Raw genomic sequence first — 243,793 nt, 5'->3', positions numbered from 1 at the left:
AAACTATGATGAGCTGCAGTATCAGTCACATGATTTACAGAAGCTTGGGCTGATTGGGAAGCTCATAATATTGCCCACCCATTGTTATTGAAGATGACTTTCCCCACCTCAGAGACTCAAGAACATCATCGGGGAGTGTCACCATCTCAGTGTGTTGATGGATCAAAATATTAGGTACAAGTATGCCTATTGTGAAGCAAACCAAGCTACTGATTGGTTAATTCACCCCCCTGGTAATAATCGTGTGTTCTGTGTTAATGAATTACCTAGGGATCTAGAGTTTATTTGTTTTTGTGATACTTGGGGATGTACTACTCTGTCTTGTGTGGCCCCTTCAGATTTATCTAAAAAAAAAAGAACCAACCGAGTCTGTATAAACCTTTTTCTTTTAGGTTGTGTTTGGAATTGGTGTATAACATCACCGGTGCAAAAGTACACTGATGATGTTTTATACTAAACCATGAAGAAGTGACCATTGCACTTTTAAAAAGCATAATATGGCTTTACATTGATTTTATCAATATAGTATTTACATTGATAATCGATGTAAAACTTTAAGTTTAATGAGGTTTTACATCGGTTCATGACATAAAACTCCACTCCATCCAAATGCACATAAAACTAAACCAGAGTAGAGTTTTATATTGACCATAATTACACACTCATTCCAAATGCCAACAAAATCAAACCAATGTAAATTTTTTATATTGTTCTTGATTATTATATTGTTCTTGATTTACACCGATTCCAAACGCAACCTTAGAGCTTTGGGTATGGGAAATTAAAAGAGTCAAAAAATGTTTAACATTAATAATTTAATATTACAAATCTTAAGGCTCAGTTTAAAAAAGAATACAAATATGTACAATACAATACATACAAAATAATACAAAATACAAGGTTTGTCACTCATAACTCCTTCCAAACAGGGCCTACGTTTATCCCAACACAACCATATATTTCATTTGATCGCCTTGTGTCCGTGTTTCGTTGGGGTAGCAAGAAAGGTCTGAAACAACATATGAAATTATGAATACTTCTTAGACAACATTCCATTCATCCGTTAGTGTAACATACGTGAAAGTCACCGTGGTGGGTATGTGTATATGGAGTGGGTTCCAATCTGACGTTATTTCTTCTGTAGAGTACGGTACCCAATTAAATTAACCAACTAAAACTAAATAGGAACAACGGTATCCGGATTCAATCCTCAGAAAGTTTGTCCTTCCACCGTCTTCACGACGCTTGCATATGCTCCAAATGCACGGCTGTATAAATTTGTGAGTACTGAATCAAATCTCAGAGTCAGAACAACGGGGCCACTTCAAAGGCTAACGCCGTTAAAGATCAAGGAATAAATTAACGATTTGACGATTAACACGAGTCACGACGAAACCTGAAACCACGGGGGGTTAACGGTTCGTCACGGAGATTTCAAATCAAAAAGGCCTGCCGCCCCCCAACGGAACTTTGAAGCTTGAAATCTGAAACCACTTCTCACTCTCCTTTATCCCCTCTGGTATCGAACGGTTCGATAACAAACCGAAAGAAGAGAAGCCCTTGGAATCCTCCATTAATGACGGATCTCTGCTTTCAGTAAAGGTGACTATTTCATAGTTTTCTTTACCTTCCATTAAATTTTAGGTATCTCTTTTCTCTCTGTTTTCATTTCACAGCAAGTGAAGCTAACTGATCGTTGTCTCTGTCTTTCATGATTCAAAAGTTTGTTTTTTGAGCTATACTGGTTTCATTTTGTTGCATTTATCCTTTTCGACTGTTATCTTTCACTGAACATTGTCGTCTCCATAGGCTCGGGTTTCATGTTCCAGGGGGTTACTGCGTTTTTATCTGAGAATTTAGGGATTCTTGTAGGGAAATTAGCTTCTGTTTTAACTTGCTTCTGTGATTTAAGGACAGTTCAAAGACTTGACGTTCAATATGTTCTTAAAGGAAGAAAAGTCCCTTACTTGTCCCAAAAAAAGGAAAGAAAAATCTCTTAGCCTTAGTTTTGTATTTGTAGATCAGAATACTCATTGATTTTCTGGTTTTTATGAGTTTTCATAATAAGTCCAGCGACTTTATTTTTAGTTTAGATTTACTGTTCAGGACATGTCTCTGATTTTCTATAATATTCCATAAATTTTGCATCAAGAATTATTATCAAAAAAGAAAGAAAAAATAAATTTTCATCAAGAAAGTTATTTTTTATTTAACAATTTTTTAGATCTGATAGTGAACATACAAGAGACCTTATGCAGAGACTATCCTCACAAAATTCATCCTGACACTGTCTTCACGGCCTTTGCAGCCGTGCAGTGGGAATATCTCCCCACAAATAAAAACATGCAATTACAGAGACGTCCCAATGCAGGATTGCAAGGACTGTGAGGACTAAATCTGAGTTCATTTTATGTTCCTTTAGTGAACATTCTTTTAGAACTTTTTTATGTTTTATTTCTCAAAATGTGTTCAGTTTGCATTTCCTTCTCCAAATCATGTCACTTGATATTGTGAGGGAAGTATCTCTGTAGTTAGTGTTTTAAAATCGAGGACATGAAAAGTTTGGACTTTGGAGTATTTTGAGTTTTCAATTTTGTTCAGAATTTTGAGAAACGTTCTAACTGTTTTCAATAAATAATCTCAAATCGAGGACATGAAAAGTTTGGACTTTGGAGTATTTTGAGTTTTCAATTTTGTTCAGAATTTTGAGAAACGTTCTAACTGTTTTCAATAAATAATCTCAAGTAAATCGCTTCTTGTGACTTTTCACATATTTTTTTCTTAAGGTTTACCTTACACGACTACCACATAGTTTCACTAATCCGGTTCTCCATTTTGTGTGCCCCAGTTTTTTCTCTGCTCACATAGGCTTTTGGGAAATCCATACTGAAAAGCATAGAAAATGGATGGTTTCCATAAAGATGAAGAGCTGGATGAAATTAAAATTGCAATGGAGAAGCTCAAGGAAGACTATCGGATCAAGACAGAACTGTATGAGAGCTTGAGAAATTCACACAATGAGCAACTCATTAAAATTCAAGAAGCAAAGACTCAGATTGAGAAGCAAGCCCAAGAACTAAATGCAAAGGTAGAAGAAAATTCTCTTCTATGGCAAAAATGTGAAGATCTTAAATCTACCGTGCAAGAAAAAGAATCAGTTCTTAGGCATCTGAGTTCTGCTAATGATAAACTCCGAGCTGACTGTGGTGAGAAGTTGCATAAATTGGAAGGAGAAAACAGAGAGCTGTTAACTGCTCTAGATGAGGCTAATATGCAAAGAAGAGAACAAGAAGAGAAGATTCGCATATACAAGGATGAGATTGAAGGTTTAAAGGGACTTCTGTCTGTTTCACAGAAGAAGTGCTTTGATGCGCAGCAAAGGGCACAGGCACCTAAAGAATTGAGGCAAAGAGATGATCTGTTATTGAAACTAGAAGAGGAAAAAAGCAAAGTCGATGATCAGCTCAAGTGGAAGAAGGAGCAATTTAAACATCTTGAAGAAGCTCACCAGAAGATTCAAGATCAATTCCGAGCAAGTAAGAGGGAGTGGGAGCTGGAGAGATCCTCATTAGTCGATGAAATCTGCTCACTGCAGACAAGTTTGGATTCACAAACTAGAATCTCAGAAGATCTTCAATCACGTTTAAAGATGTGCAACCAAGCCCTGGCTCATGAAGAAAGTCGCAGAAAAATTTTGGAACTTCAACTGTTAGAATCAAAAGCAAGTTATGAGAATGTTTTCACAGAGTATGAAGAAGCAAAATCAAAGATTGAAAACCTGACGATTCAGAGGAATGAAGAAATTGCAGCCCTGAGAAATTCATTGGGTGGAAAAGCGGCAATGCTCAAAGAAATGGAATTCATAAGGGGGCAACTTGAGCAAGAAAATCAGGACTTGAGCCAATCTCTCAGAGAACTTCAGGAAGCTAATATCAACAAAACAGGAAGTGCTTCTTCCCTAGCAAAACTGCGTAACAAGCTTAAAGGTTTGGAGCAAATTCACAAGGATTGTTTCATAAATCTCAAAGCTAGAGAAGCTGAATGGAATTCCCAAATAGAGAAATTGGCAGAAGAGCTGAATGAATGCAGATCTGAATTAGATTGTAAAGACAAAAATGTGCAGAAGCTACAGAGGGAGTTGGAAAGTTGCTATTCTTCAATATCTCAGTCAATGTTGAAGAATGAAGAACTGTCGGTGATGCTTACAGTGTTGCACTCAAGTCTTTCAGAGGCTCATTCAAAGCTCTCAAATGTGATGGCTGAAACAGAACTGTCAAACAAAGACACTGAAGAGCAGATCAAACTTCTCAAAGAGCAGTTGGAAGAAAAGAAAAGTGATCTGGTAAAATCTCATGCTGAGATCAAACAAGAACGAGAGAAGGCAGAATCATTAGCAATAAGAATTGAATCTTTGGATCTTATTGAAAAGCAGCATTTTCTCACACAGCAAGAACTTGAGAGGTTCAAGGCAATGCTCAAGGAGTCATCTGAGTTGAACGAACAATCTTTGAAAATGCAAAATGCCCTAAAAGAAGAACTAAGAAAAGTTTCTGATGCTCTAGATAAAACAAATTTTGAATTGGCAGAGAAAAGCCGTGAAGAGAAAGAGACTGAATTTGAATTGGACAGGTGGAAGTCTGTTGCCGAGCGTCTAAAAGTATGCCTTGATGAAAATCAGGAAATTCGTAAAGAAATAGAAGCTTCCCTTCTTGCACAAGCTGAGACTGAGCAAACCCTCAAACAAGAGAGGGAGAAATTAATCCGTGCCTTGGAAGACAAAGAAAAAAGAGTTGACCATCTCCAGCAGCAGATTGTTTTACTCAAGCAAGAACTGAAAGTAAAAGAAACCTCAACTCTAGCAAAAACAGAGACAGAGAAAGCTTTTGAAGAAGAAAAAGAGAAGCTTCTTCTTCTTGTCACAGAGAAAGACAAGAGCATAGATGAATTCCAACAAGAGGTTTCTTGGCTGGAGCAAGAGTTTGCAAGAAGAGAACTTGAAGGTGCCATTCTAGCTCGAACAGAAGCAGAGAAAGACTTTGAGAAAGAGAAAGAGAGGCTTATCCTGATTGCAGAAGAGAAAGGTCAAAGCATAGAATGTCTCCAGCAACTGGTTACATCATTAAAACAAGATTTCACAAAGTCAGTTAAGGTTGCAGTTCTCTCAGAACTTGAAGAGAAACAGTCTGAGATTAGTATGCTTCACAAAGCATGGGAGAAGATCATCAGAACCATGCTTCTGGCTGAGGTAGAGATTCAAGAGAAAAACTTGGTGATTGGTGAACTTGAAGATGAAATCAACAATTTTCATCAAAAATTAGAATTGCAGGATAACTCTTTGTCCCATTCAACAATACGCATAAAACAGCTTGAAGCTGTACTGGAAGGAAAACAGTTGGAAATAGAGAAGATAATGGATAGTCTTGGAAGCGAGCTTAGAATCTCAAAAGGCTTAGTAGAAGAGATTGAGTCTGAGAAAATACTTCTATTAAGAGATATTAAAAAACTGTCATCAGAGAGGGAAACCTTGCTGGCTCACATTGAGTTCCTCTATGATCAGATCAATGAGTTTTCCAATGAAGAGGCAGAACTTATGGGAAGCTTGGGCAGGATAGTGCAGAAATTTGACCCGGAGGATAGACAGGAGATGGATTTGAAAGGGAAGGATGAGCTCTATGATTCCAACAGAGAGAATGTAAATAAACCTCTTTCTACCATGATGACCAAAGTTGAAGCAAGTCATGATGTAAGATCACCATTCAGAGAGGTCAACAACTAGCTGTTGGAACTGGAGAAAATTCTTCTCTTATGCAGCAAGTATAACAAGGTATTTTATTGTGAACATATTAATGGCCAATGGTCATTGCCATGTGAGAAAAATGCATGATGTAATGAGTTTTCTTGTTTTTCCTACAATAGATCTATGCATGCATGATGCCCCAAGATTATATTAATGTTGAACCCAGTCTAGCTCTTTTTGGATACAGTAGAAGTACCCTATTCCCCCAGTCTGACTGTGGAGTCCCCTGGAGTGCTACATACATTGCTTTCAGTCTCTATGCCTTTTTATAAACTCATTCTAATGGAGAAAATAACTATAATGCTACTAACCACACACATGCACAGGCATGTATGCACATGTGACCAAACTAACCCTACTGCACTTGCTAGCATATTTGGGAAGTGAATAGTTCTACCAACAAGGGGGAGTAAGGAGGCCATGTCTGCTCATAAATTAAAAAAAAAAACAAAAACATAAAAAAAAAAAAATAGATGATTTATGAGAGGTGGTTACGTCTCCTTTTGTGATTTAGGGCCTCTAACTTGCTAACATTAGTCATAATTCTGGAGAAGAAAATTTAAAAAATAAACAAAACAGTATTTGACAGAAATTAAATCTTGTTCTACATCCATGCTGGATTGTCCTTGTGGCTGTGTTGTAACATCACCTGATATTGTTGTTGTGATGCAGCTGAGTATTAAATATCCCATAACGTAACTTTTATGGTGGCTTGGATCTTGAGGAACCAAACAAATCCTTCAATTGCAGCCCTTCATTGTATCTTTATGAGCTCAAATAGTTTAGCCTACTATATCCGTGCATTTGACATCAATGGCCATGTAAGCATATATAAAGGCCTTGTCAGCAAACAATTGAGATTACATCATGCATCCTTAAAATTAAAAGACAAGAATATGGCTGTGACCTTTTTGAAGAATCACCATGAACTCACTGGTGGTAGTAGGCTAGAAATTAATTTATGTCATACAGTTATATTACATTGACTTCACCAATTGAATGACAGCTATAGATCCGTGCTCTCATATACCACTGGCACCATTCAATGACCTTTTCAAAAGCGAAAGAAAAAACTGGTCATTTTCTCTTGTTCCTTTCAGATGAAACTGAATTTTGAGCAAAGGCAATGAGCCCCTTACTCAAAAGTTCCTAGGCTTATCCTATTGCCAACAAAAATGCTTGTTACTCCCATTTGTGAAACCTGCATTCACCAATGCCCATCCAATAAGTGGCCCTACTCCACATGGAAAAACGTGATTTTCCTTTAAGGTAAGCTCAAAAGAGAGGAGAACGATAAGCATTTTTTACCGCATCAATGCTTCTATCCTCATAATCAAAAATAGCATTGAACTAAATGGAACCCCAGTCCTTCGATGGATTCTTTGGAAATGCTCTGTCTTGTGGGTCCAACTGGAGAAGGTCTCCTGCACCATCAAGGCATCAATAGAATCACTAAAGATTTTATGGGAGAAAGAAAACCATAGTCCATGTGAGAAACTAGATAAAACATATATCTATCAAAAACCAAACTAGATAAAACATATAAGAGAAAATGAAGAAAAAGAACAAATAACACTTATTCATTCAAGATCAAATTAATTTCAAATGTGAATACCTCGCTTCTGCATTACATGCAGAAAAAAAAATGTGACTTCCTATCTTTTTCTCTCCACTATTAGGTCACATGCAAAGTGCATGCCTCTACACATACACTGTAGACCAAAAAAATATAGAAGGAGTACAGATGAAGAAAAATAAGGAACAGTACAGAAGAGAAAATTGGTAGAACCCCCAAAGATGCCTCAGAAGATATTGACAAAAGGACCTCTATACAACGTCTAGAATTGCCTTGTGAAATCAGCAGCTACAAAAACTAGCCAAATGCAAAATCCAACTCTTTGACTTGAGAAACAACTAAAAAGGGCGACATCTAAAAAACTAATAACCAATCAACTGGTATTCATTCAAATTCACATGGCACTAAACAGAATAGATTGGAGAAACAGGATTCATGTGGCTGATCCACATAGTTGAGATAAGGCTTAATATAATACCTTTTTCCAGTATTATAGAAATTGCCTTAAGAAAACTTGAAAGACCAGGGTGGGCCTTGGCGCAATGGTTGGGTTGCTCCACTGCAACCTGGGTGACCAGGGTTCAAATCTTGGAAACAGCCTCTCTGTATGTGCATGGTGGGGAGCCTTGTATGGGTTGCCCCTAACTGAAACCAACAGGTAATAACTTCCACCCCAAGTTGCAGATTCATCAAGTCCTACACAATCTGCAAATGGAAGGAAGCATGAGACTGAAATTTCTGGATTGCTCATATTATTTAGGAGAGTAGTAAATACATGTCTGTCTCTTGTCACTCCCCCATTGTCATCTGTTTAAGAAATGAGAATAATACTAGTTTTTGCTTTCCTAGACTAGCTGAATTAGTAGCCACATCTTGCAAATGGCTACATTGATGAAAGGTACCAAAGCACTTTACCAAGCCCAAACAAAGGAATGAATAAAAGTTTCATAAATAATAACGTCAAGCTTTTAGCAAATTAAGCAGTCTATAATAAGGAACCATGATCTTGATCTGAGATTCTCAACCTCTAGATGTAATAACTAGAGACACCAATACTTTCCTTACTAACACGAATATAGGATGACTAGAAAAAAAAGTTCACGGAAAATTCTCAAAAGAAAACATAGGATCCACCTTCAATATAGTACCAAATAAAAATATAGAAATGAAGAAGACTGCCAACAAAACAGAGGAAACATAAGAAGTTCTGAATTGGCTCACCCGGGCCACAAACATGGGCTGGATCTCTAATCTGTCAAGAAATATCTTTGCTATATCAGGGGTTGGTGATCTAGAAGCCACTGCCATGTCAATTCCTTTGTCCTTGAGTGCATACGATATGCCTTTAGCATGTGGATATAAAGAAGGCATCTCCCATATGGAGCAGCATTCACTACAACAAAAAATAAGGAAAAATCAGCATCAGAGATTGAGTTCTTTGACTAAAAACCATATATGGAAAACGTAATAAGTTAGGTGGTGAAAGAATATCTTGATGTTTATGCTTCGATAAAGGATAACCCTACATAATGTAATAGCAGAAAAGAGTGTGTCCAATTCAACTCCCGAGCATTTGACATACGATTTTGATGAGGACAGATAAACCTCCTTTAACTTGGAATTTTTTACATAATAAACACTACCATCACCGTAGCGCTGATGATCCCATCCTGCTCCTAACTAGTAACCACTCAGAGTGGTTGTGAGGCTCAGTTGATGTCTTTGCTATATCAATGCTTTCAATAGATAGAAGGGGGAGTGAGTCTCACAAATGTAGCAGTGTTTGCACAAACAATTTAGGAAGTTATAGAGCCTTCTTCACATATTGTCATGAGCCATGTCTTCAAGCAAATAATAGAATCACAAACTTGTAAAGGAAACTAGGAACATCTCATATGATAACAGTGAACGATATTATCAGTCTTTAGAGGTCTTTTTATATCTTATAATATCATTTATACTAACAAATTAAGACCAAACAATAATGAGAAATCCTGAAAAGCTAGTGATCAATGACATAACAATAGAAAACCCACTTTCAAGAATCTCAAGCTTGTAAAGTTATGAGATGAAGGAAATTAAAAGAAAAAATCTCTAATGCTATGTTTGGTTTGAAAGAAAAAACCCTGTATAGATTTCCCTACTCTTCCTTTCCTTTCCCTACTTTCACCTTCAAACCAAACACAGCTTAAGAAACTTTCATAACAGCGATTTTTCTGCCCACTCTCTTTGGAGATAGATTAGTAAGCAATGCCGTTTCAACGTTAAAAAAAAAAAAAGAAGTCCAATGAAAGCTAAACAACAGAAAGTATTAATGGAGAAGGTACCAGTAGAAAGGGACAAAGAGTGTAATCGAGGAAGGACTTGGAACGAACCGATTATGTTCAGAGCCTCGTCCTTCACCTTCTCGTCTCCCATCTCGTGATCGACTGATCGGCTTCGTCTTTCTCCCTCCTGATGGACGGCGGTCTTTACTCTTTACCACGAGAAAATGTTTTGAAGGCTGATAAAAGAAAAGCCACGACGCCTATGTTTGAAAGTGAACTCATTAATTATGTTTGCATGACACGTGGAGCAATACAGCCGTAAGTTTAACCTCATGAGAGAGTCTAAGACCTGTCACCAACTACTAGAAAATTTTCCATCAAAGCTAATCTCCATCCATTATCCCTCTGATGTATTTCATTTTATCAAAAACCAGTGGAGTTGCAGGAGCTGCAACACATTAACACATTAGTAATTTTATTCATATAGATAGATTTAATGTTAACTATTTGAATAAATGAAGTAGGGAAAATTCCATATTAGTATATCTTTTACTTTGGGTTTACCGTCACTTTGGTCTCAAACTTTAAAATGTGATAATTTAGTATCTAAACTTTTTAAAAGGTACTAATTTAGTACCTGCCATTAATCAGTTCATTAATCAGCCATTAAGTATCATTTGAAAATACACAAATACTCTTTAAGTGTCATCTAATTCTCTTTATCAATCATTCAAGTGTCGACAAAAAATGAATAGTATAAAGTTGAGGTCACCAGAATGTCCATAGAGATGTAAATTAGCGGCTGGTTAATGACAAATACTGGATTAACACATTTTAAAAGTTCGGATAATGAATTAGATCCTATTATTAATTAGAATATCTCTATTTTTTTATTTTGCCCTTCTTTAATTGTGAATGCACAGAATATAAGTGTGATAAAAGAATAATTGTTTTTATTGATGATAAAAATAAAATATAAATTTAATACCAATTAAAAAATTGAATTGTTTTTCTATTTGGTAACAAGTCAACAGTTCAACAATTTGGGTCATATATGTTAATCTTGTATGTTATAACTAGATAATACTAAAAATAAAGAAAATAAAAATATACAAAAGTATGAAAAATACAAAAAAAAAAAATCTATGAAAGAGATGCACACATCTCCAATATTGTATATTCATCACAATAAACAAAATTGGGTGTAACAAATATGAATAAATTCTATAAACATTATTTACTACCATCATCATAAAAAAATTCAATGTGCTACTACTCTCTCTCTCTCTCTCTCTCTATTATATATATTGGGGCCCATCTAATGCATGGGAAATAATACTATTTAATATTTTTCTTTTTTTTTAATTTCATTATTAAAAGATTATTTAGCATTTTTTTAATTATTTTGTTTAATATTTTATGTGTTGTGAATTTGTTGTAACAAACAAAATAATTATTTTTTATTAATGTAAATAATTATTTTTATGAAAATTTTAATATTATCTAACTTACAAATATTTAAGTGAACATGAAGTAGAAGAACCTTTACTCATTGATTGGTTAATAGTGTTCTACATGCATCATGGGGAGCAGTAGATCCTGGCTCAATTAGGGCAAACTGGTCAAAAACATCTGCCAAACAATGGTATAAACGTCCTAGTATAACCCAAAAGATACGTTTTTCACCACAAATTTCAGTTTACTTTACTTAATAAAATGAGATTCCATTAATACCTTAATTTTTTTTTATAGTTTTTATTTGTTTTTGGTAGAACGCTGTGATTTCAGTCCGCAAAGGCGCAAAGCAACTGATAAAGATTTAGATGACTAAAGGAGAAATCCATCCAAATAAAAGGAATTTGCATGGAAGCGTTTTAAATTGCATAGTGGAGACTAACCTAAAGCAGATGCAAATCAAACGGCTGAGGTGATGATGTTCGAGAGTAGAGCCTCATGGTGCAATGCACCGGGTCCTTCACTCCTTCCTCGAACCACCTGGGGTGCAAACATGGTGTCCAATCTCAATGCTTTAACATAAGATTCCGGATATCCTGCCCACGAGAGTTCTGCCCATGCATTTTCCCTGTCATGGTTTAGTGGATCTACCCGAACGGGTCCATTTAGCCCAATAGTTTAAAATTCAACGCAAAATATAATATGAAAATCAACTCAACTAGGCCCAAAAAATTCCTTTAAAATGTTTTAAATTTAGCTTAAAACCAATTCCAAAAGGCCCTTAAATTTAACTACAAATGTAGAAAAGTACCTTAAAATGGTCCATAAAATTGCTTGAAATCCAGCCCAAAAATAGCAAAAATATGCCCCAAAGTTGGGCTAAATGGACCTTAAAATTGTCCAAAAAGGACCTCTACTGGCTTGAAGTTGGTCAAATTTAATCGTTTTGGGGTTGGATTTGAAGCAGTTCATCCAATTTGGGCTGGCTCGGTTTAAATCATGGGTCCGCAAAAGTGGGTTGCACGTAGGGATGTCAAAGGGTCGGTTAAATGGCAAACCTGCCTTGAACCGACGTTGTTGGGTGGGGTTAGGGTCAGGTATATTCGACTTTAGGGCCAGTTAGGGTTTTGATTCAATTCGAGTTCGCTTTGAGTTTTGGTACACTGCATATATACCAAGTATTATTGTAAAATTTTGACTTCTAATTTTATAAATTTAAAATTTATGATATATTTATATGTTGGTTTTAGCTTTAGATGTAGGGAGGAAATAAAAATGGAGGATAATATTTTTGGGAGAATGATAGGCTGAAAGTAATGTTGGGATAGGTGTCAGCTCGGAATTGATGCTAATTCATAGGCGTGCATTGATGCATAGAATGTGGGTAGTTGCCATCTTAAATGTTTCTAGCTTTGCAGTGGAAATCAGAAATATGCAGAGTTGAGCATGTCCGTATATTCTTTTAAGTATCTTAAATAGTATAGCAAGGATTGTTTTTTAGTTAGAATACACTAGTTGGCTTGACATTTCTCTTGCCACGTGGCCTATTGAGAGGCCTAGGTAGGAAAAAGGAAAAAAAAAAGGTGAGAGAATTGGGATTAGGGGTGTCAGTTGGACTGGATTTGGTCCAATTTGATATAGTCCAATGTGAGTTCATTATAAATGAACCAAGTTCAATCCAATCCAATGAATGTTTTGGACCAATTTGGACCCGTCCAATTCAATGCCTGGACTGTCCAAGCTGTTCAAATTCATTTTGATATAGATTGGTTTCAAACCAAACCCGGTCCATTGACACATATGTTCTTATCTTATATCAATGGACCATATATCGGCTTAATCCAACACAGTCTAATATAAATTTGTTATGAACAAATTAGGTCCAATCTAATAAATATCTTGGACCAGATTGGTCCGATCCAATATATCTTGTTGGTTTGTCAAATCCGTCCAATTTAATTTTGGACTAGACTTCCATTGACACCCTTAGTTGGGAAAGGATAAGGGAGAAAGGAAAAAGTATAAGGAAAAACGAGAAAAGGGAAAATAAGAGAATGAGAGGGCTCCTCACATAACCTATCACTATATAATATTGTATATGTATATTTATTGTGTATTAATTTTACATACATTTCAATATATAATATATTATATACATAATATATAAATTCCAAATTGGATTCGAATTTTAATTGCATCAATAGGGATAGATTATAGTTCAACCCACCAAACTATCAAATCAGTAAATAAGTACAACTTTTAAGAGCTAAATCATTTTTTCCTTTTTTACTAATTCTGCATAATAGGAGTTCAAATCATGGTGCATTTCAAATCGGAAGCCAATAGATAACTCAATGTGACCTTCTTTATATCACTTGAATGATTGTTAGGCAATTAATAAACATGTCAAGAAAAAAGAGTGAGACAAAATGGTCATGATTTGGATGAATAAAAAATTATAATGGATAGGTTTAATAGGTGTTAAAATGATATGGACTATGATGAGTCCGCCACCTGAAGAAAGACATTTGATAACATTCATAAGAAAAGAAGGAGAATGGCTGTGATACTAAAAAAAAGGAAAGGCGAAAAGAAATTCATATTAATCGAAACCATCCATATAATTGGGGATAAATGATGACTCATTTGTATAATCGACGGCCAGGAAGCATCCCTTGTATTTTGGAGCCGTGTGGATAAATAAATTATCCACACTGTGTGCTAATAGCCCCCATGATACATCGATTAGATCTGGATGTGTGCTAAAGTCGCATCACCTATCCCCCATACCGAAATGATATGATATCGAGAAAAATAAACGTGTTAACCAATCGGGTGGGTTTTATTGAATTTTGATTGATCAAAATTTTATAGATACCACATCTTTCCGGTATCATAGATTTTTCCAACCAAAAATAATTGAATTGGAGCCTTCAAAACTACCAAAGACAAAGAACGCCAACGCTAGGCAAATTCATCCCCCCTTGTATGAATGTATCGAGCTCAAATTAATGAGGACAGGTAGCATCGTGGAGGATAATCTTCATTTCTTTGCGCTGCACACTGGACACGTGCCTTGCCAAAACCTATAGTTGATTCCAACGAAGGAGGACGTGCCTGTCCTTTTTTTTTTTTTTGTGGCTACGCACAGCATTCCGAGAGTGACGTGGCGTCTTTCGTTCTCTTGAATCTTCTTAACCGATCCAACTTCAAATTACCCATGTACCCCTAGGCTTACATGAGCCAACATGACCATGCAGACGGGTGGCAGCTGGCAAGTACAGAGAATGCTCATCAAGTCATCCTCATCGACGCTTCTCAAATGGTCCACACATCGAACGGTTAAAACACAACAACGTCGACCACTGCGCCGTATACGAGACGGGTTACCTTTATGATTAGTCGATTACGAAAGCGTGAAAGGGAGCGCAAGGCGGGATTATATGCATATCACTCACGAGTCACGAGTCACTATCAGTTCGAGCCTCGAGAGATGGCGCCGGATGGAGGAGGAGGACTGTAGACGTAGAGCGCATGTTAGAAGGGCGACGCTCTGTGAAAAGGACGCGGGACCACGAAAACGCAACCAAACACGAAACAACGCCCATTGACCACCAGCCCAAGGAATGTCTAACCCTCCTATTTCTCTTTTCTGGCTCAAACTCTACTACTATTTGGGTTTGATTTTATTTTTATTTTTTACAGTATTTCTCTCCGATTCGCCTCATTTTTTTTTGTTTCTATTATTCCGTCATTCTCTCTCTCTTTCTCCCTCTCTATGTGTGTCGCTCATCGCTTCCACCAGAGACCAATATTAGTTAATTAAAGAAAGTGGAGATTCAAAAAGAACGAGGAATTCCCATTATTTCTTCGCTAAAGGGGAGGTCACAAAGTTTTTTTAGGAGGTAAGTGTAATTGTTGACTTCTATTTTCAAATTTCCTTCTAATTCGTTGCGGGAAGCTAAAGGAGATTAGTTTCGCTTGCAGGATTAGGATATACACCTCTCACCCTTTTATTGCATTATTTTCAGTGAGAGATGGATCAATTAATGGGTTTTATCATTTTTATATTTGACTGTTTTCCATTCGGGGGTGCAAATTAACGAAAAACTGCCCACTTTTGGTTTAATTCCGCCAAATTCTAATGTAACAGGGTCTGATTTGTCAGATAATTATGAAAATTTAGGGTTTCTGTTCAGATAGCTGGACTTCATTTCAATTATATCTGGCTTTTCCTCGTTATGGCTTCTGCTGATCCTTCTTTCTCTCTTTGTTAAATTTTATGGAACTTATGACCTTAACGTACGACGGGACCTTGTTGTTTTGACTTGTTTCGTTCTCTTAGTGACGCACGAAGGACATACTTATCTGAGTGGTAGATCAGGTTTCGTTGTTATTGGGAAGACTATTAGGAAACCCAGCTGAAGGAAACCTACAATGCCGAGCTTGAGCACTATTCTCAGAACAATTTTATGTGCACGACCGGGCTTTATAAAACTGCAGAGAGTGACATGAAGCAGTTGGTCTTGTGGTGATTTATTTTGCATGGTTTCTGGAGACAAATGTCTTAAAGGATCATAATTTTGTTCACTAGATGCTTACATAGATGCAATATGGGCTTAAAATACCGCACATTCATGTTGCCTTGGAGACGCATCTTTGAACCTTAATTTTTCTTTGTTTTCCCGCTGGTTTGTGCGCCATTGGATATACATTCGATTCCTTTCTTTCTTTGCTTTTTCATCGTCATCATCATTACACAACCTTATTTACAGCAAAAGACGATGTTCATAGGCCAATATTTTATTTGCAAAATCCTAATTCTGGAAGTTCAATAAATGGTGTTTTTCTTGGTTAACATCCACTATATTTTGCTGCAGGTTGACAATACCTTGGCAGGTTTTGGTATTTGGAAGTTCCTTGGCGTGGCAACCCTAAGTCTGTCTAGTCTTTCTGCTTCTTGTTGAAATATTTATTTAGAGACCAGGGATTTAATGAAATTGGTATAGTGCAATGATTTTGTGCTACTAGTGAGATCCTCCAAACTCTGCCTAGTGATGGCGGTTGCTGGTTCTTTGCAATTGTCCCATGAATTGGGACTTTGCAAAAACCATGTACATGGTAACCGACTCAAGGTACACACCTTTGAATTTCTTGAATACTATTATGTTGTTTGGCATTTTGTTTTTATGTTTCTGCATACATTGATTATGTCCTGATTCCTCTCTCTTTTGGTTCTTTTTTTTTCTTGTATTTTTCCAGATGATGATGGGTAGAGGCCGATTACATTTGTTGAGTGTTGCTCTTTCATCACATGCTTTGGTATGATTCTCTTTCTACCCCAACTATGCACTTTTTTAGTGTTGATGGTACTTATACCTCATCTCATGCGACTGCTAGAATGTTTGTAAACATCAAATTGAAGGCCTGGTGGAGGCTCTACTTTAACCTTTTCCCAGGCCTTACAGTGCAAAGTTGATGATTACCACAATGGATTTACTCAACACAACTCAACTCAGCCTTGATTCCAACTGTTTGGGATTGGCTGCATGGACTATGTCTCATGATTGTGCTCTATCAAGAGCCACAGTTATCATATTGAATTTTTTGTGTCAATTTATTTTGTCTTAGAAATTCCATATATAGTTTTTGTTGCCTTATTTTTCATCGCTTGTTTAAGTGCTTTTAATAAGTCATTACCCAATGTTGGTCCCTAAAGTCAAGGACTCAAGGTATTGGGAGGAGTGGACTGGATATAGATCTAATCTCCAGCTTTAACATTAAGTGACTACTCTAGACTCAATCCCATATTTTCATTATTGCTAGCCCAAGATTTTACCATTGAACCAAGCAAGAGTTTTTATTTTATTTCTTATTTTTAATATATATGTATTTATTATAACTTTTTTAGCTGGGAGCTTTTTTTTTTTTATTTGTAAGAATATCAGGATCTGAGAAATCCTATTTTCTTTTCAGCAGCAGGATGCTTGGACTCAGCGTGTCTCAAGCAGTATAAACAGGCCGATACATTCTTTGAATTCCAGATATAATGTTTTCATGTGCCAGTCTGTTCTATTGCCAGGTCAGGGAAATGGGATTCCCATCCTGAAAACTGCTACCATGGCATTGATGAGGTATTTATTTCTTTTCCCCATTTCTTATTTACACACGAACATGTTTTTATGAGTGCATGCAAACATGCTAAGTGCATAAATAGATCCACATACAGAAGGTCATTGATGCATAATCAACTTATAAAGTTATATGTTCCTATTTGTAAGCCTGTGGATGAAGTGATTTATTGCATGACTGATCCTGTTTGATAACTAAGTGGCATCTCTGACATTTTGACTTTTTTCATATTATTTTTAAAGTATGCTTGAAATAATAGACATTTATGTAGATATATTTTTGAGTGACGCATTGGAACACAAAGTGTGTGCACATACCTATGGTTAAATGGGGTTTTCGATTCCTAAGTGGAGTTTGAGTTGTATTTAGTATTCAGTTGCCGTTGACTTGTTTGCCATGTTTATGCCATTTTTTGTTTTGCTTTGTTTTCCTTCCCTTAACTCTTCTAAGTATTGTGCAGGTCACTTAGTGCTCTAAATGGGAGTCCTATTGTGGTTAAGTTGGCTCCAGCAGTTGGTATCATCATCTTCACAATCTGGGGGCTTGGGCCTCTCATGCGTATGACTAGGAACCTTTTGCTGCATGTAAGATACCCCAGTGCCTGTCTTTCTCTTAGTTTATAAAAAGTTTTGTCATAAAAAGCAGGAAACAGCTTAGAGGGGGGAACACTGAAATTTACATGGACAGTCACCTTTCTTTATTTCTTTTATTTTTAATTTCTACTGCAGTTCCTTTTCAAGTTGCCTCCTTGCTTAAAAGTGTGCTAATGCACTTCTTTTTTTGTTTTGGCAAATTCATGCAGAGGAGTGATAGTAGCTGGAGAAAGAGTAACACGCATTATGTTATGACCTCTTATCTTCAACCTATGTTGCTGTGGGTTGGAGCAACACTTATCTGCAGGTGCCTTTGACATTACATTTCTGGATTATGAGAAAGGAGAGCTGTAAAGTATTTTTTACCCAACAACTTCTTCAATACTAAATATGCTGGAGCCTTGCAGGGCATTGGATCCAGTTGTTCTACCATCAGAAGCTAGCCAGGCTGTTAAACAACGCCTTTTACATTTTGTGAGATCATTATCAACTGTCCTGGCCTTTGCCTATTGTCTATCAAGGCGAGTACTTTTGCTGTCACAATCAGACTTAAAAATTGTTGAATGAAGTAGCTTCTCCGTTTTGGTTTGAGTAACAACCAACTAGTTGAGTAAGTGGTGAAATAAGCAACCTGCAGAAATGATCCTCAGCACCATATTTGGGGTACTAGAGGAATGTGCTGCTAATAATTGCTTTGCTTATCATTATTATTGCTTCTAGGATCTAATATTCAGATGAAACACTGCTCATCGTTTGGATGCGTTTTTACATTTTTTTTTTCTTCAAAGACATGCTTTCTTCTCTCTTTGCTCAGAGGTTCTCTATTTTATGTAATGGTCTTTTTTAAAAAAAAAAAAATCAGTGAAAGAAAATTCCATTAAGATGAGAAAAGAATACAGATTATGAGTAGCCTTGGCTACCCCACTAAAACTTAAGATGCCACCATCACTTTTGGTTTTTCATCCTTACAACTGAGCCCAAAAACAATGATCCCTGTTTTCCCCTTGTTTTGCTAGCTGGTCTGCAAATCCATTTGCTGCTCTTGTAGTCCACTGAAATAATAGCTGCATGTCCTTGGAGAGGCTTTAACCTTCTTGATGTCATTTATAAACAGCCAGGGTGTCTTTTCAGTTTGCTTTAACCTGCTTATCACTACTTTGGAGTTGCCTTCCACAACAAGCTTTCTCACCCCCAACTCCTTAGCTTTTTGAATCCCAAAGACCTCTGCCTCTAGTTCAGCTGTGGTGGAATCACCCATTCCAATAGGGCCAGAGAACAATCCCACTACAATCCCCTTGTCATTTCTATATACTCCTTGGCTTCCATATCTTCCCGGGTTTCCAAAGCTGCTTCCATCAACGTTTAGTTTGAGGAAACCTGATTCGGTTCGGGGGGGGGGGTTCCGGCTCCTTTAAGGCCTTCTTCTTAACAGCTGAAGAGGAAGCAACTTCTCTCCAATTCCTGATTATATCTTCCACAGAAAAGTCTGAAAATAACTTGAGAGATTTTACCCATGATGTTACCTTTATCATAATCCTTTCTATTAATTCTTCCTTGCATCTTTTCTTCTCTTCAAAAATTCTCAAGTTTCTTTCCTCCCACAGTACCCAAATTACTGCTGCCGTTGTGCATCTCCATAGTGCTCTCCCTCTTCTTTTTGGCCATCTGAATGTAGAAGAATCAAACAGCCTTTCCAAGTTCATTGGAGTATCCTGTCTGCAACCAAAAAAATAGAGGAACCAATCCCAAATACTGCTATCAATAGGACAGGAGATAAGGATATGATAAGAACTCTCACCATTCGACTCACACAAACAGCACCAATTAGGTGAAAAGCACCAGCTAGGCCTCTTCCTCTGCATCAGATCACAGGTGTTGATTGCACTGATAGAACTCCCAACAAAAAGCACCCACTTTGTGGGGGATAGGGTGACACCACACTTCTTTTACAGGGAAAGGTACCTCAGTTTGGGCAACAAGGATTTGAAGAAGGATGCACAACTAGACTCCAGAGGGATGGGGGGTCCAAATCCTAGTGTCTTGTTTAGAATTGTCTAGAAACACCCCTTCAAGCAGCTGAAGTAAAGAAGACAGAGAACCCAGCTCAGAATCCCTCACATTTCTGCGTAGACCCAGATTCCAAGCAAAACCAGACAGGGTGGGGGAAGGGGTGATGAAATCAGCAATTGGCTTGCCTTTGAGGGAGGAGAGGGCAAAGATTGAGGGGAACAAAGTTTTTAAGGAATGCTCACCTACCCACACATCTTCCCAAAAATTGATTTTATTCCCTGATGGAATTTGAGAACACTAATAGTTTGTCTTTCAGGAGGTACTAACATCCAAATTGAGGGATGACTGAAGAACTTGTGTGCCTTTGCTTTTTCTTTTTTTTTTTTTTTGGTTAGGGGAATACCTTCCCTGTGAATATTTTAGTTTTTTTTCTTTTTTTTTTTTTGTATTATTAGTACAACTGTTCTTTGTCATCAATATGAAAAACTATTGCCTGCAATCTATAGTCTCATGATGAAAAAGACAGAGTGGCACGTTTCAGTAGTCATTTCCACCAAAAAAGCTATAAATTTTCAGTTATCAAATATCATTATCTATATCCATGGAATGACTTCTTGGTGCAAATCCCACAAATTTTCAGCCATGTTCATCGCAGATGCTATATTCCAGATATAATCACACATTTTGTGTTCTTATAATTGCTTCCTATAATCTAGTTTTATTAATCCACAATGTCCTTTTGAGTTTTATTGATGAACTTTGGCTTATTAATGTGTTGAATTTTGCATCTCCACTTTTCACTCTGCATGTTGAGTTGGATGGCATGCATCCATAATAACTAAATGAGTTATTTCTTTTTTATGCAGTGTGATTCAACAAACCCAGAAATTCTTTATGGAGAAGGTCGACCCTAGTGATACAAGAAATGTATGCTTTTGTTGCTTTAGCAATTTCGCACGTGCATCTTCTTTTATCATATTAGATTCACATGACTAGTTGATTATTGCTACAGAACTGGGCTAAGTCTGCAGCTAGTGATAAAACTAAGTGTCAAAAGTTAGTATATTCTGTCTAGAACATTGGAAGACCCACTGCTGATATCTGACCTATAAATTTCATAATAGAAATTCATGTTGTAGAATATGTAGGTCTATTTTCCTCTTTCTTCCTATTTATTTTGCATTCTTTTTCTGAATGGTACATGCATGACATGTTCAAGTATGTTGTGATAATATCAACCATACATAATAATTCTTAGTAGCCTCATGCTATATTCCTGATTGTATAGGATTTGGAGAGATGATTACCCTATATTCGTCCTATGTTTTTAATCTTTTGACAAGTTTGTAAAAAGTAAAAATGCTCTTACAATTTACGATATGATTCATGATTTGATTTGGTTCAATTTTCTCTATGATTTACAACATGATTACAATTTTTAGAGACATTGGCCTATTTTATCTTAAACACATGCCAGGTCAAATTTTCATTCAGTAACTAAGATTTCTTCGTTTCTGGCAGATGGGTTTCAGCTTTGCTGGAAAAGCTGTATATAGTGCAGTATGGGTTGCTGCTGTTTCTTTGTTCATGGAATTGCTAGGTTTCTCCACGCAGAAGTGGCTTACTGCTGGAGGTCTTGGAACAGTATTGCTGACCCTTGCTGGTCGTGAGGTTCTCTCGGTTTCCTCTGGTCCAATTGCACTTTTGATGAATATAATTCTGAAACTTAAAGGCTATATGTATAATTATAAGGATACTAAGATACTATACATTTTCAGACTTTCTGTTAATTAGATGGATACTGAGATGCTGCAAAAGCTTGATGAAAATTGGTTATTGTGTTCAGATATTCACGAATTTCCTCTCTAGTGTGATGATTCATGCAACACGACCATTTGTTGTGAATGAATGGATTCAGACAAAGATTGAAGGCTATGAAGTTTCTGGGACTGTAGAGGTTTGTATTAAGTATCAATCCTCTATTGTTAGTCTCTCTCTCTCTCTCTTTCATGGGGATGGGGCAGTGGTCAGTTTAGTAGGGGGTTGCATACATGGTAAGATCTAAGATTTACAACTCATTTGTGTTTCATTTTACATGTTTATATTTTTATGCTTTCAGCATGTTGGTTGGTGGTCACCAACAATTATTCGAGGTGAAGATCGTGAAGCTGTTCACATTCCAAATCACAAGTTTACAGTTAATGTTGTTAGGAATCTGAGTCAGAAAAGTCATTGGCGCATCAAAACCCACCTTGCCATCAGTCACTTGGATGTCAATAAAATTAATGTAAGGACCAATTGGATTTATCTCCTTGTTGACTGACAAGATTATGTTCTCTGCAAATGTATGTGGACATTCTGGACATCTAGCGGTTCCTTTCTCGTTGATATATGCATTTTTGGGTATTCTTTTTGTGTTCAGAATATTGTAGCAGACATGCGCAAGGTGTTGGCCAAAAATCCTCAAGTGGAGCAGCAGAGATTGCATAGGAGAGTGTTTCTAGACAATGTTGATCCAGAAAATCAGGCTCTTCTGGTAAGCCATTCTGTTTAATCTTTACAAATTGCTTATTATTTTTATTTACTTTTCATGAGATACTACTAGTTGAATGAGAGGGGTTGCAGAAAGAATGTTCTCAATCCCCTCTAGTTTAGCTTGAAACTTGTAAGTTATCATGGAAAAATAGAAGTAATTTGCTAATTTTGGAATTATGATGCCACATTTGGATTGTTCTTTTGTAGTCTGCATAGTTTGCTAATTTTGGTGCTAATTGCCAATTCATTTAACACAGAGGTATAAATAGAACAGAGCCAACTTTATTACCAATTTTTCAGGAGCCATTGGATAGCAGATGAAGTGGCTGAACTGAATGACTTGTTTCTTTGTTTTTTGGTGGACTAAATAACATAATATTTGATTCTGTAGTAATCAAACCTAATTTCAATTTGCCATTAAGGAGCTCACAACCTCCTTAGTAACTTGGTAAAAAACAAATCAATAGGCCATTTAGTTCAGCCATTTCAGCTGTTATCTAATGACCCCTTAACCTTGCTTCTGATTTCTGAAAGTTAAAATATAGTAAAATTGTTCCTGGTGTCCCTCAATGCATATAATTTTTTTTGGTAGAACTTGTGACCTTGAAATATCATTTGGTCTTGGTTTTTATTATTGATATGAAAAAAGAAAAGGTGCCAATATTAGTTATGATATTTCTTTTATATAAACGTTATTCTTTTTTATGAATTATTATGAACATCACTTTATGATCAATTCTTAATTTGTCCTTTGGCTTGGAATTTGTTGCAGATTTTGATTTCCTGCTTTGTGAAGACTTCCCATTTTGAAGAATACCTCTGTGTCAAGGTGAGAGGATTATAATTTACCTTTCAAATGCCAGTTTTAATTATATTGGGAAAATGGTGTACTTGTCTATCAGCGTACAATCATCGTACACTGCAGTTTGTAGTGCAAACTAGTATTGTACCATTCTACCTATTATGAACCTATTATAGATATGCTGCAAACCTGCAACCCATTACGTTTAGTCCATTGACCAAGAACTACAAAAATAATTATAATACAATAATTCTGATAATGGGGTCCTAGTATGGGGAAAGGCAATTTGAGCCTCTTGCTGTGATGCCCAGAAACGATGACACAGACATGGATATGGGAAATGGGGATATGACTCTCCATGTCCTAAAAATCTGGACATATACAGGCTTCTAATGTAATATGCTCATATCATGCACTTTTATCTAACATGTGCAGATGTTTGGATATGATATCGGTAAACCAGGCATTTGTGGGTATCCGGGTATCATAGATCCCTTGTTTTTATTGATAATTGGCTTGACAACCGAAAAGGGCAATATTCTTTTTTATTTCTATGAAATTTCCAGCTAATGGCTAACTAAACACAAAGGGCTCACATGGCTGTTTCCAACCATGTGATCCCTTCAAGTACCAAAAACAAAAAGCTGAGAGACACTTCTCTTGATGAAAATTAAGAGAAGATTTGTCCCTGATCATTTCAATCTTTTATCTGATGTTGGATGATGGATTTCAATTGCCTTTTCCTGGGTTTTTGATGGCTGTTGTAGCTGAACTCAAAGCTTGGAAGAGAAGTTAAGAGAAAAGAGGACGAATGAAGAGACACCTAGTAATCACTCTAGGGCCTTTGGGAATCACTCACCAAAAAGTCACAGAAGTAGAAAATACTCTCTAGGGTTTATTAGCCATGGCATGGCAACTTTACTAACAAATAGGTTTTTTAGGTTCACAAAATGCTTCTTAAATGTCTTAACAAATGACTAAAAACAAAAGAAAAACGCTCTGGTGCAATTTATGGTTTTTTAACCTCAAACATCCTTGGTGGTGGGGTGGCCACCGGAAAATTTTCTGTAATTTAGGGGTTTTCAACATTATAAATTGCTAAAGGTGATTCTCATTTTTTGAGATGGAATGAGTAATCTTCAGCCGGTACCAGGGCCTGCAGGCATGTGCTTTATTTGTTTCCTAATTCCTATGCTGCAGAAGTGAATACTCTTTGGTTGTTATTTCAACACCCTTTCCTCGTACTTCTTCTTTTTCTTTTTTTATATGTATATAATTTTACAGCTTTTTACATTATAAAAGAAAAAGATGGATTTCTATGGGGATAACTTCCTCTTATAACAAGAATGTAGAGGAAGTAGTTAGGTCTAATGGATTGGATTTAATCCCTTATATTTCATGAGGGGAAAATGTGTTGGCTAATAATTTTAAAATTGTGCTGCCATTCTTCTTGAGGAATCAATAGGACTTGAAAATTTATGCTGCTATTCTGTCACTAACTGTATAAAATTTTGAGTTCCAGCAACTCTTCTCCCCTCCCAGGAAAGGGTTGGCTTTTTTGCTTGTCTGTTAATTGTTTAAGTCTAGCAAATGTAAATTCAGCTAACATAGTTGATTTCTGAGGTAACAGGAAGCCATTTTGTTGGATCTCCTCAGAGTCATCAGCCATCACCGTGCCCGGCTTGCCACTCCCATCCGAACAGTTCAGAAAATATACAATGATAAAGACATGGAAAATGTACCTTTTGCGGATACCATCTTTACCCGTACTGGTTCAGCTGCTAACCGTCCATTCATACTGATTGAGCCTCCATATAGAATTAACAATGATGATAAAATGAAAGCTCAAGGTCGTCCAGTGCGTACAAATGAAGAACAGGATGCAAAGGTGGCAGGGACACAAACATCAGACTCCAGAGTAGATGCCAAGGTTGGGACAGGGCCATCATCTGACTCCAAGACAGATGTAAAGGTTGGAGCAACGCCAATGTCCGACTCCAAGGTGGAAACAATGGTTGCAGCAACATCAATTCCTGATTCCAAAGTAGATGGTAAGGTCGCAATAGTGTCATCGTCTGACTCCAAAACAGATCCTAAAGTTGCAGCTATGTCAGTATCATCTGAGTCCAAGATGCAGAGTTCTGCGTCCGATGGCTCACCCCAAACCAATCCTGACAAGCAGGCCAAAAAGGCAAGTCCAGGTGGTGCACGACAAAAGAGCAGCAAGGTTGCTAATATCCCAATGGCAACGACTTCACATTCACAGCAAGATGGTGAGAGGCCGCCAGTTACACCACCTCAAATTTCCAGGCCTGCTTTGGAGGACAATATTGTCCTTGGTGTTGCTCTAGAGGGCTCAAAGCGAACACTTCCTATTGAGGAAGGAATGGATTCATCTCCAACCAGTGCAGAAGCCAAAGAATTGGCAGCCTGTCGAAATGGGAATGGGTCTTCCTCTACCGGGAGTGACAAGGAAGAGGGCCAGATACGAGCAGCACCTGGAGCAACAGCAGGAGATCAGCGGGATCAGGGGAGGTGATTGATGCTTTTGTTGTTTACTCATAGCAGTTTTTAACTTTTCCCGGTTTCCTTGGATTGAAAGATGCTGAGGCTGTGTTTTTGAAGGCTGGCATGATGAATATGATACATTGTATATGTCCCATTAAAAAAATGTAAATTCATTTAATCTCGATCAAAGCAGTCAATTCTCCATAGGGGGCGATCTATGCTGGTTGGTTGTATCATGCTCGGGTATGCTAGAAACAAGGTGTCATTTGCATCCGTCTAATTGGGATAAAGCTTACTGGCTTAGTTGATGATGATGAACGAGTCTCATCCAATTGCCATGAGAAATAATGAAATTGATCCAAGAGTTGGATGTTTACAAACGTTTCTAACGTTTCTCCTTTTGTAGAGTGTTGTTATAAATCCTAGCTAATTGCATGCAGATTACAGGCGTACAACTTATTTGTTGATTATAGAAATCAATCACATGTTGATTATTTGTTGTAGATGTATTTGTTACAAGTCAACGTAAGGGGCAAAATGACGATTAATCGTCTTGAAATCTCTCATTTTAAAACATACTTCCGTATTTTCTAAGCTTCATACCCCTTTGCATACACGCGCTTACTATGAATCATGTGCCACAGTGCTAGGTACAAGGTAATGTACTAATAGTTGACATCACCCCAAGTTTCTAACCCCACATCCTTTTGAGTCCAACCAATCAAATGTTATTTTGAATTTTGATATCTATGTCAAGTGAATCGAGATAAAGCAATGATGATTCAGACAGATACCAGGCTAGAAGAGTTGAGATTTATTTATTTTTTTATTGGAGAATCACCAGCATCATCTGAATTGAAGCATTACTTCGGGAACAATTGGAAATCCTTCTATATTAGTGTTGTTATTACTGCAAAATAGGGTTTGAAGTTCGAAACTGGTGTAAAAGAATCAACATAAACATGTCAAACCTCCCTCCTCTCTCTCTCTCTCACACACACACAGGCACATATAGATACATGACTGATAATGGTTCTTAAGGCGTATAGGATGTACTACACATACTGAAGAAACTGCATATTCCTACCTTTATTACCAGCTCTACAAGCCACAATCATAGTTGCAACTCATATAATGAGTTGTTGTCGTGATGTACTAGCCCTACACATGCAATCAGGGGCAGGATATGTATAGATGGATTGCTTCTCCTTCTTCAGTCTGATCTGTCCTTGTCTATCTTTGTGCCCCTCCAGAACTGCTCTCTGAAAATCTGACCATCTCATACTCTTGTTCAGGAAGAGCTGACCTAATAATGCCATGTTTGGCCGTATGGTCTTCAAATTTTGATATGCTCGATGACCCACCTGATGAAAACCACCAAAATTCAAATCAATTATGGTTTATGATATGAACAGAGTGCCACTTATCTTTCTTCATATAAAGGCAGGCATCTATTGTACAGCAGTCGTGGTAGTATCCATGGAAAATGCATATGGTATGATGCAGCAGGAACACCCACTATTTCAATGGATGTCAAAAGGATCTCAGATCCTTTATTCCTGATTCGGCTGTTATAACCATTCAGCATGAATAAATCAATTTAAGAAAACCTGAAACCACCAGATGAAAACAAGGCAACTGGCCCTTAATATTTTCAACCAATTGGAACCCCCAAACATGCATCAAAACTGAATTAAGCATTGAACTGGTATAACTGTATTAAGCATTGAACTGGTATAACTGGCAAAACCAACTGGTTGAAGCCCTGCCAAGCTGGTATTGGATCCTTTATTTGCTTCTGCTTCTGAGAACAGATGATCACATCAACTAGACTAGGGTCAGACAGTGGGTCCACCCAGGCTGGAATTTCTTGTCATGTTGAGTCATTGACTAGTTGACCTCCTGATCATAAGCATTGGTTTGGGTTTATTCTTTAATCAAGGATATATTACCAACTAGGGCCCATAGAAAGATGGGCTTTGCTGTTCTGTCACATGTATAAGTTTAATTAGAAATAGTTTCATTCTTTTGGACTTGGCCATAGATTGAAGGCAAATATACTTACCAATGCATTGTGCATATTTCCAGGAGATGCTGATATAAAGATATCACTATGCATACTGACATAATAATCAACTGCAGCTAATAAAGAAGCTTTTCCTTCAATCTTCACACGTTCCTCTTCAGAAGCAAGGCTCTTTTTATCTTCCATCAGGGGGAACAGCTTACGCAAAGATGAGATCCTTGCTTCACCACCATAGACCTATAAAATATGGGATATCCAGGATTTCAAATTCCAGATAAATAGCAGGTTTGTCAATTTCAAGTTCTCCTCCATAGATAAGGCATGTGACACACCTTGTGGGAGGCTAGATAGAGATGAGTACTATTGTCGAAGCCCAAAGCTGCTAGCAGCAATCCAATCTCTTCTGGGGTCAATGGGCAGCGTCCCTGACTCCTCAGCTCCTCATCGGTGAACTGAGAGTTTAAAACCCTCCCCTGCCATATCACTTGTCTGTATTTTGCCAGAGCCAGTTTTTCAGCTTTACCCCCACCAAAATCACAGGCTGAATGGGCAGCCATATCCTGCAAAATACGTAGATGGAGAAGGTAGTGTATAATAAGAAATTACCTGTGAATAGCAATATTTCCAACACAGAAAATTAAATGGTTCAGAAAATGATTGGCGACAAGAGTACACCATACCTTATCAAACCTAAGATGTAGAACAGCAAACTTTCCAGCTTCCAATTTGTTTCTTTCAGTTGTTTTCTGCAGGTATTCATTACCTACTAGTGCACTTCTGCCAGGAGGATGCCTAAGGCGACTGACAAGGGTCTCTCCCAGTTCTCTGATGTGACGAACAAAGACCAAAGCTTGAAAGTTGACTTTACAACGTAGGCGTTGAATGTCCATAGGCAAGTTGTCGAAGGCCAAACGATGAGAGAACGGTGCAATGGCAGCAATACCATAACTGGACCAATCTCCAAGAATGTAAGATTATTATAATTATGAAAATGAAATTATTAATCAACCACAACTATCACTTAATGTTATATATGGCATGGAACAGCTATCTACACATGCAGGATATTATTAGTGATTCATCAATCTGAAAATGATCTCTTGGCATTACCAAGATAAAAATGCCATTCGAATTAAGTGGTATCAAATTTCAAATTCAGGATGCAAAATAACATTTTTTTTCAAAGGTAAATGAATTTGTATTAAAGAGGGAGAGCTTACCTTGAAATAAAATGTAATTACAGCCTGTATTCGTTGTATATATCTAGACAAAAATTACCATTTTTCACTTTTTAAATATCCTAAAAATTGGAAGCACTGTAAAACCAGGGAAGATCTAAGTAATATTTCAGTAGATGATTGAGATAATGAGGGGAGAAAGAAATGTTATTTGATAAAGGATTGCTAGGTTAGAATTATCCATGTGGGAAGAACATAAAATGGAGAAATGGTAGGGCATAGTTCATCTTGGTATTCATCAACAGATTCAATCTTCTAAGATTCTCATACCTCTTATCAGTCAAAATAAAACCAAAGTGATCACAACGTGCACTTAGTTCAGTTCACAAACAACTCAGCCGAATTATCCAAAAAAAAAAAAAACTCAGCTGAAAGAAAAAAAACCCAACTTTATCAGTAATGTAATGGATATCTTGGACTCAACAGGATTTAAATTTAAATCACAAACACAAATCTAACTATCAACTTACCTTTGTAGTACAGGCAAAACATTCTCCAGATACCAATTAGCTGAAGCATGAACAGGTGTTGTTTTTATTCTCGTAGCTCGAATAGCTGTTGCATAATACTCCCTAGTGCTCCATGAGTATTCTTTAGGCAGTTCTTTAACTATAGAAATTTCATCCTTCAGGACATTAATAAAGTGATCCACATCAAATATTTCTGAGAATGAGCTGCAGGACAAATGCATAGTCGGAGTTATGCCTCCTTGAACACGTTAACCAACTGGACCACATGCACAGTAAAGATATTTTCCAATCAAGTACCTTGAATCCTGCCAAACAGGATTTACTTCAAAGTGTGGGATCACAAGTGTTGCATTCAAGATTTTAGCAACAGCAACTACATCACAAATCTATAAAATAAAAACAGGTTAGCCTAAAGAAAGTATATTATTTTTTGAGGCCAACAAATAACCATTAAACAAACATAATGCATAGAATTTTACCATCATTGTTTATCCCCTTGATCTCTATGTTAAATTTATTTTAGGGATAAACTTAGATTACCTACCCCCATTCTCTGCTGGTTCAGTCCTCCATCCAGAAATACCTGTATGTATCCCTGGGACTTCTCTGGAATCACTGCAAGAGAAGGAAAAGGAGTCTGTTGGAAAACAGGATCAATGCATGTATAAACATTTTCCTCAAGAATCCCTATTCCATTACTTTGTCATATATGAATTGTTTGCAAAATCTCTTTCATCATTTGAGGCACAAACAGACAGAGCACTCACCAGAGGGATTTGCAGAATTGATGCAAGGTTTCCATCCTTGATCGGCTAAAGGGGACCACAGATCAGATTGTTGCCTGTCTGACTGAAGGTAAGGGAACAACAGGAAAGAAAAATAAAACATCAGCTCATAAGATCATCTTAGCCTCCTTTTGTTTCAATGTGAAAGGATGAAAAAACAAGTACTATGAAAACAAAGCCGAAACATCTTGGGTGCAATTGTTCTCCACCCTTTTATGTTGAAACAGATGGAGCATCAGGAATGAACATTTCATGGGAAAACATAGTTTCTTAATACTCACTGATTGCCGTTGTAAAGCACCCTTCAGCAGAGGTAAATGTCTGGGTTTAGGAGCGTTCCATTCCTGCAAGATATGCCAACTCTTTGTTAGACGGAGTAACAATAAGCCATTGCATGAAAAAAATGTGCATCAGTCATGAATCTATTTGTGCTAGAAGAGAGCCCCATATTCCATAGAGGAGTGACTAGATTTAGTTTCCTAATAAAAAGGAAACTGGACCAGTTATGAGTGAGTTTAAATTGCTCCATGTTAAATGCTTTCTTTTTCTTTCTTTTTTTTTTAAACTTCAAATAAAAAAAATGTTTAGAGGGGCCAGGGGGAGCGGAGAGGAATTGTGACATGGACAACTCCATTTTAAATGTATAATAGATATGCATGGAGTAGTCCTGTTGATTTGCATTTTATAGAGGCATTAGAGATTACAAAATCAGCCTGCCAATACATGGTATACGTTGTGGTGTTCAATAATGGTACACCACCAATGCACAGTGTACATCTTTAGACAATTTAGGATTTCTGTATATGATGATGTTTAATTTGGTTGATAAGTAATGCACAGAGATTCAGAAATAAATACTTACTTTGGAAGAATCCATGCCTGAGGGTCCTATTAACTTGGGTCTGAACACATTCATGCACCAAATATTCCAAATTCAAAAACCCAGAAAAATACATAGTCCAAATAGGATTCTACTACCAATTTCCATTTGAATAACTTAACTAATTAACAAGAAAAGAGAGGAAAAAATAAATAAAAGAATGAAATAATTAGATAAGTTCCCAGTATGATATCCAGTAACCAAAAAAAAAAAAAATCATTGATAATAGTTGGGAAATCGTTCTTGTAAACACTACAAAAGGCCCAGAGAAGTTTCTACGCTTTAAACCACGTGAATCAATTCCGTTCATTGGGCAAGTGGCAGAGCGACTCGTTCAACTCACTGAGTCCACCCGGCAAACCCATCCTGAAGCATATTCTCCATTCCCCCAACCCCCCAAGAAAAGAAAAAAAGAAAAAAAGATCCTCTTTCCAATTATTCTATCTTTGTAACGTCAATTATAATGTAGTTTAATTTAAAATTTGTAAAAAAAGAAAAATTAAAAAATAAGCGTGTTTGGTAAGATCACTGGCTTGGCTTCCGAGTCAACACACCGAAGTATCAAACTGATAGCAATAAATCCCCGAATCATCAAATAATCCTGCAATTGCTCGGCTGCTAAGCTGAATCTCCTCATTTCTCTCCATAAAGAACATAGTCACAAACCCATCCACCCCCATTCACAAACACGATCACATACAGAAACACACAGTAATAGAGTAAACTTGATAGAGAAGAAAGACGTACCGAGAAAACCGAAGGCGAGGCGTGGCTCAAGGGGCTGAAGAGATGAGGGAAGAAAACGGGGAGAAGCAGCACCAACAGACCTGCAAAGGTTCCTCTTTGAGAACTGACATTGTGGCGATAAAGCCTCATCGTCGCCGCAGCAGGGCAGCACTGCAAAGGTTCGTTTTGAGATCTGAACAATACCCGCTTTCTGCAACTGGCTTATGGTGGTGGAAGCCCTAAACCTCCTCCTGGTCCTGGAAGAAGAGGAGGAGCAAAAGATTACCCGGAGAGACGGCAAAGCAAGAAGAGTCAAGATGAAGATATCTTCACTTAGGCTGAGCTTGGCCATTATTGAATATTGATCGCTCCTCAGATGGGGATGGGAGGTGTCTCTTCGAGAGGGCCCCGGGAAAAAAAAAGACAGAACGACAACACGGGCATCACAACACAGCTCGTGATTTTTAGATCAATAATATAATATAATCAATAATTTAGAAGAGCTTTGAGCAATAATAACACGCCACGTGATCTCACGAATTAACTAATCCGACAAGAAAGGCGATCGAATAGTTTGTTGTTGATGAGATACTAATTGAGAAAATAATGTTGAGCTATATCAGATCTGAGCTCGTTGCTAGCCATGTGTCGGGCAAGGCAGTTGTTTCAGAGAACCTCGACTCGAGTGATCCAATGAATGAATGAATGAATGCTCTCCATCTAATTCTAGGCTCTAGGGTAATACTAAAATGCACAGAAATATAAAAACAGGGTTTTGCACCGTTGATTCTATTATTATTATTAATATTATTAATTTATCAAAATTTATGGGTGAAATTGATAAATATAAATTCGGGATATATATATATGTATTCTCTATTCTCAAATTTAACTTCTTATGACGAAAGTAAATCCCATTCAAACAAATGCTCGTAATAAGTAACAAAAAGTAAATACAACATGACTAGTAAATAACAAGAACACATCGCATTCGCATCGTGATGGTAAAAATATTACACAAATGAATGGCCAAGATCATCAAAGTTCTACGTTGAAAAACTAGCTTTTACCCTTCGGAAAAATAAAAATGAAGAAACCTTTTCAAGATATATACCTGGGCCAGCTGATTAATGTAGTCGGAGTTGACCCATTTTTTAATAATTAAGAAAAAAGGAATGTTAAAAATACAAACTTTAGGCTATGTTTGATTTAAAGGAAAAAGTAAGAAAAGAAAAGGAAAGGAAAAGTAAGAAAACCTTTACAAATCTTGGATAGGTTTTGATATCTTTTCCTTCTTTTCCCTACCTTTTCTTTCAAACCAAAGATAGCCTAAGGTAAGAAACTTGATCAAAAGGAAGAAAATGGTTCAGGATCAATTGTCTCCTCCGAGAATATGTGCTATAAAGATAGATTTTGATGCTTCACTAAGAATTGGGATTTGCTCCTCGCACAGCACACCTCGAAGCCCCATCCCACCTTGTATTGGGAACATCTCCCCACAAATAACAAGATAAAGTATGCGAGATGTTCCCGATGTGACCAGAAGCCCCAGAAAAACAAATTGCTTCTCTGTTATGTGATCTTGGTTGTAATACCTACCATAACCATAAGCTCAAGCTGATTCAGGAGGTCCTTCACATAAACAGAGTGATTATTGATCAACGACTTGGGAAAGGGGGGGGGGGGGATTCATTGTATGATGCATGGTTCTTTACAAGAAATATTTTTTTGATGAATATCTTTACAAGAAATATTACCACAAAGGGCTACCTTCTTACAAGAAAAATATTAGCAAATCTCAAATCCTATGATTGGACACCCAACCCTTCTCAATGTAGAGCCGTGAAAAAAAATATTCACAACACGGCAAAATCAGCAACCCCAGTAAGAAGACAAATACCCCTCTGATTACCCAAGTCGTGAATACTTCCTTCTGGCACTGACAGACCTCTTGCTTGTCAATTGTCACAGTTCTTCAAGGGGAGGCCCGAGCCTTGGCCGTTTTACAACTCTTTCATCTGAATCTGACAGTGGATCATTACTCCCTATTTCCACATGATTGGCCATAAAATCCAAGTTTTCAGTTGACTCAACCTCATAATGATGGGTCGGGGCAAGGGGATCTTGGCAAGTAATGGATCCATTATTCTCACACATTGTATCCATTTCTTGAGAATCCTCAACAATACAATTCTCCAATCTTTCATTGGAGGCTGAAGTTGGGCTTCCCGTGAGACACCGAATTTTTTCTGGTGAGTCTGCTGCTGGCTTCTTTTCCTCCGGCTGATTTGCACCAACAACATCCCTATTTTTAAAATGCTCACCCACCTCTATTTCTGATGAAATTTGTGCTTCACAACCAGAGGAATTAGGAGAGGAGCTTTCATCCTCATCTTTATCCAGTTGCATGCAGATTCTTGGATTCCAAAGTGTGCCTGTTGCTCCAAAATCTTTACATAAATATGAGGAAGCCATGCAAGCTTCATTTGGCTGAAAGGCTTCACCTGATGGTGAGTACACAAATTGTTTACCAGTTTCAGCATCCTGTAGTGCATCCTGTTTTCAAACACAACAAAGAAAATGGCAAAATAAATAAGTTGAACCATAAAGTTGGCTAGAGATGCTTCATCAATCTTATGGACCCTCTTAAAATGGTAAATGAATAATTCCAATGCTCCCAGTACAAAGTGCATAATGATTCTGATCCACTTTATCCAAGCCAAGACTATGGAGAACTTTGTGGACATATCCATTCTGAGTTTTATTAGGTATTTTACATAAATTCCCTAATGGGCCTTGAGCGTGGTCTAATGAACTTAAAAGCTCAATGTTTTCTTGTAGAATATGTAGGTATTGTAGTAAACTCAAGAAATATCCTTTTTTTTATTGGAAACGGTTCAAGAAAGATCCTTATCCTAACATGTTCTCGACTGTCATGCTAGATGACTGGCTTTGCTAATAAGCTTGTGGCACAGGGATGCACTTGGTGGAACCTTCATGTCAAGGAATATAAGTAGGAGTTATGTAGAAAAGTAATCTGGTTAAAATGTAACCGTTGCTGCTTCTGAGACCTAAATAGTCCAAGTGTCCAACAAGGACCCTAACCACAGCTAGGCTTGACATGGAGACAGGCATTTTGCAGGGACTTCCTGCTGTCCACAGCAAAATGTTTCTGCACCATTGACTAAATAAGCAAGAACCAAGCTGTGTTACACTGCATATCTAAGTCAGGATCTTTAATGGTATCAGACTACACTCAACAATCTTTGTCCTTCAACTTTTCCTTTGCCAAACATCCTCTCAACAAAGTTTCCCTTCCAAAGAAGTCTGGTGTGGGCTGGTTCCCTCCAAGGTTATGGTTTTGTGTTGGAAAGTGTGGCATGGTAAAGTAAACACGATGGCTAACTTACAAAAGAGAAGACCCTTCCTTTGTATTTCACCAAACTGGTGAAATCTTTGCAGATCTCATGGTGAGGATTGTAATCACTTATTTTTATCTTGTAGTGTAACTGCAAAGCTCTAGGTTTGACTTCTATCTTTGTTTGGGTGTAGTTGGGGTATGCCAGCAGCAGTAAGCACAATCTTTAACCCTTCTATGTTCTCTTGGCCCCATAAAAGAGGAAGGAAAATGTGGTGTGTGCGAGCAGCCTTGTTATGGACAGTTTGGGAAGAAAGGAATGCCAGGATCTTCCAGGAAAAAGGAAGGAGCAGTCAAGCCTTGAAGAACTGCAATATGTACAGGTCAATACATAGGTTAAAGACTTTGGAATTGTTTAACCATTTCTCCTTTACTGATTGTTGGAGGGATTGGTTATCAGTAGCAAGCTGTTCCTCCTCCAAGGTAAGGGTATTGACTAGCTGGGTCCCCCCTCCTCTCAGTTCATTAAAGCTGAATTTTGATGGGAGCAGCCAGGGTAACCCGGGTCCCTCTAGGTTGGGAGGTGTACTGAGGAATGAGGCTGGAGAGGTTGTTTTACTCTACTATGGCCCATTAGGTGTTAAGAACTCTATTTGGGCAGAGCTGTTAGCTGCAATACAAGGAATACTTCTTGCAAAAGAAATGGGTGTGGAGCAGCTTCTGATTGAAGGGGATTGTAAGAGAGTGGTGGACTGCTTAAATAATCCAAAGGATGTCACTTGGGTCTACAAAAATGAGTTAAAGAAATTCAAATGGCTGACAAGGAATATGTCTGTAATAGTATAGTGGGTTGGGAGTTCAGCTAATGCATTTGCTGATATCTTGGCAAAACAAGGGACAAATAGGGAAACATTGTTCTGGGCACAACTGTAACTTTTGTTTTAACATTCATGTACTCTTTGAAGTAGTTTATGTGTTTTCTGTTTAGAGAGGCGGCACCTCGTGCCTCTCTAACGGGATTTTCATGTAACCAATCTTTGAATTAATGGAATATGATTTTTATTTATCAAAAAAAAAAAAACTCTGTCCTTCAACTTTTATGAAGAATACAAACTTTTCTCTTTTACACAAGGAGGTAGCTTGCACATTCTTAGAGTTAGGACCACTTTACTATCAAGTGAATCAGGCCCATAGATTTGTTACCTCCAAAATGATACAGGAGGTGTGTCAATTAAATAGAAAGTTTGGGTGGCATCAAGAAATAGTAAATACCTCAACTGGTGATATAGCAGAGTTTAGTCTTTGCAAAGGTTCTGCCTGATCAAAAAGCTGATATTGCCCATCAGGGAATGATCCAGCAGAAGCTCCTGGTTCAAGTAACTCCCTGGTGCATTGAGAACCACCAAGAGATGATGCAGACAACAGTTTGATTTCAATACCTCGTTCAGCAGTGGAACAAGATGAACTAATATAAGATGGCCTTACTGGGCTAAGTTTCTCAGAGAGAAACTCCACTGTATTTTCAGTATCATTATTTTTTTTTAGAAATTCAGAGTGATTCTCATCACCACATGCAGTTGAAGGTACTTTCTGTAACTGATCTTCAAGGATTTCATGGATTATTTTCTTAATATATGCACGTTTCAGAGATGCCTCAGAAGGTAGAAACCAGTCCATGTTAAGCTGTAAAAAACACAAATGTAACCAAGGCAACTTAGAACATAAAAAAGTAGGAGAAAATCAAAACAAGGAAAAAAAGAAAAAAAAAAAAAAAACACAGCCACCCTCTTTTTGTTCATTGGTGTGTGTGTTAATGATATTGAGGGAATTCTTTGTTTACACAAATCAAACACAACATTCCAACAGAAATCATCATAAGGTGTTTGGTTAGGTTGAGTTAACTAAAAGGTCTCATTCTGCAACTATCCAATTCTAATCCTCACTCCCACAAGCAGTTCAATCTATAGCTACAACATAAAATAATTAAACCCAACTTCAAGTTAAACATGCATCTCATCAATTAAGCCTTAACCCAGCTATTTGATAGAGGTTATAGTTCTGCACGATAGTCTGAAGCCCAAAAGGGGAACAATATTGTTAGGTCGTCTTGGTGTAAATTGTGCCCAAGCATATTAACAGACAAATTAAGTTCAAGCATCTGCTTAACATGCAGAAAATACTTACAAAGTTGCAGAGCTTTGTTATTCTGAAAGGGTTGAAGTTGACTGGAGCTTCCTCCAAAAACAATTCTACATAATGGAGCAGGAACAAGCCGCAATCAAATGAATTTTCCTGCTGTGGAAGCTGAAATAAATTGGAAAGTTAAAGGTAGCATAACACCATCTTCATGAAATTAAAAAGGAAAAAAAAAAAAGAAATAATAGACGCCTTGAAGATTTTAGTGTATTTGACATTTTGACTCATTAAATATGTAAAAATCTTGTATCTTTTGTTACTCTTTTGCATGCATGCACAACAATCAGCTAGAGCATCACATTATAAAATTAAAGTTAGATATTCCAAATCTGATGATCCCAAAAAAACAGAAAGAAGAATAACAAAGGGGAAAAAATTAGAAAAAGGAGAGAAATGTAAATATATTCTGAAGTTTTTTTTTTTTTTTTGTTTTTTTGTTTTTGGTAGTAGTAGGATCTGAAATAGTTGTTTTGGGTAGCTTTGTAGTCAATTTGGGCCCAAAGGTAATTACATCTTTTTATTTTATTTTTTGAAAAAGGTAAAGTAATTTTATTGAAGAATGAAGAAAAGATACAGCAGAAGTCAGACCACTATGGGAATGACTAGACATAACAGAAGTTACAGCCGCCAAAAGGACTGAGTCCTGAGCTCCTGGACTACATTTACATGATTATATGCTGGATTGACAGAAACCCAATACACCAACTTGCTGACTGCACACTGCACAATCTCAACAGGATTTTTCTTTCTACTCCTGAAAATTCTCCTATTTCTCTCAGTCCAAATAGCCCAAAGCACAGCTGTGGGGATGGCCTTCCACACCAGCTTTCCTTTTTTGTTCAAACCCCCGATCTTCCAGAAACATAAGAGATCTTTGATAGAATTAGGCATAACACAATAGACCCCCACAGCACTAACAAAGTGAAGCCACACCTGAGTAGTTACTGGGTAGTGTAAACATAGATGCTCTGTAGTTTCAGGCTGCTGACCACACAGACCACAAGAGATGTCTGTCAATTGAACTCCTCTTCTTATAAGATTGACTTTAGAAAGACATTTGTTGAGGGCCATAACCCAAACTAGGAAGTTGACTTTTGAAGGGCTAATTGGATTCCAAACCTGTTTATTTGGAAAGTTCACAGCACCTGAACTATTAAGCTTAAGAGCCATAGACTTAACCGAAAAGCACCCATGGTCATTACAGGGTTGGTTGAGAATGGTATGCAAATTTTGAAATTCAAACTCAAAACTTGCCTTAAAGATGGAGAGAGAGAGAGAGAGAGAGAGGAAGTAATTAATGAGAAGGATTAGCAATAAAAGAAACACTAATGAGAGAGGAAGTAATTAAAGTAATTAATGAGAGAGGGAGAGTAATTAATTAGAATAGTTGAAAAACAGTCCTAGAAGTAGGGACTGTGCTAGAAAACAAAGAAAAACTAACAAGAGAAGATTAGGGAAGAAGAGAGAGAGAGAGAACTGCGGCAAGAAGAGTTAGAGGATGAGGAGTTCGAACTTAACTTCCCTCTAACACTCTAATACTCTTTTATTAAGTTAATCTTTTAGTAATTACAAGAGAGGTCCTTAGTTGGACAAGAAATTACAAAAAAAGAACATAGAAGAGTATGGGCCCAGAATAAGGCCCATTACAGAGAAGAACATAAAGATAATATACAGTAACAGCCTATGGGCCATTCGGCCCATCTTCTCTACACTCCCCCTCAAGCTGAGCATAGATGTCGATCATGCCCAGCTTGCCAGTGTCATGATGAAGCCTTTCCTTGGAAATGCCCTTGGTGAGAAAGTCTGCCAATTGTCCTTCAAAAGTAACGAATGGAAGACACACTTCTCCGGAGGAGACTCTTTCTCGAATAAAGTGTCTATCAACTTCAATATGTTTGGTTCGATCATGTTGTATCGGGTTGTGAGCAATGTTGATGGCAGCCTGATTATCACAGTACAACACCATGGGTTTGTCATGATCAATCCCAAGTTCTTCCATTAAGGACCTTAGCCACAACAAATCCGAGACTCCATGTGCCATGGCTCTATACTCTGCTTCTGCGGAGGATCTGGCCACAACAGATTGTTTCTTACTCCTCCAAGAGACAACATTACCAGCCACCAGACTGCAATATCCCGAAGTAGATCTTCTGTCATCAATATTTCCAGCCCAATCAGCATCAATATAGGCTTCAAGTTTCAGATGACCATGCTTGGTAAATAGGATTCCTTTCCCTGGAGAGCCTTTCAGATAGCACAAAATCCGTTATGCTGCTGCCATATGAGTATCTCTAGGAGCCTGCATGAACTGGCTAATGCAATTGACAGCATACGCAATATCTGGTCTAGTCATGCACAGGTATAGAAGCTTCCCAAGAAGTCTCTGAAAAACTCATTTGTCTTCCAACAAAGTTCCATCTGTAACTGAAAGTTTGTGACTCATACCAATGGGAGTTGCAGCTGGTCTTGCACCTAGTTTTCCAGTTTCAGACAACAAATCAAGAACATATTTCCTTTGGGAAATAAGAATCCCATCCTTGGATCTGGCAACTTCTATGCCAAGGAAGTATCTCAACTCCCCCAGATCCTCAATCTCAAATTCTGTACGGAGGAAAGACTTAAGAGCTAGAATGCCTGAGGCATCATCACCAGTCACTATAATGTCATCAACATACACAATGAGATACACTGCTAGAGATCTACTTTTCTTCACAAACAGAGTATGATCTGACTATGTCTGAACATAGCCGAATTTAACAAGTGCAGCTCTAAATCTCTCAAACCAGGCTCTAGGAGATTGTTTAAGACCATAAAGAGATTTCTTCAATTTACATACCTTTCCTTGCATATCTTTCCCATACATCCCTGGAGGAAGACACATGTAGACCTCCTCATGTAAGTCACCATTCAGAAATGCATTCTTTACATCTAACTGATAGAGAGGCCAATCAAAGTGAACTACCAGAGATAAAAGAACCCTCACAGATGTCATCTTGGCAACAGGGGCAAAAGTCTCCAGGTAGTCAATCCCATATGTCTGTGTGTAGCCTTTTGCAACAAGTCTAGCCTTGTACCTCTCAATAGTTCCATCAGCCCTGTATTTAATTGGTAAAAACCCACTTGCCAACTGGATCCTTCCCTTCAGGCAAATCCACCACCTCCCAAGTACCATTTGCATGTAGAGCATCCATTTCGGTCACCATGGCATCTCTCCATTCTGGAATCCCAAGAGCTTCTGAGACAGACCTAGGAATGGGGTTAGAAGCAACAGAAGAGAGATAGGCAAAGTATGAAGGAGAAAGCATGTCATAAGAAAGGTGTTTGGAAATGCAGTGTGCAGTACACTTCCGCTTCCCTTTCCTAACAGCAATGGGGACATCAAGGTCTGGGAAGGATGATTCCAAAGGAGCTGAAGCAGTACCTGTTATCTCATCTGTGATTGGGAATGTATGAGCTTCATCTGTTGTAAAGGAAACTACCTGCTCATTCCTGGATCTCTGCCTTTGATACACTTTGGGATTATGGATAGGACGAGGGGGTAAAGAAATAGGGGCACTAGGACAAGAGGTATGAAGTGATTGATCCTCCTTTGACTCATTTGGTGAGGATACAGGTTTGTCAAGAGACACAACTGGGACAGGAAGAGGAAGAGCAAAAACTTGTGACAGACTCTCCCCCTGTGGACAATGTCCATCATGAGAGGAACCATAAAAAGGAGAAAGTTCATCAAAGGTAACATCCATAGAGACATGTCGGGTGCCAGTCTTTGGATCAAAACAACAATAACCCTTTTGTGTGGGGGAGTAACCAAGGAAGATGCATTTGTGGGCTTTCGGTTCAAACTTATGTCTTTGCACACTTGGAATGTGAACATAGCAGGTACAGCCAAACACACGAAGAGGAATTGGGAAGAGATCCTTGTCTGGATGAAGAAGACAGAAGGGGGATTTAAACCCTAAAACCCTGGATGGCATACGGTTTATGAGATAGGTAGCAGTCAGTACAGCATCACCCCAAAATCTTGTGGGAACATGTGAGGCAAACAAAAGGCTCCTTGCAACTTCAACAATATGTCTATTTTTTATCTCAGCAACTCCATTTTGTTCAGGGGTTCTAACACAGGAGCTTTGATGATAACCCCCATGTCAGAGAGATACAAGGATAAACTCTTATCAAAATACTATTTTGCATTGTCAGATCTGAAAACCTTAATTCTGGTATCAAATTGAGTTAAAACAAGCTCATGAAATTGCCTCACAAGTCTTGGGACTTCATCCCGGGATTTCATTAAGTATATCCAAGTGAATCTAGAGACGTCATCAATAAACAAGATAAAATATCTATAACCCCCCATAGAGGATAAGTGGTATGGCCCCCACACATCAGAGTGCACAATATGAAAAGGAAAAGAGGATCTTTTATTGCTCACAGGGTAATTTTTTCTACAATGCTTTGACAACTGACAGGACTCACAATTGAGACTGGACACACTGACTCCCTTAAACAGTTTTGGAAACAAATGGCTTAAAGCAGAAAAAGGTAAATGACCCAACCGACAATGACTCAACATAATTTGACTAACAGACTCTGAAAAAGTAGAACCAAAAGCAACATTCTTGGGATGATCAAAGCATTGGCCAGGGGTGTCGAGCAAGTATATTCCATTCGCTTCATGGCCACTCCCAATCATCTTCTGAGACTTTAGGTCCTAAAACACACAGTGAGAAGGGAAAAAGGTTACACAACAATTCAATGACTTGGTCAGGCTACTTACAGATAATAAGTTGGTATTTAATTTAGGCACATGAAGAGTGGAAGATAAGAGTAAGGAGTCTGTAGCCTTGACAGTTCCCTTGCCGGAAATAGGGGCAAGAGAACCATCAGCTAAGGTGATTTTGTCACGGCCAGGAAGTAAATCATATGAAACAAACAAAGTGGAAATGTTGGTCATGTGATCAGAAGCACCTGAGTCTATGATCCAAGGGGTTTTGTGTTTACCTGAGGTGGACGCATGGTTAGCGGAAGCCCTTATACCTGAGTGAGCAAATGCAATGGTGGCTGGACTTCCAGAAGGGATGGATGATGAAGATACACCTTCAAGCTGACTGATCATCTTTCCAAACTTCTCATATTCAGCTTTCATGGCTGCCAACTGTGCACTGGTAGACTCAACCTCAGTATCTGTGCTTGTGGCTGCATGTGCACTTCCTGTCTTTCTACTATCATTCTTCTTCTGGAATCTGATAGGTACAAGATTGGGATGCAATTTCCGACACTTGTCCTTTGTGTGTTTCGGCTTCTTACAATATTCACACGCCACCTCCTTCCTTCCTGTGCCACTGTGAGCTTCTGTAACCCCTTTGGGTTTAATTCCCATATTTGCAAAATGATCATTGATACCGACTCCTTGAACCTGCACTTGCCTCCTACTTTCTTCACTGCTGACCAAAGTATATGCTTGTGACAATGAAACATCTTCCCTGGACAAGATGTTTTGCTTTGTAATGTCGTATTCAGAATTCAACCCTGTCAAGAACTCAAAGACCCTATTCCTTTCAACCAATTTCCTGTATGTTTCAGCATCCGTAGGGGTATCCCATGTCACAGCCTCTATCAAATCAATCTCTTGCCATATAGATTTTAGGGCTGAGAAGTATGCTGCAAGTGACTTCTCCCCCTGTCTTAGATTCTTCACATCACTTCTCAGTTTGTAAGCTCTGGCAACATTCAACTTCTGGGAGTAAGTTTCTGCAACACTATCCCAGATTTCTTTAGCCGAGTTCATCCACATATAATGTTGACTAATCTGTGGCTGCATTGAGTTCACAAGCCACTCAATCACTGTGTAGTTTTCTTGTATCCATCTCTCATAAGATGGATCATCCTCTAGAGGAGCTTTCTTGCTCCCAGAAATAAAACCCCATTTTCCTTTGCTACAAATATGGATTTTCACTGATTGTGACCAAGTCAAGTAGTTGGTCCCATCAAGCTTGACTGTAGTTACAACCAACATAGAATCGGTTGGGGTTCCCAAAAACTGTCCATATTCAACAGTATTCTTGTTTTCAAGGTTTGAGAAATCCATCATGAAAAGTTCGGTGGTAGTTCTTTCTTTACTGTTTCAGCCTTCAAAGGACACCCAACAAACCTCCAATCACAAGGTATTTCAGGTTCCCAACAGCCGTTGTCCCAAAGAGAAGAAAAAAGGGCCACAGTCCTTAAGAGACCTTTTGTCGAACACTCAGTGTGCAGTACTTAACAGCCTACTATTAACTAGAAGAAACCACTTCAAAGTGTTCATTATAGGTCCAAGAAGAGGCTGGGATGAAGATGAGACTAGTATCACTTAGTTTTAGATCAGTTTCAGCAGCCTCCCAATCCAATAATCAGCCGAATAGCACTTCCAAAACAACCCAGAAATTTCTGAGTAGAATCAGTCCAGCAACAGTGGGCCGAATGGAGGTGGGCTTTAAATGCTTTAACAGTCCTCCCAAACAACAAAAAATAACCCAGCAAAGGACTGAGAAAAGACTTACAGTAAGAGAGTCTCTGGTTTGAACTATAAACCAAGCCGAACACTTGTTCTCTGAGATAACTTCGAAATCCTTTTTCTCTGATTTCAAATCAGGCCAAACAACTTGTTCTCTGATTCTTCCTGGTCACCGAATCCTTCTCCAAGTGTATAGAAACTTGGGCACCCTCCAATGACCTCCAAGAACCAGGCGGATGACTGTAAACTTTCAGCCCTATAACCTCTTCATGTAGTTGGCTGAACTAGAACCACATGAGGGGCACACCAAGCAATGGCCTGCTCTGATACCAAGTTGAAAAACAGTCCTAGAAGTAGGGACTGTGCTAGAAAACAAAGAAAAACTAACAAGAGAAGATTAGAGAAGATTAGAGAAGAAGAGAGAGAGAGAGAACTGCGGCAAGAAGAGTTAGAGGATGAGGAGTTCGAACTTGACATCCCTCTAACACTCTAATACTCTTTTATAATGTTAATCTTTTAGTAATTACAAGAGAGGTCCTTAGTTGGACAAGAAATTATGAAAAAAGGAACATAGAAGAGTATGGGCCCAGAATAAGGCCCATTACAGAGAAGAACATAAAGATAATATGCAGTAACAGCCTATGGGCCATTCGGCCCATCTTCTCTACAAGAATGATTAGCAATAAAAGAAAGATTAATGAAAGAGGGAGTAATTAATGTAATTAATGAGAGAGAGTAATCAATTAGAAAGATTAGCAATAAAAGGAAGGGGAGTTGGTGATTCCTAATGTATTGGCCAATACATTAGAGTATCAGTTCTCATCAGGTTCATATCAGCCAATATAGACTCGAAACAGTCCAACAATGGGCCCATATTGGCCTGATGCATACAAAAAGTTCTGTGTATTGGGCCTTTAATCGGAACGATACAGGCCAATATGTAATGAAATTTTGAACCTTGCCTGCGTGATGCTCTCTATTTCCCTAAACTCATGCCAGATCCATGGTGCTAACTGTTTATTCTTGGCCCAAGAAATGATCAGTTTTGAATATCCCTCTACTTCCAAGTGCTGAAAACTTGATTGATTAGCGAGTAACTATGTCATTGCCACATTCCAGTAACATAGTAGTTAACTAAAAAAAATTAACCTCCATGACATCATTTTTTTTTGTTCGCATCAAATAACCAAGCAGCAGTTTAGCTTATGTGAAAAGATCCTTATACTTCTATTGTTCACTTCTAATCATTAATGAAGCTTATCTTAACAACTAAAAGGAAATAATCGACCTAAATAAAATGCATATTTCAAGAGTGTACTAACATGGATAACTGAACTTCAGATAATAGAACATTTCATGCAATCTAAATGGGAAGAAGATAATGGTTTCGTCTATTTACTAACATTCTAAGAAGCTCAGACAGTCAACTGAAATACCTCCAATGGAATAAACCGCAAATTAATGAATTTTGATGAAGCATCCTCAAGTGACTCATTTTGCCTTGCTTTCCACTCTTCCCATAAGTAACTGTTCTCTCAAGGTAAAGAATGGACCAGTAATAATTGTCAACACAAGATTATTAGAATGACAGAAATACATTTCCAATAAAAAGGAACTGCCATCCAGAATAATATTCTAGGCTTCTGGCATGAATCTGAAGCATTAGGCTCAGATTAAATGTGCAGATTTTAAGATAAAGTCTACAATAAGGTGCAATTTCAAAAGCCATCTTCAACCCATTTCTACAATTATGGAACTTAGCAGAACTATCATAAACGCAGTTATACAAGTTTGTAGAATTTATGCAGTCAGATTTTAGAATCCTGATTCTAAAATATGAACTTCTAGAGGGATTTTAGGATGCTACTTCTACAATTATGGAACTTAGCAGAACTATCATAAACGCAGTTATACAAGTTTGTAGAATTTATGCAGTCAGATTTTAGAATCCTGATTCTAAAATATGAACTTCTAGAGGGATTTTAGGATGCTACCCAAACAGACCACAGTTGGAGCGGAAAAGAGTTGAGGCCAATAGCACATTCAGTCTAGTCTTATGACTCTTATCAAATATGGAAGTCAATTAAGCAAACTTTGATGGCTGCACCCTAGGCAACATGAGAGAGGAGCTATTCTGGCTGTGTTCTCTGGACCAATTGGTCAAGGGAATGCCATCAATATGGAATTTCAAGCTGTTTTGTATGACTCAGCTGGGATAGCGTTCAACTGCACTAATTGGTCATGGGAGTTGATTCTAAAACAGTAGTGTGTCGGCTGAATGAAGAAGCAAAGAACCATAGAAGTATGAGTATATATATAAGGGAGCTAAGGAGATTGGCAAGAGGCTTAATCATCAATAAATCTTCAGCACATAGAGCAGAAAATGGATCGGCAGATGCTCTATCTAAAAGTGAGGTTAACATGTCTGAAATATTTTGGGAACAGTTATAAAATGTAATATCGAATGTAGGGTTCAGGTAGCGAGTCTGACCTGAGAATAGGGCTGCTAGGCAGCTTTGTAATATTATGATTTTTTTCATAATCAATCAAATTTCAGTTTTCCATTAAAAAAGCAAGTCCATTAAGCAAAATAAAATAATTATTAAAATGAGTAAATATAATCCTTTTATATTTTCAGTTAAATACACTATTTATCAAGTATATTTAGTAAAGAACAGCTGGGTTGTAATATCTCATAAGACAAACTTAGCAGCAAGGCTTTATAACATGAAACTAGGTGACCATCCAAAGTTACTTCATTCCAGTTCAGGAAATAAGCTGAACTTCAAGGGTTTCCAGTTTCAAAATTGCATGTTATCTTACTTATGCTTATGCATAATGAGAAGTTAGGAATTTTAGGACATGAGAAAGAAGCAAGGCATCAGGGAACATCAAAAAGCCCTGGTTTATAACAAAAATATAGAGAAGATGGTCTCACCCACAATAACTAATTTGATAGACTTCGCTAACTGCATAAAGCGTTGTATCAATTTAACTAACTTGATGAAACTTGCCGGATGTTACTGGTGCACCCATAGCAATAAGATAGGGAAGCACTTCATAATGTAATGGCTAGCAAAGTTGCTTTCTTTTCATTACTTTTTTTTTATGGGTGGGGAGTGGAGACTCACTGATATGATTAGGCTTGCCAAACATTTGGCCCAATTTTCCTCTAGAAGGCACATGATTTTACATACCAAGCAGTGATTTAAAAGGCACAACTAGGCACACAGGTGAGGCACATTTTAGGGTATGTGCCTTGCCTAGGTCCGAAGTGCAGTCCTTTCAAAAGGTGCACGCCTAGTGCGCCTGGTGTGCCTAGCGCCTCAGCCCATGCGTGTGCCTTTTTAAAAATTTTATGCTTTTTTGCTTTTTTTGAACCTAGCGGCTGGGCAGCTTTTTCTTTTTCTTTTTTTTTGTATTTTTGCGCCTTGCTTCAAAAAGGTGTGTGCCTCAGGCACAAATTGCCCCTTGCGCTTTTAAAACACTGATACCAAGGCATGTAATATAAAACAATGTCCCGAGGCTTTATGCTTCAGACCAGATAGTCAAATATCAACCGGAAACCCTAGGCTCAGTTTGGGAGGAGTGAAAATACAAATATGTTCAGTGCAAAACCTTGTATACGGTATTTCTAAACCTTGTACTGTACATATTTGTATCTGTGGAGCCTAATGAAAAGGCAACAACAAAATGAAAGATTACCTTTGAACAAGGTTTTTGAGGCCTTTATGACTTCCTTTGATAGAATCCATGTGCAGTATGCATGGTACCTTCAGGGACTTGTTAGCATCTTCATCTGAAAAAAGAATAAGTGGGCAAGATGGCATAAACCGTTGGTCCACTAGAAATGTATATTGCAATTTAGCATGAACTTACCTTTGAAATTAACCACTTCACCAGGATGGCAGATGACTATCAAGCTCCAATGAAGACTGTCAATCAAAATGCATAAATAAACCACATTAGTTATAACCTTTGCTAATGGCTTAATGGTTGGGATCAATTCCTTGCAAAAAAAAAAAAAAAAAAGGTGCAGCACTAATCACTCACTTGAAGTTTACAGGAATAAAGATGTAATCCTTTTCAAATAGATTGATTTTCCTTGTCCATTTACGAACACGTTGAAAAGCTGCCCTGCCTTCAGAAGCACTAGATGGATCTTTGTCCATATCGGCCAGCTTGCGAAAGAAAAAACTATTAAAAAAATGGAACCTGTTCTTGTCCTCAGGTTGAATTTTATTCTTCAAATATCTGTCAATAATTTAAAACATTATATTAATATATGTACAATAAATATATCTTTTAAAATTTAAAATTTGAAGCCAAATCCACAAGGGATGGATAAAAATATAATAATTTGCATACATGATTGCAGGACTTCCTATGGAATTAAAAAAATGAACCAGGACAATCAAATTTGTCAATTTCATAAACCAATGCTACAAACAATGTTCGGAAAATAAATATTGTATCTTAAATTGTAGGAGATCTGAAATTCATTTTTGGACTCATGTTGGCCAACAGAAATGCTGTAACATTGCACCCTGTGTACTACAGCCCAAATTTGCAAGATTTACAGCCCCACAATGGTTCCATGGTATGCAAAAATATTTGTTCTTTTTTGTTGTAACATTTATTTTTAATAAATTATTAACTATGCCCAAAAATGTAAATGACACTGAATGGAGGAATGGTGGAACAACATTCATGTAGCCAACCCCATATAATTGGCACAAGGCTTAGTGAGTTGAATTGGGTATCAAATATGTCCAAAAATCTAAAAAGCAAAAATTGTGCAACTATTTCTAACCTATAAACAACATATTAATAGTTTTTATCAACAATTTTACTGCTTATAAACTATGAAGAATAGATGGCATAACCAAATTAAACCTCAAACTTCATACTTGATTGAGCCATAATCTCATATGCATGCTTCCTTTAATTCATGAGCTATGAGAAAGATGCTCAGAACACTACAAAATCAAAAGAGTGATAGCACTCCTAATCTCATCATAACTCAAAAAATGAAGAAACAACTACATGAATCCTGTTTCGCCATTCTGTTCTGTTTAATGCCATATTCATTGTCAAATTATTAGCACTTAAATCATTTTTACTACTTTGAGCCTTTGGTCTACCCCTACCCCTTCTAGCCCCTTCAAATTGCAATAGACCACTTCTTATGGTGCTCTCAAAGGTCTTCTATGCACATGAAAAAACCATCATAGTCTACTTTCCCTCATCTTATCATCTACCAGAGCTACTCCTAGGATCCTTTGAATGACTTCATTTCTGACCCTATCCTTTCTGGTTTTCCACTCACCCATCTCAGCATATTCGTTTCTGCCACACTCACTTTTTGGACATGTTGCTTGACTTGCTTCTTGACTGCCCAATACTCTGCTCCATACGGCACCCCTCCATCATCTCTCCCTTGTTATTAATTATAGAAATAAGGTACTGGAAAAGTTCTCATGCAGTTATCTCTTGGTTTCCAATCTTTAAGTGTACCCTGATATGCACTCCTATTATTATTAAACTTACAAATCATATATTCTGTTTTAGTCCTACTTCTTTTAAAAGACTATTGTTTATAAGGTATTTGTGCATAAACTTAATTTTGCATTTAATCCTTCATTTATTTCATAAATATAGTCAGTTGACAAGAAGATAAAGAAGGCAAGATAGTGTTGCAAAGAACATGACAATAAAATTGCGAGCTTGGAAGTTGAATACACAGAGGCACATACATAGAATGAATAATATGGATATTTCCCTTAATTTTAAAGACAGATTTTTTTTGGCGAATCAAAAAAAATTCCAAGTCTGTCTATTTTTTCCTTGACCTAAAAACAAACGCTAAAGACAGTATCAAATTTCAACTAAAATTTGAAGTTCCCATGATTCTTTCAAATTGGTATTTGATTAGAAAATACCAAATCAAGTGAGTCTATGAAACAGGATTGATAGACCTAGATGGGTGGTGGAGGAGAAGGCCCTTAGTTTCTTCACTATCATCTTAAGGAGCAACAAGCTTACAGAAAAAAGATGTACTTTTTTCTCTTGGGTGAGAAGATTAGCAAATGAGCTAGCTCTTTTTTTTTTTTTTTTATCGGTAGCAATAAAAATTTATAAACAGAATGTACAAAGCAATCTACCCAAGATTATTCTTGCTAAGCCATCTGCCATGCTGTTTGCACATCTAATCACTGAAAGTTGGCATTCAGTTCTGCTGCTAATGATCTGATCTCCTTTTAAGTGGATGTATACTTCCATATTGCTTTATTGAAAAGTAAAATGAAATTTTATTAAATGTGAAAAGAAATATACAATCCAACAGGTGACAAGATGGCACCAAACTTGCAAAACAAAACAGCTTTGAGCTAAATATCACAAACTTGCAAACTCTTCCCCTCCTCAAAAGAACAATCCCAGGGAGTTGCCCACTATCACTTCCCTTTCCACAAGCTTACTAATTTCCATTTCCCCATTTCAGCTTAACTCCAGCCCTCCCTACTTCTCACCCCTTCTCTCCTCCTCCTCTGCCCTCTCCCCTCTCTGTTCCTCTTGCCATTGTTCCTTACCCCTTGCCCCTGACTCCTTTCCTTCTTTGGCAGCTGATTCACCTCCCTCCAATAGTCTTTTCCCGTTATAAACTTTCTCCAATTTGTCTACCCTCTCCCCCTCTGAAGAGTGCTTTCTCTTTTTTCCGTCAACCCCTCCTCCTTTCCCCATCCTTTTTCCTAGCCCCAGCTGACTCTCTCCCTCCACCTTAGAAGTTAAAGCATCGGAGGTTTCAGTGATGCGTACCTCACCATCGACCTAGACTATCTTGTCCGCAGCCAACCCTTTCCCACACAATATCCACTTCTCTGCCTAGCACCACACAAGACTCTCCCTTCAACCTCGACTTATCTAAACCAGGCAGAGCTCCTATTGTCGTCTACAAAGACAAGTCTTGCTTCAACGCTGAGCTCACTTCCTAATTCTAGAACTCAACGATGTCCGCCTGGTCTTGGCGAGCTACCGTCATTGTCTTATTTGTTTCATCTGACTTTCCTCCTCCCCTTTGATCGCCAGTGTTGTCTACTCTCACAATCTTCTTTCCCCCCTCAAACCAAGCTATCACCCAAACCCAGTCGTCAACCTGTTCTTTTAGTTTCCTACCCTTCAACCTATTTCATAAAACTCTTTTTGCTAGCCTTTTTCCCGATTATACCCCTTTCCCTCCTTATTCTCAACCAAACCAATTGATGGCCCAGTTTGACTTTGGCTGACCTAGCATAATTAATGTGGGCCCTAGTGAATTCGGTCCTCCCCTTATTTCATCAACTTCTCACTCTTTCCTTCTTTTACTTCACCCAAACCCATGTGAATTCGGTCCTCCACATGTCCCTCTCCTTCATTCCTATTTTGAAATGCCAATCTTTCCCTTCTCACCCCCCACCTCAGCATCTTCTCCTACCTTCGACCATCGATTCACCTTCCCAACTTCATCTCTGATCTCATTCTGCCCTCTCTCCTTCATCCCCCCCCCCGCCCCCCGCCTTCCTCACCCCCCTCCTTTCCTTCTGCTCCCATTACCACAACATAGTGGTGTTCCATCTTCTCCCTCCACCAATAACCTCAGCTCATCCTCCCCCCCCAGAAGCTTTAATTTCATTCTATTCGGGATACTTGAAACATCCCTTACATCAACCAGCAGCCTCAACCTATCCAACCTGTCCCCGGTCCTGTTTTTATCGTCGAATCTCAGAAATCTCCCACACTGCTTTCCTATTTCTTCAAATGTAACTATACTTCCATGTTGCTTGCACTCTATTTCTTAACCAATCCACTACTACCTTCAAGTCCCCTTCCACGATAGTTTCATATTTTTTTCTATCTTCAGCCCTTGCAAAACTGCTAACAGTTCTGCCTTTTTGAATCTTAAAACCCAACAGACCACGAGTAGCCATAGCATTCCCACTAGCATGCCTGAACACTCCCCCAGTTCCTGAAAGCCCCAGGGTTGCCAAGGCTACAACCATAAGAATTCATCTCAATGTAAGACAACCAAGTGGCATCCACAAGCCCCTTGCTCTAAACCCATTGTAGACAAATTGGCAATGATTTGCCAACTTCCAAGAATTTCAGCATAGGATACAAAGGTAAATGACTGAAGAGATATCACCCAATGCACAACCCTTGCCATAATTGATGCCATCATTGCTTCTGATGGTTGGCATTTATCAAGGAAAATCTTCTTGTTACTTTCCTCCCAAATTGTCCATAAAACAGCCATTCGTGTGCATCTCCATATGCTTTACCTCTCTTCCATGGAGATGAGAAAAATGAGTTTGTGAAGAGGCTCTCTAAATCTGATGGAGGATTCCACCTACAGCCAAATAGAGACAAGAAATAGTTCCAAATAGTAGAGACAAAAAACAGGAGATTAGAAAGTGTTAGGCAGTCTCACAGCTATCGCTGCAAAAGGGAACACAAAAGAAGAGACAAAGGCTAGCTTGGAATTTTCTTTTGAATGACATCACAAATGTTGATTTTCTTGCATACTACTTCCCAATAGGAGGCCTTTACTTCCGGGTTCAAAGCATCGGTATTGAGTATCATATCAATAAGCTTGGATATGGATACAGGAACAGATATGCTATGGAAATGCATGGATATGGTGGAAAGATATGGATTTGCTTGGATACATTAGGAAAACTCCTATAAATCCGACAAATACATTAATAAAACTATATTTGAGATTGAAATAACCATAAATAAGATATAAAAACATTGGAAATGCATATTTTAAGATACATATGAAGAAATACATCAAATCAATATGGTGGCGTACACAGATATCATACAATTTTATTGATAATGCATCGATTAAGAGTCAAAGACACATTATATAATTTTTTACAAATTACTAGATGCATGAATTTATTATTTATTTAAATTGAATTATCAAATAAGGGATAAATACATGGTGCTTTATGTTATTTAGCGGGCTAGGAGCTTAATTTAGAAACATGTAAGACAGATGCAAGAGTAAGCCCATCAAAAACCATAATATCACCCTTCCCCAAAACAGGAGCAAGAGACCCATCATCTATAGAAACTTTATCCCTAACCCGAACACGGTAAGAATGAAACAAAGTAGAGATACTAGTCATATGATCAGATGCTCCTGAGTCCACGATCTAGAGACTCTCTAAATTACCTGTTACTGAAGCTAAATTGGCATTTATTTTTATGCAAACTACTCTTTTCTACTCTAATAACCTGATAGAATTCTCTGGATCCAATTACCACTAAACAAGACTAAATTAAAGGGGCAAAACCAAACAAAGATAGTCACCCCACCACATGTTTTCCCAAAATTTATTTTTATGACCAACATAAAGTTATTTTCCCCCTGAATACCCACCTCCCCACTGGAAAGTCATCTGAAACTACTCCAGAGAGTAAGGCAGGAGGGAAAGGGGTGAGTGGAAAAGGGATGAAGAGAAAGACAAGGAACAAATCAATCTCATAGCAGTATCACTGAGAAATTTATAACATTACAATCACCAAAAATGAAATAAATGGACGATATAGGAGAACATAAAAGGTTTCGAGGGAAATCTCAATCATGTTTCAAAATCAAAAGGATCATACTGCGGCAGACAAATAACTCTAGCAGGCTGTAGTTTATAGGAATGCTTTTCTTTTCTTTTTGTTGAAGTATGGATTATGGAAAGTTGAAACAAACAATAAACATCAGCAGAAGAACTAATGGAGCTTCTAAACTATACTTACTTGATATAAAAATCAACGATAGTATCATTGATGAATGTCTCTGGTTGTAACAGTTCAACATCTCTCTTACTAATAGAAACAGCATCAGGATCGCCTTTTGGATAGATAACTTCTTCAAAAGTCTTGTCGAAACTGGAATTTTAGATCTATCAGTATAATATATATGATACAAGAATGTTAATGTTTAACTATGCAATAAGCACATATATGGTTTTTTTCATTTTTAAAGGGAATGCAAGGAAGAGGCGTTAGATTAATAAAGAAAGCACAAAATGATATAAAATCATAAAGATGATTGTCAAGAAGTCAAGAGTACATGAACATGAATCCATACCCAAGCAGCATAACCATATAGCAACGCAGAAAGGCATTCAATTTGTAAAGATTACCAGCTAACATCTCTTCCAATTAGAAAGCCTGAATAGCCTTTTCAAATGGATTGCATAATTAATTAATCCCTTGCATATATCCTAGCTAGAGGGAGTGGGGAGACAACTCTATGCATTGGAGAACTACCATACAAGAATAGCTTAAGAGCGTATTTCTGGGCTGATATAACATGTTTTTTATTTACATAGCATAGTTAGGGAGTTATTGGGCCTTAGGCTCATTAGTTTATGTTTTAAGTTAAAAGTGTTTTTAAGTTCTCACAAGTAGCCGACTTACTAAGGGCATACTTGTCTTTGTACTCTCTTTTATTTATGACTATGAGTATATAATCTAATGAAAGGGGTGGCCAGACCTAATTCTGAGTTTCTCCCATTCTCTTTTATCTCTCTTCTCTCTCTTTCTCAGCTGAAACATTTTCTTCTCTTTCTTTTCTTCTTTCTTTTACAGTTTTTATACCAAAACAGGTTGTCCAAACTTTTCTACTTGGTACCAGAGCAAGCTTAAAGATTTGTTGAGCTGCTCCATCATGCGGCCCTAGATTGGCCGACTGCGTGATAGGGCAAGGGGCTGATCGAAGACTTCAAGTAAGCTCAATTTTTGGATTTTTTTTGGTGGAATTGCAATCCCTTGTAGCTAGTCTAGGGTTTTACACCAAAATCAAGAAGAACTGGAGAAAAAGGGAGAGTCCTATTTTAGTAGGGCTCTTCAATTTTGACCTAGGAAATGGTGCTCTAGTTTCTAGGGTTCCTTGAGGATTTCAGAAGGGGGCGGTTCAAGTCCCAGCCTTTTTGGATGTTTCTGGAGGGAGCGGCATCCTCTTCTCTCTCTTCTCCCGCTCCTATAGAAAAAGGAATCTTTGAAGGGAGGGGCTTCTAGGGTTCCAAGAGGGTGTTTGAGGTTTCTAAAGGAGATAAATACCTTTCTTTTCTCTCAAATTGATTTCCTAATCTATTCTGGGAGTTATGGAGGGTTGTGGATTTGAAAACAAATTTATAGGAGAAATGGGATCTGGGGAAGGAGGTGTTGGAGACCTCTTTAGGGCTGGAACCATCACTACAGTCAAATTGGATTGTACGAACTACTTAGAATGGTCACAATCTGCAAAGATGGCCATTGGTGCTCATGGAAAATTGGGGTATGTCACCGGTGAGGAAAAGAAACTTGAAACTAAACATTCCCGGTGGGTATAGGAGAACTACATGGTGATGACTTGGCTATGCAAGGTACAGGTGGATAAGGAAGTAGTCATTGTACCTCGTTTGCACATACAAGCAGTTCACATGCCACTGCAAATTATGTATCCACTATAAGTAAGGAAGACCTCCCTGGATTATAGACTCAGGAGCCTCAGAACAAATGACCAACATTTCCACCATTTTCACTCATTCCACCTCTTCTCTGGCAGAGATATGGATCACATGTTCCCGTTGCTGGGAAAGGGTCTGTTAGGATAACTGATCTTTCATGTTCCTACACTGAGCACTAATCTTTTATCTATTAGTAGCTTAACAAAGAATGTGAACTGTTCAGTGATTTTTTCCCCTGGTCATTGTGTTTTGTAGGATCTGGAATTAAAGAGGACGGTTAAGAGTGGTTGTGAGGTGAATGGAATCTATCTTCTTGATGTGCTTCCTAGTCATCAAAGTCATCATGTCAGTAGGAGTATTGAGTTAGAGCCATTGGGTCAGATTATGCTTTGGCATAACCGGTTAGGACATTTGTCTTTTGCTTCTTTGCGATTTTTGTTTCCCAAATTGTTTGAGTTTGTCAGTTTGTCCAATTTGGAGTGTGAGGGTTGTCAACTTGGAAAGCATTGTAGACATTCCTTTAAAGCAAGTAATAAAAGATGTTTTTCTGTTTTTGATAATATTCATACTGATGTGTGGGGACCATACCGTGTTTCCTCTATAGGTGGCTATCGGTATTTTCTTTTGTTTGTGGATGATTATTCTCGATATTCTTGGATATATTTGATGAGATCCCATAATGAGGTACTATCTTTGGTTCAACAATTCCATCAAATGGTACTGAGACAATTTGGGGCACGAGTTAAAGTGTTTAGATCAGACAATGCTAAGGAATACTTTGGAAAAAAACCTGGCATCATACCTATTGGAGCATTGAGTCATCCATCAGAGTAGTTGTACATACACTCCATAATAGAATGGTGTAGCAAAAAGGAAGAGCGGACATACTGTGGAAGTAGCAAAAAGCATGATGTTGAGCTCTACAGTTCCAATTCGTTTTTGGGGTGATGCAGTTCTTACAACAATGTTCTTGATTAACCGGGTGCCTTCTCGTGTTCTTGGATATAGCACTCCATTCAACCTTCTTTTTCCAGAGGGGGAGACATTCCATATTCCTCTAAGGGTGTTTGGATGTGTATGCTTTGTCCATGTTCTTGATCTTCGCTGTTCGAAGTTGGATCCTAAGTCGAAGAAATGTGTCTTCCTTGGGTATGCAGGAAATCAGAAGGGGCATTGTTGTTATGATCCAGTCTTCGGGAGTCGGTATGTTACCATGGATGTCACCTTTTTTGAGTCCACACCTTTTTTCTCAGGGGGTTCTTTTTTTTTATCAATAACAGAAACTTTATTAAGAATTATGAAGCTTTAGGTACAAAAAAGGGGGAGATAAAGAATCTTATCTCCCCATCAGAAAATTACAATGAAAGAAGATTAAAAAATAGCCCAAAAAATAGCCTCCCTATTCACCCCTTGCTTGGCCAACCCATCTGCAAAAGAACTAGCAATCCTTTTCACCCAACTGTATTGTATCTCAATGCCTCTGTGTAGCCATAAGAATTTTTTCTTTTCATTTGAAAGCTGAACCATTGTAGCCAAAGTAGCAGAAAAGAGGAGAAGAAGAAGAGATGCTGGAATGTCGAACTGTACTACCCAGTCGACCATGCTATTATTTATATTTGAATATAGTACAAGATACAAGAAATTACTGGAATGTCCCTAATTAGTGATGGGACACCCAGTTAACTTAAAACATAAAACAGGCTTAGGCCCATTAACACAGGCCCAGTTACAGGATAACTTAAATTTAAGTAATAAGAACTCTTATCAGTCGAACACTCGTACAAAGAGACATCATTCTAACATTCTAACACTCCCCCTCAAGCTAAGCATGGATCTCAATCATGTTTAGCTTGCCAAGTATGTCCCTGAACTTTGTTGTTGCCAGTCCTTTAGTCAATACATCTGCAATTTGCATCTCTGATGGAGTATAAGGCACACAGAGTTCTCCTGAAACAATTCTCTCTCTGACAAAGTGTCGATCAATTTCAATATGTTTTGTCATGTCATGTTGCACGGGGTTGTTGGCAATGTTGATAGCAGCTTTATTATCACAATACAGCCTGAGAGGACCCTCATCCTTAATACCAAGCTCATTAATACCAAGCTCATTAAGAAGAGTTCTGAGCCATACAAAGTCTCTCAAACCATGCCCGGGGAGACTGCTTCAAACCATATAATGCTTTCCTTAGTTTACACACTTTCTTTCCAACATCATAGCCAGGTGGAGGTTCCATGAATACCTCTTCATGAAGATCACCATTTAGGAAGGCATTCTTCACATCCAGCTGATGGAGTTCCCAAGAGAAATTTGCTGCTAGTGATAGTAGAACCCTGATTGTGTTGAGCTTTGCTACTGGAGCAAACGTTTCCTTGTAGTCAATTCCTTCCTTCTGTGTAAACCCCTTTGCCACAAGTCGGGCGTTGTACCTCTCGATTGACCCATCTTCCCTGTGCTTTACTGTGAATACCCACTTGCACCCAACAGTGCCTTTCCCCTCTGGCAGGTCCACAAATTCCCACGTTCTTGCTTACACTAGGGCTTTCATCTCTTCATTCATGGCTTCTTTCCACCTTGGATCAGATGACGCCTCTAAGTACCTGGAAGGGACACATACAGAGGAAAGAGTAGACACAAAGGAGTGATAGGTAGGAGACACGTGTGAGTAAGAAACATAATCAGCTATGAGATGTCGGGTGGTACAAGAATGAACAGGCTTACGGAGAGCAATAGGAAGATCCAAATCCGAAGTGAGTGAGTCAAAGTTACCTTGGATTGCAGAGACAGATTGATCTGAGTTCAACTGGTTGCAATCGTGAGGTTGAGGGTCCTTCCTTCTGTTGTATGTAAGTATCTCTTTCTCTTGCCTACAGGAACCTTCAGGAGCATTTGTTGTATCAGGAGAAGTAACTGGCACAGTGGGAGCCTCACTAGGTTGACCCGGAATGTCACAGCTAGGAGTAGTGGAAGGTGATGAAAGGGGAACAGAAAAGAAGGGAGAATGAGAATCCTCTTCCAACCCACTAGTCTCCCCTTGAAGAGGATTCTGAGAAAACTGGAAATAGGGTTGAGACTCAAAAAAGACTACATCTCTGGTGACATTTTTTCTTGGAGACAAAATCATAACACTTATACCCCTTTTGTGTAGGAGAGTACCCAAAAAATATTCCCTTCGTAGCCTTGGGATCCAGTGTGGTTTTCTTTGGATCCTTCACATGTATGAAGCATGTACAGCCAAAAACCCGTGGAGGAAGAGAAAATTCTAGAAGAGTGGGACACAAAACAGAGAAAGGAGTCTTCATACCCAATCCGATTTATCAAGTATGATGCAGTGAGTATAGCTTGAGACCAATATTGCTTGGGCACTTGGTGTTGGAAAAGTAGGGCTCGAGCTGTCTCCAATAGGTGTTTGTTCTTGCGCTCAGCAACCCCATTTTGCTGAGGGGTATAAGAACATGATGATTGGTGTAACATGCCTGCATCTTCCATGAATGAGTTCAGGGATCTTTCAAAGTCTTCAGCTACATTGTCCGACCGGAATTGCTTAATCTTCTTCTCAAATTGTGTTTCAATCATCTTACAAAAAATCATGGTTATCCGTGGAACTTCATCATGTCCTTTTAACAGATAAATCCAAGTGCACCGAGAATAATGGTCAATAAAATTGATAAAGTAACGGAAGCCATCAATGGAAACAATGGGTGAAGGTCCCCAAACATCCAAATGAACCAAATCAAAAGGAGCTCGAATTTCATTACTAGAAATTGAATACATTGTTCTACATTGTTTTGACATTTGAGACACATCACAAATTAAACTTTGACTTGGAACTCCCTTACATAATTCGGGAAACAACATTGCTAAAGAAGAGAAAGACACATGACCTAGCCTAGCATGCCACAGATGCAACCTAGCTATTGACTCCACACTTTCCGAACTAGTATTAGCAGAAGCTTGTAGGGCTGAGCTGATGTCTGCATCAAAATAGTAAAGGCCCCCATACTCATGACCACTCCCAATCGTTCTCCTCGTCAATCTGTCCTGGAAAACAAAATGAGAGGGAAAAAAAGTTATACTGCAGTTCAAATTTTTTGTAAGCTTTGAAACAGACAACAAATTTGAGGTAAGACTAGGAACATATAGGACTGATTTAAGAGAGAGATCCTTGCTTAGGTCAACCACCCCCTTTCCAAAGATGGTGGAGAGAGACCCATCAGCCACTCTCATCGTATCCTGGCCAGACAACAAATGATATGAAGAGAATAAGGAGGACATATGTGTCATATGGTCAGTGGCTCCAGAATCAATCACCCAAGAGGTAGAATTAATGGAACTAGTTGCACTAAATGCAGAGGATGTACCTGATTTGGCAAGAGAGGTGGAAGCTAAAGGATTGTTCTTCAGACGGGCTAATGCTCGGCTGAGAACCTCTACCTCACTAGCTGCGAAGCCCAAAGTACTTGGTCCAGAGGAGTCGGCAGCCTGTCCTGTGGAGGAAGAGAACACTATCGGAGTAATCTGTGAGTTGTCACTACTGTTGTTGGTGGCAAGATTCCCACTTGCCGAGTGAACCTTATGTTGCCTTTTGTCCTTTCTCAAAACAACTGGCTTCAGATGAGGATACAAGACCCAACAATTCTCCTTTGTGTGTTTCTCACCACCACAATGGGTATACTTCAAGGACTTCTTGTCTGAATATCTATTTCCCTTAGTGGAGACTAGGGTTGAATGTTCTCCAGATAGTCTAGTTGACTGTGTTTGGGAGTTAACTTGCATCTCCCTTCTCCTGACTTCTTCATTTCTCACCAGGTAATAGACATGGTGAAGCTCCGGTAATTCATCTCTCCCTAGAATTTTGACCTTATACCCTCATACACTGGGTCTAGGCCAGCCAGAAACTTGAAGGCTCTGCTCTCTTCAATTTGCTTATCATGTCTCTCCTTGTCCCTGGCATTTTCCCAATCTAATATCACGTGATGGTCAAGTTCTTCCCAAAGACCTTCAAGAGTTGCAAAGTATGTTGCAACTGTCATATCACCTTGCCTTAAGGCAGCAATGTCTTGATTCAATCTGTAGATTCTAGCATTGTTTTTCTTCTGTCCATAGGTCTTAGACACCTTTTCCCAAATCTTGGCTACTGTAGGAAAGTGATGAACAGTCCTGGCAACCCGAGGAGTCATAGAGTTAAGCAACCAGGACATAACTGTGGCATTTTCCTTGCGCCACACAACTTAATCTGCACAGCCAACATCAGGTTCCTTCTTGCTCCCATCTAGGTAGGTTGTGAGGTCACGGGAAGTAATAAACAACATTGCAGAAACGAACCACTCCCTGAAGTTGTATTCGTCCAGTAGCACACTTGTAATATGCAGGCTGTGCAGATTAGGGTTTTCCAGATTTGAAGACCTTGTCGCAGGTCTGTTATCCCTAGAAGAAACATCTCCAGATATTGAAGACATCTTGACTGCAGCCTCTGTGTAGATGGCACTAATTTAAGACTAGCTGAAGCAGTTCTGAAAGTTCTGATGCAGGTTCTAATTAGCCGAAGTGACCTCAGCAGGCCCTGACAGCTCGCAACACAGTTTCAGACTTGTCGAGACTGTCACAGTTCTGAAGCAGTTCAGTTACAGCAGCAAATGAGGTGTTCTGGGCTAGTAACCGACCTGTGCTATGCAGACTCCACTTGAACTTCGAGTACTGCAACTGTGAAGAGAGTTCCCCTCCTTACGGCCAACACTAGGACTGCTGAAATCAGTCCTCAACTAGGTCTGTCCTATACAGACCTCTTAGCGGCCGAATAGCTGCTAACTACTAGAAACTAGTAGGACATCAGCTTCTGGGTCTTACCTCCCTTGCACCCTACAACCAAGGGAAACCCTAGGTCGAACCTTGTGTTGTTCTCCTGCAACCCTAAGGTTTCACAACAGCAACCCAGATAAAAAACAAGAAGAAAGACGGCACCAGAAGGGACCAAAAGGTGGTAACTGGATTCCCCATCATCCTTACAGAGAGAGCATCTATTAGGAAGTAAACAAGAATTGGGTCTCTTTTTCTGAAGTAGATCATTTGTATTTATTCTTTTCCAGGAAAATTTCCCAACAAAAAAACCCAACCCGAGGAGGAATGGGCTTGCTCCAAAATTCCTTAATCGGAAAGGAAACACCAGAAGGGACAGATGACCGAGTTAAGGTGTCAAAAAACGAAGCACAAGAGAAGGTTCCTGAAGTAGAAGGGGTCCAAATTCTGGTGTCTTCCCTATTAGGATCAAGGAAGATATTCTCAAGGATGGCTAATAAAGGTAAGAGGCTGTCTAAGTTTGTATCCCTAATTGCCCTTTGCAGGCCGAGGTTCCACCCAAAACCAGAAGTGAAGTCTAAAGGAACTAAAAAAGAAGAGATAGGTTCATTCTTCAAATTTGACAGAGCATACAAGGAAGGAAATTGGTCCTTTAGAGGTGAAACCCCAACCCAAAGATGTTCCCAAAATTTTATTCGATTGCCAGAGTTAACATCGTACTTGATCCAAGGGGAGAAAACTGGACGCAGATCATGGATGGATTTCCACGGAGAAGCTTGTAGCCCTTGCCACAATTCCAGAATCCCAGTCGTTGTCTTCCAGCCCATGTATGCTAGCCACGATCTTTGTCCACAATTTTTCCTTTTCCACTGTGAACCTCCACAACCATTTTCCCAACAACGCCATATTCCTTTTCTTGATGTTTCCAATCCCAAGACCTCCTAGTTTTTTACATCTAATTACCACCTCCCATCTCACCCTATTATCTCTCTTCTCCTCTCCCGACTCCCACAGAAAATTCCTCATTAATTTTTCCAATAAGTTGGAGACCTTGGTGGGGATCTTAAACACTGACAAATAATACACAGGTAAGTTAGCTAGGGTGGACCTAATCAAAGTGACTCTCCCTCCTAAGGAAAGATAGTTTCTCTTCTAGGACGCAAGCCTCTTCTCAAATCTCTCCACTACCGGAGTCCAAAAGTTTTCATTCTTAGGGTTATCTCCTAAAGGGAGGCCCAAGTACGTCAAAAGCCATTCTGAGATTGCACAACCTAACACACCTGCATAATTCCTTAACTCCCTCTCCTCCACATTCACCCCCACCACACAACTCTTATCAAAGTTCACCTTGAGGTTAGACATCTGCTCAAAAAGTTGTATTGCTAATTTTAAATTCCGGATCCAGCTTATATTCCCACCCTCACAAAACAAAATTGTGTCATCTGCAAATTGGAGATGTGTCAGTGGTACCTCCTCCCTGCCAACTCTCCACCCTTTTATCAAATTCCTCGAGTTTGCTCTATGGAGCAATCTCCCAAGTACATCATCCATCAGGGTAAAAAGAAAGGGGGAGAGTGGGTCTCCTTGTCTTATACCTCTCAAAGCAGGAAAAAAGTCAACCACCGTTCCATTTACCAATATAGAATAGTGACAAGTCCTAATATAGCCCCACATCCATTTACACCACCTATCTCCAAAGCCATAGCTTCTCAACACCTCCACTAAAAAAGACCAATCCACCAAGTCATAAGCCTTCTCCAAGTCCAATTTGCATACCACTCCCTTCTTCTTAGATTTCCTGAAGCTCTCCAGACTCTCATTTGCAATGAGGATTTGATCAATGATCTGTCTTCCCTCTACAAAAGCTCCTTGGTTGGGTACAATAATAGAGGAGAGGACCTTCTTTATCCTGAGGGACAACACTTTTGCAATTATTTTTTACAAGCTATTCACCAAACTAATAGGTTTGAAATCCTTAGGTTGTGATGCCTCTTTCTTCTTTGGGACCAAAGCAATGAAAGTTGAGTTCAAGCCCGAATTAATTATTCCCTACTGTGAAACTCCTCGAAGACTGACCTAAGATCCTTCTCCACTATATCCCAACAAACCTGATAGAAAGCCATTGTGAAGCCATCTGGGCCTGGAGCTTTTGTCCTATCCATTGAGAATACTGTTGCCTTTATCTCTTCCGGATCAAACCTCTTTTCCAACCATTCTCTGTTTTTTGCACTTAGAGTCTGTCACTCCAAACCCTCCAACCACACCCTCTCATTCAAAGGCCTTATGAATATAGATTTGAAATGAGTTACTAAGGCCTCTGCTATTTTTATCGGGTTCGACAAGACTGCTCCTTCTACTTCCAATTTTGATATGAGATTCTTTTTTCTCCTCCCATTTGCCACTGAATGGAAAAATCTAGTGTTTCTATCTCCCTCCTTTAGCCACTTACACCTAGATTTTTGCCTCCAACTTATTTCCTCCTTAATCAAAATATCCTCCATCTGCCTTCTCAACTCCCATCTCATTTTCCTGTCTTCCTCTCCAAAGGATCCCCTCTCTTCCCTCATATCCAAATCCTCAATCTGCTCTAGCAGGACTTGTTTCCTTTCCTCTAATCTCCCAAACTCCAACCTATTCCACTCCTTTAATTGTGATTTTAGAAATTGAAATTTCTTGTGGAACCTCATTCCCTCCCACTCTACTACCATATTAGATTGCTCCCACCACTCCCTGATCTTCTCACTGAATCCTGGATAGATTAACCACATATTTTCAAACCTAAATGGAGTGGGTCCATCACCTCTCAATTCCTCCTTACACATCACTATAGGCCAATGGTCTGAAGTAATTCTTGGGAGTGCCCTAGATACTAGATTACCCCAACGTTCCTCCCAGTCTGTTGAGAAGAAGAATCTGTCTAGCTTAGAGCATATTGGCCTCAACTGAAGGTTGGACCAAGTGAAGTTATTATTTAGGAGTGGAATTTCTTTAAGCTCAAAACTATCCACAAAATGGTTGAACTTTCTCATACTAGTTGTCACTCTCTGTCTGGGGTTGTTGGTTTCCTCTGTAAACCGCACTACATTAAATCCCCTCCCACACACTACGGTCCCTCCCAGAGGCCCTTAACATCACTCAATTCCTCCCACAATTTCTTCCTCTTCCTGTAGTCAATGGGGCCATAAACGTTTGTTAGTACCCATTCATACCCGTCTTCCACCTATCTAAACTTCAGGGAAACAGAGTAATCACCTATTAGCTCCTCCAAGCTGATTAGTATATCTTCTTTCCACAGTGTTACAATCCCGCTTGAGGATCCCCAAGATGGAGCGGCCACCCACTTGATTCCCCTATCTCTCCACACACTCCTTGCCCATCTACAATCAAAATCCATTCTTTTAAACTCCTGGATCATTACCACATCCGGGTTAAACTTCTTAATCACCTCTTTAATTGTTGCTCTCTTCCTAACACTGCCCAAGTCTCAGGGGGTTCTTCTCAGGGGGAGTGTTTTGGAGAAGGAAGTGAGCAATCTATACCACCTCCTGTTCCAGCACCTTTGTCTACTCTAGTGTCTGACCTACCTATCTCACCCACTTTGCCACCTCCATTGTGTCTTGTCTCTCAGTGTTTTACACTACAGCGCGTACAACACATGGAGGTTGATTCCACAACAGAGGAACCCACGTCACCTCCTATCGGCTCATTGGAGATTCCAGGTTCGACTGACACAGACCCAGGTATGCCTCTTGTTTCCCCTAATGGTTTAGTTCCTATTGATACTACTACCCCTGCTCCTAACACCATTGCAGATGACCTTGATCTCCCTATTGCCCTTAGAAAAGGGAAAAGGAAGTGTACAGCTTATTGCATCTCACACCATCTTTCCTACATTGGATTATCCCCTTCCTACTAGGCCTTCATTTCCTCCCTTGACTCTGTGTCTATACCCAGGAGTGTTAATGAGGCTCTCTCCAAACTTGAGTGGAAGACAGCTATGTAGGAGGAAATGAAAGCATTTATTAAAAATCAGACATGGGAGATTGTGGATTTGCCTAATGGCAAGAAGACAGTTGGATGCAAATGAGTTTATACAGTGAAGTACAAGGCTGATGGGAGTATAGAAAGGTACAAGGCAAGGCTGGTTGCAAAAGGGTATACTTAGACTTATGGCATAGATTACTTGGAAACTTTTACACCAGTGGCAAAGATGAGTTTAGTTCGAATTCTTTTATCACTAACAGCTACATACTCTTGGCCACTCTTCCAACTTGATGTGAAAACTGACTTTCTCAATGGGAACTTACAGGAGGAGGTGTATATGGACCTTCTAGCTGGCTTCTACAATAATGTGGAAAAAGGAAAGGTATGCAAGTTGAAGAAGCCTTTATATGGTTTAAAGCAATCACCCAGAGCTTGGTTTGACAGGTTTATAAGTGCATTGGTTGTATTTGACTATACTCAAACTCAATCTGATCATACTCTTTTGTGAAGAAGACGGGGTAACTGGTGTCAGTTTTGATAGTGTATGTGGATGACATTGTAGTCATAGGAAATGATTTGAGTGAGATTAATACCCTGAAGAAGAATCTGCACAAAGAGTTTGAGATTAAGGATCTTGGGGAGCTGAAGTACTTTCTAGGCATTGAAGTGGCAAGTTCTAAGCATGGGATCTTCATCTCACAAAGGAAGTATGTTCTAAATCTATTACAAGAGATAGGAAAACTTGGGGCAAGGGCTGCTAATACACCTATTGATCAGAACCACAGGATAAATGCTTCAGAGGGTGAACTAGTAAAGGATGTTGGAAGATATCAGAGGTTAGTGGGGCGGTTGTTATACTTATGTATGACACGACCAGACATCTCTTATGTAGTGAGTGTGGTGAGTCAATACATGCATGCCCCATGAGTTCAGGATTGGGAGGCTACTGACAAGATACTTTCCTATTTGAAGGGACACCTAGGTAGAGGCATATTGTTTGTTGACCATGGACAGTTGAAGTTAGAGGCTTACATAGATGTTGATTGGGTAGGGTGTCTAGATGACAGGAGATCTACATCAGAAGTTTGTACTCTTGTTGGAGGTAACTTAGCTTCATAAAAGAGTAAGAAACAGAAGGTTGTGGCAAGGTCAAGTGCAAAAGTTGAATACAAAGCCATGGCACATGGTGTTTTAAAGCTCCTCTGGATCCGTTCCTTGTTAGGGGAGATTGGAGTTGAGGCCGAAGAACCTATGATGTTATATTGTGACAATCAGGCAGCAATTAAGGGAAAGGGTGACATTTATTCCCAACTTGAGGGGGAGTGTTGAGTTTTGGGATGATATAACATGTTTTTTATTTTCATAGCATAGTTAGGGAGTTATTAGGCCTTAGGCCCATTAGTTTATGTTTTAAGTTAAGTGTGTTTTTAAGTTTCACAAGTAGCCGACTCACTAAGGGCATACTTGTCTTTGTATTCTCTTTTATTTATGAGTATATAATCTAATGAAAGGGGTGGCAAGACCTAATTTTGAGCTTCTCCCATTCTCCTCTCTCTCTCTCTCTTCTCTCTCTTTGTTAGCTGAAACCTTTTCTTCTTTCTTTTACAGTTTTTATATCAAAACAGGTTATTCAAACTTTTCTACTCTTACAATGGTGGCAAATGCCCAAACAATGTGTCTGAGAGCTTCTCCACTTCACCTTCAAACTCTTAGATGATGTTAGCTTCACCATGATGAGATTCCAATGGCATGCTGAGTTCTTCCAACTATGAGCACTAAGGTCTTCACTTTGACAACAAGAAGGTAGAGGTTGAGATGGTCCCTATTCAATTGTGGGGGTGCACATGGTTCGGATAACCGAACCGTGGGCATATTTTTGAAACCAAACTGGTCCCTTCAGTTTCTACATTGTTCCAAACTGAAACCGAACCAAATCAATCAGTTATTATAATTATAATAAATGTAATGCATAACATTGTCAACATCATCATCATCCATGCCTTACATAGTTTTCAAGGTGTCTAGGCGACACTGGGGCACCTAGTCGCCTAGGCGATAAAAAATTTATAATATAAAAAGCTGATTTTTGGCTAGTTTCCTAGTTTTATATACCATTCAGCATGTATTTTAATTGAAAAAGAAAATTAAATTTCCTCTAAAAATATGGCAAATCTTCACATCTAAAAGATAAAAATCTTTTTACATATATTAATTTCATTATTTTCAAAAATAGTACTACTATAATAAGTATTTAATAGAGCAAATTCATATTAATTAGCAGCTAAAGAAGGTTATTAACTTTATATGATAAAGATTTGAGATGGAAAGTAAAATAGAAAAAAAAAAACAAGGGTGGAGTTTCTGTTTTATTTAATGAGAGAGAGAGAGAATAGAAAAAAAGAACTTTATTATTCTATTCTTTCTTTCTTTCTTTTTCTCTCTTCAAAACCCTTTGATCTTTTAAATTTCAATAGTAAAACGTTAAAACAATGTATAATTGATATATATAGCATAAAAGGCGCCCCTGTCATTTTTGTTGCCTAGGTGGGCGCCTAGTTGCTAAAAGACAAGGCATTTGGGCAAGGCACCCAGCCAAGGGCGCCTTGACAACTATGATGCCTTTTCCCAACTATAATGCATATATATATACACACACCAATCGATTCAGTTAACTGTCAGTTTTTCACATTGGTTAACCGTAACTGAACCAATACCTCCAGTTTTTCAAAAATACCGAACCGATTGATTTGGTTAACCGGATTTTTCAATTCAATTTTTCAGATTTTCAGTTTTTTATGAGCACCCTTACTCAATTGCTCAAACTCAATGAAGGGATTTAAGGTTTAGCCTTAGTATCTTGATGTTCAATTTGGCTATAAATGGAACAGATTAGCAAAACTGACTCATGTAGCTGACCCCATACAGTTGGGATAAGGCATGGATGATGATGATAATGATCTCAATGTTCAATCCTTGAAGCTCAAGAGAATGGAACTTTCAATTGGCAAAAACAGAGAATCAAACTTTAGAAACATAATAGCCATTTAGCAAACCCATAACAATTAATATATAAAATATTTATATATCAAGATTTCAGTCCTCCCAGCCTTCAATTCCACCCATATTACCTCCTTAACTCGCTAACAAAGCAACTTACTTGCTAAAGGCTAGGTATATGGCTCACCCCTTTTTTTTGATAAATAGGCATATGGCTCACCTTGGCCAACAGCCTTTCAAATTTTGATACTGCTTCACAGTTCCAATTTGCCGCAGCTCCATAAGCTCTCCAAAGAAGTCCTAGTACTTTGTGTCCCATATCGTGCTTGCAGTCTGGTCTGCAATTCTTGCCACATTCCTCCGTTCTGTTCTTTCTTCCATAGTTGGTACCACAACTGTATATTTCCCTTCAGGTGAATGGAAGCCACAGCAACCCAATCTTCCTATTTGATTCATGGAACTCCAAAAAATGTTTGGCTCTACAAAGCCAACTAGTAGGGTATTCTGTCATTATAGTGAGGGAAGTCTAGTTTACAGGACTTTGGCACATATGAGTGCTGTGTTGATTGAGATAAGGACCTGATCCCTTAGTGCTATCCTTCACCATGGTTTCAAGGAGTAGGTGACACATCTCCAATCCCCCGAGTTGATTGGCCAAACTGGCAATTAATACGAGTGCTCAATGAGTCAACCATTTCATTCATGCGCTCAAGCAATTGTTGCTGCCCTATGATAACCAAGCAACATCCTTCTCCAACTTTAAACCTTCTGGTCCATCCCTAGGCTCTGATACCACTTTGGATGAGCATAGATTCCTTGGGTTTATCTATGGTGGATCTAGCTTGTTGAAGAGAGTGAAGATATATATGGATACTTCGAGGGAACCCAAAACCTCTAGTATTCTAATTTGAAAAGGAAACAATGGATCATGGATGATCCTCTCTTTATTTCTCATGCAATTTATTAATGGATTTTTGGCTCTAACAACCTCTAAACTTTGTGAAAATGCCAATTTCTCCCTTAGAGACTTTAAGGGGTCAATTTTGACCCCAAAGTGAGCTGAAAAGGCCAATGTTGGCCAGAAATACAGTGTTAGTGATGCCGTATATAAATCCATTAAAAATGAATAAAATAATAAGAAATGCTGATGTGGTATTGTTTAATTCAAAAAACTGAAAAATTACAAATGGGCCCCACTGAATAAAATAAAAACTATTTAATGTATAAATTAATAAATATTGAAAATAATATATAAGTGGGTCCCACTTGAAATTTCCTCTTTTTAAGAGAAATTTAATAGGTGGGTTCAACTTGAAATTACAGGTGGGTCCCACTTAAAATTTCCAATTTTAAGAGAAAAATAATTGGTGGGTCCCACTTAAATTTTCCTCTTTTAAGAGAAAATAATCAATGGGGCCCACTTAAAATTGTAGGTGGTCCCATTTGAAATTATATGTGGGCCCCACTTAAAATTTCCTCTTTAATAAGTGGCTCTCTCTCTCTCTCTCGGCCAAATCAGCCATTTCTCCATCCCTTGTCTTCTCTCTCAGCAGTGGTGGTTAACACTCCCCCCCTCTCTTTCTCAAGTGAATCAGTTGTTTCTTCCTCCCCTATCTTCTCCCTCCTTTCCACCTGCCACCACCATCGGCGAACATGGCAACCCTACACTGTGAAGCGATCAAGTTGCCTCAGCATTGAATGTGTGTCGTCGAGCTACATCTACCCGAAAACGCCATACAAACTCATAGCCAACTCCAAGCTCGATTCGCCCTCTCTTGTTCATCGCTCGAAGGATTTTGAAGCTCAGATCGTGAAATCCAACGCCCTATTTGTGTTGTCTCTAAATGTAATCGTGTCACTGGTGAGCTTCAGAAGAAACGGCCCAAGATCAGGATTGTCAAGAAATGATTCTTGAGTTTCGACTTCTGTAGCATTTTTTTCTTGCCAAAGCTTCAATCCAGTGGTGAGGGTCTTCCCCGTGAAAGTGGATGGAGATGGAGAGGGGGCTCTCTTCGGGATCAGCAATTTGGTCTTGGGATTTGGGGTTTCAGATCCCATTACATGGTTTTTAACCTGGGGATCGTCATCCGAAACGAGAACTCGGATGCTTAAAGGGGAAGCACCACAAGACGTCCTGTTCTTCGTCAAGGAAGACGATGAACAATGATTTTTTTTTTTTGTTTTTGCCATAAAAAAGAACCAAATTATTTTTGTTTTATTAATAATTTAGTATAATTAGTTATTAAATAAAATAATTATTTTTGTTTTTATTTTTGGTCACATGATTTTAAGTAGGATGCACTTGTATCTTCCATATTTTTTTACTTTAACAATGCCACATCATCATTTCTTAATATTTTATTCATTATTTAATGGATTTGTCAGCGTCGTTTCAAATGTCATCTTTTTAAGAATAAAATAAAAATTCATTAAAAAAGATAAAGTACAACAGAAGGTGATAAGATATCACCAAAATCAAGAAGCATCCTCAGAAAACCCAAAAAAAAGATCCCAATAAAACCACAACTTGAAAAAAAAAATTAAAAGATTACCCAAACTACTCTAAAAAATGATCACGGGATAGACCCATTACAAAGACCCCCAAAAAAGCTAGAGGCCACCCCCCCCCAACTCTAATCAAAAGCAAGAACCCTTCCAAATGCCCACATCAGTCTTCACCTCTGAACACGTCCTCTTGATTCGAGAATTCCTCATCCCATCCCTTGTTCCTTTTCAACTTTGATTTTTTTTTCAATTTCTCTTCCTCTTTTTTTCTTTCATATTCTTCGAAAGCCCTCCTAGAAAATTCCTCACCACCCTAGAACAACGGACCCAAGCTTTTCCTAACTGTGACCTCCCTATCCATTAAGGGTACAACTTTTGTGGGTTAGGGTTGAGATTTTGTCAAAATTTCAATGGGCCCAACCTGAAACCCAAGCCCGAAATAGTGTAAACTGCTAGCTCAGGCCAACCTGACTTGCAGCCTTACTATCCACCATTTTTTGTATATCTACCTTACTTGAAACTTCATCAACAACATCATTTTCCTGCCTTAACTGTATCGAACCAGATTCAGAGTCGACACCATTTTCCTACCTTAGCCGTATCAACAAATGCCATCTATTTCTGCCTATGGTTGGTTTTTTTCTCTGAAGTTTGGGGTCTAAATTGGCCCCTTGAATTCTTTAAGGGCGAAATTGGCCTTTTCACAAAGTTCAAGGGTTGTCAAAGCCAAAAATCCATTTATTAATTGGTTACAACCCATACCTCCAAGAAGAGTGGAACAAATAACTACATATCAAACACATGACAATCACATAAAGACTTGAACCAAAAACAATGTCCCCCTATCCTATTTTGCTCAACAATTAAGATAATTCAGTTGCATGAAACTTGGTCCACTTCCAAAAGGCGTTGCACGTACTCCTCACATGCTAAGCACGCATGCCCACATCAGATCCAGGAGAAGCCAACATATCTTATAGGTGTGCTTTATGGAGGGGTATTCAGAAGATAGCAAGGGATTTCAAGAAGGTGGTTAGGTATGAATCAGAGATGAGATAGGTAAAATTTTGGCAGGACATTCGCTGTAAAAAACAAACCCTTAAGAATCTTTTCAAACCCTGTTAGAAATTGCACAAAATAAGGAGTGTTTAATTTCAGGGCTTTCTCTCAAGAAAGGGAAACAGGTGTTTGGTGCCCAGTTTTCAAAAGGAATTTGAATGATTAGAAGCTGGGGCAATGGATGGAGCTGATGCAAAGGATAAACACAATCAAACTGATCAGAGAAAGAAGTGACAAAAGGTCTTAGATGTGGTAGAAATCAGGTACCTTCACAATAAAATCTTTTTACAACAAGCTGTGCTGCAAAGAGGAGGAGAGGTTCCCAGAGAACAAGGTGTGTTAAACCGTTCCTCCCCTTAAAGTGGCATTTTTGGTATGCAGAACCACCCTGGCAGCAGAGAGGTCTGTCCAAGAAAGGGTAAATCATTTGACAAGTGTTGCCAGCAGCAGTGATTTGGTCAATCAGGACAGAGAGGAGGCTTTTTGAGAATAGTTCATAGCTAGCCAAGAAAACATCTTTCCCAAAACCTTCTGAAAAATAGCATCAACAAAGCTGCTTTTATTCTTGTATATATCCTCTGCCATATGCACAAAAAACCATAGTAGGGGCTCAATTCAAGCAGGGACTAAAAGGAGTAACCCTAGTTTAAAAAAAAGATTTCTTTGCTTGTGATATGAAATTAAATGATTCTTCTAAAATGCTAATTTTGAGATGAAATAGGAATAACCATAACACAATGGTAAAAACACAAACTCCCAAAAATGCACCTCAGGTTTTAATTCAATTTGACATAGGAAGAGAGGAAACTGCCATGCTATAACTTACTTATAGAAGCAGCGCTTTGAAAACAGCATGCCATTCTGCCCTGCGAAATCTTCCTCCCTTGCCAATTCAGTACTGCATGAAATCAATCCAAACAATACAAACAGAACCATATAACTAAATTGTGGGGCAAGGAAATAAATGGAACCCCAAAGACAATAACCTCCATTTGTTACACATGTATATTTCTTCCATAGTTTATGTTTTGATAATGTAAATAAAAAGGGTTAAAAACTTAAACCTACCCTAAGATTTAACATAAATACTTGTACTTCTCCTCTACTTTTTGGCAAGACTTAAACTTCCCCTATCAGAATAAGACACTGTAATAAATGCAGAATCAATTAAAAGACATTACGGCCCTTCATTCTTTGAATTTTCAAAGAAAGCCACACCTTCCCAATCCTATCTGTTAGACTGAACAGTACAAGGGTAGTTAAGTCTTTTGTCTATCTAATTAAGGTTGAATAATCTGTTTTGTCTGAATTTATGTATCTCATACTTAATGAGGGACAATATTGTCTTTGGTAATCCAACACAGAATATAAATACAAAGTGAGTCAGCTGGGAGAAGTGACTTTTTCTCTCATTGACCGAACCCTTTCTTCTCCCCTTTCTCTCTTTCTGCTTATTCTTCTTTTCTTCTTACATATTTCAGACCTAGAACTGAACTAGGGTTAATCAATCTATTCACATAGTATCAGAACTTTAAGAAATCAGCTTAGAACTCCATCTTCTCTCATCTCCCTTCGTCCTCCTAAGATCACCATATCAGATTTTTTTTGGAAGCAACTTTTAAACAGATTGGAGGATCGATAAGGGACCAAAAAGGAGTGATCGTTTTTCCTTCTTGGAGGTAAATATGCCTCCAGTTGCTGTGGTGGTGGCTGTTGTGGTGGTGTATTAAATGCCCTCTACTCGATGGTACAAAGGGGGCTGGTTGTGGACAGGTGTGAACAGAAATCTCTAATCAACTAATAGTGGCGTGTGGTTCCTTCTTTTTGGGCTGGATTTCATTCGTGTGGCAGTGTGAATTGGTAGGTATGCATATGAACTTCTTTCTTTTTTGTTTATACCTGGATATGTGCGTTGACAGTAGGGTTTTCGAGTGCTAAACTCATGACAGCAGCAGTGTGATCCTAAGTATATTTTATTGTGTGGTGTGTGGTATAGCGCTGAATAGTAAAGGGTGACTCTTTTGTTTAACATAGTGACTTCTTTGTGGGGTGAGGTGAATTGGTTATGATGGCATCAACTGGAGAGGGTAGTGATAATAAGACAGGTGTTATGATTTCTCCTGATTACTTAAATGTTCAAATGACCTCTATCAAATTAAATGGTGAGAACTATGTGCCTTGGGCTAAATCTGTGGAAGTGTTTTTAAAAGCTAAGAAAAAGGTGAAACATGTGAGAGAGGAGAAACCCTCTTTTGATTCTCTAGGGTTTAGTGATTGGGAATAGGAAGATGCACAAATTATGACCTGGTTATAGAATAGCATGGATCCTAAAATTAGTGTGAATTTTATGTTCTTGGATACAGCTAGGGAAATCTGAGACCAGGCTAAGAAGCTCTATTCCGGCCAAGATAATACCACAAGAGTGTATCAACTTTACCAAGAGTACTTTAACCTGAAGTAGGGTAATCAAAGCTTGGAAGAATATTATGCAAGCATGAGAAACCTCTGTAATGAGCTTAATGTGTATCATCCTCTAACTCCGGATGTTCAAGTTCAACAACAACAGCAAGAGCAACTTGATGTGACAAGGTTTCTAGTGGGTTTAAAGGCTGAATATGAACCTATTCGAGCACAAATATTGGGTGGGTCTACTCTCCCCTCTCTTGAGGATGAGTGTTTTCTCTCTGCTGTTGGAGTGGCAGTTGTCCACTTAGAGTTCAAAAATGTTGAACATTTGTTGCTTAGTTCTGATTTCTGGTCAGCCCTTTTTTAAAACAAACGTTAAAGGAAGGCTTTCATTGATTATATTGCAGGAGATTACAAAAGTTAGCATCAATGTACACTAAGGCTCTATATAGTGGAACTCTACAATCATGTGCATTTTGTTAAGCATTAAAATTATAAACAAATTTTCATAGTCAATATTGTATGGTAATCCTTCTAAAGCTTTGTATACCAACAACCAAGAGAAAAGGGTGCCCACCATTAAATCTTGTAAATGATGAAGCTTCTTAGTTCATTTGTCTGTAGGATATCAGTTTCCCTTTTTCTTTCTTTTTTAAGGTGAAATGTCTTCACCCTCTTTGTAATCTTCATTTTCCTTCAAACATAATTTTACCTTATAATAATAGCTTTTTGACCATGAAAGTTAAGTTTAATGAGGATAACTCCTTTATTAAATACATATTAAGACAATATATTTTCATTGTAAAAAAATGAAAGAAAGAAAAATGTTGTTCATTAGCTTCTTAAGCTGTTTATGAATGAATAATTGAATATGCAAATCCAATTAGAGTTTTCCTTTGTGGGTCATATGAACAAGATCATAAATGCATATTAATAATTATACAATTTAAAGAACTCACTTGAACACAACATTCCATATAGTCCCGTATCTTTCATTTAATAAAGTGATCTTTTCCTGTTTCTCAGACCAGTTGGGGTCAGATACTGCAAAAATCAACTCCAAGATTCCTGGATGCAACATACAACACAAATTTAGTATTTGATAAATCTAGATTAAAATTCAATTGAGTTGGTCACCTATGTCAAAGCCCTAACTCATAACATATTTCATATCAATGCAGTAGCAACTCAATCAATCAAACAATCTTATTAATATGGTTCCTGGATTGGCTAATTTTCTAGAAGGCATGCTAGGGGTGTAGTAGGCAAGAATGTGTTGTATTGAGGGCAGACCTTCTTGAGGTCCAAGTGCATAGGTAGGAGTTTTTAGGACTGTTCTCTTGTACTCAAGGATAGCCTCTCTTGAGGTCTTTTAAATGATATCCTCTTCTAGTGTTGGTGAGGATTTTAAGGAAGTGTAGTTACAACAACATCTAGGAATAAGATCAAAACAGCAAGCACTTCTATTGACCAAGTGTGCCTGGTACATTGCACTTTCTGCATATTTAAGCTTCCTTAACTTTTTACAAGGATCTTATTCTTCTCTTATTCCTTATTTCTATTATTAAAACTTTTGGACACAGACCAAGAGAAAAAATAATAACAATAATAACCTCAAACTTCCAAAAATCATAGTAGTCGTCATAGAGAAAGGTCACTCAAAAAAACAGTTCCTGAGAACAAGCATAATACAGACTTGACCCATTCAGAACAAGAAAAACTTGTAAAGCACACCAACCTGGAGTTTCATGTGCATTTTCAGCTCCCAGTGCATCTGCTAGTTTTAGACAAAGCTTAACCATAGCGGTCTCAACCTGAAACCAGTCGCACAAGAAGGCTAAAATTATTTAATGCAAGCATAGACAGCATATTGGAGCAATAAATTTTCAATTTCTAGTGTCAAACCCACCCTTGCACACCACTGAGATTCAATATCAATAACATCATCAATGGCCCATTCTTTGCTTCCATATGCAGTTGAGTTCTCGAGCTTGATGCAACTGCACGAAAAAACTAAGAAAGACTCTGTACAACATGCATCCCCATACATAACATAATCCGGGGAAACAACAACATCCACATTTAGTTGATCCTGGATATAACACCAGAAAAGAAAAAGGAAACCACAAACACATTCAGAAAACAAAGTAATTGGGAAAACTAAAAGAGTTAATATAATGCAACTTATAGCAATAAAGTAATTGGGAAAAAGGAAACAATTCCATTATTGCATGTTTCTTAAATGTACTTAAGTAAGAGACAGAGAAGAAAGGAAGAAAAAGTGAGAAGATTGACAAGTTTGCTCAAACATTAAGGCAAGGAGAAAATGTTTACCATTTTCCAACCATCAAAACAGTGATCTGAAACTGGTTGCCCAAGAGAATCTGAAATATTGCAATATAGAAGAATAAGAATGATGAGGTGGAAAAAGATACATCCAAGAAGATAAAGCAAAGAATTGAAATTATGTCAGGATGTACAAAACAACAAGAGAAAAACCTTCATTCTTAACTAGATCAGAAGAAGTTGATGGTGAAGAAGTTTTCATGCTATCATCATCAGAAACCACATCAACTGGCTCACTCTGCAAAAATCCCAGATAGGTTAGACACTAAGAATCTCCAAAATCCACAACTAGATTCATCTCACAGTTGAGAAGGGGAGAAAAAACAAATACATTGGACAAAGGTTCCATAAGGGTGGAGTTAAATTGTTTGTTCCCAGATGAAGAAGGCATTCCCAGACTTAAAGATCCCACTTTGAAGGAGTTCAATTCACAAGAGAGATTTTCAGGTTCAACGTTAACCATACTATTACAAACATGTGGCTCACAACTCATGGGATTGGATGCCAAAACAGCATCCAAACTCAAAATTCCTCTTTCAGTAGCACGTTCCACTGCCGACAAACCCAAAACATGTGAACCGTCATTGTTGCATTTGTGATCACTAGCACTTGAATCAACTTCTACACATGATGCATTGTTGGTTTCTGTCTGTTGGAAATTGGTTCTTTCTGCAACTACAAGAAAAAGTTGTAAAAATATCAGATATGATTCAGGTGGTGATATGGACAATATGCCTAGTTTTTCCTAGAGCTAAGAGCAAGTCCTTAATAAATAGTCAACATGCACGATCATGACATTAGTGGAAGGAAAGAAAGCTTCCTTCCAAAATATAAACCACAGCATTTGTTTATCATCACAAAACAAGTACACATGAACAACACCATTTTCCCTCAGTAACCAAAAACAGTTATTTAAAACAAGAAGAAGAGAACAAATAACAAACATTTTATTCAATCAAATAAAAGTAACACTACTCAACAGAAAGAGTAATCAATACCTACAGAGAGCTCCCCCCTCCCAAAAAAAAAACAAATCACAGATTATTATATAAACTATTTTCTTTTAATAAGTCATAAATATATTATGACCTAACCTACACATTTTTTCAGTTCTAAGATCAAATTAGTTTATTAATTCATGGGAGAAAATAAGTGCATCCTGTAAATTCACTGATTCTTTTATTGATATTTGATAACATAAATTACGACTTTTACCAAAAAAAGATAACATAAACTCCAAGAAGAGTTTGAGTTGTAGCCTAGAATACCATACAACAAAAATATTCAGAATTTTAAGTTACATGGGGTTTTCTCTTGCTCCTCCTTCAAGGCCTTGTGTCCCCAGTTGCCACTCCCCCTGCAGTGCTTCTAATTAAATAAATTTGGTCCCCCCACCCACCCACCCATTAAGTGGATTTTTGTTGGGAGATGATGTACATGAAAATAAACTTAAAATGTTCTCCAGAACAAGAGAACTAACTAGTTTCTTCCACCCCATGTGCTCTTCCTTTGCAAGGAAAGTAGCAAGATCATCTATCACTTATAATCTTCTGTCCTTAAATCACTTGAATTTAGCAGCATTTCATCATTTTGTTTAGTTCTAAGTGGTCGCATCCTACTAAAGTGGAGAGTCAATGAGTTATTCAAGCTTTCTTTCTTTTCCCCAACGATAAGAAGAGGGAGGAATAATGCAGAAATGTTTGAGGACAATAATGCTTTGAGTTGTATGGAAAGAAATTAGTAGTACAGTTTTGTGGAACAAGAAACAGCCCCCTGCAGTCTTAATTGGTCAATTTACTACTAGGTGTCTCATAGAATTGGACCAAAACCAAGGGAGAATTTGGAGATTTTAACATGGATTACATAATGAGGAAATGAACATCATTTTGTCACCTCCTCCTTAACTAATAAAGAGATAACAATTCAGCAATGGAACTCACCGCCTCAAGTCACCATTAAATAGAAATTCAGCGGTTATTCTATGGATTAATTCGGGTTTGTCAAGGTAGACACAATCAGTATTTGAAGATCATGAAGGGACCAATGGCCAAATCAGTATTTGGACTCAAGTACTGAAACATGTCATTGTTGCCTAGGATCAGATTGCTTGCCTCATCGCACAGCTACACTTTGGAGTGGAGGGAGACTTCCAAGTGGTAACTAGATGGATAACAGAGGTGGAGAGGATCTTTGAGATTTCCAGGCCAAAGAAGACTGATGTAGATTCAAATGTATTAAAATTTTGAATAATCATAGTAAATCAATCAGCAACTAGTGCAGATACAAGTCTTGTGTGCTGCACTTAAAGAAAGATATCTGAAATCTATCTGAACTTGGTAATGTACTAACATGCCCTAAAGGATTAAATGGGCATTCAAATCCATTTTGAGTAGGCCGCTGGAGAGAAGGGTGACAGTGGAAGATCTAGATTGGCCAGGTCTATCAGTCGGTGAGGCAGCTTGGTTGGAAAGAGACTTTGAAGAGGAAGAGATAAGACAAGCTGTCTTCTCTATGGACAGGTCAAAGGTTCCTGGACCAGATGGTTTTACCATGGCTTTCTATCAAGTGTGTTGGGACATTATTAAAGAAAATTTGTTTGAGGCGTTTAGGGAGTTTGAAAACAACCATGTGATTAGTTGCGGAGTTAATGTCACGTTCTTAAATCTCATCCCAAAAAGATCAGATGCCAAACACCTTAAAGATTTCAGGCCAATTAGTTTGGTGACCAGCATCTATAAGATTATGGCAAAAGTGCTTTCTTTAAGGATTAAAAAGGTCCTTCCGTCTCTCATTACTCAAACCTAGGGTGCTTTTGTCCAAGATAGGCAAATTATAGATCAGATCCTTATAGCAAATGAATGTGTGGAGGAAATGAGGAGATCCGGCAATCAAGGTTTTATTTGTAAGCTGGACATTGAGAAGGCCCATGACTCAGTGGATTGGGATTTTCTATTAGAAGTGCTAAGAAAATGTGGATTTGGGAATAGATGGTGTAGGTGGGTGAGCGAACACATAACATCTTGCCAATTTTCAGTTCTAGTTAATGGAGGGGTCAAGGACTTCTTCCCAGCATGTAGAGGACTCAGGCAAGGAGATCCTCTTTCCCCCTTTTTGTTCACACTTGTGGCAGATGTGCTCAGTAGAATGATTTCTAAAGCAGATAGAGAAGGGCTAATAAGAGGATGGAGGATAGGCAGGAATAATGTCACAGTGACTCATCTTCAGTTTGTTGATGATAACATCATCTTTTGTGAAGGGGGAAATTTAGGGAGACTGAGGAACCTAAAAGATCTTATTAAATTCTTTGAGTCTGCTTCAAACCTATCGATTAATTTTGACAAAAGTTGTGTGGTGGGAATCAATTTGGAAGATCGGGAGGTAAAGGCTATAGCAGGTTCTCTAGAGTGTTCCATATCTGATTGGCCTTTAACCTATTTGGGCCTTCCATTAGGAGCTAACCCAAAAGAAATTCAGTTCTGGTATTCAATTGTGGAAAAGTTTGAAAAGAGGCTGGCTGCTTGGAAAAAAGTTACATTTTGATAGGGGGTAGAGTGACCTTGATTAGGGCGACACTTCCTAGTTTTCCGGTTTATTTTCTTTCTGTATTCAAGATACCCTCAGGGGAAGCCAAGAAGCTAGAAAAAGTGATGAGGGATTTCTTGTGGGAGACAGGGGAAGAGAAGAAGGATCACTTGATTAGGTGGGAGATAGTTAGTAGGAGTATGGAAGAAGGGGGATTAGGATTGGGAAATCTATTTCTTAAGAATGAAGCTTTACTAGGGAAGTGGCTTTGGAGATGGCCGTTAGAGAGAGAGAGGTTGTGGCACAAGGTGGTGAATAGTATTCATGGCTGTTTGCAGGACAGTTGGGATGCTGGGGTATCTCGATGGGCAACTCTTGCAACACCCTGAAAGGCCATTTACAGAGTTCTGCCCCATTTTCTCAATCTGGTCAGGTATGATGTTAATTCTGGACACAATGTTCTTTTTTGGGAAGACATTTGGGTGGGCAACCAACCTCTTAAAGACCTTTTTCCCTCTCTTTACTCTCTTTCCCTTTATAAGAAAAGTCGATTTCCAGTTTTATTTCCTACTCAGATTCTTTTGTGGCCATAAACTGTGATTTTGGTTTTCGTAGAGGGTTACGTGATGATGAAAGTGCTTGTGTTTCAGACTTATTGTCTTTACTTGAGTCTATTTTTTTAGATCAAGGTTTAAAATATCACAATGTATCGGCCCGTATTGGCCGATACGTACCATTTCCATAAAAAACCGATACACGGAACATGTAAAATCCATGTGTTCCATTTCTTGTCATATGTATCGGCCGATACAGGCCCGTATCGGGATGTTTCAGATCTGTATCAGCCGATACAATTCCGAAACAGGCCGATACGAATCGAATTGTTTCGGTTCCCCTTGTTCAATTAATCTATATTTAATACTGAATCTTTCTCATTAATGTCTTTTATTACTTCTCTATTTAAGTCTAACTTTTCATTAATTAGTTAATTATTCCTATATTTAAGGCAAATTTAAATTTGAATTTGAATTTTAACGCCTAATTACATATCTCTCATTAATTCTATTAATTAATGACTCTCTCTCTCTCACTAATTTTGTTTTGTTAATGTAAAAACTACAAATGTTAACAATTGCAAGACTTGAACCCTGGTCACCAGATTTTAAAGCACATAATTTCGCCACTAAACCACTCTGATTTCTTTGTTGTAATTACATTCATTTTTAGTTTTAAGCCAATTGTTTTTCTTTTCCTAGTGGTACTTATTAATAAATGCTGAAATTAATTAATGGTATTTATATATTAATAAATATTAAGATAATTAAATTGATTATTTGAAAATTGATGTATATACGTTCATATTTTAGTTTTTTTTGTTTTTTCACATTTTAGTTATCCCATCATTTTTCAACGACTACTAATTATATCTCGATATGTCACATTTTATATAAAAATTAAATTATGGTTTTTTACATTTAAATGACTTATTTACAATCATATAAAACTTGTAAGCATTGTTAATAATATGTTTTTTATGATGTATTTGAATTTCTTAACATATTTATGCGTATCTTGATTTTTCGTCTATATCCATGCGTATCCAAAATGTATCCCGATACGTCACTTAAAATTATCTTTCCGATACACCTTGCGTTTCCGATACTTTGAACCTTGGTTTAGATCCCCTCAAACCTGACACAAGAATTTGGACCCCTAACCCGAAAGGTTTGTTCACTTGCTCCTCTTTCTTCAAGTCCCTTTGTTCCACTTCTGCACCTTAGAATTTCCCAATTAGAGAATTTTGGACTAGGCCCATTCCCCCAAAGATTGTTGTTTTTTGTTGGGAAGTTTATTATGGTAAGATTAACACCTTTGAAAACTTACAAAAGAGAAGACCAAATTGGTGCTTATCCCCTAATTGGTGTGTTCTTTGTAAATCTCAGAATGAGGACCGTCACCACTTACCGATCTCTTGCACCTTTGCTACAACTTTATGGAAATGGATTCTTACGTTGTTTGAGTGTAGGTGGACTGATACTAAGTTGTTGTTTAGTCCATCTGTTTTTGAATGGCACACAAAGAGAGGGAAAACTATGTGGAAGTGCATAAGAGCAGCTTTGTAGTGGACAATTTGGGAAGAAAGGAACACCAGAATCTTTTGTGAAAAAGAAAGGAGCTTCTTGGAAGCTAAAGAATGTATTTTGACAAGGGCAATTCAGTGGCTGAAAACTCTAAAGATCTTTGATGCATACTCTTTTGATGACCTATGGAGAAGTTGGTTAGTAGTGGCTAATACTTCTACCAGGAAGGACAGACATGGGATTGAATGGATGCCACCAAGGGAGGAGTTTATCAAGCTGAACTTAGATGGAAGTAGACGAAGAAATCCAGGACCTTCAAGCATAGGAGGAGTGCTGAGAAACAAAGATAGTAACGTGACATCTTTATACTCAGGTCCAGCGGGTGTGGGAGACTCTTTAAGGGCCGAATTACTGGCTATTGTACAAGGAATCCAACTTGCAAATCAGCTAGGCATAGAGCATCTGATTATTGAAGGGGATTCCCAGGTGATAGTGGGTTGGCTGAAGGATCCAGACCCTATGATTTGGGGTTTTAGAGATCTTCTCAAAAAGGTTAAATGGTTAACAAGGAATATGACAATCAGAGTTCAGTGAGTAGGTAGATCAGCAAACTCATTGGCTGATTCACTTGCAAAACAAGGGGTTTCCCGGGATACTTTATTTTGGGCTTTAGTGTAATTTCTTTTGTACTTATAATTCTGTAATTAGCTTTAAAGGAAAGGTCGCATCTCGTGCCTTTCCACGGGTTGCATGTAACTCTTATTTGCTGGTTTATTAAAATTTTACTCATTTATCAAAAAAAAAAAAAAAGATGCCTTCCAATATAATAATGTGCAAGCAGTCCGTAATTCAAGATATTGGAATTAAACATTCTAAGCAGTTCTAGAATTGGAGTCTAATTCATTTTCCCCTGGCTGAGCAAGAGGACATTTTTGGCATAAACTGCATCCTCAGCGGGAAGCAGCCCGTAGAAATACCAACACACAGGAAATAATCAGACCTAAGAAAAAAGTCTCGAGAAAAGGCACAGGCAAGATGACATTCAATCCAAGCTGATGAAGATTTGGTCCGACTTCGTAATCACGCAACACGTGGCAAAGGCAACAGCTCAACACAACAGTGTGCCCAAGGCACGAGCACCAGAGGAGCAAGCGGTCCGAACTCCCTACCAGCAGTCCGAACTCCCTACTAGGAGCCCGAACTCTCCCTTAGGCCCCAAGCCAAACACAAAGGGCAATAACCCAAACTGGCCTGTCCCATGGCAGTTCGGGACACACCTATATCCGAACTCAAGACTTCGCCTCACCCACCACTCCAGCACTTCGCCTCCAGGATGCCGAACTGAACAACCGTACCATGCCTGACACCGAGGAAGTTTGTATCCAGGGCGGCGCACCTAACTGACTAGGGATCTGACGCTTGAAACCGCACTTCAAACGGCCACCTGCCACCGTCACCTGCCACCGCCATCTCCAGTTACAGAGACGGCTCCGACAAGGAGCAGTGGCGGTTTTGTCTCGACAGAAGGGATGACACCTGAATTGGCAGAAGCACAGAAGTAATCATACCTGACCTGTCATCCGTCGCGGATACTTGAGAAATTTTGTACAGCATAATGATAATAATAACAAGGCAGGTCGGCAAGGGGAGCACGGAAAGGATGCCCCCGAATCCAACAACAGACCAGGCAAAGCTTTGCAGCGACAGCCTCCAAAAGAGAGGCCAGTTCGGGGAACCATCCATGTGATAATGGGAGGTTCGGTGGTAGCAGGGTGTACTTCGACAGCAGTACGGACGTCAATTCGCGAGGCAGCCCGATAAGAACAGAACCCTCCAAAGAGGCCGAAGACAGAAGAACCGATCTTTTTCACTGAAGACGACGCGCGAGGTGTCCTCCACTACCCCCACGATGACGCGCTTGTCATAAAACTAAGGATCAGCGACTTGAAGTCAAGTGCATACTTATGGACTCAGGCAGTTCGGCGGACATCCTCTTCAAATCGGCATTTGACCAGCTACAGTTGTAGAGAAGCGAGCTGAAGCCCTAAAACACTCCTCTGGTGGGCTTCAGCGGAGAGGAAGTCAGGCCCCTCGGGAAGATAACAACCTGTGGAAGTCGGAACATGGCCTTGCGCGGTCAGACTCAACCACGATTTCCTGTTGGTCGCGATCCCCTCCCCATACAATGCCATAATAGGGCGGCCAATTACGCATATTCTGCGGGCAGTGGTCTCCACCTACTATCTGGCAATGAAGTTCCCCACAGACTTCGGTGTGGGGGTAGCGCGGGGCGACCAGCTTGAGTCCCGCAAGTGTTATGTTGCCGCCCTGAAGGGAAAAACCAAGGCAGCCGACGACCTCGAACTGGAGCGGCCTACGGAGCAGGGCGAGGAACGAGCTTCGCCCACAGAGGAAACAGTCGCGATCCCGACCTCGGCTACAAATCCGGCTCAAACGCTACAGATCGGTGCTTCCGTCAAGGAGCCTCTACGAACCGAACTGGTGAGTTTCTTACTTCAAAACTTAGATATTTTTGCATGGTCCACGGCTAATATGCCCGGTATTGACCCTAGCCTTATAACTCACAAACTTAACACTGACCCTGTAGTCAGACCCATTAGACAGAAGAAACGCAACTTAGCTCCGGAGCGCTGGAGTGCGGTCGACGAGGAGGTCGAAAAGCTCCTCACAGTGGACTTTATAAGGGAAGTTCATTACCCGAGCTGAGTAGCCAACCCAATGCTGGTGAAAAAGGCAAAAGGCAAGTGGCGCATGTGCGTCGACTACACCGACCTGAACTGAGCTTGCCCAAAAGACTGCTTCCCCCACCCCAGAATTGACCGCCTAGTGGACGCGACCTCGGGACATGAGTTGCTAAGCTTCTTGGACGCCTACTCAGGCTACAACCAAATCAGGATGGACCAGTCTGATGAGGAAAAAACCAGCTTCATAACCGAGTTCGACCTGTACTGCTACAAGGTCATGCCCTACGAACTGAAGAATGCTGAGGTGACCTTCCAAATACTTGTAAATAAGCTGTTTCGGCCCTTAATTGGCACGAAAATAGAATGTTATGTAGACGACATGGTCGTCAAAACGCAGTTCTCACAGGAATTAATACAAGACATAGATTCTGTCTTCCAAATTCTGCGTCAATTTAGCATGAAACTGAACCCCAACAAATGTGTCTTCGGTGTCACCTCAGGTAAGTTCCTATGGTACATTGTCAATCGGCGCGGTATTGAGGCCAACCCAAACAAGATAAAGGCCATCCTAGATATGAAATCACCCCGAAAAGTAAAAGAGGTTCAGAGGCTAAATGACCGCATAGCCGCTCTGAGCCGCTTCATGTCCAAATCGGCAAACCGCTGTTTGTCTTTCTTTAAGGCAATCAAAGGCAAAGGGTTCGAATGGACCCGAGACTGCCAGCTCGCGTTCGACGAGCTAAAGAGCTACCTCGCCACTATGCCAACTTTAGCCAGGCCCGAAGAGGGCGAGGTCTTAGAACTGTACCTCTCGGCGAGCAACGAGGTGGTCAGTTCGGTACTAATAAAAGAAGTAGATCGGGTTCAGCGGCCTGTCTATTATGTTAGTAAAATTCTACAAGGAGCAGGGACAAGATACCCGCAAATAGAAAAGCTGGCATATGCACTGGTAATTGCAACTCGGAAACTCCGCCCATACTTCCAGGCTCGCACCGTCATCGTCTTGACTAACAAACCTCTGAGACAAGTCTTACTCAAGCCCAATGTTTCCGGTCAGCTGACGAAGTGAGCCATCGAGCTCAGCGAGTACGACCTCCAGTACAAGCCACGAACTGCCATTAAGGCCCAAGCCTTAGCAGATTTTATCGTCGAGTGCACATTTAGCCTCGAAGCCCCTGGGCCAGTTGAGCCCGAGATCCCCAGTTTGGGTGAACCTAGAGCTCCCAAGCCAATAGAGTCTGAACCCCGTGAAGTAGCAGCCAGTGTGGCATCTCTCCTGGTTAGGCCAAGCGCGAACTGGGATGAGGAGCCCTAGATCCTTCACGTAAATGGCTCCTCGAACCAGCAAGGCAGCGGAGCTGGAATAGTCCTATGCGGCCCAGGTGGCATGAAATTGGAATACGCACTACGCTTTGAGTTCGCGGCATCCAACAACGAGGCAGAGTACGAGGCATTGATAGCCGGGCTGAACCTAGCGCAAAAGGTAAGAGCAAAGCACATAGTTATCTGCAATGATTCCCAGCTCGTGGTCAACCAGGTTACGGGCGAATACGAAGCATGCGAGCTCTCTATGATCGCATACTTGGTGAAAGTAAAGGAGGCTCTGCTCAACTTCCAGTCACACTTCATCAGACAAATCCCGAGGTCAGAGAACACTGAGGCCAACGCCCTGTCCCGGTTAGCCGGCACGAGTCACAACACCATGAGAACCGTGTACATAGAGGACTTACCTAGGCCTAGCATTCTCGATGGGGCAGAGGAGGTCGCTCCCATCCTTGAAGCAGAGCCGAGTTGGATCGACCCACTCGCAAGCTTCTTGCTAGATGGAACCCTCCCTGCGGACCGCAATGCAGCCAAGAGAGTGCAGCGCCAGGCAGCCAAATACGTCATAATAGACGAACGGTTGTACCGACGGTCCTACACGCTCCCCTACCTGCGTTGCTTGCGACCTACCGAAGCAGAGCTCGTACTCTGCGTCTGTGCGGCGAACACCTGGGGGGTAGAGCCCTCACCCAAAAGGCACTTCGATAAGGATACTACTGACCAACGATGAAGGCAGAAGCTGTCGAGCTCGTCAAAAAATGCGACAAGTGTCAGAAGCACGCCAATATCCACCATTAGCCTGCTTCCGACCTCAAATACTCACCAGCCCATGGCCCTTTGCGCAATGGGGCATCGACCTCCTGGGGCCATTCCGGCCAGCAACAAGTGGGAGAAAGTTCCTAGTGGTGGCAGTAGACTACTTCACAAAATGGATAGAAGTTGAACCTCTGGCAACAGTTACAGCCCGAAACATATAGAACTTCTTTTGGAAGAGCATAGGTATATCGCTTCGGGCTACCTCGGGTACTGATCTCTAACAACGGCAAACAGTTCGATGATATCAAGTTCTAAGAATGGTGCCAAAATATGGGAATTCGTCAGAACTTCACATCAGTCGCACACCCACAGGCAAACGGTCAGATAGAAGTAATGAACAGAGCCATTCTCCACGGACTGAAAGCACGACTAGACTGAGCTAAAGGCTTGTTGGCGGACAAGCTACAAAGTGTTCTATGGGCTCACCGAACTACAGAAAAAACCGCCACGAGAGAGACCCCCTTTAACCTCACCTACGGCACTGAAGCGGTAATCCTAGCGGAAATCGAAGTACCTACACTACGACTAGAAGCATATGATGATCAGACAAACAAAGACGAGTTACGTACCAACCTCGACCAACTAGATGAGGTAAGAGACCTCGAGCACATCCGGACAGCGGCCTACCAGCAGAAAGTAGCTTGGTACTATAATGCCAGAGTAAAGAAGCGGAGCTTCCGAGTCGGTGACCTGGTTCTCCGTAAGATTATGGTGCCCGAACCCGGCGTGGGCAAACTTGGACCAAATTGGGAAGGGCCCTACAGAGTAAAGAGAGCGATCGAGGGGGCATACGAGCTCGAAACCTTAGAGGGCAAACAAGTACCCCGAGCGTGGAACATCGTCAACTTAAGGCAATACTACCTATAGACCGCCAAGCGAAGTGGACGAAATCGCTACCAGAGCCCAAGGGCCAGGATGCCGAGCTAACGAACCTCGACATAGGCAAGCAAAGAAAAGTCAGCCAAAGACTAAGGCGAAGCGGAGACTTATTAAACATCGAAACAGGTCGTGCGAGTGTAGTAACCCGAGCAAGAAATAGATCGGGCATATGGTTAGTTCAGCAAATACGGTCAATTCGGGAGAAAGAACAACCAACACTTAACCAAAAGAAAAGTCATTCCATTACAAAATAAGGAAGCGTACATTTGAAAAAAGAAAATTGCATTTTCACAGGCCCGGAGCTACTTCTTCATTATCAGAAGGCACTTCAACGATACCCGAAGGTCCTGCCTCGCCCTCGGAATCTGGCTCACCATCAGCAGCGTTGGCCATCTCCTGAGTTATGCGCGAAGTGGATATGGCCCTGATATCGAGCTCGAGGTACGTGTTCCGGATCATCCACCGGCTCTGTTTAAATACCCTTCTGTACGAGTCCACCATCAGGTCATCAAAGCGCGGCGAGGCGACGTACTCATCAACGGCCTTCTTCTTGGCATCTTCGATGCCTTGGGAAAAGATCTGCACCCTCTCCCTAATGTCCTCCTGAAGGTATTCAACCTGATGCTGCAGATCCAGCCTCAGGTCCGCCATGTGCTTCACAACAACCCCCATGGCCTCGACATCTCTCTGAGACCTCGCCTGCCTGGCCATAGCAGCGCGAGCAGCCTCCTCAGCAGCTCGGGTAGTCGCCTCGACGGCACGGAAAGCCTCTTTGGCAGCTCACGCCTGCCTCGAGCTCCTCTCCACCTGGGCCACCAAGGCATGAATAGAAGAGTTCACCTACCAAAAGGAAAGAACAAGTGATTAAGAGAACAACAGCAAGAGGGATAAAAACAAAGAAGCCCGACAAGAAATCTGACTCACCACCATAGCATGAGTAGCAGCACAACAGGCGACCTGGTTCAAAGGAAGATCGATCCACGCTGCGATCTCCTCGGGGAAGGTGGCCTCCCTACTCTTCTAAAGAGCGTAGTTCGGCGACAGCACGCTCCTGAATTCCCCTTGGGCTCCCGAGCCTGAGGGCCCAGCTCGCGTATAAGCGAACCTAGAGTAAGCGGGAGCACTAGAGTAAACGGGAGATCCCGTGTGAGTAGTCTCGGCATAAGGGGCCCCTGCCGCTTCTTGCATTGGAGGAGCCACCTCGGGCTCCCTGGGCGGATCCTCTAACGGGTAGTCTAGTACCTGAGGCTCCGCATCCTGGGGCAGCTCGGCACGAGTTCGCTTGGCGACTCGCTTCCTCCTCTTCATGCCTTGGAACAGGTGCCCACCTCAAGTCCTTTTTGAGTTCATCACACCTACAAAAAAGAGTTTGGCATTAGAAAAAACGAAAGAACGAAGAAAAACAAGAAACTTCTGAGCAAGGAACCTACCCGAACTCAGGCCGGCCGCAATGAGCTTGGCCTCCGTCAGGTACTGATGGCATTTTAGCCCTAGTCGTGCCCATTGCCAGAGGCCCTTCACTGTCTCTTTATCAAGCGTAACACCGAAGTCAGGGGTGGCCATCCCCCACCTGGTCTGAAACGGCCACCCTAGTACACTTCGCACCCCGAAGTAGTCCCCGCTTCCACGCCAAGACCTTGTTGGGAAGTTCGTGCAAGAGCTTAAAACCCGGGCGAGAAGACAGGAAATACGCCCGCTACGCCCGGGAAGGGGACCCGCTTGTTTCTTAAGCATTAAAATAGAGGAGAATATCTCCAAGTCTAAAGGAAAGCCTTGTTCGCAAAAAAGGGAGATTGTCCCCACCAAGTTACGAATGGAATTCGGGTGAAGCTGGTCGACGGTAACGCCGAAGTGGTTCATGACCTCGACAAGAAGCGGGTGGAAAGGCAGTCGCAGCCCCGCAGCGAGCTACTCCCGGAATATCACGATCTCTTCAGGACCGTGTTCCCAAGGAAAGCTACCTGAAGGAATGAAATAGGCGTACTCCCCAGGCAAGTTGTAATAGGTAATAAGGGATTAGAGCCCCTCAGGCATCATGGTCGAAGGACCAAACCTGTCTAACATCCGACCTCGCTGAGAGGTAGACGCCAAACTGCCCGAAGCGACTCGGCCTACGAGCTCAAACTCTTCCTCAAGTTTTACCTCAGGTTCGCTAAGGCCATCGGGGGATGCAACTCGATTCGTAGAACCTACATCAGACCCACTTGAAGAACCATCTGAGCTATCCAAGCTAGACATTAAGGGGAAAAGGTGGATTCCAAGAAAGTACTCACCTGAAAAAAGGTTTGAACAGACTTCGGAAACTGGAACACGCAAAAAACCTTGAAGGCGAACTAAAAGCTTGGACGCGAGCTAAAACTTGGATGCGAGCTCAAGAAGCAAAACGCAGAAGTGACAAAACGACTGAGGTCCCCAACTATTTATACCCTCAGTAACCGAGAACCAATAGTGCAGATCAGAGCCAATCCAACGGCCCGCATTCGCGCTGACTGCACGTCCCCTGAGACCGAGACGTGATTGGCACACGCCTTTCTGAAACTGACAAAACGTCGGCGCACGTCTTTCTGAAACTGACAAGACGACAGTGCACGTCTTTCTGAAACTGACAGAACGCCAGCGCACGTCTCCTCGCCTTACAAACGGCAGCGGCACGTTTTTTCAAATTCGAAAAGACCTGCTGTCACGTCTCCGAGCAGCGCACTTTTTTGAAATTTGAAATAAGCGCGTGCCGCCACGTCTGTCAGCATTTGTAGGCGGGTAGGCACGTCTCCCGCCTTTTGGGTGCTCGAGAAACCCAAAAAACCCTAACAACGCACCTCGCGCTATCAAAATTCGAAGTACGGGACAAATCCACTTGGCACCTTGCTAACTCCCCGCCAAGGCAAGACCCTTAACACGAGGAGTGGGGGCAATTGATGAAGGAAGATTTGGCCCGACCTCGTAATCACGCAATACGTGGCAAAGGCAACAACTCGGCACAACAGTGTGCCCAAGGCACGAGCACCAAAGGGAGGAGCCAGCAGTCCGAACTCCCTACCAGCAGTCCGAACTCCCTACTAGGAGCCCGAACTCCTTACAAGGAGCCCGAACTCTCCCTTAGGCCCCGAGCCAAACACAAAGGGCAATAACCCAAACTGGCCTGCCCCATGGCAGTTCGGGACACACCTCTATCCGAACTCAAGACTTCACCTCGCCCACCACTCCAGCACTTCGCCTCTAGGACGCCGAACTGAACAACCGTACCATGCCTGACACCGAGGAAGTTCGTATCCAAGGGCGGCGCACCTGACTGACTAGGGATCTGACGCTTGACAGTCGCACTTCAAACGGCCACCTGCCATCGTCACCTGCCACCGCCATCTCCAGCTACAGATACGGCTCCGACAAGAAGCAGTGGCAATTCTGTCCCGACAGAAGGGATGATACCCGAACTAGCAGAAGCACAGAAGTAATCATACCTAACCTGATAGAAACCTCGGAGTGAGTGCGCGAAGTGGTTATAAAAGGCCCCCTACCCCCAACTACAAGGTATGTGAACTTTGCGCCATCTGGTTTTATCTTGACTTTGAGAGAATACTAACTTGAGCTTCGGAGCAATATCATCGGGTTCCCCCGGAGTTCCCTCATCTTCTCCATTTTAGGCTCTCCTCAGAGGCAAAGGTCGTTGACAGGGACCGGCCGGATTGCGCACTATCACAAGAATATTGTAGCAAATCCCGTAGAGCTTACTAACCCCGCTGGCATATTGTATCTTACTAATCCAAGCATATTGTAGATTGCTTACCACTTCGTAAGGCACCAAAAAATAAAAATAAATAAATAAATAAAATAAAAGAGAGACGCACAGAAGAAACTTTCCCATAAGCAACTTCTTTAGAATGAATAACATTTGAAACTGATATGTCATAGAATTCCAATTGTATTCCGAGCAAAAACCCCATAAGTGAGGGAAATCGGCATCGTATAGGCCATCTATCAGAATGCTTGATATCTTATGGCCACAAATGATATGAACAAATCAAAAAGAAAAAAGAAAGGTAGGAGCGGGACAAATGAATCGTTACTCCCCCCTAGTGGAAGTTATAGAAAGATAGAAACAGAATATAAAAGCCAAAACTCCAGTGCAGTAGGAAAGAATGCATGTACGTCGATTTCGAATTTGAAACTTACAGCATTGGAGGAAGTTATACTTCGTAAGATTCCCCGCATTGGAGTTACTGAATTTCCCTGTGTATCGACCAGACACCGATTCAATAGCCTCGTCTTCCTCTTTGAAGCCAAAAACTGTGAGGTCTTTGCCAGAAGACTCCATCATCATCAGTGCAGAATAAAAGCAGTTCCGGGGGAATTTACACACCCAATTTATAGCATGAGCGATTAATTCACCAAAAACCATCTATCTGGGGGATCGGATTTCACCCGTTCATGAAATTAGCGATCGTGTCGAATTCAGGCCTGATTGTGAAGGTTTACTGGGAAAAACAATGCATCAGATAGTGACTGAAAGGTGACCCGAGGAGCGGTCCGAGACTCCGAGCCCATTGGTGATGCCCTAATTTATAGTGCCGTCGAGTTAGCGAAGACTTGCACACTTTGTACGATGTTGTAACTTGTATATAACTAGCATTAGACCCGTGCGATGCACGGGTTGTTGCTTTTCTACTTTCTTACTATAGTATAAAAAATCTGTTTTTTACTTTAGTATAAAAAATAATCTAAAAATTAATAATTATAAATTTGGACTGATGAAAATAACTCACATCAAGTTATTTCTTACTACATTTTATTATTGAAATAGAACAGTCTATTAAATAAATCTATATTAAATTAATAAAAACAACATCCAATGAAATGAACAAATTAGGGGAAACCCAAGGAAATGAGTAATGATTCATTTAGATTGGTTCACCTCATATATTGGTGGATAAATTTGAGTTTTTAGACATTAATTTATGTCCAAACTATGGTTCATGTTTAGGTTGACCTTTAACCTAATCAAATCCATCTAAGTTATACCCTGCTTTATTAAGAGATATTTAAGAGAAAAATAATAATTTAATGAGAAGAGGATATATTACACACATTGACTATTGAGGAAAGAAAGATAATGAGAGATTTAAAGACACAAAAAGTTTTTAATGATTTAATATAAAAATAAATATATACATATGTGATAAATGAGCGGAGGAGAAAGCGCATGTGAGCATTGTGGTAAAAGGACCCCATCTCCCTTCTTTGCATCAGAATCCAAGCACACATCGGAATATCTTCGCACATGAGAGTATGTACATAGTTTTTGCTTTCTGTGCGTGTAAATTTTCGCAACAAAAAAATAAATAATGAAAATTAATTAGTATATGTATTCAAAACATTATTAGTCTATAGTGATTTATAAAAATTCAATTTGAATGTTTGAAAAATAAATATTAATGGAATTGTGATTAATTGGTGGGTTTATCGCCTTTCGATTTAGAAAACTAGCTACAAAACACCTAATTTGTTTGTAGTTTATAGTACCGATGCATATTTTCAAATTGCACATCAATTAGGCAGTTAAATTGATATTAATCTATCACCCCTCACAATTTTCTAAATATGTTTCTATTTAAATCACTTTGTTGCACACAAGTAATGGTTGATGTACTAGGTCCCCCCCCCCCTTCTCTCTTTGTATTTTAGTCATTTTCACCATTAATAGCAATAATTATATTTTTCTGCATGTTTGTTGTTTAATATGATGGTATGTATAATATTAAAAACATGCTTGAATTTTATAACATTTATTATTTATTTTTTATTTTTTATTTTTTTATTTTTTTGAATGATACATTATAAAACTTGTTTAACTATGAGGAAAATGTAGTTCCAATCAATCTTCAGAATACTGTTTTTTATCACTAGTATCTTTTATTTTGTAAACAAATCAATTGGTCACATTAGTTGACCTACCACCTAATGAGTATTTTGGGTCCATTTACCACCAAGTTGCTTGCTTGTAAAAAAACACTTAGTTAGCAACATGGTGAATTAACTAATTAAACCATTAAATCGTTTGACTCAATAGTGGGGTCACGTGTTAGGCATTTAATTTTATTTTTTTAATACTTTTAGTATTTCCTTTACATCAACAATAAAAATAATTTGTATTTATTAATTTTATCCTTTTTTTGTATAATGAACATTGTTGTAGTAGGAATCTACCGATCTCCTTGTTGGAGGACATCTCGGATGGACGGGTTAATGAGGTCAGTCCACTGAACTGCAAAAGACGAAGGTTCAAAGTATTAGGGTGTTGAACTCAAGCTGGGCACTCCAATGGTTAAGTTAGCGATGAGAGTGTTGAAAGCAGAGAGCTTAGAGAGATAGCAATAAGTGAGTGAATCGCATAGATTGTGTGTACCTTCTAGCGGAATAGTGAAGCCCTTTTATAGGCATTGGGGTCCTTATTCAGTATGTTCAAGTCTATAGTGATCTGTAAGAAGCATACTCTCGGGGTATGCTTCTTCCATGTTGGTGGGGATCCTTATCTAGTCTCTTTAAGTCATGTGGAGAGCTGGGGTCATCCACACTAAGTAGGTAACATGTTGCTGCCTAACTCAGGATCATAGGTTGCACTACCATAGGTAAGGTTGGTATGCCTTGCAGGTCAGTAGCTCAGTGCCTCAAATAATTGTCTAATCAAGTCATCGGCTAACCCATGTTGAAGTCAAGTTGACTTCCCTGTCTCTCACGAAGTAGTGTGTGCCGCCTTGCAGGGGTGGTTTGTCGTCCTCTCCAGATTGAGGTCAAATTTGGATAGGTCGGTTTAGGTCATCATGGAGCCAGCCAGCCTACTCCACGCGGCATCGAAGTGTCACCAAATGGTTCGGTCTTGCCACGTATCTCTTTATGGTTGGTCAGCCAAATCACCCTCCATCAAATATACATATAATATTAGAGATGTGGGCCACAGTTTTCAACAAAATTTCTACATTATTTTACAATGTATTGTGTTTCTTATTATTTTTAAATTTTTATTATTTGGTCATAGGGTAATCCATTTGACCTAGACCACTGAACTATTGGCCCACCATATGGATGCAGAAATCATTTTTGCTTTTTGGTCAATTTTCAATTTTATATTCATTGCTATCATTGGTAAAAAAACATAACTTGTTTTTTCACATTGTTTAATGTGATGAATACATTTTTTGTAAAAAATATAACTTTTTTTTTCACATTTTTGTTTAATGCGATGAATACACTAATATTATATATTTGATAACATTTTATAAAATAAATATGTACTTCACATTTTTCATGTTTTTTTATATATTTTTAGTATTTATTATTTAATTATGACATCATGGGTTGACCAATTCGATTTAGAGTGTTGGAACATTGACTTGTCACTTGGTCAAATATGGTTTTTTTTTATATCTAATGAATTTCATTTACATCATCAATCAAATCCACTAATGTTTATCGTACTTGTTTTTTTTTTCAATACAATTAATATATAATATCACAAATTTTATAAGTTTTTTATTGTTCAATAATTTATTCTATATTTTTTTATTCTTAAAATTTTATTATTTAATTATAACGTCACAGGGGATCCATTTGACTTTAATGGTTAAACCATTGACCAAACACTCAAATAAGGAGATGGTTTCATTTTTTGGGTCAGCTTTGAATTGTGTATTCCATTTTCATCATGAATAAAAATGCTTATTGTTTATCATACTTATTTTTGTTTAATGTGCCAACCCCATATATAGTTGGAATAAGACATGGATGATAACAATGCTGACTTGACTATCCACAACCTGAAAAAAAAAAAGATTTCATTTTCATGTTATTTTAAAAAATTGTGCATTTAAACTTACTTTCTTAGTTCTAACTAGTAAATTTTAATGATGATAAACAAATATTTCATAAATATAGAATTTAATGATATAAGTTTGGAGTCAATACATTAAATGTGGTACTTAATGAGGGGAAATAGAATGAATTTAACAGCAGTGTTCAAATCACACGTTCTACCATCACGATGTAGAGAGATAGAGAGGTTTCAAAAAGAGGGGTATTTTTGTCAAAATGATAGGTTTCAGAAACTGGCTCAACCACGGTACAGTAAATGCATGGGACCAACAAAAAATTATAGGGGTTTTTATAGTTCAATCCATCTCAGAAATCTGAACCCCACTATGCAGGTCAGATGAATCCTACCCCGTGGATTGATGCCAAATTCACGGACATGATGCATTTTATAGGGGGGCTACTAGTAGACTAGGAGAGGGCTGCAATTTCAGATTTTTTGAGGTAAATTGCAGTCAATTTATCCCAAAATTCTAACCAATCAACCAATATCATAGAAGTGGACCAAGTGGTAATCAATCAAGCAATATTTAAAAAAATCCACTTGGGATGGGGGGTGATTGGTCAAGGCTCTTCCAGTACAATATCATTATGCAATCATCACCAAGTGAAGGTAGTCGGGCTTTACCTCTTTATCAATAGAAAATATGCAGGCTCGAGCTTGAGCTCGGCCCAACCATCAGGCCTAGATCTTGAGCCGGTGCTCGAAGCTTGACCTCGCCCTGTATACAAAATGTCTTATTTTTAGTGTAGTTTTATAAACTAATATTATATTAATTTAGTAATAATCTAATAAATTAACAAATTAATTTGTATTTCCTACAAGTAAATTAATAGTTATTAATAATTTAAGAAATAAATATATATTATATATAACATAAATGTTTTTTTATTATATGTAATAGTATCGAGCTGGGCTTATTTAAGAAAGCTCGAGCCCGCGGACCTGAAGTTTTGTCCAAACCCTAAAAAATAACGAACTGGGCCATCGGGCTACCTGACCCATGAACAAGTCTAGTGGTGTAAGAAGCACACTCTCGGGGTACACTTCTTCCATGTTGGTGGGGATCCTTATCTAGTATCTTTAAGTCATGCGGAGAGCTGGGGTCATCCACACTAAGTAGGTAACATGTTGCTGCCTAACTCAGGATCATAGGTTGCACTACCATAGGTAAGGTTGGTATGCCTTGTAGGTCGGTAGCTCAGTGCCTCAAATAGTTGGCTAATCAAGTCATCGGCTAACCCATGTTGAAGTCAAGCCGACTTCCCTGTCTCTCCCGTGGTAGTGTGTGCCGCCTTGCAGGGGTGGTTTGCCGTCCTCTCCAGATTGAGGTCAAATTTGGGCAGGTCGGTTTAGGTCATCATGGAGCCAGCCAGCCTTCTCCATGCGGCATCGAAGTGTCACCAGATGGTTCGGGCTTGCCACGTATCTCTTTATGGTTGGTCAACCAAATCACCCTCCATCAAATATACATATAATATTAGAGATGTGGGCCATAGTTTTCAACAAAATTTCTACATTATTTTACAACGTATTGTGTTTCTTATTATTTTTAAATTTTTATTATTTGGTCATAGGGTAATCCATTTGACCTAGACCACTGAACTATTGACCCACCATATGGATGGAGAAATCATTTTTGCTTTTTGGTCAATTTTCAATTTTATATTCATTGCTATCATTGGTAAAAAAACATAACTTGTTTTTTCACATTGTTTAATGTGATGAATACATTTTTTGTAAAAAACATAACTTGTTTTTTCACATTTTTGTTTAATACGATGAATACACTATTATTATATATTTGAAAACTTTTTATAAAATAAATATGTACTTCACATTTTTCATTTTTTTATATTTTTTAGTATTTATTATTTAATTATGACATTACGGGTTGACCAATTCGATTTAGAGTGTTGGAACATTAACTTGCCACTTGGTCAAATGAGGTTTTTTTTTGTATCTAATGCATTTCATTTACATCATCAAACAAATCCACTTATCGTACTTGTTTTTTTTTCAATACAATTAATATATAATATCACAAATTTTATAAGTTTTTTATTGTTCAATAATTTATTCTATATATTTTTATTCTTAAAATATTATTATTTAATCATAACATCACAGGGGATCCATTTGACTTTAATGGTTAAACCATTGACCAAACACTCAAATAAGGAGATGGTTTCATTTTTTGGGTCAGCTTTGAATTGTGTATTCCATTTTCATCATGAATAAAAATGCTTATTGTTTATCATACTTATTTTTGTTTAATGTGCCAACCCCATATATAGTTGGAATAAGACATGGATAATAACGATGGTGATTTTTTTCATGTTTTATCCATTTTAAAACTGTAGTATTTAATTATGGCACTATAAGTTGACATATTTAACCAAAAATGTTGACTTGACTATCCACAACCTGAAAAAAAAAAAGGATTTCATTTTCATGTTATTTTAAAAAATTGTGCATTTAAACTTACTTTCTTAGTTCTAACTAGTAAAATTTAATGATAATAAACAAATATTCCATAAATATAGAATTTAATGAGATAGGTTTGGAGTCAATACATTAAATGTGGTACTTAATGAGGGGAAATAGAATGGATTTAACATCAGTGTTCAAATCACACGTTCTACCATCACAATGTAGAGAGATAGAGAGGTTTCAAAAAGAGGGGTATTTTTGAAACCTGACCCCCACTATATAGGTCAGATGAATCCTACCCGTGGATTGATGCCAAATTCACGGACATGATGCATTTTATAGGGGGGCTACTAGTAGACTAGGAGAGGGCTGCAATTTCAGATTTTTTGAGGTAAATTGCAGTCAATTTATCCCAAAATTCTAACCAATCAACCAATATCATAGAAGTGGACCAAGTGGTAATCAATCAAGCAATATTTAACAAAATCCACTTGGGATGGGGGGTGATTGGTCAAGGCTCTTCCAGTACAATATCATTATGCAATCATCACCAAGTGAAGGTAATCAGGCTTTACCTCTTTATCAACAGAAAATATGCAGGCCCGAGCTTGAGCTCGGCCAAACCATCAGGCCTAGATCTTGAGCTGATGCTTGAAGCTTGACCTCAATCTATACACAAAATGTCTTATTTTTCAATGTACTTTTATAAACTAATATTATATTAATTTAATAAATTAACAAATTAATTTGTATTTTATAATATTAAATTAATATTTATTAATAATTTAAGAAATAAATATATATTATATATAACATAAATGCTTTTTTATTATATGTAATAGTATCGGGCTGGGCTTTTTTAAGAAAGCCCGAGCCCACGGGCCTGAAGTTTTATCCAAATCTGAAAAAATAACAAACTGTGCCATTGGGATACCCGACCCATGAATAAGTCTAATGGTGGCAGAGGGGGAGCCATTTACCCCTATGCATTTAAAATTCCTACAATTTCTACTTACATCCCACTTATATTTTGACCCATTTACCCACGTTTATTAGCTTTCTGGCTCCCAATCAATGTTTATTAGTTTTTGGCCAGTCGGGAAAAAAAAAACTTGGCTCTTCTCTTTGGGTTTTTCGGATGTGAAACCCATGTTAGATTAACACTTTAATTGAATTTTATTAAACACAATTTGAAAATGGCCCAAGACTCAACCAAAACCAATAGTCTATAAAAAAGAGAAACTACTAATAGAAATTCAACTTGAGACGAAATATATTTTAAACATCTATGTTCTTATTATGGTTTACTGATAGATAAAAATCTAATATCCGATACTAAGTATATGGTGGTCTTTTTCAAAAAATAAAAAATAAAAAAGAAAAGTATAAGGCAATCGTTAACTAATATAACTGTTCACAAAGCTAGGCTTCAGCTCGGCCAATGAACATTTTAAACTGCTCTGCCCATTCAAATTTTGGCAAATGTTCAACCCAAGTGAACATGTCTATTAACTACTATATATAAGGGTAAATTGTTAAACCTCCCTCGAAGTTTCCAATCATTGCTGAAACCTCCCTAGAGTTTGGTAATTACAATTACCTTCTCTGATCTTTTTGATACATTTATAAGTAAACCCCTCTCTATTAGAATACTCTAACAAGAGGCATAAAAATGTTCAAGATACTTATGCAATTACCATCGAGGCTGGCTTCTACAAAAAAAAAAAAGGAGAGAGAATTTAAAATCGGAGCTTTACATTTGAGCCATTGATACCTATAGTAAATTTGAAAAATAAATCAAATTTAGAAATGAGATTGAAAGGGTTTGAGCTAACAATTCATGTGTAGACAAACTTTGAAAAATAAACATTTTGGTCAAAAAGCAATGGCATGGGTATTTTTTATATTTTTTCTCTTTTTAGAGGATACTAACAAAAGGGGGTCTAATTGCAACTATGTGGGAGGTTATATGAAATTACCAAATTTCAAGGAGGTTTGAGCAATTTACCCTATATATTAATGCACTCAAGCAAGAAGGAGCCATTTTTAAGACACATTGTTACCTATCTTCCAAGGGTGATCATGGGCCAGCTTGTCTTAGCAGTTATGATAAAGGCTATGGCCAAAGGCCTGAAATATAAGTCTAGGCCGGAGTTTGGGTCTACGCCATTAAATGCATTATATCTAATATATATCAAATTTTATATTTTTATAATATATAATATACTTATAATTACTTAATTTGAGAGTAATTACATCCACTTTCCTTTTAGAAGGGTTTTTTTATAGTTCAGTCCACCCCTAGGATGGAGCTAGGGTTTCTAGGAATGTACTGAATCCTATCCGTGGATTGATGTCAAATTTATGGACAGGATGCTGGACTGCAATTCATGAGAACACATACATCGGACATGTGGTTAGCTCCACTTTCAAGAAAGAAAATGAAATAACGATTAACCAATTTAATTGAATTTTACTAAATACAAATTATAAAGCTGTGAAATCCATCTAGTCAACCAAAAAAATAAAAAATAAAGAAAAGAGAGATAAAGACATATTTTATTGAAATTTGACTTAAGTTGAAATATATTTTAAAAATACATTTCATAATGTAATTTCCTATCTCAAGTAAAAGATTCGATGCAAACCAGATACCCAACTTAAAGAATTCATGTTGCATCAGGTCTAACTGTCCAAGCCATGGTTTTTAAAAACGAACCAGTGACCGAATCGGTCAAGGATCCGGTTATTGGTTCGAATGGCTGACGTTTGACTCAAATGGCCGGTCCATTCTGACAAAAAGAATAAAAAAATAAAAAATTAGAAAACGGTCAAAACCGTTCAAATGATTAATCAGCCGATTCAACGATTTGCTAACCAAGATCAATGGTTTTAAGGGAAAAAATGGTTTTGGAGGAAAACAATACCAATCAAGTGATGGTTCCCGGTTTTTCCGGTCCGGTTTAAAAAAAAAGTGGTCTAAGCCCATTTAAATCTTAATAAGTGTTCAACTTGAGAAAGGCACCTATAATAAGGCCTGAGTGTGGGCCTGAAATATAAGATCAGCCCGGGTTTCAGGCCTATAAGTATAATAAAAATATATATATTATATCTCTCAATAAAAAATATGTATCATATGTCTCAAACTAAACGCATTCAATTCATATTTTATAACCCGGCCCATAAATTGTGGGCTGGGTTACAAACGTACAAGTGAGAAATGATGTGCCCAGCCCAGATTTCATGCAAGTAAAAAGTCTTCTCACATATCTCAGCGGTGTAATAAAAAAGGGTTCGAAACATGATACCAGAAAATATCTCGGATATATTTATATTTATTGGGAGATATGAGTTGATTTTCCACATACGTAGTTACGTACGCACACCGCACATGCCTTCCCATTGCTACGTAAGGGCTCGTTTGTTTGCACCGACTGGTTGTCTGATATCTAAAGAAATGATTATTTATTTATTTTTTACTTTTATTACATTCCCTTTGTAGTGAAAACAGTTCAACTATATATTTTTTTTGGAAAATTCCTAATTAATACTCTGTATTTTGGTGGCTTAATGCCACTTTGGTCAAAATGCAACAATTTAATACCTAAACTTTCAAAATGTATCAATTAAGTACCTATCATGGCATTTTGAAAAGATACAAATGTCTTTCGAGTATCATCTATTTTTCTTTTTATAAATAATCCAAATATTGACAAAAAATAAACAGTCCCAAATCATTGTTTCTTGGATTCAAGAAAGTTGGGGTCACTAAAACGTCCCCTTGAGAGGTGACCTAAACTTTCTTATATAGAAGAGAAAAATAATTTAAGATTGTTTATTTTTTATCAATATTTAGATGATTAATAAAATAAATAGATGATACTTGAAGGGCATTTGTTCTTTTCAAATTCTACTTAACAATAGCGTCGATAGGTATTAAATTAACACATTTTGAAAATTTGGATACTAAATTGTCACATTTTAAAATTCAAGAACAAAAATAACACTAAACCCACAGTACAGGATACTAATCAGAAATATTCCTTTTTTACAGTTTCATTAACATGGACAAAGCAGAAAAGCAAAGAAACAAACTTTGGCTGTTGACATACTAAAGTCCACAGTCAAATAGTTTACCAAACGCCACCTAAATTTATATGTAACTCTAGAAAACCGTTGAGCGCAGGGAAGCGACATTAATAAGAAGTTGGTTGACCCACTCACCTAGAACGATTAATGCTTATTTGTTTATTGCTCAATTTTAGTCTTCACTCTGAACTATCAACTCGAGCTCATCGGCCCTCCAAGACTCAACTTCTCAGCGCTGCTATCGGTCTATATATATATTACTTCAGATCTCCAGTCTCTCGTTAGTCGTGGAAGGAAAGCTCCAGCTTACAGATTGTTCTAATGGCGGGGTTCTTGTCGTTCATCAGACGCCTTTACTTTAGTGCTTACAACTGGGCTGTTTGTTTTGGCTGGCAAGTTTAATTCTTACGAGTCCTCCAACTTTTTCACTTTCCAGAAGCTGGATTCTTTTTTTCTTATTTTCGTTCAACTGTATTTTGTGATTGTGAACTATTGAACAACTGTCTGATTGGTTTCATTTGTTTCGATTTGTATGGTCTCAGGTGTCAAGTTTTGTATTTTGCCTTGAAGACTTTGAGGGAATCCGGCTATGAACATGTCTACGACGCAGTTGAAAGACCACTTCAGCTCGCTCAAACGGCGGCCATTTTGGAGGTACTGTAAATTTTCTTCTTAACTTCTTGACACGAAAGTGTTTGTTTAATTTTCTATGTGATTAATCTTTTATTTCTTGTTTCTTTTAATTTTGGCTCAGATTATTCATGGGCTCCTAGGTGAGAAGCATATCCTATCTGTTTTTTTTTTTTTTTTTGGGTTAACGCTTTTGTGATCTAAGAAATAACCTTTTTTTTTTCTCTTGTTTTTCTTTTTGATCTGACAAAAGGGTTGGTGAGATCTCCAATTACCGCAACATTGCCGCAGATTGGTTCGAGATTATATTTGACTTGGGCTATCTTATATAGTTTTCCTGAGGTAATCTCTTTACCATCCATAATTTATGTCGGATAGTAAGAAAAATTTCCACTAACAATATGAAGCTTTTCTTGACAGACTCGGACGCATATGCTTGTTAGTTCTCTGGTCGTCAGCTGGTCTGTCACAGAGGTACTAAGGTCTTAGGATTTTATTTTCCATAAAATTTCATCTCCATTGTGGAAAAACAAATTCGTTTGCTTATTTTAATGTCCAATCTCGTGCTTCTGTTGGTAGCATAGGCTAAGGTACATAACATGGGGATAAATTGTTTCAAATATAGCTTAAATTTCCCTTGTCACCGTTTGAATGTTATTCCTGTGTAGTTTATGCGTAGCCTTATCCTTAGTGCACTCAAATAGATTTTTTAGTCTTTGTTTGTATTATTTGGTTCTCATATCTTTTATTTGATGATCATTTTGTACTTTAGAATTTTAGATAGCATTGTGTTGTACCAATTCACGTGAGACATTGATCTGCTGTTTGGTACTTGCTCAGAAGAAAATCCCTGTATTAGATCTCATGCAAAATGGCATTTTTAATTCTCATTTCTACTCTTGCAGATGAACATGAGTGACACTCAGAGGAGAAATATATATCAATAACATATAATTTCTTATGGCCTGGTAGAAACAGTACATTTAGTTGGTTAATGGCTGTTGTCCAATTTATAATGGTTAACTGATATCAGTGAACTGGAACAAGTGCTTGTAACTTATACAAAAGGGGAAAAGAGAATAAGCGCTTGCACATGGAATCCATTTTTTATTTTGCTCTCACATGTCATTGCCATGATTATAGAAACCTAATGCTGGTCTGATTTTGTGATTATTGTTCACAATGCAATGGTGAATAGTTTTTCATGGCTTGTACATGCAGATTATTCGATATTCTTTCTTTGGCATGAAGGAAGCGTTTGGCTTTACACCTTACTGGCTTTTGTGGCTCAGGTATAACTTGTCCAATTAACATGTTAGTAATTGAGTTCCTAGAAGTTATTTCATCAACACCAAATTGATAATATGCAGGTACAGCACCTTTCTGATACTGTACCCAACTGGAATTTCCAGTGAAGTGGGTCTAATATATATTGCTCTGCCATATATCAAGGTGAAGTTCTTTTTCACTATTTACTGTTTTTCTTTTTGACTGATATCATATGGAAGTTTTATTATGATTATATTATAAAAATCATAAGTATGTAATAAGACAATACATTTTCCAACTAGAAAAACAATGAAATTTACAAACATGTACCTCCCCCAGAATAATAGCTAATCCCTCCCAGAATATTACTTGTGTAGATAATTAAGTTCCTCAAAGATTAAATACCAATCTATTAAAAACTAGCTTAAATGCAATTTCTTGGGAAGAATTGCTTCTTGTTTTCAAAAATTATCCTATTTCTCTTCTTTTCATATTCTTCATAGAGACAGAAGAAGGAATCAATTTCCCAAGAACACAAACCTGGATTTCAAAAGGAACACTAATTGCACTGTAAGAGATATCAATCATCATAAAAATATATGAATGAAAGAAGCTTTACAGAGGTGATTTTAAAGCTAAGTTTAAACTCCAATGGACTGATTCTAGTTATTTTTTATCCCTGATTATATTTACTCAAATTTATTAGATTTTATACAAAATATTTGATTCTAAGTGAGTAAATTGCCATTTTCCACTAAATGCATGTGGCAACTTCTCAAGTGTCTATAATTAGACCTGTTCACGGGATGGGACATGACGGGTTTGGGTCAGGCTTTATCTCTATATTAACAGCATATATTCAGGCCCGGGCCTGAGTCCGGCCTGACCATTGGGCCCAGGTCTTGATCTCGAGTCTGGCCCTCATATAAAGCCCGAAGCCTGGGCCCAAGCTCAAAGCTCATCCAGAAAATAATATATTTTTTTCTATTTTTTAATTCAATAAGAAAATAATTTATTTATATTAAAAGACCTCAAAACCCAAAATAATAAAACATCTCACTATGGCTTGAAAAACAAGAAGGGGAACAAAGAAAAGAACATATTATATGTATATTTTTATTATATAAAATACATTTATTGCTATATAGTATATTATGAAGTCGGGCTTCGGTCGAGCTTTTTTGAGATAGCCTGAGTCCAGCGCAAAAAAACTAAGATCTGTTTTTTGGACCCGAGCCTGAGCCTGAGACCGTGGGCTTAAATTTATGTCCAAGCCCAACTTAGAATGGGCCAGGCTGGGCCATCCCGTTGGGCTACCCAGCCCATGAACAGGTCTATCTATAATCATCTGAAAGCCCAATGGATCATTTAAAAAATCTTAATGGAGGCAGTAAGTTGTTCATTAATGTTTTGGATAATCAAGCTGTTATAATCAATGTGCCTGCTATTTTGGCTTGCTAGACATCATGATAGATGATCTGACAGGCTTAGGTATAGATCCCAAAATACCGAGTTTGAATGTGCTGGTGCATAAGCAATCATACTTTTTGGTTGAATACTAGTATGACCTACACACCAAGGATTGCAGGCTATACCTAGATATGCCCTGGACATACTATGGATACAGAGTGGTTCCAGGATTCTACGCTGAAGATTGGAGTATCCAACATGGATCAAACACATTTTGAAGTATCTGGGTAACATTCATTATAGCATGGACACTTTTGAGACTGGGAAAAGCTCTTTGTTGGAGACTAGCGGGTTATATGTTGTTCTTTTATTCATTTAGTGGTTTTTCTTTTTTTTTGCATTGTATCTGCATTTTCTTCTCTGCAACTTATGGATAAGACATGGGGGATCCTTGGAGGAGGCAAGTTTTGCTGTAAATATTCCAGTCTCATGTCAATGCATAACTGTGCTGTACTCTCAACTGAGGCTTGTTTTTATTTGGGGGAAAATTACCTTTTGATCTAATGAACTAGGCGATTTTCCATGTAGTTTGAAATACAGTGGTTAATCTTGAAAGGACATCACTCTCTATGTGCCCCTTCATACAGTACTTAGTTTTAAGAATCCTTTACCAATTTTCAAGAAGAAGTTTAACCCATTCTATCCATGGAAGAAGTTTCATAGCCAGGGTCAATGCATTGTTTCATTATAATCTGTCTTTCATTATGAATATCTTGTCGAACTCTACCCCTGGATCAGCCAATTACTTGGCGGATGATATGGTGAGGGTTGGGTGGGAGAGGAGTGTTCTATCCTCTATATTGGGCACCCCCTTCCACTGAGTGGTTATAGGCGGAGTTCTTTTTGTTTCTTTATTTGTCTGTAACTGGGCATTTAGGTATTAAAAGGAATATACTTTATCTTTTCCTGAAGATGGGCCTTACCTTCTACTCGGGATTCTGCAGGGATCTGAAAAGTATTGCATAAGGATGCCAAACAAATGGAACTTCTCTTTTGATAACTTCTATGCAGCAATTGTTACCCTTGGAATCTATGTCCCAGGCATGCACCTCTTTTTTTCATTTTTGCTGGATCATACCTTTACAGTTGGTTTGTTGATTTGTTGTTTACTTATTGTTTCTTATTATAACCTAAACGCAGGCAGCCCACACATGTACCAGCATATGCTTGGGCAGAGGAAGAAAGCTCTCTCCAAATCTAAGAGGGAGTAGTCACCTAATAGGACTCTTTTCTTCTTTTTTCCCCCTCTTCTTCCCACTGCCACTCCAAGTTTCTTTTGTTAATCAGAACATCTTCTCTAATGGTTTACTAGTATGGATTCATTTTGGTATTAATTGCCCCAATCTAGCCTTCTCTGTCTGGACTAAATTAGCATATTACATTATTACTTGCCTATTTTTCTACAGTGATGCTAAAAATCCTACAAGACCTTCATACTGATGGTTGTCACCATATACGAAAGGATGATGTAATACTATGGTTAAATCATTTCTATGAAAAGATGCATTTGAATCATAAATGATCAATTAATGAAGCTGGTGTTATTGATAAAAAAAATCATAAATGATCAAATTTAAAATGTTTTCTTATAAACTCTTCATAAGAGAAAAGAATCGTATCCGCATTAAAGAGGTTTTGCATAGGTAGCAAGACAGTTTGGGTTTGAACCAACCAACCATGGTTTGATCTCATCCCACCATCAATTGTTCCGATAATTGATTTGTAAACCCAATTGAATGACACCAATCGTGTTAGTTGCATGAGTTATTCTCTCCTTTATATTATTGAGAATGAGTATATCATTCATTTTATTTTCTTCTTTAATTTTATTTCATTCTATCCCCCGTTTCTTTCTTCTAATTGCCTTTATTAGCCCCCTAATCCTATTATCATTCTATTTCTATATATTGCTGTTGGATTGCCATTCTTTTATTTTCTTATTTTTAAATAACAAATGTACTGCTTTCCAAGGAAATTATCCAAGTCCTTGGCATATTAACGAAATTGCATAACATGTTTCAAGTTTGTATTTTATTCCCAATGAAGTGTCATTTTATTAGATTCTCCTTAATTAAAAATTGAAAAACAAAATTATAATTTCCTTCTTCTGGGCTTTTGCTTCTAGATTGATCAAATATATTCTCAATGCATATTTTATTTGCTTCCTAGTAAGAATCAGGTGAATTATTGCTTGGCTTGGTGGGCACGAAAGGTTATCATGGTGAACAGAATTTTAGATTTAGCGTAAAACTTGCATGTGAAGTTACCAAGGTCGTAATATTGAGGCTTGAACAATTTTTTTTTTTTTTGGAAAAGCAGAAAAGTTGTAAGAACAGCTTGTATCATTGAAAAGTCAAAATTTGCCCTTTTGCTTTTCTGTTATGATCTCTAAGAAATATCTATTTTATAATTTCTCCCTTCGAAAGAATCTTCTTGGTACTTCTAGATGTTGTTAAGATTGAACATTCGTTTCTTTATTTAATTATTATTTATTAATATAAGAATTCATAAACAAGTGCATTAAAACATTAAAATAATCACAATATATTACCCTATTATTAATTAATGAAAAATTTATTCAAAATATTAAAATAAAATAAAATAAAATATACTTGGTTATCTAAAATATAATGTAAAAACAGATAGTTATGTAAAATATAACAATTATATTTTAAAACATTTACAAAAAAAATATTAACAAACTAAAAAAATTAAAAATAATAAAAACATCTGGATGATGAGAAGATATAATTGTCATTTGGACCTCTAAAAAACATCTGACCATGTTCACTAGTTGCCCAGCCTCAGAGCAGTTTGGATGTTTCTCTAGAGGTAGGAGGTTTGGTTCAGAGATGACACCAAACGACTGAAAACCAATCTGAAACAAAACCAAAATAGAATTTACACTCAGCCTATTTGCACTTCCATGAATTTACTCAACACAGCCTTATGAACTTTTCTTCAACTTTCTGTTTCTCTCTTATTTTCTGTCAAACCAAACTCACACTTTCCTTTTTTTTTGAATTATCTTCATGAAGAAGTTGAAGTGTAGTAAAAACCACTGGAACCAGTTTACTCGAACTGAATTCATTCATCATTATCATCACCATAATTATAATTAACCATTATGTTATATTCTCTTTATTTGATTACTAATAAAATGACTTACTTTCATGAAAATGGTATAGCAGAAAAGTTAAACACAGCCTTCTTGCTACCTTTACCTATTGAATTGACAAGTATCAATAGCATAGCAGTACAATGCATGCATCTGGATATATTACAATTTGCAAAAGAAGCTCTCCAATCAAAAATGTTCTTTCAGACTTTACGACGCTATTCGATATATTATCCAACTATCAGTTCTATTCAATAATCAGATTTTGCCAGGCTTCTTGGAAAATTAATGCAGTAAGAAAGCAGAAAAATTCATTTGTTTACTGTAAAAATGAAAAGGGTTTGGAGCAGAAAACCATCTATTACAAAGCTTCCAGAGTGGTCTTCTATCTACCACATGTTTCCTCTGATGAGCTTCCAGAAGGAGCTGGAAATAAAAATCTCAGACTTCCCATGAAGGTCTCAGAAATACATCAACTAAATAACCTATCTTGTCTTCATAAAAATTAATAAATAATTCAAGGAAAATGTAATGAAGAATAAAAAATTAAATAAAAGAAATATCAAGGGAAAAAGCACAGCAGTGAAGGCCCTTGGAGCTGCTCCAATAATGCTTTTAGGCTGTGAGGACGGCATCAAATTTCATTCTTCGGAAGCAGCACTGGCAGCACTCAGATCCACAGTAAGATCGAGAGTCTGAAACATGAGACAATGAAATTCATTGATATAAACACTTGTTGGATACTTAATCTTGTGAGAATAGTTCATTCTTTCCATATCTACACTGGAGCTACATCTATTATTGTGGCCACTTTGTGAACCTCAAATTTATAGACCATCAGTGTGCTTAAAAATATATTGTGACCTACGAAGAATAATCAAGCTCAAGTCCATAACAAGTTTTGTAACCAGGTTTAAATCCAATATTAGGCCTATACCTACCTAATCCCAAGTCCAAACCCAAATACAACCCCATGTCCAAATCCAGGTTCATGATCTATTTGCCAAATCACATTCCTTGGGACTATGAATCTACTATTAAGGTGAGGAGGCCAGGCTGGTCCAAGTTGAGGTCAGCTTTGATAAATTCTACCTTACATATGTTGTGTTCATAGTGAGAAATGCTTTGAGGACCCATAATTTAACAATGTATGTGACACTGAGCAGAGCAGAATGGTTGAACAAGATTCATGTAGGATGTAGCTATAATTTGATAATGGATATAGGTCAAGTTGAGCCATTAGGCCCTTTAGATGGACCAAGGCCAGACAATTCCCAGCCTAAGCTCAATTTTGGGCCAAAAAATGGCTCAATCTCAGCCATAGTTTAACAAGCCAAGCCAGCCCAACCCAAACTCAGGCTAGGCCAGTCAAGACTCAACCCAGGGGCCATTTCTTGGTGTAATGGTAAGACTGGCTATTTTGTGCAAGAAGATACCAAATGTTAGGTTATATCCATTGTATCCCTCCTGAGACCCTCAATAGCCGGGGTCAACATTGGGTAATGGTGCTACTGTCTTATGTTTCTAAAGTTCATGAACTTTGGTATTGACAACATGGAAAAGGTGAATCTTTTGATACACTAAAAAATATGGAAATTGGTAAGGTTAGAATCAGAAAAAACTTGGGATCATGTAAAGTATACTAGAAGATGAAAACCACGTTTGTATATATATTTAAGCCTAAGAAATGGGAAAGAATTACTGTAATTATAGCATGCGAGTCTAGAGTGTTCCCAGTGTCCCTGTAATAGGGGTCTAATTTATGTGTTTAGTTTAAGCAATCAAATGAAATGGAAGAGAGAATTTCTTAAGCAGTTCATGCCTTTTTGATGTTCTTGCTTCATGTAATCCCTTTCAGAGGTGAGATGTATCTTGTTGATTGGTATGACTTCAAAATTAAAATACAGTTCCAAGGTGAGACTGAAAATTCTAGCTGTAGGCTGTGTGGGTTAAAATTCTCCTTTGTTTCTCTTGGCTATCAAATTTAGTTGCATACTTCCATATTATCTCCTCTAGAGATGGTATTGTCCATGCTCATTTTTGGCCAATTTCATTCTTCCACGTTGGATTTTTGTTCCCAGTTGCATTTTTTGTATCAGAGCTGCCCTCATTGCATCAGATAGATTGATTTATGAGAAAGGCCACAGGGATTATGAGAACAGCCTTGTGCATACAACAATGAAATCCAAGGTTTCTTTTCTTCTTCTTCTTCTTCTTCTTTTTTTTTGGTAAAACCCATTAACAAACTTTCCAAGGAGCCTTTCTTGTCATGGTTATGAGACACATCATGTTCCACGATGCCCAAAGCAAAGGAAACTATTTTAAAGGATACATGCAACTTTAGCTGCACATAAAAGTCAAAGGTTCTTGTATTTATTATTTGTTTCATCAAAAGGAGACTATGTATTTAAATGGAATGTAACTCTAATCAAAATAGAGGATTACCTTTCCAGTTATCTGGCTGTACATGGCAATGACATCTTTTACTGTGGACTCAAAATGTGTCGTCGCATCGTAACTCTGCAACCAATTCCATTTTAATATAAAATACAACTGTTAAGTCTCAAAAAAGAAAATTGAAAGAAATCCAGTTTGCATATTTTGTGCGAGGAAACTGTTATAGTGATGCCAAGAGGCTTTGGTATGAGCCACCTGACATCATGATCTATGGGACATTGAAAATTTTAATGTAATTGAAAAATATAGTTCTTATATAAAGAAAGAGAAAAGTGAAGGGGAGAAAGCAAGAAAACAACTATTGAGCTCACAGCAATGATGAAAAGGTGCCCAACTTTGGAAAATTCATTTTGGAAAACAACTATTCCCCTGGAACAGAAAAGCAAGATATCTTTTTTTTTTCCTTGTGACATCACCAAACACAACTCAAGTTGTTGTAACTAATTAAACTTTGAAATGTTAGCTGTAGTACCATGTAACCATCTGTAGTAAAGACAACTAAATACCAGTTAAACGTCCAAAAATCAGGATTGCTGCCCCCTAAGGCCCTAATTTCTAGAATGAAAAACAACCACAACTTCACTTTTGCTGCGGATTGCCATGGATCAGTCAAAACAAAGATATGTCACTCGCATTTTCATGCTTCCAAACAAGTTCAACATATTCAACAAGAATGAATTCCCAAATGTTCAACATGGATATGTTTTAATTGGCCTGCAGCAGCAGAGCCTGCAGTGCTGCTGCAGCAAGAGTGAATACCCTTAAACTGAACACACCATCCTTGTTTTTCTATGGTGAAAGAGATCACAAAAAGTTAAAAAGGTAGATATCCCACATTTAGAAACTCAAACACTTTGAAGATGCACTTGTTCCTAGGTTTGAGTCTTCTGCATTCAAATAATCTCTACAAGAAAACAATAAATGGACAATCATATTCACCTCAGCATGCAATATGGATTTGTACTTACAGTAGATATGAAGCAATTGTCAGCATCATGATTGTTGATGGGTTCGTATCTGTCATAAATGTCAAAAAACATCTCATCTACAGGCCCAAGTAGACCTATACCAGGCTTCAATTCTACTTCTGGCTGATCAGTCTCTGCTTCTGTTGACACAAAAGCAATGTATTTCCCTTTTGGAGCTACATTGTGAGCATAAGAGCAGCAGAACAGGTACCTATAGCAAACATAGATTCAGGAAGAAAAATATTTTAGCTCTAGGGGTTTGGATAGTAATTTGGTTTTTTCTTTTTCTTTCCATTTCTAATCACTTCATATAATTCTCAGTCAACTTAGAATATGGACATAAGCTTGCTCTCTGTGGCAGATGATTTGATGTCCATTGTTAGGCTCAGATTCTGTAGACTAAGGTGTTGCTAATGTTTAATTACTGTAATTGTATCTAATTTTATCATAACAGAAAAAGGACCTTTAAACTGGAAAAAAGAGAGACCTATTTAAAATGTGACACTTGCCATCAATACTGTTTTACAGATGATGGATTTAAAACCCATAATACTAAATTCCCATATCTATCTATCTATCTATATATATATATATTCACAGAAACAAAGATACATGAATTCATAGACATCATATGAATCATTGCCAGTAACCATTTATCTAGTATTACAAGAAATCCAGGAGGAATTTAGTATACATACATATCTGACTTACGCCCGAGTTGTTTCTGTGGCAAGATAACTTGGACAGAGTGGGAGTCACTGGTATGTGGGATAGGGTGGCTCATTATACATATAGCACGAGCAACTCTTCCAACCTTTCGAACCTGTTGCAGTGGCAGGGTATTTGCAACTCAAAAGCCTGTTATGAAAGACTAGTGAAAGCCAACTTTCAATACCACTGCTTATAGATAGTAGAGTGGTCATATTCTACCTTGTCAGGCAAATAGGAAGGATCACACACAACTTTCTTGCATTTGGCAGTTTCTCCTTCAGATGTCACGCCAAAGGCTTTTCCATCTGAATCAAACTCTACCTGACAATCTCCAGTACAAGATATTGTTAGAAGGTGCTAGTGGTCTGACACTACTATATTTATAGATCATGACTCCCTAACAGATGAAAGTTCAATTCCCAAGTCAAAATCTTGCTCCTCATTTTTATTCTGTGAAGGTACCAATATACAGGGTGAATGGTAGAAACAACATACAATGAGCCGACCGAACTTTGTCATGTCTTGGTTCATTCAACTAAAATATTCCTATATTTGTGTTCGAGTTTGAGTTTGACAGTGTGTGTGGGTATCAAACCAAGGTTGTGAGCCTTTGAGCCGAATATTTTATTGGTTGACTTTGAGTTTGAATAACTAATCAAACTTACACTGAGATTCAAACTTGATTAGCACTGAACTCTAATCGAGCCTAATCGGACTTGAGCATGAACTTTTCGATTAAAGCTTGATTTGATTGCACCCCTATTTTATAGAAAAAGATCCCGCACTATTGTAACTTTGTCCTATGTCTTTCTTTGATTAAACACAAAATCTAGCACAAAAAATCCAGTGCTATGCCAATTTTCACCCCTTTATCTCAGTCAAGTGCCATTAATTTTCTGAATGACAGGAGTAATTATATATTCACCAGGAAATAGGGTTTGGATCCCTGCATATAGGATAGAAACAGTAAGCCCATTTTATCATTTTCCAGATGTTACCTTGCACTCTGGTTTGTTGAGCATGTAAGTACCACCATATACAGCACTTAAACGAGCAAATGCCTGCATATTTTGACACATACCATGTCAAAGATATTGAAAAGATAACCATACAAATTCTCTCAGTTAGATATGAAAACAAACCTGGGGCAATTCACCTAGTCCATAAAGTGGATAAATATATGGAGATCCTCCTTGGAAACGTGCTAGAGACTCGGCATATAGCTTTTCAAAACAAAGGCCAAAATAGATATCTGATTATAAATCCAACATTGTGCAAAAATATGTTCCAAGAAAAGAAATAACTTCAAGGTTAGTTTACTAAATTTCTATACCAATGCTTGAAAGGTTAATCTTATGGTACTTATTCAATATCATATCATAGGCTCATTTACCATATTCTAAATTATTGTTCCTTTCCCATGGCTAAGAAATGGAAATGAGGTCGTTGTCTTTGGTTATTAACTAGGGAAAACATATCTCTTAATTTAAAAATAAAATGAACAAGTGAAACCTTCCATTCTTTCAAAGACAAACATCAAACAGTAAGAGGAACAAAATGGAATTCCCAACTGCCCTAATACCTATTATGGGCCATTGTTGTGGTGCACTGGCTATAACAAGGAAACTGTGGTTACATTATTTTTTTGAAGAGGTAATTCATTAATTGAAGCAAATAGGGCATGGTATACATTTTTTTGGTCAATAACTGAATGATATTCATTAAATAAAAATCAAGAAATTACAAGGAGAGGAGGGGAGATAAACTCTCTTAGCTCCCTAAAGAGGTGAAACAAAAATTACAATATAACCCAGAAAAAGTTGCTTCTTCCCACCCCTTGCTTGGCCAAAACATCAGCCAAACAATTAGCATCTCTCTTAGTCCGATGCAGCTGAATTTCCATGCCTTGAGGGGCATGGTATACAATTACTTCTTGGATATCATTTGATAAGAATTTTATAACTCCAAAAGTTTCTCTATCTTACCTAAAACACATATAATCTAGCTTACACTGCTGGCTATGAGTATCTATCATCATCTAAGCCTTATCCCAACTATATGGGGTTGGATACATGAATCCTGTTTCACCATTCCGTTTTGTTAGCCATTCCCATTGTTAAATTATGAGCACTTAAAATCATTTCTTACTATTTCAGCTATGATAAAGTATCTATACTGGAATAAAATGTTCATAAACTACAAACATTGACAATAGTGTATGAGTCAATGAGCTCAATGAATTCAAAACTACTAAATAGATAATTAAGATGGAAGAGAAGTGTATTATGATTTTCACCTTTATTCTCTTCACAAAATCCATTGCAGGCTCATCTATGTACCTATCATCTATATGGAGTGCCAAAGCATGACCAATAAAGTCAACCGTGTTGTCTTCCAACCCATATTTCCTGCACAAAACAAATAACACTTTACTGTTAAACAATATCACCCATAATTCACGCCTAAGTAGATGATAGACACTGAAAAAAAAACCTTGTGATGGACTTCTTTAGAAGAACGATGTTGGCATTATTAAAATGACAAGGGGCATTAACTGAAAAAGTGAAGTTATCAATAAAGCATGTATTGGAAACATCGACATTGTGCTGTTTGCCTTTTGGGGTTGGAAGATTAAAAAGGAAATAAAAGAAAAGAGTTTGGAAAAGTTTGTGGATGTTCTTACTGAGCTGCTGAGGTTCAAATCCAATCTTTCACTTTCTTACCCCCCCCCCCCCAATGAAAGAGTTTATTCGGGCCAAGAAAAGCTACAGAAAGAGAGGAAAGTAAATCAACTCATAAAAATAAGCTAACATTCTAGGTTCCACTGCATAGTCCAGAGAAATCAGTGGAGAACTTTTTGAAATCTTCAATACAATAAGTATATCCTCCTCCAAATCTTTTCTTCCTTCCTATTTAACTATTCCCTATAGTCTCTTACAATTGTGAAAATCTTGGTCTTCCAAACCAACCATATCAGAAGACTTAGGTAGTAACCTAAAGCAAAACAAGACTCTCTTAAAACCTGTAAAATTTTAAAGATACAAATTATCCATAATGCCCTTACTGAACTTAGAACTTAAAGCTCTAAAGAAATTTCTGCAAAATTCTAAGCTGTATGTTCACCTAATTTCTTAGGCTTGAGGCCATCAACAGGCCCTTAAATGTGCAGTTCCCTACTTCCCTCTACCATTATTCTTTTGGCTTTGTATTTGAAATATCACCTTTACAAGTCTGTTTGTATGTTCTTGCATCTACCACAATAGCTTCTAGAACTTTCCAATATTTAGTATTTTAAATTTTAAATTATATTAGTGAAATGCTGTAATCACGAGCCTGGAAGAACCTCCATACAAATCAAAAGAGAACACAGTGTGAAGAATGACAAGGCAGAACTCATGAACTTGTAGCAATAAACAGCATAGTATGGAAAGGTTTAGCAGCTAATACAGAACAAAATTATCAGAAATATGTAGCTTTAATTATCCTTTGGATTGCATTCATAAAGTGTATTGAATTGTAGAATCTGGACAACATGATTTAATTGTTGTCAAAATATGCTTACTGTCAAATGCCTCTTATTTCAACTACTATAACTAAAAATAGGAGTATACATATCCTAATAATCCTCACATGCAATAGTTCCCTTATTACTATTTTATTTTGGACCATACATGTGGGTGGGTTATGTTGTTCAAAAGCCTAATACACATAACCAGAGAACTATGATGGAGTAGTGGGAAGCACATGGGATGGTGAAATGGAAGGGGAGGGAGAGTGTGCAGTAAATTTGAGAAGAAAGTTAACGTAAATTTGCTGATGGTGATTTTGAATAATCATGAGGCTCTTGGTAAATCATAATGGACACCCTAGCATTGTCACTCTTTCCATTACCGGGATGCCCTGAGGAATTGAAAACAATTCATGTATGAACCAGCATTCATGTGCTATATTCAACTAGAAGATGGTTACATATTCTTTATCTTTTAAGGTACAGGAGAGGATAATAACACATAGAAAATGTTAAAAAGATCAAATGTTTGAATCATGTATTGGAAGGAATGTTCAAGATGAGAGTTTCCTGTCACTTTATGATCAATACCTTAACAGTGACAGGAACTGGAGCCAAATAACTGCTAAGGAACAAGAATATCTACCTCTGAATGGAATGGGATCTATATTCCATATCACTTATATGTAATAGGACAGTGACGGGAGGCTCTCATACCGGATACTTAGCATATATGTGCATTTACTATTAAACATCAACAACAACATAAAGTCTAGATTCTATGACACAAAATAAATCAAACTTTCTTTTGAGAAACATAAGTTAGTCAAATATATGACTAAAACAATTTTAATTTACACCTATCATTGTTGAATAACTTGTAGGATCACTTAATGTTGGTAAAAAACACAATAATATTTATCATGAATTAACTGTTGCATTCTTAACTAGGAAGAAAAAAGTAAATTTAGGCCAATGACTATTGAATCAACATAAAATTGAAAGAAAGAGACATGAGAATAAGGTAGTTACGAGATAAGATCTTTTGCTTTAACTTTTTTGAGGTCAAGTCCTTCATGAGATTTTGTATCATTCTCTTCATAGTCTTGCACATAAATGAAGAACTTCCTCGCACGACGCTTTTCAAACAGTCCCATGAGTTGTGATTTTAATGCTTCCACATCAGTAGCTGGAACTTTGTGAATCTGGAAATGACAAGAAAGTTTTCTTCTCTAAGCCTAGTTTTAGGAAAGATAAAGACATAAAGTTCAAAATATCTGAACGACAGACTAAATGTTCCTGTTGACAACATATTCAAAGGCTGTAATTTTTTAGGGAAAACAACATACCTTCCCTTTGTTGTACACAAAACTACCATCAACAGCCTTAAAGTTCAGATACTTAGTGACATCAGTGTGGATGAGGACACGAACCAAAGCACCATTTGCCATCATGAACTGCCAAAGCATAGAGTTACTTTCCTCAGAATTGCAAGTGAAACTATAAGAAACAAAACCAGATTAAATGCCAGAAATTTCTCTGCCTCAAGTATATGTAATTCATCTACCTGAAAGAATAGTCAATTACATGGCATATTATTCCACTGTAACATCTTACAAAGCAACTCATTGTATTAAAAGAAAGGGATGGAAGCCATGATCAGAAATCCATAATTTGCTTTGTATTCCATTTCATATATAATTCCTGAACACAAGTAAATGTCTAAAACAACTTCATTGCACATGGAAACATAAGATGCATGCGTTACGAGACATTTTGGACTTAGTAGTACATCCTAATAGATCATTTCTTTCTTTATTACACTTAAAACTCATTAAAATCAGAGAAAATACATTTTTTAATTTTAAGATGACAAGATTATTAAGATGCAATTGGACATCAGCTGATGTTCTGAACCTTTTGGTATTGTTGCTTCCAGGCTTCCTCAATCTAGAGCCATTTTATTTAATGATCAATTGGTAATGAAGAAACTGTAATATGAAAAAACTCCAACCTTTCTCCCTTAACATTTTCTTTATCAATAAAGAAAAATACAATGGAAAAATAAAAAGTCTCCAACTTTTTTCTGCTAGGAGATGTGGTTCAGACTTTTTAGACCTATTACATTGCCCTTCCCAGAGATTAATTAATTAATTAATACAATAAATTAGTTCAGCCAAGTGTTTCACAAAGTTTTCCTAAGTACTTCCTTAATTTATTGCATCAAAACCAGAGAAAACACTTCACTCATTATTACAATACAAATTTGCTACTAAATCCAGAAATACAAAAGTTATTTTTCCTTTTCACTCACTGTCTGAATTTCTGGCTACGCAGTGGTTTGGAAAAGTTAGAAAATCCAGCATGGATTGATCCATTGTGGTTCTCAGATTGCTTATCCTTGATTACTTCATAAAATTTGTATACTTACTCTCACAAGTCTACATCATTGTTGTAGTGCCTCTATCTTGTCCATATATATAAAGGCCATTACCCAATGTTGGTCCCAGCTATCTGGAGTCTTGGGAGGGGTGGACTGGATACAGTCCTAACCTTTGGCACTCTTGTTGGCACAAAGTGGTCGCCTCACACTGGAATTTGTGTTCTCATGCCTGACAGCCCAAGATTTTACCATTATACTAGTAATGGCCCCTATCTTGTCCACATATATCAAAAATTTAATTTGTTACCATTATTCAGGACACAGAGGTGAAGTTCATATCTGGTTATGCCTTAAAATGTAAGGAAAGTCAACTAATAAGACTTGTGCAATAAAAAACTATCGTAGCACCATGGAGACCAGGGGGTCATCTTATCTACATAACAGAAGATGCAAAAGTCACTCAATACCTTAGGGATCATATCAACATTATACTCTCTACTTGAGCCCAAATGTTCTGGAGGCTTGTCATTGCCCCTGAATCGCTTCCAAAGCTACAAAACCAAGCAAAAATGAAACAATACGAATACAAATGTAAATGCATTTCTCAGACAGTAGTCACATGACAACTACAAAATTACCTGGACGAGATTAAGTGAGGTTGATGCTCCTCCATAATAGTCATTCCGGTCCATATGCAACACCTGTTTTGAACAAATAGGATGTAAAGGACCAGACCCCTTGTTTTACATAAACCTTTTAAATGCAGGCTAAAGATGAATTCCAAATAGCCTTGCGGTATATATAGATGATATGATAAAGTTTTACTTCAAATTATGATGGAAATAAAATGGTTTTAAATAGATTTTAAACAAACCAGATCAGTCTTATTCTAGAAAGTTTATTAAAACTAAATACATTGTAAAAAAGTAAAAAAAAAAAAAATACAAAACCAGGACCCAATCAAATTGTATGAATCAGACATATCAAAATCCATTAGTTAAATTGTAGGACATAAACAATAACAGTAGGATTTGTTTTAGAAAAGGGTTTAGTCATAATATTTGAATTGGAACCTTAGAGTTCATGATTTGAATTGTGAATCTTATAATAGATTATAAGATTTTGACAAATCAAGCTATTTTATTTTCCTTTAGGCTGCATTTGTTTTTCCATAAAATGGATGCACCACTTTTCAGACTGAAATATTTTCAGCTATTATTATACCATCACTTTTACAGCAAAAAAAAGTTTACAGCGTTTGCTAGTTTCTAATTTGTTTTGGTGTAAATGGAAAGGAAAGCAGACTTCCCATTGTAAAAGGGGCAATATTTGTATCTGAAAATTTTCCATCCGTTTTAGATTGAAACAAGGAGAACTTTCATGATTCTTTTTATTACTCATAAGTCATAAAAAGTCTGCATCCTTGTCAAAAATGTATTATGCAGCTGCATAAGGAAAAAAGAGAAAGACAAGAAAGGAGATCTGAAAATGATGGGTATTGAACACTACCAAACTTAAAAGGCAAATGCTAGATTGGCTTCCCAAGGTGTGGAAAGATTGTATCAACCATCACCTAATAGGAGATAATACTCAAGTCAAATCAGACTTAATCTCAATTATTTGGGTCAGCTACCTTAATTCTGTCCCGCCACTATGCTCTATCAAGAGCCTTGTTTTATGTCAGATAACAACTCTTCAAATAAATCATTTTTTATCACTTCAGACAACATTTTCTTTGGACTTATCCTAGCTCTTGTAGAGCCTTATGTGGAAAATAATGCCGTACTCAAATAGAAAGAAATTAAGCTAGTATTCTAAATCTATTAAACCAATAAGTCTCAGAGTGTCTATATGGCTCAAACACTAAAATGATGACCAATCCGGATCCCCAACAGCTAGGATCATAGTGTCTTCTTATGAAGTCTTAAACCGAAATGTGCCATCTTGGATAGGTAGTTGAATAACCTACATTTTACAGCATTTTCATGACATGTGAATAAAGGATCATATATGAGTTCCCCCTTGATTTGTTTAATCAATATTGAAGTTTTGTTTCCTGTAGGCGGTGATTAATCACGATCATAAATAGATTCGTTAACATCTAAAAGAAAACTAGCTAGTTTCTTGCTTACAAATCCGAAAGGTCTGGACTCTAGATCAGCTTAACATCCGAGCTACTAGGATCAATAGTAATGCAACAACGCATATCAATTACCATGATAGAGTTCATGAGTTCTACAAATACGATACGCAACGAGCTAGGACGCCTACTGCAACCTTTAGGCAAGACTAAATCAGGTTTATGAAACTCACTCTGATCAATTTCAACATTGAACGACATTAGCACTTCTAAAAAGATGGATGAGTATTCATTACATATATATAGAAAAAAAAATCACAAATCAATAATCACCAAAAAAAAGGAAAAGGTAGCGTCGTTCAAATACAACTCCAAGAATGTGCAAAGCAATGGACACCAGGGAAGACGTAAGTAGATGCGTATCTTGTATGCAGTTCTCCAAATTAAACAAAGATTCAAGCACAAGTAGATCATATCTCTCATCGTTGATCGTCGTCAACCGACTAGGATTTCGATGCTGTAAAATCTATGAATGTGCAAGAAGATAATAATGTAGATAGAGGCTTACTTTGAGTCCGTCGACAGAGAGAAGACCACTGAGGATGCATTCCTTGAGACCTGTTCCGAGAACTATGACGTCGTATTCTTCATCCATGGCGACGAGAGTTACAGAGAGAGGCTCAGAGATCGAAGTGAAAGAACGGAAGAGACAGAGAGAAGCAGTGAATCAGAGAGCAGGTAGGAGAATAGAAGAAGACGAACAGAGCGGGAGAAAAGACCAGAGAGAATCAGTTTTTACGTTAGAGCAAGTCTCCAGCGCGACGTCGCGAGATTACCGTAAAAGTCGGTAAGACCAAGCTCATTTTGAAGTTTGAACAATAATCTCGCACGTGCACAACTTAAGGCTGTGTTTGTTTTGATAGCAGTAATGTCGAGGAAAAGCTGGCAAGGAATTTCACCAAATTTGTTAAAAACTTTTCCTCAAACCAAACTTAGCCTTAGAAACTAGACGCGCATGCATAATTGCATATATGATTCAATGGATGTGCTAAAATTCTGAACATTTTCTACTTTGTAGTTAAGGCCTTGTTTAAAGTGCAATTTCATTTGCACTGATGCAAAAGCATGAGAATGCAAATAAGTTGAGTCTAAATTTTGGTTTAATTTGATTATAGGTTTTACTTTGATTTATTTATTTGTAGTGCAGATGACCTAAAATAAAATTTGAAGCAAAACAAAATAAAACCTAAAAAAAATGACAATTTTCTCATTTGTATTAGTACACAAAAGAAATTTCAGTCAAAATAAATACATCCAAAATTTCTATTTTTTTTGGTATTACATAATATACACGTTACAAGGGTCGAAATCCAAAATTCCTCAATCTTCTGATTATAAGAAAAAAAAAACATCTCTCATCAATTTATATTGACCAACCCAAAACATAATAAAAACCACAATGAAACACAAATTCAGGTTGCATTTGGTACCATTGCTGTTTCTTCACGAAACGTTTGAGGTTGATCAATAGAAATTGGAGTTAAAATATGAGCACAACCAGAGATATTTTGGGTTGATCAATACTGTTGATACTTGAAATATCAAATTTGATGATTCAACTCTAAATGACTCCCTTATTTAATGACAACTCCCAAAATGTTGCATGAAAAAAAGATACCAAACACAACCTTAATTTATTTGGGCAGTTTCTAAGTTAAAACGTTGTGATGAAGGAAGATTTGGCCCGACCTCTTTATTATGTGACATGTGGCAGAAACGACAGCTCGGCAAAAGGGGCCAAGCCGGGAACAAGGGCACACTTCGCCAAACTGACCCACCTTGTAACAGCTCGGGATACACTTCGCCGAACTGACCCACCTTGTAACAGTTCGGGATATACTTCGCCGAACTGACCCACCTTGTAACAGTTCGGGATACACTTCGCCGAACTGACCCACCTTGTAACAGCTCGGGATACACTTTGCCGAACTGACCCACCTTGTAACAGCTCGGGATACACCGCCGAATTGACCCACCTTGTAACAGCTCGGGATACACTTCGCCGAACTGACCCACCTTGTAACAGCTCGGGATACACTTCGTCGAACTGACCCACCTTGTAACAGTTCGGGATACCTCCAAGCTCAAGACCGCCTCGCTCAGCACTTCGCATCATCTTCTGGGCACCAAAGCCAAACAAGTCGTACCATGCCTGACACAAGGAAAGTCCGTGCCCGAGGGCGCCACGCCTGACTGACTTGGGATCTGACGTTTGGCAGTAGCACTCTAAATGGCCATCTGCCACCGCCACTGACGCCGCCATCTCCAGTTAGACGGTTAGGCAGTGACGGTTCTGTCTCAGTAGAAAGGACGACGGCCGAGTTGACAAGCACAAGGGTAATCATACCCGATTTGACAAGGGCCTCGGGACGAGTACACGAAGTGACTATAAGAGCCCCCTGCCCCCCGACAATGGAGGTATGCAAAAACTTTGCGCTATCTGGTATTACCTTGCTTTTGAAGGATTCTAACTTGAGCTTCGGAGCCTCTACACCGGGTTCCCCCCGGAGCTTTTCCATCTCCTCCGTTTCAGGTTCCCTGCTACCCCGTTCGAAAGCAAGGCAGCGGACAGCTAAGACCAGCCGGATCGCGCTCCATCACGTTGCAACCATATAGGTGGATGGATGATATTATTCACGAGGTGGGGTATAAGGTGATGATGTGGGCAATGGGATTGATTTGAACACATGGTCCATCCAGAGGGGATCCCTTATTTAAGGGATAGTTGGATTCGTCATATGTAGGGGTGAGCATTATTCGGTTAAAATTGAAATCTAACTGAAAATTTTAGTTTTGGTGGCTTTTTGGTTAAATCAATTCGGTTAATTCGATCTCCTGTTTTGTTTTTTTAAATTAAAAATTTGGTTAACCGAATTAATCAAACTTTCTATTATTATATATTATATAGTATATAATATATAAGATATAGTATATAATATGTAACATATAATATATATAATATAATAAAATTTGATTTCATAATATATATTTTATAATATATAATAAAGTATATATTATTAAAGTTTGATTTTAACTGAAATAACCAAAACCAAACCGAAAATTTTGATTTTGGTTATTTTGGTTTTTCTATAATTCGGTTCCCGTCTTAATTTTTTTAGTTCGGTTTTTAACTAAATGAACTCGCCCCTAGCCATATAATCTCTTTCCTTCTCATTGGGCCCACATATGGGAACCATTTTTCCTAATTTTGAAATGGTAATCCAATATGGGCCTCTTGGTATCGTGGGTCTAGTCTGACTTTGACAACTTTGTTCTAAACAAAACCCACTATTATGTAATATTAAGAGACTCGTGGCATCGCGCAATGATAATTTGGATTAGCCGAACGTGGTGGCTGTTCAGTAGGCTATGGAACCAATGATAATGTTCCATGCTAGTAATACATTCATGGACCCCACTATGAAAGGTGCGGGTTCCATGTATTTTATTACTAGTGTGGAACATTATCATTGGTGTACAGCCTGTTGAACAACCATTGTGTTTAGGTAATCCTTGCTTGTGCAATGGATGAGCTGGTGTAAAACAGATGCTCATACTATTTAGAGTATGTTTGGTTTGCAATTGGAATCGGAATTGAAATAGTCTACTCCCATAGTTTGTTTGGTTTAGACAATAATGGGAATGACAATTAGGAATGGTCATTCCCTCAAATGAGGGAATGTCATTCCACTAGGAATGAGATTTTGATTCCACCCAACCAAACAGTTGAAATCGGAATAGCCCATTCCAATTTCAATTCAAGATCTCGATTCCTGTGAACCAATCTGGGGCCTTAAATTCTTAAATGAATTGGTTATGGGTGAGCTTAAATAGAATTATACTTAACTTTTTATTTTAAAAAGTTTAAAATAAATTGCAAAATTCTAAAGGGATTGGAAAATAATATGAGGAATTTGAGGTGGACACAACTACATCTATTCTCTATATATTAAGCAAGGTTGTCCATGTCACCATGCCTCTTGTTGCTCCAAACCACTATTCCTAATTTTCTGCTTTTTTTATTTTATTTATACCTATTTACCCATTAAGCCAATAAGAAAATAACATAGGCTAAATTATCTATAGCAACCAATAGATAAAGAAAAAAGGAATATGCTTTTCTAATGTCCAGCCAAGTGGCACCACTATCCCCCACTTTCTCCTATATTATCTATAATTTCTATTAATCTCCTAAATTATCTCTAATTCCTATTTATTTCCTAAATTATCTCTAATTTAGTAGAGAGTTTTTCTCCTAAATTATCTATAATTCCTATTTATTCTCTTCCCCACATTTTATCAATATCTATATAAAGAAAGTTTGAATTAAAAAATTTAAGAATTATTTAAATATTATAGCAAAATTATATACTAAATTTAAAATATAAATAACTAACTATTTTAAATAGTAAAATATTTAACATAAATAAATTTTAAATAATTAAAATAACAAAATGGTGTAATAAATTTAAAAAATTTCTTAAAAGTAGAAGAATAATTATAATAGATTTCATAATACTTAAATTAATAACAAAATTATGTAATAATAGTATAAATTATAATATTATAGATTATTAAATTCAATAAATAATTAATATTTTCAAAATTTAAATAATGATATTATTTAAATAACTAAATAATATTGCAGTAACTAATTTCACCTATATCGAATAGTAATTATAGAAAATAACTTAAAAATTTTAATATTTATTAATAATAATTTACAATCTTAAACTATATTTATTATATGTTTTTGTAAACTAAAATTAATATTTATCATATTTGTAGTAATTTTTTATTGTATTTTTTGATAAATATATTTTCAATAATTATGTACAAATATTTTTTTTGTTATTTAGTAGAACATTTTCAATAATTATTGGAGATTAAACTACTATTTTTAAAATTTTAAATTAAATTTATTGTACTTATTGTACTTTTTCTATAAAATTATTTGTAGTAATTATGTGTTTTTGTTATAATTTATTAATTAATATTTATTAGATATTAAACAATTGTTTGAGATTACGCTATTTATTGACCAATTTAGTATATTTTCAGTATTTATTACAATTTTGTAATTATTGTATTTTTATTAGTTAATTATTATATTCTCACTATAAATTTATTATCTATAATTGTGTATTTTTGCTATATATTTTCAATAATGATTGGAAATTAAACTATTGTTTTTATGCCAAAATTAAACTTTTAATTTAATTGAAATTATGAGTGTTTAGGGTCAACTCGGTTCGGTTGTAAGCTGTTTGGCCAACCAAATTGACCTGGTTAGGTTGGGGAGTTGGTCACCCGAAATCGGTTAACCATTAGTGAAAATCGGTCAACTTGGGTTTTATCAATTTGGGTGAATTTTTTATTTGATCGGTTGGTTCAAAAGATTTAAACTTAAAAAAAGTTAATTTTAAAAAATTAAAGTGATATTATTAAGAAAGTAAATTAAAAAAAATTAAATTTATGATATAAAATAATTTAGATAAAGAAATATGTGAATTTTCCACTTTACTGTATTAAAAAATTATATATATATATATATATATATGTTCTGTTTTGGTCGGATTACAAATGACCAAACTAAAACTGACCCAACTTGATTGAATTAGGGAACCATTCGACCTAAGGCTATATAATGGGCTATGTATTCAACCACAAGTGGACATGCCATTGTTATATACACTTATGGGCTACAAAACACTGGCCTGTTTAGTTATTATATAGTTCATTATGCATGGTCTTATGAGCAGCAGATCCTAACTTGATGTACATGTCTATGGGGCTATTATACTATATGCATTATTTCATATTTAATTTATATTTTAATTTAATTTTTTATTTTTATTTATAAAAAAATTCTAAAAATTAAGATTTGAAATCAGAAACAAATTTTGAAAAATTACTCACAAAAAAAAATCATCTCTGAAAATTTAAATGCGTATATAACCCACGACCTAGTTACCGGGTCAAACAAATCAACGATCCAACCGCCTGTATCAGACATTTTTTTGTCTCTAAAATTATGGCAGAGTGACGATTGAAAAGGTTCAACCGGCCGAATAAGGGCGGTTTGAAAACAAAGATTACTGATTAGTGGTCAAACAATCTTTTAACATAATCAATTATCCATCAAGTGCAGATGCAGCTAGCCTAATCTGGATCCATTACATGACATTGGGGTTTAGGGGCACAGAAATTTTTGCAAGTCAATCACGCACGCTGAACCAACAGTTTAAAGTTTAAAGCTTGTCATCATTCAATGGCCCCAAAATATAGAAAAGCAAACACATTTCTCAAGCGATTCGTTTTTTAAGGGTAAAATACAAAATCTCCCCTCAAGTTTTTCATAATCATAAAAATCTTTTTTATAGTTTTATTTTAATAAATGCCACTGAATTTTTCAGAAACTCGACAAAAGCCTTTTTTTTCCGCCACCATCCCAGATGGAAAATGTTGGATTGATGTATCAGGGTTTTTTTTTTCAAATGTCCATTCTACCCTTTTATAAATTATTTTACATACAAAATTACTGAAATAATTTCATTTTAACTCAACAAAAATACATATTTCATTAATTTTGTATGTAAAATTACTGAGATGATCATTAAAGGAGGTTTTTGTTGAATTAAAATGGAATTATTTCAATAATTAATTTTGTATGTAAAATAATTTATAAAAGAGTAGAATGGGCATTTGGAAAAAATGGTGCATCAATCTAATATTTTCCGTTTGGGACAGTGACGAAAGAGAGGCTTTTGTTGAGTTTCTCAAAAGTTCAGGGGAAGCATTTATAAAAATGAAACCATATGGAAGGATTTTATAATTGCCAGAAACTTTAGGGGAGGTTTTTGTATTTTACCCTTTTTTTTAAACTCGCGGAAAGGTGAACCTACAAATAAAAAGTGAACACGTCAACTTAATAAATTTAATAGGGAATTAGCGGGGTTGCAGTATAAATGGTGGTCCAATTAATTGAACCGACCACTAAAAGACAACAATAAAAAGATATGGGAAAAACAGGTAGAAGAGAAGTGATGAAACATGAGGAAATAAAGTGAGACACACCACAGAAAAGGAGTTCAAATCAGCCCCCACAACGTCCCCCATCACATTGCCGTCGTGTATTAGAGTATTAGAGAATAATACCAAAAATGATGATGTCATCATCAGGAAATGTTCCCAATACACCACGTGAATGTGTTGTGGGACGTTGTGGGAGGCTGATTTAATATCCACAGAAAGACCTCTTCAAACTTCATAGAAAAAATGAAAAAAAAAAAAAGTGGAAGGAGAAACTAGCCATATTTGCTCGAGGGGATGACATAGTGGTGATATGGTTGTCCCCATTGCTTGGAATTATAGCGAAGCTGGATGTGGGTAGAGATATAGGCTTGCAAACCAGATAAAGGTTAGTCTGATGTTACTCGGATTGAGCGAAGGATTGGTGTTTGCTGACCGAGCAGAGCTCGATTTGAAGCTATTATTGGAATCAATAAGGGGTGGAGCAGCAAGGTCTAAGGTGTTGGAAATATTTCGGGAAAGGATGGTTGAGAGGGATTTCTATCCAAGTGTTTTTGCAGAGTATATGTTAAGACAAGGGAAAAATCTGATTCCGAGCAAGCAATGGCACGACCAAGACGTCGATTCGCTATGGGACGCTTCACGGAAGAAAAGGCATGTTGAAAAGCAATAAAGGTGGGTCAGTCGGTGGCTCACCGAATTTGCAATCGGTGGCCCACCGAGCTGAGCCTACCATCTTTTCGGTGGCATGCTAAATTGAACGGTGGCACACCATTTGCAAACCACCAATTGTGGTTTGTTTAACTACGAAGAAAATTTTTTATAACCCCATTATGCCTCTCAGCACAAGTATAAATAAGGGGTCCTCCTATGTTATTTCATAACATATACTTCATTTCATTTTAGTGTATACAATGTGTTGAGAGGAGTATTGAATGTCGGGCACAGGTGTGATTCTGGTAAGGTCATCTTTGTTTTTTCTCCTATTTATAGGAAGAAAGAAACTACGAGTTACTACCCGTGGATGTAGGCATTTTGGCCAAACCACATAAATCTAGTGTTCTCTCTTCTTTCTTTCTTTATTTCTATCTACTTTTTATTTTGTTTTCATGGCATCATGTACCACTTGGCGATCACGTCCTGACTGGCTTCGGATGTTTTGAATCACTTCGATTGGTGAAACTCCTCGGACTCTTTCGATAAGTCACTGTTGCCGATGTGCAATGTGATCACTTGTGGATGCTTCTAGGCAAGGGAGATTGAACATCCAGGTGAATAACTCTTTTTCACCAAGGTTGCGTTTGAATGCTGTGGAAAAATCCACCATGTAAAATGCAATCAATAGAAAAATTCCTTAGTGTAAAGTCTATCGATTTAAAATTGTTAAACCATTGGAAATTTTCAAGTGAGAATGAATGTAAAATTACATTGATTTTAAAACCACTGGACCATTGGGAATTTTTGTTGATGTAACTTTTACATAGAAAACAAACAGTTGCAAAAATGGATTGAGTATAGAATTTTACACTGGTCCACTTTTACACTAAAAACAAATGGGTGTAAATGTGAATTGACAATTGAATTTTATATCGATTCACATTTACACTTCAACACAGTGTAAAAAGAAAACTAAAAATTAAACCAAACTTTGCAGCAACATGAGCAGGCATTGTTTACTTTCCTTTAACAGAATTGGAATTTGAAAGACCTTCTAGCTACAATTTCTCTAATGTCATGATAAAGAAAGAATTTCAGGCGGGCCATCTTCATTAACTGCATTAATAGATTGCACCATATTAGAACAATTCGTAAGGTGGGCTCTGAATGGAAAACCTAAAAACCATGCTTGGTGAAAAACTTGAGAATTCTAAATAAGGTGACATTACGGTGAAATTTGTTTTAGCAGCTTTCTTAAAGTGGCCCAGTGAAGGCAGCTCAATCAAAGCTGAAGCCCTTAACCTCTTCAGACCTTTACCCGAGCATTTGCTTAAAGGCTTTTCACTTTCTCGGTAAAACAGCAAGTCCCACGACGCAAAACCAAAAGCAGCAACATGGAAACCCTCTCGAACAGGCACATAATGGCTTTTTCAAGTGGCTCAGCAACGACAACCAAAGCTCAAGCCCTTCCAAATGTAGAGCTGTAAAACCGACCATACTGGGCTGGTATGGCATGACTCGCATGTGGCCCGTGTAAAGAGCAGATCATGCCATGCCTTCCTCCCGTGGAATATTTTGGGGGTCAACCTGGCACAGCCCACCGCCCAAGTCGTGCGGGCCTGTGTCGTATCACAGGCCAGGCTGGTCCATGGGCTGAGTCATAAGCCAAGCTATGTCCCATGTCGTGGACCGGGTCTAATTTATTTCTTTAAAAAAATAAAAAAAAATCTTAAAATTTTTATTGTATATGAATTTTGATGTATTCAACTGTTTATTTTATATAAAATACTTAAATAAAATATTATAATAAAATTGAAAAACAATTGTTTATTATATATATATATATACACCTTTACCCAAATGGGGCCTGAGTTCCACAAACCCCAAAGAAATAAATGATCAATCTTCGGTGTCTGGTTTTGAAAATTAGATGGACCAGACCAGACTGTTCGACTGGTTGACCCAAGAATCAGTCGGGCAATAAATTTCATGGTTTTTAAAAACGAACCGGTGACCAAACCGGTCAAGGGTCTGGTTACCAGTTCAAATGATCTGACCATCTGACTCGAAAGACTGGTCCATTCTGACAAAAAAAAAATGAAAATGATCAAAACCATTCAAACAGTTAACCGGCCAGTTTCATGGTTTGTTGACCAAAATCAACTATTTTAGATAAAAAAACAATTTTGGGGGAAAACAGAACCGATCAGGTGACCGATTCTCAGTTTTTCCAATCCGATTTTGAAAACCATTCCTGGGCCAAAATCCACTGATTTGATTAGCAAATAGCAACACACTGACAGCAGTTGAATCATCGTCCCGAACGATTGCCTTTGGTTGCTTTTAATATTAATTATTATTATTTTTTTAAATTCGAATGTACTATCATTCGAACAACATGATCGGACCGTTTGACCCAGGAACCCCTAGCCAAAACAGTTTTGTCAGCTCCAGTTTTTAAAACTTTCGTGGCTACAAATCACATGGATACAAAGAAAAAAAAAATCAAAATGAAAGACAATCACCATATATGGGCATTACCCTGAAGGATGTTGGGATGGGAAGAGAAGAAAAATGCACTAGAAAAACCAAACCGCATAAATATGTTTATCTGGACAGAGCATTCTGATCACTTCAACTGTATAAGCTTATAATATCATACATACAATTTGGGTTAGATTTCTATTTTAACAATGACAATACGTTTGATAACAACGATATATCTTGGAGCAGCCTCCTCTTCCTGGCTACACTATTTATCTCTTCCGTCCTTCCTCGCACGTTCAGCTAGAATGGTAGCCTGCAAATTAAAATTAACAAACAAATAGTCGGCCATGGGTTGTCAGTTGATTCAAGGAATTCAGCTAAGAGAGAAAAATTTCAGTCAAATAGAATTCAACCAACCAACCTCAGATTAATTTCATTAGAACTCACATTAAATCCAGAAACAAGGCATACTCAGTTACTCACCCCAACTTAAGCGAAGTATCAGAACTGTCGTAGTCTTGGGGTGGACCAGAGGAGCTGCAGACATTGGTGACAGAGTCCGACGACTGGCCTTCTTCATAAACTATGTTCTCTGAGTCCGCACCGACGTGCTTTTGTCCCTTGGACATCTCCATCATCTGCAACTAAAATTTTCACCTACAATATAGCGTCTAGGAATCTAAAGAAAAGCGAGAATGCAAAAAAGTACTGGAAGCTCTCACTTGCTGTTTCAATCTCTCATTCTCCTCCAACAGTTCCATTCCCTGCATTCAGATTGAAACAAACTTGGTTTTATTACAAGCAAATTAATTTTCTTTCACACGCAACTACTGCGTGCATGTAATCCGAAGAAAAATCTGATCAAAATATAAACAAAAATCCCACCGAAGTAGAAGATCAAAAAGTTGCATTTTACTTCAACCCCAGATTTGGTTTCAACAAATCTATTAAGGTTGGCAAGGAAACTTTTGTGTAAAATTTTGGCGTACTCCTACATGCAAATGTATGTATAATCTATTTAAAATGAGCATGCTTATTATATAATCTATCATATGGGTACTAGCTTGTAGCATATAACTTGTTTTTCAACTTTTGTTGGCAAAGAAAAAAAAAATCTATTGGGACAGTAATTCGAGTTAATTATTTTTCAAAGCAATAAAGTGCTATTAGTAGAAATTAATTCAGTTGGCAAAAACCAATCTGGAATATAAATGCTTTGGACATCAGTTTCCAGATAGACAGTTCGGTTGTTCACATCAACAACAGTTTTAAACTCTTGGCCCTTGGACAAGACTACAAATCCTTGCCCCAAGACACTAGCCTAGTTTCTAGGCTATCACAGATGATAAATAACCAATACAAATGAAAAAAAATAAAAGAACTAGCTAGGTCAGCTCGAGTAAATTATGATGGAATTGGCTTGGTTTAGTTGGTTTCAGATAGAATAAGATATACAATATTAAATTAAATATATTTGATAAGATAAATGCATTTTTTTTTTTTACATTTTCCTTTAGCTTATTTTAATTTATGGTAGTTTTTGCTCTCCATATTTTACATGATGCTTTGATATTAAGAGCACTACAACACAAAAATATTAAGGTTCCTGTTCACTTTTTGGTAAATTACCTATTAGGGAAAATGCATTTATATGCATTTAATCATGTTCTTTTATTTCCCATGTAAACAAGGTAATGAAATAACTTTCCACCATAAATTAAAAATCCATTATTAAAAGGAGCATTTTTGTCTCATTCAAGTATTGGTAACTTCCCCCCACTTGAGAAAGTTATTTACCGACCTAAGAGATGTGTCATCAAAATAAACTTTTCCTCATTCTCACATAAATATGAAAAAAGAACATGGGATTTCTGACCAATAGGAATCAAAATCCCATCGACCATTTCCCCCTCTCAAAATCCAGAAAAAGAACGCCCCCTAAGAGCACTGAAATTGAGGAGCTAACCTTTCTCTCGAGGTTACTGATTTCTTTCATAATCCGTTCACCCTGAAAACACATAAAATGGAAAACAAACTTACTAGAGCATAGAAGTATTAACCTCGGACCAACTATCGTTTTACAGAAATGAAATGCAGACCGACCTTGGTTTCTAGCACACGGCTCAGTCCCGTTTCAAGGGATTTCTCTAGTTGCTGCAGGTCTTCTATATTTAATCCTTGCAGATCTTCTCCACGCATTCGCCTAACAAGCACGAAGTGATCCCTCAATGTTGATGGTTTTTCTCTGCAACACTTAATGCATGCGAACAGTCCAAATACAATTGAAGACTTACCTCAGTTGATGGCTTTTCTCTGCAACTTCCTTGCTCAACCGCGCATAGTTACTGTTCTCTAGCTAAAAGATACCACGATAATATTGCTAATAAAATATTTATATTTCATGAATAAGCAGTCATGAAGAATGCAATACATTAAAACCATAACATCAATACAGAATAATAATAATACATTTGGATAAGGAGCAAATGAAGCAAAGCAAGACTTAAACCAAAATTTACATTCTTTTCATCTGCACTCCCATGCATTTGTACTAGTGGAAATAAAATTGCACTGCACCAGTGGTTACAACAACATTCACATCGATAAATCACAATAAGAGATCCAAGAACAGCTTACCTGCAGCTCAAGAGATGGCTGATCAAGTTTCTGAAGGTTCTTTGAGTGTAGATTATGTCTTTCAAGTATCTCCTTCATACTTCAGAGATCAAGACAACCAATGGCAAAGTTACTGGACGTGATGGTTAGCTCACTTTTACAAATAAATTTCTAACTAAAAGCATATATTACTATTGCTATAATTATTCAAATGTGGAAACCAGATTAATTCAACTAGGCACGTCTTAACCAAAGAAATTGTATGAACAGGCCAAAGACTGTAAAGTCTAGATATATACACACAAAAGGTAGAATTTTAGGAGCTCTACATCCTTTCTCCAAGGCTATGTTTAGTTTGAAGGAAAAGGAAGGGAAACCTTTACAAACCTTGTATAGGTTTCCCTACCTTTCCCTACTTTTTCCTTTCAAACCAAACACGGCCCAAGAGAATTTCAAAGATAATTTTTTTTCCTAATAGTTTATTTTATCGTGGGGTGGGGGGCATCAATCAAGATGTGAAAATTTGAAGTAACCCAAAAAACCCAAAAAAGTTCTGCTTAAGCAACAAATGAACTTTGTTCGGCGAAAAAAATTGAAGTAACTTTGTTGTACATAACAGAAGTGGCCCTTATGATAGCACATAAGAAAGACCATTACGATCCAAATACAACACCAACAATGAATAGAAATTCAAGGATTGATTTGTTAAATATATATTAGTAGTTACCAGATCTATATAGCTCAGCTGTGTAATTGGTTGTACCCTAAAACGTCTTACTCTTAGTCCATGGTAAAACCAGTTCAGACCAACAATCTACACAAATGAAAAGAAATACAAAGAAAAAAAAAGGTAAAATAAAAAATAAAAAAAAATGAGAGACCCATCACCCATATATACGTGTATGTATGTATGCATGCAGTATACCTATGAATGCATATACGCATGCATGTATATATTATGTACATGTAATTGTTGTTGTTCAACAAAACATATTAGATATTAAGATGACAAGGAAAATTACAAAAATAATATGATCTTTATCATAAATGCAATCTTACCCTTCAGGCATCTTAATTTCTAGTACCAGGTATAGGAATGTCTTCTGTATCATGTCGACCAGGGTGTTAATAGGCTGCAAGCCTCATTAACATAACATGGCAAAAGATAGATAAGGATGGCAATTTTGGGAAAAAATTTTTGGTATTCAATCCTAATGGAAGCCGATTATCAACACCCTATAGGGTTTGGCTTTTAACCTTAGGGTACATGATATCTGAACCCAAATGTATTTAATGCAGGTAGCTGTTCCCAATGCCCAATTATAAACCCAAATGTATATATATATATATATATATATATATATATATATATATATAATTAAATATAACTAATATATTTTATCATACACATATAATAAAAAGGATTGAAAGAAGATTCAAACCCTCTCCATTGTGTCCCATTACATGCATTTTCACCATTGGCTTACCACACCACTTCTACTTCATAGGGACACTGCATTTTACTCATATAAAATCGGGTGCAAGATTCAAGTATCGGAAACATAAAATATTGAAGAAGCAATTTAAATAAATGTATCTGGAAACACTTGACATAATAAAAATGCATCTGGAAACACTTAAATAAATGCATCCTTCAAAGGGACACTGCATTTTACTTATAAAATTGGGTGTAAGGTTCAAAGTATCGGAAACATAAAATATTGAAGCAATTTAAATAAATGTATCTGGAAACACTTGACATAATAAAAATGTATCTGGAAACACTTAAATAAATTTATCCTTCAAAGAGACACTGCATTTTCTCTATTAATTTCTACTTAACATAATAAAATTTTCTTGTTACCCATAAAAATGTGAAGGGAAGCTAAGCAAATATCTCAAGGAAATGTTGGCAAATGGTAAAATAATTAAAATATACATGCATATCATAGCAAACTAATATAATAATCATGTGAAAGGTTAAGTTTAAAATATACCAAGGATAATAAATGCAAGTGATATGACATAGTAGTAAAAGTATATTCCCCTATGGAATTAATCACCAACAAAAGGAATAATTGGTTAATGAATAACTAAGATTAGAGAGATAAAAATCATTCAAAACTGTCCTGAAAATGGCTTGAGACCTGGGCATAACAAGAGTTTCAAAACTTGGTAATTCTAGATTAATTTTCAATACCTTTATAAACATTGAATATAATATGATTGCTTCACAATACTAAATTAGCAAGATATTAGAGTGCTTGGTGGTTAGAATACTTATGTTTCAAGTAACATGGGTTTAAATTATTCTAACAACATATCAATTTTATATAGGAGTGGTTTTAAATTGACTTGGAAGGAAGGGCAATTGTTGCAACTACCCTACCTGTTGTCATCCCTGTTGATGACAACATATCATGTTTCATGTATATTCAACACTTTCGTATATGGGATAATATTATTTATCAAAGGTGATAATAATTTTCCAAAGAATCATTCAACCTAAAAGTTTAAGCTGTTGGGTGAGGTCTCTCATAGGTTTTTATTCTCAAATGTGCCCTCACGTGAAAGCCCAACGATCTTAAAGTGCAGATTAAAACAAGCCCACCAACACATTGTCCTGAAAATTAATTAATTATAATGGCAGCAACAAAATTAGAACATTAGACCACTTGATCGACCATCCCAAGGAACCATTAGACCACTTGGATTAAGAAAGAGGCACACATTATGACACCCGTATCATACTACCCATGATAAAATAAGGTTAAGGTTAGAACATTAGACCACTTGATCGATCATCCCAAGGAACCATTAGACCACTTGGATTAAGAAAGAGGCACACATTATGACACCCGTATCATACTACCCATGATAAAATAAGGTTAAGGTTAGAACTTTAGACTGAGATATACGTTGGAGCATAGTTTCATTGCCAATGTGAATTAATATTAGAACTTTATACCGAGTTTCATTGCCACAGTGAATAAACCATAATTCATCTGTAACCAATTCTTACACTACCAATTTGAATTAGTGATTCTATATACTAATAAATCTAACTAACATGGAGAAAATCAATGTCAGTACAAGTTGTTTCGGGTGTCGACCGACTGGTTAATGATATAGTCAGGATGACACTCGACTTACAGAAATTGTTGACTAATCGACACTTTGACGTCAGAGCATCAGATTGCAGCAAGACACTAATTATCTTGATTTTCTTCATGAAATCGAAAAAGAAAAAAGATCAAACATGCATGCTTTATCAAACATCTTCCACTTTCCCACAATGACCGAAAAAGGAGTGATTGGGGATTTTGGAAATAGGAGAGCATCCATGGACACTAACCAAAAACCCACAAAATTTAATTAATAGCAAGAGTTAAAGATGTCATATACATGAAATTAATATCCTATATTTTCCAACGTAGACAGATGTTGAGCTTCACTAAAAGCTCCCATATATATATATATAGCAATGTGGTTCTAAAGGATGCAAATATTGTAAATATTGGTACAATAAATGAATGGTTCTTTTGGTATTAATCACTGTGACACTCTTATTGGAGTCCTAACTCTTTTCAATAAAGAATACAACATCACATCAATAAATTCTTTTCTTACAGAGATAAAAATAGCGGAATTCAAAACCGCACTACGACCGGGACAATTCATCCAATGCACTACCCCTCTTGATATAGGCTGGATGGCATAATACAAAAGCATTAATGCCTTGCACAGGCACAAGTTTGTTATCTATATTATATTACAAAATGGGAAGGGTGGGAGGTGAAAGATCCTCTCACCGAACTCACCCCTTCTCTCCTTTTTTTAACACGTGTTTTTTAATTAAAAAATATAAAATACCACAATTAAATTACTCTTAATTCTCTCTCTCCGATGGTCTGTACTGTACTCTATAGTCAGAAGCCTCCCTCCACCTTTACGTACATTCTTTTTCTATAGCCTCTACCGAAATTCTATTAAACCCTATGCATCACACGGGTTGCCATGCCAATATCTTGAGAAGCAAAAATTGAAAAAATACATAGATGACTGAAGTAGTCAATCTAAAAAGGATGAAGTGTACATTGAGGAACTGATATCCTTCGATAAAAGAAAAAGGGTTTGTCACAAAAAAGTGAAGCAACAGAAGCATTTTTGGTGGTGGTGGAAAATGGTGCATACACGTTTTGCCAATACATGTTCTCTCACTAAATCTGTGTTTGGTTTGAAAGAAAAAGGTAGCTAGAGAGAGAAAAGGAAATAGGGAAACCCGTACAAACCTTGATTGGATTTCCTAACTTTTCTTCCAAACCAAACACAGTAGGAAAACACATGACGACAAACAAAATTATTTCAGAAACCTCACTCCATGACTCAAAAAAATAAAGAAATATAAGAAAAGAAACAGACTAAGTTTTTGTAGGAAATAATGCATTATGCTTGCCAGTCATCTCTCTTATCTCTCCCATCTGCACTCTCTCTCTCTCTCTCTCCTCCATTCTATAAACCACGACTCAAATCTAAAGGTTCTAACTAATGATGACCCCAGCCACTCAGGGGCTTGGGAGGGGTAGATTGGACATGGACCAAACTTTTAGCATTTCATGTACAAAGTGGTCCCTCACAAACTGGCCTGCCCAGACTTAGCTTTGAGCTCTTACCAAACAATATATAGCATTTGATCTCAAAGCTGCTACATAATAAAGTTTCTTCTCCAGGGATGAAACTTGATCATCAGGAACAGCATTATTACATCCACATTATTGCACATACAGTAATTGCTTTCTTCATCTTTTGTGATAGATAGGAACTGTAAAAATTGACCCTATTATCTTTACTAAGGCTGAGTTTGGAAGGAGTAGAAATACAAATATGTAGAGTGCAAAACCTTATATTTTATCTTATTTTGTATGTATTTACACTGTACATATTTACATTTGTACTGCTTCCAAACTGAACCTAAGGGAAGTTAGTGGCTAGTGGGACAGATGCAATCCTGGAATGTCGAATGGAAAATGAACAAATCCCATGATACTACACATAAAAGGCCTAAAAAAAAAGCAAGGAATTAAAATACAAAAATAGGATTGCAAGATTGCAACAGAATGTACACCAATTTCCACTGCAGATATCAGCAAAACGACATAATCATAAATCACTGGTACCCCCTAGAGGGACACATAAAATGAATAGGTAAGAAAAAACGATTGGTGTTGGGAGGAAAGTACCAAGATTTCCTTCTACAATTAATCTAAATGATTGGGAATTTTTTTTGAAAGTAAAAATAAATAAATAAATTACTAAAAAGAAGAGGAAGGACTAGGAATACAAAAGAAACGGCCACAAACAAAAACAGGCTGCACAACAAATTAAGGATAAACCTGCACAACCGATTTGCGAAATTAAGGGGTAAGGAGGGAAGAATTTCCGCATGACATAAGCACCTAAATGGACCATACCCTTCTAATTAAATCGTATAGTTTCATGGCTTAGATAGAAAAGGGTTAATGATTTTGGGGCATTGGCCCATCTTACTTGGTGTCAGCCATCACACACACACACTCACTAGGTATCTTCAAGGTCTTACAACAAGGACATATTTAGATAAAATAGGTTACAAACTGGAATTTGACACATTTAAGATGGTATATGCAACAGTACTATTGCAAGCAACAATATGGCATCTTCAGATACCTGCAAATTGAAGCTTGGTGAGAATCACAACAATCCAAATAATTTATAAAATAGAATGGGAATTTATGCACTAGGACCATTTTGATTAACCCAAAAAAGCCTGATAGAACATTCATTTGATGTGATTTTGGACACAAATGGCCCTAAAGAAAGGGATAGATGAACTCTAACTACCAAAGCAAGTGTAAAATGTCCGAACAAAACCCATATAAAATCTTGCTCATGTTTTTGGGATTACACTAGAATCCCTGCCCCCCCCTCCCCTCCCCATATTCAAAGAATCAGACTTTACCCCCAAATAACCTCTTAGATCCAAGAATTGGATAAAAACATTCTTGCTAAAGAATACCCAGTGTCAAATTAAACAAAGGGTAAACAAAAAAGGTTGGAACAAATGAGAGAAAAAGCATCTGTGTCAGAGTTTTTTTTTTCATTCATTACTTCCTTGAGTTACGTATAAACTGCTAGCGAGGCAAATCATTTGCTAGTACTTCCAGAAACTCCGCCAAAGAACTACCCATTATTGATATCACATTGTTTAATACGGAGTTCATTTAATGAACTATGAACAATTCATTCACCCCCATCTCCTACAACGCTAAGCTGGCTGCTCATCCAAGGCGCATCGACATATTTTTAATCTCACTCGCACCATCTAAAGCCTGTAAATGTCCAGAGCATGAAGAGAAGCCAACCATATGCCATAGAAAATTTTTGCCTTGATCTCAACAGCTTCCCACCATTTCCAATACACCCTAAAGCTTCTGTAATTGCTATACTCAAATGGTTCCTTTTGCCTTCCCACACTTGCATTATACTCAAATGATTCCACTCACTTCACGGGCGAATCATTCACTGTTAAAACTGTACCCGAATGTGCATAAAAAACAAACAAATAAGCCAACTGTTATGAAATTCTCAGTGTCTCAACAAACTTAGAGGACTTTCGTTGAACAATTCTCTGAGGAACATCTCGTCATTTTTCAAAAACAAGGACAGGTGGATCAAAGTAGACTGAAGCATCACAGCTGCTAGATACCAAAGATCCATCCCAAAACTCATTCTTTCGACAGTAAGTTCCACCATCCCAGAGTCTCGATGCACGAATCTTTTTAATTTAAAACAAACCATTTTATTTCTTGCATGGCCAAAGGTGACCACAAAAGATTGAGTATAAAAGGACACCTACGGCCAATATAATATGAAGCTTCAGAGCATAAGAATCAAAAGAATTCAGATTTCTCAATCTAGGATTTCTCTTTTAATATTGTAGTGGATATGACAAGAAGTTGGTGAAAGCTTTTTTTTTTTGTAACAAGGAACCCTTGAAACATAAAGATCCTGGAAATGAAGTTAAAAAACTTTGGCAAGAAAAACTTTTGCACCATTAAAATTGGACCAGCTACATTGGGACTATCTCATTCCTGATCCAAACATTTCTTTTGAAACTCATTTCCTGCGTCCAATAATTAACCAAAGCTTGTAGAATTGCAGAGTGCAATCATCCAACGACAGATGGTTGGCATTCTTGAGTATAGGGTTGGATAGATAGATGGTTAGAGATATCTTGAAGAGCAACTAAAACCAGTAAACATATAACAGCTACGATCAAGCATCTAACACATTACAGTTAAAGAAGAACAGAAGTGACCAGATGGATTTGAAGGAACCAACTAGCAAAATTAGAATCAATAAATAACATCTGCCACAGCACTAATTGATCAGTCATGGAGCTGATTTAGTTTAGCACTTCTGCTTTTTCTTCCTCTCTCTTTTGTTCTGTTTCCTTTTCTCTTCTGGATTTGGGGAAGTCTTGTTAAATAAAAGACATTCAAGGACTGAATACTATAAATGAAGCGTAACGTATAACATATATTACATATAATAAATGAGAAAAATAAAGCCAGAATACGTAGAAAGAGATGGCATCAATACAGTAATTAATCTAACACAGACCGATTTTGTAAACCATCAATCGACATCAATTAATTAAAATACCCAAAGCCGTATTTCATGTATGATACTAAAATCATGCACTGTGTGAGAAGAACCAGACTGGTGAGAGACAGACAGCGTGATAGACCAAAAAACAAAGGAAAAACGGTACGGCCCAATGAGTTGTTTGGAGTTTTACAGAAGATTCTTGAGCTCCGCCATGAAATGCTGACAAGGGTAAGGTTCCAGTGGCCTGTGCGTTCTTCGAGCCTACGCTATACCTACTCCACATAGATCAAGGATGGATGAACTATTGAACCCAAAAAGGCACACAGAAATGATCTTCTCATCAGTTGGAGGAAACCCGGTAAAGGCATCGAGCAAAAACGACATGATCGAAATCAATCGAAAACCAGTTCAGTCTTTTTGAAGTTTCTTGCTTTCAGACAGATGTATACATAACTGTGGCTTCGGTGCACTAGAGTATGATTCTTTTTTTTATCTTTTATTTTGTTACTTCTACGAGGTTTTTCAGGTTTCCGCTATAAACAGACGATTAGACTCCGAAGCTTCCATTAAAAACCACCGGAGACGAAGACTTGGAGCGACCGTTAAATTTCTACTCTCTCTCTCTCTCTCTCTCTCTCTCTCTCTCTCTCTCTCTCTCCCACTCTCCCGATATACAGTGACATGGAAATTAAAGTACGCAGTTAACGTAGTGATAATATATTCGTATAAACTACTTAGATCGCGACTAAGACTAAAGGAAACGGTGATGAGATAGGAAGAAACCTTGAGCTGGAATACTCGAAAAGCTTTCCAGTTGCAGAGAAAATGATAAGAGCAACCTCAGCGTCGCAGAGGATGGAGAGCTCCTCGGCCTTCTTAAAAAGCCCTCTCCTTCTCTTCGAGAAGGTCACCTGCCTCGCAGTTGCGTTGTCGATCTTCTTGATCTGAATCTTCTCTCTCGCCATTTTTTTTTCTGTTGAATAATCTCACAATCCTTCACACGGAACGAACAGAAACATCAACAAAAACACAGGTCGTCCTATAGATGAATACGTCGAACATCAAAGCTTTCGATAGGGCTAAAACATAAATAGGATTAGGCTAAAATGGGAGTAATAAGAACTGCATTTTTCCAAATTAAGCGAAGAATCTCGCCAAAACCCTAGTTTCTTTGAAAAAAAAAATTTATCCAAGTGAAGGAACCCCAAAAAAAACCCCATCAACAATTCAACACCAACTCACTGAATGTGAAATCCAGAACTGCAGATTGGCTGGTTTCCTTGTTTACCTGTTCGCTTCTGGTGTGGGTGGGATTAACGAGGAGAGAAAGAGAAGACTTGAACACCGGCAACCTCACCAATAAGAGAGAGAAAGAGGAGAGAGAGAAGAGAGAGAAGAGAAAAGAAACTCCTATTTATAGCAAAACAGACTTGCTTCTCTTTTACTTTCTCTACAGAAAGTTGAGAAAAAATCCAGTCTACAACTGAGAGAGAGAGAAAAGACTGGAATTGGAAAAAGAAGCCAGATTGAACAAAAACTGATTTTTAATTTATCACAAGCAAAATTTACCATTTTTTATGTGGACGTTTTCTTTCCGTACGTGTAGCCATGCCGCCATCAGTGCAGAGCAATTATTAAACATTTTGTACCCCTCGCACGCATCTTGTTCCCCAAAAGCAAATTCCCACGAGAATTTACGCTTCGAAATACCCTCCCCTGATAATTTGCTTTCGTGGGGTGTTGGGGTTCCCGTAATGCCAATTAAGCAAAATCTCACTTCAGATGGCTACCTACCTAGCTTCTGGTAAATCTTTTTGCTCTCCAATTTGTCTACTTTTTGCTCTTCTTTTTTTTTTTTTTTCTGGGCAGGACAAATGGACAATTAATTATGGCAAATATTTGAAGGCGTGGATTATCACTTTGATGTGTGGTCGGAAACTGAAAATCTTGTCGTGTCACCGGAAATTGTAAAAAGTGGAAGAAAAAAAAGCAGTGAGAAATAAAATCGTCTTAATTAATTAATTACCTGTCTTGGGGTTTGGTGAATTTGGAAAGACGTGAGAGAACTTTGATGGGTGTAAAACATGTTGAGGAGGTCATGAATCCAATTGGCTTCCGCGTACATATTTGTTTCCAAAAAAAAATCTTTATTAGGAACCACGTTGAGAAGATGGAACTTAGAATTAGAAAACTATTTTAATAGTGAACATACCTTGGTCTCGTAGGTCGCCCTAATGATCCTGTTGATTGAGACACTTTAATGGTGATGATGATGATGTTAAGGTCAATTAAGCCCTCGGAAGATGTTCATTTCATTTGGACTTTTGGGGGTTAATATTGGGAGCATGGTTTTAAATGTCGGTGGTGTTTTGGAGAAGTGTTGTATGATTCTGTTGTGACGATTGAATGCAGCTCAAACTCAAATCATCACTGTAGCTATACATGGAGAACATGAATATCTCCTTTACTTGTGCTGATTAATGGGGGATGTATGGATAAGAAATTCTCACCTAAGATATAGTATCCCTAAAAACAGTTCTGATTATCTGCTAATGTAACCAATTGTATAAATCACTAAAATTAATGTTTTTAAAATTGGGAATCGGTCACTTACTGGTTTCAAAACTATTTTTTGGCCAAAAATTATTGATTTGATTAGCAAGCAACCGGGTAATCTAATTGGATAATGATTTTTTGTCTTTTTTTGTTTTTTATTATTATTTATTATTTATTTTGTCATAATAAGCCGTTCGCTTGATTTGAACGATCGGACCGTTCGACTCAAGAACCGGTCCCTAGAATAGTTCATTGTCTAGTCCATTTTTTAAAAACCTTGCTAAAAATTAATGAAAGAATGAATAAATGATTCACCTATAATTAATGGAATGGCCAATTGTTCCTCATGTGTGCTTATAGTATATTTACGGAGAAGTACGGACAGGCTCAATGCAGATTTTTTATTTTCATTGCAAAGCCATAAACATTCAACATGTCAAAAACCCACATTTTATGCACTCATACCTACCCGTGAATTGACATCAATTTTGAATTGGCACCTACCCCAAATGTACTTTGAGCCTACAAATTCTGACATTGGGCTGAACTGTCATTTTCCCTATATTTTATATAATGATAGATGTGCACATCATTTTTATGAGTTACAAATCAGGGCACAATTGAATTGATAATCCATGACCTAATGGTTTTTTTGAACAAGATCAAACCTACTACCCATAAACTGGTTCCACATCCCTACCCACAAAACATTATACATTCAGAATATCTCCCCTGCCATTCAAAGCGAGATGCTCCCAATTCCAGGCACTAGTTTTGTGGGTAGAGATGAGTAAAGAGTTTGTGGATAGGAGATCAAGAGGTATTCTGATGATCAGTTTTGTGGGTAGAGATGAGTAAAGAGTTTGTGGATAAGACCTAACGCGAACACAGTGTGATCAATCAAAAGTTAGTATTGCTTTTTGGGTCTTGATTAAATGATGATTTTCGTAGTTTGAATGAAACCATTTCATTAAACCAACAAAACAGTTGCATTGGATGATCAGTTTAGAAAGAGTATAAATACAAATATGCACAGTGTTATAAATCTTATTCTTTTACGATCTTCCCAAATTGAGACTGTCTTGCAAAATTGATTCAAGTAATGATATAATATTTGTATGAAGAGGATAATTTCAGAATATAATTTTGCGAGAGAGAAACTTTGATGACTCGACTAACTTAAAAGGATTCGTTGTACGAGGAAGTGTCACTCGATACCAAAAGCAAATAAGACATTTTAGAATTTAGAAGTAGAAGTTGATGAATTGAAAATGAGTGTGTGAACATAGCCAAATCATGGGCTTGACTGAATGAGAAGTCACAAATTCATATCTAAAGGCTCAGATTGGAAGGAGTATAAATACAAATTTGTAGAGTATAAAATCTTCAATTCATATTTGTTTTTGTACTCTTTTCAAATTTAGCCATAGATTCAGTTTGAAAACAGTACAAATAAAAATATAAATATGTATAGTATAAATATATACCAAATAATATAAAATACAAGGTTTTGCACTCTAGGTATTTGTGTTTGTACTCCTTCCAATCTAAATCATAGTTGCAAGAAGTAGATGGATAAAAGAAAATCATCACAAGGATCAAAAGGATCAATCATTGTGGACAATGAATGAGATTGGTAATTAAAGAAATGTGATGCTCTTCAAATACAAGTTAGGATTAGCCAAATGCATTAGTAGATTGTAGAACCCAAGGTTCAAAGTATCGACATGTATCGGCCAATATTGGTCAATACGTATCGTTTCGGGACCCCTCCGATATGCCCCTACAGTGGGTGTATCGGAGGTCTGACCGGTTCAAGGGGTAGAGGAAACTTAAACCGACCCCCTGAACCAGTTGCAAAAAAATTAAAAAAATGGACCAAAACGTGTATTGATTCACCCGATACGCCCCTACTGACGTATCAAGCATATCAATATTTTGAACCTTGATGGAACCAATAATAACACTCCACAGTAGTCATAAAATACATGTGTCAACAACTATTCAATCTCTCAGCATGGGTCCCATGCATTTTATCCTTGGTATAAGACATTATTATTGGTCCCACAACCTTCTATCCGACTAAAGGGTTCTACTCAGCTAATCCAATTTTCGTGGATACACAATATAGAACAAGGAGACATGTGGGTAGACCTGTTCATGGGCCGGGTGGCCCGATGGGCCAGCCCAGCCCACAATAAATTCGAGTCAGGCTTGGGTTTTGTCAAAATAGCCCGACTCGACCTAAAATTATACTTAAAATGGGTTATGTGATTATGTCAATTTGAATAATTTTTTTGATTTAAGAATGTAAAACAGTGTTTTAAAACGTAAAAGAAAAGGAAAAAAACCATCTTGTAGGCCCATTGTTCATTTAAATAGGAAAAAAAAACCATATGAAATTTTAATTCTAATTTGAATAGGGAAATTTGTAATTTTTTTATTAGGTTTGGCTTCGGGCTCGGGCTCGGGCTTCGGGCTTTTTATCAGGGCCCAGCTCGGGCCCAAGTTATAGGCCCATTGGTCGAGCCGGGCTCGGGCCTAGCGTATTTCCATTAACGATGAGTAAAAGCCCAACCCGAGCCCATCCTGGCCCAGCCCATGAACAAGCCTACATGTGGGTAAAGAGTGCAATTAACTAAGATGGTATAGAGTATCATGGTGTTTCATAGGGGTGGCAATTTTTCACCCAACCCACTCAACCCGCCCAACCCACCCACTTATTTGGCGGGTTGTGTGATCAACCCATCATCCAACCCACTCATTTAAATGGGTTGGGTTGGGTTGTGGATAACCGTTGGGTTAACCGTTACAAACATAAGTATTAATTCCTTAACCCTTTTTTTTATTTTCTTCATTTGAAATAAATAATTTATAATTAAGGCATTAATTTTCTATTAATTGTTTACTAAATTTAGTTTTGTCTTGAATCAACACACTTCACCCAACATAAATCCAAATCAATTTCACCCAAGTCCGAATCAGTTCAACGCAATCTAACCCAATCCAACATATACCGATCCGGGTCAAGTCGAATTTGATTGACCACAAACTGGATGGCTTGGTACCACTTGCATTGTGCGATTTGGGTCATCCAGTCCAACCATTATCCACACAGCCTGGCCCGACCCTACACAAGCTTATCCGAGTCGACCCAAATCCGAAGTGGGTCGAACCGGGTGAAGTCTGGACCCTAAACACCCGACATGCTTTACTCGATTCGGATCATCGGTTCGGCTCGTATCCATACAACCCGACCCGAATCCAGGCCGGGTCAACAATGCTAACTGACTTAGATCCTTTGGAGCCTCTGACTTGGGACCAACCCGAATCTAGCTCGGTTTGGTCTATCTGGGGTCTGGCCCAACCGAGTTGAACCGACCCGATCGGGTGTGGTTCCGACCAGACTGAATCCGGTCTGTTTGGGTCCAGTTTGAACCGGTTCAGTCAAGACCTGGTCCAGCCGAGCTAGTCCATATATAAACGGTTCAACCACTCTTGATGTGATTAGCTCAAAGACGATTCAATTAGATAGTTCAAGTTGGTCTGACCGGTTTGAACCTAAGTGGTTCGTCAAATCCGAAGCCCGAACATAGTTAAATGGCTTTGTTGTTGGTGTAAAAATAAGGCATATAATGTGATTTAAACCTTCACCACTTGTGTAAATAGCAACTACTATTACCACTAAGCTATGACCAACTTATGTATTAGGATGGAGTTAGTTTTTTGCTTTAAGTATATAAATATAAGATTAATGGGTTTGGGTGGGTTGGATTGGGTTAAAACGGGTTTGGGTTGAATGCAACCCATTTAATTTTACATAATTGGGTCATTGACAGGTTGGCAGGTTAAATGGGTTGAGTTGAAACTCAACCCAAACCAAACCCAATCCAACCCGCCCAATTGCCACCACAGGTGTTTCATATTGAAGCATTTCAGATTAAGGTGGCATTTGTCAAGCCTTTGTAAAATAATATTCTAGTAGTCTACATGGCCAAAAGATAAATTGAGCTTTTGGGGTCTTGTCTTTAAAGATAAAGACCCGGCAAGTGTTTCAATCCTCTAGGCTTTTAACAATGTATTTGGAAGTTATTTATCATGTAAAAAGACCAAAAGAAGAACCTTCTTTTGAAGCTTATTGAAATTTAACATCTTTTGCCTTTTGGGTCTTTCAGCACATGTGTATTCTGATCTTACTAACTTTTGGTTATTACACAAAAAGACCGATTTTCTGTCTAGGGATGGCAATTTTCCCCATTTCCTCGATCCCCGTGGGGATTCGCCCCGAATGGGGCAGGGACATGTATGATTTCCCCCACAAGGTTAGGGATGGGGAAATTTTCATTCCCGTTCATAGGGATGGGATGGGGACGAGGAGAGTACTCCTCATCCCGTGGAGTCTCCACTAATATATATGTATATATGTATTCATATGTTATATATGTTTATATGTACACGTACATCTATATATTAATATTTTTAAAAATATGGTTGAATATGTTTGCATCTTTTCTAATAGGATTGTAAATTTTAATTATTTTATTTTTATTTTTTAAATAAAATAAAAAACAAAAACAAAATGAATAACATTATAAAAAATCATGAGGAATAGAGATCCCCATAAAGGCAGAGATGGAGATAACCTCATCCCTGCTAACTGGACGGGGAGTGCCGCCCGTTGCCGTTCCTATTTCTGTCTTATGATCATGTTGAAGCCTAAAAGATTGCATGGAAAGACTTGTCAAACGCGGCCTACATTATAAGCTACATCAGAAACAAAGAAGTAATTGTCATGTGCCACATAGGACCAAAGTTGAAACATCTTCCAAATCCAAGAGATATCTTTTTGACATTTCTTCAAATACCTCTGTGAGAAGCCCAATGAAAATGTACTGTTTATTATGTTTCAAGTTGAATGATTAGAGCTAAATCACTGTTGTGGCCCTCGTGTGGCAGCATTTCAACTATAAATGAGAACGCTATCAAACATGCTCTTACTTGTAGACAAATTAGCTAACAAGGTCCACACAATAGAGGAGATAATTATGGTTTTTAAAATTGATTGGGAGATCGAACTGGTCAAGGGTCCAGTTATCCGATTGAACGGTCGGTCCATTGTCATAAAAAAAAAATGAAAATCAGTCAAAACTATTTAAACGGTTAATCGTTAACTGCTGACCAAAATCAATAATTTTTATGAAAAATTCGATTTAAAAGAAAAAATGAAAACTGATCACCTGATTGATTCCCGATTTTTCGTTCCAACCGTCCGATCTGATCCAATTTTGAAAACCATTGAAATAACACGGTCCAAAGACTTCCATGTTAAAGCGGCAAGAGAAATCGCCAAAGGCCTTTTCCCCTCAAGTTTTGCCGTGCCTCCATTATTTGTACCAAAAAAAGTTGTCTAGAATTATTTGATTTTGTTCATTTATTTAACTTATATAAAACTTTGGAATACTGTTAAAAATATAAAATCAATCATATTTATGATAATATAAAAATGAAAACAATATATGTTAATAAAAACTGCCCCAAAACTGAATTTTAATTAAAAAAAAATTCATGGTTGCAATATTAGAAATTAAAACCGTGATTGGAAGAGTAAAGATGATTATGTGTGTGTTTTGTTCTATGGGTGTTTCGTGATAGGCGTTTATCAAAACGTTGTTATGTTATTGTCAAATCAGCATTTTTTCTATCATATTCATTCGTATGCATTAATATTCACAAAAGTGTGTTTTGATTTATGTGCATTCTAACCGTTAGGAAAAATTTCATTTTAAGCTTCTTCCAATAGTTGAGTGTTTATTCACTGCTCCACTAATGTGGTGCCTAATTGTCCATAAACAGTTTATCAAGTGTTTTTCTTGATTTTGAAGATAAATCAAATACAAACATTTATTTAATAAATAAAACCTATATCAAATACATATTAAATGTCTAGAGGTCTCTAGCTGGTTGTAGCGAGTTCACATCAGCCCCCTTCAAGGGAGCGTCCCATAACGTCCCACAGTACATCCCACCTGAGTATTAATCGGAAACATCTCTCGATAATGAATACATACAGAGCTGGGATGTGCTGTGGCCTGTGAGTCGTTGTGGGGGGCTGATGTGAACTGAATTATAACAAAGGCCAAGAATCAAATCTCACCAGAATCTTAGGGGGGTTACGGGACATGGGGGATTATGGGTTTGGGGTACTGTCGGGGTTACCCCATGTAGACCCATGAACCAAAAAAGACTATTCATTGTTTTAAGTATACAAGCACTAATTTGCACCACACTCCAATGGAAGTCAACTTTGACCTACAAAGGTTTTGAAGATGAAACAAAATTCCCCTTTTGAGGTGATTAAATATTAATTAAAGCGAATCCTCGTAATAAGTCATATGAAGACCTATCCTATAATAAGGGTGATAACGTCTTGGACCCAAGCCAGGATTAGGACCCATAATATGAGACTATAGCCCAGGCCGGCCTACCTCGACCCCGAGCCTAAAATATAAAGCCTGGACTGGTCTAGAAATGGTCACCCATTCACCCTATCCTATATATCTCATTTTGCTTTTGAAAAAAAAAAAAAATACTCACATCAGCTCATGTGGCAAAAATAAAAAACAAAGAATACCCCGGTGAAAAAAAAAAGGGTATTGGTTTTTTATTATAAAGCACCAGGTAATTTTTATGCCACCTAAAGGATAGCATACCCGAATTGAAATACATTAACAAATTAAAATCTCACATAAATTTAAATGAAGATTACAATTGATTGATTATAAATTTGTTAGGTACGATGACTTATTGGTACTATAGCAGTGTGACCTAGAGGAATACATCAACGCCATTGTCATTGAGAGGGTTATCCAAACTGATTGTATTGGAGACAATTGAGGAATTCATAAATTGAATATTGAGAGAGCAAACGGATTGGGGGTTTGTTCCATGATTATCTGCGGACAACTTTTTTAAGGTCCCTTTGGCTTACGGTTAGAATTGGAATTGATGAGAATGGTTTATTATATAGTTTGTTTGGTTCATATAGGAATTAGAATAAGATGAAATGGAATTTCATTCTCAAGTATGGTTTTTAAAACCGATCGGAGATCGAACGGTCAAGGGTCTGGTTATTGGGTCTAACAGTCGAAATGGTTGGCCTGTTTTGATAAAAAAAATAAAAAAGTAAAAACCGGTCAAAACCATTCGAACGTTTAACTGCCCAAGTCAGCGGTTTGCTGACCAAAATCAACGGTTTTTATGGAAAATATGATTTTGGGGAAAATTGTAACCGATCACCTGACGGGTTCCCTGTTTTTCTGGTCCGGTCCGGTCCGGTTTTGGAGACCATGTTTTCAAGGAAGGAGGAGGAAATGATCATTTCCTCAAATGGGGAATGTCATTCCACTAGGGCCTCGTTTGCTTTTTAGTAAGTTACTTATCCAGGTAAATGCAGTTACTTGGGTAAGTTTTCCCTAGGAAACACTTATTCGGGTAATTGCATTTATCCATGTTATATTTTTTCTCGTGTAGATAAGGCAATGACCATTTTAGCCATAAAAATACATTATTAAAAAGGGCATTTTTTGTCCCATTCAAGTATTGGCTATTTTCCCCCTAAGTGGGAAATTTATTTATCCACCTAGGAGATAGGTATACTCAAGAAAGTAAACTTTCCCTAGTCCCCACATAAATTTAAAAAAAGAACATGTGATTCTTGGTAAATGGGAACCAAAATCCCATTGACCAACTTCCCCCCCTCTCAAAATCCGAAAAAAGAGCCCCATGGGAATGGAAATGTGATTCTGATTGCCACCAACTAAATAGTTGGTATCGGACTCACCCATTCCAATTCCAATTCCAGATCTCTATTCCAATAAACAAAACAGGCCCTTAAAAAGTTCACTACAATAAGATACTATTTGATGGGTGGAGAAGTTTGTATTTATGTTCTTAAAAGTCTTTTCCCTACAAATGCAAGAGCTCACATCATATCTCCTACCCACAAGGATCATACCCTCACCTACCCACATTATAAATGTACAACTGTAGTGTCATGTGGATAGGATTCTTGTCTAAGGGGCTATTTCAAGCAAGGTTTTAAAATCTGGATTGGATATAGAATTGTTGTGGAGACAAATTCCCAGGTCAAATGGTCTGATCATCCGATTCGAATAAATGGTCCGTTTTAAATTAAAAATAAATAAATAAAATAAAAATGACAAAAAACTATTGTTCGAATTGATGAGTCAACAGTTTGATCGCCTGAATTAGTGTGCAACTGACTAAATAAACAGTTTTTAGCCGAAAAACAGTTTAAGAAGGAAATAAAACCGATAACCTGACTGAATACCAGGTCAACTGGTCTGACCGTCCAGTCTGATCCGATTTTCAAAACCATGGCCCATGGGTTCAAGCATAATTTTGCATCAAACGCAATGATGCTTCTATAATGGTGAGATAGGCCTAATTGGTAATTGCTCGAGAAAAACTATTTAAACCAAATATTTTAGTTTTGAGCATTATTCTGATGCAGCATTTGCTCGCAGGGACTTTCTGAAACAAAAGTTTATCGCTTATCATGTTAAAACTTTAACACTTAAACTTGAATAGATCATTGATTACACACCCGGAGAGGAAAGCACAAATGCGGGGAGTAATAACACGATCAAAGAAAGGTCGCAAAAGTTGGCGAAGCACTAAAACAGGCTCTTAAAATTCAGTCGGGATCGGGTAGGCATAACATTGTAAGCATGCTCAATCAACGAATACTTAGAAAATTTTTTAATACTTGTCCCTTAAAATATTTTCACCTATTTTAAAAAAAAGATTAAAAATCACTTTTGACAGTTGTCATCAGAATATTTATCAAGTGCTCACTCAATGCATTTAGTATATATTTTACTTTCTAGATCCGATCCCCCGCTAAAATTGCAGTAAAATGCATAGCAATTGCCGTGCCACTAATAACATAACTCACCGGTGAAACACTAGTCAAATCCAAACCATGGCTGGTGAGTCCAAAAGCAGAAACCACTATCACCGCCCAACACAAAATCAAATGAGGAATCAAACCCTGTGCCAAAATCCCTATTCAAAATCAAAGGACACAGTAAACAAAGAAAAGAAAGGAAAATGAGGGGGCAACAGGCAATGATGGACAAAGGGAAGCCAATGGGATGGATCAACCAAGAGGAAGAAGGAGGGTAAGAGAAAATCCTATTTTTTAATAAATTTTTAGGAAAAAGAGAAGAAAAAAAGAAAGAACGAAAGAAAGGAGAGGAAAGGAAATAAAGGGGAAGAAGAGGAGAAAATTGGGGGGCGGGGGGGGGGTCTCCCCTAACCTATAGTTTTCCCTTTCAATTAGGTCAATTAAGTATTCACAAATTATAAAGAAGGTTTTAGTAATGTACAAATTCATAAATACATGAAACAACAGGGGATGTTTTTGTCTTTTAGTGCAAAGTCTCCGCTCTTCGTCTTGGACTTGGAATGGTTTCACAAGGGCTAAATGGACTAAGGCATCCCTTGCCATGGACATTGATAATTATATTTAACAAAGGAATTAAAAATTCTAATATTATCCTTAAATGTTAGAAAACACTACTATCACAGTATCATCGACATTAATTAAATATATTAGATTTTTGAAACGTAGTTTTTAAGCACTTTTTTATTGAAAAGCTAGTTTTTAAGCACTTCGAAACTGATCATCAGCTCCGACAGCATCCAATTTGTTTGAGCATTTCTATTTCATTGATGACAGATCACAAACACCTTGAAGCTTTAATGGTTGCAGCTTTACAGGTTATTGTGAAAATGCAATTAACAAATAAGAGCTATTTCAAACATACATAAAAGAGATTCCTCACAGATTCCCGATCTTTGTTCTAATCCAAATTCCAATTCCTCGGGATAACTCCTTTTCTTCCTTTGCATTCCTTTGTTGTTTATAACAAACAAATGAACTATGGATGCATTCTCAGAGCACTTATTCTTGACCAAATGAAGCCCTTTCCTTTCTTAAAAGAAGCCTTAACCATTCCGTTGACAATGTAAATCATATTTTGTCACTGATCACCTTTGCCTCTTCAACTCAGAATTGTAAGCCTCACAATTTCACGGTGGAATCCATGAAATTTCTGCTTTGGGTTTCTTGTCGTTCCTGTATGACCAGTACGTCGATCTGAACCTTTTCTTCTCCACCGTAAGGGGCAAAAGGTAGAGTAGTTCAATTGCCAATTAATCAATGAACGAAAAAACTGGGGTGAAAGGGTGGGGATTATGACCTAGTGTTTGTTGTGATAGGAAATGAAAACTATTTTCTTCAGCATAAACCTCAACAACTCCTGGCTTCACCTTTGCTCCTACAGAAGTCACAATGGTTGCAGGAAACCACAGCACAAAGTCTTTGTTGCGCATGCCACAGTTTCATAGCTAAGCGAAGCGCTGTAACAACCTTATGTTGTTGGGTTTGGGCAACATGGACGAGGTATTTGTCCAATCGCGGAATTTAAAAGGGAGGTGTGTGTTAGTCCATTTTAGAAAAAAAAGCGGAGGTTTTAGTAATTACGAAAAGTATGATGGGAGGTTTAAGTCTTTTACCCTTTTCATAATAACAATTTTGTGTATAAAATATTCATTATTTAACTTTACTCAATGAGGGTTGATTTGGCCCTCTGCTGACCTAGCGGCATGTGGCATTCATCTTCGTTGTTTGACACCTTAGTGCCACGTGGATAGACGCATATCTCGTCATGTCAAGGAGACGCCCCTCAGAATCAGTCCATGGCACTTCATACATAGTTTGGGCACCTTAAAAAGGCAGCTAGCAGCACCTTGTCTAGGGCCGACCTATGATACCTCATTGTTAAAGGAGCTTTAACTAGAAAGGGGAATGGAAAATAGGAAGAATTGAAAGTGATATAACCGTTTTTTGTCACGTACCATTTTTTGTGATGTATAATTTTTTTGAATAAGTACCTCGTTATTTGACCTAGTGGTGACATGCCTTGGTGATGAGCTACTTGGTGGCGAACTGCCTGGTGGCGAATTGCCTGGTGGTGAGCTGTCTGGTGGCGAACTGCCTGGTGGTGAACTGCCCGGTGGCGAACTGCCTGGTGGCGAGCTCCCTGGTGGCGAGCTCCCTGGTGGCGAACTATCTGGTGGTGAACTCCTTGGTGGCGAACTCCCTAGTGGAGAGCTACCTGGTGGCGAGCTCCCTACTAGGTGGCCTGTGACTTAGAGAATGGCAGAGCTCCCTAGTGCAGCGCAACCCGACTGCCCTCTGCATGAGGTGGTCTTCTTTCCTTTGTAGGCAATGGGAGCTGAGGGACCTGGGAGAACTGAATCAGAGGACCCGGGGGTAATTTCCCTGCGAGGGCTCTCCGACGCTTAAGTTAGCACTCTGATTGTAGAGAGTTTGAAGATGATATTGGAGAAATGAGAGAGCTAGAGAGCAGGGATTACCTCTATTTTTTCCAGCCCTCTTCCCCTTTGGGGGGTGAGGTCTTTATATACCGGAGTCCTCTCGGGTTAGGTGGGTGAAAAGCCTCCAAACGGTAAGACTTGTCACATCCTGTCAGAACCGGGGTATGGTGGTGAACTCCTCGAGGTCGTCAGGCTGGCGTTTGTGTCAGGCGGCTAGGTTGGCGCCTGGGCCAGGTTGTTAGGGCGGCGCCTGCGTCAACCGGAAGGTCGGTGTCTGAGCCAGGTTGTCAGGTCGGCGCCTGTGTCAGTTGGCAGGTCAATGTCTGGGCCAGGTTGTAATGTCGGTGCCTGTGTCAGTCGGTGGGTCAATGTCTGGGCCAAGTTGTCAGGTCAGTGCCTGTGTCAGTCGGCAGGTTGGTGTCTAGGCCAGGTTGTCAGGCAGGAGATCTTCCTGCGATACGTCAAACTACTCTTGTACCAAGCTACCTTACAAGTGGCGAGCTGCCTGGCTCTTTTGCGAGCTCTTTGGTGAGCTACCGAGCTCGCGGGGTAAGTCATTGTGGTTCATCGGTGGGCATCCTATGGGCGGCTAGGTCAGCCAGACCGGTGCCCGGGTGTCCAACTTGGTAAGTTGTTGCTTGGGTGGTTGCCTAGTTCTTGCGAGGTGCCACGTGTCGCAATTTCACTGGAGGGTCAAATCTGCCCTCATCAGGAAGCATGATATTTGGAAGTAAACTTTGATCCTTTTAGAGCTAAGGATGGATCTTGTAATATAGTGTGTGTCATGGTTTTTAAAACCGATTCGGTGACCAAATTGGTTAGGGGTGCGGTTACTAGGTCAAACAATTAGCCCGTTCTAACAAAAAATAAAAAAATAAAAAAAAATGAAAAATGGTCATTCGAACGATTAACCAAGTGGTTCAACGATTCGTTGACTAAAATCAACGTTTGGGGGAAAAACGGAACCAGCCATGGTGTGTAGTTAGAAATGCATATGGAGAAACCTTGGAGGTCAAAGTTTATTTCATTGGTTGAGCTGTTTGGGAAGCTCACAACATGGCTGTAAACTACAGGGATCATCCAAGGAAACTCTCTGCTGGTCAAGATACGATATGATATATCCGATACAGGGTGTATCATATTGATACTTTGAACCTTACCCACAACTACTTAATTTTCACTGTGGGCTCATGTATTTTATCACTGGCATGTGACATGGAACATTACCATTGATTCCACAACCTACTAAACAGCTATCGGTTCATAACTAATCCAAATTTTATTAATCTGGTTTAATTGTAAAAATGGTTCAACCCTATGATATCTATAATATATAATATATAGTATTTGATTTAATATATACATATATTTGCTTTTGTTTCCGTCCAGGTCATAACAATGTATTCACCAAAGTGCTTAATCAACCTGGATCACTTAAGGCTATATTTGGTTTGATTTTGTATAAAATTTTCTATTTTTCTAATTCTTTTTCCTACTTTTTCCTCCAAACCAAACACAGAGTTACTGTCTCTCACCAGCATCAATCGCAGCTCCTCTTTGGCTTTGTGATACTTTACTTGATAACTATTGCATGATGTAACCCGTTTGAACTTTAATGAAATTCAGTTTTCGTTCTTTATCCTTTTTATCTTTACTTGCACACCCACATGTACATATATAACATATTCCCTTTACACTAAAATAATAAAAAAGAATATCAAAACCTGAAACAACTTAACCATGGGCTCACATTGGAAAATAACAATCAAATTTACCTTATCAAAAAATCTAACCGACAGCCATACCAAGGTCGTAAAATGAGACAAAACCTAACATCTTTTTCTTTCTATTTGAAAATAGGCAATTTCTATGATGCCGAACTTTTTTAGCCCCACCTAAAGTAGTCTAATTAAATAAATCATATAGATAATATAAAATATATCAACTAACATTTGACAATGGCCTAGTATATATAGGATATTTACCTTTGTTTTAAAGGCTGTTGGAAACGATGCAAATGAATGTAAATTTGGTTCAGGGTAAATTTGCACTCTGATTCACTTTTATCTGTATTTGGTAATATTATATTTATATTTTGATTAATGATAGAAAATACATCTTCCAATGCATATTTACACTGATAACAAGATGTAAAAGTGCATCAATAAAAAAGAAATAAAATTGCATTCCAGTAGACTTTTGATAAAAAAAAAGCACATATTTTATTGGAATTTGTATTTTAATCCATTACAATTAAAAATTTGTTTGATAATAAGGTAAATTTATCAGTGCAAAACTAATCCTATTTTATAATTTATATAAACCATTTTACACTCTACATATTTGTATTAACGTTTATTTGCATCGCTACCAAATTGATTTGCCAACACAGCTGATCTTGCTTCAATGGTCCAAAGAATACAAAATGGGTTAGAACACTAGGATTGGAAACTATATTGGAGACCTCTAACTACTACACTTACAATCCAAAGCTAAGGCAATCAAGTTACCCACCTTTTGGCACAGTTGAAACATATTAAAATATTGGAGCTTGCTATGGAAATTGGAAACCCATCTTCCAATCTGGCTGGAGCCATGCATACAACCTAAGATATATCTTTACTCAATTACTCATAAAAGAATTCCTTTGATTTATACCATTGAATCTGGCCCGAGTCTAGCTAGTTAGTTATAGGCTGTGTTTGATTGTGTATTATTTTATTTGCACTAATATAAATGCGTAGGAGTATAAATGAAAAAAAAATGCAAATTTTCATTTAATTTTATTTTAGACTTTATTTTATTTTGTTTTATGTCTTAACTTACTTCATTTGTACTACAATTAAAAAAGATAAATTAAAACTTGAAACAAAAATAGGTTTCAATTATGCTCAAATCATTTTCACTATCATAATTTTGCATAAGCCCAAACTTATTTGCATTGCAACCAAACACAGCCTTGAGATTTTTGGCTTTGTAGTTTGCCAAATTTTCTTAAGAGTGTTTGGTATTTGATAGAGGCAATGATTTGAAAAATCGGTATAAAAGCTCAATTAATCTGATGCCAATTCCCAAATTCTATTGTTTATTCACGTTTCAATAGACATAAGTGACATTAGACATCATTAGGACCCGTAGGAGAAAACACTTCTAACAAGAAATGTGAAAAATGTGGGGCTTGTGTGGAGTGCGTCTTTCTGTATGATTTTTCGGCTGTTTATTTGTCTCATAGAAGATTTAACTGTCAATAAATGGTGCGTCGAAAAGATACAATAAATCCATTTCGGACTGATTTTGGGAAACTTCAAGCTTCTCGTGTATTTCATATTTTAATATCGCACGGAAATACGTACATCTGTCAAACTATACTCGAGATGCCCAGATCTTATGTCAAAAGCTCAATGCGTCTTTTGACCGTTAAAACTACAAAAAAAATCTTCTCAAAAAAATACGCCAGATAGACCCGTGGTTTTTGAAAATGTGGCTTTCAAAGAGTTTGAGACAAAGAGTTGTAATACTTTTTACTTGAAGCCGGGCAACCAAATAAGAAATAGCCTAAAAGGCCTATATGGCACTAGCATGATGGTTTTTGTTGAGAAAACAAAAAAAAAAACAAAAAAAAGGTATTAATAACAAATCAGATGCAAGTAGTATGTGTTTGGTTCTGGTTTTGTTTATCTTTTTTCATTCAACGTTTGTACTTCATTTGATGATAAAACCAAAATCGTAAAAGATAATAATTACAATCATTTATGACAATTAGGTGACATTACACTCCACATCAGCATAACAGTGACATTACACTCCACATCAGCATAACAGTGAAAAAATGCCTAACTATTTGTGAAAATTTTAAAAATAAATCTTTCACAAATGATTGGTGTGCATAAAAACCGAAATCCACTTTTGTCATTCTTGATGCAGAAGAACAAGAGAGAGAAACTAATGAAGTGGTGCCTATGTGGCAGTATTTATTGAATAAATGCCCATGGAACCAAACACATACTGCTTGTTTAATGCTTACTTTAGTAAGAACTCATCAATAAAACTAAACAAGGTCTTAAAAACCGGCATAAAACCAAAATCGTTCTAGCCACCGATTTCTAGGTTAAAGGTTCAATTATTTGGTTTGAATGAATGGCCAATTCCAACTTATAAAATAAAAATAGCCCAAACCGTAGAATAGGTTGAATGGACTGACGGTTGCTGATAAAATCAATGGTTTTTGGCAAGTATTAAGAATGATTCTCAGGATGAACGGTCCAACCATCCGAGTCAGTGACGGTTGGAAAACACCGAAACTGAGACTGTTCAGGGAATTGGATATTTTAGTATGTTTGATAACAACATGTTCCTTTCGTGATTGAAGTCAATTTTCATTTGAAAGTATTTTAAAGATTTATAATTATTACACCAAAAAAAAAGTCTTCATGAGATTTTCAAATTATCAATACTTATCCACATCCATGTCCTCATCCATCCGCCCTTCTCCCCCTCTTCTCTCACAAAGATACGAACTTTTGATCTCTCGCTCTTTTCTGTCCCGAGATTAATCCTAATTGATGGAGTGCGATCCGGCTGGTCTTAACTGTCCGCTGCCTTGCTTTCTAACGGGGTAGCAGGGATTTTGAAACGGGAGAGATGGAAAAGCTCCGGGGGGAACCCGGTGTAGAGGCTCCGAAGCTCAAGTTAGAGTCTTTCAAAAGCAAGGTAATACCAGATAGCGCAAAGTTTTTGCATACCTCTCTTATCGGGGGGCAGGGGGCTCTTATAGTCGCTTCGCGTACTCGTCCCGAGGCCCTTGTTAGATCGGGTATGATTACTCTGGCGCTTGTCAACTCGGCTGTCGTCCCTTCTGTTGAGACAGAACCGTCACTGCCTAACCGTCTAACTGGAGATGGCGGTGTCAGTGGCGGTGGCAGGTGGCCGTTTAGAGTGCTGCTACCAAAACGTCAGATCCCAAGTCAGTCAGGCGTGGTGCCCTCGGGCACGGAATTCCCTGGTGCCAGGCATGGTACGACTTGTTTGGCTTTGGTGCCTAGAAGATGATGCGAAGTGCTGAGCGAGGCGGTCTTGAGCTCGGAGGTATCCCGAACTGTAACAAGGTGGGTCAGTTCGGCGAAGTGTGTCCCGAGCTGTTACAAGGTGGTAGTTCGGCGAAGTCTACCCCAAGCTGTTACAAGGTGATAGTTCGACGAAGTCTACCCCAAGCTGTTACAAGGTGGTAGTTCGGCGAAGTCTATCCCGAGCTGTTACAAGGCGCAGTTCGACGAAGTCTACCCCGAGCTGTTTACAAGGCGGTCAGTTCGGCGAAGTCTACCCCGAGCTGTTACAAGGTGGCAGTTCGACGAAGTCTACCCCGATCTGTTACAAAATGGTAGTTCGGCGAAGTCTATCCCGAACTGTTACAAGGCGCAATTGGGTGAAGTCTACCCCGAGCTGTTACAAGATGGTAGTTCGGCGAAGTCTACCCCGAACTGTTACAAGGTGGGTTAGTTCGACAGAGTATGCCATTGTTGCCGCATAGGCTTGACCCCTTTTGCAGAACTGTCGTTTCTGCCACGTGTCTCATAATAAAGAGGTCGGGCAAAATTTTCCTTCATCACTAATGCTAATGGTCTTTTCTACAAACTAATGGGTGAAGAAGTCGAAAATGGGATGAGAATATTTAGGGTTCATCAAACTAATGGTTTTTTCTTAGAAAAAAAAAACAAATTTATTTTCTCATATGTAGAGGAAAAAGGGGAAATGTAACAAAATTTTCTTCAATTTTAGACAACAGAGACTGCTTACTGAATCGATTACTTCTTGTTGCACAGCCATTGCAGAATGAAGAAGAATGAAGATCTGACCATGCTCTATCTGGATTGGGTGACTGAATCTGGGCTTAACATATGGACAAATAATACACGAAACACTAGACTTTGAGTTTGAATTTAATCTGGGGGTTGATCTTCAGGGCATGAATCTCTCTCTCTTTCTCGTGCATCTGCATCACACAGAAAAGAGCCAATTGGCAATCTCAGGAACGCAGACCAGACGCGAGGCGCTAAAACAAGGCTGATATCGTATCGATCAGCCAATCGGTGCCCTGCTGCAAGGAGAGTTTAGCCGATGATGACAACTTCGATGAATCCAGTCGGTGATTCCCTCTGACTTAAGCTCAACGTCTGTGGGGTCCTGCCATGTCAGTTCTCCCGTCAAACTGACCTCTCGTCCTTGTTGCAGTGATTGAACTGCGAGTTTCAGCAGTGAGTCAGTCGTATTCGTTGAGGCCATGCTTTGATATATCTCAGTTTCCCATCTCCATTAACAGAAGCCACGTTCTATCTCCATTGATTCCAACACCTGGCCAATCAAACAGTTCTGGGCCTTCTGGTTTTTGGTCTTAGGTAAGACTCCTGATCAACCCTTTGAGACATAAAATAAAGCTGACGTAGTGGAACACTGGAACAGAAAGGCAGAGAGCTCCATGAAAGCTCACTCATTGAGATGTGAGAAACCTATGCAGAGTTCTGCTTCCAGCCCGCCGGACAAACACATGCTGCCTGAAACAAGCGAGAAAAAGCGGCGTTCTTTTGGTGATTTCAGGTCACGTACTAAGTAGTATCTTCGCATTTTGATGTCTCGTGGGATTTGATTTTGACTGCAAATGATCAATTCGGTGGACTATCTTATCCTGTGGTATTATTTTAGCAAAAGAAATCGAGAAACGGAATTAAAAAAAACTTGATTGGCTGATTTTTTTTTTTTATATTCGGACTTTTGATTCCCATGTTTTTAATTAATATTTTAATTTTATAATTATAGCCAATGACGGATCCCATTGCAACTTGACAATATTTTTTTGGTAACAGCATTAAAATTAATAAAAGGGGAAATTTATTATAATGGCCAAGTTGATAACTTGATATAACATATTGATATAGCTCTGAAAAGTCTTTCATTTGGGCTGGGTTTGGATTTGGGAGGGTGATTATGGATTCCATTCCGGCTTGATTTTGTCCAAAATGAAATGATTAATCCTCCAATGGATTTTGAATTTCGTGTTTTCCTTAAAAAAACAAAAACAAAAACAAAACAAAACAAAAGGTTGCCGTTAGAAGTTCATCAAATCAAAATTTTTAAAGATTTAAAACAACCCAAAATTCTATCCCAACAGTTTAATAATTATAAAATAAGTATAGGTCAAATTGACATGCACGGATACTCAACTTTGGGTCTTGAAATATTGATATTTTAATACTAGGTTACAATATAGAGTTTTGGTAATCTAGGTTATTCTATAGTTACAATACAGTATCTTCCCTTCAAAAGGATTCAAAAGCTGTTATTATTCATTCTTTTTAAAACTTGGAAGACATTGATAGAATCATAGAAGGCATCAAAGGCTAGTCAAGACGTTCAAAAAAATTATGAAATTAACTTCTTTTTTAACATCCATGCTTTGTGTAGAAGGAAAACATATGTAACAGTTTTTTGGATAAATCATTGAAGAAAACTTTGGTTGTCTACATGGAATAGCCAGTGATACACTAAATCATATAGCTATACATTGAGGACTACAATTTACTGTTATGGAGTTTATATGAATTAAGATGTCATGCAGGAAGAGTTAATGAATAAAATCTAGTTTGGTGGTATTTTTGAAAGTATTTTTCATATTTTTAAAAGTATTAATAATTGAACGTGTTTAAGTGTTTTTTATATTTAAAATTTTGAATTAAAATTATAAAAAACATGAAAAGCATGAAATCGGCTTTTGATACTATATATTTTTTGCCCTTTGACATAATTTATACTTTATAAAATGTGTGTAGCAACCACATTTATAATACTTGTACATCCCACCACATAGTAACATTCATGTATGATATATGGAAGTATAGACACATTTATGTATTCGGTGACACATGGCATATAATATTATTGACTTGCCTTTAGGTGCTATGTGACATCTGCATGTCATTGATCCAACACTTAGATGTCACATGGCATCATATATAGATACTATGTGGCATCATATATGGATGTCATGTGGCATACATGTGCTACCAAGTGGCAATTGAACATAATTAATGACAATTGTATGTCATGTGACATTTATTTATGCTACCATGCGGCATGTAAGACTACTGAATTACCTTCGAATGCCACCATATAACATCTATATGTCAATGATCCATATTCAAATGCCACATGATTTTCATATATGATGCTATACGTGGTATTCATGCGTATAAAACATTTTGTTGTGTTCAAATGTCATCATATATTTTTACTATGAAAAATATGTTTTCAAAAAATTTCATCCAAACTGTTTTTAAAGTAAAAATATGAAACCAAAAGTATATCGTATATTTTGTACTTTCATACTAGCTTCAAAATATCGTAATGGGGCCTTCTTGATATGCCCCTACAGGGGGTGTATTGAGTCAGGCCATGGTTTAGAGGGTAGCCGAGACTTAAAACAACCCCTCTAAACTGATTTTGAACAAAAATAAATAAATATCATTACATATCAATATTTATAATCTTGCTTTCATATTATTGAAAGTATAAGTCATGAACTACCACCAAACAGGACCTAAGTTGACTTAAGGACAGCGTGAAGCCTTTAATAGCTAAACATACGCATAGGACAGTACAACCATGTGAAGTGTTGTTGTGAGTCACAGATCTAGACTCCACATATGCACACGTGCACTTGTTATTTTTATCCACATGTTTATTTTTTATATAATCATAATTAAAGGGTCAAACTACTTTAAATCAACTAAAAATGTCGCATAATCTAGTTATGTTCTTATCAATTACATTAATTATTTTAAGATTATGTTTGGTTTGAAGAAAAAGTTAAGAAAAAAAAGGGAAATATAAAAAATTTTTACAAATCTTGCATGAATTTCTTTGTCTTTCCTTATTTTCTCCCTCAAACCAAACACAGCGTAAGAAAGTGTATTAAAGATGTCATATGTTATACTTGATCAATTCAATTCTTTTTGCTTAAAAAAATAATTAGTATAGTGACTGGGGAAAATATGTTTTTGGCAAGTGGCTCTGAGTCTCTGACAACACACCAACTGGTATCTCAAAAGTATGCTTATGAACAAGGACAATAAAACACCTTTGTATTTTCATGATCAATTCTCATCATAAACTAGGGGCGGGGTTGTGCCCAAAACAGTGACCTAACCACCTCAATATATGCAATTTCAATCATTAGAGGGATCGTTGTCCTGTCCTTTACTGTAAACTTTATCCAATATATAAAATTCTCTCAGAATAAAAGCGGGGTTCCTCCTTTTATTATATTATTACATTATTAGAGATAAAATGGGACTCTATCTTTGTTTTCATCCAATGAATATTGGTTGTTCAATTCTTCCTTCTCCTTTATTTTTTTCTACGAAATTTGGATAAAAGAATTCCCCCATCAATGCAACCCAATCAACTCTATTAAAACATCTTCTATTAAGAATAAACATTTTTCAGAAATTCCTTTCAATTTGAAAGATAAATTTCAAACCACAAAGGCTGAAAGGCTTGTGATTAATTGAGATTGAAAGTATCGACTTGTATCAATATATATATATTTTTAAGAGTTTGATTCAAAAGGGCCAATTTAAGGTCAATTTATCCCTTAAATCACTTGCCAACCTAAAATACCTCTATAAAAGTATATCGAAAAGGTTCTGATACGATATGTATCGACCGATACTTTTAACTTTGATTGTAATATTTACCACCACAATATCACACCACACTTCTACCCCCTAGAGGGTTAAAACTTAAAACTTGAAAGAGAAGATGAGTAACACAGGACGATATATTGCTGCAGGCAGCAGCAGGGGCGATAGATCTTCAATTTCACGCAAGGATAATAGACAAAATGCAGTGGGGTCTTAATGGAATCTCTTCTACGTAAACACAAACAGGCCACCGAGGGAGGGCCCCCAGTAGAAAAACAAACAAAATGACAATCGATCAGCTGCCATTAATATTCTATCCCGAAGCAGATATGCATGGCCCCCCAGTAAGCTTTATGCCATTATTATACATCCGATTAGGTGCCACTCTGTCGTGAGAGAGACCATTCAACCCATCAACACCGTCACAGTCGCCCTCAAGTCTCAACCCATCAGCGTCACAGTCCCATTCCCATTAAAAGTAAGCAAAGGTGAGCGCCTCTCCTTCTCTCACTGGACTGACGTGACACACAGCAACCCATTAAAGATTAAAAAGTAAAAACCACTGGGGGTCTTCCTAATTTAAGGACTAAGCGCCCCTTTTAGATCTGCCTGGTACAAAAAGCATAAGTAGATTTGAAAATGCAGAACAACTTTTTTACCAGATGGGGTGATTTTTTTGATTTTGATTTCTTAATTAGATGGGAGACAACCCTATGGTTACGGGCTAGGAACCCTCATTTAGCTAGAAGTTTACCAAATGTGGGTCGGCAAGGGAGCACTTTTAACCAATAATCCAACTTGGGGGGTTGATGGAATTTCTGAACTGTTCAGTGGTAGACTGATGGATAGTCGCTTGGGGTAGGGGTAGAGCTAGACTACCTGTTGGGACGGTGTCATTCAGTGGGACCAAGTCTCTAAGAGAGGCTATACATCTACTACGTGAATGTCATCGATATGTGGAAGTGGAGCGGGGGAGACCAAAATCCACCACAGAAGCTTCTGTAACGTATTTCTATAAAGAGCTAATCGTGATGATGCGACACCCAACTTGACATTGGAAAGAAAAAGGGTTCATGCCTTTGTACTGTTGGCTCAACCCTACCCTTTCATTTCCTGGCCTCTAATTCACAGGCTTGTATATCTGATTCTGGTAGGGGATTGCCCTGAAGAAGATAGAAAAGGAAAAGCACCCCACCCCCCTCCTTTAGCTAAAGTTCAATCAATCTTTATACTTTAAGATCCCAGTTTCTAGTGTTCTTGTCAATGCAGAATTGGGCATCTGGGTGTAAGTTGTATTCAAATTGAACAGTCTTGAATGAAGCCTTGTATGGGGAATTATTCTCTGCTGAGTCATTTTGATGCAATTTTGTGTTTGGTAGGTTGTCCACTTACAGAGAAAAAATATATATTATATTCCATTTGCATTTGTTCTGGTTGAAATTTTCCCAGCTTCTTAAAATGCCACGTGTACGTTTTCCATTTAATATGCCGACAGTTTTTCTTGACGCCAGTGACTCTATCTCAGTTTATAATAAATTAAGCTCGATCTAACGCAGTTATTTCTGATGTATCTCTCCACCATTTATTGCCAAAACTTAGAGATCAACTCAAGAGACAAGAAAGATTTTGTCCCAACTAATTAAGGTAGCTTCATAATTAAATCCTATTTCTCCATCTCACTCAGATTAATTTTTACCTCATTTTTTGTTTTGTAATATCAAACATAACTTATCGGTGAATATAGAGGTAATTAATCTTTTCATGTACATAATAAACTCTATTAACTGATGGCTTTCCCTCACTTGCCGGTCACCCATCTCTAACTTCATTTGCTTAAAAAGAAAAAGATGAAAAAGAAAAGAGAAGTTGAACTTTTTCATCCTTGATATGTTCATCTTATGGACATATTATTTTATTAATCTTATCCATAAAGCATAAATCATCTTATGTATGGTTCCTTGAGATGGTATAAAAGTTGTTTTGGCCGAATAGTCTGGTGTTGATTCTTATCATCGCCCCCATTATGACTAATTAAATTTCAACACAATGTATAAGTGGGCCTGTGTTTGTCCATGCTTCAAGTCCGAAGAGTTTCTGCATAAAGGGGTGTGTTAGAGAACGTAAAAATTATTCAGGAACAGCTGAATCCTCGGCTTTCTCTCTCATATTAGCTTTCTATTATTTGAAGAAAAAAAAAAGACGTAAAGATGCCCATAGATAAATGAAATAAATGACACTTTGGGGATGTTCTTTTTTCAGAATTTGAGAGGGGTAAAGTTGGTCATTGGGATTTTGATTCCCATTGACCAAGAATCCTATGTTCTTTTTTCAGATTTATGTCGGGATCAGGGAAAATTTATTTTCTTTACCCATCTCCGAAATGGGTAAATAACTTTCCCACCTAGTCAACACTTGAATGGGACAAAAATGCCCCTTTTAATAATGAATTTTTATGGCTAAAATGATCATTGCCTTATTTACATGAGAAATAAAAGAACATGGTTAAATGCATTTACCTATGTAAGTTTTTCTCAAAAAATACCTATCCAATTAATTGCATTTACCTGAATAAATAACTTACCGAAAAGCGAATAGGGTCTTTGAATCCTGACCACCTGCATTTACCCGGATAAATAACCAATTAGTAAGATCTCCTGCTGATTGTAGCAGAAACTTGTGATGAATCCTGACCACCTGCACCAGGGTTGGGGGGTTTTGGGTTTGGGAGATGGGCATCGTATTCATGGAGCCAAAGAGAGATGAAACTTTCAAAGTTTCAATCTATCTGTGCTGCCTAGTCCAATTTCAGAACATTACTTGAGAGTTGATGGGATTAATTACTAAACCACTCTCTACTTCCATGAAATATAACGTTAAAATGGCTGACTCGAACCAACCATAATATTCAATCAGCAATTAACTATGCAGTTGGTTGATGACAAACGACAATATATAACAACTTTATGCCGATAAATGATACTTGCCTTGGCTTCACGTCCAGACGACTTGTTACTTTTGTATTTGTGTTTACTGTACGGTTTATGATCAATCATTGTCTCGTATATGTAAGAGTTTTGTTCCCTTTTACTCTCTCCATAATTTGCTCCTCTTTGAAGACTGAAACCCTATTTCTATTTGATCAAGGCTGTCTATGGAGACAAAATGAGTCGCCCAATTTGAAGATTATCAAGTAATCGGGTTTAGGTTTGGGATCAGGCCCATTGAAAATTTAACAAATGGTAAACCCAACTCAACCCAAATTGCACCCTCTGGGGCTGTCAATAGATTGGATCCTTATTTAAATACAATCTGATGAAGACTCTGGGGCTTTCAATAGATTGGATCCTTATTTAAATACAATCTGATGAAGACATGAGAATCTGAAAGGTAGCTCTCTCTCTCTCCCTGAGACAAAGTTTGATTAAATTGAAATCAAATTTGAATATATGCATTGTCCAATTACAACCAAATCTATTTCCAGCACTTGATGTCTGAACGCCATCAGAAATATTTTTACGCAGTAACTACATTTAAATAATGGAAATTGTAATTGCATGGCAAGAAATCCCCTCTTCTTCCCCCTCTCTCTCAAACAAAAATCCTTAATTCCACTTATCTTTTCTAACTAGAGAGGAGGAAAAAGAAATGGGAGAGAATTTGGTTACTAGCCAACCCGTTTTGGTTTTCAGGGATATAAGGAATAACTATTTATTTTATTGCCCATAGTTATATTTTTTATAGATAAGCTACTATTATTTAAGCATCTATTGTAGTTACTAAAAATAGAAAAATCGGACTAATCACACAGTTAATGACTTCGTCTTAACCAATTGATAATACAAACATATGAATGCCTTAAATATAAATATGTATTAAATGAATCAGATCGATAGAACATATCTGGCAATCTTTCTTTCTAAGCTAGGTTCAGATTGAAAATCGATGGAACACATTCTAAAAGGAGTTCGGATCACCTGCCAGCAAAACACATTCCAACCCTCTACCAACATGATTTAAAACCGCACATTGAGGGTTGGAATGTGTTTTGTTGGCCGAAGATCTTAACTTGCTTAAAAGGATAATTTTGTGGAAAGCCTTTTAATGGAATACGTCACTAAGCTACAGATTTCCACAGGCCACCAAGAGTTGGACTGGGCCACATCAACCAATTCCACACTTAGTTCAAGTAGAATTAGCCCAGCCTTAGGGTGTAGAGGGCTAACACAAACTTCTGGTTCCACATCCCCAATAGGGCCCCATCCCCATCCCTGCCCCGCCAATGCAATCCCCATTTCCTACTCCATCGGATTGGGGATAGGAAAAATTGCCATCTCTAAATATCAGTTAATGCAAATGTTACCTAAAACATGTACCCATATTTTATATGTTTATAAAGTATTACATTTGAAACAATCTGAGCCTGGGCCCATCTAAAATCCATTACAGGGAACTTAAGAAATTAGATTGGAATCTACCCAACACCCATAACCTGTCATTTATTGCCATGTCCCCTCCCCTCCCCTCTAGCAGTGACCCTTTGATCAATTGATAATACCAAACAACCAAAATAATACACACACACTCACATCAATAACACAAAATATACTCTTGGCTCATTGCCTTGCTTCCTATCTACACGAAAATTCTATTTTCTTCCTATCTGCAAGTGAAAGAAAAGAACTACATTAAATTTATTTCATTTGTATAATCCCCACCTACCAAAATACCAATGACTACATCAACAACCCATTCCCAATTTGCATTCCTCTTTTCTTTCGGTTGCAATCCCCGATTTGTATTCATTTTCTTTTTCGTTCCCTTTTTAGAATTTTAATAACTGAAAAATCTAAACTATAATGCCTGAAAGAAATGATACAGGAAGAGCTTTGGCCAGCAAAAACCCACCTATGAATTTTGATAGATACCACCTGATTAGTTAACATGCTTATGATACTCGTTGATTGATCACAACATTTTCAGATACCATGTCTTTCCAATATCATAGTCGAATCCTTTAATAATACACAACACATTTCAGTCTCTTAGAAAATGAATATATTCAGACATAGGTATTGACCTTCAAGAACTGGAATTAGATTTTAGTCCTAATTTACATAGGGATGCAAATTAAAGAATCACTAGCCCGAGCACTAATAAAAAGTGCTAGAATTAAAGAAAAAAGAAAAAACAAACAAACAAAAACAAAAACAAGCATGCTAAAAGTAGATTCTAAGTGGAAAAAGAAACTAATCCAAAAAATATCTTTTGGAAGAATCACAGTATCTGCAACGTTCACAAAGCTTTTAACAAATAACCCTGTTGTTATTTTGTGCGACAAGCAAAGAAAATAATTGTTTCACTTCAAAGCAGGAAGAACTATTAGAGATGAAAGCACTCCATCCATCTAATTAAATTACAGAAGAATCCTGTGCTAGATTGGGCTTTAATGATACACGTGGTAAAGCATTAATTATTGTATAACAGTATAAACAAGAAGTCAAGAACGTATCTGTAAGACAACCTAACATTGCAAGTGATGCTTGCAGTTAACCTTTATAAAAGCATTTGAACGTTTTTCAGCCAAGTAAACAAGTGAACATAATGAAATAAGGGACCCAAACAGACTAACAGGAGGAGAAGATTGCTCCGTGATTTTGATCGAGTTATTATCCATCGCCGATCATTGAGACGATTGAAAAACATTGGCATTCTCTCCTCTACTTGAAAGTCGTAATTCCATCTTTAGAGCTCTACATACTTGGAACTCTCTAGTTTCTAATCTTGGTAAAGGCCCTATGTAGCTAAAAACACTCATTTTTTTATTTGACTAAATTCTAACGGCTGAGATTATATCATTTGAGGTGCATGCCTCACAAGATGCCTCCAGGCCAAACCTGCCTTGTCTCATATCCTATTAAAACCATAGTCGTCATACAACAAAGCACCATATATCGTCTTCTATGCATCATAATCATCACTTGTTTATTCACAACCAAAATCAGTTTTGCATTCATCAAGTTTTGCTTTGTAATTCATCCTATCGATTCATAAAATTAGAATCACATCCTATAATTACATTTATGTTATTTGTAAAAAATTAGCATAATTAAAGCCCAATATAACCACACTAGTCAAGCTATTTAAATAAAAATATCAAAAACGTGCTTAATGTGATGAAACACAACACAAAAAACAATTGTACTAACAATTCCCATAAACTAAAATACAATGTTCAACACCAGACTACAAAATATAATGAAATATAAAATGAGCATAATCCCAGCATCTCATCATTATGGCTCCTTTGCAGATTCAATGACTTGACTAATTAACTCCCTAGGTACTTGACAGATGACTTCTCTCCAATATGAATGCATACATAAGTTCATTGCCTTCCCATATAATTTTGCATCTAAACATGGTGCATTATTTAAAACTTCAATGCATCTACTAAGTGGATATGGGTCACGTAATGGAACTGATGTCAACCTCTTTTTACGATCTTTATTAATACGATACATAGACTCAAGAGTGAATGTCATGCAAGCCTCACTAAAAGCTTTCAAATTGTTGAATTTCTTGCGTTTCCGATCCTTCAAAGTAATGGCTCTCTTTGGAGATATTGGACTCTTTTCTTGGCTGGTATCATCCATTGCATCTAATGTAAGCATGGGATCTAAAGAACCAAAACTAATATGCCTAGTTGTTTGGTGCTCATCAGAATCTGATAAAGAATTAATACTTTCTGCATCAAAAGTATCTTCATCTTCTGAAGTATCTTCATCTTCCTGCCTAAAAGATTTTGTATATTCACCGATTGTAGTGATGTCACCAAAAATTATACAAAGCTCATCCCATAATTGACATCCAGTTGTTTGTAAATTATTTGCATTGGGATGATCCTGTATACATAAATATAATTACACAAATTATATATACATAGTGATAACTTTATCAAATTAAAACATAATACACGTGACTTACTCTTATGTAGGCTTCCCATACATCACCATCATCTGCCAATATAACTTTCCTAAAAGGATCCATACTAAAACCCGTTTCTCTGCATGCATTCTTGAACTCCTTGTGCAAAAGTCGTAATTTTTTAAATTTATTCTTCAATTGCATATCTGTGTAGTTACACCCTGTCTTCTTATTGAAATCTTTCTGGATTTCTTTCCAACCAGTAGAGCTAAAGGCAGTAGTCGTCCTATTACCTTTTTTACATTGTTCTACCATTAATTCAACAAATATCCTCTCCTCCTTCCTTGTCCATTTGGCATTATCTTTTCTATCCCTAGATGGACAAAGTGACATATCTATGGCAAAACAAATAAAAGTTTACAATGCTACAATATAACATACCAAGGAAGATAGTATGGAAATGCAACAAAAAGTGGGAAGACCTTGAAAATATATAGCTACATGCAGAAAATATACATGCCTGAATACTCCTCTCATATAGCAAATAAAGTAACCATAGAACTTCACATATTTAAAAGAATACTAATGGAATAAAAATATGTTAAATTAATACTTTCTACATCAAGAGTACCTTTATCTTCACTGGTTGCATCACCAAAGATTATTTGAAGCTCATCCCATAACGGACATCCAATTGTTCGTAAATTTTTTGCATTGGGATGACCCTGTGTACATAAGTATGATTAGACAAATTATATACCTAACCTAAATATCTTAGCAAATTGAAACATAGTACACATGACTCACTCTTAGGTAGGCTTCCCATTCATCATCCTCTGCCAATATAACCTTCCTAGAAGGATCCATACTAAAACCCATTTGCTTGCATGCATTCTTTAACTCTTTGTGCACTTTTCTTAGTTTTTGAAATTTATTTTTCAACTGCATATCTGTGTAGTTACACCCTGTCTTCTTATTGAAATCCTTTTGGATTTCATTCCAACCCACAGAGCTAAAGGTAGTAGTTGTCCTATTACCTTTTTTGCACTGTTCTATCATTAATTCAACAAATATCCTCTCCTCCTTCCTTGTCCATTTGGCATGATCTTTTTCATCCCTAGATGGACAATGTGATGACATATCTATAGCAAAACAAATAAAACTTTAATCTATCAAAAAAAAAAAAACGAATAAAACTTTACATTGCTATAGTAATAGAATACCAAAGAAGATAGCATAGAAATGCAACAAAAAGTGGAAGACCTTGAAAATATAGCTACATAGAAGAAAATATATATGCACAGCCACGGATGCTCCTCTCCATGTAGAAAATAACACAACCATAGCAGATAGCACTTCACATATTTAAAAGAATATTAATGGAATAAAGATGTTAAATTCAGAATGTTCTAATCAGTATGATTTCAAATTTTTTAGACAAAACACCATTAAATTAATAAAATTATATTATGAACCTTGATAGGCCTTTATATTCTATTATGAGCATTTCTAATTGGAAGTTGGAATTCATTTCAATCTTTTTCCTTGCTCTTCAACATGAAGGGAGGATAAGATGGACATAGATGTGTCCCGGTACCTATTTTACTAGGTGAGACTTTTGTCTAGGGTAAGCGATAATTATGTATCCCTTTGTTAAGGTGATCATTTTCTACCTTCATTGAATCGTTTCCATTGATATATGAGTTAAAGAACCAATATATGTACTCCCAAAAAAAATGAAAGAAAGAACCAATGTCTGTGAGTTGATTGACTTTTGAGGTTGGAATTGATTATATGATCTTGAACTTTATAATAGATTCATGACTAGGTTCAACTGAATTATTTTGATTATATTATCTTAGAACTTTATGCATTATTTTGAATTTATATTATATATAATATTTTATATTACATAATGTACAAAATAAATTTTATATTTTTTTTAAGCCACGTGTGGCAAATTTCATTAAAAAAATGCTCAGAATACAAGATACTACAATCAGAATCAGTCAGAATAGTCCAAGAAATTGACAAAATTGGAGAAATAAATCCAGATTATTGACCAGTCTGCTGAAGGATCCAGTTTGTGAGGACTCTGCAGCGGAAATCTATAAAACGCCAAAACAAAGGACCAAACCTCCAACAGAGATAAACTCAACAAGAAACTTCCGAATAAAGCATCCGAACAACTAAACCAACAAGGGGTTAAGGAGAGAATTGATTCCCAAACTCAAACCCATCCAGTGGCAACCAACAACTGTAAACTTCAAAACCAGATGAAATAACCCACAAACCGTTAAATATGCCTTATCAAAACAATCTTCTTTTAAAAATAAGTGGCCTATGGAGAAAGCCTTGTAAAAATTAAAAAACGCCTAGAAAAGCAATTACAACCACATTTCAAACAAGTGGTGGAATCCCAAAAATTTTGTCCAAATGATCATCTCTTGCAACCACCGTTAATGCAAGAAAATCCATGTCCGAAATGAAAGGAGTTGTGGTGTAATTTGCGCCTACAACATAGATCTATTGATGAACGCAAAATTGAAATGCCAAAAAAATGTCGAAAAGAACAAACTTGTCGGAAACTTATGAGACTATGGTCACCGGAAACTGGATCTCCAGATCTTACAAGACAGAAAATAAATCTGTAGTTCCATCTTCACCGGTGACGATAATCCACTGAATCAAAACCCTTTCAGCAGACCCAAAACATCCAAAAGAATGGGACAAAACCCAACATAGAGCCCATCCCATTTAAATGCCAACAAGAATTCAGCACCATGAATTAGGTGATCGCCAACACAAGAAACAGCCCTCAAGACATTAAATCACCACACTGGCCAGAACAGCACCAGAAACATCCTCTTCTCTGAGTAATCCATTGTGACCCCAATGCAGAAGGTTGGCATCCCTCAAACTCCTGGCCACATCCACAACCTTTGGTGTAGTTGTCTGAAACCAAGAAGGTTCAGACCTGTTTAGTAAGAAAAGCAAACCAGAAATGAAGAGAAGAGAAGAGAAGAGGAAGAGAGAATAGAAGAGAATGAAGGGTTTGGCTAGCTTAGTCTGCCGCCCCAAATGATATTTAAAATAGGTCTTCAACATTAAGTAGTACAATGACAAGAATGTCCCTGTCACTATAAACAATAGAAAAAAAGGTCTAACAGTACTATAGACAAGAAAGAACATATGAGCAGATGGGACCACAAGCTGGTCAACCATTTTCTCTACACTCCCCCCTCAAGTTGGGAAAATATATTGATCATTCCCAACTTACTTAAATCTGACTCAAGTTTGATTTTGTTGACTGCTTTGGTGAAGACATCGGCAAACTGCATATTAGTGGCAACACAAGGAAGGCACATTTCTTGAGAGGCAACTCTCTCTCGGATGAAATGTTTGTCAACTTCAATGTATTTGGTTCTATCATGCTGTATTGGGTTGTGAGCAATGTTAATGGCCGTCTGGTTATCACAATACAGCATCAAGGGTCTTTCAAACTCAATTCCCAATTCTGTAAGGAGATACTTCAGCCATAATATTTTAGCAACACCATTAGCCATAGACCTGTATTTAGATTTAGCATTAGACTGAGCAACAACATTTTGCTTCTTGCTCCTCCATGAAACTAAGTTTCCTCCAACAAAGGCACAATACCCAGAGGTAGATCTCCTATCATCAATACAACCTGCCCAATCTACATCACTGTATACTTCAATCTTCATATGGCCACTATTTTTAAAAAGTATACCTCGGCCTGAACACCTCTTCAAGTAGGCTAAAATTCTCTCAACAACAAGGAGGTGTGAGGTCTTGGGAGAGCGCATTTACTGACTAACAACACTTATAGCACACGAAATGTCAGGGCAAGTCAGACATAGGTAGAGAAGTCTTCCTACAAGTCGTTGATACATACCTTTATCTTCTAAAGGCTCACCATCCTCTGCATTAATCTTATGATTTTGCTCAATGGGAGTAATAGCAGGCTTAGCTCCTAGTTTTCTTGTCTCTTCCAACAGATCAAGAACATGCTTCCTCTGGGAAACAAAAATATCATGCTTGGACCTTGCAACTTTTATCCCAAGGAAATACCTCAACTCACCCAGGTCCTTTACTTCAAATTCTTGATTCAACAATTGCTTAAGAGAGTTAATCTCATTAATATCACTTCCTGTCACCACAATGTCATCCACATATAGCTAGGAGAGTCAAAGTAAATCATTTCTTCTTAAAGAACAGAGTGTGGTTAGATTTGGATTGAACATAGCCAAATCTTTCCAAAGCAAGTCTGAATCTATCAAACTATGCCCTTGGAGATTGTTTTAGACCATACAAAGCTTTCTTCAACTTGCAAACTTTCTTACCAGTCTCTACACCATAGAAACCAGGAGGTATCCATATACACCTCCTCCTGCAAGTCACCATTTAGAAATGCATTCTTAACATCCATTTGAAACGGAGGCCAAGAGAAGCTAGCAGCAAGAGATAGTAAAACCCTAATGGTATTCATTTTTGCAACTGGTGCAAACATCTCCAAGTAATCAATACCAATAGTTTGAGTGTATCCCTTAGCCACCAGTCTAGCTTTATACCTTTCAATTGTACCATCAGCATTATACATATCCACCTACACCCAACAGGCTTCTTCTCTCTTGGTTGATCAACCAGTTCCCAAGTATCATTCTTTACAAGGGCATCCATCTCAGCCTTCATTGCTTCCTTCCACTCAATGACAACAAGGGCCTCTTGAACTGTTCTAGGAATGAGAATGGCAGCAATGGAGGCTAAAAAGGACTTATATGATGATGAAATGTGATCATAAGAAAGGAAATGAGATATACAATGGGCAGAGGATGAGGTACACTGACGTTTCCCCTTACGTACTACAATCGGAAGGTCAAGGTCATCTGAGGATGGCAGAGACACAGTAGTGGAAGAGGGTATGTCATCAGTAATAGGAGTGGGTACGTCATCAGTAGCAGCAGGGGGTAAGGAGGAAGCAATACCTGAATCCGGTGCGGCAAAAGAGATAGGAACTAGCCTGGACTGATCATTACTAGAACCAACTTTCCGCCACCATCTTCTGTGAGACACCCTCAATTCTTTACACTTTTGACAACTCCCTTCAATACACTCCTCTCCACTTGCAAGAATGGGCAAAGGAACATCTTGAGCAAACACACCCCGCTCACCACTCTCCCCCTGAGGTGAAACCCTAGGGTAATAAGGGACATCTTCAAAGAAGGTGGCATCCATAGATACAAATCTGGTTCTCGAGACAGGGTCATGGCAATAATACCCCTTTTGATTTTGTGCATACCCTAGGAAAATACATTTGGCAACCTTAGGATCAAATTTTGAACGTGTAGGCCCAAGGATTTGGACAAAACAAGTGCAACCAAAGGTTTTGGAAAGAACAGAGAACTGCTCCTTATTAGGATACAACAAGTTAAAAGGAGCTTTCATGTCCAAGACTCGTGAAGGAATCCTATTAATGAGATAAGCAACAGTAAGAATGGCATCCCCCTAGAAACGAATTGGAACACTAGTATTCAGCATGATGCTCCTTGCAACTTCAAGGATGTGTCTGTTTTTCCTCTCAACTACACCATTATGCTAAGGTGTATGAGGACAAGTGCTCTGATGAATCACTCTGTGTTCAAAGAGATAAGAGGATAGGGGTTTTGCAAAAATGTTCTTTGGCATTATCAGATCTGAGATTTTTTATTTTAACACTAAAATGAGTCAAGATCATTTGATGAAAATGCGGGTCAAAGTGGGAACCTCATCCCAAGAGAGCATGAGGTAAACCCATGAAAACCGAGAGTGGTCATCAACAAATAATAGAAAGTATTTGTACCCACCCATAGAAAGAATATGATATTTGTTCAAAAAGAACAAAACTTCTTTTATTACTTTGTGAATAAGTTGATCTACAATGCTTTGCCAACTCACAACTCTCACACTTCAGACTGGCCATTTGGATTGACTCAAACAAATTAGGAAAAAGACTCCTTAAAGACCCAAAAGAAAGATGACCCAATCGATTATGCCAAAGCATAATTTGACTCACAGACTGTGACACAAAAGACTTCCCACTTTCTTTTCTCTTCCCGGGTGGATGTTCAAGCAAGTAGATCCCATTCGTCTCACGGCCAATCCCAATCACCTTCCTTGTAGCCAGATCTTGAAAAACACAATGATCAGGGAAAAAGGTTACAGAACAGTTCTGGTGTTTAGTGATACTACTAACAGAAAGCAGATTAGTGCTTAGTTTAGGAACATGCAGAACTGAGGATAAGGAAATAGCATCGAAGACATCGATGTCTCCCTTGCCTAAAACAGGGACAAGAGAGCCATCAGCAATAGACACTTTGTCTATGCCAGAGGACAAGCAATAGGTGTGAAACAATGAAGATAAATTAGTCATATGATCAGATGCACCTGAATCAACAATCCAAAAATGGCTAGTGTTACCTGGGGTAGAGGCATGATAGGCAAAGGCCCTTGTACCTGATTAAGCAAAAGCAGAGGTGGGAGTAGAATGAGACTGTACAGAGCAACCAACTTCACTCTCCAACTGAGATAAAGCAGCCCTAACAACAGCCAATGCATCAAGAGAACCGGATCTAGTGTTGGGAATGGATGGAGCTCCTGTGGTTACAACTGTGGATGAAGCTCCTGTGGTTATAGTTGTATTAGTGTTTCCCTTCTTGTTCCTAAGTCTTTCTAGAATTAACTGAGGATGAAGCTTCCAACAAGTCTCCTTAGTATGTTTTGGCTTCTTACAGTAGTCACAAAACGCATCCCTCTTTCCATCCTTCTTTACATCCCTCTCCTTATCACCTCCAGTCTTTGGTTTTATAGCTACAAAAGCCAATTCCACAGATGGGATTTGCAACATAACCTTCCTTCTACTTTCCTCACTATGTACCATAGAGTAGGCTTGAGATAAAGAGACACTATCTCTAGTGAGAAGTTGTCATCTTACAATGTCATAGTCAGAGTTCAGCCCAACCAGGAATTCAAACACTCTATTTTTCTCAACCAATTTCCTGAATGTGGCAGCATCCTTTTGGCTCTCCCACTCCATAGTCTCAAGATGATCTCTCATACCACAATGATTTCAAGGTGGAGAAATAGACTGACACAGGTTTCTCCCCCTGTTTAAGATTATTCACCTCCATTTTTAGTTCATAGGCTCTAGCATTATTAAGGGGCTGAGAATAGGTTTTTTTCATATTGTCCCAAATCTCCTTAGCTGTCTTTGCCCAAAGATAGTTTCTACTAATATGAGGCTGTATAGAGTTGCATAACCAAGCCATAACTAAATAATTTTCTTGAACCCATTTAGCAAGGGAAGGGTCCTCCTGTGTTGGTTTCTTTGTGCCTCCCATCACACACCCCAGTTTTCCCCTCCCTCCAATGGCCATCACAGCTGTTTGGGCCCATTCCAAATAGTTTGTTCCATCAAACTTGACTATAGTGATCTGAAATGAATTGTTACCAGTAGAGTTTACAGCTCCTACAAGTCCTCCATTTGGTTTGTTCTCATTTCCAGCCATTTCCATGCTAAAGTGGACAAAGAGTAATCACTGAATGAAGAGTACAGCACTGTCCAAACTCATTTTCTAAATAGAAATTCCAGGTACTGTCCAAACAGCATCCAAAGGAAGCAAAAAAACTTCAGAGACCTTTTTACAAACACAAGGTGGGCAGTAGAGGAGATCACGCTGTCAAAAAATAATATAGCCCAGAAAATAGTCCGTACAGGTGCCCTAAACAGTCCAAGAGAAAGGACCAACCAGCAGTACTGATTCCAGAGATATTTCAGCCACTTGAAAGTCCAAAAAATATGAAAACAACCCAAAAAATTCTGGGCTAAAGCAGTCTAAAAGAACAGCCGAGTACTAATTTCAGAGAAATTTTGAATACTTTAACAGTCCAGAAAAATAAGGAAAACAACCCAGAAATTATTGGGCACCACTCTCAATCTCTGATTTAAGCTCTAAATCAGAAACCAACCTGTTTTCTCCGATTCTTCCTGGTCACCAGACAGCTCTCCAAGAGATTTGAATCTTGGGCACCTTCTTCAATCTCCAATGACCTCCAAGAACCAGGCGACTCAAGCTGAAGCTTCCAGCCCTAGAACAACTCCCATGTAGTTGGCTGGACAACACCTACATGAGAGCCCAAGCCAAGTTTAGGCCTGCTTTGATACCAAGTTGTCTGCAACCAAGAAGGTTCAGACCTGTTTAATAAGAAAAGCAAACCAGAAATGAAGAGAAGAGAAGAGAAGAAGAGGAAGAGAGAATAGAAGAGAATGAGGGGTTCAGCTAGCTTAGTCTACCACCCCAAATGATATTTAAAATAGGTCTTCAACATTAAGTGGTACAATGACAAGAACACCCCTGTCACTAGAAACAATAGAAGAAAAGGTCTAACATAGACAAGAAATAACATAAGAGCAGATGGGACCACAAGCTGGTCAACCATTTTCTCTACAGGTGTTATGCCAAGAAAAATTTTCTACTACCTCATCCACTAAGCCAATACTGCCCGCCGGAAATTCCCTTCAGTTGAAGTACCAATGTATGTGGGTTAATTGACTTTTGAAGTTGGACTTGATTATATGATCTTAATTCTTAAAGCTTTATGATAGATTCATGAATGGATTAAACCCACCCTTTGGATTTGGTTATGATTACAATTTTCTTATCATTATTACGAGTCTGTGTTTATGTCAAGGTTGCTTGTGTGCATTTCTGTGTATGTTTTCTAAGTGATGTGTTTTTAGTAGCATTATAAAGCATGCTGCATGTTACACATACTAGTTTCAAAAAGAGAGGTATGACAACTAAAGATTTGTATAAATGACAATTACAGAAGTACCCATGGCATGTCTAGCACAAAATCTCTGAGTCTCCTCGCCATGTTTTTATTTTTATGCACCTCATATGTGGGCATCATCTGATGCTACTTGAGAATTGGAAATTCCGAAATTGTCCTTGTTGGTATTTGTAACAAATTCTAAATTTATGGTGAATGGATGCTATTGCTTTCCTTTTTATTGTGGTTGATTAAGTGTTTCCAAGGTTCGAAATTTTATCATGTATCGGGCCGTATTGGTGGGTCACCGATGCACCAAATATCAATCTTTTCAGATTTTGGCCTATTTCAGAGGTAGGCAAGCCTAAGACCTACCCCTCTACTCTATTTTTGAGGGGGGGGGGGGGGGAGATAAAAAGGATGAGTGTAGTTCAAAGTACTGATACACCCCTTCCCCCATATCGAGGTGTACCAATACTTTGAACCTTGAGTTTTTCTGGGTCATCATCTTGATCTTGCAGCTAATTCTAGTCTAGGGATGATCCTGGGTTGAATTGGGCCAGGCTTTTACATGGTGTTAACAACCTTGATGTCTGTCCAGGCCAAGGCAGGCCAAACCCCGAGGCTGGCCCATATGATTTAATAGTATCTATACTATATACTAAAAAAATTGAGCCACGCCACATGGCCTGTTTTTGCTCCAAAATCCTCATTCTACTTTTCCCCTTTTTTGAATTTTCTGGTTTTTAAATTTTGTGATAATACACAGCTGTTCAAAATGTGTACAGCCACGTTGTATTGATTGTCCTTATCACCTATTATAATGCTATAGTTTACTTACAAATCTACAAGATGTTTCTTCTCCGCTCTTTCCTTTTCCCCAAAATTTCCACCTAATCATCTGCCTTTTGTCAGATCCTTCTCTTCCTCATCTTCTTAAAGCCCTTTTTTCGATCTAAGCAAGGCCTACCCCCTGAAAACAACAAAAAATACAAAATGCTCATTGTTTAGTGTATCGAGGTGTGACTGATACAATACAATACGCCCTGATACGTGATAAATTTTGAACCTTGCTCCTAATCCTGGGGCCAGTTGAGGTTTCAAGCGCCTGTATGTGTGGGATGGGTGGGTTTTCGGTTTTTTACCCCTGTGATCTTTTAATTTCCTTTTTTTTCTTTCATCGCTGGTAAAATGAAAATTAGAAGCCATCCTTATTGGTGAGGTAAACAAACAAAACTCAAAAACCAAAGAAATAAGGCTGATGGATATTAAGTAGTCCAAACATGTTTCTACCATCTGTTGTTAGCCTTCTACCTATTATTCTTCTTCACTGCCTTCAGATGTTTTACCCCTCTGAATGCAGTGTAATATTTCTGGAGCTTTACGGATCTGGGTATATCCCCCCCCCCTCCCCCTTTTTTGATAAACCAAGGTCTTCAGTGGAAAGACAAAGAAAATCCCTATTTCTAATGATGAAAATCAATATGGTTTTGATTAATGATTAGGGGTATTCCCTGCATTAAAAACAAAAAAAGGACTTCTCCAAATGACTCCCCTTTCTTTTCTAGAAGTCAAGCATGATATTTTCCTCTTTTCTTGAGGATGATTTACCTAATCTGTAATTCCTTGAAGTTTACCTGTATTTCTCCAATCCAGATAAGAGATTATTCACTGTTGACCCACATGGCCTTTTTTTTGTCTCTTTTTTCTCAGTTCTCTGTCCTAGGACTAAGTTGCTGATTTATGCCATTTGGTTAGGTTCCACCTTACTGAAAATAAGGGTGTTAATTAAGAGGCGATACATTATTGTCTGCATTTCTGTGTATGTTCCCTAGGTAATGTGTTTTTAGTATAGCATTGTAAAGCATACTGCATATTACATAAATGTAACAGTTTCCTCTTGAATAGATGATTATATATTATTGTCTTATGGTCTAAAGTTGATGCTGTCCAAGAGAATTATTAAAATGGTTCTAATGGCACTCTGAACACATGAGTAATGATATGGACATTATTTCTATTAATTGTTAATGGGACATTTTCTTCTACAAAATTCCTTTTTTATCAGTAACTGTAAAATTTTATTGATATTAGCAGAATGTACAAGGAGCAAATCATAACTGATGCAAAACCTTTTGGCTAGATAAAAAGGACCAAAATATGCAAAAAACACCCATTAAGTATCAAAATCCACAAAACATCTGTTTAAGCCACCAACCAAAAGATCAAGAGAATGTTCTGGTCATACTAGGAAGTCCTTGCTTCCGCATTTGACAGTTGTATATGACATCATAGAGCTCCATATGTTTGCAAGTGTGTTTATGTGTGTGAACGTACGCACAGGTGCATGTGTGTGTGTGTGTGTGTGTGTGTGTGAGAGAGAGAGAGTAGCAATAGATACCAAAGAGATGTCATTCATCATTCAAAATTTTTCCAGACTTCCAGTTTCTAAAGAACAAGTGGTGTTAGTAGCACTTGACAGCAAGCATTCAAGGAGATAACAATAAGCTTATAGATGAATAACTAGAGATGCAACAATCTGGGTTGCAAAGCAATACTAAATTAGTTTCTACAACCATAAGGGAAAATAGGAGAAACAACACGAGACATAAAATGAAGAAACAACTACCATTCCAAATTTCAGCATAAGAAATGATATATGCTGCACTAGCCAGTAAATTAAAGTCACAGGCCCCCAACTGAAGAAGTATATCAGACCAAAAGCACATCATTTTTTTTTTTTGACAAAATGACTGGACCAAAAGCACATCACTATAACTCCAAATTTCAATGTACATGTGGCATGAGATGTCTCTATAGGTTAGAAAAACCAATTTTTAAAACATTGCCAAGAAAGGAGAAGTAGGAAGAAGCTAAAAACATCAAATATAAACAATATCAATACCTTTCCTGGTCAGAATTTCACTCATGAACTTTCTCTTTGTGTTTGTATGCTACCCTATCTTCTAATTGCACTGACTACTGAGGCATCAACCACTGTTGTATTGGTCGAAGAAAAAACTAGTGAATAGTACTTTGTTTTGAAATATTGCAGGAGTTGAAAACTGCAGTACAAGGATCAGTACTTCGGATAAAAACTTCTCAGCAGAATGTCAATGACTTGGTTGGAGATGCACCAATCTTTTTAAGGACATGGTAGCTCGGACTGAGAAGTTACAAAGGGCATTCCATAATCCATATCGAGATTTGCCAATTAAACCTTATCAATGTTAAGCATTCCAAGTACATAGATGAACTAATAAGTTCATGTTAGAGTATGTTGTCTATTACATGGGCACAAAAGACACATCAGTGTGCAGTTGAAACGCAGAAAAGTGGTATGGAAATGGAATCATACGAAGGATAATGAGTTTATATTGGAATCTCATGGATGTTTGACTAGGAATCCAGGAATAAGGAGTGACTGGTAGTTGCAAGGACAAAGTAGACATTTTTATTGATATCATGGATTCCAGTGTGGTGAAAGCGTGCTCACCCCCAGCCCCCACACAAAAGTTGAGTATAGGAATTTTCTGTTTTTCCCTCTGATTCTTTTCTAAAATTTGAGCAATGGAGGTAATTTCCTTATTTTACATTTTTGTATGTGGGGCCTGATCACTTTAAGTTGTTAACGATGACACTGTTACAGTTTGTTTCAAGTTTTGAAAATCATTGGGTTAACAGGTTAGAAATTAGAGTATTCTTTCTCTTAACTGGGTGTGCATTGGCAAATGGCAAAAGCATAGTATTCTTTCTCTTAATTCACCCTATTTTTCAGGATGCTAACAACCTTTCATTTCCCATTCTTGAGAACTCTGTTTGTGCAGGATTTTGTAGCAGATAGATGACAAAGATTGTTCACTTGATTATTAGTTTATTAAAGCTAATATTTAACTTTAACATGCTTAGGAAAACCTTAAAATTCGTCTAGAGAGCAATTCATTGAAGGAGCTAGGGAAAGGGAGTGAGGGAGGGAACACTATTATCCAATCATAGTATGTATAAAGGATACAAGAATAATCCAGGTTCAAAACAATAATGGTTCAAAAAAGATACAATTTAAGATTCTGGTACAATTCTGGCTCAAAAAAATGCATTATCAATAAAAAGTAGTCATTTGCATGCATATATATGTTTATGCCATCAACATCTAGAAAACTAGTCATATCTGTTGACACATCTTAACAATTCTTAAAATTCGACAAGTATCTGCTGAAAATAGACTTTTTCAGACATTCTAAAACTTTGTTAATATTCTTATCCCTGTGACACAGAAACAATGGCTATGGTGAGGGGGAGGTAGAATTACCAATGTTAACAAAAAGGATACAGTTAAATATACTTATTTAAAGATAAACAATGCAACAAGTCTTTTATGTTTTATTTAAGATTCATGACACCAATGAATGCTTTATACCGTTTTGTTCAAAATATGTTTATATTGTGTCTAATTCGTCTTATCAAAAAAAGAAGAATTCTTTCTTGTCTAAGTTATGGATGAAATTTAAAACATTTTGGCTTCAAACTGTATTTTTTCTTTCTTTTTTTTCTTTCTCACTCAAAAATTTTAGTTAGAGGAAAAGCATCATAGCCTCGCCTGCCATCACATAACTCAAACTCTCTGGGTGGATGTGTCTGCATTTTGGGCAATCCTATCGACATCTCCTTGAACTGTCGCAAACAGCTGCTTGGAAAGACTTCTCTCTTTGGCTAGACAAGATTTGCAATGACTTCCTCTTTCTCTACAAATTTTTTGTATATTTTAGTGGTTTTTATTTAATATCTATTGATTATCATATTATCTAACACCCGGGGCTCCAGGGCCTTTGATGTATGGTTCAACCTTGCTGGATAGAGAGGTGGGTGTTTTGGCTCAAACAATGATGTCCATCAAAGCAATTGTAAAACAATATCCAGAAAATCACGATAAAGTAATATTCTTAACCCCTCCGTCCCCCATTTGTTGATTTGTCGGTTCAAGATGGAGTAATTTGTTCGTGCTATTTGCAGAATTTTAAATGAAACTCAATAGATAATATGCTCATATTCTAGTTGATTTTGTTTCTCGTATGAAACTTTAAGATAAAGAGAAGCTGGGAATCAGGACAAAGAGAGATCATGAGATCCGATGCTCAGAAAAATAAGGACTGGGTGATCTGAGAGAGCTTACCAGAGACCGGTGCAGACAGCCCTAAGCTGGTTGATTGCGAGAGTGTCGAATCAAGAATGAGAATCGGCAGCTCCGGGCACGGTTGTTTTTCGTGCCGCGGGCTAGGGCCTAAGGCCCATTTCTCATTCCAAAGAGGATAAAATTAGGCCCAGAGCAAAAAATTCCGTAACCAAATATTTCATGCCATCTCATTTTTTCCGTAACCAAATTCCGTAACCAAAAATCCCAGACTCACATATCCCGCATTTTTTGGGAACATGGGTCTGAGCTGAGCCTGGTATACAGGTGGCCGCGAGGCGAGTTTTTTACGATCTATTCGAATTTAGTGAGGCTCGGTTTAAATTGAATTTTGAGTTAAACTTAAATATATTATATGAATTTGTTAATCAAGATGAGTTTGAGTCTAATAAAGCTCGGTTCATAAGGTTCACGAGCCTAATTGAGCTATATATATATATATATATATATATATATATATATATATATATATATATATATATATATATATATATTAATATCAAAGATTAAAGTATCATACAAGATTCAAAGTATCGGAAACTCAAAGTGTATCGAAAAGGTAATTTTAAGAGGCATATCAAAATACACTTTAGAAACGTATAGATATGGATGGAAAATCAAGATAGGCATGGATACATTAGAAAATTAAAAAAAAAATCTTTAAAAATATGAAAAATAATAAAAATGAGTTTTATGTGAGTATAACTAATTTATTTAAATATAAAAATCATTCTTTGATGATTTATATAAAATATCGGGGTATAATTAGTAACCATTAAAAAATAATAGAAGAACTGAAATGTGTGTATATATACTAATATTTATTAGTTAATATTTTTTAAATCATTTATTAGTTAATAATTATTATATATAGATTTAGATAATATTTATTATGTATACAAGTTAATATATACCTTAATTTTTAATAAATAAATGTAACTTGTATTCACCTTATTATTATATAAATATTAATAATCAAATTTATAGCATTTGTTGGGAAACATCCACCAAGGCAATAAAGATAAAAAAACATTCCATTCTAATAAGTAATTAAGGTTGGCATAACGGTTAATTAATTATTGTTATAAGCAAATGGCTTGGGTTTGAAATTTATTACGTTTGGTTTGTGATTTTTAACAAGTTATTTTACTTAAATAACATTTAATGACATATTAAATATTATAATCAAAGGTAATTTAAATGAACATTTAATTAAATTATATTAGAAAAATACATACAAATTCCACAAATATATAAATATATAGAAAATGTATATTTTAATGGTGAATATGAAATAATATATTACAATTAATATATCAGGATGCCTATATATCATATAATTTTATGTATAATGCATCAATTAAGAGTCCAAGGCACTAAACACATGTGCATATTATATTTTAATTATTATATCACTTGTTTTTTATTTTACTATTTAAACTTTTTAACATTAACAAAAAATCAATTAAATATTAAATTCTCAAATGCAAATTAAAATACAAATTAATAATTCACAAAAATATAATATTAACTTAAAGTATATCAAATTTGTTACATTTTATAAGATACATATCCTATACAAATTCATAATTTTTAATTACTAATATAATTATTCCATTGTTAATATTTTTATTTCTATAAATAATTCAAAATAAAAATTCGTTTTTTGAAATAAATGTAGATTAGTGAATTTGATATATTCAATTTAATATTATATTCTTCAATATTTTTATTTTTAATAAATAATAAATAAGTTGTTATTACTTATTAATGTGAATTGAAATATTAACTAATAATTTTTAAAAATATATAAAATTAAAAATGCATATCATTTGCTATTTAAATAATTATTTTATTAATATTATTTTATTTATATAATTTTATTGATATTAGAAATCATCTTGTAAGCAATATTTTTATTTTTTATAAATAATAAATATGTTGTTATTACTTATTAATGTAAATCAAAATATTAATTAATAATTTTTAAAAATATATAAAAATAAAAAATGCATATCATGTGCTATTTAAATATTAAAATAATTATTTTATTATTAATATTTTATTGATATTAGAAATCATCTTTTTATATAAACATGGACTTAATAGAATATTTGTTCTATTAATTTATAAAATACTATTTTTTTAATATTATTGCTTGGAATAGTTAGAATTGTTAAATATAAACACATGTTTTTTTGTTTAAATTGTATGTTGACACAAAAGCGTAATAAGTTTTATTTTATTCTATTTAATAACACAAGATAAGGCCTGGCTTGATGGTTCAGAGTGTGGTGAAAGATAGTGCATCCAAATGACCTTGTTTCGAATCGACATAGCTACATTTTCTATGAAAGAGACATGACACTTCGCGTGTATCGTCTCGTACTGGTGCATATCGGTCAATACATTATGATACATGCCAATAGGCATTTGTATCAGTGTGATACGAATGACTTACGGGATACATTTCTATTTGTTGCGTATCTCGTACCGTTGTCAACCGATATCGATATGATACACCCCATATCGGGCGTATACGAGGCGTATCATGTCGATATTTAAATCCTTTGTTAATATATATATATATATATACATATAAAAATATTATATGCATAAAAGTTTAACTTTTATATATAATAATAATTGTTTTTTTTTTGTAATTCTTAATTTTTATATGCCAAAAATATATATATGTGTATTTTATTTATTTTTATAAAACATTTAATTCACAGTCGAGTTGGGCTCAAACTTTTGAGCTTTTGACTCGAGCCGAATTCGAGCTCAAGTCTCTAGCTCGAATCGAGCTCGAGCCTGATAGTCCATTAGCGAGCCGAGCTTGAAGAGGCAGATATTCAACTCGACTCACCTCGAATCCACCTCTAGCCTAGTCCATCAAATGGGCTTGTTAGATCCATTACTTTAGCTCAATGATTCGTTATAGATAAAAACCTAATGTTACATTATGAGGGTGTTTGGGACCAATGTGTTTCACGAGTGTTATGATTTTGCTGGCATGGATTCAGTGCCACATCAGAAAACAACTAGTAAAAAACACTATTTTGATAGTCTGTTCCTAAAAAAGTGTTTTTGCAATGATTAACTTAGGGATTCGAGAAATGAAGGGTTTCTTGAAACTTCAAATTGAAGTTTTTTAAATTACTAAGGTGATGTGGCGCATTGAAATTTGAAAAAGCTGACTTCTTTCTAAGATGTTACACACGTGTCATTATAAACATATTATAATAATAAGCCAAATCACTTTAAACACCCTATCAACCTACATCTCGTTTTTTAAGAAAAACAGGTGAAACGGAACACTTGTAAAATGCTTCAATGCCAAGCATCCCCTCCTAAGATTGTATTTGGTTGATAATAGAGGTCCTTTGGTGGGTCCAAACACTTAGCGCAAGGGACATATGGTTTACGGGAATATGGGTTTGGAATTAGAATCATAATGAGGGTTTCCATTTTCATTATTGGTGGAACGGCATTTTCCCATTTGAGGAAATGGTCATTGTGGCACCGTTCCCTCCCCCCCCCTCTTTCGAGGACGAGAATCTCAATTCTAGTTGGTTAGAGAGAGAGAGAGAGAGAGAGAGAGAGAAAGTGGCTTGAAAAACCTCAAGCCTTATTTCTCTTTATATGATGTCAACCCCTCATTAGGAGTTGTGCATTTCTTGGGTCTATTTGGTTTGTAATTGAAATCGCCTATTCCCCCTACCAATTTGATTTATATGAGAACATGGACTGGATTCCATATGATATGTACAATTCCCAATGAGGGTTGGCATCAAGTAAAAAACATTAAGGTTTTGGAGGTGTTTTAAGTCACTTGCCTTCCCTTCATTGGTTGGAATGAGATTCTAGTTCTTAAGGGGGAAGCCAAACTAGCCATTCACTCAAATGGGAGAATGTCATTCCACCAATAATGAGAATTGGAACCTCATTGTACCCAACTAAATGACTATAATAAAAAGGGGATATTTTGATTATGATTCCATACCTCTAGGGGGAATAGGCAATTCTAACCCTGTTGTGAACCAAATGGACCCTAAGTTCAGTGTTCAAAACATGCTTACATGCATTTTGCTATACCATATTCAACTTAAAAGTAATACCATATTTTGCATCGGGATTTGCACATATGGCCTACTTTCTTTTCAATTCAATTTTATTTGTATATTGGTGCAAAAGTACGAGAATGCAAACAAATTCAATGCAAAATCTGATTTCTCTTGAAGTAGAACAAAATTTGTTTTGTTGTATTGTGATGTAGATGGAGTAAACTAGTGAAAATGAAATTATATTTAGAACCTAGTCAGCTTTGGAAGGAATGTTAGGATCGTTTCTTGAATTTAGAGGGCCATCGTACATCCCTACTTCGTTTGTCCTATGACTCCTAGTGGCATCCATACATTTGAAACAATCTATGCATACTATATTATATAGCGACATAGGCCACATCAGCAGCACTCTCCTTTTCCCATTCTCCCTTCTCTCGTTTCTCCTTAAGACTCTCTCCTTTCTCCCTTACCCCTTTTCAACCCTTCCACGTAGCCATGTGATAGCCATCTCTTATTCACAGGAGTCCACACTCCAACTCTCTTTCTATCTTTCATGTTCCCGATCACTTAGCCAACGCCCCTCATAAAATTTCTTTTAAACTATCTCCCCACCTAGAATTCCTCATAAAACCCATATTAATCTATATTACATGCCCAATAAACCATCTAAGAATTTCTTTTAATTTGAATATTATTGGATATTATTTAGTAAATATCGACACCTAAACTATAATTTTTTGTAATTTTGGTAAATTAGAAAATTTAATTACTAACAATTACTAATTTTATTAATTTAATTTCATTTTTTTGTTGAGATTTAAACATTGAAATCAATAATTTCTGAAAATTAATAATTAATTAAAATATTAAAAAATAAAATCTAATAACTACAAATTATTGGTAATTTTCATTGAAATTTTTATTCAAATAAGTATAATTTTTTTTGTTCATTTTCAATCATTTTGATATTATTAGTAATTTTTTAGCAATAAGAAGTTATTGATATTTTCAGTAATTTTGGTAAATTTATTAATATTTAATGATATTATTAGATAATAATTACAAATTTTCAGTAATTTTGTAGTGGAAAATTAATTTCAATAATATACTTTTTATATTTTAAGTAATTTTGACATTTACTATAACTTTTTAGCAATAATTAGTGCTTTTGATAATTTAATTACTACAAATTATTGATTTTGGAAATTTGATTTAGTGAAAGTTAAATTATAAAACTTTCAATTATTCAAATAAATAATTAGAGTTTTTTAATAATTTCCATAAGTATTGGAAACTACATTTAATACCATAATTATTGAAACTATATTTATAGGTTTGGGGGATGACCCTCGAGTAGGAATGACAATGGGTAGGTTCGGGATAAGGATCATACCACCTGTCCCGACCCCGAGTTTTAAATTAATCCCCATATTTGACCTCAATCCCCATTGAGAAAAAAAATAGCTTGCATCCCTAGTCCCCAATGGAGACAAGTTCCCCAATCGGGGACTTGAATCCTGTAATTTTTTCATTAAAAGTTTATTTTCAAAAAGGAATTTATTTAAAATGAAGGAAAAATAAAATGCAAATAATATTTTAAATATATAACCCCATCCCCACCTTGTCCCCTCTAAGGAAGCCTCTATCACCATCCCCACTTGGTCAATGAGGCCGATTACTTGGTAGGATTGGGAAAAATCGCCATCCCTATCCCTAGATTGTGTAGCCCCATAGAGCAATAAGTTTTAAGTCCACTAAGCCCTAGCATCTTTTTTCCATGCATCACACAGGGGCTTACCAATAATAAAATAATTCATTTGGAACTCCACTCTAAAATGTCACTCTTTTGTTTCTTGGTGTAGCTTGAAACAGTTAGGGGTGATTAATCGATACCGGATATGATGCTTACCATGCTATGTGTAAAACAAGGTTACATATGCAACTAATCATAAATAAACACTCCTGTTCCGTAAACATGAGCGTGAGTCCCACATGTATCATGTTTAACTCCAATGTTGAGCATGTAGTGGCTTGATAGCTAAGTAATAGAAACAATCAGGAGGCATCTATACATCAGGTTTGAAATTTTTATATGATACACCTCGTATTAGGCATATTGCATTATATCCGAGGATCCTGATATATTTGTTTACAGGTGTTTTTGGGAACCCTTACATATATATAACTTAGAAAAATTAAAAGAAAATAGGAGTATGGTTTAAAGTATTGAGACACAAAGGTGCATGATACACCTCGTATCAGGAGGCATCTATTAACATCAAGGTTTGAAATTTTTATATGATACACCTCGTATCAGGCATATTGCATTATATCCGAGGATCCTGATATATTTGTTTATAGGTGTTTTTGGGAACCCTTACATATATATAACTTAGAAAAATTAAAAGAAAATAGGAGTATGGTTTAAAGTATTGAGACACAAAGGTGCATGATACTTTGAACCATTATTATAAAGTGGATATTTGCTTTTAATTTGGTGTAGGTCATGAGATTTAAATCCAAATATCCTATGATTAACACTTATTTATATATGCTCTTGCATTTTTTAATGGAATTAATATGATAGTACCAAGTCTGTCAAACAACATATAGATTCCCAAAAATGTTGTCAAGAAAATAAATAAGAATTATCTTATATATATATATATATATATATATATATATATATATATGTGTGTGTGTGTGTGTGTGTGTGTGTGTTATTAGGATAGGGCTGCTCTCACCTTGCAGGAAATGGAATCTATTCGTGCGAGTAGATTCCCACGTGAGAGCACCCCAATAATTATTGTTATTTAAATTATTATTATTATAAAAGTTATTAATTACTATCTTATATATCTATATTAATACGACTGGGATGCTCTCTCCGTGTAGCAAATGGAATCTACTTGTGCGAGTAGATTCTCACGTGAAAGCATCCGTTTTCTATTGCGAGGTCAATAATTACATGCTTAACCCTATCCAAGCGTGAAAGATACATGTGTCCACACTAATTTTTTGAAATGCCATGTGTTCAAACTAATTTTTTGAAATGCCATTAATGACAATGTTATTTTTGTATTATTTTATATAACTTTCTTTAACCTTTGATGGTTTCTATCCAATTTGAGAGTATTATGCCATATTTCTCCCGCTTTTTCCCCACAATATTTCTTTCCTCGAGAATGCCTGACGTCCCTCACTTATATCAAGCATCATTTCTCTCTCATCTCTTCCTCTCTTAACCCCCATCTCTCTCATTTTAGAAGAATACCTAGGCTTCTTTTTCCTTATTATTTGCAATGATTTGGATAATCTATTGTTTGAATTAGTTATGTGGTTTATTTGATTTGTTTTTCATTGTAACCACACTAATGTTTCCATTTTCTTTTTTTTTTTTTTTTCAGGTTTTCATTCTTTTTAGGGTGCTCCTTGAAGTATTCTTCAGGTTTGGGTTACAATGGTGGTTTGATTTGAGTTTAGGGTTTTAGTTGTTTTTCATTCTATCTGTCTTTTTATCATCTAACTTTATCTCCTTTGCTATTTGTTGTTTTCTATTCACATACTTCTTTGTCTAATTTGCAGGTTTCCTTTTGGTTCATTCTATGTTTGCAAGATTCCCTTTCGTTCATTGGTACAAATGGAGCTCAAGGGTGGCTCTTGTGACCTAGAGCATGTGGGTAATTTCTTCATTCTATGTTTGTAATTCAAGTTCATATGTTTGTGTGATTTAAGATTGTCGATTATGATAGATGGCTTTTCGTCTGTTACTTTTCTTTTCCAAATTACTTTGTTTTTTCTCAACTTGATGTGATCTATTTCTCCTTCTTTATGTTTATTATTTTACAAGATTCGACTTCCTTTGTTTTGCAATTTAAGTATTATTGACTATTGAGGTTGTCTTCATTGTGCCTACTCTACTGTACTTGTGTATTTTCATTTTCCTTTTTATTTCGATGGTTTCTGGAGGTGTTGAGGTTTGATCGTGTTTCTTCTATATTTGTTTGCAGTTGGAATGGAGATTGGTGTGAGATGGTGGTGCTCTTCTCTATTTTATTTTTTATTTATAATACAAGGAGTAACTATTTGAGAGGGAGAACCAGAACTCTCCTTTATCTATCGGTCTGTTCTCCTTCAACTTTTATCTTGATTTATCAACTTTTCTACCCACAAGAATTACATCATAATGGACGAACTATGAAGACTGCAACTGGAGTCTAAGGATGATATGTAGGAATGGACACGTTTTGACCAAAGGGAAGACTTTGCAAGATTAGTTGGTTTCTTTCTTAACAATCATATTTTATTGGGTATAGGTTGTAGCTGACTATCCGTATGGTGGGGACTCGAGGTCAATGGGGTGGACATTATTTTTTTATTGGGAAGAGTGGGATTTTCTCTTCGAGTCCAATCACATTTCAACATGTCACTAGGTGCTAAGTTGAAGTAAACCTGAGTTGGATCATGACTGTGGACTGTCAGTGTACCTTTATTTGTATGGCATTGTTATTTTTAAATGTATAATTAAATTTACTTGTCGTCATTCAAATATTTTATCTGTAAATAAAAATTAGTAAATGAAAAATGAGTTAAAGTAGTTTTGACTACGAAGTGATAGAAACTTGGATCATTTTTATCAATTTATTGAAACTATTAATTTTTTTTCCCTCATCCTTTTAAAGCAAATTGTTTACACAGAACTTTCACAATTCCACCAGCCCCTGCAATGCAGGGGCCCTTTCTGCTAGTACGTCATTTATAAACAAAAGCATGGAGATTCAAGTTGAAATGATTAAGCTAGCTACACCACTGTACCAAACACCACTGAACACATGCATCATCTCGTAATCACGGGTTGAAATCACTAAACTTCAGTTTGAGATATTTCAAATGAAAATTCAGTTTTTTCAGAAAGGAACCACAAAAAAACATTACGGAAACATTTTGATCCCCTCACACTGTCATACAACGATTGACCATACTTCTAATACAAGGAGGATTATCAAAAGAAACAAAAGCTTGTGAAGGCTTGGCTACATGTGTCATTACATGAGATAGTAGATTGCCAACACTTTAGCTGATGTGGGGGTGTATGCAAAACATGCTTGTCCTCTACAAATTAACAGAAAGAAATCGGATGAGATGAGAATAAGAAAAAGACCTGTTGTTGCAAGGTGTGTGTTGGTGTCGAAGGATCCATCGTCTATGACATAAGAGTTTGCACAACAATTAAACTATTGAAAATCAAGTTCTATTTGTTAAAACATATTGGATTCAGGGGAAAAAGAGAGCATAGGTCTGCTAGTTAAGAAGCCCTCCACCATACTACAAAGTACAACATCCAAAGGGTTGGCTTCTTTCCCCTGGAAGTCACATTGTTCCTCTCATCCCAAATACTTGTGACAATTGATGCTATCTTGCCCTTGATTAGTTGTTTAAAGCATTTGACTGCTACATGCTGCTTCTCCCACTATTTTAGAAGATCAAACTCATTAGAGTTTAGCAAAGCTTCTAGGTTGAGACCAACTTGAGCTTGAAACCAAACAACCTTGGAAAAGGCACATTCTAACGTCATGTTTGGGAGTGCTTAAAAATAAATGCTTATTTGGGTAATGTTCTAAATATCGACATGTGTTGATATGCTACTAGGATGTATCGGCCTGTGTCGATGCTTTTTTTTTTTTGAAATTGACTCAAAGGGGGCGATTTAAGGCCCAGATACCCTCTAAACCAGTGGCTGGCCTGATACAACCCCTGTAGGGGTGTATCGGGAAGCCACCGGCATGATACGTATTGGCCGGTATGGCTGATACGTGTCGATACTTTGAACCTTGCCATTAATCACTTATCGGTGTTTGGAAAATAAGCTTAAAATAATGGCTTATTTGTTAAGCCCAAATTTCCAGCTTTTTTTGAAGTGTTTATACAACAAACATTTATTCAAAATTTTCTTCCAAAATTACCCCTAGTTAAATTTTAAAATACACATATAAAACTATCCCTAGTTGAATTTTATAAAAGTATTTTTTATAAAAGTGCTTTCATAAAAGTACTTTTGTAAAATTGATTTTCTTAAGATACATTCATAAAAGTACTTTTGTAAAATTTGAAAGAAAATGAAGGACAAAATAATAAAAAATGCTTATTGGAGAATAAGACTATCAAATGTCAAATATAAAATAAGTGTTTATTTACTCGAAAAAGTTGGATTCCAAATATAAATAAGTATTTATTCGAATAAACACTTATTTTTAAGCACTTATTCAATAAACACTTATTTTTAATATAAACATGACCTAAGAAAAAATGTTTTGAGTCTCAGTGCTGATTTTAAGGAAGGAGCAGTCGTTTCTCCCTTGACCTTAAGCCTCCAAGTTACTGATTTGTTTCGAACAACACCCACAAGATATTTTAAGTTTTGATGTAGTTTGGCAAAAAAAAGTGCCAACAATATAAAACAAAGGGTAAATTACAAGGACCCACCCTGTATTATGGGGTCAGTGGCAGAGACCCCCTTATACTTTTACTTTGTGACAAATACCCCCTTAGTCGTTAAGTCAGATGATGGAAGGTGTTAAATTATTAAAATACCCCACTAAACTTTTTTATTTTCTTTTTTTTTGCCATTTTTCTTAAAACCTAATTACCAAAACACATTTGCTCGTCACCAGAAAAGGAACAAAAAAATCTAACTTTAAGACCGTTGATAGGAAAACAAAAGAGAATCCATGATATATCTTCAATCTCTCCATATCCTCCAGCACAGGAAGCAATACTTCCTCTCTCTCTCTCCCTGGTATTGTTCTTTTTTGTATCAAAACACATCTCCAAATTCTCATTTTCTTCATTTGGGTGCTTGTCTGTAATGAGAGATAGCTTCTTATTTCAGCAAATACGCCATACAAGTGAACGATTCTTCTTGCGGAGGTAGTTCAACCCAAGGTTGTTGTCCTCTAGTATCATTGATCCCTTTGATCCAAAATACAGATGTAGTCACTTGTATCGACAGGAAGTTCAAATTGGGTACCTTGTCAGCTGCCTAGTCCTCTCTAGTATCACGAATAGAACATTTCTTAGGCAACCCACTGTGTTTGACCAAAGAGCAATTATGCAACAGTGAGATGTCACAACATTTTGATCAGATGTAGTGGACAAGAGGGGTTGAAGCATCTGGTGCTAACAGTTTGTATCGATAAGAATAAGTCATTTGAGTGAAGAGGTTGCAATGGAATTTCAGGGAAAACCATACCATTCTTGTTGTAATGGAATGTCAGCAAAGTAGGTTCATCTTCTTGCAATTTGGACAAATTGATCCAAGATATAAACTCAATGTGCATGTATGTTTCTTAAGCATAATTCTGAGTTGAGATTATGCGTGTGGCTTTTGTGTTTTGGTTGATTTCTGGTCATTTGCATCTCAAATTTAGTTAGTGTTTTTCAAAACTACTGAAGGGCGGAAAGAGCACAACTGGACGTCAATTCATAAGTTCAAGCCCAGAAGTCCAATATCGGTAGTAGAGAATAAGTACTTGTAACTTTTTTTGTTGCAGAATTTGGAGTGCATGATTATTTTTGACGTCAAAGCCATCATTGCAGAGTTGCTTCTTGGATCCAACATGTTGTCATCTTTAGATTCTCAGTACGTTTATGAATCAGGTTCCTAATGTTTTTTGCTTTTTCCATTTACATTTTATGGTTTTAGTGTGGTGATGGGTATCTATGGTGGTTTGGTGGAAGATATCTTTCTCACCATTCAAATAAATAAAAAAAAGGATAATTTGAGGATTTAAAAACGTAAATTAGTTAAATAAAAATATTTTTTTGAAGATAATTAATGGAATACTAATGGAGGAGAGTTTTTGTCTAAAGTTTAGGAAGTCTTTGTTGCAAATTAAAGCACAGGGGTCTTTGTCACTAACCCCATAATACAGGGGGTATCTTTGTAATTTACCCTAAAACAAATAACTATCATTTGTTTTTGGAGGGATGATTCAACTAAATAATGATAGAATTCTTATCCGACGGTTCTGGTTTATGAAATGCACACCCACACGCATGTACCTCCAATGTAGGACCCACCATGATGGTCATTGATCATCTGAACATGTGACACGTTGCCACGTGATTAGATTTGGTCGAACAAATCAGTGCAATGTTTGCCCATGTGAGGATGATAATCCTTTTACGATGTAAGGGTCAAGTGTAGGCCCATTGATGGTTCCACAAAAATTAGTGACACTGACCATAATCTCCTTTTGTTTAGTTTATGCCATATAGGCCTTTTGTTTAGTTTATGCCATATAGGAGGTTCTGCTCAGTAAGGATTATACTTAAAAAATAAATAAAAAGAAGAGGATTTTACTTATTGACAACCGCCGGGCTTTGAAAGTACTTGAGAAACTGTTTGCTTACTTTCAAACAAGATAGAAGAAAGTTTCAATGTGTATATTTGTTTCATTGACCAAATTGACAATGTTCCTTTTGCATTTAGTAATGGATCTTATGATAAAATAAGTTTTATTTTTTCGTACAAAATTTATTCATCTCCTAGGTATGTAATATTTTCACGTTGGGGGAAATTTTATGAAACATAAAGGGACAACTTTGCCCATTTTAATATTAGTTTTTATGGGTAAAAATGTCATTCTATTACTTACCTGATAATTCTGTAAATATAATGAACAGGGGTCACCGAATTTACCGAGATAAATGTTATCTAGAAAACATTATCTGGGTAAGTACACTTACTCAAATAAATTACAATGTTGTAAACGAACGAAACCTAAGTGTTAAAACATAAAATAATTCAATTAACTTAGACATGGGATTGGTGAATTGAAAGGCACTTTATATCAAATTCTCATACAAAACCTCCTCTCATGCACAAGGTGCAGTGCTAGTTCATGCAATGTCGCATAAGTGTGTATGTGTCCATGAATAACTAATAGTCTAGCTAGTGCTACTGTTATGTGAGGGATGTAGGGTCTTGGAGTGTCATAACTCATAACGTCAAGTGAGAAAAATTATACTATGAAATCTATGATGATACCACTCAACACATCCTATGATATATAGAGTAGTCTAGTCTATTCTTTACAAAGCATTCCTCACACCATCTTCACAACATGTCTCACTTCATTAGGAGATGTTCCTAATACATGGTGGGATAGTGCTGTAAGTTCGGTATGAGGTGTGCTCTTTGATAAGTAAATTCTTATTCGAATTAACCCTATTTTTTAAACCATGTTGTGGCAGGTCATTGGGGTCATAGGACAATATATGCTTGTTGAAGTTAAAGTAGAGATTGGGTATTGCGTCGAACAAATTTGCATGATGACAAACAATTCTTCCTAAGGGTGTTCATTGTTCGGTTAATCAAAGCATAGCTATTTTTTTCAAACCAAACCAGTTGTGTCAGTCTTTCAATTTCTCAAACCAAAACCGAATCGATACCACCGGTTAATAGGTTGATCAGTTTTGGTTTTTGACCGATTTAGTTCTTTGGTTATTCAGTTATATATATTATTTAAATATATATATATATATAATTATATTATAAACAATAAATCATATATAATCTATTATAAATATTATAAAAATATATAATATATAATATATTTATAAATAGATAATTAAACATATAATATCTATATATTTATATAATATATATATATATATTATATGCATATAAATAAATATACTGGTCGGTTCGATTAATCGCTGCTTTTTAGGTTAATAGAAAACTAAACCGTTCTTTCCGTTTTTTCAAAAATACCGAACCAAAACCGGGTTAACCGCATTTTCGGTTCGGTTCGGGTTTTCGGTTTTTATATACCACCCTACGTGCATCCTGCTTCGTTCCAAATACAGAATCAGATCAGGCTATCCAACCCGAAACACCGCCCGAACCGATTTTCATCTTCTTACGATCATCGGATATTGCTCTTTGAGTCTTTGACGGTCTCCCTCTCCTCGACGTTTACCGGAATCTATGTCGTTGAAGTTTGAATGCTCTTCCTTGTCTGAAAACGAGCGCTAGAGCTAGATCTCAGGGGTTTCTACTTCTCCGAGAATGTCTTACCTTACATGTACCAGATTGACGACATGGGCCCTGGCTGCGGTTCTTCTGCAAATCTTCGGTCTCTCATTTTTCCTCTATGGGTTTTTTCCCGTAAAACCAGCTCTTTCAGGCGTCAGGTGCCTATTCAATACACTTTCTCCACGTAATTTAACTTCAACGTTTTATATCGGGTGGCGTTCGGCGCTGAACCTATCTTTTTGTATTCATTTTCAGCGGTCCGGAGAGCTATCGTTCTCCGATGTGTGAACCCGTCAAAGATCTCGAGGAGAAGATATTGCCTCCTGATCGGCTAAGATCTTTATACAAGGTTTTCCGTCCAATCCTTTTTACAGCGCGTTGGTTTGATTGAATCCACTTATATTTATTCGTAGTTGATTTGCTACAATGACTGCGGTTTGAAGCCATTATTTAATTTCTGGAGGTTACTTTGTTGATGGTTGTTGAGATCTTCAATTATATTTTTCCCTATGCTAGTTGTCCTGTAACTTTGTTGATAAAAGCACGATTCTTCATTAACCGACTAAGGGAGAAAGAATGTTGCCCATTAGACGTTTACAACTTTGCCTGCATTGTTTTCACTTTTCCCCTCTGAAAGAGGCTCCAATACTTGTCCGTTTTGGTCCCCCCCCTCAGGCATTATTAAGCTGAACTTTGATGGCAGCAGTGTAAGTAATCCAGGGCCCCTTGGACCGGAGGAGTTTTTAGGAATGACGAAGGGATTGTTATTGCTTTATTCTCTGACCCTATTGGAGAAAGTGACTCTCTTAGGGCTGAGATCCTTGCAGCACTTGAAGGAATTCGAAGAGCAAAGGAATTAAATATCAGCCGTTTGATCCTAGAAGGTGATTTGATGGTGGTTGTTAGTTGGTTGAAGACAGAGGACAGCGGTTTGTGGTACTTTAACAATGAAAAAAAAACTGTTCTTATGGCTGGGTAGGGACATTGAGATTTAGTACAGCTGGGTGAAGAGGAGTGCCAACTCATTTGTGGATGGGTTGGCCAAGCAAGGAGTGAATAGGGAGTCTGTATTATGGGCTAGTTTTCAATCTTTTCTCTTTGTACTCCCTTTGTTTTCTGTTTTTGGGGAGCTAAGATATTTTATCTCCCCTCTTGTATCCATATTCCCTTTTTTCTTTTAATTTAATGAAGCTGGTGTTATTGATCAAAAAGAAAAAAAAAGAGGCTCCAATACTGAAACTCTTCCTCCTCTTGAAACCACTATTCGGTCAATCCTCTTCTAAAGTTTTCCACCTTGACTAAATATTTGTATTCTTAACAAGGATTGTTTGTGCGTTTAGACTTGCACAACGAATGTTGGGTGAAGCCATTGCTTTATTTATAGAGATTACTTTATTGTTAGTCATCTGGGACTGTAATTAACTATGTGATTCTACATTGATTAACAGCAGAAAAAGAAAGGTAAACGTTGATAACCAGAATTCTACAACATTATAGGCATTGTTTTTTCTTTTCTTTTCTTTTCTTTTTGGCAAGTAACATTATAGGCATTGTTTCTTCTTTTTATTATATATATAGATCGATGATATTGACAGAGTTAAAGATAAGGGTGGATTACCCAACCAAAACAAAGATTATAACAGAATTTCCACCATACAAGATCAGCCAATGTATTGGTTGAGTTAAGCTAAAAGTGGAGTAAGGAGGACATAGTTGCATTGGTCTTCGTTCAACTCATGTGTTGGTTACAATGGACTCTGTGATTGTTTATAATTTTTTTTTTTTAATTTTGTAATTGTAACGTGACACCGTAAGACATAAGTTAATGACTTGATTCCATTGTTGAACTCACTGAGCCAAGTCAAAAAACCTGAGTCAATGAGATATGCCAGACTGTAGCTAGCAAACGACAAATTGGGTGCTCCCCTCAACCTCCGTTCTTTTGAAGCTAGGTCCCTTTTTGTATAGTAAATAAAAAAAAAAAAGAAAATTCAGAGAAAGAGACGAAATAGGTGTCTTTCCCCCAATTGGTGTTATGGTGTATCCTTTGTAAGGCCAATGGTGAGACTTGCTACCACTTATTAATTTCCCATCATTTTGTTTATGTTATTTGGAAATGGTTTTTGTTTTTGTTTGGGTGCAGGTGGAACCCCCCGCCAAAAGTTCGAAGCTTATTCAACCCTACCTTTGTCAACTGGAAGAAAAGGAGGGAGGAGAATTCTGTGGAGGTGCACAAGAGCAGCTGTTTGCTGGTTGGTTTAGGAAGAAAGGGACCAAAGAGTATTTTTAGATAGGGAGAGAAGTAAAGAGGCTTTTGTTGAAACCATTACCATAAGAGGTGGTTCATTGGGTGAAGTCTTTGAGCAGTTTGGAGGCATACCCGTTGATGACCTGCTTAGGAAATGGAAGGAGGTGGCTAACTCATCTTTATCCAAGATTTCTTTGAAGCCGTGTTGGTCCCCTCCTACTTCTAGGTTTATCAAGCTGAACTTCGATGGAAGTAGTGATGGAAACCTGGCCCATCAGGCATAGGGGTGTCTTTTGGAATGAGGAGGGGAGAGTTATTGCTCTCTTCTCAGGCCCCATTGGTTTGGGGGACTCCTTGATGGCTAATATGGAGGGAATTTGAAATGCAAAAGAGCTAAACATCAGAAAACTAATGATTGAAGTGGACTCTAAGCTGGTAATTAGTTGGCTGCAAAAGGAGGAGTTGGGTTGGTGGAATTACATTAATGAAAGAAGGAAGTTCAAATGGGTAACTCAAGGCATAGAAGTTAAACTTTAATGGGTTAAAATATGTGCTAATCCTTTTGCTGATCACTTGGCAAAGCAAGGGGTGGGAAGGGATCATCTTTTTTTGGGCTGTGATGTAATTTGTTATTGTTCTTGTCTCCTTGGAGAGAGTTCAAAGACTTTACCTCTCTCCGTGGTGTTTCATTGTAATTCTTTTCTTAATTAACGAGAGCTTTTCTGTTATTGATAAAAAAAAAAGAAAATTCATTAAGGTAAAGAAAACGATTACAAATAGGTGATAAGGAATCACCCAAGAAGCTAGGTTCATTAGGATCCGGTTTGGTCCACTAGAGGTTTGTTGGAAGTCCCTTGAATCTTGGGTGGGATTTTTACATCATAGGTTCTTTAACAAGATCAACAATCCCAATCAGTCCATAACCACCAGTACAAGGAAGTCCAATTCCTTTAGAAATGCCTATGCTCTAAGCCAACTTTCCCTAGTCAGATTTTTAAATAAATCCAAATTGTTCTAATCTGGATGGATTTTTTTTCCTCCATTGATTGGGAAGAACATAGAGTAGGGTTGTCTTGTGATACCTTGCCTTGGTATATTTCTGATTGTTGTCTTACTATACTCTCTCAGATAGGGTAAGAGGAGGACTTTCCCTTTTCTAAATTTGGGAATATGTGGTTAACTGTTAACGCGACCCCTCATTTATTAACTGTGCCAAATCTTTGTGGGAAGAGGATGTGGATGCTAGATGGGATCACTTAAAGAGAAGAATGCCAACCACAATCCTACACTTGTCCTTGGCCTTCCATCATGGTCCACCTAACCAACTACAATCCTATATGTAAAGAGAAAATACCAACTACAATCCTATATTTTGTCTTTACATATGATGCTAAAATGCATATTATTTAGACTTATTTTATGTTTGTGCTTTTCAACAGTACCACCCTCTTTGCTATTTGATGTGTACCGTTCTACATCTTGATTCTGTGTTCTTGTTGCAGGAGATGTCTGGAATCCCCCCTTCATTCGATAGATTGATACTAATGGTACATAATTCATTTTTTTTTCTTTTCTGATCCAATTGGCTGTAATATACTTATCATCTTTATATTTATTTGTATTTTTCTTTTTGATATTCTATGGTGGATGAATTTTACCTTGGTTCACATACATTGTTGGTTTAGGTTGTTGACGGTCTTCCAGCAGAATTTGTTTTGGGAAAGGGTGACCAGCCTCCAACCAAGGTAATGTTGGAAGCTATGCCATATACTCAGTCATTGTTATCAAGTGGAATGGCAGTTGGTTATCATGCGAAGGCAGCACCGCCAACTGTTACTATGCCTCGCTTAAAGGTGAAATGATTCTCATCTTATTGTTGAATGCATAGAAACAGATACTTCTTGGTTTCACTCCACTCATACTATTTATCTAAATTTGCAGGCTATGGTTTCAGGGGCAATTGGGGGATTTTTAGATGTGGCATTCAATTTTAATACACAAGCTCTTTTAGATGACAATATTGTTGGTCAGTTTGTCAAAACATGCTATAATATGATTGCATACTAAATAAATAGAGGTCTTATGTGATTCAGGTCGTACTTTATTTTTTAATCTACCTTATTGTAGGTCAGTTTTATAATATTAGTTGGAAAATGGTGATTCATGGTGATGAAACATGGCTTAAGTTGTTTCCAGGATTTTTTACACGGCATGACGGAGTTAGCAGTTTCTATGTAAGTTCTTTTTCCTCATTATGCATGCTGTGCTTCCTTATTTGTGGAATATTCCCCCCCTGGTTGGAGCAGTGGAAGTAAATGTGGTACATTTTGCAGTTTGTTGGAGTATGTGGAGAGTGAGGCCTCTTGCTAGTGGTTTTTAAATGGTTGATTTTGAAAAATTTGTTAGTTTTAATAGGAAGTGGCATTTTATGTTTTAGTTGGCATGCAGTTTTGGGTGTAGAGAGTGACAAACTACCAATGCTTTTTTCTGTTGGTGTTGCAGATTTCTGGTTTATCTCTGCATTTGTAAAATTAATGAAAACCTTTGATCTCTCTTCATTGAAAAAAATAACATTATGTTTGTTAGTGTTGCAACACATGCAAGGTCACACCACTGTGGTGGTGAAGTATATTCCGTGGATTGAGAAATATGGTTATTGAAATAATTTAGGTAAATGTGCAATGTTAGAAGTCTTTGTAAGCGGATAAAAAGGGTCATTACCCAGTGTTAGTACTGACCATCTTTTAATGATGGAGGACAAGGTAGGAGGTCCTACAAATTTCAGATTTGTTGGTGGGCATTTGTGATGGTGGAGGGGGGGGGGGCTTTGAGTGATAAGGATGAAGAATGAGAGAAATCTTTCTTTAGAGTAAACATCAAATAGAAAGATCATTAAGAAAAAAAGAAATAGGTGAGAATGAGGAAAAAAGAGAAATATTTCCTGACAACAACCAGAATTCACTAAACCAAACTTTATTTCATCAAATCAACTCTCCCCAAGTTACAGTTACAATGTTATTGTTTACAAACTCACTGTGAAAACTTGGATGTCCTTTTACAGACTTCAATTTGGACTAGGAAATTTACCCAAAACAACTAATTGCTTTAAGAGTTACGAGTTAAGACTAAGACAAATCCATAGGTAACTCATAGGGACACTTAAATAAGGACTCTTACTCCTAAAGCAACTCTAGTAACACTTGAATAATCCTAATAAAACTAATTTAATGTAAATAAACCAGAAATTACTAAAAATGGTAAATCACAATTTTACTTTAAGCAGTGATTATGAGAATTACTATAACTAGTAAATTTGAAAGTAACCATAAATAGTAATTTTGAAATAACAATAAATGTTTAGATATCTTAGAATCTTATTACACCTATAACAGTATAACTAGAAAATAAATTTAGCAAAATTGAAAAATACCAATATTCCTGTACATTTTCTCAGTGTACATGGGCTTGATTGTATATTTGTGCTTTATGATTAATGCAATATATTGCCTTACCTATTCAAAAAAATAAAAAATCCCTATCACTCAAATTCTGAACTTGGTGTAGGAACTGGAAAACCGATTTATTTTTTCATGGATTCTTTCCTTGCTTCCATATCTGCATCATGATATCCTAAGAGGGGTGGACTGTACATGGAAATAACCTTGGGTATTTTCTTGTATGAAGTGGCCACTCTGAGACTTAACTCATGTTCTCATGCTTGTCAGCCTGAGATTTACCATTGCACCAAACACTATTTGTAAGCTGATAAACATGACAATTATATGGATGGTATGCAAATACTAGCTTCAGAGAGAGAGAGAGAGGGATGACAAGTGAAAATTTGTGTAAATGGAACTACAGAAGTACTATGGCATGTCTAACACAGAATATCTGTGAGTCTCCTGGCCATGTCATTTCATTCTTATTCATCTCATATGTGGGTATCACCTGGTGCTACTTGAGAATTGGAAATTGTCCCTGTTGGTATTTGTAACAAGTTTTAATTTTATGGTGAATGGATACTATCGCTTTCCTTTTTATTGTGGTTGATGTGTTTTTGGGTCATTATCTTGATCTTGCAGCTAATTCTGGTACTCGACTTTAGGTGAAGGATACTATAGAAGTGGATCACAATGTTTCTCGTCATTTGAAAACTGAACTATTTGCTGATGACTGGAACCTTCTGGTAACTTTCTATATATATTTATATTATTTAATTAGATGCTTGTCAGTATCCTACTGTAGGCCTGTTGTTTTCTAAAGATGCACAAATGATTTCACTTATGCCAACTGTGATATATTTTTCTGTCAATCTCTTGGTATGCATTAATTTGATCTGCTAATCTCATGTTCTAATTCCTAATCTTGGGGCTAGTCAAGGCTTTGGGCTCCCTTTTGTTTTTTTTGTTTTTTTTTTTTTTTTTCTTGGGGGGGGGGGGAAGGCTTTTGGTTTGTTGCCCCTTTGATCTTTCTATTTCCTTTTTTTGGTCTTTGTACGTTTCCTTTTTTATGCTGCTATATATTTTTTTCCTCAGTGATACCCAATTGCCAATAAATGAAGACTTTCTTTCTTTGTTTTTTTTACTATGGTCACTAAACCCCAAGTCATTCTGGTATTGCCATTCGGCCATTTTTTTTTTTTAAATATATTTACTACAAATAGCTCAAGGATTATTTATACTGTTTATAGTTGCATGATTGTCATAAGCAAACTAGGGTAGAGATAGTCCTAAATCAGTTACAAAAAGAGGAGAATACAAGTCTCTGCAAGAGAAAGAAGGGACAAGGAAACGATAAGGGAAGCTCAAGCTGTTAAAACTTAAAACAGCAAGGGAACAGCATGCGGAAAATATAAAGTAGAAATACAAAAGACACAATCTAACCTGGTAACTCTGAACCCCAATACAAAGTCTTACCTCTCTTGAGAGCACCCCAGGCCCCAACCCAGCTATTTGTCATCAAATTAGCAAACCTTGGAGTCCATTTGAACAAGTGGTTTACTCTGGAAGCCCAATCTCTTGCCTGTTATGTAATTCTGCGACTACTACGAGCTGTCAGAACAAATCCAAGCAATCACCACCTGAAAACCACCTCTATCTCCACCATCTTGATGCCTTGGGAGTATAGTTACCTCAAACCCTGAGGAAAAGAAGCTTGGCATGAATAACATCCCCAAGTCCAATCACACCAGAAGAACTGATGATAGTGTTATTTTTTGATGAGTAATAGTAAAATTTTATTAATTCAAAAACTGATTTGGAGTTGTGATTTCATACAACATCCAAGGGAGAGGCGTGAGCTGCAGCCTCTCCTAGAATCTTACAATTAAACTAGGAAACAAATACAGGAATCAAAGCTGAGCCCAAAACAATTCTTCCCTATTTGCCCCTTGCTTGGCTAACACATTGGACAAAGTATTTGCTGATCTCCCCACCCATTGTAGAGAGACCAACATATTCCTTGTCAACCAACTGAATTTCTTCATTTCGTTCTTGTAGCACCATATAGCATCTTCAGGATTTTTCAACCAGCCCACCACCACCTTGGAATCCCCTTCAATTATCAGATTCTGTACCCCCAACTGGTTTGCAAATTGCACCCCTTGTACAACAGCTAATAGCTCTGCCTTGATGGAGTCTCCGACTCCTAAAGGACCCGAGTAAAGCAAGACAATCTCTCCATTCTCATTTCTTAGAACACCCCCCATTCCGGATAATCCTTGATTACCCATGCTACTTTCCATCAAAATTCAACTTCAGTGAGCCTTCATATGGAGGATACCAGCTTGTAATTAACTTGTCCTTTAAGGGTGAACACCTCACTATTGCTGACCAGTTTCTCCAAAGGTCATTAAAAGAGAATTGATGAAAGATTTCCAAAATCTTTAGCTAAAGGATTGCCCTATGCAACACATAGTCTTTCAGTTCTTGATTGCTTCTTTCCTTTTCTTGAAAAATTCTAGCATTCCTTTCTTCCCAAAGAGTCCAGATTAGGGCAGCACGAGCGCATCTCCACATAAGTCTCCCTTTTTTTGTAGGCCAAGAGAAAGTAGAATGGTCAAAGATCATGCGGACTTCTGTTGGTAAGCTCCAACTACTCCCAAACAACGAAAGTAGCCAAGCTCAAAGGTCTGCAGAAAATGGACAAGATATTAGTAGATGGTAACAATCCTCTCCGTGAGCTTTGCAGAGGATACACCAGTTGGGAGAAACACAGAGGAAATGTCTTCTCTTTTGTAGGTTATCTAGAGTGTTTACATGGACAAGATATTAGTAAATGGTAACAATCCTCTCCGTGAGCTCTGCAGAGGATACACCAGTTGGGAGAAATACAGAGGAAAGGTCTTCTCTTTTGTAGGTTATCTAGAGTGTTTACTTTCCCATAGAATACTTCCTGACAAAATGCCATAATCTTTGGGGGAACTAGCCTACACCAAATTTCCTTTGACGAAAAGGGTTGTTGAGTAGAAGATTGAGAGATGGACTTGAAATAAGAAGCACAAGTAAAGGTTCCTTTGGGTCTAGGAGCCCACACCCTTTTATCTGGCTTGGAGGGATCCAAGCAAACCTGATTAAGGCAACATAGCAAGCCAGAGAGAGGTTCAAATTCACCATCCCTTAGTCCCCTACGAAACTCAAAATCCCAATTAGGAGCCAAGGGTGTTCTCGAGGGTGAGACAAATTTTGAGACCACCTCTTTTTTATACAAAGAAACAGAAAATAACAAAGGGAAAAGGTCCTTTAGAGGGTGTCTCCTAACCAAATGATCCCTTTTTTCTTGTCTTGGCTCCCACAGGAAGTCTCTCATCAACTTCTCCAGCTTCCTAGCTTCCCTAGGTGGTATCCTAAAAATAGACAGAAAGTAAATAGGTAAGATAGCTAAAGTAGCTCTTATTATGGTGATTCTCCCTCCCAAAGAGATATAATTCTTCTTCCATGATGCTAATCTCTTCACAAATTTTTCTAGCACTGGGGTCCAAAATCTGCTCTCCCTAGGATTTGCCCCTAATGGAAGCCCTAAGTAGGACATAGGCCAAGAAAAGATGGAACACTCAAGACACTCCGCAATAACCTTAATCTCTCTAACCTCCAAGAATATACCCGCTATGCAACTCTTCTCCAAATTTATTTTCAAATTAGAAACCCTTTCAAATCCTTTGATTAGCTCCTTTAGGTTTGCTACCTTCCCGCTAAAACCTCCTTCAAAAAAGATCATTAGGTCATTTGCAAACTGAAGGTAGGTGACTGGGACTTGGTGTCTCCCTATTCTCCAACCCCTAATGGCATCTTCTCGATCAGCCTTAGTAATGATCCTACTAAACACATCAGCTATTAAGGTAAAAAGGAAGGGAGAGAGTGGATCCCCTTGCCTAACGCCTCTACAAGCTGGAAAAAAAAATCCTTCACCACACCATTTACCAAAATAGAGTAGTGACAGGTACTAATACACCCAAATATCCAACTACACCACTTGTCCCCAAATCCACAGTTTCTCATCATCTTTAATAAAAACTCCTAGTCCACCAAGTCATAGGCCTTTTCATTTCCTGCACACACTCATTCGCAATTAAAATTTGATTTGTTATTTGTTTCCCTTGAATGAAGGCCCCTTGAGTTTCACTGACGATAGAAGGGAGAACTGTTTTAATCCTCAAAGAAAGCACTTTAGCCAGAATTTTATAGATGCTTGTCACCTGACTAATAGGCCTAAAATCTTTTGGGTGGTTGGCGTCAATCTTCTTAGGGATCAAGGCCAAAAAAGTGGCATTGATTCCAAGGTTTATTACATGATTGTCTGCAAATTCCTTAAAGACTTCAACTAAATCCTCTTTTAGCACCTCCCAACAATCTTGATAAAAAGCCATGGTAAAGCCATCTGGACCTGGAGCCTTGGATCTATCCATTAGAAATACAACTTTCTTAATCTCTTCTTCCTTGAAATTCCTTTCCAACCACCTTGCCATTCCGTCCTCAAGTCTTGGCCATTCCACCCCTCTATAGATCGATTTGAAGTGGTCCACGAGTTTTCTTGCTATGTCATATTGGTTGGTAATCACCTCCTATTCTATCTCTAGCTTGGTCACAAAATTCTTTCTTCATCTCCCATTGGCCAAGTCATGGAAAAATCTAGTGTTCCCATTGCCTTCCTTAATCCACTTGTGTCTAGATTTTTGTCTCCAATTGATTTCTTCCCTCAATAACACCTCTTCCAGATAGGGGTGTCAATGGTATTCGAAAATCCGATTTCGAATTCGATATTCAACATAATCGGATCGAATTCGGATAATTTGAATATCTAATCGATTGAATTCGGATATCCTATTCTTACCAAATAGTTAATCGAATTCGAATTCGGATATGACCTGATTCAATTCGATAAATATCCTAATTCGACTGATTATTTAATTCTTATATATAACATATAAAATATTTTATATAATTTATATATAATAATGAAGTTATATAATTATATATTTTATATCAATAAAATATTTATTTTATATATTTATTAATTATCTAAAATAATTAATTAATCGTATTGGATATTTAATCGGATTCGAATTCGGATATTAATTTTCAATATCCGTCGGATATCGAATCAAATTCAGATATCGGATTCGAATTCAGATATTGCCTGATTCGGTTCAAATTCGATCCGTTTACACCCCTACTTCCAGATCCTTTTTCAATTGTCTCCTTAACACTCTGTCATCCTCAGTCAAACCATTTTGGGAGTCTTTTACATCCAAGTTTTCTATTCGAGAGATTAAGCTCATTTTTTGCTCCTTAATTCTGCCAAGCTGATCTCTATTCCACTCTTTTATTTTGACTCTCAACCTCTTTAACTTCTTATGAAACTTGGCCCCCTTCCATCTTACCCCCCTCACCTCCTCACTCCACCACTCCACCTTTTTCAAAAAATCTGGATGGATAAGCCACATATTTTCATATCTAAAAGGTTTGGGTCCAGTAGGAAAAGACTCAATGCCTATCTGGATAGGACAGTGATCAGAAGTGACCCTAGGTAATGCTAAAGCAACCAAGCTTTCCAAATTGTTCTCCCAGGCTAGATTAACCTGTCCAACTTCGAACACAAAGGGGTTTCCTGAAGGTTAGATCAAGTATAATTGGTTTGCAGCAGAGGTATTTCCTTCAATTCACAATCTTCAATAAAACCATTAAATTTCACCATGCTTGTTGTGATTGCCTGTTGGGGATTACTGGTTTCTTCAGAGAATCTAATGACGTTAAAATCCCCACCTAGGCACCAAGGGCCATCCCATAACCCCTTGATTGCATATAATTCCTCTCACATTTCATTTCTCTTTATAGGAGTTAGGGCCATAAACATTGGTTAGAACCCATACACGCCCATCCTCTACATTCTTGAACTTAATGGAAATGGAGAATCTGCCTAACAATTCTTCCACTGCTTCCACCACGTCCTCCCTCCACAGTGTTACAATCCCCCCCAAGGCTCCCCAAGAAGGAGCCAAAGTCCAACCTACACCTCTAGACCTCTAGAAACTCCTAACCAATCTCCCATCTAATTCCATCAGTTTGGATTCTTGTAAAAGTACAATGTTGGGTTTTTCCCTTCGGAGTAGGTCTTTGGTCACCCTTCTCTTTCTTGCACTCCTTAGACCTCTTACATTCCAGCTAATAATTTTCATCGAGACAAAAATAGCAAAACACCCATGAAGAAGCCTTTGTATCCTTATTTTAGGCCCTTCCTCCTATCCCCTCTACCACTAAATTCTAAATCTCCCTCAATGTCCGAGATTAGCCTTTCCGCTTCAGATCTTTTCTTCTTCTTTTCTCCTCCCCCCCCCCCCCCCCCCCTTTCTGATACAATAAGCATCCTCTTCCTTCTCTACATCCTTTCCATCCAATGTCTGAAATAGATCTTTACCACGTTCATTCTCATTTTGGCTGCAACAGCTCTCTGTGACTCCCTTTTTTTTATTAGTTCCTCTAGCCCTGTACAAATCAATTTCCAGATTCTGTCCACCTGTCACTTGTCCCCTTACTACTTCCTTCCACCACCCTCTCTTCTCCTTCCACTATCACCCCCTCTCTTACATCAAATCCTCCTGGATGGGAAGCTGGAGTATCTGTAAATGTCCTCAACTATGAAAATTTCTGGGTTTACATCAAGTAATAGTCACACTTTTATTTCTTGAGGGAGGGAGGGAGGGAGAAGTTACTCTTCTATCAATTCAATCAACAGAAACTTTAGCAAAGTTTTATTGCTGGGCACTAGCTTATTTAGATATTTTGCCTAAACATAGCTGATATCTGAATTAGGTTCCACTAATGAAGAGCATCTCATAGGCCCATTAAATCTAAAAGTTTGTCATCTTACTTGGTCCCACTAAATGTAATGCAGAAAAAATCCCAACCTAATCAATAAACTAAGAACAATGCTGCCTAATTAAAGACGCCTATGTTCTTTGTATAATTTTATTTTTGCTGAACTTTCATGACTGACAAAATGGGAATTATAAGCCATCCTAGTTAGTGAGTTTAACCAACAAAACTCAAAAACCATCTCTTCCTAGCCTTCTGCATATTCTTCTTCTCTTCACTGCCTTCTGCTCTTTTACTTATCTGAATGTGGTGCTATTTCTGAAGTTTTACTGATATAGGCACATCCCTTTTCTTGATAAAACAAGGTCCTCAGTGGAAAGACAAAGAAGAACCCTATTTCTAATGATGAAAATCAATACATGAGGGGTAATTTTATCTTCTAGTACCTATGGTTTTGATTAAAATTAGGGGTGTCCCCCTGTATAAAAAAAGGGTCTTGTCCAAATGACTTTATTTTCTTTTCTATTCTTGTTGCTGATTTGCTTAATCTGTAATTCCTTATCTTGGCTTATTTAGTCCTAATGATAGAATATGGACTGTTGACCCTCATGGCTGTTTTATTTTTTTTTCGTTTATTTCTCAGTTCTCTGCCCTAGGATTGTTCTCAGTTTCTGACTGATGCCATTTGGTTAGGTTCCACCACACTGAAAAGAAGGGTCTTAATTAGGATGTGATACACCTGAAAGTTAACTTCTGTGACATGCTTCATTGCAGACAGTCTTCATGGTTCCCTTCAGCCCTCTGCAGCTCTCATTTTCTTTGCATCACCATCACCTATGAATCTCCCTGCTCATATACCTGGGGGAGATGGAGTCCTACTCTTTTAGAGTCTTCCAATGACCTGGCTAGCTCAGCTGCTAGAGGAGGGTAATAAGGAGTGTTTTGGATTGGGGCTCTAGCCTACCATTCAAGAGTTCTTCAGATGAGTGTTTGGGGAGGCTGATTGCTATTATCTGCCTGAGTTTCTTCCCCTGTAATTTCTCCTGTGCTCTATTTTTCTGATTCCATCTATTAATAAAAGCTTGATTGTTACCAATAAAAAAAAAGCTCATTATCAAACATATTAACCAGAAAAGAATTAGTTTGAATCGAAACTGTTTGATTTGTTTAAATTTTAACATCTTTCTTGCCATGAGTGTCATAGTAAATGTCTGATATATTTGTTTCTTTTGTTGCAAATGTTTCATGGAGTAATTTCATCTTCATGTATCATTATTCTGAGTTCTCTTTGTGTTTTCATCATTCTTATTTTCAACTACAGAATTGTAGTTTTCTCTATCTTTTTATTGTGTCCTCATTCTAACTGAATCTTTTCTTTAGATTCTTCACTATCTAGGCTTGGATCATGTTGGGCATATTGGTGGGCGCAATAGGTAAATCTCTTATTTGTTTTCATTACTCACTATAGTCCAAATGTTATGTTTCTTTAATTGTTAATATAATCCAAATATTATCATTCTTGCTCCCAATTCAAGAGCTTATTTTAGATCTTGGTCCAACAAAATTCAGTATCTTGATGAGCCCAAAACTGAAGGAGATGGATGAAGTTGTTAAAATGATTCACATGAACAAAATCCTGCCTCAAGACGATCCTCATGGACAAACACTTCTGGTTTGTGCTGCCTTAGTTCTCACAGTCTTATATTAATACTATTTACTTGATAAACTTTTTCTCTATCCGTCAAGTCCTCTGGATCTTTTGTTATTACTAGTTATTATTCATACTATAAATTATGACTAAAAATGAATCAATAAGATAGTGTAATTAAGCCTAGCTTTTCAGTTTCTTAGTAATGAAGATTTTGATAAGAGCAAGGGTAGATGATAGTGGAAGTTCCTCTTGGTATACAGAATGAGACACAGACATCATGCAGAACCTTGATTGTTTTTATCTCTGGAAATCCCTCTTAAACTACATTACTCTTTTGAGCTGCCACTGCATTCTTGACTTCTTCTAAGTTGCAATTGCTATTTCTTTCCCCTGGGGGATTATGGATGAATTTATTTATTTTTCAATCTAATGGTGTTGCTTTACTATAAATTCCTTTTTCCAGGTTTTAGTCAGTGATCATGGCATGACTGGAAATGGGAATCATGGAGGGTCCTCATATGATGAAACCGACTCCTTAGCAGTTTTCATTGGTCTACGTTCTAAGGTTCCAGATTATGCATCAGCAACAAATAATGCAGCTTTCCAGGTAATTTATATATTTGATTGCTTTTCTTTCTTTATTCATTTTGGTTTTGGCTGATCCCATTTTACTTTTTTTGTGTTTAACCATAGATACAACATTACTGTTTCCAAACCCTGGGACTGAAATGAGAATTTGTAAACTTAGGTTGATAGGAAAGCTTTATAAGATGGCTACAAGATCAGCGATGTTGCATGGAATGGATATTTTTTACTTTCTTTGAATCAGCAATAATGAAATTTTATTCAAAAGAAAACTCTGAATTACAACATTTCAGAAGTAGAGGATTCATCAAAAAAAAAAATCAGAAATAGAGGCTAAGGTAGCATATGGAGTAAGCAAAGGAAAATATATGATAACATAATATATCAATCCCTTAGAATGTCCTTCCAGAACCTTCCAAAATTGCCCTTATTGAGCATCATTGAGCACCTTTTTCACTAGAACACAATCCACAAGAAGCCAGCAAAAATCAAGAAGCAATAGGACTTCTATAAGGAAGGTTTTCCTTGGAAGTTTTAGTGGTAACTTGTGCTTTCTTGCTGGAGTTATTTTTTTCAGTGGCTGGAGTTCTTTCTGTTTGGTACGTTATTGATTATTGTGCCTCCTCTTGATGGTACTGGATATTGCATGTTTGCATGATCATGGTGCATATGAGCATGCGTAGGTTGTGCTAGTATAGAGTTTTTTTTTTCTCTTTTCTTTGCAAGGAGGCAAATGTTTGAAGTTTTTTCTTTTCTTTGCACTCCTTCCCATTATAGTTCTTGCACACTGCTCTTTTCTTTCTGCTAATAAATTCTTATTCCTTGTAGAAATTAGAAACTCCTAATTTATTCTTTATTTTGGAATATTTTGTTTTCCTTATCATCCAACAGATAATTTGCATTGAGGTATATGCGCTTTTTTTCATAACTTGCACCTTGTTCTGGTTGTCCAGGTTGATATAGCCCCAACTTTGGCTCTTCTTTTTGGTGTGCCTATTCCAAAAAACAACATAGGTGTCTTGATTGAAGGAACTTTTGCCTCCTTGACAGGTGGACCTTCTTTCTCTTTGCTCACAATTTCAAAAGAGAAGAATAAGAAACAAATAGAGAAAACACCAAGGAATTATAAGCAATACTCTTGTTCGCTTTCTAATCACCTCCAAGATTTGTGGAACCATTATTTTCTTCTAAAGAGCTGCATATAAATTTTCATTATAAGAATACCGGATTTTAAATTGCTTCCGTCTTCACTATTTTTCTTTTAAATTTCAGTAGTCCAGATGTTGATGCTGCTTATTTTTCAGATCTGCATACTCATTCCTTTAACAATCTGTATGCCACTATGCACTCTGCGTTATCACTATCCTTTCGTTATGGTTTTAATATACAATTCAAGGTTGATAATTTGCACAATATTCCTTTCTTGTTTCTTCTATAGCCTGATGCACCACGTCATTTATCCAATAGAACAACATCATGGGTATTGTGTTGGGTGATCGGGAGAGTTTATAGGAACTGGGGGAGATGAAATTTTATCCTATAAATTGAGGGACAGATTGCAAAAGGAAAGAAGGTGGGCATCCAGGCACTAGAAGGATGAGAGATAGGAATGGTTCCTCTTCTATGAAAATGGTTGTGAAGATTCCTTGGTGAACCTGGTTGCTTTTGGCATTTGTGATGCAGGCTCCAGTAACAGTCACAAATGAATATCAGGGGAGCATTTAAGTGATTCTGTTTTGTCTATAAACAGAAAAAATGCACTAAAGACATAAAAAGAGGTAATACGTCAAAGTCTGCCTACAGCCCATAATGAAGATAAGAATCCAAAAATAAAATGCTGCAAAAATGAATCCCAATTCAAAGAACCTCTCTTCACCTGCTCCCTTAGTAAACATGTCCACAATCAAATTATCCTTTCTTTGGATGTAACAGAACGAGGGGCTCAACCTACTTATGTTCAACTTTTGCAAAATTTAGGTATAAGGGGTTAAGCTGGTGTTGTTTTTCCTGGGTTGGGTGATGTCTTATCACCCGTTTGTATCCTCCTTTTTTTCTTTCATTAATAAATTTTCTCCTTTATTTATCTTAAAAAAAAGTTTTGCAAAAGATTTTTTTTTTTATCAGAAGAAGATAATTATTTTAATAGAATTAAATAAACCAGTAGCAGTACAATGTGATGACAGGGATGCCATCCCAAGAACTTTTCAAGCCACAGTTACAAAGAAGTCCCAAAAAAAGCTAATAGGTTCCCAGCAGCTCAAAGTACATCAGATTACAATTTTGCCCAAAACAAGCCAGGTTTATCAACTCCTTGCTTTGCCTATATATCTCCCATTCCGTTTGCAGTCCTTATCCGGCAAAAAGTAGAGTTGAATCTCTTTGCCAAGGTGTCAATTTCCCTAAAAGCATGTCTGTATTTCCATGGAGCTGATCTGTAATTCTTGGACCAAGAGATGACTAACTGAGAATCTCCTTCAACTTCCAATTCCCTTACTCCAATTTGTACTGCAAACCTTAATCCATCTAAGAGAGCCATCACTCCAACCTGTACTGAAACTTCAAATCCAATTGGTCTTGAAAATAAGGACACCACCACTCCTTCGTGGTTTCTAAAAGCACCTCCTACCCCTATTCCTGCCCTTCCTGGATTACCCAATGAGCTACCATCAAAGTTTTGCAAAAGTAGTATCAAAAAAGGTTTTCAAACTGTCATTGCCCCAAACGGTCCGACCGTTCAGCCCATAAACTGGTCAGAGTGCCTGTTCCATTTCACCCCTGAACCACTATTTCCCCAAAAACTGTTGAATTGGTGAACGACCCACTGATCCAGGTGGTTGAACCATTGATCTGTTTGACCCGGACAACATTTTTTTGGGCCAACTTTTTTATTTTTATTTTTTTAAATGCCACAGGTTGATCCATTTAGGCTGGAAAGTCAAACCACTGACCTGGAAACCGGTGGCCAAAGTGGTTCCGGTTCTGGGTCGGTTTTTAAAACATTGGTATCAAAAGCCCAAAGAGGGGCCTGTCAATCACAACCAATAACAATCTGGGAGCTTTGTATCTAGAAGATAGAAATTGCTCTATGGGTCCCCATGCTCAGTATCTTGTTGAGCAGGTTATTTTGTACGTCTCGATACTTTTTTGAATGAGATACTTTACACTTAATAAAAAAAAACTGGGAGTTTTGACTCCTTAAAAATAGGCTGAAAGAAAAAAAATAGATTGATTGTATCTTCAACTTTTCAAAAATTCTAAAAATATCTCTATTAAGGTTCTACAAACTTATTTACCTTTAAATGATTAACCCTATTCCTGAGATTCTAACAATCTAGAAAATAAAAAAATAAAAAATAAAAAATAAAAACAAAAAACTGAAATCACCCAAAAATTACAAAATTTCCATTGATCGAAGAATAGGAAGAATCTTATTTTTTTTTTCTTCCATAGATGTTTTTTCCTTGCTTCCATGTCTGCATTAGAATGCCGCCTTCAATCCCAAAGGATTTTAAGGAAAGACAGAAAGAAAAACCCCTATTGACTTTCAAAACAAAGATAACAATCAGAACCTTCAAAAGAAACAAAACAATTTTTTAGGTAATTCCGACAAGCAGTAAAGTCACTGCTCTTGAAGTCCCTTAAATCCCTATGAAAACCCAAATTCCAAAGAGATTAGACAACACAACCTAGACAGGAATTAATATTTTGATCACAATGGTTGGATATGTGGTAGAGCCTTGGAAACTTTTGGCAAAGAGGTGAATTATCCATCAGGGGTCTTCTTTTGAATCTAACCTTTCCCTCAGAGAACATTTAGTACAAAAATATGTGGAGAAGATAAATGTCATTTTCTGTGAACATCCCGTTCTCTCTTCTGCAAAGATTGGCTAAAGGTGTTTCTGGTTGTGATGCTATCTTGCATCCTTTTTCAAGGGTGTTTTTGATCTTTCGCCTTTTCCCCTCTTTTATTGTCTTCAACTTTTTATTAAAACTGATATATTTACAATATGTTTTATTGCTTGTAGTTGTATGCTATAGTTTTTTCCTTCTCTCTCCCTTTTTTTCATCAACAAGAATGGTGCTTGAATTACTTCACTTTGTTGTTTGATGACTATAGATGACCAGTGGTTGAGAGCTTTGGAGTTGAATTCTTGGCAATTATTAAGATTGCTGCAAGCACAACTACCTCATTTATCCCAGGATTTGCCATGTAAAGATCCTACTGTTGAGCAATACTCTCAAATCAGTAAATGTAGTGGAAGTGCAGAGCTGAAGTTTCGTTGCCTAATTTCAAATGCTGCAGCTCTCCATGATGCCTGGAGATTGAGCAGAGCTAGAGGTTTCAGGTGCAATTATTATTAGATTGATCAAGGATCAAAATACCAATACCTATTTGTTTTATCAGTCATATTGTATCAGAAATTGCTATTATGATGAATGCCCAAGTATCACAAGTTCATCAATGATTTTTTAATTGTATAATTACGTTGTGATATCTTGAATTAGTTTGATTTGACTAGATTGCTTGAATTAGTTGCCAAACTTTTCTTAAATAGATATCATATTTATGATGCATTCTTAACTAAAAGCTAAAAGACACAAGTGACACAATAACCTGGTATCTGAGAAACCCAGGTGATCTGGTCTGAGTGGAATTCTATTTCTAGGATATTTGACAACAAATTCTCTCCTATAGTGGTGGTCCAGAGAAGGCTGATGGGATTTTATTTTATTTTTGAAGAGAAAGATAACTTATATTCAAAATAAGGGGAGAGGGATGTACATACGAGATGTACAAACAGGCCAAAAAAATAAAAAAGAAAGGCCTGGATCAACTAAGATGTCAAAGTGTTAGCATTATACAAAAAATCCCTTTCCAAGCCTTGTTTTGCTAAAACATCAGAGTTCGGTTGATATCCCAGGGAATCCATCTAAAGGTGCAGTTCAGCAGAGAAGACAGCTCATGGATTTCAGCAAGAAGGTGAGCTCTCCTCTATGGTCCCTCATCTGAGTCTTTTGTCCACTTGATGATAATCCTTGTATCTCCTTCTACTGCTAAGGGACTGAAATGGAGCCTCTTAGCAAACCTTAAGCCTTCTAGAAGGGAGTGGACTTCTGCTTCAGAGGCATGTACTGCTTGAACCAGACCACTAAAAGCCCACTAGTTGTCTCCAATAGAGTTTCTAACAATGCCCCCTATTCCAGCTGCTGAGGGAGGAAGCAGCGACCTTCTAAAGCTGCCATCAAACTGTGACAGGTACTCACACTCCCTCCTTGGGGGTGGTAGAGCTGTTGAAGTTGGAGAGGAAGGGGAAGTATGCAGAATCTGCAGCCAGTTTCTTTGTAACTCCCCTCTGCTCACATCATCAAAATGTTGGTGGACCAGCATTCATGAGAAAATTAAGGATAAGATCTTCTCATGAATACTATGACTATCCAAAGAGGAGAAACTATTTTCGGAAATTCTTAGGCAGAAATGTTAGCTGCTCTTACAGGGATCCGCTTAGTCAACAGACTGGGTATTCAGAACTTCTCCATTAAAGGTGACTCAGCAAATACCATAAAATGGTTAGGAAAGCAGGAGGCTGGACCATGGAGACTTAATCATTTCCTAGCCAGAGGCAAGGGACTTATTGGCTTCTACAAATGCATCTCTGTTCTGGATTCCAAGGGATTTAAATGCCATTGCAGATGGATCAGCAAAACTAGGTGCTATTTTAGAGACCTTGTATTGTGACAAAATTCCACCTTCAGAGATGAGAATGGTAAGGTGCTTGCTTTGTTTTCAGGCCCCATTGGGAATGTTGCCTCTCTAAGAGCTGAGATATGTGCCTTAATGGAAGGCTTAAGGAAGACAAAGGAGCTGAGTATTCATAGACTAATTGTGGAAGGAGACTCAAAGCTGGTTACAGAAGGACAATGGACTGTGGAAATATGCAAATGAGAGAAGGGAGGCTAAATGGCTAACTAGAGGGTTGGAGGTTCAGTTTCAATGGGTGAAGAGGACTGCAAATGCTTTTGCAGATACGTTGGCGAAACACAGGGTGGGAAGGGAACAGATGTTTTGGGCTGTATTGTAATTTTCTTTTCTTTTCTATTTTTCGGGAGAGTTAAGCCTCCTTACCTCTTCCTGGATTGTTGTAATATTATTATCCATTAATAAATTGATTCTGTTATTGATCCAAAAAAAAAGAAAAGAAAATCTTTAGGGGTCTGATCATTGTTTTGTACTTGAACACCTTCTTGTGTACCCCTCTTTTTTTCTTCAATGAAATCAGTTAACTTTTCTCAAAAAAAAATCTTAAAAAAATTTTCTGTTCCTTTCTTCCCAGATTCCTCACATCACAGCATGAATTACTGCTTTCCAAAAGAGCTTTCCTCTTTTTCCCAGCTTTGGGTTGACCCATTGAGCAACAAAGTCAATGACTGAACTCGGAGAAGGCTGATGGGATCCTATGTAGAACAAATTAGAGTGAAGCTTTTTGTATTGTCTGCAAAGAAAATGATGGTGAGAGTGATGATCCTATATGTAGCATGTTGTTGTATAGGAGCTATTTTACACATTATACTTGTCTGAATATAATACATTTACTTTTTCAAAAAAAAAAAAGTATACTTGAATTGTTCATTAAACATGTAGTTTTTAATAGACGGTGGCATTTACAATTACTTTAAAAATACATGTATTTTTATCTTTCTTATCGTTGACAAAATATGAAGTTTTATGTCAACAATAGAGCTAAGAGGAGGAAAGGTATACAAGATATATGTGTTTCCATGCCTGCCTTAATGCTTCCAGCATATCCATGTTTGTCCCTGCATATCTACAATATATCTAAAATCCTTGAATCATCGGAATGATCTATTATAAATTGCACAAGAAAGATTTCTTTATTGAATTTAATGAATTCATTCTGTTGCTTACATTGGTTTCTGTTTGTACAGAAATAATAGCAGGGATGATTTTAGAGGAACTGTTGCAGCATATTATGAATTTTTAAGGACTGCAAGTGAGTGGTTATCGCGCAGAGCCACCGATGTATATGCCAATTCTTTCTTCAAAATCAATTTGATTTTCTTTTATTTATGAAAATATAAATGGTTGATGTTTATGCACATAGATGGATGAAATCAAATACTAATAGTTTCTCTTTCTTTGTATTGCAGAAGCCTCTTGATTTGCTTGCTTTCGGAGTTATAACTATGTTTGTATCATGTTTGATACTGTTCTGGTTATGCAAAGAAGTTTACAATAAACAAAAGCAATGCTTTCCAAACTTATACAGAAATAACTATACAATGCATTCGGATGAGAGTTTTGTTTCGATAGCAATCTTGATCTATATTTTCAGTATGGGGTCAAGTTCTATAGTAGAAGAAGAGCAATACATATGGCATTTTATGACATCAACTTTGTATTTGATATTCTTCCGGAGGAGTATCCAATCCCTTCCAGCAGGACAAACACCAAATTTACTTAATGTATCCAATGGCCAAAAATGCAGCAATTATTCCCACACATGCTCCATAATTTTTGTTCTTATCTGTGGAAGGGTCTTGAGAGGGTGGCATCAAGGTGGTGTGAATTGGACGCATCTTCCTGACATTTCGAAGTGGCTTGAGCAGGCAGGCCTTCATAGCATAATATACATCCAGATTGCTTCAGTGGTGCTTGTTATCAGCTTGGGGTCATGGGCTCTTTACTTGTTAAGACCAAAAAGTGCTTTTGTTCCGGTGGTTCACATCAGTTTTGTTATATCTGGAATATTAGTACTGCTTCACAACATAGAACATCAGGAGCATACATTGATAACATCCAACTATAGTACAACTTCTATAGCTCAGATAATTTATGCAACTATTAGTATGTCAGTGATAACAATCGTCATTGCCTCACCATGGTTAATGCCTATTTCACTCTATAAGACTCGCCCAACTAGCAGGTTCCATTTGATGAGTTCTCATTCAATTGACATTCATAAAAGGACTCCTGAGTTGGCGTTAAGAGGTGCTGCATATTTGATAGGATGGACATATATTGTGTTTTGGTGCCTTGTTCAACTGCTATTGCAAAAGCCAATAAATGCAGTGCCAATAGTATTAGTTCTCTTGCAAATCCTGGCCAGTATGTATTACTTTTCAATGCCTGAGCTTCACCATAAACAGTGGGTTAAGGTCAGTTATGGAAAATCCTTACTCTTTGTTACCTCAATGGAGTAATCATTGATCAGAGTTTATTCATTACTTGGTTTAATAAGGAACTTTGGATAGCAAACAAGTGGTCATATTACCAAGTCTGCAAAGGTTTCTTTTATCAAAGTCACCAAAAATAATGTATCCTTTGGCTTGGTTAGATTGGCTGTGGAAAGAATTCAGGGATTCAAAAATATATTTAAGTTAGCAAACCTGAAGGTGCCAGCTAGCTTGCTGGTTGTAGTGGAGACTTGGTATCGAATCCCATCTTCATTGGAGTTTGGGAGAGGGCTACCCTGTGTTGTGTGGCTCATTTGCCTACTAAGAAAAGGTGTGCTACCTCAATAAGAGCATACTTCTATTTTAATAATTGGATATTGATGTGTTTCCAGCTACTACTCTAAATCAAGAATTTATGGAGACAGGGAAAGGCCTTGATACATTGTGAAGACGTTTGTATGTAAAAATGTGATTTCTCAATTGTCTGAGTAGCCTTTTTTTTTTGTGAAAATTTATATGCTTGTTATTATTTTATATCCTTACATGCTTTGATGGTTTTACTTGGGCAATCACTGAATAGCTAACATTTAGTGCCTGTTTGGATATTCTGTGGATCTGCCATCATGATAACTGCAACCTGTTTTTGCACACATGCATACTCCTTACTTGTGTGCCATCTCTGCAGAAAATGGGTATGAGTTTCTATCTGTCTAGGGAATTGTATCCAAAGCCAAGTACTTTTTATTGAAGAACTTAAAAAGTGGTGACTTCTTAAGGAATTTCAATTTAGGCTGCTTTTTCCCATGAGGAAGCATTAACATATTATTAACGTGTTACTATATATGACTGATATCAAATGTAACTATGTATGGCAGTGTCCCTATTGTATTATGTGTTTGTCCATAGAAAACCACTATATTGGGTGCGAAGTTAACAGGGAATTGGGGTGTTTGCTATGTTGCATGTTGTGTATTACAATTATAGTCTGCAGGTGCTGCAGCTTATGGTTGTATTTTTTGTACTTGATAGGTTGCTGCCTTCTACTTTTTAGGGATGGCTGGCCATTTTGGGCTTGGAAACAGCAATACTCTAGCTACTATTGATGTTGCTGGAGCCTTCATTGTAATTACTCTTTCCACACACCTTATTTTCTATACTGCATTGAAATTTTAGTAGCTATAGTCCTAACATCGTTTCACTGGTTGCTAGGGTGTCTCCAGTCACTCTACATTACTTGCAGGTATCATAATGTTTGTTATTACCTATGCATCACCACTGTTGATTTTTCTTAGCATGGTGATGCTTATATCCATGAAGGACACGAGTTATATATTAGATTCACAGAATGCGGAAATGGGGCACCTTCTCCAAATGACGATTGGTTTTCCTTGTCTTGTTCCATTGTGCTTGAATTCAATTATGCTGACTACGTTCACCATCATTTTATTGCTAATGAGAAACCATTTGTTTGTGTGGAGTGTATTTTCACCAAAGTAAGTATAATGGTTTTACATCACTGTACATATTGTGGCTTATGAGCAGTTATGTGTGTCGTATTCTGTGAACTGGCATGTGGCATCCACCTTGTTCTTTGCAAGTGTCCATGGGTAGATGATATAAACTAGAAACTAATAGTAATAGCATATGATCTGACAAATAGTTATTATCTAAATTGATTATTGTTCCAGGAGAACAAGGAAAAAATGATCAAATTGTAGTGGTTTTTTTTTTTTGATAAATAAATTGTAGTGGTTTTTACATAAATTGATTATGTGGATGTATTAAACATGGATAAGTTTTCCCTAAGACTAATGTCATGCTTCTCCATACAGGTACCTGTATGTCTGTGCTACAACTGTAAGTGTCTACGTTGGGGTCTCCGTAGTTGCTGTAACTGCAGTTTATTTGTGTAATGTGTTTGTTTTCCGGGAAAGGATGTTCAATCCCAAGGGAAACAATAGGCAGACAAATCAATGGTGACAATATATCAACACTGCCATGCAAACAAAGGTTTCCGAATCACTGCGTCCAATACTCTTTACATTTTGACAACTATTAAATGTTTTTTAACATTCAACTTCTTTTCTTTGTTAAGCTTTCATTTTTGTTCATAACTGTATTTTTTGGCCAATAAATATGCAGAATGAATGCTTGTTTCGTAAGAAGGTGCCATATCTGGCTCTCTGGTGAAGCGTACAAAGTTTTCCATAAGGAGCTCTAACACCGTTCCGCCTATTGCAGCAAGACAGGAGTAGAAAAACTGGAGGTGTTAGCTATCGAGTTGGGACTAAATCCCGCCTTCATTCACCAGAGGTTTGGGGGAGCGCTGCCCATCTTTTCACAAAGTAAAAGGGGAGTAGAGAAACTGGTTAATATTTTGATAAGTGAGAATATAGTCATTCGCATTGTAGATAGATGGTATGTTGTTAAAAGGAAAACATAGATCAATTTCCCATGTACTTCAACTAGGAGATTTTTGAACTTTTCTTCTTGATAACTTCGAAAATTATGTAATAGTGTGATTTATGATTAGGGGCTGTTATTCTTAGCCCAGACGGGGCCCATGTAGGACCAGTCTTTTTGTCCCGGCGTGTGGGCTGGGCGAAGCCCGGGCCTATGGTAGGTGCTAAGCCTGACCAGGCTGGATCCCGGGCCCAGCCCATTATCACTCCTAATATGCCCTCAACATGTTAAAGAGTCGTCTTTTGCTTCAATGAGAAAGTGAAACACGGTTTTTTATTTTTTTTCAGACAAAATTGTTTTGTTTCTAGCGTCATGATATTTACCTCCATCACCACCACCATAAAACAAAGGTTTTAGAATATTGGTCTCGTGTTTCTGGGATTCCAATATGGATCTGTATTTCCTCATGCTAAAAAATATTTGCTTTCAAGGGTTAATGGTGTTTGAATGCTTTCTGTTAGGCTATGTTTGGTTTGAAGGAAAACGTAAGGAAAGGAAGGGAAAGGTTGAGAGACCTATACAAGTTTTGTAAAGGTTTCCCTACCTTTGCCTTCTTTTCCCTACTTTTTCCTTCAAACCAAACATAGCCTTAAGGGACAACGCAAACTAGTGATTCTGTGATTGAGATGGCTTCTAACAGAGAATAGTAGAATTATGTATAATAGATGGTCAATTCGTCTATTATATTTGATTGGTTAAATTAAATAAAGGGGCTCAATACTTGAAAATTGAATCTAAATTCAATGGAAGTATGGATTATGGAAACGTAATTTGTCTACTACTTAAATGTAACGAAAAAATTGCATTTAGTTGTTCCGCTAGACCTCTCAAGGTAAATATGCAGGCAGTAAATCAGGTTTCGGCTAAACACTTAAGAGCTGTAGCCTGGGCCTAGGCCAGCCTGGTTCCGGCTAGAAATGATCACCTCTATTTTTCAGTCTGGATCTGCTCCTCGCGGAGCGCTCCTAACAGCAACCTCACAATGTAACATCCTTCATTCTTTATATTGTTATTCATACGGAAATGTTTTCGATACACAGTGGAATAGGACTGTGAGGTTGGTGTATGCTCTACGAGGAGCAAATCCCAATTTCACTAAAATTTATTTTATTCTTTAGAAATTTGATTTAATCTTCACAAAACTGAGATAAGCTTTTATCAGGGCAAATCTGTGCTCACATCCTTCTAATAATCTTTTACAATATTATATTGAGAATATCTCCCCATAAAATAAAACATATAAGTATGAAGGTATTCTCAATATAAGACAGTAAAAGCTGTTCGAATGGGCTTTGCCCTGATTGAAGCCGAATTCCACAAAATCATACTCACACTGGCCTCACAACCACTTGCACCTGTGCATCGGAGATATTGCAAAATGTTTATGATGGACGGCGCTCATTATTTAATGGGGTCTCATAGGACAGATTAACTAATCACTATTCCAAAATCATTATTTTTGTTTAGTCGCTTTCCCTGCTGGCTGCTGTTATCAGCCAATGGTGGTGGGTTTGAATTTTGATTTTCTATTTGTGGGCCTGTGGCTAGTTTTATTGAGGACGGAGGACCCCACACCAAAAACAACGGTTCCAGGCCCAACATCAACCTTTTCGGCTGTGCCTAATGTGCTGGACACGTGGCCACTTGGGGATCAGCCATGTCAGTTTTCTCCGACCAAAATTCTGCCGCAAAATGGAATTTATCTTATTGCCACATAGAGGCCCCATCACCTGTTTTGGGCCAACATCGGATGATCATGTTCCCGTTCTTATTGTTAAAGAAATATTTATCAGAAGCTTCACATGTTCTACCAACTCATCCCCTCCTTCATTTGCCAAGTTCCACGCGAACCCGCTTTATCCACGTGGCAAAAAGAGAAGGCCTTCGAGATTCTGAATTTTCCTTGTCATCCCTCCACGTCAGAAAGAAAAGCGCGGACCACATCCATTCTTTGTCGTCTAATAAGCACAAACAAAAAGATGCCATCTCGGCTGTGTTATGTTAGAATATTTGATACGAAATTACGAAAATGCCCACATTTATCTGGGCTGGGGCCCACCGGGAGAAGAAGAACAAGAATCACTTTCCTCTTTTTTACAGAATACTTCGCTCACGCTTCTCCTCTCTCCTCTCGAATGCATAGCGTAATGCCACAGAGGTGGAGGGTGTGAAGAGGAAATGGACGGAAAAGGCAACAGAGCGGAGGCACAGCGATGTCTAGGAATTGCAGAGAAGCTGCTAACGGCGCGGGATCTTATCGGGAGCAGGAGCTTCGCCACCCAAGCACAGGAATCAGACCCATTTCTGGACGGCATAGACCAGATCCTCGCCGTCGCCGACGTTCTTCTCGCTGCCGAGAAGCGGATCAACAACCACCTTGATTGGTACGCTATCCTGCAACTCGATGGTCAATCTAACGATCTAGAACTCATTAAGAGAAAGTATAGAAGGCTCGCCTTGCTCTTGCATCCCGACAAGAACAAGTCCTTCTTCGCCGATAAGGCGTTCAAGCTCATAGCCGATGCTTGGGCCGTGTTATCTAATCCTTCTAAGAAGTCTCTGTACGATAAGGAACTCAATCTGTTCTCAATTGCTTCGATGAATGAGCTGCCTCGAGAGCGGCAAATGCAAGAAAACCAACGAAAACAACGGGAACATTGTTTCCATCCGAAAAGACAACATCCACCAGAAAAAGAGGAACACTCGGCAGGACGATACGCTAGAAGTAAGATGAAGCAGACACCGTCGGAACCGAAACGTGCTTCTTTTAAAGAGACTCAACCACCGCCATCGTCATTGTTGACGACTTTCTGGACTGCGTGTCCTTACTGTTATAATCTCTATGAGTATCCTAGGGTTTATGAGGAATGTTCTCTTAGGTGTCAGAATTGTCAAAGGACGTTTCATGCAGTCATGGTTCTTTCGCCTCCTTCGGCAGTTCCCGGGAAGGAGGTCTATTACTGTTGTTGGGGTTTCTTCCCTTTAGGGTACTCGTTGCCCAACGTGGACTCTAGCAAAAATGCATGCTTTCCTAATTGGATGCCCTTCTCTCCAATGGTCGCATCCCCCACTAAACCACCAGAGGGGAAACGGAACACGACAACATCCAAGACTGGTTTAGGTGTGTCGGATGATTGTGATTCGTCTGCAGACACAGACACCAGGAGTAAAAAGGAGAGAACCTTTGATGTCAAGGAGAAAGTTTCGCCCAACAAGAAATCTGAGAGATTGCAGAAGGAGAAAGAGAAGGGTGAAAATATCTTATTTGGATCAGGGAGAAAGGATCGTAAGGGCTCTGAAGATGGAAACGTAACTAGAGGAAATCAGCAGCAGGAGGTGCCCAAACCTCCCTCACCTCAGAAGAAGAGGAAGAAGATAGTTGCGAAGAAAACCAAAAAACACATGAGCAAAAGGACAGTAAGTAAGAATGTAGAAACAACAGCTTCCCCCGAAACAATGACACTGGATTTGAATACAGAGTTCAGGGAGGAGGTGGGGAAGTCTACACCTGCAACGGGTGTAAGCACAAATACAGGAAGCAAAGATGATGATGTAGGGATTGGGTTTTTTGAGGGATTAGATGATTTTCTCGGTACTCTGCCAATATTTTCTGTCGTAGAGGATGACAAGGTTGACGGTACAGGAAAGTAGAATAGAATCCCTGTTGTTATAGGTCTATCATTTTGGACAGAGAAAAACGAACAACCAGAAGATGCAGCTGAGGGGATTGGTTTTCTGGGGGAAATTTGTGATGGGCTTCTTTTGTAGGGGATGGACAAATGAAGGTAGAACACTTGATCATTCTGCACAGTGTAAAAATGAGCAACCAGAATTTTACTTAAATTGGTTGCCTTACAGGCTGCAAAATGTAAGTTTTGATTTGCATCAGTGTGATTCCTTCAGCTTCTGGCCCTCTTGAATGACTTGTTTGCTTCTGTTTAATTCTTCTTATTTGAATGCTTGAACCACTGATTTTTAAGTTCAGATCAGTTCAAAATACATTCACCCAATGTTTTCTCCTTTTGAAGGAAATCCAGGTATATCCTATCAAGCTCATAAAATCAGCTTAACTAGGGAACCTATTAGCTCATCCAAATTGGAGATTTTGGATTATCTGTTAGTAACTTGTTACTAAAACCGAACTTTGCCTCCCAAACTGTTGGCAAGAACTAGACTGCTCTGAAAATGCCTTGGACTACTTCAGTTACACATAAGTTATATGGTCACCTATTTTCGTTTATTATTCATCCTGCATACTTCTCAGTGTTAATCTTCATTACTGAAGAAGCTTTCTCTTATGTTTCTGCTTGGTTTGTGCAATCCGAAGAGGATCGATATTCTTCCTCCAGTTTTCTAGCCATATAAACTTTGGATGGAACATCGAAGCTTTTTAAATGTTAACCTTTTTGGCCATGTGGTTCAGGAGAATATTTACATCTGAAAGGCAATTTTTTTTTTTGCCTCTTTATTCCCATGCATCTTTTTTATTGCGAATTTATCAGATAGTGCGACCGCAGAGTATGCTAAAAGGCACTTACAGATTCTCAGAAGTCAACTTCAAAATTAGTTCTATGATACATCCTAGATGAGGCTAAAATTAGGATATTGAACTACAAACAGCTTAAGATGTGGCCGATGGCGGCAAAAACACCTACCCTTCCATTTGGTAGGAGTGCAAACGCGGTGAATTAAATTTGTACTCCGGTTCAGTTTTGCACACATTTAGGTAAGAATACAATTGCATACTGAAAATAGTAACAATTATGAGTTCCAAGACATGTTTTCATTCAAAATGGGAGCAAAGTTTGGATCTTTATGGATGTAAACTTTGCACTCAAAGCTAGTCAAAGTAAAAAAGGTTCCAGCCTTGTAATTCATGCTTGAATCCATCGCAATCAAAACCATTTGGTAAGAATACAAAGTTAAACCAATTTTGCACTTTCATGAACTATACATAATTATATTTGCATTCTTCAACTTTTGACTTCTCATCAATTTACATCTCTATTAGAATGAGGAAGGGAGTGGGTGAGGGGTCCATCCACCACAGCTCTCACACATACTTTCTACTCTCAAATTTCACACCCATGGTTATTTATTTTAAATTAAATTATAAAAATGTAATAAGTTACAATAAAACCCTTTTAGCTTTTAATTTTCTTTAATACAATCCATTGCTCTAATAAAATCATGGTTTCAAAATCGGACCAGACTGGATGGTTGGACCAGAAAATTGGGAACCAATTAGGTGACTGGTTCCGTTTTTTCAAAAAACCAGATTTGCCCCCAAAACTGTTGATTTTGGTCATGAATCGCTGAATTGGGCGATTAATCGTTCGAATGGTTTTGATCATTTTTTATTTTTTTTGTCAGAATAGGCCGAGCATTCGATTCAAACGGCCAAACTGTTCAACCCAGTAACTGGACCCCTGACTGGTTCAATCATTGGGTCGGTTTTAAAAACCATGAATAAAATCAATCTTACCCCCACCCAAATAGTTAGTCTTTGTAATATCTCTCCTTACCCTTTAAATCCCTTCTTTCCTTTTAACAGCCAAACCAAGCTTAAATATGGAACATAGTATGTATGGATCCAAATTGATGTCAAAATCCAAAAACCCAAATTTTGTGTTGGAAATGGAAAGACTATTGAAAAGGCAATTTTAAGCGGCATATAAGGATATGCTTTGAATATGGTAGAATAATTCAAATAAATTTTAAAAAATACAACAATAAAACTAAATATAAGCTTTACATGATTATACGTACAAATGAAAAATCATGACATACAAAAATCTTACATCAATTTAGAAGCATGGATTGGACAAAATCTCCTTATCTAAATCAAGGTTTTAAGGGTACTTTCGTTGTCTTGGTATTTCTATCCAAATGTTTTTAGTACAGCATTTCATTACAAAATGTTGGTGCTTGGCAGTATACCTTCGCATCATTGATGAAGAATTTCTTTTTTATATATTTTCTGAAGGGCTACACGATGCCCGGGGGGAGCCCATCCCTCAAGTCCCCAACTCAGATGCTATATCTATTGCTCCATACAACAAAATATATGATTGGTTGAATGTGATGATAAATAAATATGAAAGTACACTTTGATAAATAAACTTTAATATAATTGCTTGAAATAGAAATTTAACATAAAACCAATATTAATGAATGTACCATCGTTGAATCTCTAAAAGGCAATTATTGAAAAAAATTATTCAAATTGGATAAGGCCAATGATGTTAGACATTTACATGTTACAAATAGTATCTTCTATTCCCATCATTTTCACTTATTACTTTATTATAATAGTTTTGCTAACAGCGTAAAGACTTAAACGTCCCTTCACTTTTCACGTAAAGACTGAAACCTCCCCTGTTTTTACAAAGTGGATTAAGATCTCCCTTTTGGATGATATCATCAGATAAAGACCTCCCCTCCCTTACTTAGTACTCCATTAAAATCCATATACATGTGACATTATGTATGGGTGAAACTTCTTTAAAAACCCATTTTTACCCCTTTCATCGTAACAGCAGCTATGAGGCTATGAGCTTAGAAGCTCTAACCCTTCATTTTGTCGTCCTCACCCATCACATAGTCAAAGAAGTGGATGTCTACCATGTCGTTGGCTAAGCCACGACGAATCTTCCACAGCAGCATTAATAAGCAAAGACAAGCCTCCTTTCAAGTCCATCATATTCTGTAACACAATTTTAATGGCAAAGGCCTCCCAGATTCCACATCACCCAACAACACCCCTTCACCCCTGCTTTAATGAACGCATGATTAGAACCCGACACCAGCCAAACAATTGTGCAGACAAATCCAATAAAGGCAGCATCACAGAAGATATAAAAACTGCCTAAAATGCCATAGGCAATCTTAAGAACTGATTGATACTGAGGACGAAATAGAGGACATTGTGGAAATCTCTCGTTGGGCTGATAATTCACCCCAAAGAAAAGTTGCGGATCTTGTAATCTCATCAAGAGAAACTTCCACACCTTCAAAAATCAAGCTTTATTAATATTGCTGACAGTAGTGTTGTTGGTGGTAAGGGTATGTTAGACTTTTTACGTTCTCAGTTGGACATAACAGTTGCAGGAGAGGTCTTAGGCTCCCTTTGGTTCGTGGGAATAGAGGTTTGGAATAGGAATCAGAATGAGTTATTCTGATTCTAACTGTTTGGTTGGACGGAATTAGTATCTCATTCCTCCTGCTAGAATGGTATTGTCCCATTTGAGAGAATGGCCATTCCTTACCCCTCTCTCGGGAATGAAATTTCGTTCTTGCTAATTACAATTCATATTCCCATATGAACCAAAAAGAAAATGAGAATAGACCATTTTGATTCCGATTTCCATTCTGATTAGAACCAAATGGACCCTTAGTTTGTTTTGAAAAGACAAGGGAGGTATTAGTATTTAGGATAAACGTCAAAAGATGTTTAAAAGTGTATTTTATTGAACATGTGGCAAATCTCATAATACTGCCAAAGTTCAAGGTTAAGGCAATTAAATTTAAGTGTAAATTACAGACAACACTATTGTGTTACTTTATGAAAACTGATAGTGCGCAATCCGGTCGGTCTTATCTGTCAACGAGGGGAGCCTGAAACGGAGAAGATGAGGGAACTCTGGGGGGAACCTGGTGAGATAACTCCGAAGATCAAGTTAGTAATCTCTCAAAGGCAAAGTAAAGACCAGATGGCACAAAGTTCACATACCTTGTTGTTGGGGGTAGGGGGCCTTTTATAACCACTTCGTGCACTCACTCCGAGGCCTCTGTCAGGTCGGGTATGATTACCTCTGTTTCTGCCGGTTTGGGTGTCATCCTTCCTACTGGGACAGAACCGCCGCTGCTCCTTGTCGGAGCCGTCTCTGTAACTGGAGATGGCGGTGTCAGGTGGCCGTTTGAAGTGCGGCCGTCAAGCGTCAGATCCCAAGTCAGTCAAGTGCGCCGCCCCTGGGTACAAACTTCCTCGGTGTCAGGCATGGTACGGTTTGTTCAGTTTGGCGTCTTGGAGGCGAAGTGTTGGAGTGGTGAGCGAGGTGAAGTTTTGAATTCAGAGGTATGTCCTATCTTGCCATAGTGCAGGTCAGTTTGGTGAGGTGTGTCCCGAACTGCTATAAGGCAGGCCAGTTCGGTGAGGTATGTCCCGAATTGCTATAAGGCAGGCCAATTTGGTGAGGTGTGTCCCGAACTGCTATAAGGCAGGCCAGTTCGGGTTACTATCCTTTGAGTGGCTTGGGGCCTAAGGGAGTTCGGTCTGTTGGTTCCTCCCCTTGGTGCTCGCGCCTTAGGCGCGCTTTTGTGCCGAGCCGTTGCCTTTCCCACGTGTTGCGTAACTATGAGGTCGAGCCAAATCTTCCTTCATCAATTGCCCCCCACTCCTCGCGCCAAGGGTCTTTCTTTGGCGCGGGGAGTTTGCGAGGTGGTAGGTGGATTTGTCCCGTTCTTCGAATCTTGATAGCGCGATGTGCTTTGCCAGGGTTCTTCGGTTTTCTGGAGTGTCCAAAAAGGCGGGAGACGTACCTACCTGCTTACAAATGCTGACAAACGTGGCGACGCGCGTTTATTTCAAATTTCAAAAAAGTGCACCACTGGGAGATGTGACAGCGGGTCTTTTGATTTTGAAAAAAGTGCGCCACTACCGTTTTGAGGAGACGTGCGCTGGCAGTTGTCAGTTACAGAAAGACGTGCACGATGCATTATCAGTTTCAGAAAGACGTGCACCGGTGCATCATCAGTTTCAGAAAGACGTGCGCTGACGTTTCGTCAATTTCAGAGAGACGTGCGCCAATCACGTCTCGGTCTTAGGGGACGTGTGGTCAGCGCGAATGCGGGCCGTCGGATTGGCTTTGATCTGCACTGTTGGTTCTTGGTTACTGTGGCTATAAATAGTAGGGGACCCCAGTCGATTTGTCACTTCTGCGATTTGCTTCTTGAACTTGCGTCCAACTTTTCAGCTCGTGTCCAAGCCTTTCAGTTCGCGTCTAGGCTTGTTATTTCGCCTCCAAGGTCTTCTTGCTTGTTTCAGTTTCCGGAGCCTTCAAAACATTTTTCGGGTGAGTACTTTCTTGAATCCACCTTTTCTCCTCGATGTCTAGCTTGGATAGCTCAGACGATTCTTCAAGTAGGTCTGATGTAGGTTCTACAAACCGAGTCTCATCCCCTGATGACCTTAGTGATCCTGAGGTGGAACTTGAGGACGACTTCGAACCCGTAGGCCGAGCCGCTTCGGGCAATTTGGCGTCTACCTCTCATCGGGGTCGGATGCTAGATAGGTTTGGTCATTCGACCATGACGCCCGAGGAGCTCCAATCTCTTATTATTTCTTACAATTTGCCTGGAGGGTACGCCTATTTCATTCCTTCGGGTAGCTTTCCTTGGGAACACGGTCCTGATGAGATCGTGATATTTCGGGAGCAACTTACCGCGGGGCTGCGATTGCCTTTTCACCCCCTTCTCGTCGAGGTCATAAACCATTTCAGCGTTACCGTTGGCCAGTTTCATCCAAACTCTATTCGGAATTTGGTGGGGACAACCTCCCTTTTTTGCGAACAAGGCTTCCCTTTAGACTTGGAGATATTCTCCTCCATTTTAATGCTCAAGAAACAAGCGGGTTCTCTTCCCAGGGGAAGGCGGGCGTATTACCTATCTCCTCGCCCGGGTTTTAAGCTTCTGCATGAACTTCCCAACAAGGTCTCGACGTGGAAGTGGGACTACTTCGGGGTGCAAAGTGCACAAGGGTGGCCTTTTCAGACTAGGTGGGGGGAGGCCGCTCCTAATTCTGGTGTCACTCTCGATAAAGAGACAGTGAAGGGCCTCCGACAATGGGCACAGCAGGGGTTAAAATGCCATCAGTACCTAACGGAGGCCAAGCTTATTGCGGTCAGCCTGAGTTCGGGTAGGTTCCTTGCTTAGAGGCTTCTTGTTCGCTTTGTTCCTTCTTTTTTTTTTATGTTGAACTATTTTCTGCAGGTGTGATGGACTCAGAGAGGACTCGTGGGGGGGCGCCTGTTCCAAGGGAAGAGGAGGAAGCGGATCGCCAAGCGAACTCGTACCGAGCTACCCCAGGATGAGGAGACTCAAGTTCCAGACCACACGCCGGAGGATCTGCCCAGGGAACCCGAGGTGGCTCCTTCAATGTAGGAAGCGGTAGGGGCCCCTTACGCCGAGACCACTCACATGGGTGCTCCCGCCTACTCTAGTGCTCCTGCTTACTCTGGGTCCGCTCATACGTGAGCTGGGCCCTCAGGCTCGGGAGCTCAAGGGGAGTTCAGGAGCGTGTTGTCACCGAACTACGCTCTTTAGAAGAGTAGGGAGGCCACTTTCCCCGAGGAGATCGCGGCGTGGACTGATCTTCCCTTGAACCAGGTCGCCTGTCATGCCGTAACTCATGCTATGGTGGTTAGTCAAATTTCGTCTGCCCTCTTTGTTTTCTATCCTTCTTGCTGTCGTTAATCACTTGTTTCTTTTGGTAAGTGAACTCTTCTATTCACGCCTTAGTGGCCCAGGTGGAGAGGAGCTCGAGGCAGGCGCAAGCTGCCGAAGAGGCTTTTCGTGCCGCTGAGGCGAATACCCGAGCTGCTGAGGCGGCCGCTCATGCTGCCGAAGAGGCTGCTCGCATTGCTATGGCCAGGCAGGCGATGCCTCAGTGGGATGCCGAAGCCATGGGGGTAGTCATCAAGCATATGGCGGACCTGAGGCTGGACCTGCAGCATCAGGTCGAATATCTTCAGGAGGACATCAGGGAGAAAACGCAGATCTTTTCCCAATGTATCAAAGATGCCAAGCAGAAGGCCATTGAGGACTACATCGCCTCACCGCATTTTGACGACCTGATGGTGGATTCTTACAGAAGGGGGTTCAAACTGAGCCGGTGGATGATCCGGAGCACGTACCCCGACCTCGATATTAGTGTCATATCCACTTCACGTATAACTCAGGAGATGACCAATGCTGCTGATGGCGAACCGGATTCCGAAGGCGAGGCAGGGCCTTTGGGTGTCGTTGAAGTGCCTTCTGATGGGGAAGAAGTAGCTCCGGGCTTGTAAATTTTTTTTTGTATTCTTCATTTTCTTGCAATGGAATAGACAATCTTTTTGGTTAAGTGTTGTTCTTTTTTTCGAACTGATATTTTGCCGAATTGATAATATACCCGATCTGTTTCTTGCCCGGGTTATTGCACTCGCGCGACCTGTTTCGGTGTTTAATACTTAGTCTCTGCTTTGCTTTAGTCTTTTGACTGATATTTTGTCAAACTGATAATATGCCCGACTTTTCTTTGCTTTGCCTGTGCCGAGGTTCCTCTTGTTAGCTCGGCATCCTGGCCCTTAGGCTCTTGTAGCAGTTTCGTCCACTTCGCTTGGCGGTCTATAAGTAGTATTGCCTTAAGTTAACGATGTTCCACGCTCGGGGTACTTGTTTGCCTTCTAAGGTTTCGAGCTCGTATGCCCCCTGAGCGTTCTCTTTACTCTATAGGGACCTTCCCAATTTGGTCCAAGTTTGCCCACACCGGGTTCGGGCACCATAATCTTACGGAGAACCAGGTCGCCAACTCGGAAGCTTCACTTATTTACTCCGGCGTTGTAGTACCGAGCTACCTGCTGCTGATAGGCCGCTATCCGAATGTGCACGAGGTCTCTTACCTCATCCAGTAGGTCGAGGTTGGTACGCAACTTGTCTTCGTTTGTCAGATTGTCATATGTTTCTAGTCGCAGTGTAGGTACTTCGATTTCTGCTGGGATTACCGCTTCAATGTCGTAGGTGAGGTTGAAGGGGGTCTCTCCCGTGGCGGTTTTTTCTGTAGTTCGGTGAGCCCATAAAACACTTGGTAGCTCGTCCACCCACAACCCTTTAGCTCGGTCTAGACGTGCCTTCAGTCCGCGCAGACGTGCCTTCAGTCCGCGCAGGATGGCTCTGTTCATTACTTCTGTCTGACCGTTTTCCTGCGGGTGCGCGACCGATGTGAAGTTCTGCTGAATTCCCATACTCTGACACCATTCTTGGAACTTGGTATCCTCGAACTGCTTGCCGTTGTTGGAGATCAGTACTCGAGGTAACCCGAAGCGACATACTATGTTCTTCCAAAAGAAGTTCTGTATGTTTCGGGCTGTAACTGTTGCTAGAGGTTCGACTTTTATCCACTTTGTGAAGTAATCTACTACCACCACTAAGAACTTTCTCCCACCTGTTGCTGGCGGGAATGGCCCCAGGAGGTCGATGCCCCATTGTGCAAAGGGGCATGGGCTGCTGAGGTATTTGAGGTCGGAAGCAGGTTGATGGTGGATATTGGCGTGCTTCTGACACTTGTCGCATTTTCTGACGAGCTCAACGGCTTCTGCCTTCATTGTTGGCCAGTAGTATCCTTGTCGAAGTGCCTTTTGGGCGAGTGCTCTGCCCCCCAGGTGTCCGCCACACATACCTTCATGAATGTCGTGGAGTATGAGCTAGGCTTCGGCAGGTCGCAGGCAACGCAAGTAGGGGAGCGTGTAGGACCGTCGGTACAACCGTTCGTCTATTATGATGTATTTGGCTGCCTGGCGCAACACCCTCTTGGCTGCATTGCGGTCCGCAGGGAGGGTTCCATCTAGCAAGAAGCTCGTGACCGGGTCAATCCAGCTCGGCTCTGCTTCAAGGACGGGAGCGACCTACTCTGCCCCACCGAGAATGCTAGGCCGAGGTAAGTCCTTTATGTACACGGTTCTCATGGTGTTGTGACGTGCTGGCTAACCGGGACAGAGTGTTGGCCTCAGTGTTCTCTGACCTCGGGATTTGCCTGATGAAGTGTGACTAGAAGTTGAGTAGGGCCTCTTTTACTTTTGCTAAGTATGCGATCATGGAGAGCTCACGTGCTTCGTACTCACCCATAACCCGGTTGACCACGAGTTGGGAATCGCTACAGATGACTATGTGCTTTGCTCTTACCTTTTGCGCTAGTTTTAGCCCGGCTATTAGTGCTTCGTACTCTGCCTCGCTGTTGGATGCCGCGAACTCAAAGCGTAGTGCGTATTCCAATTTTGTGCCACCCGGGCCGCATAAGACTATTCCAGCCCCGCTCACCTACTGGTTCGAGGAGCCATCTACGTGAAGGATCCAGGGCTCCTCATCCCAGTTCACACTTGGCCCGACCAAGAGAGATGCCACAATGGCTACTACTTCACGGGGTTCAGACTCTATTGGCTTGGGAGCTCCGAGTTCACCCGCACTGGGGATCTCGGGCTCAACCTGCTCAGGGGCTTCGAGGCTGAATGTGCACTCGGCGATAAAATCTGCTAAGGCTTAGGCCTTAATGGAGGTCCGTGGTTTGTATTGGAGGTCGTACTCGCTGAGCTCGATGGCCCACTTCGTCAGCTGACCGGAGACCTCGGGCTTGAGCAAGACTTGTCTTAGAGGTTTGTCAATCAAGACGACGACAATGTGAGCTTGGAAGTACGGGCGGAGCTTTCGAGCTGAAATCACTAGTGCGTACGCTATTTTTTCTATCTATGGGTATCTTGTCTCTGCTCCCTGCAGAATTTTACTAACATAATAGACGGGCCGCTGGACCCGATCTACTTCCTTTATTAGTACCGAACTGACCACCTCGTCGCTCGTTGAGAGGTACAGTTCTAAGACCTCGCCCTCCTCGGGTTTGGCTAAGGTTGGCATAGTGGCGAGGTAGGTTTTTAGCTCATTGAACGCGAGCTGGCAATCTCGGGTCCTTTCGAACCCTTTGCCTTTGATTGACTTAAAGAAAGGCAGGCAGTGGTCTGCCGATTTGGACATGAAGCGGCTCAGAGCGGCTATGCGGCCATTTAACCTCTGAACCTCTTTTACTTTTCGGGGTGGTCTGATATATAGGATGGCCTTTATCTTGTTTGGGTCGGCCTTAATACCGCGCCGGTTGACAATGTATCCTAGAAACTTACCCGAGGTGACACCGAACATACACTTGTTTGGGTTCAGTGTCATTCTATATTGACGCAGAATTTGGAAGACAAAATCTAAGTCTTTTATTAATTCCTGTGAGAACTGTGTTTTGACGACCATGTCGTCTACATAACATTTTATTTTCGTGCCAATTAAGGGCCAAAAAAGCTTATTTACAAGTCTTTGGAAGGTCGGCCTAGCATTCTTTAGTCCGAAGGGCATGACCTTGTAACAGTACAGGCGAACTCGGTTATGAAGTTGGTTTTTTCCTCGTCGGACTGGTCCATCTTGATTTAGTTGTAACCTGAGTAGGCGTCTAGGAAGCTTAGCAGCTCATGTCCCGAGGTCGCGTCCACTAGGCGGTCAATTCGGGCCAGTGGGAAGTAGTCTTTTGGGCAAGCTCGGTTCAGGTCGGTGTAGTCGATGCACATGCGCCACTTGCCGTTTTCTTTTTTCACTAGCACTGGGTTGGCTACCCAGCTCAGGTAATGAACTTCCCTTATGAAGTCCGCTACGATGAGCTTTTCGACTTCTTCTTCGACTGCCCTCCAACGCTCTAGGGCTAAGTTGCGTTTCTTTTGTCTAATGGGTTTGACTGTAGGGTCAGTGATGAGTTTGTGAGTTATAAGGCCAGGGTCAATACCGGGCATATCCGCCGTAGACCATGCAAAAATATCTAAATTTTGAAGTAATAAACTCACCAGTTCAGTTCGTAGAGGCTCCTTGACGGAAGCACCGATCTGTAGCGTTCGCGCCAGATCTGTAACCGAAGTCGGGACCGCAACTGTTTTCTCAATGGGTGAATCTCGTTCCTCGCCCTGCTTCGTAGGCTGCTCCAGTTCGAGGTCATGGACTGCCTTGGTTTTTCCCTTTAGGGCGGCAACATAGCATTTGCGGGACTCAAGCTGGTCGCCCCGCGCTACCCTCACACCGAAGTGCGTGGGGAACTTCATTGCCAGATAGTATGTGGAGACCACTGCCCGCAGAACATGCGTAATTGGCCGCCCTATTATGGCATTGTATGGGGAGGGGGTCGCGACCACCAGGAAATCGTGGTTGAGTCTTGCCGTGCAAGGCCATGTGCTGACTTGCACAGGTACAATTATCTTCACCAGGGGCCTGACTTCCTCTCCGCTGAAGCCTACCAGAGGAGTGTGCGCGGGCTTCAACTCGTTTCTCTGCAACTATAGTTGGTCGAACGACGATTTGAAGAGGATGTCCACGGAATTGTCTGAGTCCACAAGTATGTGCCGGACTTCGAAGTCGTTGATCCTTAGTTTTATGACGAGCGCGTCATCGTGGGGATAGTGAACACCTCGCGCGTTGTCTTCTGTGAAAAAGATCGGTTCTTCCGTCTTCGGCCTCTTTGGAGGGTTCTGCTCATTTTGGGCTGCCTCGCGAACTGACGTCCGTGCTGCTACCGAAGTGCAACTTGCTACCACCGAACTGCCCACTATCACGTGGATGGTTCCCCGAATTGGCCTCTCTTCTGGGGGAGGTTGCTGCAAGGCTTCGGTCGGTTTGCTGCTAGACTCGGGAGCATCCTTTCCGTGCTCCCCTTGCCGACCTGCTTTATTATTATTGTCATTATGTACAAAATTTCTCAAGTATCCACGACGGATGAGTCCCTCTATCTCGTCCCGAAGATTATTACATTGTTCGGTACTATGACCGTGATCTTTATGAAAACTACAATATAGATTTTTATTTCTCTTGTTTGAATTACTCTTTAGGCGAGGTGGCCACTTTATGTAGGGGGCGTCCTTGATCGTCATCAAGATCTCGGTCTGCCTTGTGTTCAACGGCGTGTAATCCGTCCGAACAGCTAAGGGAGCTCAAGACGGCTGGCTTGGCTTCGCCTCTCGGGCCTGGCTTCTTCTGTCGCCTGGGTTGGAGGGCTTGCCTTCTCTTTTTCTTTTCTCGACCCCGCCTTCGGTTCTTTGGTTGATTTCTTTCTCTGTTCTCATGAACTTGTCCGCGAGCTTGAGGAAATCGGCCACGGTTGCTGGCTGGCTGGCCACCATGTGCCATTTGAATTCTTTGTGTGTTACCCCTCTTTTGGCCACTACGAGCTGTACCGCGGGGTCTAACCGTGGTATCTACAAGAATGCTTCATTGAACCGCTTGATGTAGCTCCGGATGGATTCTCCTTCCCTCTGGATTACCCTGAAGATACTTTCCTCGGTTCTGGGGCACCGCTTGCTGGTAACAAAGTGAGCGGTGAAGATCTACACGAACTGGGCCCAACTTCTTATTGACCCGGGAGCTAGGTTCCGGTACTAGGTGCGGGCCACCCCCCTGAAGGTGGTGAAGGCCACGCACATGCATGACTCACTGGCCCTAGCGAGGTGCATTTGTGACTGGAATGCGTCGACGTGGTCGTTGGGGTCAAAGGACCCATCATACTTGTTCAGAGATGGGAGTTTGAAGTCTCTGGGCATGGGGACTGCCATAAATTCTGATGAAAGGGGGGAAGAAACTGAGAGAATTGTGACAGTTTTTACCTCGTCCGAACTCGTCTCTTCCTTGCCTCTGAGCTCAGGTAGGACACGGGTAGTATTTCGGCGACTTCGCCGGTGCCTTCTTTGAGCGGGCCTGGTGCTGGCGCTGCTGGCCTCCTGTTGTCGAGCTCGATGGGCCCAGAATTTTGGTCTACTGCTAGGGCGCTGAACCGGTTCTCCGTGAGTGGGAACTCGGGCTTGGAGTGCCAAGGTGACTTTGTGGGCGAGGTTCCTGACCTTCCTACGAGCTGCGATTCGGGGGTAACTTTTCTTTGCTTTCGGCCTGGGGATGAGGCCTGGTTATTAGGGGGTTCTGGGGTTGGGATGCTTCTCCTCGGTGAGGTCGTCCACCTTGAGGGGAGGCCTTAACCGGCTTCGAAATGCCATAGACAATCTTAAGAACTGATTGATACTGAGGACGATATAGAGGACATTGTGGAGATCTCTCGTTGGGCTGATAATTCACCCCAAAGAAAAGTTGCAGATCTTGTAATCTCATCAAGAGAAACTTCCACACCTTCAAAAATCAAGCTTTATTAATATTGCTGACAGTAGTGTTGTTGTTGGTAAGGGTATGTTAGACTTTTTACGTTCTCAGTTGGACATAACAGTTGCAGGAGAGGTCTTAGGCTCCCTTTGGTTCGTGGGAATAGAGGTTTGGAATAGGAATCAGAATGAGTTATTCTGATTCTAACTGTTTGGTTGGACGGAATTAGTATCTCATTCCTCCTGCTAGAATGGTATTGTCCCATTTGAGAGAATGGCATCCCTTACCCCTCCCTAGGGAATGAAATTTCATTCTTGCTAATTCCAATTCATATTCCCATATGAACAAAAAAAAAAGAGAATAGACCATTTTGATTCCGATTTCCATTCTGATTAGAACCAAATGGACCCTTAGTTTGTTTTGAAAAGACAAGGGAGGTATTAGTATTTAGGATAAACGTCAAAAGAGGTTTAAAAGTGTATTTTATGGAACATGTGGCAAATCTCATAATACTGCCAAAGTTCAAGGTTAAGGCAATTAAATTTAAGTGTAAATTACAGACAATACTATTGTGTTACTTTATGAAAACATTTTGCCCTTTTTGATTTTTTTTCCTGAAATCCCAATTCTTGCATGTTTTTCTCAACGTTCAAAGAAAATTATATTAAAAATCAACACTCAAGTCCAAATCTAGCAATCAAAATTATGGTGAGTGATAAAATTACCAAATTGCTCATTCATGTTTGAATAGCCGAGATAATATATATATATATATATATATATATATATATATATATATATATATCTTACCCATTTATAGAAAAGAGAAATGGATGAGCATCCATCGTCCAACACCTTGATTTATATTTTCAATTCTACCCCCTCCCTGATTTAATATTTTCAATCCTATCCCCTCTTAAAATGCTGATTTTATATTTCTAATCCTACCCTCCCTGATTTCAAAACACCCTGATTTTACTTTCCAACTTTACCCTCAACTTTCTATTTTTTCCATTATATATATTGTTAATACAAAATAATTATGAAAAATATAAAATGAAGAAAACAATATAAATTACAAGAAACAAAGAAATATATTGAAAATTTACAAAAGAAAATATAGAAAATCATAGAAACTTATATATCATACTAAAAAAATGAGAATGCTGCAATTGGTTTGGTCAAAACACACTAATTTTACTTTCCAGCTTTACCCTCAACTATATATATATATATATATATGTGTGTGTGTGTGTGTGTGTGTGTGTGTGTGTATGTGTGTGTGTTATTGCAAAATAATTATGAAAAAACACATAAAATGAAGAAAATAACATAAATTACAAATCTATACCTGATATATAACATAGTCAAACATCACCATCAATATCAAATATCCCATGCATCGCACGGGCCATTCCACTAGTATATATATATATATATATATATATATATCAATTGGTTTTGCCAACTGTTGG

The 243,793-nt window shown here is 37.7% G+C and overlaps 11 protein-coding genes and 1 long non-coding RNA gene across 21 annotated transcripts; 5 read left to right on the top strand and 7 right to left on the bottom strand.

Moving 5' to 3' along the window:
* The first annotated feature begins 1,465 nt into the window (after positions 1 to 1,465).
* Positions 1,466 to 5,962, top strand: LOC148850665 (basic helix loop helix (bHLH) DNA-binding superfamily protein). Its single transcript, XM_088943449.1, has 2 exons — positions 1,466 to 1,602; positions 2,849 to 5,962. Exon 2 carries the CDS (start codon positions 2,903 to 2,905, stop codon positions 5,774 to 5,776), a length of 2,874 nt encoding a protein of 957 aa, XP_088799575.1. The 5' UTR covers positions 1,466 to 1,602; positions 2,849 to 2,902; the 3' UTR covers positions 5,777 to 5,962.
* A 733-nt stretch (positions 5,963 to 6,695) lies between these two features.
* LOC148850664 (uncharacterized) lies at positions 6,696 to 9,825 on the bottom strand. Its single transcript, XM_088942628.1, has 4 exons — positions 9,701 to 9,825; positions 8,595 to 8,766; positions 7,106 to 7,221; positions 6,696 to 6,998 (listed from the first exon to the last, which is right to left on the bottom strand). The coding sequence occupies exons 2-4, from the start codon at positions 8,742 to 8,744 to the stop codon at positions 6,980 to 6,982; spliced, it is 285 nt and encodes a 94-aa protein (XP_088798754.1). The 5' UTR covers positions 8,745 to 8,766; positions 9,701 to 9,825; the 3' UTR covers positions 6,696 to 6,979.
* Positions 9,826 to 14,571: 4,746 nt separating this feature from the next.
* Positions 14,572 to 25,864, top strand: LOC148850663 (mechanosensitive ion channel protein 2, chloroplastic-like). The gene is made up of 14 exons (XM_088946302.1): positions 14,572 to 15,000; positions 15,976 to 16,230; positions 16,358 to 16,417; positions 17,072 to 17,229; positions 17,688 to 17,811; positions 18,030 to 18,127; positions 18,228 to 18,341; positions 20,697 to 20,757; positions 21,352 to 21,501; positions 21,677 to 21,787; positions 21,950 to 22,117; positions 22,253 to 22,366; positions 23,138 to 23,194; positions 24,798 to 25,864. Exons 2-14 carry the CDS (start codon positions 16,153 to 16,155, stop codon positions 25,704 to 25,706), a joined length of 2,202 nt encoding a protein of 733 aa, XP_088802428.1. The 5' UTR covers positions 14,572 to 15,000; positions 15,976 to 16,152; the 3' UTR covers positions 25,707 to 25,864.
* A 678-nt stretch (positions 25,865 to 26,542) lies between these two features.
* On the bottom strand, positions 26,543 to 32,514 carry LOC148850662 (O-fucosyltransferase 31-like). Its single transcript, XM_088942950.1, has 10 exons — positions 31,822 to 32,514; positions 30,476 to 30,538; positions 30,177 to 30,258; positions 29,954 to 30,024; positions 29,707 to 29,795; positions 29,410 to 29,613; positions 28,382 to 28,649; positions 28,034 to 28,261; positions 27,741 to 27,938; positions 26,543 to 27,039 (listed from the first exon to the last, which is right to left on the bottom strand). The coding sequence occupies exons 1-10, from the start codon at positions 31,948 to 31,950 to the stop codon at positions 26,803 to 26,805; spliced, it is 1,569 nt and encodes a 522-aa protein (XP_088799076.1). The 5' UTR covers positions 31,951 to 32,514; the 3' UTR covers positions 26,543 to 26,802.
* Positions 32,515 to 33,454: 940 nt separating this feature from the next.
* Positions 33,455 to 92,344, bottom strand: LOC148850661 (putative ubiquitin-like-specific protease 2B). 2 transcript variants are annotated; one of them, XM_088946929.1, is made up of 16 exons: positions 91,924 to 92,343; positions 76,759 to 77,102; positions 76,581 to 76,665; positions 76,416 to 76,465; positions 75,991 to 76,173; positions 75,820 to 75,895; positions 75,041 to 75,149; positions 72,502 to 72,573; positions 53,640 to 53,771; positions 47,898 to 48,098; positions 47,724 to 47,779; positions 47,550 to 47,643; positions 45,281 to 45,371; positions 37,343 to 37,462; positions 36,431 to 36,841; positions 33,455 to 34,356 (listed from the first exon to the last, which is right to left on the bottom strand). In XM_088946929.1, the coding sequence occupies exons 1-16, from the start codon at positions 92,147 to 92,149 to the stop codon at positions 33,766 to 33,768; spliced, it is 2,841 nt and encodes a 946-aa protein (XP_088803055.1). In that variant the 5' UTR covers positions 92,150 to 92,343; the 3' UTR covers positions 33,455 to 33,765. The 2 variants fall into 2 exon arrangements, with proteins under 2 accessions (XP_088803055.1, XP_088803056.1); XM_088946930.1 differs by lacking the exon at positions 36,431 to 36,841 and having other exon boundaries at positions 91,924 to 92,344.
* Positions 92,345 to 102,231: 9,887 nt separating this feature from the next.
* Positions 102,232 to 106,848, top strand: LOC148850660 (very-long-chain (3R)-3-hydroxyacyl-CoA dehydratase PASTICCINO 2A-like). Its single transcript, XM_088944652.1, has 9 exons — positions 102,232 to 102,528; positions 102,679 to 102,790; positions 102,891 to 102,909; positions 103,020 to 103,108; positions 103,187 to 103,240; positions 103,988 to 104,058; positions 104,137 to 104,218; positions 106,450 to 106,546; positions 106,646 to 106,848. The coding sequence occupies exons 1-9, from the start codon at positions 102,458 to 102,460 to the stop codon at positions 106,714 to 106,716; spliced, it is 666 nt and encodes a 221-aa protein (XP_088800778.1). The 5' UTR covers positions 102,232 to 102,457; the 3' UTR covers positions 106,717 to 106,848.
* Positions 106,849 to 108,908: 2,060 nt separating this feature from the next.
* LOC148850659 (guanosine nucleotide diphosphate dissociation inhibitor At5g09550) lies at positions 108,909 to 121,567 on the bottom strand. Its single transcript, XM_088945496.1, has 13 exons — positions 121,299 to 121,567; positions 119,289 to 119,351; positions 119,118 to 119,201; positions 117,617 to 117,724; positions 117,300 to 117,472; positions 115,056 to 115,167; positions 113,902 to 113,982; positions 113,758 to 113,820; positions 112,979 to 113,080; positions 112,747 to 112,871; positions 112,049 to 112,259; positions 111,069 to 111,143; positions 108,909 to 109,318 (listed from the first exon to the last, which is right to left on the bottom strand). Exons 1-13 carry the CDS (start codon positions 121,383 to 121,385, stop codon positions 109,265 to 109,267), a joined length of 1,338 nt encoding a protein of 445 aa, XP_088801622.1. The 5' UTR covers positions 121,386 to 121,567; the 3' UTR covers positions 108,909 to 109,264.
* Positions 121,568 to 131,031: 9,464 nt separating this feature from the next.
* On the bottom strand, positions 131,032 to 142,783 carry SVP (K-box region and MADS-box transcription factor family protein). Of its 2 annotated transcripts, none has more exons than XM_088942799.1 (9): positions 142,521 to 142,783; positions 142,016 to 142,226; positions 133,604 to 133,682; positions 133,261 to 133,322; positions 133,070 to 133,169; positions 132,933 to 132,974; positions 131,689 to 131,730; positions 131,450 to 131,610; positions 131,032 to 131,279 (listed from the first exon to the last, which is right to left on the bottom strand). In XM_088942799.1, exons 2-9 carry the CDS (start codon positions 142,195 to 142,197, stop codon positions 131,267 to 131,269), a joined length of 681 nt encoding a protein of 226 aa, XP_088798925.1. In that variant the 5' UTR covers positions 142,198 to 142,226; positions 142,521 to 142,783; the 3' UTR covers positions 131,032 to 131,266. The 2 variants fall into 2 exon arrangements, with proteins under 2 accessions (XP_088798925.1, XP_088798926.1); XM_088942800.1 differs by having other exon boundaries at positions 131,450 to 131,604.
* Positions 142,784 to 169,263: 26,480 nt separating this feature from the next.
* On the bottom strand, positions 169,264 to 169,922 carry LOC148850657 (uncharacterized). The gene is made up of 2 exons (XR_016099270.1): positions 169,813 to 169,922; positions 169,264 to 169,567 (listed from the first exon to the last, which is right to left on the bottom strand). It is a non-coding gene; the product is annotated as an uncharacterized LOC148850657 (long non-coding RNA).
* A 1,104-nt stretch (positions 169,923 to 171,026) lies between these two features.
* LOC148850656 (L10-interacting MYB domain-containing protein-like) lies at positions 171,027 to 186,172 on the bottom strand. 5 transcript variants are annotated; one of them, XM_088944798.1, is made up of 6 exons: positions 185,834 to 186,146; positions 181,505 to 181,636; positions 172,639 to 172,973; positions 172,463 to 172,556; positions 171,892 to 172,226; positions 171,027 to 171,809 (listed from the first exon to the last, which is right to left on the bottom strand). In XM_088944798.1, exons 3-6 carry the CDS (start codon positions 172,969 to 172,971, stop codon positions 171,201 to 171,203), a joined length of 1,371 nt encoding a protein of 456 aa, XP_088800924.1. In that variant the 5' UTR covers positions 172,972 to 172,973; positions 181,505 to 181,636; positions 185,834 to 186,146; the 3' UTR covers positions 171,027 to 171,200. The 5 variants fall into 5 exon arrangements, with proteins under 5 accessions (XP_088800924.1, XP_088800921.1, XP_088800923.1 ...); XM_088944795.1 differs by lacking the exon at positions 181,505 to 181,636 and adding an exon at positions 179,860 to 180,063 and having other exon boundaries at positions 185,834 to 186,106; XM_088944797.1 differs by lacking the exon at positions 181,505 to 181,636 and adding an exon at positions 179,860 to 180,014 and having other exon boundaries at positions 185,834 to 185,990.
* A 13,603-nt stretch (positions 186,173 to 199,775) lies between these two features.
* Positions 199,776 to 225,497, top strand: LOC148850655 (Alkaline-phosphatase-like family protein). Of its 4 annotated transcripts, none has more exons than XM_088947645.1 (18): positions 199,776 to 200,115; positions 200,213 to 200,306; positions 203,708 to 203,752; positions 203,891 to 204,058; positions 204,147 to 204,231; positions 204,333 to 204,439; positions 206,311 to 206,391; positions 213,896 to 213,948; positions 214,085 to 214,187; positions 214,630 to 214,773; positions 215,705 to 215,801; positions 218,869 to 219,097; positions 221,697 to 221,790; positions 221,919 to 222,926; positions 223,974 to 224,066; positions 224,154 to 224,437; positions 224,777 to 224,954; positions 225,087 to 225,497. In XM_088947645.1, the coding sequence occupies exons 1-17, from the start codon at positions 199,991 to 199,993 to the stop codon at positions 224,922 to 224,924; spliced, it is 2,958 nt and encodes a 985-aa protein (XP_088803771.1). In that variant the 5' UTR covers positions 199,776 to 199,990; the 3' UTR covers positions 224,925 to 224,954; positions 225,087 to 225,497. The 4 variants fall into 4 exon arrangements, 2 of the variants coding, with proteins under 2 accessions (XP_088803771.1, XP_088803772.1); XR_016099884.1 differs by having other exon boundaries at positions 199,841 to 200,115; positions 224,165 to 224,437; XR_016099885.1 differs by having other exon boundaries at positions 199,841 to 200,115; positions 221,919 to 223,275.
* A 2,012-nt stretch (positions 225,498 to 227,509) lies between these two features.
* LOC148850654 (uncharacterized) lies at positions 227,510 to 229,327 on the top strand. Its single transcript, XM_088944792.1, has one exon. The coding sequence runs from the start codon at positions 227,586 to 227,588 to the stop codon at positions 229,056 to 229,058; it is 1,473 nt and encodes a 490-aa protein (XP_088800918.1). The 5' UTR covers positions 227,510 to 227,585; the 3' UTR covers positions 229,059 to 229,327.
* The last annotated feature ends 14,466 nt before the right edge of the window (positions 229,328 to 243,793 follow it).

Source organism: Nelumbo lutea, chromosome 5 (genome assembly GCF_056320005.1).
Source record: "Nelumbo lutea isolate HS-2025 chromosome 5, American lotus-T2T, whole genome shotgun sequence".
In the NCBI taxonomy this organism is placed as follows: domain Eukaryota; kingdom Viridiplantae; phylum Streptophyta; class Magnoliopsida; order Proteales; family Nelumbonaceae; genus Nelumbo; species Nelumbo lutea.
Note: the sequence above shows the minus strand (reverse complement) of the source record. Positions and strands in the feature narration are given on the sequence as shown.

Bases quoted from the DNA above. Each gene is read 5' to 3' on its own strand.
- LOC148850665 (XM_088943449.1), top strand. From the start codon at position 2,903: ATGGATGGTTTCCATAAAGATGAAGAGCTGGATGAAATTAAAATTGCA.
- LOC148850664 (XM_088942628.1), bottom strand. From the start codon at position 8,744: ATGCCTTCTTTATATCCACATGCTAAAGGCATATCGTATGCACTCAAG. The intron at 7,222-8,594 runs GTGAGCCAATTC...TTGATGGTGCAG, and splicing joins AGCCCATGTTTGTGGCCCGG to GAGACCTTCTCCAGTTGGAC.
- LOC148850663 (XM_088946302.1), top strand. From the start codon at position 16,153: ATGGCGGTTGCTGGTTCTTTGCAATTGTCCCATGAATTGGGACTTTGC. The intron at 21,502-21,676 runs GTTCTCTCGGTT...TATTGTGTTCAG, and splicing joins TGACCCTTGCTGGTCGTGAG to ATATTCACGAATTTCCTCTC. The intron at 22,367-23,137 runs GTAAGCCATTCT...AATTTGTTGCAG, and splicing joins CAGAAAATCAGGCTCTTCTG to ATTTTGATTTCCTGCTTTGT.
- LOC148850662 (XM_088942950.1), bottom strand. From the start codon at position 31,950: ATGAGGCTTTATCGCCACAATGTCAGTTCTCAAAGAGGAACCTTTGCA. The intron at 30,539-31,821 runs GTACGTCTTTCT...CATATCTTGCAG, and splicing joins CCTCGCCTTCGGTTTTCTCG to GAATGGAACGCTCCTAAACC. The intron at 30,025-30,176 runs GTGAGTGCTCTG...CTTCTCTTGCAG, and splicing joins CAATTCTGCAAATCCCTCTG to TGATTCCAGAGAAGTCCCAG.
- LOC148850661 (XM_088946929.1), bottom strand. From the start codon at position 92,149: ATGGTTTTTGGTGAATTAATCGCTCATGCTATAAATTGGGTGTGTAAA. The intron at 76,666-76,758 runs GTATTTGTTTTT...GGATTTTTGCAG, and splicing joins TTATGGAACCTTTGTCCAAT to AGTGAGCCAGTTGATGTGGT. The intron at 75,150-75,819 runs GTTGGTGTGCTT...TGTTGCATCCAG, and splicing joins AAATGCACATGAAACTCCAG to GAATCTTGGAGTTGATTTTT.
- LOC148850660 (XM_088944652.1), top strand. From the start codon at position 102,458: ATGGCGGGGTTCTTGTCGTTCATCAGACGCCTTTACTTTAGTGCTTAC. The intron at 103,241-103,987 runs GTACTAAGGTCT...TTGTACATGCAG, and splicing joins TCAGCTGGTCTGTCACAGAG to ATTATTCGATATTCTTTCTT. The intron at 104,219-106,449 runs GTGAAGTTCTTT...GGGATTCTGCAG, and splicing joins TTGCTCTGCCATATATCAAG to GGATCTGAAAAGTATTGCAT.
- LOC148850659 (XM_088945496.1), bottom strand. From the start codon at position 121,385: ATGGATGAAGAATACGACGTCATAGTTCTCGGAACAGGTCTCAAGGAA. The intron at 113,081-113,757 runs GTAACATCTGGA...GGAGATTGTCAG, and splicing joins TCAACAAACCAGAGTGCAAG to GTAGAGTTTGATTCAGATGG. The intron at 109,319-111,068 runs GTAATCCTCTAT...CTCATGTTTCAG, and splicing joins ACAGCCAGATAACTGGAAAG to ACTCTCGATCTTACTGTGGA.
- SVP (XM_088942799.1), bottom strand. From the start codon at position 142,197: ATGGCGAGAGAGAAGATTCAGATCAAGAAGATCGACAACGCAACTGCG. The intron at 133,170-133,260 runs GTAAGTCTTCAA...CGTGCTTGTTAG, and splicing joins GAGAAAAGCCATCAACTGAG to GCGAATGCGTGGAGAAGATC. The intron at 131,611-131,688 runs GTGAGAGCTTCC...TGAAAATTTTAG, and splicing joins ATGAGAGATTGAAACAGCAA to TTGCAGATGATGGAGATGTC.
- LOC148850656 (XM_088944793.1), bottom strand. From the start codon at position 172,971: ATGTCATCACATTGTCCATCTAGGGATGAAAAAGATCATGCCAAATGG. The intron at 172,227-172,462 runs GTACTCTTGATG...GTTTTGCCATAG, and splicing joins TGCAACCAGTGAAGATAAAG to ATATGTCACTTTGTCCATCT. The intron at 171,810-171,891 runs GTAAGTCACGTG...TTATGTATACAG, and splicing joins TATGGGAAGCCTACATAAGA to GATCATCCCAATGCAAATAA.
- LOC148850655 (XM_088947645.1), top strand. From the start codon at position 199,991: ATGTCTTACCTTACATGTACCAGATTGACGACATGGGCCCTGGCTGCG. The intron at 206,392-213,895 runs GTAACTTTCTAT...TCTTTTCTTTAG, and splicing joins CTGATGACTGGAACCTTCTG to ATTCTTCACTATCTAGGCTT. The intron at 221,791-221,918 runs GTATATGCCAAT...TTTGTATTGCAG, and splicing joins TATCGCGCAGAGCCACCGAT to AAGCCTCTTGATTTGCTTGC.
- LOC148850654 (XM_088944792.1), top strand. From the start codon at position 227,586: ATGGACGGAAAAGGCAACAGAGCGGAGGCACAGCGATGTCTAGGAATT.